Here is a 243,930-nt window from a genome sequence, read left to right as displayed (position 1 = left end):
CATTTTTTTTCATTTTTTTAAAATTTTTTGTTTATTGCAGTAACATTGGTTTATAACATTGTATAAATTTCAGGTGTACATCATTATACTTCTATTTCTGCATAGATTACATCATGTTCACCACCCAAATACTAATTACAACCCATCACCACACACATGTGCCGAATTATCCCTTGCGCCCTCCTCCCTCCCCTCTTCCCCTCTGGTAACCACCAATCCAATCTCTGTCTCTATGTGTTTGTTTATTGTCGTTATTACCTACTACTTAATGAAGGAAATCATACTGTATTTGACCTTCTCCCTCTGACTTACTTCACTTTGCATAATACCCTCAATGTCCATCCATGTTGTCACAAATGGCTGGATTTCATCGTTTCTTATGGCTGAGTAGTATTCCATTGTGTATATATACCACATCTTCTTTATCCATTCGTCCCTTGATGTGCACTTAGGTTGCTTCCAAGTCTTGGCTATTGTGAATAACGCTGCAATGAACACAGGGGTGCATGCATCTTTACGCATTGGTGTTTTCATTTTAAACACAGTTATAACCAAGTTCTAGGGATGAGGAGGTCAACTGGCTTCAGAACATTGCTTAGGACCTTAGGCAATTTCCTCCTATTCTTGAAAGATTTCTTTCAATATGCTTGGGGTTTGAAACAGGAGATTGTACCATAGGCTACAGGATCAAGGAAGGCCTTTGAATGTAGGAGCCAAAGCAGTACACCCAGGGCCTGCCTCAGTTACATCTTCTCATTCAGCTATTCCTCCTGCAGGTGAAAAGCCCGGGCAAACAGATGGGAAGCCATCAGAACTTAGCCCAAACCCACACTTGTCTCAGCTCATGCGGTCAGAGCTGCAGGAAGTGGGAGAAGCCCTTCTCTGAATGGGCAGTCATTCACTGGCTCTCCTGACTGGCAGCTCTGGATCCAGGTGTGAATTCCCCACAGCAGACTTCCCCCCAGCTCACAGTGATAGAACCCCTTGGGTATGATAGTATTTTCTATCAACAGAGAGAAACTGCTTCATTCCACACAGCCATGCTTGCCCTCTGAAGCAGTGGAACTATTTAAAAGGTGCCCAGTGGGGCATGAAATCTAGAGGAAATGCTGAAACTCGGGGAAGAATTTAGGTAGGTGGAGTGTGATTACTGAAGTTGAAATCTGTCCAGACCACTCAGTTAACCACTAATGCTATAAAAAATAATGCTGTGGGCTCATTAAATTACTTCATTCTACCTGAACTATTAATATTGTCTAAATCATTAAAAAATCCAATGTACCATTAAACATGAATGATGAAACCGGATAAACCCTGAGCAGATGGCCGCCTTAATGGAGCACTATTCAAAACCACGATAGTCCTCTAGGATCTGAGATGGCTGTTTTTAGCCACTGTGATTGACATAAGCATGTGTCATCAAATTCACATGGGTAGGGGGGCTCTGGGGCAACGTAACAGAAAACTGTCCTGCATATATTCAGTAGCAATTAATCCTGCAAACTGCATGATCAAACTGAGATAGCAAATGATTTAGAAAGAGCCAGAGGTATTTCAACAATGCCCTTGGTAGCCTTTCCAGAGAGAAAGAGATAAGGCAACAGCTGATAGAGGCAGCACACCAAGAGATTCCATTCTTGACGCAGGCTCTTATCTGGTCCTGCCCTTACTCAGACATTTTCTCCAAACTCAAGTTGGGGATAGGGTTCATCTCATACCACTCTGGCACTGGAAAAGTAACTGGTATCAGTTTAAGTGTGTGGTATGCCTAGTGTGTGTATGAGTGTGTACAAGCTCCAAGTGGCCACATCTTGGGCATTTTCAGATTCTGTCTCATACTGAGAAAATGGCAAAGCCTTGATGGCAGAAGAAAGGCTTCTGATGGCATCAGATCGTTTCACTGGATAGTACTGCTACTGCCCCCTACCAGCACACCAAAGGGGAAACACCCAATAACACACTGATTTGGAAGAAATTTGGAGTGGACTTAAGCATAGCTAAGCTGCCACTGGAATTCAGGTCTGACACTTGCCTCAGATTCATGGGCCAGGGCAGATTGTCCAATAAAGGCTAGACTCTATCACCAAGCCAGGATTCACGGCTGGGCAAAAAAGATGACACAGGCAAGTCATGTGGTAGGGGGCCGCCGCAGAAAGTGCCATTTCCCAAGTGCGAGTCTGGAAAGAAATCACTATCAGTTCCTAAGGATATTATTTCCAAGTCTTCAACTGCTAGCATTTTAGGAAGAAGTACCCACGAGACCAAGATCCTATGACAAGGCAGGTTAAAGAAAGAAACAACAAATGGTAACTCAGTTTTAACATTTTATTGGGTAAATGATTTTAAAGGTAATAACAATAGTGTCAAAACTACTACAATATCTTTCCACAGCCATACCTTACAGACCCACATAAACCTTCTCATTTTTCTTTTTGCTCATTTTAATATTTTAAAGCCATACATGTCATATAAAATGCCCATTTCCAATAGTTTCTTGAAACTATTAAGCAATTAAATGTGGAAGGAAGGAGGATCTAGTTATACTTGAAGGGGTTTCAGGAAATCTGTGATGTCTTACTGTAAGCAAAAAACAGGTTACTAAGAAAGAAGGAAAACAAGAGCTACTCCAGGTAGCTTTTGCTCATTACAAGTCTCACCATTGCATCACCAAGAACTCATTATGCTGGTGACCAATTCAAAATAATTTCGGGGAACATATAAAACACTAAAATAACTTAGAAACTAGATCCAAATATTTCAAAAGTAATCAACTTTGATATACAAAAACAGTCAGAGGTGGCTACAAAAGTTTATCTTCTCAGTGCGTCTATGTACCAGCGCAGTTACTGGGTCCAGAGCAAAATAAAAGGTTTCTTTTCTTCTGAAACAGTAATAAAAAAACAAGGAAAACATATCTTTGTATAGAAAGGATCAATGCTGGTCTTAAGAATAATGTAATCAGAAACCCTTAAATGGAGAGGCACACAACGGGTTTCCACTTTTTAAAAATAAAAGGAAAGTCACCAGTTTATTTAAATGGAGGAGGTGCTCACCCCCCTCAAATAAACTTAATTCAGTTTAACATCACTAGCAAAAATCACTTAGAAACTGTACAAAAATAAAAAAGTTAACACATTTAATCCTGCAAGGTTTTTGTAAGGACTGGAAGGCAGGCTTTTGGAGCAGCATTTGGGCATGGCTGGGGGCTTCTTTGGTTTGATCTAACACACATAAGAGATGGAACCTATTCCAGATGACAGTTTCAAATTTCCTGCACATTTGAAGACATGAAAAGAGGCCAGTATACAAACTTGTGGTGTGCTGGGCATTGGGACTGTATGCACTGGACTGAAAATCTGATAACTGCTTTAAGTGGGGTGGGGGAAAAGAGCAAGCCTGGCACTTCCTCCATCAATGACACCGACCTCTCAGGGTAGGGGGACTGGAGCGGGCAGTAGCACATTCTCGTGCAGTCAGAAGGCCACTTAATGGGGGTGGGGGGAGCAATTGTTCTTTTAAAATCTGGTACCTGGCTGATCTTGTTTAAGAACAAGAAAACCCTTCCAGAAATGGAAGCCTTTTGCTACATACCAAAGTAAAATACATACTATTTTCCAAGAGGAAAAATACCCAGGTGCATTTGAAAACAGAAAACATAAATGGGACTAATTAACATTTAAGGGGGGGCTATGTAAACTTTGTGCTACTCAAATGAAGTTCAAGTATTACTTCTGAGCTGTTTAAAGATCACTGAACTCATACAATATTCTGGTGATAAGAGTGCAATTCACATTTGTGTCTGAACAAATAAACCACAACTGGCTAGAACACAACCTGTGCAATTAGAATCTTCGTCTGAGTTAAAAACACATGCTACATATTTCAACATATTCAAAGTTAATTCAAACCACATATTTAACAACTTTGTAATATACGACAAAGGTGAAAGGGTCTAGCATTTGTTTGAAGCACACCATTACAGTTTGTATAACACCCTTTACACTACAAAGTCTTTTAGTCAACAGCTACTTAAAGACAAAAATGCACTGTGCATTAATTTGAATACAAAAGGAGACAAAACTATCCTTTTCCCCCAAGCCATGGTGGGAAATATTGCTGACCTCGTCCTCTGAAGCCTGCAGGATGGTTATTTCTTCAGTATAACATTATTACACTGGTAAGAAAATCTGTATAACATCTGCATATATCAAGAATTTTAAAAAATCTGATATGATTTTAGAGTCCGCATGACCAGTCACGTGACCTGCTCAAGATTGATTAGCACCGTTAAATACATAAACACACACATATGTATGTATGTCTGTATGTGTGGGTATATGTATACACACACACACATATGTGTATGTAATAGATCTTTTCTTTAAAAAAACTTCTAAGCATGAGCTCACCCAGGATGAGGAGCCTGTTGAACTGATGAGATGATGGATAAGATAGATCGATATTGGTCTACTTTGTCTCTCTTCAGTTTGCTTGTTTTACTTACTTACTTTTTTTTTTTTTTGCAGCAGACAATATCATTCAGCTTGTGCTCAGTTTCCCTATAAGGGCAAGAAAAAGTTTCCGTAAGGTAGCCACTTGTTTTTATACTGAAAGACTAATCTGCTCCAAAATGCTCCCAAGTAGAAATGAAAGGACTCAAAATCCCTTTGTAAAGCCCAATAGCTAGCTTTCTCTGCCACATCTCTAGGTTCAATGAAACTGGCTACCGAGATTGCATTTCAGGCTAACAATTGGCTTCTTAGTTAAGGCATCACAACTGAAAATGGTTATTTCAACAACGGATGCTGTGGATGAAGGAACACCAACAAACTTCTAAGAACTCTCATCAAAAACTAAAGCAGTTTGCTCTGCCACAATGGCAAGCAGAAGGAATTCAGTCAATTAGCTCACAAACTAGAAAAGGGTTTTTGAATTCTGAACTAGCAGTCTGTTACTTGTCACAGCAACTATATGTATAAGCTATGCCATTTTGATATTCAGTGACTTCTCATAGTTTTAGACTATATATTCTGCACCATTCTTATAATTCATCACTTGATATATTGGTTTCCTGTTTGAAAAAATTATATATATATATATATATATATATATATATATAACACATATATATATATATATTTACTACCATAAAAATGAAGATGATCTTTCTCCAGAATCATCTGTCATTTTTCCTGGGGGTATACATATGGACCTCCTATTGACATGAGGAAGTTCTCTTTGTATGCATCATGAGAAGACTACCCCTGCAAGTAAGCTGGGCTCTCACTGTATCATATCTAAATGCCAACTCCATTTCTACAGGTGCAACATCACATCTTTTCAACATAGTAAATGTGTTTCTATCAAAAGTATGTAGTGCAGAAAGAGATTCAAGCTATTTTATAGTATTTCTAAAACTCCAGTATTGTCCCCATGACAAACAGCTGAAATCATAGTATATATGAACTTTTGTTTCACTAGATTATCTCTACCATTTCTTTAAATGGTAGCTAAAATTGTCTCTGGCCAATCATGACTTATTGAGACCTAAAGCTAACAAATTTAAATTAATATATAATAGACAAATGTCTTTTTTTGGTTATTTGCTCAAAATAAATTTTCTCAGCTTATAAAAATACTTAAGAGTAAAGAATTTGTCTAATCTGTTGTTTCGCATATAGAAACAATAAAATTTTACAAGAATATTTCTTTAAATTGCCTTTTTTCTAACCCTTAATTCCACTTAATTATATTCTTCTCAAAGGCACTAAATTCTGTATATGCTCTCTTCCTGATATTTGCTGCTCTTCAAAAATGACTTCTGTAACATTTGAAAGGTAGCTTGTACTTTCTTAAAACAGTGTTTTAGTTTGTAAGTGGGTTCTATAAAGTGATGAGGCAGTCTCTCTTGTGATAATCAGCATAATAGGCATCAATGATTTCTCATTCTCTGTGACAAGCCCTAGTACGGACTTTCGAATGTTCTACACTAGAACTAAAGTTCATATATTTTAACCATGGGAAAAACATATACTTAAGGAGTGAAGAGTCACATACTAAGCTTTCATAGCAAAATGAATTTTAGACAAATTCAAGAGTAATATACAAATACCTGAATTTGATATGAATTACTCCCAAACTCACCTATCAAAAATTATCTATCTTACTGAGGAAAACTAAAGAAAAACCTAAACAAAATCCTTAAAAACTGCACAATTTCTTCCATCCACAGTCGAAAGAAGGAAGGAAGGAAGAGAAGATAGAAAGAAGGAAGGCAAGAAGGACAGAAAGACAGATACCTGATTGAGATAGCAAAGCAAAATCCTATAGCATATTGTAAGGAAAGAAAACCTCAAAAGTTCTATATGCTGCAAAAAAAAAAAAATCAATGATCTAAAATAATAAAACAGGATCTTCTTAACAAATGCCATTTTCCTACCCGTTACCATGATGATCTTAATTGACGATGTCGAAGCTTCACCATGGCAACGGAAACTATCATCATAAAATGGTACAGTAAAAGAGATAGCTAGACCAAGAAGGGGTAGGGTCTCCTGGGAAGAGGTCTGCAGCAGAGAGGCCCAGTGACTGGCTGTGCGGCTCAGTGTCAGGAATAATGGTTGTATGGCGGAAGGGGATGCCCAATGCCATTTTGGAAATGATGATGCTGGCGATGAGCAAGGTATTCAGCATAGCTCAACGTCATCTTTTCACTACGGTACCTGAAAAAGAGTCAGGGAAGAGACAAAGTTAACGTCAAGTAATGGGTGACATGCCAATGTCAGAGCTAGGAGGGAGCTTAGAGATAATTTTATAGATCAGGAAACAGAGGCCCAGAGAGAAGCAGTGACTTGCCCAATGTCACACACAAATAAATAGCAAAGCTGAGATCAGAACCCAGGAATCCAGAGTCTGAGTCCAGTGTTATTTCCACTCTACTACTCCTTGTACAAATTGTTCTAGAAATTTTATTGCCCCCTCAGCCCTGGTTTGCTAGCAGGAAGGAACAGGGGAAAGCCAACCTATTACATCATGTATGCATCTCATTCACTTGACTATCTTTTCTTCCAGGATCTTCCATCACTCCCTCATTTGCCATTCCTTTCCCTCTGTCCACACAGCTACTCAGGTCTCGCCATTAAGTGAAAACAGTAACAACAAAAAACTTTTCTTAATCCTGGTATGCCAGAGCCTCTTCTTCTCCATCTCTAGCTTTCTCTTCATTGCTACACTTCTCAAAAGAGTAACATGTATTTTCTACCTTCAACCCTCATCTCACACTACTCCTCAGCCCAGTGCTGCCTGGCTCCTGCTTCCCCTCTTCCATGGAAACTGCTCTTTCAGAAGGCCCTCTCATTACGCTTGACCTCTCCGTTATAATGCCACTCACCACTCCCTGTTTGAAGCTCTCTTGTGCTATGGGTTCTATAATCCCACACTCCCTTTTGTTCTCCCCAGCCTCTCAGACTGCTCCTTATCTCTCTAACTACACATCTATCCCTGCCTTGTAGGATATGCCTCTGTTTCTACCTCCAGTTCTTTTAATCCTATGCTCTGTCCCCACTCAGTGAACCCTATCCTCATAACTTCAACTATGTTCTCTTTACAGATGATCCCAAATCACCATCTCCAGCCATGAGCTCTTCACACGTACATTTTCAGTGACCTAATGAACACTTCTATACAGATATATCCCAGGAAGCACTTCGTATCCAGAACAAGGCACAAATGTGACTCTCCTCCTGTGGTCCCTCCCTTGGTTAAAGGGATCACCTTGGTCTCCTATCTAGATTCAAGTCTTGACTTGTTCCTCTTCCCTACTGCTGAATGATGACTAAGTCCTTTCATTTCTTCCACAATAATTTCTTACCTGTTCTCTCCTTTCTTCCCATCCCACTACCACAGCTCTTGTTAAGGGTCCCATTTCACCTCTTTTGGATTGCTGTCACAGATTCTTAGATAATAGCACTATCTCCTAACTAATTTTCCTGTTTCCAATTCCAATCTTACACCTTCCCAAATCCATCTGTTTAGAACCTTTCAATGGTTACCAATTGCCTATAGAATAAGGTCTAAACTTCTTAGTCTGGAACTCAAGACCCTCCATGATGTGACCCAACCTACCGTCTGGGTCATATTTTCCTCTAATGATCATCTTGTATATGTACACTGAAAGACCAGCCAAGTCAGACTACTAAACATTCCTCAGAACTTGCTCAGGGACTTCCCTACCTACATGCCTTAACTCACAAAGTTCTGTTTAAGTTAATCCCTTGCCTCCCCCACTCTCCACCTGTCAAATATTCTGCCTGTTCTTTAAGCCCAGCCTCAAATCTACCTCCTCTTTGAAATCTTCTGTTATCCTCCACCACCTCCTGGAATTCCTCTTTCCTTGCTTTATGATCTAACATCATTCATCACATTCTGCCTTATATTAATAATTATTTTTGTATATGCCCTTCTATTTTCCTAGACTTTGAACTCAGGGAAAGCAGAGATGGAAACATTTTCAAATTTGTAACTCCTCAGAGCTGAGAATAGTCCATTTTTAGACTATAGGCATTCATGTGATTTTATGGAATTGAAATAAATGGAAACAGCAACTCATTTTCCTAAAATGTTTGTTATTCTCCTTTTAAAATAAGTATCCCTACTATCCCATGCAGAAATTTATTTAGCATTTGTGAATCTAGCTCAATTGTGTTTTTCAGCAAGCTTTCATGGTATACTTCTATCACTGCCAAAATCCTAAGGTTAAATTCAAATTTGAGATTGCTTATCAGAATCCCAGGGTTCCACTAAGCAATGTTAAAAGCTAGCTAACAGCTAATTCAGGTAACTTTCTTCAATAATGTAGTCTAAAGGCTCAGAGGGCTTGCTCATACAAAGCCAGAGTAATCACACAGCGCTAAAGATGGGCCCATACATCATACAGGCTTTACTGCCAAGCAGAGTTCCATTGTATCCACCCTCAGTATGGCCCTGCCATTCATTTCCACTCTGTTTCAGAAAAGAGAAGCAAGTACAGTTAGAGAGACCAAAGACATACAAGGGTTATAGGCATACACATCAAAAATGTACTGGTTAGCCTTGCACCAGAAAATGCCTTCTGTACCTGGTCAGTTTTATGGTTTTCCTGAATTCATTAGTAATCGGAGCTTTGTATCCTCCTTTCCTCAGTAAGGAGTCTATGGTCTGAATATGGTCCCATCCTGTGGAGAGTAGACCAGATAAAATACCAGTCAAGGCCATGTAACAAGCACCTTTGGTTAAATACAAAATGACTTTGTAGAGGTCAGCTATCACTGTCACCAAATGTTATCAACTCCTCTGGTCCTAAAAACAATCACACAGAAGAGCTAAGATTTCATCCTGTATAGAAGCAGGTACACCACCGCACACCTTAAATTCTATCTATCCATAATGGCTAACAAAGTTGGCTTCTTTATGTCAACCATATTTGAAGGCAAGGAGTCTAAGAGCTGGCAGAGCTGGCAGTAACTCCTCAGTCACGTCTCAGTAACAAACTACAAACACTGTACTCTCCTCTAAGAGGAGAGTAACTCTACAGTGACATCTTTAAAAGGGAGGGAAAAGCCGAAATGTTGTTGGGCCAACTCAGTAGTATTTTGGACTCGCACACTAACTCATGGTAACTGCTGTTCCCCATGGGATCTTCTGTAGTCAGTCAAGTGTATTTGTGTGCAGTACTTAAGGGCATTTTTATGGTTCTGACAGGGGACGGGAAACTACATCCAAGGCCCTCTCTCTCTACGAAGTTAATGGAACTATAGGATTGAGTCATTTTCAAAAGCAACCCAAATAAATCTTCAGATAGCTGCCTAAAAGACTAACTCTCTCGTTTGGGGGTTTAATGATATTAAATTTTGCTGTTATGTAACTTACATTTTTATGAAACAAACATGGGAAAACCAAATTACATATGCTTTCTGATGAGAAGAAAAGCTCATAAAATAAAGTAGAAATATTCATTCCAACTAACGGGAAACCAGAATTTGGTAGTTGCTAGAAAGGACAGGATACTACAGAGTGGAAAATTATCTTGTGTTATAAAATATAACACAAAGTGGTGGTTCATAAAGGTTTGTGCTATATCTATCTGCAAATTAGAAACACGTTTGTTGATTAGGACGTGCAGACCAAGCAGAGAAAACACTGATACTTCGTGTATCTATTCTCAGTGTTCCTAATCTTAACGATAAACCTACAATCTTAATAGTAGAAGAATGAGTAATGGCAACCACCTAAGAATGAAACATTTGATACTGACAATGAACTGTGTGGCTGACTGTCAAACAAAAGGCTTGTTTATGCCACAAGGCTAGAGCACAATGGAATATGGGAAAATGGTACTTCAAATTCACAGCAAACCATTGCCCAGAATAAAACCTAACTTTTACAAATCTTTGCTTTTTTCAAAGTATACTTTTGTGTGTTTTTGCTGTCAAACTTGTGTGCAGAGATTCAACTTCTGTGTGAGTAATTCACCGATTTCATACAGACATTGCAGTGGCAGTGACGAAAGAGTCATTTCTTATAATGTGACATTAATCAATTATCAGACATAACTGCAAGGTCAGATATCGCATTTCAATCTGTATATTTGTCTAAATTCTTCACCAGATCATATGAAATAAAGTACAACAATGACCTTGCTCCTTTGCAACCTCCGGTAGGTAGGTGGCGGTGCGCTTTGATCCTTTTTCATTGATGAATTCTATTCTAATGCCATGTACACCCACCTGAAAGAAATTGGCAGTTTTATTAGTACAGTCTTCTTCATAGAAACAGAAAGAACAACTTATAATTTAACTTTCAAGAGAATGCAGTTCTTCCTTTCCCCTTGTTTTTGGAAGCGCACATCAGTTTTCTCTTTCCAAAGCATTGACTTTGGGTTTGAAGGCCATTATGATGGCTGTGAAGACTGAAAACATTGATTTGCATGTGTCCAACATGTGCCTGGCTACGCTATTCTGTTTCAAACTGGAATAACCATTCTGGGGCTGTGTGTAGAGTAAGATAGTCGATGGCAAGAATCCTTCCCCGACTCCCAAATTGTGGCTCATGACACTCAAGACTAGACCAAGGGAACTGACTTCAAAGAGACAGCAAACAACCATACTATTTTCAGGTACGATCACCACTTCAGATTAAGTTCTGAAACTTCTGGGGCTGCTCACTCCCTTCCCAAATTGTCTAGTTTCTTTAAAACCTTGAATTATATGTACATAAACAAACACAGATAAGACTGAAAAATATCAACTAGATCCTACATCATCACCCATTACAGATAGTATTTCTAAAAAATATATTATGGCTTAAAGTGGACCAATGGCAAACCCTCACTGTCTATCTACATCCTTGCCCTCACACACTACTGCCAAATTTAAGAGCAAAAAAGATTTCAAATCACTTTGGGGCAGGACATTTTTGCACAGTTTCTTATATACTAACCAAGAGATGACTTTTTTATGTGAAACAACTTTTGGTGATGCCCTAAAAAAGGTAGTCTTCTAAATAAGTGTGGGCAATTTCTTGCTAATGTTTTAAGAAAGTAATATACTTTTTCTTTGATTAGCATCCAATCAAAAGGAATCTGTCCTTTCCCTTCATAGCTCATATAGAATAGTGTATAGAGTTAATAGTGTATAGAGTTAATGATCATAAAAAGTTAACTTCTTTGTAAATATTGATAATAAAAATAAAATTTCAAAAGCATAACAAATCTATTCTGTTCTCCCAAATCTATGGCTGCTTTACATCAATGGCTCCCAATTGGAGTGTAAGGTCGTCCAAGGTACTGGACAGAAGATGTCAAACCAGGTAAACATTTTTAGCCAAGAAAGAGGCTTCTTTTCAGAGCAGGTAAGTGAAGTCATAGACCTTTACTCTTTCCATTAGTATGGATACAAAGGTCTAGAAGAGGAAAAGGGGTCCCTGAAAAGTTAGTTTGCCCTTATCCTGAAATTTTCCAAGTTTTCAGGGAATAAAAAATCCTCTGGAAAATCCATTTCGTCCTTTCCCCGGGTCTTCACACATCCATCCATTAGAGGCTGTCAGATCTTCTGAGCAGTTTATGTTTTTTATTAAAGCCTATCTTGATGGCTATTTCTTCTATCTATTTAATATCAGTATTCTTATGAATCTCCTTCTGCTGAAAATGCAATTAGGGCAGCTGCTCAAAAACGAACACACTAAGGCCTCCTATAGCCTGTGGGAAATGACTATGGACAGCTGAGAAGAAATATGAGTGCTTAGCTATCAGGCATTTTCAGGATAAAGGACATCTACTAATCTCCCCAGCGCCTGACACAGTACTGAGACAATGACAAATCTCCAACAGTTTCTGTATACTGAATTTCTGATCAGGGACTTCGAAATTTTTTTCCTTGAACAATATCAGATCCTTCATAATTTGTTTTTAAAAATATACAGCATAAATAATTTATGCTCCTATCATTCACTGAAGTGAATTTTGCATCTTCAACTCAATTTATCAAAAATCTGTCATGCTAAAATTGAAAAGAATTTTGGTGTTTATTGAGGTGTCTAATCAAAATTGTGAGAGGAGGAATGTTTGCCTATCTGTGAGATAAGTGAGAGACTATATCAACGCTGTTTAACTGGTATGGTGTGGGGATGGGGGTTGCACAGCTTACCCGAATTTCAGGAGGTTTCATGCTTTAGCAAGTAGAGTTTGGAAAAAGAACAACTCCCCAGGTGATTTTTATTCTGGGTTAACTAGATAACCTCTAATAACCAGTCTAGCTCTGACAAACCGTGGCTATGTATTGGGGAAAAAAAGTGATTTAGGCAAATTGGAGGTGATTTAGACAGATAAATCCTCTTTTCATAAGAGTACATTCTGTGTTCTTCAACAAAAATTTCAGAGATTTTAAAGCTTAGTAATTTAACAATTAAAAGAGATTAAGACCAACTGTATGGTACATGAATAATATCTCAATAAAGCTTTTATATAAAGAGAAATATATATATATATACGTTAAGACCAAATTAAACAGACATGTTGACTAAACTAAAAATTATTCATGAATAAAATTTATTTACTTTTGTGTTTTGAAAAGGCCCCACCATCAAATTTGATATGAAAAAATTATCAAAATTCTCCCATTTTGAATATCACATTTACAATTTTTAATTCATTTTTGTGTTCCTATGATTCTGAACAATTGAAAGCTCCTGTAAATTGAACTGTAAGTATGGTGATTTTAAAGTGACATCTTTGTGAGAAATAACTTATTTCATAAGTTAAAAACATACTCCACAGAGAGAGAAAGCCAAAACCAGAGTGACTCATTTTTTCAACTAGCGGAATCAGGAGAATGGTAATAATGTCCTGAACAGAATCAAAGCATAATAGCTTTTTTTCACCTGTTGAGCAACAGCATTTTCCTTACTCCCTGAACCACAGATGCCACCAAATAGTCATACTGCGCAATCAAAACAGGAGAATGGAAAACGGCCTGCTGTGGAGAATGACCGAATCTGGCCAACCTGTAGAAATCACTGGCTGTGCAAATTAAGTCACCTCCACTGAAATGAACACCAAAACTAATTCTGTATTGTTTGAGGGAGGCATTATAGCTGCAACTCCAAAATGTAACGCCTGTGTGTAATAATCGAATCCTTCCTTAGACAGATTGGAGAATCCTTTGGCCCAGCAGCATCCCAAGAGACAAAGGCTATAAGTTGCAATAATCAGCTAGATAAGAGATCAGCTAACCAGGGAACTGGGATTCCCTGAAGCAAATTTGCTCTAAAACTCTATGGCAGTAACTTTCCATTTCTAAGGATGGATAAGGAGGTAGCATATGGAAACTATGTCACCAAACATACCCCTAACTACCATTGCCCCAAGTACAGCCAGGTGGGCAAAAACTAGAGACGTGCAAATCTAGCCTTTTGGGAGTCTGCAGGTCATTTTCAAAATTATTAGAAGGTTTGAGGAAAAAATGCTTTCAAGGTCCATAAGCTGTGATAATATCCTTTTAATCAAGACTGTACTTTTGCTAAGCAAATCTATAAATCAACTGAAATGGTAGTAAATTAAATGTAGGACTTATAGATAAGAGGATATGGAATTAAACAGAGCTGTATCTGTGTGTGCTGAGAGAATATTAAGACCAGTTCAATAGATTCCTATTTCATGCTAAAAAGAAAGCCATGTTTATTCTGAACCATTCCATAGCAAATACTTTTTATTAATGCTATTATACAATCTTTTGTTTTTAACATCACCCAGAATGATTAAATATCAAGATTAATGTTAGGACCCTAAAATATATCTTGATTATTCTGGAGTTGATTATTCAGTTTGGGGATTATGTATCCCCAACTCCACCTGGCCTCAGCACCATCCTCTTTCCTCTCTTGTCCATTTCTCTATTTGTTCACTCCTCTATCAGGGAGCATGTGGGCAGAGACAGAAGAGATACATGCAAATTAATCAATTTTGCTACATAGTAAAAGGTTTGGTAGGAGAAGAGATTATAAATAATGGCTAAAATGAAGCTTCTAGACTGTCTGCAGATTTCATTTATCCTTGTTATCTGGTCCCTTGTTAGAAATGTGGCTTCATTTAAAACTACTATCCTCTAATGCAGTGACTCTCAACATAGGAGCATTAAAAAAAAGTGCCCTCTCCCACCCATTGTAATACATGGTTCATATTATGCTCCGTACAACTGCACAAAGTTTAATATACCATAGACTGTCTATAAGGCAAGTGTTAGTCCTGTAATCCACTAGCAGTACTACAAAAGGGTCTCACTTTTACCTGTGAGCCTAATCAGCAAGCCAACAATCTGGATATGATGAAACATGAAAAACAGTCATCTGGCTAAAAGCATCAATGAGTATAAAATGTGCTCTGGCTAATCCGAGTAGGCTCCACACAAGGCTTGGACCATTTGGGTCCACAATTATCTCCACAGTCCTGACCCTCAAAGCTAAATCCTCCCCGATCACATCCTGGCCAATAAAACCAATTTATTTCCTCAGGTTCATCCTGTCTTAGCAAATGCCACAGTTTGTCCCACTTTTCCCCATTTTCAGAACCAAATATTGAGTTTCTGTGTAAGAGTATGGCCACTCCACTGATTTTCAGTGGGTTCACCTTGAATAAAATAAAAAATATCAGGAGGTCAAAGAATCGAAGGTTGTTTGACATGTCTTTGTTGATGATATCATTTGGCAAAATATGCTTCGCAATTAACAAAGCAGCCTGTCACTGGTCATTCCCATAAAACTGACCTGCCAGGCTCAATATGCCAGTTGCACTGAATTGAATGAAAGGACTCTGTTCCTAATGAGAAGAGCTCAGGATGTTTGGCACACTCCCTAACATTTAGAGGCTGGCATCATAGAAGACACACATGCTCTCTCACAGAACAGCCTGTGGTACCACAGATAGAAACAAACACTTCATTGGACAGTCCATGGGTCTGACCCAGAGTCAGGCATTTCTTATATTCTTAGAAGGAAAAAACCATATGTGGTATTTCTCCTAAAATCACAAAAATCATAATGCAGTGTGTTCTACTCTTTCACTCATAGCCCCGCAGTACCTTCTGCCCCACCTCCAGCACAGCCTTGTGAAGACAGTGACTCTTCCTTTTTCCAATGACAGTAAATTCAACATAAAAGCGGAAAATACTCCAAACTTGGTTCTACTCCAGGTTTATCCTACTGAATAATTCAAATTTGGGCAAGAAAAATTGAGATTTTAATCATAAAGGCTGATGGCAATTTCTAGAGATCCTAATGAATCACTTCCTCTAATCCTGATACTACCAACAAAATAATGTAGACTGTAGACTGTCCAGATCTGCCCATCAAATCCTCCAAGTTGTGATTTTGCATCACTTTAATCCACCCACCAATTTCAGAAGCCAGCCTGAAGTTTTGAAGGTGCCCATCTGATTAACAATTAACACTTAACAATTGTTAACAATTAGTACTTCAGAATCTGGCCAAATAATAAATTTTAAAAAGAGTGTTGCTGCAATTTAGGGTTTTTTTTTACTCAGTAATTTTTACTTTTGTCACCCTTAAAATTGTAAACATGGATTACTTTTTCTGCTTATAAAAATAGTACATACTTATTACAAAAAAAAAATCCCCTTAGAAAAGTATAAAGGAGAAAATAAAGATGACTCGTAATCCTGGTACCACCTAGAGACAACTTTTGCCTTAGTGACTTAAAAAATAACCTTCTCCTGAACCAACTGAGATGCCACCAAGGACTATATGTATTGTTAGGCTGTTTTTATCCATTATCCAACCAGTTCCTGTAGCTGTCTTTGCTTTCAAATCCCCTTTAAGTTAGAAGCTTTTAGAAGCAAAAGAAATCCTAGCAAAATAAACCAAAAAGGATAATTGATTGCAACGCCATCACTTGGACACAAGTAACCTTTTAATATATTCTACTATAAAAACTCTGCTTCATCATCTACCTCAGCTGAGGTTATTTTTCTTTTTCTGTTGTTATTCTGTGAAAACAACCACAAAGGTCTCCTTGACCAAAATACATATGTGTTGCTCTTCTCTAAAATCCCTGCAAATTAGTCACCTTTGGCTTAGAAATTAGTTCAGTCTCCATGGGCCAATTCATGGCTTTTGCAGAGCTTACCAAAGGACCAATTAGTGCCAATTTTGATTCATGTAGGAGACTTAGACATCTTGTCTATCAGGAACACAAGCCTGCCAATTTATTTCACAAAGGCTGCTGAACAACAATCTGATAACATTTATTTTAACTAATAGCAGACGCACAGCTCTAAAATACGTGAACTAGCTAATAATCACCCCCATGAACTTTTAAAGAACTAGTTAAGATTTTAAATAAAGCATGGCTAATGAAGAGGTGCTTTGAAAAGCTATGAAGCCAAACATGTTTATATATCATTTGCAATGAAAGAAAACTGTTCTTACTCTAAGGTTTTGAGAGAACGAGTGACAGCTCAGAGTGCAATTAAGGAAAAAAACTCAATTTTCTGTAATGATTAATTATAATGAGCATTCCTTAAAAATTGAACATCCTGAAGCTTTCCAAGGAAAGTTCGACAACACAGGTGACCTTTAAATAAAAAGCCTACTTTTCATCAAAAGTTAGAAAAATGCATCCCTACCATTTTTTTTAAGGGAATGAGGAAGGGAGTGAATTTACAGACAAGAAAACTAAAGTTATAAAATTCTCTTAAAATCTATAGATGTGAATTAGTTTGCTTTTCTAAGGAGAGGGGCACCTCTTGGCAAATGTACACAGTACAAAATAATGTTGTTTGCCTGATAAGAAACTATACAGGCTAGAATTGTACATTGAGCATCTGACTCAATATGGTATTACTCAGTCTACAAGAGATTTGTTCCTAAAAAGTTACATATGAGGGGCTGGCCAGTGGTGTAGTGGCTAAGTTTGTATGCTCCACTTTGGCGACCTGGGGTTTGCAGGTTCTGATCCCAGGTGCGGACCTACACACTGCTTATCAAGCCAGGCTGTAGCGGCGTCCCATATATAAAGGAGAGGAAGATGGGCACAGATGCTAGCCCAGGGCCAGTCTTCCTCAGGAAAAAGAGGAGAACTGGCAACAGATGTCAGCTCAGGGCTAATCTTCCTCACCAAAAAAAAAAAGTTACATATGGGTTGAATTTATATAAATGAATTAATCTTAAAGTCATGAGTCATGAGGAAGACAATAAGGAAACCCTAGAGTGAGTCCTTCTGCAAAGCAAAATATCTATTTGTAAAGTGAATAATCACTCTCTAATATATTTGCTTAACTTAGATTTACAAATATAATATTGACTTAAATAGGAGATGATGCAGTAATAAAATAGAGGCATTTATGGTTTAGAATAGAGTATTTTTCTTCCTAAAGAGAATTCCTTTGTGAAAAATAAATCTAGAATGTACAATTTTAAAAACTTTTACTTTTGTTGCCTATATTTAAGTTGGCAATGGCCATTTTAAAAGTTAGGGACCATGTTGTCACAAATGGCTGGATTTCATCGTTTCTTATGGCTGAGTAGGGCATGATGCAAAGTGAAATAAGTCAGAGGGAGAAGGTCAAATACCGTATGATTTCCTTCATTAAATAGTAGATAATAACAACAATAAACAAACACATAGGGACAGAGATTGGATTGGTGGTTACCAGAGGGGAAGGGGGGAGGGAGGAGGGTGAAAGGGATAATTGGGTACATGTGTGTGGTGATGGGTTGTAATTAGTATTTTGGTGGTGAACATGATGTAATCTATGCAGAAATAGAAGTACAATGATGTACACCTGAAATTTTTACAATGTTATAAACCAATGTTACTGCAATAAACAAAAAAATTAAAAAAAAAAAAATTAAAAAAAAAAAAAATAAAAAGTTATGTCCACACAAAAACCTCCAAAAAAAAAAAAAAATAAAATAAATAAAAGTTAGGGACCTCTTATGACTTCTAAATGGCTAGTGGTGATTCACTCTCTAGAAGTAAAATGAAACAGAAGGCATTTTAAAAAGGGGAGGCCCAGCATTACACTCTGTCAGCATCCAGAGAGACCTTAGGTATTATCTAGTCCGACGTTTCCAGCTTCCTGGTGGTGAAATGGAGATCCAGAAAGGCCACCAAGCTGGGTAATGGCAGTCAGGAAGAGAACCCAAGTCTCTTCATTCCTAAAATTCAGTACTCTTTTTTATTAATGCTGGGGACACACACACACAGGCAAAATGTACAGGAAACAGTACACTACAGTGGAACTACTAGGGAAAGGGCTGGTAGAGTTTGTGGATTTGGGGGAAGAAGCAGGAAAATGTACCCCCACCAAACAACACAGTGGGAGGAAAACAGGAAGCAACTGGGGGAGGCCTGCGAATGGACTACACAGCCCATTTCAGTAAGAGTACCAATAGCTAATGGAAATTTTTATGTATTAAATCACCTTCTAGAAGTTACTTTACTTTGTACCGGCTTGCTTCCTCACTAGGCTTCTGATACAATTAATTGTTGATTCACAGCAAATTCTTTCTAGATGGCCAGGAAGCATGAAGCATTCCTTTCCCAATGTTCCACAGCACTTGAAAAAACATTTAAAGTAGAGCATCAGGACAAAGACTAAATTATCATAACGATAGTGACATCTTATACAAAAATCTCAAGGTCCCTGAGAAAATACTGTGAAAGCATTTTCCTAAATATATGAAGCCTATATATATATATATATATATATTTTTTTTTTTTAAGGCAGGAATCTTAAGTTAGAAGAGAAGCAAAACATGGTGTATATCATAGTTGGGGAAAAATAACTAAGGGGGGTGGACAGAATATATACAACTAGCAGTCATTTCACATGCTGACTTTGTGAGTCATGCTAACCATCCGTGTATGAATGGGAATTCTGTTTTCTAGGGTACATTAAGAGGAGTTAGAAAAATGTAAACCTAAGCAGGGAGGGAGGGTAAAAAGGAGAACATGAACTTCTAAAATATATGAGAGATAATGATGGTAGCCAATTTATTCATCTCATCTGTTTACTCGCATGAAGGTTGGTACAAAGCACTCTATTATTAACTGCAACTGAACACGTCAGAAATGGAGCTGTGATCGCTCAAGAGGTGTGTTTTGAAGGTTGATTTTAAAGTGAAGTGCAGCTCTCTGAGTACCAGGAGTCCAACAAGCTCACATACAATGACAGAGGCTTTGGTACTTTAGGGACAGAGTGAGACTAGGAGCTTGGGGTCTAGCTCTATAGTCCAGGGACAGATTTTTGGCATTACACTAGAATCATACTGGCCAGCTCCACCCAGCATGGGTTGATTCCATGTAAGCGTTGGGGGCTAAAAAGGAACAGTCTGTCTTAGGACCACAATGTATTGCCCAAGTGGCAGCTGTATATGCAGGTGAGATATCAGTGATCCAGGGAGCTAGATATAGCAAAAAGTGCCTTATGGTTTGTGAAAATGTCATTAATCTATTGAAATATGATCTAATAGTCTACTTTAGAATACAGAAAATATTTCTTCCTCATGCCTTCAAAATGATCTTGTCTCTAAAGCACAGAAATAAAAGATGCCTGACTACAATTTAGAAAATATTTTGACTTCTGTCAGCAAATTGCTATATGAGCTCCCGCAAGATCACTGGTATTATACTTGCTATACAAGTTCTTCTACAAACAAAAAGTCTATTCATTTATATCATTCTGAAAATGAGCAGCTACGAGATGACACACCTAGAATCACCCCTTGAGTCAAACTCCAGCCATTGTAATGTCATTTGTTTTATATCCTTCCAGATCTTTAAAAGGAAATATGGCTCCCAAATAGTATAACTATACAAGTTCTAGGCTATATATCGTTTTAGAGGACTTCAGCATGCTGCATGAGCTTTTCTTTCTTTCTAAAGCACCATGTCTGTCAATCATCCTGTCATTCAGAATTAAGAGAATGCTGTCAATTGAAGAACACAGAACAATGGTAATAAGTTTTTGTGTTCAAACACAAGGCGGATCACTTCACTTCTCCCTAGGGGAGCAATTTTCCTCATTTAACAACCATTTTAGCCTTGCAGGTAGACATTTCAATTTATCAGTTAATGAATTTTTTTCCCCAAATCATTCACTCTTCATCCTTCTCATACCTACCAGAGCACTAAGTAGATCAGGATGTGAGCAATGATCCGCAATTCTCAGAAGGGTGGGACCACTGTTCCAACTTGTCTTTATAGCCTTTTGTGGATGGTTTTGTTGTTTTTTAATGACTACCCAGACTCCTTGAGAGGCTACCTATAGACACTCATTTTAAATGTTAAAATTACTATTCTGAGGAAATATGACATATAGAAGCATTACTGATTATTCTGTCAATTCAACATTGACTTGAAATTTATTATATCCACTTGTGAAACCATTCATCAAACATTCCTCACATTATCAAATAGAAGCATTCTAACCTCTAAAACAAAGTTTGATGTAAATCCTACTTTCCTACTAACTTGCATTATAAAATGAGAGACATGTTACCAAAAGAGAGTTCCCAAATAGGATGAGTTAAAAATCTTGGATGAAGAAGACAGTAAGATAGTAGCCAGCCCTGTGGCAGTTCACTTGTTTCCTGATCATTTGAAAATTAGGTAGCTATTACCACTGGTCACATCCCTCATCCTCATGACCACAGGGATTTGTCTCTTGTTACCGAAGTTACCTACATCTACGCTTTGGGACTTCTAGACTTTGCCCTCTCCCTGCTTGGATCTGGGCATTTTCATCCCTTTAATCAGGAATTCTACTGCAGTAACACGCTTCACCAGTGGGGGGTCAACTCGCAAACTGTATTTCCATCAGAAAAGCCATGTGTTAGAGGCTTCTGCTTATATAACACATACTCATTACCAATCTTTGACTTAAAAATTCTCTATTAAAATTCTGTAATGATCTCCTGTTTCCCCCTCTGGCATAAACATATACAGCACTTTGCATTTCAGGTTAAAATTAGATACTTACGGTGAATAGCCTATTTCATTATTGGAAGAAAAATTGTACCTATTTGACAGTGTGAAATTTCTCAAAATGAAACATATACTTTCATAATATAGACTGACTCCTCATAAAGGAAATTCACAATACAAATAATTAACTTATATACAAAGATAAATCATAAACAAAGACTTCCCCAGAATCCTCTTTTTAATAGTGAGTGTATATAAAATATGATCTCAGTTACATAAACAAATATGCAGATTTATTGATACAGACACGGAAAAAATTGGAAGAAATATTCCAAAATGTTAACAGTGGTTATCTCAGAATGGTGTAATTATGAATGGCTTGCATTTTTTTCTTTATATTTTAAAAATTTTTAAAGTTTTCTTCTTCAATAAATTAGAATGACTATACTATTATGGACAATAGGTTTAAATATATATATGCATATGCATCTATGCCTTTTTATTGTGATAAAATACACATAACAAAATTTACCATTTTAACCATATTAAAGTGTACAATTCAGTGGCATCAAGTACATTCGCAATGTTGTACAACCATCACTAATCCAGTTCCAGAACCTTTTTATCACCCCCAATGGAGACCCTGTATCCATTAAGCAGTCACGTCCCATTCACCCATCCCCAACCCCTGGAAACCACTAATATGCTGTCTCTCTCTATGGATTTGCCCATTCTGGATATTTCATACAAATAGAATCAAACAGTATGTGGCCTTTTGTGTCTGGCTTCTTTCACTTAGCATAAGGTTTCCAAGGTTCATTCATGTTGTAGCATGAATCAGTACTTCATTTCTTTTTATGGCTGAATAATATTCAATTGTATGTATATGCCACATTTTGTTTATCCATTCCTCTGCCGAAAGACATTTTGGTTGTTTCCACCTTTTGGCTATTGCGAATAGTGCTGCTATGAACATTTGTGTACAAGTTTTTGTTTCAACATCTGTTTTCATGTCTTTTGGGTATACACCTAGGAGTGGAATTGTATTGACATATACTTTTTAAAAAAAATCTTTAATTCTACTTTGGCATTCTGTGTTTAAATTACCAATGCTTTGTCAGAATTATTATTAAGGATAACCTTTATAACATCATTCCCACAATAATACCATTCCATTTTCAATCACTGACTATGGTACATTTTTTAAAGCCTAAATCACATTTTTGTACTTAAAAATGTGATTTTCACCCTTACTCTTTGGGAAAAAATTTCTCTTATGCTAAATACTTTAAACTGCCATTCTAGCAGTCCCTAATTCACTTTCAAATGTTTATATATTAAAAGTACAAAAACATATGTGTGTCATTACTTTAACAGAGAAGCATCACTACATAGACACCAATATTTAAGGCTTAAGGAATGTATTAAATGTACAATATCAAATAGAAGCAATATAGAATCATCTAGAAATTCAAACTGGCAGATAGTGATCAGAGAGGATAAATATGTCCTGAAAGAGTACACAGTAGCAGTTCTTAAGTGCTTTACCTCCTGCTCTCCCAACAGAAAGCTGATACATCTCGTGAACATAAAAGCCCAATAATATCAAGGTTAGTTTCAGCTATAGACCGTGCTTGAAGTGGGCCAAAGATGACGATGGTGTACTCTCTGCTTACCCAGACGTATTTAACAACTGTTGGATTCTCCCATTTTTCCTTCTCCCAAAACACATGCACACACGTTTATGCAATATACATGCCACACATGCACGTGCACACACATGGACATCAAAACTGTACTTCCAACTCAATGGCTGCAAGTAAGAGTAGAAGTGTTTTTGTAGCCCAGTCATCCCTTAGATCTCAGGTGTTTCTCCCTGTTATCACTCCCACCCCCACCACTACACACACAGCACCCTGAAATTCAGAAAGCAGAAATAAAATTCTAGCTAGAGAAGAGGAAGCAGTAGCTTTAAAACAGTAAAAGAACCACCCAAACAGTAATATTTGTTAATAAGTAAGGGATATGATTTGGGATCATTTAAAAATAAAGTACTGGGGAATATTTCTATATTGGTCAACTTCTCTTTAAGAAAAATTCAAATAGGAACAATAAACTTATAGAAAACAATTAGGAAATTTTAATTCTATAAAAGGTTTTATACATTCCAACTTTACTAGGATCAACACTAGCAATTAATTTTATTTTTTCCTTTACAAAAAACCTTAAGATGCTTTCACATTCTGATAACGCTCCAAAAAACCATACCACAAAACCCAGGAGGAACTCTTTCATACTACTCTCTGCAGAATTTTAAAAACAGCTCTGGCCTCACAACAATAATTTATATTAGAGAGATTTTTTTCAAATGAAGATCAAGAATTTTATAAATGTTGGGCCGGCCCTGTGGCTTGGTGGTTAAGTGTGCGCGCTGCAATGCTGGTGGCCCGGGTTCGGATCCCGGGTGCGCATCGAGGCACCACTTCTCCGTTCATCCTGAGGCCGAGTCCCACATACAGCAACTAGAAGGATGTGCAGCTATGACATACAACTATCTACTGGGGCTTTGGGGGGAAAAAATAAAAATAAATAAAAATCTTTAAAAAAAAAAAAAAAAAGAATTTTATAAATGTCTTATTTTGTATGTGCAAAAGCTGAATGGCAGTGGAGTAAGTTGTCCCAAGTCTCACAAGGAATCAGGGCAAAGCCAAAAATAAAATTCAAGTCCAATTAACTATTAAGACAGTGATCTGTTCACAAGGCAAAATATCTCAGCTACCATGGGGGACAGTCATTATAAAAAGGCAGCAGAATTAAAACAGGTTATATCACAATGATACAGTCATGTATTTATGAGTGTGTGTGTGTAATAGAACGCTATGTGTATCACTGAATTCCCATTGTTTCATTCTTATAGCACTTATTTCTTCATGCTTTGTGTATACTTCTTTTCTCTGCTATTAGACTATAAGATGCTTTATGGCGGGGACCAAATCTTAGCACTTTTGTACATTGCACAGTGCCTGGAATACAGTAGGCATTCAGTAATGTGGGCCTGTTTGTGTGTAAAATTTCATAGACAAACACTCAACTGTCTTCTCCCAACCACTAAAAAAATCATGGTGAGAACATTTGAACTTCCTTAAAAACCCAATTCCGCATACTACAGAATAAAAAGATGATTGACATAGGCTACTCTGATAATGGCAACGCACAGAGATATCTGTGATATAACCTTAATATTATTTGTTAGTGTAAGTGCGTAAATTAAGGTAGTCAAGATGAATTAGCGTGATTTAACTCTAGTTAACCCACACCCTGTCATTGTCCACAAGCTGATTTCCCCAACTGGTGTATTGTCCTAGCTCTTTTGTTCCTTGTTTCTGAGATGTATCCTCTGACCACGTAACTGCTTGGTGGCAGTTACACCAGAGTGCATCGGAATGGAAATAAGAGAAGAAATAAATTCCAATCAGTCCTTCTTACTACTTATTAACAGATTTTATGAGGTGTTGTGGTGAAGTCATAAGATAAAAATGAAGAGCAAATTCAGCTTGGGGATTAAAACAACACATGGCACTTTGCCTTTTAAAAAAACTCCTTCACTCATATCTTATTGATCAGCTGTGAGGTTTATTTATCCATGTTACTCTCCACCTCCATTACAATAGAGAATGGGCTGAAAGACCTATTTTCTGGGCCTAATTTTTAACCATTACTCAGGAATTACCTTCATTTTTCTTTAAAAAATTTCTGTAGTCTTACCTCCCAGTCCAAATAATCACAGACATCTTCAAAGTTAGTGAGCAGAGACACTGAGCAGAACAGCCGTGGCAGCTCATCCCTTGTCATTGGGGGAAAACGGCTATCTTTAAGGGCACTGTTGAAAACAAACAAATATTAAAGCAATCACTAGATATGAGAGTTCCTAATTTCAAATGCCGACAATTATTTGAAAAAGGTAAGAGAGAAAAATAAATCAGTAAGGTGTCAAAGGTGCCAAAAATCTTCCAAGTATTCAAAGGCCCCAGAGATTTTAGAAGTTGCTATTTTTTTCATTCAATAGACTGTGTTTACTAGCCAATCCTGTGACCAATTCAATTGTAAAGAGTGAATGATCAACTACATTTCCTGTACAGTCATTTCCTGGTGTACTTCCCTATTACTTGTAGAATCTGAGAATGTTTTATTTTACTTTTGAGGAGAATAAAAACCAGACTAGTGGAAACTTTTGGGGAGACTTCTGGATCTAGTGCTGGTGGAAGAATATATATATATATTTCATGTTGTAAAAAAAAAAAAAGTTTATACTAGGTTGGCCTGTTACTATAGAACAGCACTTGGTGAGTTCAGAAAAAGGATCAAAATTTCATCTTCTTCAAGCAAAAGAAATCAAGGAAAATGAAAATAATCATGCAAATTACAGACTAAAAATACTCACAAGGATTTCAGGCCCCCTATAAAGGATAATTCAAGATATGACTCAAAAATTGTGAAACTACAGGAAATAGGGCTAATCTGGGAAATAAAAGTATGATTAGGAGACCATTAATCACATCAATGGATTTCTGAGTACATCAACTCTGATTGGATCCTGCAATCAAGGGTAGTATACCACAGTGCCAAACTCTAGAAAAACCCCACTGTACAGGACAAAAATGTTGGAAGACCATAATTCTTCTTGCAACAGTAGAATAGACAGAAAATACAGACACACACACACGCGTACGCACGCACACACACACACAGAGGCACTGTGTGTTCCCTGTACTTTTAAAAGAAACCACTTCCTGGTCAAGAAAAACAAACACACCTCTGACTGCACACTATATCAATGGCACTGCTGGCATGTGCGCCATCGATCTTCAAATGTCCTATATAGCATCCAGGCTTAGAAAATGTTTTCAGTGATTAATCCTTAGAGGTTACAAACTTAGAACCTACAAACTGCTTGGGTCATAACTAAGTTCTGTGGCCTTTGGAAATAATTTAATTCCTTTTTCAGTGACTTCCTGATTGCTGGATTTTCCTTTTTTTTCGTTTTTCCATCCCTTCCTTTGTATTCTGAAACTCACCCACTGTATTGTACAAATGTACCCCTATGTGAGTATTTTCAATGTATTTTGGTTCTATCCTGCTATGCAAAGGAAAATGCTTATAGAAAGATATAGAAATGTTCCATATAAAGCATAATGTTTTTTCCCTCTCAAGGAACCACGATTAACGAAGAAAGTCAGGAAATCTGTGATGATGCGTACTCTGAGAACAGCATTTCACTATTTTATAATTTAACAACATAAACTTCCTTTGGTTTGGCTTCTTTTATTTTCCTACTGTCAAATGAAGTTTTAAAAAATATTTTCAAGTTCTCATTCAAAGCCAAAGAAAGATATACGTGTGTGTAACACCCCCACCCCAACACACACACACACACACACACACACACACAGGAGAGGAAGTTCTAAAATATAGACCAGAAGAATCCCATGCATAAAAACCAAAAGGCCAACCACACTTTCAGTTTTCCTGTTAGAAAGACAAAGAGAGCGAGGGAAAAAAGCCTTATACATTAGAAAAATATGAAATGTAATTTTTTAGGGTTATAAATTTTTTATTGTAGTAAAATATACATAACAAAATTTACTGCTTTAACCATTTTTAAGTGTACAGTTCTGTGAGATTAAGTACATTCACATTGTTGTGCAACAATCACCACTATCTATCTCTAGAACTTTTTTCATCTTGCCCAACTGAAACATGGTACCCATTAAACATTAACTCCCCAGTCCTCCCTCCTCCCAGCCCCTGGCAAAAATGTAATTTAAATACATTTTTATAATTTCAAGTAATTATAGTAATATAGTCACTAAGGTCTTTGATATATAACAGCTTTATTGAGATATAATTCACATACCATAAGATTCACCTTTTAAAGTACAGAATTCAATGGTTTTTAGTATATTCACAGAGTTGTACAACCATTACCACTATCTAATTTTAAAACATTTCATCACACCAAAAAGAAACCCCATACTTATTAGCAGTCAGTCCCCATTCTCCCCTCCTCCCAGCTCCTGGCAAGCACTAACCTACTTTCTGTCTCTATGGATTTGCCTATTCTGGACATTTCATATGAGTGGAATCATACAATATATGGCCTTTTGTGTCCGGCTTTTTTCACTTAGCATAATGTTTTTGAGGTTTCATCCCATGTTGTAGCATGTATCAGTACTTCATATATTATTTATTTATTTATTTTTATTTGATAAATTTGACGTTACATTTTGTAAAAGTACTTCATCCTTTTAATTGCCTAATAATATTCAATTGTATGAATATATCACATTTTGTTATCTATTTATCTGTTGATGGACATCTGGGTTGTTTCCACTTTTTGGTTACTATGAATAATGCTGCTATAAACATTCATGTACGAGTTTTTGTGTGGACATATGTGTTCACTTCTCTTGGGTAGATACCTAGGAGTGGAATGGCTGAATCACATGGTAATTCTGTGTTTAACTTTCTTGAGGAACCAATAAACTGTTTCCCACAGCAGCTGTACCATTCTACATTCCCACCAGCAATGTGTGAGGGTTCCAATTTCCCCATACCGTTGTCAACACTTGTTACTGTCTGCCTTTTTAATTATAGTGCTAGGCCTTCTTTAATGAAGTGTGTTTTGTATCTAGCTCTAGCTTTTAAATTAAAACAATGCACATGATGAAGTTGCCATACAGTTAATTTCTCAAGACTTTGAGGCAAGATCATTTTGTTTATTTCCTAGCAAACCACTGAAAGGTAAATTTTAGCTGAGTGCAATTCAAACTATTTCAAATCAATGAAACTTTCAAGTACTTAAAATGTAACTGAGGATCAGGCTAGGAAGTTTTCCTCGTGATATGGAGCCTTGATGCTCAATCATTCTGTGCTTTACAGAAAAAGAATGTTTAGAACAACGAGTGAGTGGGAGAATGCTAGCATGGCTAATAAGAGAAACTGATAATCATGCCTTGCCATACTGAGACTCAAATGTATTAACTTCAAAATTCTAAAATAGTGAAGGTATATCTGTCATGATGGAAACAGTCTGACTTTACAGAAACACTCATTCAAACAAGACTTTTAATTCTTGCATTTTTCATCAATTCTAAGTAACTTTTCATTAAATTCATGAGCATAGAAAAGTTCCAAAAGGTAGGAAGCTCTCAATATCTCTAAATGCAAATTCCTAGGGAAAGGAACTAGCAATGAAAGCCTAGCAAGGATTTAAGGGATTATAAAAAAGATGAAAAATGCAGCTGGAGACTGACCTCAGAGCTGCTAGGCTGGTGTGGATAGCTGATAAACAAGCGCTTTAGCTTCCCTCAGCCCCACTCACTTGAGTATACAGAATATGCAATGCGGAAGCGGAGCCTTCAGAGAAGATATGCAGTCCAGAGTTGAGTAGTGACTTACTCGAAGTGACCCAGCTAGTTAGTGACACAGGTGGGGATACAACCCAGATTCTCTGACTCAAGTCCAAAATTCTTTCTAGTATCCACATTTCAGTTGCCACCTTTGAATGGATTATTATTTTTTTAATTTTAAAATTAAATGCTTGCCTTACTTGGCAATTCTGATCTCATACCTGTAGTGCCTCTGCCTAAAGAAGATAAATAATAATTTAATAGCATTCATTAGTAGCCAAAGGGTAAAGAGAGCTAGACTTCCTGTCTACTGGAAATCTGCAGGAACAAAAAGGATTTTTAAATATTAATATTGTCCATGGAAAGCATTTTATACCAAAGTAGTGTCTGCCAATTTAAATTCTAGGCAGTCTAAGGAACCGACAAACAAGCAGATCTTGTAGTAAATTCATATGAGGTTCTCTTTGCTACAATAGGAAGCCATTTTCTAATGTTTAAATGTTGCTTGGGAAAAAAACTTTTGTACAAAACCAGCTGGCTGCTCTATCACCCATATAATGGATGGGTAAGGTTTAAACAACAGTTTAATTCACATACCAAATTCAAATATATTCAATTCAAATTGGCACCTTCTCAAGAATATGTCACCTAATTGAGAAGCAGCATTAACATCTGTCAAAGTTAATATCTAATGTTAAATAGCACTTTAATGAAAATGAACATTTTAAAAAAAGGAATTAAGAGTTTAGCTATCAAAGAATCAAAGGGTTTGTGACAGTGGCTGGAAACTATGAGAAAAAAAAAACAGCTGAAAAGACACAAAACCCTAGACATTTCAAGGTTCATCATGAACAATATAGCATGCAACAGAAATGGTTTAAGTGAATCTAGCTAGCTAGCCATTCACTCACTCGTTCATTCATTCTTTCGCTTTCTATAACATTGATGACCTTAATCAGTTAACAAGTGGAAAGTTACCAAACCGAGAAGGGCTTCACATTACAGGCAATCATTTTTCAGGACAAGGAAGTAATTAAAACCAAAACTAAAAATCCCTGTTTTGATAGGTGAAGAAAAGCAAATCAAGCATACATTAGTCTAAAATAAAAAAGTTTTTTTCATGAGGGGTTTCAATCATCTGGAAAATCTGCCATTCCTTATCAGAGCTTCTGGAACAGAATGCACATGCGGCATGTCTGAACTCCAGAAACTTAGAATACTAAAATCCTAAACCCAAATCTGAAAAATTATCTATAACCTCTCTTTCACATTAAGTAGCAATTTCAGCTTCCCATTATTAAAATAAATAACAGACATAAAATGGAATGCAAAAAAGTAAGCGACTATTCATCAAACCTAACGATAGAAAGGAGCAACACAGGACACAATTATTGGAAAGAAAGGAGGAAGGGAAACTTACTTTGGTGAGGGCTTTGACCCAAAAGGAAATTTTTGATCGTAAGCCATACATAAAGTGTTACTTAATTGCGAGATGTTTTTTCCCTTTAGAGTAATAAATACAACCTACTTGCTGCTCAATGGGCATTCACATTAAAATGTATTAATTTTAATATATATTTTTAAATGTGATATGATTGGTAATTAACAGGGAATGGAGGAAAGAACTAAGGGATGGAACAAAAGGAGGAGAAGGTAGAAAAGAGGAAAAGAAAAATGGAATATATTCAAAGAAATAAAGATGGAAGGGAAGAGAAAATAAGAAGCAGGAAAAGGAAGTGAGAGGCAAAGAGAGTAAAAAAAAAAAAAAAATAGGGATGCACATAAAAGGACAAAGAGAGAATGCCAGGAAAGAAGAGAGGAAGAGAAAGAGGGGGATGAAGATCAAGTGCGATAGGTCCTGTAGGTTTTCATATATATTCTGTGGCTCCTACCCTATAGGCTTTAGAGTGTTATCACCTAGTGCCCTCTGATTAGATTAAAATTCTTGAATTGCTGGAATCTCGAATTCTTAAAAGCCTCTATTTTCTGAGATAGCCACAGCTGCCCACCAGGAGGGAAAAATACTCTCTGGGCTGCATGCTGTGATGACCAGAGCAATATCATCAAGAACCTGCCTCCTAGCCACAAGTTCCTCACCTCTAAATTAGGAGAATAGGTTGTGAATTTGATTTAGTGGAACAGAACTAACACTGGAAAACACAACACACCTAAAGAAACAGATGGCTAAATGTTTAGTGTATATGGCAGGTATTCCTCATTTCTCTCCATATAATGTCCTCATAATGCTCTCCTTGCAGCGTTGCTGGATTTACTTTATCCTGTTTTTAGAAATTAACTACTAGAAACAGTTTTTTGATTAAATTATTTTTCTGATGAAAATCTCTTAAAATATATTCTACTGGAGTATAATGAACATAATTTAATTTTCTCTTCACAATGCAGCTTCATCTTTAAGATTCAATATGACTTTGGGTCAGAATTACTATACAGTATTAGAACAGTGCTCTCAATGGTCTTGGCAAGAAAAATCTGTGGGTCTGGAAAACAGATTACAGTATGACCACCAACAATTTCCATCCTGGGAAATCTGAAAACGTGAGATCGTCTCTACTTTCAAGAGAATGTAACGCAAAAATAACCTGACATAGACTTTCCAAGTTTTCAGGGATCTCATCCTTGTGTTCTCTAAGTTAGGATACTGTAAAACTGAACTACCTCTCAAATCAAATTCAATGTAAATGTTATTGCCTTTCTCTTGGAATTCGGACACCTCTACTACCCTGAACAAGTATTATTTGCCCAGGGCCATCAAAAGCATGTCTCCAAGGTATAACAACAGTTCCCTGTGATTTACTTCTAATATATACAGCTCCTAAAAATGCAAATACTGAAGTTATCATTAATACATGATCACTATTTCACAGTCCTATAGAACATAGCACAGTGGAATGGTCAAGAGCTTGGGTTCTGGGGTCACATACCTGCATTTGGATCCTGGCTCCACTGCATACTAGCTGTGTACGTTTCTTAACCTGTGTCAGCCTCCATTTCCTCATCTATAAAATGGGGATAATAATAGTATTGTACCTACCTCACAGAGTTACTGTGACAAGTAGAGAAAATAATAATACCTGCATAAGTGCCTCACATACACTAGGTTCTCAATAAGTATCGGCTGTCAAAGAACTCTGAATGATGATCAGCATATTTGTTAAGTTTATGCCCACAGGGCTGCCCCCATATCATGGGTCTGATGAAAGGAAGGGAGCCCCAGGACCAAGACTGACTCTTCAACTTTGATATGGAAGGATCTAAACAAGTTATCTTCTCTAGGAATTAAATGTGGCCATCTCAGGGGATAATCACTACCTTTCCAGGTTCTGGTGTTTTTGAGACTTCATCTCATTTTCTTTCATTTTCAAAATATTTATTAAGCACCTGCTATATGCCTTTTATTATGTGAAGAGCCATGGAGGATACAAGAATAGTGGATTACAAAGTAATATATGGATATGTGTAAAAGACTTATTAAAATCACATACGAGAGAAATGGTTAGACAAGGTTAGCTTCTTTCCTGGAAGGATCTGTTTACACTCTCTGCTACTGGTTTCCCAGTTACCAAGTGACCCAGAATTGCAGGCAAATTTACAAAAATGAAATGTATACGCATTTTTTTCTAGTAACAAATCTACTACATCAAATAAGGTGCTTCTTCATGAAGAATTTCCATTATCCTGCACGCATGCATTCATATGTTGCTTTGTAACTCTTAGTTTTCCTGAACTAGATTTTTTAAATTCTCCAGGGCAGGGATTGGTCTTTTACTTCCCTAAAAGAAATGTCTGCCAAGAAATATAGTTCTCTGAATTGTGTTCAATTTTTCTTCAATGGATTTAGAGATATTATTCTCTATCCTACTGGTTACGCTACAGCAAAATCCTTAGGAAACAAAACAAAACATTCTCTAAGCAGCAAACACAGAATGAGAGATGAGAGGCTCCATGCTTTCCTCGTCTAAACCAGTGGTCTCTAAACTGTTTTGATTGAGCATTCTTATCAATTAAAAAAGTTTGAACATACATCTCCAATGTCTATATTTATAAAGTATATACATGTACTACTATCACAAGTAATATATCCAAAGCACAACATATACTTCGAGTAAGTTTTGTTGTTAATAACAGTGGGTAAAAACACATATTTCAAATAATGTTCTTTTTTTTTTTTTGTGAGATCAGCTCTGTGCTAACATCTGCCAATCCTCCTCTTTTTTTTGCTGAGGAAGACTGGCCCTGGGCTAACATCCATGCCCACCTTCCTCTACTTTACATGGGACACCGCCACAGCAAGGCTTGCCAAGCGATGCGTCGGTGCGTGCCCGGGATCCAAACCGCGAACCCCGGGCCACTGCAGCAGAGCGCGTGCACTTAACCGCTTGCGCCACCGGGCCAGCCCCTCAAATAATGTTCTTGATAATTTCTTTCTTATCTTGGGGCTGACATCTTGTCAGGTCTGAACAGATTATCTTCATTTTTACTTTATGACTTGGCCAACCAAGTTACAAGGTAACTTGTAGGAGAAGTGTCAGCAGGCTCCGCCATTTTCTTGTCCTTGCCTTTTGTTTGTATTATTGCTATTATCATCAATCCACTGTTCCTTTGCAGGAATCTTCTTAAGCCACTAGTCCATCCTGAATGGGTTAGTTTATCTAGCTTTAGCTAACCTAGGCACAACGGTCAAATGGCTTAAGCAGATTCTTGCAAAGAAATCATAGGTTGAAGATAATACTAAACACCATGAATCTACTTAACCAGGCACACGTAAACTGAAATATGCTGCAATATGCCAAAAGTGAATGAAAGGAGTGTGCCACTATCAACTCCCATCAAGTCGTGGATCTTGTGCTTTCCTTAGGATTCCTCATTTACAGTATGTGACAGTGACCCTCTGACATAGACCAAATGAGAGCCTCAGGGTCAATCCATACATTAAATATTAGTGGAGTTCAAATACTTTCTTATATTTTACATAAAAAGATCATCAATAGAATTTCTAATGTCTTCTTCTGACCCCACAATGGATAATCTGGGTGCACCCCTCTTTGGAGACTGCTAATCTAAAGCTCCTAATCAAGTTCTAAGAGACTGGTTCTAATACGCTTAGACATGACACTATGAGCATACATAGCTTTAAATACAAAAGAGCAAATATCTGTTGAGCACCTACTGTAAGCCAGATGCTATACAGGTATTATCTTGTTGAGTCCTCAAAACAACCCCATTTTGTAGATGAGGAAACTGAGATTCAGTGAGTTTAGTGAGATTAAGCAACTTGCCAAAGGTCATAAAAAGAGGTAAGCGAGTTGACATTTGAACTCAGGGCTACCTGCCTCTAGAGCCCATTCTCTTTTCACAGTACTACTTCTAGAATGTCAACAAATTAACATAAATGTATACACATTTAACCAGTTTTAAGGCATTTTTCCCCAATTAATGCTTCTTCTCCCAGGGTTTAACTGAATGCTTTAGATTACAAGCGTGAGCAGGTTCTGAAACTAAGATAAATGGTACTTCTTTAGTGAAAGTGTTAGCTTGTTTTTCTTCTCTTCTTCTTTCTCCATTTTGATCTTGGTGATTCAGAGCTGCTGCCATTGAAAAACATCTGTTTTATCTAAATTTAATAAGCCCTATTAGTGGGATACTAAGCCTTCCTTTATTCTGAAGCCTTTCCACAATTTGAAATTTAATCTGCTGGAAGTCATAATAGCGTTACCAAAGTACTAGTTTTGGATATATCTAGGCTGGCGGGCCTGTTTCTGATTTTTAACTTTGCTTTTCCAATCTGAATGAATAAGCTCTCTCATACCCACTGCAAGAGTCATGCAATTTTTTTCCTTCCCTCTTTCCGTGGTAATCAAATCTATAAATTGAACTCTGTAAACTGCAAAACATATGTCGTCACTCTACCTTATGTGCCGTGTTAGGGTGGTTTGGTCTTACCCCACTCTTTTACTGTCCTTTCTAAAACTTCTGCCAGTCCTAGATGGTACAGGTCTGCTGAGAGCTAGCATGCTGGTTCTTATTGTGTGGCCTGTTCAAGCTTTTCTCGACTGTCAATGACGGGGGACTATAGGTAACAAAGGACAGGAGTTAAGTCAGTCTTAAAGATGAGGTACAAAGAAAACTTATCAACTTGGTCACGCTGAGGAATTGAGAGAGAAGGAATCCAGCCCTCCACACTGCCTCACTGAGATGTTTTTCATCTTTATTTTCCTTCTTTTCTTCCCCTCCCCCCATCTTCTGGATGTTTTCCTCTTTTCTTTCCTCTTTCTACTCTAGTAAGGTAAGAAAGAAAGGATAGTAAAATGTCATAAGAAGATGAAAGAAAAGAGGAAAGGTAGGGGGAGAGAAAGCATGGGGTAGGGGGAGAGATAAGAACACTAAGACAAAGGCATACAGCTGCCGCCTTCACCAGCCAAGTGTAACAAGTCAGTGTTCTCATGCTCTGCCATTGGGTCAAGATGACCCATTCCCTTTTGTAGTGGTTTTAATGTTCTATTTCAGCCTTCAGGGAGTAGATAGGTGATAGTGACAGAGAAAGGTACATGATCCACTGCCTGTTTCCTTCTAGAGTTTTTAAGGTAACCTTGAAAAGCAGGAAGGGGGTTGGGAAGAAAAGTCGAGTACCTCACCCCAGCCCAGCAGCCTAGCTGCTTAACCAGACAATGGTTATAGATCAGTTTCTTGATTTGTGGACTTTCCAATGGCATAATTCTCTATAATGAAGCATAACTACATATCTGTTTTTAAAGCCTCTGTAACTTGCCTTACATTCATTTAAATGGAACTATTTTAATTTTTATCACTATGTGATATGTTTGGGGGGAAGTTTCCTTTAAATTATTCGTATCATCTTCATTTTATATGATTCTTCAAAGAGTTTCCAAAGGGTCTTCACATCTTTTATCCTGCCTGATCCTCAAAACAGCCTCATGAAGTAGACAAAGAAATCTAAATAGGTCTTCTCCAAGAACAAGGTCCCCTATAGTCACAGAGTCACCAAATTTTAGAGCTATAAGCACTTAGAGATCACCTAGTCCATACCCTTCATTTGACATTTGGGAGAACTACAGCAGAAAGTCATGTGTCAAAAGTCACACAGCTACCTATATGCGGCATCTCCTGACTTCCCTTGTCCCCTATCCGCTGATCTTTCCATTATTCTTTCACATATTTGTTGAGCAACTCTGTCCTAATCCAGTAACACTGCAGAACGGATATTCAAGGAGCAAACAAGAAAATGATGCCAAAGGTGTGAGGGAATAGCTAGAACAATAAAGCAGTGAGCTTCCCAACATAACTCAGCACTGTCAGGCACCTGGCACTTGTCAGCATGCTGAAGCCACACAGAATCTAGAAACTGAGCAGATAAGGTTAGGGGAGCAGTGGAGCACCAACACTGAGGATGGCGAATGTGGTCTTCACTACTGCCCTCCTGTGCACTGCTAACCCACACCACTCCTCATCTTACTCTATTCTTACACACTCCTAGTAGGTGTCACTCTCTCCTCATTGTGCTTTTTCCCCTTACTCTTTTTACCTTCCAGTCCATCCATTCTGCCTCATCATTTCTCCCTAGCTGCTGAGCTACACAGAAGGATCATTCAGCAGAAAAGTTATACATTTTTTAAAAAGGGTATTTAATTCCCCTTTTATCAAGCTCTAACATCTAGAGAATCTGTCCTTGTTGTAAATGCCACTGTATGTTCTGGTTGTGTGTGTATAAATATGTCAAATTATAAGCTGGTCAGGGCAAGATAACTTCAACGCCCATTTTCAAGTAAATAGCACAACGCCATGTGTAGATTCACCATGGGAGAAATATGTGGTTCGTGATGTACTGCTAAAGCTCTCAGACTTTAATCCAACCTACCTTCCAATCTCTTAACTTGGAACAGATTTTACTTTATTCCTTTCAACAAATATGTTTAAAGTGAGCTTGATCAAATAGAAAAGGATATGTTAACTCTTCATCTCTTGTTTGGTTTAGATCTTGATAAACTTAATTTCCAAAGGCAAAGAAAAATTTTACTTGTATAGTTTTCCATTCTATTACCATTAAAAATCACTTAATTCTCACTCTGAAAAGGTCTTACTTTGATTTTGTTTCCATGAGACAAGCACATGGGGTAATAAAATATGTTGGAAAAGCTTCGCAATATGCTGCTGAAATAATGACAATTGCTGAATCTGTACTACAGTACATATTAGGAAAACCACAATAGATACTAAAAGGAAACAGCATCATTTGGGGATGGAAAAAATGCAATGGATAAAAGCCATGCAATTTAAATTTCAGTCATGTGACAATAACTCTGTCCCCCACAGCAGCAAAACTTGCCATGAATAAGTGGCAGTCCTAATGATTACTGCTGGAAGAAAATATCTATGAACGTGAATTAATTAATTCAGCAAATATTTATTGAGTGCCTGCGATGTGCCAAGCACAAGTATACATCCAGGGGCATAGTATGTTCCACTGCAATCCTGTGGAACACCTTGCTTCATAGAAGTTACACTACACTACCATAACATGACTGGCATTTACATGAACAACTCAGAGCACCTAATGATGATAAGTACAAATCTCATAAACCAAGTCACATTTTAGAGATGTAAAACCAAAAAAAGAAGAAGGCAACTAAACTCATAAGGCCTTACTACTTTTAACTTTATGGATACCAGCATTTTTGTAGAAAATCTACGAGGCTAAGCAAAACCCTATAGAAATTCATATTAAAAACTAAGTTGTTGACTATACCCCTGTATGTGTTATATGTATAACTTCATTAGACCATAAGCTCCATGAGTATTGTGACTCTGCTCATTTTTGCCCACCACTGTATACTCAGTGCCTAGAATTCAGTAGCTGGTGAGTAAATATTTAATGAGTGAAAGAAATAATATAGGAAGGTAGTCTCGCATAGTCTCATATTTAACAAGCATTTATTGGCAATATAATAAACATTAAATGGTATTACTGTTTATTAAACAGTCAACGTTCCCCCATACTCTAAATATCCTTTTATTCATCAACTTAAAAGCTGTCCACTAAAGTGTGTTTTCCCCTGTTTAATATCTATTAAATGCTGTTCATTTGGGAGGTAGTAACTGGTCTTTTTAGTCTTTAGCTAGATAACTGTGCATTCACAGTGCTGCAGCACAGTTTGGCAACATTTTTCTATCTAAAACTCATAGGCTGCTATAAATAGATAATAATCTACTTCCATGATAGAGTTACAGAGTTGCTTTGATCTCACAGGCCTTTTCCCCAAGGAAAACACAGATGCTTTGCATCCTAAAGGAGCTCAATAGCCTCTTATGTTTGTGGGGTGATTATTACTACTATTCTGTTGTAGTTAGAAACATATAGGGACCCATATCACTGGTCTATTTTCATGCCTTTCACACCTTCTTATAAAGGAACATCTTATGAACTGAATGAATCACAAGTCAGAAAGGGCAGGCAGAGAAAAAAGAAGGGCAAGAAAACAAACAGTCTCTCTAAATGAACATGGGCCTAAAGGAAATCAGACATCAGTTCACAAATAAAAAATCCTCAAAAAAAATCCTCTGCCCACTCTTCTGGTTCTCTGCGGGATTTCAGGTGACTAAGTGTCCAAGGGGGGAAGGGGACTTGTTGAAAACCAGCCCTCTGAAGCAATGAGAATGATCTAGTGAGAGAAGGGCTGACTCTCGGGGAAGAGAGTGGACCTCTGGTGCACCTCTGGTGGGGCTGTCAGAATATCTGCCCACTGAGAGGTTCTTACAACTTACCAGGCTGACAGGGGTTGAAGTATTAGCATGCACCAGCATACATTTTCTCAATCACATTAGACCTTAAAATTCCCAGGTCTGGTTTGCCTTTTAGAAGGAATAATATTGGTTTAGAATGCTGCTCAGAGCCTGCTCCACAAATCTGAGAGACCAGGTTATAGCACCTCATTTTCCTTTGCTACTGCCATGTCCTCTCCCTCCCCCATGTAACTAAAAGCCACTTCTTAGACTTTGGTAAACAACATTAAGGAAACTGAGAGAATATTTTCTGTGGACTTAACTTTCCTGGAAATAATTATCAGTGATGGAAAACAAACTCTTCGTAACAGAATAAAACGTGATTAATTTGAGCTCCACTAATTCCAAATTTGTGCTAATTCAAACAGACCTAGGCTGACTGGAAAAGAAGGGTCTGCTACGCTAAGCAAATCAACTTTGTAATTAAGGTTATAAGAGAAGTACAGGACTTGCTGAAAGAGAAACTATTTTCAGGACTTTAGAATTAACCATCTAAATGTGCACTGTAACATCATAATTACAAATCTTTTGTGTATATGAAAAAGCAGGTCTCTAGAAGACCTCTACTTGATAACACTCTGTTAGCCCACTTTGAGTTATCTTGTCACTAAAACAAGCACAACTATTTTTTAAATAAGTATTTCATTCATTCTTTATTGATCACCTTGGACTTCCTGCAATCATTTTGAATTTGGGAGCTCCCACTTCCACTTTGGTGTTGCTAGCTTCTCGCCTACAGTCGTGGTCACACTCAAAGACCTCTAAGCACAAGTCTTACGGTAGGTCACTAATAACTAAATCAGAAATACAGCCCAAGCTTTCTGAGTTCAATCACTTACTATCTGACCTAAACAAGTTACAAACTTTTAATACCGTGGGTTATATCTAGCTGTAAAATAGGGGGAGAGGGGAAAAATAAAAAAAAGCTTATATCCCTGAGGTTTTAGACCTACAAACCAGAACAAACAAAATAAAAGGCAAAGCCACAAAGTCCTTGGGAAACTTACACATTAAGTACTAAATATTCAGTCATTATGAAACAAATATCAAATGAAAGCCCAACAAAGTAGCATCACTGTCCAAAGGAAGCATTCTTGGAGGTTGTTACTCCTCACACCTCCACACTGGCTCTCACTTCACTAGCACAGGGCCGTCTTCCAGCTCCCCGCATCCATTCCGTCTGTGAGCACGGCTCACTGCCTTACAGGCCTAGTTACCTCATCACAAGGATAGGTCTAACGCTTGAATTATATTGTAAGCTCCTGGACTCATACAGGTTTCCCTTAAGCACAAGACACACAGAACTAGCACATCATGGATGGATACTCTCCTAATTTCGCTTGGTTTGAGGTGGTAAGACTCCCTCTTTTCATACACAGAATTGTAAATATGAGCAATAAGATTTAAAAAATGACTCCAAGATTTCTAGTTTCTATAGAAACCTTGAAAATACTAGAACCACCAAATGTGTTTGCTTAAGAAAATTTGGGACACTAAAATTGATAGGTATCCCACAAGAATACTGAATAAAATAATCATAGGTCAATGTTCCAACAAAAGTGAAATGCTAGCCAGCAAGTTTTATAGGGAAAAAAATTCTTCAAAATGGTCTTGGGCAAGAAAGTCTGTACTCTCTTTTAAAACATAAGCCTCTTTATCTACTTGGTTGATCATCTGTGTCCCCTCTTTATCATCAGTGTTAATCGAGAGAGACAAGAGGGTCCACAGTCCAAAAATCACCTACAACTGGACACCATAAGCTTGTGACTCTCTTTAAATGAGAATTTTACTTTTTAAATTTTGCCTGACTTGGGCAAATATTTAAGGCAGTCAGCAAACCCAGGACACAAACCAACTGCTGGGCAGAGTTAAGCAGCTTCAAGTTGTTCTAATTTGGGAGGGTTTTTCTATGGAAGATCATAAAAGGCATAATCCATATCTAGATAAAACTAAGCATTGACTATTAATTTTCTAAACAAATATTAACAAATGTAGTCATAATACAAATTAGACACTTGTCTAAAGTTGTTTCACTACTTAATGTTAGACTATTACAATACATTAGCATTAAAATAAATGTTTGCGATTATTTATTTGAAAATGGATCTTTTGACAATGTGTACAACAGCAATCACCCTGTCATTTTCACTGAATTTCAGGGCTTCTCTTCCTTTCAGGAAGTACAAGTCGACATCTGTACCCAAGGAACCATCTAAATCAGCTTGTGGTCCTAGCTACTCATTTTCACTGCACTATATGAATAGTGTTCAAAACTTAGTGACCCTGGCTGATACCTGGAAATGTTATTTTCTTTGTTAATGGAAATTACTGCAATAGGGACTGGATTCTTTAACTCCATGCACTGCCCCCACTGGCAGCTTTGAGAATCTAGGCAAGTCAAGGAAGCCAAAGCGTCACAGGGCACTCCTACACACATTTCAGAGGACCCCTTGGCTAGAATTACACCAGTCTAAGAGTTTGAGTTAGGACATCACTCAGCTACAATATAAAAACAACTCTTCTAAATTGAAATCATATTCACAAAACATCTGGAAAGTTCCCCAAAGGAGAAAAGATTACCCAAAAGTATTGCTAAATAGATGGAAGAGAAGATGCTGACTTTTATCATAATACAAAATTCAGTCAGTTTCCATTGTCCTAGACAAATCAACAGATGTGTTGTTTACCTTTAAGGAAGCCTGGAATCTATTTTAATTCAGCCTTGAAACCCAGACATTCTTAGCTAATAAGTACAGATATTTAAATTCCATAACAACCGCCCAGTGTTTACAAACATTTATTTCTTTATAGATTTCTCATCCACAAAATGTATATTTGGTTAGAAAGAGGAATTTTGAGGGTTTAGCTGTACTTTAACAAATATTACAACATCAATGTTTCTTCACGCAAGTGGTAGCCTATAAAAATCATCTTTTATTTTCTAAGCTTTGCTTTGTGGCATGGGCTAAAAGAAAATAATGATATCAAGGGTCGTGTTCCTCTATATTCCTTATTACACTTTTACATAAAATAATATATTAAATAAGAAGACTACCTAATAGAATTTATTAAATAGTATACTCCACCCTCACTACCATATCCTGAAAGGACACAATTTTCAATAAATTCTTAATTAAAAAAAATCTTAAATGCTCAAATTCAGAAAAAAGATAACCTAAAATTAAAGTCAAAATTACTTTGACATTAAAAATAACTCCTTTACAAGCAATGTGTCAAATGTGTACCTCTTCCTGTGTTGCCTATCACTTTTAATTGTGTCATCTCCCCATAATATAAGAAGGAACCTTTGGAGCCATCGTCAACTCTTCCCTTTATCTTACTGCCCATATACAGTCTTATCTTGTTCTATTACTACCATGTCTGTGTTACATGTCTCTTTACATCCTTTCTGCTACTAATCTGATTCAGGCCTGTAGCATCTCTCATTTGGAATATTTAAAATTAGCCTCCTAACTGTTCTGTCTCTCATATCTATTCTTTCCATTCCATTCTATATACAAGCAGCCAGAATCATCCCTGATGACTTTATCACTCTGCTGAAAATCTTTCAATGGCAATTCAATGCCTTTAGAAAAAATCCAGCCCCAGTCTATCATTTTATCTCCCACTGCCCTCGCTAGAGTTCAAGCTACACAGGGTTACTTACAACTCTCCCCCCAACAACATACACTTACAACTCTCCCCCCAACAACATTCTGTCTCCTTGCATTTGGCTCAGGAAGTTTTTTGGACACATAATGCCTACCTTCTCCACATCCTCACTTTTCAACGTTGAAACTGATTCTTAAATGTCCACAGAGGTTCAGCTTAAATGTCAGTTCTTCTGTAAAACCTTTTGGTTGGATAGCTCTTCCTATCCACCCACAGCTAATCTCGCTCACTTCTAGTAGTGTTATTTATACATCGAACATTGAATGTAGCACTTGTTACATTCTTTCTTATAGTCCTTTTGTGTACATGTTGATCTCTCTTACTAGACTACAAGCTCCTTGAGGGTAGATATCATGTATTGTTCATGTTTGTAGCTCCACAGTGCCTAGTACAGTACCTTGCTCAGAGTTAAGTGCTCAGTAAATGTGGAATCGAAGTGAATAAACCTTATTTCAACATGATGTAATTGAGAAGCAAGACTATCAGGATTTATATAAATTCTAACTTTACAGCTGTGTTGTTATAATTGCTGCTTATTTAGAGAAAATACTGAATGCATCTTTCAATCAAGCTTTGAAACTATAGTAACTATTCTAAGTTTGAATTACCTTATTAAGAAAATAAGTAGAACAGCAAGAACACTGATATCTGTGGTGAAATAATGTCAATGAACAGAGACCTTTTACAGTAGATTCAGCTGTACAAGTTCAACCAATAAACCACAAAGGCACTCTTTTTTTTACCCAGAATATAAAAAGGGCAATATTAGGCATATTAATGAAAACTAGCTACTAGACACTGGGCAGAGTCATAGTTCTTAATCAGTAACTGCTCCGTGCTGCAGCTGGATTTGGATCTTCTCCCACTGAAGGGCCGAGGAGATCTGATCCCACTTCATTTCCAAGTCTGACAAAATCACAACTTGGAAGTGGATTGACTACTGGCAATTGTTAAGCACAGTAAATCCCTTCTCCTTCTGTAACCCCCTCAAATGTCCTGCATTCACAACTTTTTTTATACCAGATGTTTTATTGAAATTAACACATTCCTATCAAATGTATATCAAAAAGCCTTTTTTCCCCCCACTGCAACTGAGCTTTAGTATATTGAGCATTCTATTTAATCCCCAAACTGTTTATTCATTACACAATCATTGCGTGGTATTTATTGTGGGGGAATGACAAGGAAAGCCAGGCTCAGAACAGGGTGGGATCCACTCTGGAGCAAATATTCCTACAGTTGATAACTGCAGACAGGAGCCCTTAGATGCTGCATCTCTTAAAAGGATTTTTTTGAACTTGCTGAATATAATGATCAAAATGTTATGGCAATCCCTAGCCCAAATATTCATCCTTGGGAAGAGAAGGTGAGGTACTGTTTTTGTTTGCTGAATTCAAATTTTATTTCTACATCAACACAGCTTCTCTACGTGGTTTCATCCATTAACAGAATCAAGCATAATTAATTAGATATTAATAAATGGCACGATGTGAAGGAATGACTTGGGAATGCTCACCTGAAACTTTGGTCCCACAAAGTGTATGGCCATCACAGAAAAATCATTTCTGACAAACCATCAACCACTCACCCAACCTTTTTAAGACTAGGAACTACAAGTAAAACTTCACAGAAATGGCCATCTCTCTCTTATGAGGATTAAAAAAAATACATGGACAGTAGTGCCACCGTGAATAAAATGTGCTTCATGAAACAATTCTAATAAGCGGCCTTGTGACACACCAAAAGCTTGTAAGTTGCAATTGTGTGCTACAGCTAACATACAGGACACTAAATATCACCCTCATTTCTGTTCTTCAGGCTATTTCTGTTTCTCATTCATCTTATTTGTAGAATTAGTATATATAGGTTTTTCCATGGAAGCACATTTAAAACTTTTATTTCACTTGTTTCGTTTTTATAATAGCAAAACTTAACAGCTGCAACGAGAATATCTAAATATTTTGTCTACCTAAAGCCTCCCACAAGAACTGTGTTCCTGTCTTCTATTAAATGACAACTGATGCAATTATAAAGCAAATAATAAAAAATTCCTTGATCTAAAATTATAAATAGAAAACAAAATAGATATGTCTCACCTTAGATTATGTCTAGGTTCCTAAAAATGAAAGTAAATGGCTTTTGCAAATTAATTTTATTTTCCTATGATTTACATTTTCAGAGACGCCTTCATCTTCATTTCTTGCTTCCCTTGCATAGGCTGCGGCTCCTAACATTTTCTTTTAATTACCTTAGCCACCCAGTAAACAAACTTCAGTCTACGAAGGGAATTGACCCTCTCATTCAAACATTTATTTTGATCTATGCCTAATCCCCCCACAGCTACTTAAGGGATACAAAGATGTGAAAAATTTAGCCCAGGTCCTCCAGGGACTGCCAATCTAAGTAAAGAAGACAATCAGGTAAGAAACCAAGTACACTGTGAGGCAAGATAAAGCAAGTGCTGTGCCAGAGGTACCAGCAGCATGTAATGAGCACACAAAGGAAGAAGCAGTAACTCTGGGGGTTTGGGGAAAACCCTGGGTGAATGCTTTGGGAAACAGAAGAAGAAATCTGCAATGTGAAACTGTGGATGCACGAGCACTTACTAATTTATTTGGTTTTAAATTTTAAAATTTTCTTTCTGGAAGGTTTTCTTAGTCTCGAACTGAAAATGGGATATACCTCAGGCAAGAGACAGAACAGCAGCAATCAATTCTGACATTAAACTATTTGGCAGAATTTCTGCTCTACCAGGCCCCATCACCCTTTCCTCCCACCTCTTTGGTCTATGATGTAAGCCTACAAATGACACTTAAGTGCATTGTTTAGCCTCACTGACACCCCAAAGCCTAAACATGTTACTAATTTCTAGGCTAGCATCTCCAGCTATTTAATGGTTTCTCTTGCACTGCATCATTAAGTTGCCATGTTGCCATGATGAGTCTCTGGTAGGTGGGACTTGAATATGTGAAATGACAACTTCTTATGCTGGCAAAATTCTTTGAAATCCTATTAAGAATCATGTGACGTGGACAATGAACCAATCAACATTGCTATTAATTTTATAATAATTAACAGGCAGTATGCAAATAAAAAATCTGAAAGGTATTTTCCTGTCAAATTTTAAAATACCCATCCTAAAAACAGACTTCCAATGATGTATTATTTGTTTTTGACAAAGAAAAGCTTTTAAATGGATTGGGGCAAAAACAGAATATATTCATAATGCCTATGGTTCTAAAGTTTTCATTACCATTTACCTCAAAATTAAAAAAATATAAATAATACACCCATAAAAGACTTGTATTCAATAAAAAATACATTTAAAAAAATCTTTCCTGTCTTTGAAATACTCACATTCCTGAATCCCAGCTGCAGTAATAAAGAGACATAATCTGGAGAATTTTATTTTTTTAAACTCTATGATTGTAAGAATTCTAAAACAGCATAGTCTATGACCAAATACACACAATTCTTTCCTGAAATTACTTTTTTAAATCTATGAAAAAAATGTCAGTCATGGATATATTTGTTCTCCATTTATACAGCTGTTTCTTGTTTTATTAGTTGCCCCAAGGAACTTCAAATTGTAAAAATGAAAACTAAGGCAATAAATTTGGTCTAAATTACCTAGAAACTTGGAATTTGTTTCCTTAATTATAATTTCTAAGGAACAGACTGGCTTCTTATTCCTGAAATGATGTCTCCCTTTAACCAGTTGCAGAAAAGAGCAGAGCCAGGGGTTTTATCTACAGTCCCTTATGGCGAAGCCCCTCAAAAGTCATAGTAGATTTCAGGGGAGCATGCCTAGCTAGAATCCTGAAGGTTGAACTAGTATGCCATGTAAACTTGCTGACATTAAATGCAAATATTGCATAGAAAGAAGTCAAAGCTTGGGGAGTGTATATCCCTGAGAAAATGATCAATTCTGATGGGACTAGGGGAGTTCAGAACACCAAACTGGACCGAGAGGATAGCTGTGAAGAAAAAAGGCACATGAGGGAGAGAGTGTGCTGCAAGATTCTAAAAGGAAAGAGAACCCAGGAGAAGTTGAATAAGACTGTAGTTAACAGACTGGGGCTGTAATGGAGATTTTGGAATACTGAGTTAAGAAATTGAGTCCCCAGATGAAGAGAAAAGTTATTCAATGTTTGTTTGTTTTTGCTGTGAGCTGAGACCAGGGGATATTAGTTGAGTTAGTAGAACAAATAGCTATAAGAAGCTTTCTCGGGAGGAGAGAGAGTGACATAAGTGGAGGGGAGAAGTATAGCTTAGTGGTTGGGAATAGACTTTGGAGACAGAGCCAGACAGAATCAGGCTCAAATTCAGGTACTGTCATATATTAGTTGTCATTTAGCAACTTACTTAACCTCTCTAAGACCTGGTTTTGCCCTAACTGTAATATAAGTGAAATACATTCAACTGCACATAGTTGTTGAAAAGATTAAATGAGGTAACGTATATGAAATTCTTAGGACAAGTCCAGTGCACACAAAAAAATAGAAGTTATTATTGTAATTAGGAAATATAACTAGTTATATGTTGGAGGCACATTTGAGAAAAAGGGAAATTGAAGATAAGAATAAACTTCATATACATGTATATATATATTTTTTAATTTTATTTTTTTGCTTTGGGTCTTGCTTTGGGTTTCTCTAATACTGATATTCTGTTACTCCTGAAGTTATGGTTGAACAGCTCTAACGGCAGTCTTCATTTTATGGAAATACGCCCGAACTTGATACAAGGCAGACAACTTGAGAGTGAGCCTTTACATTACAAAATGATTATTTTTATTACAGGACACCTTGAAACTGTATGCTTAACATAAAACTAAAATAAATAAATTTACATACATTTATGGATCCCTTCTATTGTGGAAATTGTAGTGGCAGTCCCAGGTAATGTCAGAAGACCTGTGTTCTAACCCTAGTTCCAATTTTGTATGATCAACTGTTGGAGGTACTAAAAGTTCTAGTACCAGTTCTATCTCAGAATCTATGGACTCTCTGGGCCCAGCCAATTCCAGAAGTCTAATGTAGGCAGTGAGAGAAGTTGTGGGAGCAGCAGCTTCAAAGTTTCAATAAGGAGTCAGTTAAAATTATCCTGGGTAGGTGAATGGAGTCAGTTGTCAAGCTGTGTATCTTACCACTCCTAAACTTCTAAAGACTCAGATATTACTCAGAGGGTGAGTTTAACCACTGTTGGTTAATGTGGCTTTCCATAAAGAATAAAGTGCTAAACATAGGCAATCTTTGACTTCTGGCACTTCAACTAGAGCTATGTGGTAACTGGAGTTGTGGCAGTGGGTTTAGGTGTTTGAAAATGAAATGGCTACTTAACTGGTAATGAGTTCCAAGTCAATGGAGATACCCAGATAGAGACGAGATGCTCATTTCTTGGGAGATTTTAAGAGAGATAAAAGTATCTAATAGGGGTTGGACTAGATGACTTCTAGGGATGCCTTCCAGCTCTTTGGTTCCATGGTGAGCACCAATTCACATTGTACTTCTTCAATCACTTATAGCACTTACAACAAGAGATCAACCTTATGATAACCTGCTTTCTAAAGTGTACTGGGTAAGGATCTCTGTCCCCTGGCTCAGTATAACTCCAACTGGCCTTAAACTACTCCTTTCACTACCAATCAGCATCGGCAATTTCTACTGGCTCAAGTACGCTGGCAGCAAGAAAAGGTGACAAACCTAAGCTAACAGAAGCACACAGAAAGAGAAGAGAGTAGAAATGGTTATCAGCATCAAGTGAAGTTGCTACAAAGTGATGAGACTAGTTTCTGTTTATTTGCTTTGATGTGGCTTGGTAAACTACTGCTGAGGAGAAGTTCAAAAGGGAGAGATGAGCACGTAAAGTTAATCATTGCAATCCAGCGTGTTAAGTGTTCTAATAGAGGCCTGAACAAAGTGCTAGGAGAACACAGAGACTGACCAACTTCGCTGGGGAGTGTCAAGGAAATTTCATAGAGGAAGTAATGAGCAAGCTGAGTCTTGAAGGATGAGTAGGAGTTGACTAGGTAGAAATGGAGAGAGGCGTGGTAGGCAGAGAAAAAATGTTCAAAGCCAGAGAGACATGAAAGACTATATTTGGGGGGCCGGCTTGGTGGCGCAAGCGGTTAAGTGCGCGCGCTCCGCTGCGGCGGCCCGGGGTTCGCTGGTTCGGATCCCGGGCGCGCACCGACGCACTGTTTGGCAAGCCATGCTGTGGCGGCGTCCCATATAAAGTGGAGGAAGATGGGCACAGATGTTAGCCCAGGGCCGTCTTCCTCAGCAAAAAAAGAGGAGGATTGGTGGATGTTAGCACAGGGCTGATCTCCTCACAAAAAAAAAAAAAAAAAAAGACTATATTTGGGAAGTGGTGAATAATTGTGCCTGGCTGGAGTGTGAGGTTAGGGCCTCATATGCCATGCTTCTTAAGAGGGATGAGAGTAAGAGATTGGGGGAGAGGCAGGGGCAGATAGAGCATGGTGGCATCGTAGGACATTAACTTTACTGTAAGTGAAACATAGGTTTTGGAATGACTTGGGTTTTATTCTAGGAAAGATGGGTAGACATGGGGGAGCTTCTTGTCTCAGGTATAAGGATTGACGATAACTGAGGAGACTTTAGTCATGCCAATGGGTGCGTTTGTGTCCATTTTGGCTAATGGGGTACGTGTGCTGCTCTGAGCAATAATAAAAGCTATGAAGAGGAAGATGCAACAACATGGTAGGGCACATACGCTTAGACCATAAACACATACCTTAGTGAGTTGATACATGAGGCACAGGAACATCCCAATACACCATAGATGGAGATGGAGCTTTTAAATGCAGCTTTTAAAAAAATGTACTTTTAAAAAGAGCAATTACATTTTGTAACATGTATTTACAAGCTTGTGAATTTAACATACTCATCCTTTCACCACTGAAGTACTTAAGAGTTGCTTCAGCTGAAATCCACTGTTATCTGAGGTGACTCCCATCCTTAGCCACTACCCTTTATTAAACGCAGAAACTCAAGAAAACTAATAAACAATTTCTCCAGACTGCTCTGAGGCCAGAGATCCAAGCAGAAACCTCCCCTTTTGCCCAGAGCATTTTCAGGCCTGTTGAAACCCAAACAGTGTTCTCAGTTCCACTGCCACTGCAAAGAGCTTTTTTCCCAATGTCACATTGGCTCTCTTCAGAGGGCTTTTGAAAAGAAATTAACATTTTTAAAATATTCTCATTTTTGTTTTACATTCAAAGCAATTTTGATTAGAATTATTATTAATTATTTATGAGATGGCTAAGTTTTGGGTACTCCAAATGTAGCAGGTTTCATACGCTGAGACAATGCTGACGCTTTGGGTGTGGTACTGAATCACCCACATGCTCTTTTTATCTGAGCCCCCTTGCAATCACATGCCCAGGGTCTAGGGCGCAGTCTGTGATACGGAGCAAAACAAAGCGAACTGTCCCAAACAGGGATTGAACCCATCACCTAATCAGCAGTATAAGTCTAACCAGCAGTGTATGGTTATTTACTGCTCTTCATATGCAACACAGCTCCACTCATTTCAAAGGCTTAGCAGACTTCTCTAGACCTAGGGAAGCAAATCAATCCCCCTTAGCTGGAGAGCAACAGAAGGTCATCTTAGAAGAATGGCTTAGGTTTAAAGCAGCCTGAAGAATTTAAAAGAAATTCTCTTTCCTCCCATCCTCAGTGAAGTAGCAACAGTTGGAACCTTTTAAATCAGCTTTGTGGAATATATAAAGCAGTCCTGGAAGTAGCTGGGTATAGCAACAGAAGTTGAGTTCTGGGCAATCCCTTTAATTAAAGCTTCTGAATAATTTATTTTACATCTTTTTCTAATCTTCTCTTTCACCACTAGGAAGGACAAAAAAGTTGACATTTCAATGTATAAATTAAAAAATGAGGGTTAAAAATGGGGACAATAACATGCTAATCTAATTTGAATGATGAAGCCCATAGTTTCAATATTTTTATTTGCAGGATAATTTTGTGAGCTGAAGTAAAATTGTAAAATTAATAAAAATGAATTTTCTGAACATGAGACCAATTGCAAATCTATACTTTATGAATCTAACATATTTCTTCATTTTAAAATTTTAAACATACTGGAAAATGCACATCAGATATTAAAGCTTCATTCTCAATAGAATATATTAAACATTGTTTTCCATGTTTAAAAATTATCAGCACCTATGAAATTCTTATTCCAATAGAACTTTTTAAAAAGTTACCATTTGCCCATGTCTATTTTATTTGTTATATAGTATGGGTTTTTAATTTCTTTTGTTAACAAGAAGCAGTCCAGATAATGTAACTCTTTGTGACAAGACTTCTATACTAAATGTTTGCTCTTTTTTTTTAAAGTGAGAGAGAATGTAAAAAAATTTGGAAGTTGTTTCTAAAACAAATATATTTATAATGCAAGATAAAGTGTTAACAATAAGTATTTAGCCTTTAAAGAACACCAAAATGTTATCAATAACAAAAAGGAAATTTTTTCCAAGGGCTACTACTTTGAATATACATATTTGAGGTAGTTTAAAGTTTGAGGGAAGGGCAAAGATCACAGAAGAGGGCTTTGTTTCTTTTGCTTTTTTAAGGAAATCTTTTCGAAAGTATTTTCCCATGCTCATAAAATAATAACTAAAAATTTAATATTCAATTGCTGGACAAAAACTTCAACATTCAATCATTTTAAAATACTCAAATTACTAGCAATATTGTCCCCTAGAAGTGGTAAGAGCAGATTCTTTGCATGATATTCTAGACAGGAATTACTGCCTTCAGCATACATCGCTCTAACCATCTTATTCTTCCAGAACACTAAGATACTAATCTGTTCTCTTGTTCGTTCAGGTCCTAATGACTCAAATACTTTAATCACTTATACGTAGACCCAATATTTGTTTGGTAAATGTTCAGACAAAAGTAAATATATTGTTAAATGTCTACATATAATTTTAGACTACATCTAATATAATAATAATTTCATACAATATTTGTGTTCTAATTTATCTTTACTATTTCAGTCTTTCATCTGAAAAAGTGAAGACTCAAGCAATGACACTCAGGAAAGGAGGTAGATATCAGTTTACCATACTGAAACAAAATATGAATTCATTTTAATGGGACAAGAGGAAAGTGGAATCTAAACTATTAACTTTTAATTTTCTTCATTTGTTAAGCATCAGGGCTACAATCCAACTGGCTCTAGCTACTCTTTGGTGAAGCGTGTGTGTGCGCGCGCGCGCACACACTCTTTTAAGTGTACTCTATTTCTGAGGTTTTTATTTTTTCCCATAGCAAGTTCATTTTCCCCTTCAAAATAAGTGTTAGTAATCTCTCAAAATACCCAATACCTTGTATGTGGTCACTTTGATAATAGCAATTTATACACATCCCTGTAATTTGGACTTTTTTTGTGCAGGTAGGATAAAAACAAACCAAAAAGTGGTATAAAGTGTTTTGCTTTTACTTACAGTGAACTAGGGATGGACCAAATGAAATAATTTCATAAATTGCTTTAAATACATTTCTGCTTTTATTACAGACGTAGAGTATCTGTTCATCCAGTATCACTTCCTCTGCCTCTTTGGCAAAAACCACTTTCTACCTAGGACTATAATTATTTTTATAACTTATCTCTTCTACTATATTATAAACTCCTATGGCAAAATTTAGACCAGATTTGCAGGGTGAACTGTTTAAACATGATTAAAGGGGGAGATAGCAGCCTCCTAGAAGCAAAAGGGTAAAGTTTATAGATAAATGTAAGAATAGAGTCGATTTCTTGTAGTTTATCCTCTCCTAATGAAACGGAATAACCAAGAGCTCTGACACCACAAAAGCCCATTTTCTGATTCTCTCACACCTTCACCTTTTTACAGATGGCTTTTTCTGCTTTTCTACCCAAAGGTATTGTGCCTGTGGCTCTTAATCAAAGCAGCATGGGGATTCCAACTAGAGACTCTGAAGATCTGAAAGATGTGATAAGGAATTAGAATCTGATATATTCACTACACTTAATTTCTGTGGTAGTAGGTGCTATATGAATTCAGATAATTCTCTATAACTCAGGAGCCATTACCCATACTTGGAATGGTTCTTACTCTTTAGTTTCTCTTTCCACATTCTGCTGGCCATTTTTTGGACACATCTCTGCACATTAGCACAACCATGGGATAATGAAGGAGTGCATTAAACTAGCAGCTAAAATGAAGATTCCAGATTTCAACAGATTATAGTTAGCCGTGCTATCCTATGGATAATTCTGAGTAAGGGGCATATAACAATCTAGGTTCCAAACTATACCTTAAATTAAATGCTTATAAAATCTGACAAACACTTAATTTCTCATTTGGTAATTTATACACTGAAACTAACAAATTAGGTATAAGTTTTAGGACTCGGGCCCTCCTGCATTTTGTGAAAAAGCAACAAAATGTAGATTGTAAATTAATTAATTTTGCATAGACTTTTTGATATATCAAATTTATTTCTCCAAAAAGCATATTTTAGCCAGGAGTCTTACCACAGACACTTGCCAAAAAATAGTCTAGCCTTAACATCTCCAGAATGAGCTTCCATGACAATAGTGTACAATCAGAAGTGACTCATGTACAGCTTTTCTTTTCATAAGAAAAATCAATCTGGGAGATGCTACCCTGAGGACTATTACTAAATGAGGAGGGGGGGGAGCTTGTTTAAACTAATTATTCACAATGAGCCAAGTCTAGTTACCTAAAATAATCAAGAATATGAATGATCACAAAATAGTCCACCCTGAGGGGGAAAATATAATTACACTGTTTACAATGGTTTTAAACTCATACTGCTTTAGAAAAATGCCAGATTACAACACCAAAATATGAAAGCAAATTTGGTTTACAACGAATCTAGTCACCCAGAAGTACCCAATCTAGCCAGGACCTTTGAAAGTAATAAAGCAGGTCTGTTAGCTATTTCCAATATCTCAAAAAGCCTAATAGTAAGTGAACATTTGTAACATGCAAACAATGTCTCTCTCATCCTCTCTTTCTCTCTCTCTCTCACACACACACACACACACACACACACACACCCCTCACACAAAACAAAACAAAACACGTCACCTTTTGCGTGGTCTCCCTGTTCCCTAGAAAGGAACAAACTTCTGTTGCTAATTTCTCAGAATTAAGCAGTGCAACAAAGTAGCATAGTTCAGAATCAATCTCCAGACACTGCCGGCACTGGCATAATTACTTCATTGACAAGAGGTCTAAGTATAACAAAGTAAATAATAAGAAAAGATAGTCTTTTAAGTGTGATGATACACCACATTCCTGTTTTACAAAATAAGAACACATCTATTAATCACTTCATATTCTAGAAAAAACTACTACCAACTTGAATTTACATAAAGAAAAGACCTACACTTTGCTGGACAATTTATTAGCCAAAATGTTAAAGAATCTTCTTTGACTAAGATGTTTGTGCTCATCTATATTAGTCATTATTTTGTTCTCTATAAAAGTATATAAAGTACTAAAAGAGAGGAAATAAATTTCTCTGCTTTCTAATATATAAAAGCCATAAATGCAAGTAGCTTGATAAAAACTAGAAATTCTTGTTCTTCAATTGGGAAAAAGAATGTTTCTACATTGAAGTTTTGACCACTAATAAATACAGTAATCTGTGGACTTTAATTTGTCACCATGAATACACTTCTACCAATAATTCTGTGCTCTCCCTCCTACTTCTTATTTGCTATAGTCTTTCCTGCTTTTACCCAGAGTCTCCAAGGACAAGGAAAGAAGAGTCTATTTAATCGTTCTATGTTGTAATTCTCACAGTTTTCTTGCTATCTACACAGAAACTATGCATTTTTACAATTGGGAGGAAATCTTCAGGCTATTTATAATGTTTTATTTCAGTCTGAAATCAAAATTTCAATTAGGAGAACGTACAACTTGACTATGACAAGTATTTAAATTTTAAAGCAACATGTTTATAAATAAAAACTTAATCCAGGATAGACATTTAAAAAGTACCTGGTCATTTTTTAGATTTAGGTTTTACAGATTAAGAGACTTCAAACAAACTAGATCATTGTCTTCTATAAAACTGTTAGCTTTTTAAAAGAAAAAAGGGTACTCAAACAGATACTTGTATACCCATTTCATGGCAGCATTATTTGCAATGGCCAAAAGGTGGAAGTCACCCAAGTGTCCACAGATGGATGAGTGGATAAACAAAATGTGGTAGGTACACAGAGTGGAATATTATTCAGCCTTAAAAGGGAAGGAAATTCTGATACATGCTACATGTGGATGAACCTTGAAGACATTATGCTAAGTGAAATAAATCAGTCACAAAAAGACAAATACTGTATGATTCCACTTATATGAGATACCTAGAAGAGTCATATTCATAGAGACAAAGTAGAATGATGGTTGCCAGGTGCTGGGGAGGGAGGCATAAGGAGTTAGTGTTTAGTGGGTGCAGAGTTTCAGTTGGGGAAGATGAAAGAATTCTGGAGATGAATGGTGGTGATGGTTGCACATCAATGTCAATGTACTTAAGGCTACAGGACTGTACATTGAAAATTGGTTACAATGGTAAATTTCATGTTATGTATATTTTACAATAAAAAAATAAAAGGTATAGCTGAGTAACATTCTGAAAACTAAACAACAGTCTATCACAGACGAAGAGAGTGAAAAACCAGATATTCTATTTTTTTTTAAAAAAGACACCTATACCTGGTGAGTCTTTAATTTCACTGTTTATTTTTTGTTTTACTTCCTCCCTTTCCCTTTTATCCCCAACCCCCAAGTTAATTTGATTCCATTTATAAATTTTGTGATTTATGGGTTTTTAAGATTGGAAGACCAGACTCCAAGAATCACCAATTGTTATGTTAAGGAAAACTGTATTCTTCTCGAAGTCTAGTCCATTACTTACATGTAGCCAAAGAATACAATTTCATAGCATACAGTAGTATAGTTTTGTAATAAGCATTATCCTTTTCTACAATATTAATCCAAGTCAATTTTCTTCTGACTAGTCTATACAACCCTGAGTGATATACTTTTTATAATCTCATCTACGGATTTTCCAGAATTTAAAATAATGCTCCAAAATTTCAATCTTAACTACTAACTAGAATTTTTGAAGAATTATTATTGATCCATAATTTATACAATTTCTAGTGACCTGCTTTCAAGTTCATTTTTTCCGTGATAAAGCTGCAAAACAAATTCTCAGGAAAATTTATTTTGTCTTATCTTAAGTATAGTAGTTAAGAGCTGGACTTTGTAGGCAGATGGACTGGTTTTGAATCCTAGTTCTACCACTTACTAGATGTGAGTGGGTAAATTACTTAAATTCTGTAAATCTCAGTTTCCTCATTTTAAAAATGTGGATATTAATACCTAAAAGTTGTTGTGAGGACCATGCATATAAACTCCTCTGCAGTGTCTGACATGCAGTAAGTTCTTAATAAATGGTAGGTATTAATAATAATAACAACAACAACAGCACGTAGAAATGATAAGTGCCCTGTTGGACTGAAATACAGTATATTGCAACTTTTTTAAATGACTCGACTGTTTTGACTCTCAAATGAATTGAGAAAAAAGAGCAACTGTATTTCGTAAGACTTGTTTTCTTTTGTTCATCTTTTCCAAATAACTTCATTCTTATTATCATATTGAGCCAAGCAAATTAAGCCAAACAAAAATGAGAAGACCAGGTATGTATATATGTATATACACACACAAACACACACATCTCTCTACTGCGCTACATACAATTTCAAGAAGTTGTACAGAAACATGAGAAAAAAGTTGAAAAGTAAATAGGAAGAGCCATAGACTACAATGAGGGTAACCACATATACAAATGTAGGCAAATTTCCAAGTTCAACTATTTGAATGATTCATTCAGAATCACATTACTGTCAGAAAAAAATACCGTAATTCTTCTGTTAATTATCCTAGGAGACAGATCCACAAGACCAGAAAAGTTGGATATTTCTTATCAATGTAGGCAAAAGAATTTCATATTTTCTTTAAACAAAACCAAATCGGTACTAGTTACGACTACTAAGGATTTCTAAAGTATATAATACTTGAAACTAGGATTTCTGACACAATTTCATTAGAAAGTACAAAGGGTGTCTATACTACCAACTCAGACTGCCCAACTATAAAGAAAAATGGATGGGCCGGCCCCGTGGCTTGGTGGTTAAGTGCGCGCGCTGCGATGCTGGTGGCCCGGGTTCGGATCCCGGGTGCGCATCGAGGCACCACTTCTCCGTTCATCCTGAGGCCGAGTCCCACATACAGCAACTAGAAGGATGTGCAGCTACGACATACAACTACCCACTGGGGCTTTGGGGGGAAAAAATAAAATAAATAAAATCTTTAAAAAAAAAAAAAAAAAGAAAAATGGAAATTTTATACAGACTTGTGTTTCTGAAAATGTGTTCCTTGGAAAACTAATGGCATAAGACACCGGGGTGGGACGATAAAAGGGTTTTCTGTAGTCAAAAAAGTTTAAGTCTGGGACATGCTGCATTCTGTATCTCTCTCTCTTAGAGATTCACAACACTATTAACATAAAAGGTTCTGAGAAGTCCTGCAGTGAGCAGAGCTATTTAAATTTGTTTAACCACTGTTTCCAAAATTTTTTTCGCCATAGAATCCTTTTTTCAAGCATTACCAAGGAACCACTATTCCTCATAACAACTTATTTTAGGAAATGTATAATAAATTGCTTTGATTAGCTATTAAAAGAGTAATTTCATATGCACCTGTCCCAAAGAGGTAGTCACTGGCAGAATTTGATAAAGTCCCAAATGAGCCCATGGTATTTCATGTCAGGAAAAAAAAAATCTAATATGCCTAGACTAGCATTTACACTATCTTCAGCAAGCTGTAGCTATTTCCAGAATATGTGTTTTGACCCCTTTACTGCCTGTGTGTTATTTAATGGAATCCAAACACCCAATTTCTAATACCTGTGAAAATCTAAGAATGAACGTGACCCTCCAAGCCTTTGCTTTTCTTTCCGGGCAGGACTGTAAGCTAAGAAAACTCTGCAGCTGTGAGCTACATCTTCACATATAAGAATACTAAACTCAGTTACAGCATTTTATTAACTGATGCTATGAACTGCATTTATGCAATTCTAAAGTAAAATAATGAATGTTCCACAATGTTAATCCTGAAGCAAAGTAGTGATTGATTATTACTTCATTCCCCTAACATCTCTATTAAATATATAGAACAAAATATTGTAATTACTACTTTATCTACTGGAGGTTTAGCAACTTGCCACAAGTACAAATAGTCAGCAGGGACCAATTTCTCATTGGACAGACACTGTGCATATTACAACTATAGAAACTGTATCAGATAATCACCCTGAAATATGAACAAAAATAGGAAATCCCTTTACTAATAGCTTATTATTTAAGGAATTTTCTTCTTTTGAAGTAATTTTGGAACACAATTTGCTAGAAATCTAAACGTGAACCAAAAGAATCAGATGGCGTGCTAGACAGCTTTTTGTGAGTTCAGAAATTAAGAACAAAGTCTTAATAACTATAATGAGGCATTCATCACTTTATCCTCATGTTAGATGAAACAAAATAAGTAAGCTACAATTAATTCTGAGTAAAGTGTGAATGTGAATGATTATGCTGCCAGGCTGTGGTATTACTTTCTTCCTAGGTTCTCCCTTCTATTTCAAAAGTACATAAAAGTGTAACGAAATATGTCAGATGAAACAGACATTAACAATTTTTAAAAAGCCTAACAGAGAAATCCCAATGACTTATTATGGAAATAATATTTTAGTAACTCATGGACATTTGGTCATTGATTTTCAAGTTATACAAAATAAGCTGGCCATTGAAAGAAAAAAAACACTTCACAACATCTATGGCAGAACACATGTAATCACAGTATTTCATATTATGATAATATAAATCAATAACCTTTTACCCGAGATAAGGCAAATGGTTGAAGAGAAGAAAAAATCTGACATGAAAGGAGTCAAGAATGTTGACAATTTACTAAAGGAAAAGGAGTTAAAGTATCAGGTTCAAGTTTCATAAGTTTTTTTTTTTTTTAATGTAGAAGCAGAGGTAACAAAAATTGGTCTTCACCTGGTAAGTGTGTACTCCCTGAGTCCTGAATGCAAATTCATGGCAGAAAAAGTACCTATGCATCCACGCAATCTTTTGTCTCGACCAATCTTCCATGTTACAAACAGTGGGCTGTTGGAAGATAAAAATAGGGTAAATCAATCAGTTCAACTCAAGCAAGTATTTATTGAGTATTTACTATATACAAAGTGAAGTACCTGAGCTATAAAGACCAAATGACAGGCCCTCAAGGGGCTGAGTCTAGCCCAATAGGAGTGCATTTAGCAATAACTATACCTACATTGTATTGAGTGTATCCTATATGTTAGGAAGCACAATAAATGTTTTAAACAAATTATCTATGTTAATCCTCATTAACAACTCTAGCCAGCTGATATTACTACTAGCATTCCTATTTTACAGATGAAGCAGTCCCAGAGTTAATTACATAATGAAATAGGAACTCAAATCTGGGCAATCTTGACTATAGAGCCTTAACCATCATGGCTGACTGTCTGATTCCTCATTTAAACCTCAAGTTACTGATTGATTTGTAAGTTTAGTTTAGAAAATCAGGGGAAAAATCAACAATTTCAATAAATACTTACTGAATATATTGGGGCAAAGTACTGTGAAAGGTGCTACAGGAGATACAAAGTTGCCTGAATCATAGTCGTTGCTCTCTAGGAGCCAGTACAGGAGGCAGGCATGTTCAAAGCTAACTAACAATAGGCAAAAGGAAGTAAGTGCTATAAACCATGTCCAAAATGCCATAAAATAAGCTACTGGGACAGAAGAAAATTTCATTGAGTTCGGTCATCTTCAGTTTGGCCTAGAAAAATGAGTAGGGTTCAGAGAGGCGAAGGGCAACAGCAAACATTAACAAAGGAATACTCTGAAACCAGAAAATTTATTTTAACTTTTAGATAAAATTATTGCCAATAAATATAATCTCTCAAGCATCAAATATTAAAGTATCAATTATAATAAAATGGCATCAAGAAGGTAATGTAGTTTTAAATGAAGTTCAATACAGTAGATGTCTGGGTTCTGCAGCAAACCACTGACAGCCTCGATTAATGGTTAAGTCTAAAACCAATTGTTTTCTAAATAGAAGCAACTTTATATGTCAGTTTTTATGAAATAAATTAATTTACACATTTTAGGACATTTTGTAAAAAGATTAATATCCCATAGCTAGGGATGGTTCATGTTAATATAAGCATTCACAGTATTATTGGTATACTACAATACATTTCTACTTTCTAAAAATTTAAATTTTAGGGGGACATAACATATTTCACATATTTCTTATAATATGCTGTTGAGTTAGAGAACACATTCTTTAAAGTACTCTCTAGTCAGTCATCAGCAATTGGGTGAAAAGACTTCCTGTTCAAGCACTTCAATCACCCACCTCAAACATTTAAAATATGCTGAGTTCTGACAGGTAGCCACAATGGCAGACAGGTTCCCAAATAAATAATGTATAAATACCAGGGAGCAGAACTAAGAATTACCTTCTTCCAAGAGCCAAATGCCCAGAGACACTGAAGAAGATGACTAAAATATAAGGCCAACTTTATTGTCGATGTTAGTATTCACGTGCTGGATGACCTACACTAAAGGTACTAAAATAAAAAGCAAAAGGTAAATTCCAGGTTTTCTGCTTTCTACATCAGATGTACTAAACATCTTATAACTCGAGATAAGATTCTAATGTTCCACTTGGAAATTTTCTCTAATTGCTCTTGACTAATAGTTGATCAGGAAGACAAGAATTAGATGGAATTATTTTCTCACCAATTCTTCTATTACTCACACAAATACTAAAATTCACACACTATCTTTAAAAATGAATTTCACCTCTTCATTTTTCACTTTCTGATTTGGTAGAATCAACGTTAGCAACCATTATATGGATAGTAAGATATCAATTCTCTCCCATAACAACGCCTATGTAAAATATCTCTACATAAGACAGGTCCCTTGGCAGATTCATAACAAAGTGAATCATACTGTAATATAATAACATGTCTTTAAAATACCATGATGGCTTCTCAATAACATAGTAAGTTGTACATTCTTTTCCTCAGTGATTTGAGTGAGAAACCTAAAAGTGTGAGTGAATACATTTTTGATCAAAAACACCAGAAATGAAAGGCATTTAAAAGTACTTTACCTTCAATTCTCTTATTTATCCCTCTAAAATATATATGTATATCAATCTTACTATAATCCTATCTATTCGAGCAAACAGTCAAAATTTTTAGGGTAAATAGAAAAAGAATACCAATTAAACACTATATTATGAAATACGTTGGAGGGCATTCAAACACATAGTGGAGGAAATTATATACAGTTTCCTATTATGCTATGCTATCACTGATGAGAGGGATGATTAATTCAGGGGGTAAGGTACTAGAAGATAAGCTGCATTTTACTAGGCAGCCTGGGAGAAAAGGCACTCCATAATAGGCAAGGACATGAAGATATAAAAGTGCACAACAATTTCAGGGAACAGGAAGTAGTCTGACAGTCTTAATAACTTGCTATGGTCTCTTCCAGACTTAACATTTTATTAATTTTAGGTACTGTTGAATATGTGTTCTCAAGAACCCTCATAAGAGGTAGAGCAGATGCAGATTCTTCTGCACTCTCCCTGTTCCTTACCTGCCCCAGGCAACATCCACTTTGGGGGTTGGTATTGCGGGGAAGTATCTGTGTCAAAGATGGGAGGGATTGCTACTTGACAACCCCACTGTGTTTAGGACAGATGCCTGAAGATGGAAGAAATCAGACTTTTAGTAGACAGAATAAAACTATTCCTTCAAAATCTGGGACTCTAATTTCTTATTTACAAATGCTCATCCAACGTCTTTTACAAAGAACACATATATGGAATTTAAAAAAACCCCCAATACCTAGAAGCAACATTTAATGGGGAAAAGAACTTGGGAATTTAAGCATTTTAAAGTAGACTGAAACAGAATAAACATCACTGAGTACAAGAGATTGCATCTTGTGTTTGATAATTACTTTGTACAGGGCAATGACTATGGGAACATTCAATACATATTATCTAAAAATAGCAACAAAATTTTTTTCGTCTCCCAACACACAGAGGGAAGAAATAGGCAATTTCATTCTTAAATGTGTTATTAAAACATGTATGAGTTCCCAAAAGGACATAAGACATCAGCATAATCAGAGACAGATCAAAGTAGAAAAAGGGATTTGAGCCTGTTGACAGGAGCTTCTCAATGACAAGAAAATAAGGAAAACAGTTCATAGTAAGACAAAGATTGAATGTTTTTGGAAAATACTTTTACCATATGGTTTGAGGCCACCTACATACATTGAAAAAAATGCTACAAATTAGAAAGGGGCTCAAAATGAAATGAAATATTAATGGAAATGTTTATCTGAGGGTAACCAAACATAGCTTTTTACGGAATTTTCCTACTTCTGAACATTTTGTACCACTATGTTCTGAGAAACCTTTGGAAGAAAGTAAACTCTCTCCATTTTTCCAAGTCTGTAGACAGGAACAGGAAGTAACCACCTAATCTAGGTGAATCCTCCCTGCCAACTGGCAGCCAATACCATCAAGTCAATAGTAGCTCTCAGGGAAATGTAGTTGCATGGAATCAGCAAAACTACAGAAAAGCAATGTAAATCTGAACAGGATACTGCCCACATCAAGTTGCCTATGCCCCTCTTTTAAGACTATTCTATTGATGCAGACCAGAACAGATTAGAAATATGTTTGTGGAAGAGGTGTACAACTATGAAAAAGGTATATTTACTTAACAATATTTTACCATAAATCCTATATCCCCTGCCATACCAAGGGAAAAACAGAGGTTAAAGAATAGCCTTAGACATGTGCAAGTCCCCACTCAGGCAATTTGCTCTTCTTTAGAATTAGATTCTTTAGAATGAGATTTGTAAGTGGTAACATTAACAATATAATATCAGTCCCCATAAATACATTACTAATTACTATAACAGTGGTATTCAGCAAGGTTATTTATACTGTAGGTAGATAAAGGAAAAGAGAAGCCCTCTAGCTTGGTTGTTTTCTTCTGCCATCAAATAATGATTGCTTCTCAACTGTACTCAGGTTCCTCAGCAACTTGGCTCAAAAATCTAACTGTATTACTCATAACATCCAACTCAATACCATAATTCCCCAGGATCTAGAATCTCAGAGAAAAACAGAAACGGTGGAGTTGTCCTTCCACCTCCAGGTTAAAACCTTTCATGTCCTATTTCTACACAAAGAAGCTATATATCTCATTCCCAGATTATATAAATTACAGATTCAATTTGTAAAAATGTACTGAATATGGTTAAATCCTGTATTAGTCTGCTCGAGCTGCCATAACAAAATACCACAGACTAGGTGGCTTAAACAACAGAAATTTATTTTCTCACAGTTCTAGAGGCTGGAAAGTCCAAGATCAAGGTTCCAGTAGGGTTCTGTTTCTAGTGAGAGCTCTCTTCCTGGCTTGTAGATGGCTGCTTTGTCCTCACATGGCCTTTCCTCTGAGCTTTCAGCATGAGAGAGCATGCACAAGAGCTCTCTAATATCTCTTCTTATAAAGACACTAATCCTATTGGATCAGAGCCTCATCCTTATGACCTCATTTAATCTTAATTACCTCATTATAGGCCCTATCTCCAAATACAGTCACATTGGAGGTTAGGGTGTCAACATATGAATTTTGTGGGGACACAATTCAGTCCACAGCAAATCCCTAACAAAAACTTTAGCACACAGTTCAAAGTTCATATAATAAGGTATCTAAGGTTATTAGCTAAAAGAGCTTTTAAGAGATTATCTATTTCCTCTTCATTTTACAGGTGAAAAACAAAAAGTGATCCAGGGAGACTAAGTGCAGAGTCACCAAACTTGTTAGTTCTCCAATTTTCTTACTACCAATTTAATTTTTTCCCCAGTACAGGAAAAAGAAAATTGTGAGTAGCAAACCGAGATACCTTCTAAAATACCAGAGAATAGGAAAATCCCATGAATGCTACACAGTACCACACAGGTGAGCATAAGCATAAATCTCCTTCTCCTCCTCCTCCTCCCAGGAGGGGAGAGAATTAGCTGAGAAGATACCAGGACAAACTGGAAATGCTGGATCAGCCTAGAAACACTAGACCCAATTTACAAGCTTCTATACTACTCCCATTTAGAAGCCCATAGCAAAACCTACCATTTTATCTTTGATGGCCTCCCAACACCCTCTCCTTTTTTTTTTTTTAAATTATTTTATTGAGGTCATATTGGCTTATAACAGTGTGTAAATTTCAGGTGCACATTATTATATATCAGTTTCTATATAGACTGCATCATGTTCACTGCCAATAGGCTCAATTTTATCCATCACCATACACATGTGCCCCTTTATCCCTTTTACACTCCCCTCACCCCCTTCCCCTCTGGTAGCCACAAATCTGTTCTGTTTATCTGTGTGTCTGTTTCTCTTTCACATGAGTGAAATCATACAGTATTTGTCTTTCTCTGTCTGACTTATTTCACTTAGCCTAATACCCTCAAGGTCCATCCATGTTGTCTCAAACGGCACAATTTTGTCTTTTTTATGGCTGAGTAGTATTCCATTGTGTGTGTGTGTGTGTATCACATCTTCTTTATCCATTCATCCAACAACCTTTCTGATTCCCTCTCAACTTTCTTGCTTCATTTTTCCTGTTGTCTAGCCAGTCTTCATCAAACTTAGGTGTCCTAACTAATAGCTACAAATTTCCGCCACATCGAAAATCCCATTCACCATTGGTTAACAACTATTTAGCTAGGTATCTATCTGAATGTTTAAGTAATTCATATTACTTAATGAGGCTTTTTAAATGAATGAATCATTAATGAATGAAGGAGGCTTAACTCTTCCAGATAATTTGAAATTCAAATTGATAGGAAGCCCTGAAATAAGAGGAATAGGAGAGGGTAAATGCGGGGGTGGGGAGAAAGTAAGGTTTTCAATGCATTTCTCATCCATACCAATCCTTTACTGCAGACAGGGAAAATACACTAAATCACCATTATAGCCTTATACCATACTCCCTTCTCCAACCTTTGTAAATAGCCTGCATCCCACGGGGCTCAGGAAAATAAGCAGATACTGCTTAAACAGACAGCAAGGGTTAGTATAGAAGACCACAAATATCTGAAAGTGGGAATCAGGAATTACCAGTCTTTCAGTACTTTGCCTGGTGTTCCTAGAAATTCTATCATAGCAGCATTATATTCTTTTTTCCCCATTTTTATAATGTTAATTTAACTGGCAAATGCCAGAGGAAGAGAGGTAGTCTAAAGTCTTACAGATGATTGGGAAGGTTGAAAAGTGTGTGTCTTGTAAATAAAGGGAAATCACCACCAACACACAACCAGCCAAATCACAAACATACTTTAAAGGATTAGCTTGATTCTGTCAATTTTTGAACTGAAAGAACCATTTCTTCCTTTTAGCAAGACCAAATCAACAATTTTCAGTAAACTTTAAAAAAATTTCAGTCTCAGACTTGATACAGTGAGATAGTCTGTCTTATTGTTTTTTAGAGTCTCAAATTAAATGAGGAAGACTACCTGAATTGGGGAAAAAAATTCTGTATTTGCACATATTTTCTTAGTTTACACTGTGGTGGGTATTAAATTTAATATACGGTAGCATTTTAAGGATGAAATAGCTATGTGGTTTGTTTCTGGTCAAACCACAAATCTTTATTATCTGAAAATCTAACTCATAAAATAAATTTTAAATGACAAATTGCTATAGATTTCCAAAATGAAATAATTTCTATTTGGAATTCCTATTCTGAGCCCATTTGTTCAAAGAGCTTTAAGGTTTGAGACTCAGTCTTTACTATGAAAAGAATTAATTATTTTAATATAAAACAGGCCAGGCAAAAAACGGTGACGTTCTACTGAAGTCTTAAGATTTCTAAACTCAATATAAGCAAAATTAAGAGAACTAGGAGAACTAGATCCAGGGATTTTAGAATGACTATTGATTGATACAGTCAACTCACTTCCTTATGCCATTAAAAACTTTTATGGAACTGTGTTTTGGCACTTCCATTTGACTCTTTGTATGCTGGATGGTCAGGGAATTCACAACATTTAAACAAAACAATGAAAACTAAGGGATTTTTTTGTTTGTTTTGATTTGCTTTTTGTACCTATATCTTACCTTCCCAGCTAATGAGCTATCTTCTACCATCTTGTCTTATCCTCAGAACCCACTCAATCACCAGAAAGAGTAGTTGGGAAATAAATATGCTGATTGATTTAAATACTAATACAAAAAGAGCTGGAAAGTTATCCAGCTTCTTCATTCTAGATTTTTATATTGTTTCCCATTCCAAGGAGATCCAATGTAATGTGCCAGCTTAATAAGTAAGATCAGCAATAAAAGTGTGATATATTTCTTTTTCACATGTTTTCTGGGTTTAGAAAGGTAACTGTCTTGATTTTAAGGTCCTTGTATTGGATTACTTGCTCCTTTGGGAGAAAGGAGCTGGATAGCCTCAGCTTTGTAGCAGGAATTCGGCAAGCCCTTCTCATTTCAGGGGGAAGAAGAAAGGCAGTATCTAGGGGCAAAGTACTCAACTGAGACCATATTTTGTATCAGGGCTGCTTATCTTGCCTTTGCTTTTTTTTCCTCCCCCTCCTCTTTTACCTCTCAGAAAACAGTTCAACCTCTCAAGAACCTCTACTATGAAATATCCAGGAGATTGAGGGGTTTTTTTTGCATGGAATTGACATCTTCACCTCCAAAGTGCTTCTTTTTAAAAATCGACTTTATTAAAGTATAATTTATATAACAATAAAAGTGCCTGTTTTAAATGTAAAAGTCAATAAATTTTGACAAGTGTATACATACATGTAACCTAAACCACAATCAAGGTAGAGAACATTTCCATCGTCCCAAAGAGCTCCCTCATGCCTCTCTGCAATCAATCTCCTCCCCACACTCCTGACCCTGGCAAACACTAACCGGTTTTGGGTCACTATAGTTTTGCCTTTTCTAGAACTTCATGTAAATGGAATCACCCAATATGTAGTCTTTTGTTGTCTAGCTTCTTTCACTTAGAATAATGCTTTTAATATTCATGCATATTGTTTGGTCTTTTTTATTGTTGAGTAGTATTCCATTGAATGGATATGCCACAACTTGTGTATCTACTCACCCACCGATGAATATTTGGGTTGCTTCCACTTTGGGGCTATTATAAATAAAGCTTCTATGATAATATTTGCATTTAAGTTTTTGTGTGAACATAAGTTTTCATTCTTCTTAGGTAACTACTTACAAAGAGAATTGCTGAGCTATGAGTAGGTGTATGTTTAACTTTATAAGAAACTGCCAACCTATTTTCCAATTGGCTGTACCAATGTCCAGTGGCTGTACTGATTACATTTCTACCAGCATTGCATGAGTGTGCCAGCTGCTCCACATCCTAACCAACATCTGGTATTGTCTTTTTTTTTTAATTCAAGTTAATGTGTAGGGGTATCTCATTGCGGTTTTAATTTGCAGCTCTCTGATAACTAAGGATATTGAGCAACTCTTCAAGTGCTTAATATTTATTCAGATACCTTCTTTTGGGAAGTACTTGTTCAACTCGTTTACTCATTTCTAAATTGGATCGTTTGTATCCTTTTTATTGAGTTGTAGGCTTTTAAAAAATATATTCTGGGGGCCAGCCAGTGGCGTGCTTGGGTTTGCCCACTCCGCTTCGCTGCCCAGGGTTCGTGGTTTCGGATCCCGGGTGCGGACCTGTGCACTGCTTATTGGGCCATGCTGTGGCAGCGTCCCACAAATAAAGTAGACGAAGATGGGCATGGATGTTAGCCCACAGCCAACCTTCCTCAGCAAAAAGAGGAGGACTGGCAACAGATGTTAGCTCAGGGCTAATCTTCCTCACCAAAATATCAAGTACAAGTAAAAAATATATTCTGGATTCCAATCTTTATTACATACACGTATTGCAAATATTTTCCTAGTCTGTGATTTGTCTATTTTCTCAGTGGTATCTTTTTTTTTTTTTTTTTGTGAGATCAGCCCTGTGCTAACATCCGCCAATCCTCCTCTTTTTTTGCTGAGGAAGACGGCCCTGGGCTAACATCTGTGCCCATCTTCCTCCACTTTATATGGGACGCCGCCACAGCATGGCTTGCCAAGCAGTGTGTCGGTGCGCGCCCGGGATCCGAACCAGCGAACCCCGGGCCGCCGCAGCGGAACACGCGCACTTAACCGCTTGCGCCACCGGGCCGGCCCCTCTCAGTGGTATCTTTTGAAGAGTATACACTTTTGATCTTGATGAAGTTTAATCTTATGAATTTTTCTTTTCTGTTTCACGTTTTTGAGTCCAATAGAAGGAAAGGTCCAAAGGTCCGTATGCAAAGTTCAAGAAGATTTTTCCCAGTTCTCTTCCAGAAGATTTATAATTTTAGCTTTTACGTTTAGGTTTATGATCCGTTATGAGTTACTTTTTGTGTATACTGTGAGGTAAAGGTTGAGGTTCATTTGTTTTGTTAATATTTGGTGATGTATTTTTGTGTGTATGTACTTAAGGAATATTGGTCTGTGGTTTTCTTGTAATATCTTTGTCAGTTTTTGGTCTCATACTGATGCCAGCCTCAGAATGATTTGAGAAGAATTCTATCCTCCTCTATTTAGAAGTCGGGTTTATTTGTTCCTTAAATATTTGATAGAATCTACCATTGAAGTCATTGGAGTTTAAATTTTAATTACGGGATGAATTTTAATTACGAATTTAATTTCTTTAACAAATATAATGCTATACAGTTCTTTTTAGTCAATTTTGGTAATTTGTGTCTTTCAAAGAATTCTTCCATTTAAGTTGTAGAATTTATTGGCATAAAGTTATTCACAACATTCCCTTTTTATCCTTTTCACGTCTGTAGGATCTGTAATGACGTCCATTCTTTCCTTCATGATATTGGTAATTTGTGTTAATTTGTATATTTTCTCCCTTTTTTATCTTTATCAGTCTAGCTATAGGTTAGCAATTTTATTGATCTTTTCAAAGAGCTGGCTATTGGTTTCATTGATTTTTCTCTATTGTTCATTTTCTATTTTATTGATTTCTACTCTTCTATATTTGATTCCTCTGACTTATCTGAAGTTTAATTTGCTCTTCATTTTCTTTATTCTTAAGGTGGAATCTTAGATTGTTGATTTTAGATTTTCCTTATTTCAACGCTATAAATTTCCCTCTAAGTACTATGTTAGTTGCAGCCCACAAATTTTAATATGTTGTCTTCATTATGATTTAGTTCAAAATATTTTCTAATTTCCCTTATAATTTCTGATTCATGATTTATTTAGAGATAGACTGTCTACTTTCCTAATATTTGAGAATTTTCCAGATATTTGTTTGTTATTAATTTCTAATTTAATTCCATTTTGGTCAGAGAGCATACTTTGTACTATTTCAGTTCTTCTGATACATTCAGGCTTGGTTTATGGCCCAGAATGTGGTCTATCTTAGTGAACGCACCATGTGAATTGGAAAATAAATTGTATTCTGGCAGTGTCAGGTCCAGTGTTTTACAAATGTCAACTAGGTACAGTTGGTTGATAGTGTTGGTCAGGTTTTCTATCTCCTCACTGACCTTTTTGTCTACTTGGTCTGTCAGTTACTGAGTTAAGAGTGTTGAAATATCCAACTCTAATTGTGGTTTTGTCTATTTATCCTTTCAGTTGTATCTGTTTTTTTCTTCACGTATTTTGAGGCTCTGTTAGGAGCATACACATTTAAGATTGTTGTCTTCTTGATGAACTGACCACTTTATCATTAAGAAATATCCCCCCTTATCTCTGGTAATACTGCTTGTCCTTAAGTCTAATTTGTCTCATATTAACATAGTCACTTCAGCTTTCATATGACTAGTGTTTGCATGATTTATCTTTTTCCATCTTTTTATTTTTAACCTATCTGTGACTTTATTCTTAAAGTGGGTTTCTTATAGGGCCGGCCCCGTGGCTTAGTGGTTAAGTGCGCGCGCTCTGCTACTGGCGGCCCAGGTTCGGATCCCGGGAGTGCAGTGACGCACCGCTTCTCCAGCCGGGCTGAGGCCGCGCCCCACATACAGAAACTAGAAGGATGTGCAGCTATGACATACAACTATCTACTGGGGCTTTGGGGGAAAAATAAATAAATAAAATTATTTTTTAAAAAAGTGGGTTTCTTATAGACAGTACATAGCTGGGTCTTGCATTTTTATGCAGCCTTTTAATTGGAGTATTTAGATTACTTATATTTAATGTAACTTTGATATGGTTGGGTTTAGGTCTACCCTCTTGATATTTGTTTCCTATATTTCCCATCTGTTCTCTGCTCTTCTTTTTCTGTTTTCTTTTGGATTAAATGAGTATACTTTAGTATTCATTTTTATCATCATTATTAGCTTATTAGTTGTGCCTCTTTTGGTGGTTGTTCCAGGTTGTATATGATGCATCTTTAACTTATTGCAGTTTACCTTCAAGTAATATTACATCACTATAACACATAAGGACCTTAGCAGTATACTTCCATTTCATACTCCGTCCATCCCTTGGGGCTATTGTCATACCTTTTACATCTACATAGCTTATAAATTCCATGATAGATTGTTAATTTTACTTTAAACAATTACTTAATTTTTAAAAATAAGGAAAAAGTGTTTTATATTTAACCCACACTTACCGCACTTATCTGGCACTCTTCATTACTTTGTAGAGATCCAAGTTTCCATCTGGTACCATTTTCCCTCACCCTGGAGAATGTCCTTTAATATCTCTTGTAGTTCAGGTCTGCTGGTGACAGTTCTTTCAGTTTTTGTTTGAAAAAAATATATTTCATCTTCATTTCTTTTTTGTTGAATTTTTTAAAGATATTTTCATTGGAGATAGGATTTGAGGTTGACCATACTTTTTCTCTTTCAGTACTTTAAAAATGTCATTCCACTGTCTTCTTGTTTGCATTGCTTCTGATGAGACATATATGATTTCTTATCTTTGTTCTTCTGTATGTAATGTGTCTTTTTTTCCTCTAGCTTCTTTTCAAATGCTCGCTCTACCACTGGTTTTCAGCAATTTGATTATAATAGCCTTAGTGTAGTTTTCTTCATGGTTATCCCACTTAGGGTTCACTGAGCTTCTTGGATCTATTGGCTTATAGTTTTCATCATAATTGGAAATTTTTAGCCATTATTTCTTCAACTATTTTTTCTGCCTATTCCTCTGCTTTCCTTCTGGGGCTCCAATTACATGTATGTTAGTCAGCTTGATATTGTCCCATAGTTCACTAAAGTTCTCTTTCTTCAGTTTTTTTCCATTCTCTGTTTCAGATTGGATAATTTCTATTATGTCTTCAAATTTATTTATCTTTTCTTCTGAAGTCAAATCTGCTATTAATCTCATCTGGCGAATTTCTCATTTCATATACTATACTTTTCAGTTCCAGAAGTTCTATTTGGTTCTTTATATGTCTTCAATTTCTTTCATTATATTCATGCTTTTCTTTCAATCGTTCAACATAGTTTCATAGCTGTTTCAAAGTCCTTATCTGCTAATTCTATAACCATCATTTCTGGTTCTGTTTCTATTGACTGACTTCCTCCTGGTTATGGGTCACATTTTAGTGCTTCTTGGAATGTCTATTAATTTTTTGGATATTAGATATTATAATCATATTCTTGAGCATTTTGATTTTACTATATTCCTTCAAAGAGTGTTGAAGTTTTTGTCCTCATGCATCTAAATTATTTGTAGATAATTATTTTTCAGACTTGGTTTTAAGTTTTGTTTGGGTTCAGAGTATCCTTTACTCTAGGGCTATATTAGCCCTACTACTAAGGTATGACGCTTCTGGGGTTTCTATTGAATGTCCTGTGTATTCAATAAGGTCTCTCAACTCTTGCTGTAGGAACTCAAATGTCTCAGTCCTGTATGAGCTCTGATAAGTTTTCGGTTTATAGCTCCTGAGCAATCGTTTTTGCCCAGCCCCATGGTGTTTCTCTCAATACATGCACAGATTCATATTCAGCCACAGATGAAGGGGACACTTATGCAGATTTCCAGAGCTACTGCTCTGAGTAGCTCCCCGCTCCCAGCTCCAGTACTCTGCTCTACAAATTCCTGCCACCTAGGCCTCCCTGAGTTCCTATCTCTGCCTCATCAATTCAACAAGACTGCAGGCTCTGCTTGGGTTCCCTCACACAGTGCTATGGTCCCAAAACTGCCTGTAGGCAAAAAGCCAGGGTGACTGTAGGGCTCACTATGTTCTCTTTTCCTCAGGGACCACAGTTCTGTGCTACCTATTGCCCATTGTCTGAAAATAGTTGTTTCACATATTTCGTCCAGTTCCTAGTTGTTTACAGGGTATGTGAGGCAAAAGGGAACAATTCTTATATCAGTTTCTCCTTCATGGACCAAAGTAGAAGTCCCAAAGCCTTTTAACACTGAGTCACTTTAAGAGTCAAACTTTGTGGTAGGTTTCACATATTAAATGTGGAAAAAGCCTACCACAAATAGTAGAAGACTACAGCAAGCAGGAAAATGGTTCAGGAAGCAGAAAGCAAAATGGACAGATCTCTTCAGCTTTGACAGGTGGTGAACTCTTAGAAGAATATAAAGTGACTCAAACAATTTCAGGGGTAACACACTGCTCAAAAGGAAAGGTTAGAGACATCACTCAAAAAATATCAAATCAAGAACTCTAAAATCCAAAGTAATGAAATACAAAAATCAAAGCAGTCAGGTATAAACTGAACTTGACAAAAGTGTCAGTTACCAGTCACACTGATATTTCCTTCTTTAAGCCCATGCCAAAGATAGCTCTCTCCTCTTATTCTCCTTCCATACAAGTTTAAAAAAAAAAAGTAAATGCAATCAGAACAATCTTATTTACAGCACCTAAAAAATCTTTAGGAAGTTATTAACAATCATGAATGATGTCTGATGTATGTGTGTTTTGTTATTGCTATTTTTAAAGGGCTATTTTTTCAGCAATGATGATTTAATATTACGGCACAGCTGTTTACCTCACTACTGTACCAGACAACACTGAGTTTCTCATAGTCTTAATAGTACAAATCTTGCAATCACAATGTCATATATATAGAAGGGCAGTCACCTAAGGACAGGAACTCCATACTCCACATTAAGGAAACCAGATATTCAAAGTTCTTTTATGATAGAACAAATAGAAAAAAAGATGTGATATGTGCCATTAAATTAGCATATAAAATTATTTTTAAAATTTCCCATTAACACATGAGGCAACACCATGACAGTTCAATGTTCAGAAAGTAAACTGAGCCAGCTTCTAATGTGGGAGGCACAGAACAACATAAGCTTCCACAGAAAATTAGGATAGCAGTCAGCAAGCCAGTGCAGAGCCTATGAAAAAAAGCAAAATCCACGAATGACACTGGCTGAGAAACCGAGGTGATAATGTAGCAAAATAAGAAGGATAATTGCTTACCTTCTTACTTTATACTTCTCTTTAGGTAGTCCTATATAACTGCCTACTTCAAAGCCTGTAACTGTGTAAACAAATGAAACAGAAACTAAACAAAGGGACCAAACTTCCTGGGAAGATAAAGAACACAGCAGACCTACCAACAAGCACCAGTACAACAACTTCCTCTGTATATTTAAATACTCTGGTTTAAAAAGCCTCCAGCTGAACTGCTAGGTACATGGCAGACTAAAAATTAGCCACAGGTGGTATATAGGGTCTGGAAATGATGGTGACCTACTCAGCTTCATCACATCAATACAACAAGAAAGCAAGATGTGCCACTTGAGCTATTGAACATGATCATCTCTGAAAGCTAATTTTTTCCCTCGAGTCCACCCAGTCCTCTTCTTTAAAACCAGCAAGAACAATACCCCAAACCTTCGCTTTTTGGATAAACACCACAGTAAAAAATATTTTATTTTAAACTAGAGCTGTATCATTACTTCCAGATCTGAAATGTACATTTGCAACCTCATACTCAATCCAGGGTTTCTATATGGTTGTAGAACCAAAGATCAGGGGATATGTAATTTCCCACTGGGCCCACCTCTCCCATACTTCTTGACATTAAACACCAACAAAATTTCCAGTTCAAGATGCAGAACTCAGGACTATATGTGTCTCAGTTGAATACTGCAAGACTGATGAAAACTCTTTTTATTTGAAAAGAGTCTTTCAGTGATCAGCTTCATGCTTTCAAACTTGTCCAGAGTCTTTCCTCATTCTGCCAATGTAAACATACTACAAAAGCACCTCTTCTCCAAAGAAATAAAACTGAGCAATGGCAAAATTATTGTATTAGCTATAAAGAACAGTTAATCAGTTAAATAATAATTGTTTTCTATAGGAACACATTTTTCATTTTGTATTGTAAGACAATAAAATTGCCAAATGATTGTTTTACTTAAAATAGTTCTCATATGAACTACAAAATTACATCATATATGTAAGCGTCTAGCTCAGTGCATGATTCACTAAAAGGTAGCTCTCTTTTCACCCCAAATCTATTTGAGAAGCTCAGTTTGGATTAGAGACCTCTGGATTATAGAGTCTAAAATGAAATAAATGTAGTTTTATTACTTTGGGGTACACTCACACTTACCTGCCCATCCCCCTCCTTCTCTACTAAAGTGGTACTTTAATAAATAAGGTAAATAATAGTTGAGAATAACTAGTAATGAATACATCAACTATTTATATGTAAATGGAAGTTCTTTTATACCTAGAACAAAGCCAACCTTCACTCCATCCAGCACACATGAATGAGCATCAATTTCAAATATGGAAAAGGAAAATATGATTGGAAAACAAATCAACAAGGTTGTCTACTACTGAAAATCTGGGAACTTTTAAAAACAATTTCAAAGCATAAAAAGAAAACTAATTATCCGAGAATAAGACAAAAATCTTCATTTTTAAATTACAACTGTATAAAAGAATAACAGACAAAAAGGAGTATTTTGCAAATGATGACAATATGTATACGTTCGTGTATATATATGTGTATATACGCTACTAAAAATAGCTAACCTTTACTGAACATTTATTATGTGCCAGGACTTTTTCAAGTGTTTACTGTAATAAGTCTTTTAAATCCCTACCACAATCCTATGAGGTAAATACTATTATTATTCCCCATTTTACAGAGAAGGAAACTGAGAATCAGAGAGAGCAATTAACTTGTTAGTGGCCACATAGCTACTAAGCGGTAGGGCCAGGATCTGGACTCAAGCATTGTGGCTCCAGGGCCAACTCTCTTTACCACATACTACGAATGTGTCTTGTTTGATATAAATCACCTGAAAAATAGTATGCCAAAGTGGAACTGAATTATTGGCTTTAAAGAAGAACACCTGGAAATTAGAGCAAGCATAAATAAAATTGTTGACACTGACTGTGTATATCATAAAAATTAAAATAAACAGAAGATTAAAAACATAAAACACTAGAAAGAAGAAATGCTCTAAAGATGAAAACCTGGAAAAAATTATGTCATAATAATATAAATGGACTCGGTATTAATAAAAAGCACGCCATTGAAAGAAAGGATCAAAACATTTAGATAACATTTTTTACTCACTATAAATGTAACACATGTTCATTGTAAAAAAATTTTTGGAAAATACAGAAAAATAAAAAGAAAAAAATCATACAACCTCGCAACCCAAAGAAAATGAAAATTTACAATGTTTCCTGACAGTCTTTTTCTAAGGAAATATTTTCATGTAGTTACGATCACACTGTATGCTTTTGTATAGTTTGTTTTTCAACTGAATTGCATAAACATTTTCGTACATGGTTAAGATTCTTCAAGAATATTTTAATGGCTCCATGATATTTCATCATATGGGTGGAATAATTTAGGTAATCATTTCCTTCTTGTTAAAACTGTGGCTAACATCTCTGTGCATTAAAGTTTATCCATATCTCAGATTTGTTTTCTAAGGCTAGATTTTTTTGAAACATAATTACCAGATCAAAGCGTATGAACATTTTTAAAGCTCTTGATGTATTTTACCAAATTGCTTTCCAGAAAGTGCCACTAAAAAAAAGGACAAAAACAAAAAAAATTGACTTCATTGAGTTAAAACTTCAAGAATATTTATTTACAACCAGCATTTATGAATCATTTTAATTGGTGGCAGCTGCTTTAAATGTTCTCATTGTTAACCCAGTAAAACACCACAATGGAAACAGACTGTCTTAATTTAAGGTCAAACGGCAGTTATAGTTTAAAAATTAAACTCAAGTATATTTGCCTCATGGTAAGAATGGCTTCTTTCCAACTTGCAGACTCCCTGTTCTTCAAAACTTTTAAAACACTTATGTCAAAAAACTTATTCTACGGTTTTATGCCATAAAACTAGAAGCATCTGAGAAACCTGCTTTTTTATACTGTATTTTGTTAAATGGAGCATAGTTGAATATTTAAAAATCCATCTATTTTCAATGTTCTTCACACACTCCAAGGCAAGACATTACATTTAAAGAATAAAAGATAAACACAACTCTCAAAGTATTTGTTGCGAGATTATTTCTCCAAAAATGTTTTATCCCTAACAAAGTCTGTCTTTAAGTGCTTGCCCACGTCCTTACAGCCCAACTCTATCAGGGTTGCTCACAACCAAACAAAAAGGGCAAGGTCTTAGTCCAAAGAATGGAAAGTAGGAACTGCTAAGGGCTCTCAGAGACAATGTTCCTATCCTGCGTCCATCTTCCTAATAACTCTTTTAGAGAGTCTACCAGGGGTCACTGGTAACTACTGCAATTCAGTAATTTCATGGTTTGAGCAAACATTTAAAAGTGCTTTATTTTTCTTTACGGCACATATCACTACCTGTTTGTTTATTGTCTACCCACTAGATTGTAAGCTCCAAGAGGATGGTTTGTCTTTTGCATGGCTGTATCACTAGCCTCTGGCACATAGTAAGGGTTAAATAAATGTTTGTTGACTGAAAAATAATTTAATCTAAAAGATCTAGTGAGAATCAGACTAAAATAGAGTTTTGTTGCGGGTCTCAGCCCAAGAAATACTATTTTTGAATGTGTAGTGGACCTCTAACTGTGGTACACAAAATTTATATCAAAGGCATAAACAGCTCTCTCAGACTCCTAGGTAGAATTTAAAACTTTCACAGTTTAGAGATATCTCTTAGGGAGATAAATGTCTCAGGGATAAAATCAGGGAGAAACCTAAGAGATGTTTTGTTCTTAGAATTCTGGTGATTGGGTAAATCATATACCAGAACCTCAGAGTTCAAACCAACATGGTATAGCAGCATAAAAGTGCCAGAATAGGGTGGGAAGGGGACAGAAACAGGGATGGAGCATCCAAAGACTCAGGCCCAAGGCTCAACTTCATCAGTCAGAAGACCATGAAGGAGTCATCCAATTCTCTGCATCTTCAGACATGGAAATGTAAGACGGGGACAAGTGCATTGTGTGCTTGATGGACTGCTCCAGGGATCCAAGGACACTAGCCACTTAAAAGGTCCTGGAAACTGCCAAGTATTATAATGCCATGTCAATAAAGGTATAATTATTAATGTTGTCATCATTTCTGGCCAATGAGACCTCTCCTAAGTAGCCCCTCAATAACTGTTAATTTCCTTCCTTGGATACCTGGGAGAAGTAAGGATACTCTGAGTGTTATAATTTAGTATTATAATTTGTTATAATAAGTATTATAACTTCACAGATGGTTCTTGAATGGAATCCATATCTGGGGGAACGGAAGATTCTGGTGCTGATGGGTGCACCATGAGAGATCATGCCTTACTCAATCAAGTGGTTCAAAACTTTAAGAAGATTAACGAGGAAAGTGAGAGTTAACATTCAATGAGAGCATACTATGAGTCAAGTACGATTAGATGCTTTCACATGCATTTTACCCTTCATAGCAACCCTATTTTAAAAAAGGCATTATTATCCCCATTTACAGATGAGAAAATTCAGGCTGAGAGGATGGTTTACAGTAGCCTAAGACACCTCTAGTATGGGGCAGACCTGATATTATCAACCAGGGCTGACTCCAAAGCCACACAAAACGTTTATCATCTCCAGATATGAATAAGCTTGCGCACCGTTTCCTTTTTTGTTATTTCAGTCATTATTGTGGTTGATATAAGGGTTAACAAAGAATTCTAGTCCACTCTATACCATCAGGAACCAGATTAACAGTAAGAAAAATCCAAACAACAGGGAAAAGGTGACTCTCAACATGAGTAAAGTAGTTAAATCTGGCCCCTAGGGCAGGCGGGTAGAAGAGTCATAGCCCATTAAGCATGCGCTGAATGACTGTTTAAAAGATTTCTTAAGTAAACTCAGGATATCCTTGGCAACTAGAAAAGTCAATTTCCAGTATTCCCCATCTGATAAATGTCCTCGGGTACAGGGGTTTATAGAGAGGTGACTAAGGAAATCTGTTATCCCCCAAAAAAGTATACCTAGGCCAAAAGAAATGCTCCATCTGAAAATACCCAGAGAAGTACCTGGTAAGAGTCCCTTTACCTCTATAGGAACAGAATACCAGAGGAAATGTTTAATCAAAACAGAGTAAAACTGGACATCAAGGAAATGGTTCCAGAGGCAGGAGGGTTTCAAGCAAAAGCTAGTTAAATCACGGCAGGGCAGATCCAGAGCAAAAAAAGAGTAAGTCATCAAACTTCAGAGCTAAAAGTCTGAAGGCAAGAAATCAAGACAGCTAAGAGCAAAGTCATCTTCAAATGGCTCGAATTTTTCCAGGTTTGGTCAACACAACTAGAAGCAAGGTTTGGTTTTATGCTGCTCTGACAGACTTTTGGAAAGCAGAAAGCGTCCTCTTAGACAGCTAGAATCTGGGAATCTTCTTTAAAGAAACCCAACATCAGGGTAGCTAAGGGGTTGTGTGGATTCCTATATTGCCACCCCTTTCCAGGCAAATAAGACAGAATCTTAAAAATGTCACTGATAAATAGTTATAAGGTGAAGGCAGTGGCCATGAATGGGTTCACAGGCCCAATCCTTGGTATATATTCTTCCCAAGCCATCAGATACCAAGGAATGTGACCTAGGTGGAGCCAGAAGACAAAATTAGCCTACCCTTCAAATTCCTCTGACCCCTGTATCTATATTGGGTGGGGGTGGGGGGTTGGAGAGGAGGGAAACAGTCATAGAGGAAATATGCAATCAAGCTTGGCCAAGGCCACAGAAAGTGCCAAGGAATGAATTGCCCAGAGGTCAGTCTGAAATTCATGGAGTTCTCCCAAGGCAGTCATCACCAGTGACGGCAACAGAGGTTAGGGCCGAGAAAAGCCAAGCCGAAAGCCTTAATGAGCTCTTCACATCCTTTAAGCCTTAGACTAAATATTACCTTCTCAAAGAGACTTTCCCTCAACCTATCTAAAGTAGAGGATAGCAACTGTATTATTCTCTATGTTGATCCCTGTTTAATTATCCCAGATAAAATTAGTTCAGTCATCTGTTTTCCTCACTAGACTATAAGCTTTATGAGAAGAAAGAACAAAGAGACTATGATATTCCCAGTGCTTAGCACTGTGCCTAGAACACAAGTGCTGAATAACAATTGGTGGAATAAAAAAGGATTAGTCTGACAAGGGGTTGATCTCCATAATATATAAAGAACTCACACAATTGAACAACAAAAAAACAAACAACCCGATCAAAAAATGGGCAGAGGAAATGAACAGACACTTCTCCAAGGAAGATATACAGATGGCCAATAGGCACATGAAAAGATGCTCAACATCACTAATCATCAGGGAAATGCAAATCAAAACAACACTAAGATACCACCTCACGCCCGTTAGAATGGCTATAATCACCAAGACAAAAAACAACAAATGTTGGAGAGGATGTGGAGAAACAGGAACCCTCATACACAGCTGGTGGGAATGCAAATTGGTGCAGCCTCTATGGAAAATGGTATGGAGATTCCTCAAAGAATTAAAAATAGAGATGCCCTATGATCCAGCCATCCCACTACTGGGAATCTATCCAACGCACCTGAAATCAACAATCCAAAGAGGCTTATGCACCCCTATGTTCATTGCAGCATTATTCACCATAGCCAAGAAGTGGAAGCAACCTAAGTGTCCCTCGACTGACGATTGGATTAAGAAAATGTGGTATATATCTACAATGGAATACTACTCAGCCATAAAAAAAGACAAAATCGTCCCATTTGCAACAACATGGATGGGCCTGGAGCGTATTATGTTAAGTGAAATAAGCCAGAAAGAGAAAGACAAACACTGCATGATCTCACTCATATGTGGAATATAAACCAACACATGGACAGAGAAAACTGGACTGTGGTTACCAGGGCAGTGGGGGTGGGGGTGGGGGGTGGGCACAAGGGGTGAAGGGAGTCATATATGTGGTGATGGACAAAGAAAAATGTACAACCCAAAATTTCACAATGTTAGAAACCATTAAAACATCAATAAAAAAAAAATGATTAGTCTATAACAGTGATTCTCAAAGTGTGGTCCCTAGACCAGCAGCACTAGGGTCACCTGGGAACTTGTTAGAAATCCAAATTCTCAGGCCCCACCCCAGGCCTACTGAATCAGTAACTCTGGGAGTGTGGCCAGCAATCTGTGTTAACAAGCCCTCCAGGTGATTTTCACGCATGCTCAAGTTTGAGGACCACTGGTATATAACAAGGATGTAAAAAAATTCACCTATCAAGAGTACAGAAATATACATTTCCTGCTGGTGGGAAGTAGAAAGGTAAAGATTCTTTTCTTTTTTTTGTTAATCCAAGTTTTTTTTAATTAATTAATTTTTTATTGATGTCACATTGGTTTATAACATTACATAAATTTCAGGTGTACATCATATTTCAATTTCTGTGTAGACTACATAATGTTCACCACCCAAAGACTAATTACCATCCGTCATGGTACACATGTGCCCTTTTACTCCTTTCACCCTCCCCCTTCCACCCTTCCCCTTTCCCCTCTGGTAACCACCAATCTAATCTCTATATCTTTACGTTTGTTGTTGGTACAGATTCTTTTCTAATATAGGGTTGCAATGCTTGGTCAGGTCATCCACAATTCTGAGTCTGGTATGCACACAACTAATATTTTATCTGCAATGTCACAAGGATTTCCAAATGGAGGTTACTAAGTAGGGATCTTGAACAACTTAACCTCTCTAAACATGTTTCCTTATCTGTAAGAAGACAATACCAACCTCACAGGTTGTAAAGATTAAATGAGATTAAAAAATTTACCCAAGTTCTAGTACATAGTAAACAATAAATGGTAGCGGTGGTACTTCTTACTGAGTCTGTTTTGGAGGCCTGTGAAGATGAGTGTCTCACAGGAATAGTTTTCAACCTCCAAGAATGCCCTGGGAAGAAAGAAAGTGTGCTATTTTTCAAAAGGGTAATACCCAAATGCTAAGATACAGGTAGCTTTGTGCGAGTGTAAGGATACACCATTTGCTGGACTCCAGAGCAAAGAGATGCCAAAGAAAAGAGATAAGTTAACTCCTGAAGCCTTAAAGTAAAGAGAGGGAAATAAGATGGGAACAGAATTAGAGATTGCTGGCAGTGGGTGAGAACTGCTGGCAGTGAGAATGGCAGGGTTGAAAGAGCAAGGCTATGCTGTGATGGACCCTTCTCAGTTGGCAAGAAGGAAGTCCTTATATGTCTGGTGTCCATATTTTCCAAACCAAAAACTGGCACACAGTCTGATGAATATGAGTATACTTATGGACACAATAGGACAAACTGAAGTCAGGGCTGTCCTGGGAAATCAAAAATATATGGTTACTGTCTGGAAATGGTCTATTTTTAAAAGAACCCAACACCAGCATGGCTAAAGAACTGCACAGAGTTTCACAATACCCTCATACAGTCTCTGGTTATGACTCACCCTGAATGATGAAGGCTGTGTGGGCACATGACCCCTAAAAAACTTAGAGCATGCATGAAGTTACTTAGGGTCATCTTCTCTTTCTTCCCATTCCACAAGATCCTTCTGGTTTCATAAATTCATTGGCCAAAATCTGGACACCTTAGTAAAAGATCATCAGGCTTATCCCAAGTATCTTAGATTAGTTACTACTGCATTTTAATACCAGGTCAAGGGTTCTTTTAAACTATTTCATTACCTTCAGTGGTAAGGAGGGACACAAGGTCCTTCAATACTCAATCATGTTCATGAGTTAAGTTGTGGTCCAATGGACAACTAGCAGAATTTTACAGCCACTGGTTATAAAAATGGGGCTAGTTAGAAGAGTTAATGGCCTTATTGCCAGTGATTCTGTCAATTATGACACCTGCCACTATCAAGTCAGTCACAGGTAGGTGAGTTTGAACAATTTACCTTCTGTGAAGGTAGCAGGTTTAAGAAAGATAAAAGAATTCCATCTACTAGAATTCATGAGTAGGATGTCAAAAGAGGGGGGTGAAGGATAAACAACCTCTCACTATTGTGTCCAAAAGCACCAGGGATGCTTTTCCTGAATAGAAATCAAAATGCAGAGACACACTAACTGGTGCAGTCATCTAATGTGACTGAGACTAAGGAGGCGTTGTTGAATCAGAGGATCTCCAGCTTCAGGGAAATGGCTACATCTCCAGACCCAGTTGAGTAAGAACTTTCAAATCATTCTAGTTTCCTCTCCAACCCTGGGAAAGAGAGGCCACCTTGTTGTTGTAGTTGCAGAGAACACATCCAACTCAGTCAGAGTGACAGCAATTAGCATGACCTGATCTAATTTCATTCTGGAGCAGTTCACACCTCCTTAGGTAACCAAGGGCTCCCTGGTTTCCTGGGTATCATCATTCTGGTGAAGAAATTAGTGTATACACTGCTGCTCCGAGTTCCTCACTTCAAACATTTCTTGCACCTCCAGCTTCCAAGTTACTAGTCTACATGGCACTGTGGTACGGGTTAGAGCTGGGAATACTATGCCCTTGGAGGACTCACTCTGTTATCTGGAGGCAAGTCAAAACTAGGAATTAAGAGAGACTACAAAGAAAGCTAAGAGGGTTTCCTTGCCCCATTTCTTCTCAATAGAGAGAATGGGCTAGAGGGTGTGGAGGCCCATCTCACAAGGATAAACAAAGATGAGAAGCCAAATTGCAGTTGATAGGGTCAATTTAGTACAACAAACCATTATGAAGCACCTTCTCTACTATGTGCTATGCATTGAGGATCAAAAATAGGTCTTCCCTACTTTTCAGGAGCTTATAGTCTAGTAAGTGAAGGAGAGAAACATATGAATAGAACTTAATATAAAGCAGCAAATGATAAGAAAATAGCTATGAATGAGGAATGATTGGGTCACAGAGGAAGGCCACTTGATGTGGGAGTTCAGGGAAGAAAGAAGAGGAACATGACTTGGGAAAGTACTTTAGCTCAAGATTTGTGGCTAGGAGCCACCAGATAGTATGAATTGAAGGTAGAGTAAAAAGAAGGTGAAAGGCTAGAAAGCTCCCGGACAAAGAGCTGAAGGACCACGATGGTTTTTGGACTTTTTTAGATGACAAAGGCTTTCACAGGGTAGAGAGTTCTCTCTCAGCACAGCCACTCACCCACCTACCCACATATATACCCTTACAGAAGATTTGATTTGGGGTTTGGGGGAGAAACAAGGAAGAAAAGCAGATTTGTAAAACACCCAGCAGAGTGACCAGCACATAATAAGTTGTCAACAAATGTTATTCCTCCCCACAAGGTCTACCAGAATTTCAGGAGTCGAGCTGTGCACTCTCAGGAGTTGGGAAAATAATTGGAGATCTCTGAAGTACAGCTGGAGTCAAACATACAGGCCTCACTCTGCAGAGCTTCAACAATGTAGAGCTGACAGAGTTCTCCAAAATCCACTGGGTAATGGCACAGCCCTTCTCTTTGGATGAATAGTTTGAGCCTAACATAACCTCTAGATCACCACCCACATTATGCAGTAAAATGCCAAACTATACCATTTCTTTCCTGTACTATTATTTGTATCGATTCTTTCCTCTCAAACCTAATTTCACAGCTAATCCTACGTTGACCAGAGTCCTCTCTGGGCTAACGTATTCCAATGTTCTCTTCAACAATGACTCTGTTTTAAATGTGACCAATCTCTCGCTCTGATTCAAGCATATAACTCCTACACCAGTATTTCCCAATAGGTCAGAAATCAAGTCAAAATGAATGAACAGATGCTTTAATTTCACGTCTTTGCACTCTTCCCTCTCCTGATTCAAGATTTCGCAAATATCCTCATTTCCTGATGGTTCCCTGAACAAAACTACTCAATCAGATCTGTTTATGATCCTCACTGATTGGAATGTCTACTCCCCTCCCCCAACATCAAATTCTAAATCCTTATGATTTGAAACATAATTTAAAATCTTCCATGAATCCTTCCCAAACAAATAAGTTCATTAGCTTCAACATGACTAATATGCCTCCCCCATTTTCATGTATAATCATGAATACTCAACTCCCCATTATCCACATGTGGCCATTTCCCCTCTTTCAGTTACTGACTTGGAGTATGGCCACTCCAGTAAGGGCACTGGAGCAAGGTAGGGAATGCACATGCAGACAGCTCAAAGAATGAGGGAAAAAGTCAAGAAAAGGAGGCAAGGAAATTACTATTTTGCACTATTTGCATTAGGGTCCCTTACAGAAGCAGGGATAATGAGAGGCGATTACATATATATGTAAAATTTAATTACATCAATTTATATTAAAAATTGAAACATTTCTCATAGCCACAGAAATAGCCACCTTCTAAGTATAAAAGATGGTTTACCCAGATATGTCCCAGTGGAAGAGCAAGTTGGTGAGTTATTCTATGTATACTGGAAGTTTACAGACCAAGATCAATATGAAATCTGTGTGTGCATAAACTCACATACTGATAAGGTAAATGTGTCCATCCTATTCATTCCTGCAAGAAAGCTTGCCAAACCAAACTATTCTTTAAACTCCTATTAGTCCACAGTAAACTGTCAAATACGTAGATGGCACTTAAGTGGTAGCTGACAGTGATATTCAATACTAGCTGAATGAAAACCTATCCAGCCAAGTTCAGGAGAAAATTAATCTTTAATCATAAAAACACTCAAGAAAAGGATCCTGCATGTGACAGCATTCTTATAATTGTACTGGAAGATATACTGTAATTTACTTAGTATAGCCAAGAATTTATAGAACCATGATTCAGAGTTGCACACAATCTGATTTTAGCACTAAAGCTGAAAAATAAAACCTACTGGAATCAATCCAACTTGCTTTATTTCCTGGAATACAGGTAAAAATCCATTATAGTTAACATCAGGATAACAGAGCCTCTATACAACAATGCTCTATCTTATAATAAACCCACGGTAGTTTGTTGATTTGGTTACAAAAAAGTTATTTACAGCAAATAATCAAAGAAAACAAATGTTTTCTTCAATTCTCTTCCAGGAACAGTCACTCCTTATAATGAAAAATTATTTATGTGCTGCTAGCAAAGCAACTCTCACTTGATAATTCACTGTGAACATTAGATCTGAAGAGACTTTCCCCCACAGTTTTATTTGGCACAACTTCCCCAACCCTTACCTTCTTAAATATTATACACAAGCACACATAACGATCTAATATGGATGTCAAGTCCATTCATTGCCTATGCGATGGGCTTAATCTTCAGAATCAAGCTATTTTGCAACCACGATTATCTATTTTACTTGTCACTTGTTAAAGATTTACGCCAATTAGGTTGTATGGTTAGTCTGCTAATTTTATTTAGTTACATTGCTAATACAAAGTCTACACAATAGAAGATGCATTAAAAAACAATACATTTTCATTCTTCTTTGCATGTGCTGCAACTTTTAAGGAAATATTTAATGCAATTAAAATTTCATAAAACATTTCTAGTGCTTAACAGTAATGAAAAGGCCAGTGGTAAAAAATGGACAATTTTCATCCTAAATCAACAGCATATAAAGTTAAGACCTGATGAAATTAGGTATTCTTAGGGCACAAGATTTATGCAACTTCTAAGAATTGTACTTACTGAACATGAGCATATAATACATATAAAATACTTTAGGTTCTTCATGAATAGAGCTTTAAAATGCTTTCTTTTATCTGTAACAATATGTATTTCTTTGTACACATTATGAATTCTTAAAATTCCCTTATGAAGGATTATTCTTATTCCCATGTTCTAATATTCAGTGGAACTAAAACCCAAAAACCTGCTTACAATTTCACAAGGAGTTCAGCTACTCTATTTTCTGCCTGTCAATACTATAATGCTTTTAATGTTTTCGAATTGCAGTACCCCATTATTAGTTGGTTGACTTCATGACACACTCTTTTTCTCGCCTACAAATGTGGTATGTGTGGGTATTTTAATTCAAAATAAGTTTGGTTTAAAAATTTTACAACACCTTTTGAAGTATTGAGAGGCAGATTAAAAAATTCACTGCTCTTAACTTCCTTGCCTTAAGAAAAATTTTAAACAAAAATTTCCTCAACACTTTTATATAAAACGATATTCTATCTAGGAAGACAATAGGGGAGTGAGGAGGAGAAGGGAAGGCAGATACAAAGATGGAGACATGAGGTCTCTGCTATCAATGTAGGAGATAGACATGCACAAATAATAGAACACATTCAATGACTGAGGTATTGGGGAGGGGTGATGAGGGTTTCAGGTAGAGGTCAGGGGTGGGAGGATGTGCCAAGTCTGAAAGGAGACAGCTTCAAAGTTTGAAACTGGAACACTGATGTCATGCTATAGATTTTAAATTACCCTCCATTATCCTCATATGTATTCTAACTTACATGCAATGAGATATACATGCAGAGGTGCTGATTTCAGTTATCCAGGTTGTATTCTGCTTTCCAAGCCATGCGCCTATGGTGCTGCACCCACCCAGAGAGGGCACTTTTTGCTAATTCGCACAAAGGCAACGTCTGTGCTAGCAGTGGCCCTGAATACATGGATAATTTGTTGTCTCCTGTCTTTCCCTATACCATCAACGCTACAATCTAAATGTCCATCGATAAAGGACTAGTTAAATAAACTATGATACATCCAAACAATGGAATATCTTGCAGGCATTAAAAAGAAACAGGCACTGGAGTCTAGTTAATTATATCGTGGCAGTTTCTTAGTATTGATAATAAGTTATATAAGATATTACCAGTGGGGGAAGCTGGGTGATGGGTACATGGGATCTCTCTGTACTATTTTTGTACCATCTTGTGAGTCTATAATTATTTCAAAATAAAAAGTTAAAAGAAAAAATATAAGAACTAGGCATTTCTAGGTGTGCTGATGTAGAAGTATCTCCAACACTGACTCTCAACTGCAAAAGAAAAAAAAGGTATAGAAAAGTATGAATAGTATGCTACGCTGTGCAAAACAAAAGGGTATGTATATGTACACAAATGCTAGTATATGCATAGACTACCTCTGTAAGATACACAAGAAACTGGTAGCAGCAGTGGTTGCCTATGGAGAGGGGAACTGGGTAGCTGGGAGATGGGGATGAGGGGAGATCTACATCTCACTGTCCTGTTGTGATGTTTGAATTTCATACTATGCGCACATACTACCTCTTCAAAAAAAGTTCATTCCAGGGGCACAGTTTTCCTGCCTGAAGGTTTTTTTTTTTTTTTTTTTATGTGTGAGGAAGATCAGCCCTGAGCTAACATCCACGCTAATCCTCCTCTTTTTTGCTGAGGAAGACAGGCTCTGAGCTAACATCTATTGCCAATCCTCCTCCTTTTTTTTCCCTTTTTCTCCCCAAGGCCCCAGTAGATAGTTGTATGTCATAGTTGCACATCCTTCTAGTTGCTGTATGTGGGAGGCAGTCTCAGCATGGCTGGAGAAGCAGTGCGTCGGTGTGTGGCCGGGATCCGAACCCGGGCCGCCAGTGGCGGAGGCACGCACTTAACCGCTAAGCCACGGGGCCGGCCCCAGAAGGTTTTAAAGTATCCCTTCCATCTGGTGTATTCTCCTTCACCCAGTTTAGAGGGCCCAGGGATTATGGGATGGGATTTAGGGATAGGTTCTTCCACTGATGCAGCATTCTGAGTTCTCCTGCTAGACTGTGAGCTAGTTACTCAAGGGCAAGAGACCAAAGCATTAGCTATACCTTAGCTGTCTGGCATATTTAGGGATATAGATTTTCTTGAATTAATTTGATCTATTATCCTGGCCCTTCCTTTTGACCTATTCTTAAAACCCCAGACCTAGAAGGATTCTTCACCATTGAGTCCGTCCCTGGAATGATATTTAAAAAACTAACTTCTCATTAGCCTAAGTTGTACCCAGGTCAACACCTGTCTATCCCTAGACACCAATGCTTGAAAAGATGCAGGCTTATTCTAGTGAAGGCAAGATTTTTCGTGGCAATACGGGTGATTTATAAATTTCTTTTTTATTTTAATATCTGTATGTCTGTGAACCAGGTGACTCTTCAGTCATCTTAGCTAAAATCTCCCATCCATGTTCATCACTCCCTAACTTCCATAGATTTTATTTGTCCCTCTATTAGGGACTTACCTATTTGTATTACAGTTATCTCAGTGCATAACTTACCTTTCTTACTAGAGTATAGACTTCTTAAGGGCAGGGAAGCCTTATCTATCTCATTATTCCCACAGTAACGAATATCTAGGTCAATCATCTTTGAAGACAGTTCATTTAATTAACATTTCATAATTTAAAAATTAAATAACTAAAATATCATTTACCTTATAATTGAACTTATTTGCTTAAAATAGGACAGTGCGTTTGTTGTGAGGGCAAATAGACTTAAACAAGTATATTATAGAAAGGAATTATGCTAACTAACATAACTAACAAGCCTCATCCCTTGAGGATGTTGTTCTGACTTTATGGAGGTGAAACCAGCACCTTCTTTATCTATATACTGGAACTACATCCTTTTTCCCCTCCTCAACCAAGTACAGCTTGCTTCTAAGCTGAAACATTACTACAAAATTGCTAAGCTACTCTCTCTTTAAACTTGGTAAACAAATGCTAAATAAGGAGACTAAGAACCCTAGGGGAAGAGAGAAGAAGATGGTAGTCCCTTCTGAGAGCACCAGTTCAATAGCTTCCTACTTACAAGGAATCCTGCTTTGTCTGCTGGACATCCCTGATCCTGACATCCAGCCCCCAGAAGCAGTGCAGTTCTTGTTTCGTGCTACTTGCAGCCGGTTCAAGATCCATTCAAAACTGTTCAGAGCTTTTAATCATTTTGTCTGCCACATGACTTCTTCCTCAAATAAACAGAACTGAAAGCAATTCAAAATTAGAGCTGATTTTCTCTCCATAGGAACAAATCACCAATATTATAATGTAAATTATAATGGAATTTATTATCTAGAACTTTGTTAGTCTATTCTGTACTTCATTAGGTGAGTTAGGTTATGTAAATTCCAAAAGGTTAGTTTATACTACAACTCTACTATAATTCTCCTTTATTATTTGTAAAGTAAGCATTAATATAAAAGGCAATCTTGTGTCATCATATTACAACCCTTCACACTTGTCCTTAAAAGTAAGCCTTGATAAGGGCAGGAACCACATGCTATCGATCTTTGAATCTCCCACAGTGCCTTGAACATAGCAAATTCTTAAGAAATATTTATTTGAATTAACTTTTTCAAGGATCCATTTAATCTGCACACATAACTCACTTCTAAAATTCATAAAGTTCTATAAAAATGATTCAACATTTCTTTATTGATGTGCCATACTTATTTCAGAAAAAAAAATATTTTTGCAGTCTCTTAAGAGACTCTACCTGAGATAAAAACAACTTTCTGGGCAATAGATATACACATTTTGTGACAGATACTGCACATCAGACTGAAAGTCCCCTGCAATTAATTCTTGAAGAGAAGCAAGCAAGCTCAGAGAGAGATTTTTAACTGTCTTCAGTTCCTTGAGGGGTGTCATAAAATTCTTAAATATATTAATTTTAATATTGAAAATAAATATGTACCATTAAGCAATTTTAGGAGAGAGAAGGCATATGTTATAAAACCAATGCTTTAGTATTGCAGCTCTCACAATGTTAGAAATCATACTAAGAAGAAACAGGCAAGGCTTAAATTCTCATTGGTATAGTTTTCTCATCTTAAAAACTGGAATAAAAACAAACTCTTAATTCATGAGAATGTTCTGAGAAATGATGATTATGAAGTTTTTTTCAGTATTTTATTAAAGTTTATCTAGAAAGAGCCCAAAATATTCTATATAGGCAATATGCTTGTACTGTTTACAGCATATGAAAGAAACTGTCAAATAAAACTTAACTTTGAAAATAATCTATAATCTCATTTCCAGAATCTAACCTGCATGCCAAAGCACTGAGATTTCTAGAGCTAACTAGCAATTCTTTACTCTACTTTGAGTCATTTTCCTAATGGCTGCCCTGGGAATTATAATTAACATCTTAATTTAAAAAAATCTTTTGATTAATACCAACCAATGTCAATAGTATACAAAATCTCTATTCCTTTATAGCTGTTCCTGCCCCTCCTCCTTTAACCTATTACTGTCATTCAAATTACCTCTTTATATGTGATAAGCCCATCAATAGCTTTATAATTATTTCTTTATGTAGCTATTTTTTAAATCAGATAGGAGAAGAAAAAAGTTACAAAGATACCTTTACGTTGTCTTTTATATTTACCTATGTAGTCAGTTACCTTTACCAGTGCTCTTTATTTCTTCATGTACATTCAAGTTACTATCTAATGTCCTTTCATTTCAGCCTGAAGGATTCCCTTTAGTATTTCTTGTAGAGCAGATCTGTAGCAACAAATCCTCAGTTTTTGTTTATCTGGGAATGTTCTAATTTCTCCTTCGTTCATGAAGGATAGTTTTGCTAGATATAAGATCCTTTGTTGACAATCCATTTCTTTCAGCACTTTGAATATTTCACCCTACTGCCCTTCTGGCCTCCATGGTTTCTTATAAGAAATCAGCTGTTAATCTTATTGAGGATTCCCTTGTCTAGGATGAGTCCCTTCTCTCCTGCTGCTTTCAAGATTCTTTGTTTTTGTCTTTCAAAAATTTGTCTTTCAACAATTTTGTTTTTCAACAAAAAAAGACTATCATGTATCTAGGTTTGGATCCTTCTGAGTTTATCCTCCTTTGAGTTCATTGAGCTTCTTGGATGTTGTAGATTAATGTTTTCATCAAATTTGGTAAGTTTTCAGCCATTATTCCTTCAAATATTCTTTCTGCTTCCAGCCTTCTCCTTCTGGGACTCCTATTATATGTATGTTGGTACACTTGATGGTGTCCCACAGGTCTCTTAGGCTCTGCTCATTTTTCTTCATTCTTTTTGTTCCTCAGACAGTATAATCTCAATTAATCTATCTTCAAGTTTTCTGACTCTTAATTCTGCCAGCTCATATCTGCTGTTGAACTACTTTAGTAAATTTTTCATTTCAGTTACTGAAATTTTCAACTCCAGATTTTCCATTTGGTTCTTTTCAAAATAATTTCTATCTCTTTACTGATAGTCTTTATTTGGTGATACATTCACGTACTTTCCTTTAATTCTTTAGACATGATTTCCTTCAAATATATTTATAATAGCTCATTTAAGGTTTTGTCTAGTAAGCACAACATCTGGGCTTCCTCAGGGACAGTTTCTATTGACTGCTAGTTTCCCTCTATATGTGCCATACTGTCCTGTTTGACTGCATTTTAATTTTTTATTGAAAACTGGACATTTTAAATATAATGTAGCAAGTTTGGAAATCAGATCCCTTCCCAAGGTTGGTGGTTGTTTGTTTGTTTGGTGACTTTCCTAGACTAATTCTGTAAAGTCTGTATTCCCTGTTGTGTGTGGCCACTTGAAGCCTCTGCTCAGTTAGGTTAGGGGTCAGCTAATTATTGGACAGAGATTTTCTAAAACATCTTGAACCAACGGATCTTTTACTCCTTGCCAAGGGACCCTGTACGTGCGTTGGGGCATGCCTTCAATGCTCCAGCAGTTTAGAACTCTGCCTTAGCCTTCATTTCCTGTTTCTGCAAGTTCTCAAGGTCAGCCAGAGGGGAACAAATAGGACCTCCTCAGGTCTTTCCTGGGCATGCGCACAGCCCTGCACATGTGTATGGCCTTCTAGATACCCAGGAATATCTTGGAGCTTTTTAAAGCCCCTTAGCTCAACCCCAGATCCTCCTTTTAAGTTTTTTGGCCAGCCTCTTATTTGCCCCTCCTGCTATCACTACCTCAGGCAGATGCAATGTTAAACAATTGCCCCTGATTGTTTTCAACAAATGTCCTAAGGATAAAACTCTTCCATTGAGCTAACATGAGTCAGGTCAAATAAAGACAAGCTTTGTGAATGGGGCCTTTCTAGGGAGCCGCCAGGCAGGTCAAATAGTGACAATTCTCTGGGGATAAGGATATTTGGGGCACTTGACCCCTCCAGTGGCTGCTGGTTCTCATAGCTACTGTGGTTGCAAGGCTGCTGGTTTCCTTGTGGAAGTGGCCAAAGCAAGACTGGATTAGGGCAAGTTAAAGCACAACAAAGCATACTGTTCTTACTGAAAATCAGCTGTTTTTAATATATAAATGCTCCTCAGGTTGTTGGAAGAATTTGATTAATTTCCAGAATTCTGAAAATGTTGGTTTTGAAAATTTTTCCCAGTGTTCATGTTGCTTTTATAGAGGGGTAGATTTTCTGAGGTCCTCACTCCAATATTCTGGAAATCCCCTTTCCTTGAGTTTGAAAATCATTCTGGAATTGGTGTCTTCTAAAAAGACTCTTTCAGCTCTTAAAATGTCCCAGCATGGGGCCTGCCCAGTGGCGCAAGCAGTTGGGTGAGCGCGCTCCACTGCGGAGGCCCGGGGTTCGCCGGTTCGGATCCCCGGCGCACACCGACGCACTGCTTGGCAAGCCATGCTGTGGCGGCGTCCCATATAAATTGGAGGAAGATGAGCACGGATGTTAGCCCAGGGCCAGTCTTCCTCAGCAAAAAAAAAAAAAAAGGAGGATTGGCAGATGTTAGCACAGGGCTGATCTCCTTGCAAAAAAAAAAAAATGTCCCAGCAAAATATGTGGGATCCCTGGTGATATCTACACATAAACTGGTAGGTTAAAGTACTCATGAACATCTATAAAATTAGAAGAGAGAAAATATGATCAACCTAGGTTTACATTCCATTTTACTTTTGGTGACTGGAAGGAAACAAATGTGTTTTTTCATAACAAAAGCATTTATTATTATCAACATTTGTCTGCATTTCAAATATTTTTTAAATATTGCTTCTTTTTAAAGATTCACATATTTTAATTTTAAATAAAATAACATGAGTGACTATGACTTATCTGAGTCACGGTGGGACTGAAGGCATAGCATCTAGTTCAATGCCTAGAGTTATAACAGATGAAAAGTTACTAAGCAAAGGTCTCAATGTATTTCTTAGATGAAATGAGGAAGATTGTGATTATAAGCTCCAAGTCTTGACTTTTATAAAGAATCAAACATTTTAGAAACTCATTTTAATAGAACATTTACTATTTTATCACACACAATTGATCATTCATTATAGTGTTGCCAAACCAAATTACAAGTTATGAAAAAATTTGACAACAATGGTAGCATTATCCTAATACTAAATTAGGAGATGTCAAACATATTATAAGTGGTTCTTCATTTGGAGAGTTCTGGAGGTCCTGAATGAGTTTAGTTGCAGGTATGATATGAAAACAATCTGCTTATACCTTTGTGTGTATATTATGAGAGAGAGATGGGGGGATGGGGGGGCGGGGCAGGGAGATAATGAGAATACATAATGCTTTTCATATAACTGCCCTGCCCCTCTTAAAGTAGCATGGAGAATTCTACATGAGACTCTGGGTTTGCGGGTCATGCTGCAGGGCATAGAGTCATGTTGTAGGAAGAAAAACGTTGAGAATCACTGACTTTATGTTTAAAAACACTATAAGAGTGGTTACAAAGTCATTAAGATCTTTTCTGAGAAAACCAATTTAAATTGAGCAGATCCTTAATATAGAGGAAATCACTCATAAAAATCAACAATAGTAGTCTCAGTGATATTTATGATGCTATCATTCACTCAGAGTTTCACTGTTCTATTCCATATGTATTTTTAAAAATCAGCATGAACATACAATAAAGGTTTATAACATGGTAAGTTTTCACTACTATGTATCTTTAGAATTCATGGACTTAAAATCTGCAATTTCAGGAATATATGAGCAACCACTAAAGTCTGTGATTAAATAACTCTTCATTTTGCTAAGACCTTAATTTGAAGAATTTGAATCTTGTGTACTTTAGGGGTAATGTGTATGAATGAGTTGCTAAGTTAGTAAGTCTACCCTATCATCTGACTGTGTGTGGATGTTTTCTTTGCATTGTAAACTACGCAATAACTCAGGAAGTGATAAAAAATTTGTTTTTGGAAAAAATGGACCCTGAAATAAAGCAACATTCTACTGCTGCTGATTCATATAAGGAAATGGTTTGAGAGTCATAAAGCAGTGTTGGTTTTTAGCCAGAAGATATTAATTTTGGATAAGTTAAAGACTAATGTGTTGAATTCAGCTTTGACTCAGATCTATGACATAAACAAGTCTGCCATAAAAGATTTTATGAGGGAAATTACATGCTAAAATATTATTTGTGCTTTCAGGATAATTTATAATCCCTTGGGTCAGGCTTCTTCAAATCTGTTTTTCTTCATCTAAATTATATTAATGTGAGAACAGACACATCAAGAATTTCCATAAAAACAAATAAAGGTATTCCTTTTGTTCAGCAAATGTATGATATTCAGTGTGTTTGTTGACACCCTAAAATCCATTCTTAGGCAATAGATTAAAAACTCCTAACTGTAGAAATATTAGCAAAGAAAGCAGCATTTATCTAAACATATGGGAACCTATAGTTTAAAACAAAACAGTAGGAAAAAAATAAATAAATAGCATCAAATAGCCTTCCAAGCACTTCAATCTTCTACAGGAATGGAATCATAAGTAAAAGATAAGCAAGTGATTAAAGCCCATGCCATACCTCCTTAATAACAATAAACACATGTTCTAACCCTCCTGCATACAGCTACATGTAGCCAGGTCAGTCCTCAAACAACAAACAATATCAAATAAATCCACAAAGATCTTATGGTGTCAGTTATACACATAGAAAAAAAGCTACCCACTTCCAGGTAAGGCACAGAAAGGAGCACAATGGAACACCTCACTTATTCTCTGCTTTAAAACCTCCCTAGGAAAACTTCTAGAAATCTTTGAGATCTAGCACTGCCTTGAATTCAAAATCAGTCCAGTTAAATAGTTTATACACTCCTTTAGATATCTGAACCCATTGTCTGAAAAAAGTTGGAAGTCATAAATTTATAGCCTCTCTGCCCCTATCACTCCACCACTTCCCCAAATTGGAAAACTAGCAGGACCAGTAAATAACTTTCATAATGCAAAGTGGTAAAAACTGCTAGAATTTAAGTGGCAAAAATTCTATAATGCAGTTGCTACCAAGTCTTCAGATATTCAAGACTGCTGTTCTCAAAAATGACAAAGCTCCAGAGAGAAATTATGTTGAAGAAGGGGAAGAGAAGAATCTTCCTAGATTTATACTTCAATTTCGGGTTGGGAGAGCTGGGAGTCAAAAATATGCAAAGAAATATAACAACAATTCTGAGAACAGGAAAGCATCCGTGGCCCTGATGGGCTGGTGCAAATTATTTAAGTTAGTAAAGGGTTAATGAATGGTTATTATGGGACAGTGAATAATTATAACTCTTCATGAAAGTGAAAGAAAGCTTCAAGACTAAAATGCTCCTTTTCTGTAAAAACTGACCTGAATTTCGCTAGACTGAACTGAAATAAACACTGCAAAGGTTCTAAGAGCAGCCCAGTGGAGACAGGAACCAGGACCCTTTGGACCCACACCCATTTTTTTACTTTAAAATGGGATTTGCTTGTTCTTTTGCCACAGCCAAAACGGAAAACCACTGCCTTTTTTTTCCTCGATTGTGCTCTACACTATGGAGGCCACTGCCTACTTACCATGCCTATTGTTTGAAGCTTATGAAAAATGAAATTGGCATCTAAACGGTTCAACCCTGTATAAACAAAACTACCTCTCCTTCCCCTGATGAGGGCATTTACCTCTGTTAATAAAGATTTTAAGCATATTGAGAGTGATCAGGGACCTTTGTGTGGTCTGTCCTAATAACCGTTGGATTATGTGGCCTTCTATCCTATTAAGGGGCAGGGGTCTATGATCACCCACAAAGGTTAAAATCCATGTCTGCTTCAAAAACTTTGATTCAAAAATATTTCTCTACCACTATTTTCTTTTAACATCTGGTATTTCTTCACCTCAAAGTAGTAATATATAATTCAAATTACAGGTTATTCATAATTAAAGGCTATGACATGAGGGAGAACTCATTTACTTATAAACATAAACTGACGATGACTACATGGAGAACACTGTTAATGCACATTGTGCTAGTGTTGTTTTTTATTTCCTGAGTATGCCAGCACAACGTTCATGCTTATGTGGCTAGAACATGTCAGAGATCAGTCTCATAGTCAGGATATAATTTCTTTATATTCTGAAGCATACTCTAGATAATAAAAGAAGACAGTTTCTAAAATAAATTAAATAAAATTTTACAGTGATCACTGAAAAAGAATTTTTGGGTTCTAAACTTATTTCTTAATATAATTAAAGACAATTCACCAACAAAAGACAGAATTTTGCTCTTTTTTTATTCAAAAGGTAATTATTGTTCAACATAAAAATATACTGTTCTGTTGTAATTCAGGAAACTTTTTAGAATTGTGTTTCTAAATAATACTATAAAACCTGTAAAGATTTTGCTTATATAGTTTGTATCTTACAGTTGTAGCATTTGTGAATAGGGCATGGTAAGAACCATAAGGAACACCCCCATTAGACTAATCTGTGTTTAAGCTAATTTAATAAATGACATCACTCAATAATTAGTACACAATCCTCCTAAAATTATTATAATTCCCAGTACCTACCTTATATGAGTTGCATTTGCAACATTCCAAGTAAAATTTCTTCATTAGTTTAGGGAGAAAAAAGTGGTTTAAAGCCATTTGATTGTATCTATAATAATTAGGGTTAATTTATTTTTTTAATTACATAATCTTTGTAGCTAATCAATTTTCCCCACTTCATGTTTGAGACATCGAAGTTTAGAAGGAAAAAAACCACCGAACACAGAGGGCACTCAGGCAAAGGGAGATGTAAGCAATGTTAATCTAACTGACTTATGCTGAATGTCTATTGATGAATGAAAGCACTTTGTCTACACAGCAGACTCCTGCTTATGTTATTTCCCAGTCTCTTGTCCAGGCTTCAGGATATTCATGACATTAAAGGAGCTGCTGAGGCATAATTAACTGGACAAAGGGGAATCTTTACCAAGAAAGAGGCAATTCACAGGCCATTAATAGTTTAAAATTGTCAACTGGCAGACCTTCGTTTCCCAACGCCTGAATTACAAGTCTCCTGACAGGTCCCCTTTCTTGCTAGCATTTCCCCCACTTCAATCTACCTTTGATTGGTACCCATTGACTACTGTACAATGCTCATTCTGACCTCTGTGTCTTTAAGTTGTTTCTCTGTCTAGAATGCTTTATCCATCTATGAAAGGTCTACCCAACTTGAATCCTACTTTGTCCATGATGCCCTCCTGTATAACCCCAAACCACATTAGTCTTTGTCCAAACTCCTACAGACATCATTGTCTCTATCACTCATTCAGCCATTAAATCATATATGACCTCATTATTTGTTTCATGAATCTTGTCTCCTCAATATGACTGCAAGTTTTTTAAGGGCAGGAAACATGACTTATGCCTATTTTATAGACCTCTCGCCCACACCCAAAAAGAAGCCTAGTACAGTGTTCTACCCACAACAGCTATATTACCTATTGAACTGAAATATTTTAACCATAGTATGAAGAGCAGTACTAGCTTAGAATAAGAGATAGGTTTAGATAATGCTGGCAAATAAATCTTGAAGCTTGAACAAATATTCATTTTAAAATGTCTATAAGCAAAGGGATAATCATGGTGGAAATTCTACTTTCTTCTTCAGAACTGCAAAGCCATCTCTAATTGGAATATGGTAGAAACTGCTCCAAAATCCAAATTAATGCATTACAATTTAGTGATAATATTTAAAATGCCAACACCTCTGCTAATGATAAAGAACCTCATACTGGTTGTATAGACAACAGGACAAATAAACAACTTTCAAGACTTGACCATATCTATTATTTTACAGATGCCATTACCACATTTAGATGTGAGCTTTTCATTCAAAACAAGTGTGTACACTATAGGAAGCAATTTCAAGATATGCTTAACTAAAGTTGTTTATATAAACACATATGGACTTAAAGGCTTTACTTATAATAATGTCCCATTAGGCAAGGTGTCTTCCAGTTATCCATCTCTCTAGAAAACACACTTCCTCAGAAATATCAGGTTCAACTGTCAAAACTAATGTTTTCTTTTAATGCCTTGGTCCTTCAACCTTTAAAAGTAGGTGAACAGGACAAAGATCCTACCTGTCAAAGATGTTTCCTTATATTATTATTAGCAAATTCATTAGAAAGCCCTAAAGAACAGAGGACGAGAATAACAACCTAAAAGGAATGCCAGAAAATGAAGTTCTTTTCAAATACAGGTAGTTTTGGTAATAAGTGTACTAATAAAGCAAATGATAAATGCCAGGTCAAATACTAACTGAAACGCTACTAGTTTGAAACATTTTTTAAGAAATGGTTATTTCTGACTAATGCCTTTAATCTAGTTTAATCATAATTTTCAATAAATTTAGAAAAATAAATACCTCAAAGCCTAAATTAGGCTCTCCTGTAAATAGGCTTTGTGCATCTCCAATACGTTTATAAGATTTTTAAAAGATTCCCAAAATCCCTATGAAAAATTAGTTGCCTTAGGTAGAGCCACTATGGTGTACCTTTAAAAAAAATAAGCTCAACATAGAGCTTATAGTTAACAGTACTGTATTGTAAACTTAAAAAAATTTGTTAAGAGGGTAGATCTCATGTTAGGTGTTTTTTACCACAATAAAAATTAATTAATTAGGGGCTGGCCCAGTGGTGCAGTGGTTAAGTGCACATGCTCCGCTTTGGCGGCCCAGGGTTCACAGGTTCGGATCCCTGGCACGCACCGACGCTTGTCAAGCCATGCTGTGGTGGCATCCCATATAAAGTTGAGGAAGATGGGCACGGATGTTAGCTCAGGGCCAATCTTCCTCTGCAAAAAGAGGAGGATTGGCATCAGATGTTAGCTCAGGGCTAATGTTCCTAAAAGCAGCATACATCCATATGATTAAAGAGAAACTGAGTAACCAAAAACAGTCGACACTCCAGTTATCTGTGAGAATGTAATTTGCTAATTCGATTGACCATAGTAGGTCCTGTTAAGAGACACTGGAGACAAGGTAGAGAAGAGATGAGTATGCTCAACAGAATGCCTTCCTATGATTGTACTCTGCAATCAGAAATTATAGCTGGGTGTACCCTTTAATATTATCTGTTCCATAATCTTTGTTATGGAGAACAACTGTGAGCAAGCTATATAAAATAAACTTCATACATCTAAATAGAGGCTATTAATACCAAAATACACAGGCCTACAAATCAGATACGCCTGAATACCCGAAGATTTATAACTATGTTCATAGACAATTCAAGAAAAAAAAAGAAAGGATAATGACCAGAGAGTGGCTATATTTATTTGTTTGGGGTATACTTAAGCTACTTGTCCCAAAGCTCCCAAACTTACCTAGAGGCCTCATTCTGAAGACACCATATGAATGGTTTTCAATGTGGTCTCTTGGAAATACTCAGGGGACCCATATGCAAGTCCTCTTATATTATTAAACTTCACGTTGTGCATCTGTTTCTGATAGGAATCTATTTTTTTAACAAGAGTGCCATGGCCATTGGTTCTAAAGGAGGGACATATAAGTTCGTTAATGTAAAATATGCCTCTTGGAGAAGTCCTACTCCAGACCAGGCACTCAGTCTCCTTTTTCTGCCCTGAATTCAAGCTTCACCCCACTTAACTACAACCTCATTTTTCTCCCTTCTTGATTCCCATATGCCGTCTATTCCTGCTTCCAGCCCTGTGTGACTCTCTTTCCCCACATAGCCAATGCTTTCAATGTGGAAGAGTGGATTGCTGCAAAACAACTTGCCAAACAGGGCAATGGTTAGAGGAGTTTGTGGAGTAAAATACACCACAAACCACATATCACCTCATTAGTGTCAGAGAAATAGAAGCAGTATCATTCCCATTTGTTCTTGTGAGGGTTTTTTGAACTGACAAGAATGTGGTATAGATGGATCCATGAACAGAAGAAAAAATTTTAACCACTGACTGCCCGGCACCTACCCCTAACACCAAACAGCTATTCCACAAAATCAAGTACCTGGCCAAGCTAGTGGCAAGTTTTCTGTTTTGTAATGCAAAAGAAGTATGGTGAGTTTTTGTTTGTCTGTTTTAATCATGGGGAAATCCATGAAATGTATTGAGAGCAATACTCTAACATGGAAAAAAGGCCAGAAGACTTCATGTGATTCTTCTTTAGTGAATAAATTACCAACACCATCTTCCACTTACCATATAAAAAAAAGGATGTAACAAAGCACCCATCATCTAAACACTTACCTCACCGTTGTTCAAAATCAGGATACAAAGGGTATTTGTCTTACTACAATGAGATATGTCCTGAGGTCCAAGTTTTACCAGCTATATAACTTATTTGCACCCCAAACCACCTATATATAATTGTGTGGCTGTTAGGCTACATAAGCAATAATAATGTCACAGAGAAGAAGCACACTAATGTAACTAGCACATGAGCATTTCTCTGAGGCAGACACAGTGCTGTGGGACCTCTAGGCTGACAGTACCAAAACCAATTTTTCATAGATTCCATTCTATGAGAATGACTCAAAGATCCACTAATGCCTGAAGCAAAGCAGAGAATCTGCTGTTACCACCTTGCAGCCATCCAAGATCTCAGTATAGATATATTACTAGAATTGTGCGTCATATGCTTACAGAAAGCATACGGAATGGCAAGGCAAGCTATATAGGCTGTTAAGTCAATCTCACTACTTTCCATTACTAGAGAGCTGGTCAGCATCTTCTGGCAGGATATTGCATAATACAGTCAACTGTGCTCTCCCAGCATTGCATGTGGCTTTGGGTCACAGTGTGGATTATCTGTAAAATGAAACAGATAGGGAAAAGGCAAGAATCATCAAGACTATCACAGACCTTATTTTAAAAACTAATATTAGTAGGCCTGGACTCAAGCAGAACTTTTCACATTTGCCCATCCACTGAAGATCACAAAGATCATAAAGCAATATAGCTGATCCTGTCCATGGATAACATCCATCCTTCACTGTTGAGCAAAGCTGCAAAAACAGCTCCAGCTTGATTCTTTACTTTCTAAGCTTGAGGACATAGGACCTAGAATCTACTACCAGACAGTACTTCCAGTCCTCCAGAAATTTCCTTTAATCCAAGGTCTGAAACTACAAGTTCTTGAGATGGTCCTCCACGAGGCTCTATTTTGCTGAAGGTTCTGCTCTGAAATACACATAAGGAAATATAAGAATTGCTGACTGCTTTACAAATTGATAAGCCTGAAGACTGAAAAAATGTATAAACCTACATTATGGAAACCCAACATTCTGTCAGGTATTTTTACTAGCAATACAGAGCTGAAAATTATCACTGAGTTCTATGCATCTGAGCAGTTCAAAGTCACAATGTGGTGGGGTGGGGGGCTGCTGGAGAGATCACAAGAGACTGACCAAATCATCACAATAGCTCTGTCACTGCTCTGTGGTTCTGCTAATTAAAAAAGAAATGACATCTGATAACTGTCAATACTTGAAATACACATATTAAGAAATCTGATTTCACCTGACCAACTACAGTTATGCGTTGCTTAACGACAGGGATATGTTCTGAGAAATGCGTCGTTAGGTGATTTAGTCACTGTGTGATCATAGTGTGTACTTACGCAAACCTAGATGGTATAGCCTATTACACACCTAGGCTATATGGTACTAATCTTATGGGACCACCATCATATACGCGGTCCCTCATTGACGGAAACGTCATTATGCGGCACATGACTGCATTTGTTTCTTCCCATCCCTCCCCCATGTTTTTAGTGGCACCACCATCCTCTGGGTTCTTCAGGCTTATAAATTCTGAATTATGTTCAAAGCCTCTTTCCCTTTCACATCCCCCAGCAATGGGAATTTGGAAGATACTTTTTTCTGCAATGCCTCTTTACTCCATGCAATCACCTAATTTCAGGTCCGCATCCAAAAGCTATCTCAGCTATCTTTATACTTGATCCAAATTCTATAAACCAACATGTCTTCTCCTTTCTCTCAAATTAGATACAGTTAGGAATAGGTGAAGAGGGAGAGGTTCTTACACTTGTGATCAAATTTCATAGCCATTCCAACAGAGCTGTTGAAAAAACTTTTCCTGAGTACAAGAATAGCTAGTCACAGAGCCAAGAAAAGAAGAGGCAATGATGGAAGCCAAAAAACAGGTGAGCTGCAATCTTTCCACTCCTACACAAAACCTGGCCCCGGAGTGCGAGTCCCTGCATATACTGATAACTTCTTCCACTTCTTGATTTTGCAACCTTCCTACGTTCACAAACTCTGCCCCTGGGGTGGCTTCCCCACTTTTCCAACGCCAGTTTTCCTACTGCCCTCATAACCTTAAGTCTAGCTGGTCTCCTCTACCTTGAGATGCTTCTCCTTCCAATTCATCTTACATTCTAGAGGACTCTCCAGCAAATACTGTTCTCTTCTTAATACAAGAAACTATAATCAGATCCAGTATCTCTTATCCAGCCTTCCCAGAGGTTTCCCAGGACTAAAGTCTACTTTTAATTGCCTTGAAGCGTTATGATCTTAGAGACCAGAGCAAGGGGAGTGGTATGGAGAATGTTGAGAGTGCAAGTTGCTGACTATAGACAGCTGCTGGGAATCCCCAAGTACTGTGGCAAGGGGTGTGGTGGTGACAGCAACCGGTTTGAGAACAACCAAGTAAGACTTCAAGATCTACTGGTCATACAAACTCTTCACCAATAACCTCTGTACCACTGCCATTTTAAAACTTGGCTCAAAAGTTATCCTCTCCCAAAAGCCTTCTTCCTGACCAATCCTTTATTCCATGTCATTACATGAAAAATATTGTACATAAGCATGGTATCTAATTCATCTACAATCATGTATATATTGCTTTGTAAGCATTTTAAGTGACTTTGATATTTGTACATATCTTTAACAAGACTGTAAGCTCTGTGAGGATAGAACTCCGGTTTCCGACCATAGAACTCAGCATAATGTATATGATAAAAAAAATAAGTTTTCTTTCCCAGTGACATATAATTTCCACTCAGCTATTCAACACTAACATTTTTAAGGTTGAGCAAGTTTGAAAGTATGATACATTAAGAGCTGTATAAAATACACCCACACTTGATAGAAAAAATGCCACTTATAGTTGGGCCAAACAAAAAATATGCTCCACTCAACCAACTATACTATTACACCATACTTCTTCCTTTGGGCTCTTTTCTTTTTACTACATAAGCTTGTGGCTCGTTTTTGCTCTTAGCAACACTGTAACTCCAGAAGCTCAACTCTAAATAAGTTTACTGTTGGGAATCTACTCTTCCCACCTACACAACCACCAGCTTCCCACACTGTCTCCAGTGTCCTGTGAGCAACTGCCCAATTACTGATTGTGGAAAGACAGCTTAGACATTGAACGTCCATTCTTGGCAGCCCCTGGCTTTTACTGCTGGTCCTCACTTACTTAGCTTAATTGATTCAGAACAGTATCAAAAAGAGACATTATTACACAAGTTCGAAAAAAAGGACTATTTAAGAAAATTTAAATGTAAAAGCCCTGGTCATTGTGCTGCTTTAAAACAGGCAAGCATGTGTGACATGGAGAGAACAGAATAACGCCTATTGAAATAGGGAACTTTTGACTAATCTAATTGCACAAGTTTTAGTGTTTCACACATATACATTCTCAAAAAGTAAAATGATCTATAAATGGGAAGCACAACTGAGTTCAATATTATAATCCATTGCAGTAATGGGTTATAGTGTTTTAATACAAATACAATTTCAAAAAGTGTATAGTTTTTTAAAGACAACAATGTGAAAGTATGTTTCTGAGAAACACATTCTTAGGAAAAAACAACTCGTGCATGGGCTAACAGAGCATTTTTCACTTTCTCAGTATCGGTCTTTCTTCCCATTGGCTGAGCGATCCCAAGAGATATTCCTTCTTGGTTGCCACCCACTAACTGGGATCTGAACACAGCACAAACACAATTCATAAGTGAGAAAAATTATGAGCTAGATTATGACTCCCTTGTGCCATATGGGGGAGAAGGTAAAATAAGCATCAAGTTTTTCTTTTTACCTAAATATACCTTGCCCTACATACACCTTTATGCATGGATATAAAAATAATTTTGTAATTTATATTTCTACATCCTTCCACTTCAGTCACTGATGGTTTTTACAGCATAAATGACAATTGGGGGCGTCCCTGCTTTCTTTTCTATCAGTAAGATAGGACACCAAATTGCCTTCCAATGGAAATCAACATTGTTGAAAAACAACCCACAATACCTTGAAAAATGCTCAACAATTTTTCAGACAATTTTTTTAAAGAAAAACTATACATTATGACCATTACGCTAGCATGGATAAGGAAATCTTTAAAGGCCTAGTAGGATCATCTGCAATAGACAGATACACCTTCCGGCTATTCTGGTCAACCTTCATCAAAAAAGACATAATAGAAATATAATAGCTTGCATTTAAAATCCTTGCTGATTTAATATCCCTTTGATCTGAGCTGCATTATCAAATCATCTTTTTTACTAACGCATGATAGGATTGTTACTGTTCTGGCGAAACCAAGTGCCTACTTCACCTCCCTAAAACAACCCAATTCCTCCCAAGTACACTGAAAAACAGTAATTTGACTGCTGTGACAAGACAAGAAAGAGTTAACTGTTAAAACATCTGATCGGAGTCTCTCAAAATCTGCATGTGCAGGGGTAGATTTTTTTTAAATATATTTTATTCATTGCAATGGAAAACCACACGTATTGATGTTTCATAGTAAAGTATCTCATGTGCTGTGGTCTATACAAAATGTAGTACTGTATTAACTTCAAAGGTGGTAAGAAGATTAAAACAAAAAGTTCATTGGACATGACATGCAACATAGCATTCAAGATATAAGACTGAACAATCCCAGTGCCTTAGCAGGATCCTTTTATATTTCTTTGTTAATGAGGGAAATTCTTAAAATGCAATCCAGCAAGCATAAGTGTAAGTAAAAGCTTTTAAAATCTTATCACATGTTATTTAGTGAGCTAATCATCAAAGCATTTTTTGTGGGAACAGAAGGGGGCTTTGCTTATTAAAATCAATACAATTCACTTTAAGGTATCATATTTGTGCTGTTTTTAACTCCTCAAATGTGCCCCTCACATTTAACAATTCCTGAAAAAAAGATCTAAAATCATATCACAGGTTTCCAAGAGTCGTCTTCCGCCCCACCTCAGACTGAAACCATCCCAAGAACCTCGGACTCTTATTATGATCTTGGCAGCATTCAATCTCCCTGGTGCTAAGTTAGAAAGAACGTGTAAAGGATAGTGACATGGAAGCAGGAAGTGTTATACTGGAAACTGGCAGTGAAAACTGCCATTCCCTTCCAGTCACTCAAGTACTTTATTTAGGTCCTCACTACTCTCTAACTCAGTGGGTCTCAACGCATGGTCCTGGGAACTGCAGCAGCATTAGCATCACCAGGGAACTTGTTAGAAATGCAAATTCACGGCCCCACCCCAGACCGACTGAATCAGTAACTCTGGGAATGGGGCCCAGCAATTTGTGTTTTAACAAGCACTACAGGAGATTATGGCGTACTCTAAAGTTCGAGAACCACTCCTCCTCTAACTTTAATGTGTAGAAGGATCACCTGGGGAGCTTGTTAAACTGTAGATTCTAATTCAGCAGGTCTGAGGTGGGGCCTGAGAGCCGACATTTCGAAAAAGTTCCCAGGTGATGTCTTCTGCAGACCACACTGCAGGTGTTTCCCAAATCAGCTGTTTACCAAAAGGACCCAAAATACGGGTTCCCAGGCACCACCCCAGACCAAATTAATCCGAATGTCAGGAGAAAGGCCTAGTCAAATACAACCAATGGTTCGCCACCTCAGCTGCACATTAAAATCATCTGGGGAGCTTTTAATAATCATGATGCCCAGGCCCCATCCAAGAGTAATTAAATCAGAATCTCTAGGGTTGGGACCCAGGCATCCATATTGTTAATAATTCCCCAGTGATTCGAATGTGCAGCCAAGGTCGAGAATGACTGCTCTGGAGTCTAACCGGCTCAACACTTGGCACAATGGATCCGTTTATAGTAGCAAATGGGTTCCTATAACATGGCAATCCGGGTTCCCACATATAAATCCAAGAGCTCTGACTTTGAATAGTAAAATGCACCTGCAAGTCATGTTTTTATCATGTCTTGAACCTTATTTCTGTGGGCAAATGTGCCTGTACAACCAAGACCAAGGATTTAGTAATGCGTTCCTAACTTTTAACACAAATGTTACCTGCCTTCCACTAAACAAGTTCCCACCTTCCTCCCAAGCTCTAGCTACGACTACCTCTCTGTGATGAGGTAGGCACTCCAATAAACAGCAGCAACAGTAAAGAATTTGTACCCATACAGCCTGTTCATATTTTGACACCTCCCCCAAAATCTGAAACAGACAGATCACTGGAAATTTCTAATAACCTTTCAGAGTGGAAGGGTAACTGATGAAGCTAGAACTTCTAAACCTATAAAAGGCAGACTGTACCAGTTACAGGCGTTTTGACAGAAATGTCCTGGGAAGGAATGAAAACAGTGTGCTTTTACACATGAGAATCTGAAATTGTCAAAAGCACATCTTCTGGTGGACAGAGACAGGACGTGAAACATCACTGCTCATGACACCATAGTAATAACTCTGAGGGGAAAAAAACCAATATGTCTATTTATGTCTCATGGCCCTCAGCACAAAGCCACACTAATAAGTACACAATGCTATTAAATATGTAAATCAGAAAGAAAATGTGTGGTAGTTACTAAGGCACTGTCAAATGATCACAGTTATTTTACTCCCCGAATCAAACACTCCTTTTAAGAAAATTTCCTGAATTTTCCACAGTACATCTGAAAAAATGACTTTAAGATAAATGAAGATAAGATGCAGTCCTCTTGCCACTTAAATGAACTTTCATTCTCCCCTTGGTCATGTTCAGTGTCTCTCGTAAATTAGTTGCTTTGTAGAACACATGACACATTCAAGGCCTGCTAAATGATAATAGTAATTATTCTTCCACCATCGCTTTAACATATCCACAGTGGTCAAAATTGTGTCTTATTTTGTCTGTTTAGTTCCATTGAAAAAAAATCCAGTGGATGGGGTATTAGAAGAGAAATAATACCTAAATATGTGTGCAAAGTAGCCACCATTAAACGACATTTTCAAAAGCATTTTCTGTATGAACTGGTCAAGCTCACCTTCCTTTTAAAATTCTTGTTATAGTCATTCAGTTAGCCCAAACTCACTTTAAAATGTGTGAAAATAGCACCTCCTGAAAGTGTGTTCTCATATGCTTTGGAGCAATGAAGCGTGAATAGTAAAACAGCCTTTGCCAAACTCATGTAACTAAACAGGAGTAAATTTTTGCAGTCCCACGACTCTGCAGAGCCAAGCTATGTATCATCCCAGGACTGGCTTTAATACATCATAGACACCCAAGAGAAGCCAGAAAAGTCACAAATAAGTGACTCAGGCTAATAAATATTTCATAGATTTTTTTACATGGCAGTCTTTTCAAAATGAATTTTACTTCTTAACCAAAAAACCAATTGGCTAAGTAAAGGTGTGGGTTTAGGATTTAAGCTCCTAGCATTAAAACCATGAAACTTAAAAAGATATTTATTTGACAAAGTGTCCGTCTAGATGCTCTTTCATGCATTTCTTATGAACCAATGCCCAAAGATGAACCAAGTCTGAAAGAAAATGCACAGACCACAGAAGAGTGGCAAAAATACAAAATTAGATACATTTAAAGTATCAAAGCCAAAGAAAACAAACAATGCAAATTTACAATTTCCACGACTCTTTATTGCAATTTCCACTTTACATATTAATTTAATATTTTTAGTCTAGGCAGAAGTGTTTATATTTATCCAGTAGTAGTCTAATCCCCTAATCTCACAAAATGAAAAGAAGCAGTTTAAAAAGAACATCAATTCAGGTATTTATGATATGGGGACAAGGGGCTCTTGTCTTAGCTAGAAAAAGAGTTGATGCTTTTCAGTGTAAGTTTCACTGAAATTTTTCTCTATTATTTTTCTTATTGATGCTAAGTACTAATAGTAAAAACAATCGCCCTCTTTGTCATTCTGCCCTTCCTTGGGCTTTACATTCTGTCTAGCGTTTAACTCAAAAAGTCAGTTTACACTCAGTGTACACATCAAAAAAAAAAACACATGCCCCATCTCCCACACATCCAAATGGACAGGGATTAGAATTAACCTGGCTTTTAGCTGTAACAGTGGTATTTTAAACAATTTCAACCACACACTTGAAGGGTAAAATAATTAAAAGTACAAAACCAAAGGAAACCATAAAAATTCCTACACACTTACTGTTGGAATTGTTTAACTATTTCTGAAATCATCAAGCCTAGCATAGATTTCTTAAAAATGAAATTGACACAAAAGCGAATGCACGCTTAATGTACAAACTGACAGTGGCTCTATGGGGACAGCTCTCTTTTGAATGAGCTATTACCCAGACGGTGGAATGAAAAAAAAAAAAAAGGTCTCACTCTTCAAACGTGAGAGAGCCGGTGGTGCGCTTCACTAGAAACACATTTTAATGGGTATGTTCGGATAAAAATAGGTAGTAAGGAAAAACTTGTTTTTAAAAAACCTCCCTCCCCAGGACACAAGGCAACCCAAAAGAAAAGATGGGTAACCTCATAAGCTCCGGAGCTAAGCTGTATCACTAGCAGAACAGAAGTTGGATAGTTGCTACTTTTCACCCTGCAATGGGATAGTAACTCTCCACGTGCAAGGTACCTGGGGCGGGAATAGTGGCGGGGCTTTCACATGGGCTAATGGAAACCAAAGTGAGGAGAGGTCAACACCTTGAGTAATCCAGATCTCCAGAACCGGAGAGGTGGGGACGCAGGGTGGCGAAGGAGAGAAGGAAAGTGTCAAAACTCCTGGAAGTTATCGCAAAGAGAAAGTGAACACCTCTGGGAGCCAGTGAGCCATCTCTTCCAGCAGCACCCTGCTCCAAGTGTAGGGTGCTCGCCTGGGAGGGCAGAAAGCGCGGGGTGCCCTGACTTAGGTCGAGCGGCACCGGGGACCGGGCAGCCGCCGGCGGGGAGGCGGACTCGTACTTTGCCTCAACTCTGAGCCCCATCCCGAGCGCAAGGGAGAGGGCGGCGGAGGGCACGGTACTCACTAGGGCTCGTTGGTGAACCGGGGGGTCCGGGGCTGCTGGTATCCGTACAGGTGACAGTAGAGCACATCGAAGCAAAAGCAGCACATCTCCGCTGACACCACCATCTTCCGGGAGCCGGGCGATGAGGACGAGGCGGCGGACGAAGAGGAGGGCGAGGAAGAGGTGGCGGCGGCCGGGGTAGAAAGTAGGGTCCCCACTCCGCAGCTCGGAGGTGGCGACAGGGAAATCCCCCCGCCGCCGCCACCGCAGCCCTGGGGGGGAGAGAGGGTACAGCCGCTGCCGCTACCTCCTCCGGCTAGACCTCCCAGCCCGTTGAGCCGCGTACCGGCGCCTCCTAGTCCCAGCTCCCCAGCTCGGCACTGGCTCTCTCCGCTGCAGTGGGAGGAGGAGGAGGCGCCACCACCGCCACCCGAGCCAGAGGGGGGCGAACTGGACAGTTTCTGCTTCTTCACCCCGCAGCAACCCGCCGCCATCTTGTAACAGTCTCCCCCACGCAGCGCTTCCGACCCATAAGTGAGGCGAGCTGGCGGCGGGGGCGAGCACGCTGCGGCCCCGGCCGCCGGGGGCGCGCCAGGGGCTCCCGGGGCGCGCGCGCGCGCCGCTCCCGGGCCCGGCGGCCCGGCCACGCGGCTGCCCCACGCGCGCCCCCGTCTCGGCGCGCGCCCCGCGCTTTCACGACTCGGCACCTCGCGCCTGTCCCGCCGGACTCGCGCCTCCTCTGAGCCGCAGCCTCAAGCCCTGCGGCCCGCAGAGGATGCGAGACGGGAAGCCCAGTAGAAAGGAAGGAGAAGGAAAGGAGAACGAGAAAGCAGAGTGGGAGCGAAGGGAGGAGGTTGGACACCCCGGGGAGGAAGGAGGGGAACTAGTTGGGGGGGAGAAGGGAGGAAAGGAAGAAAGTCCAAAGTAGAGTACTCAAGTCCCAAAGCACAGCTCGATGACCAGCGCTGCACATAGTGGTAGTGACACTTGAGCCGAGTTATATGGAACCTGAGACACCGGCCTCAAATACACTGGTTTGTGAACTGCCCGAGTGTGAGCACAGGTGCTCGGAGCTCCACACCTGAGACCGCGCCTGTAAAGTGTGTACGAAGCAGTGGGCGAAATGGCCACACGGCGGTGGCTTTAATACCAATCTAAGCACGCACCAGAGGTTTTCCAAGATTGTGGTAGAAGAGCAATACTCTTTCCCTATGGACAAATATTCAAGCCCAATTGAATCTACATATCCTCCACTTGTTTCCCCACTTTCCCTCCTAGCCCCATGAAAACATTTAAAGGCGAAAAATAAAGTCCTAACCAACACCTCCCTGGTTTAGAGATGCTAATTTTGCTCTGGATCTTGCGGCAGTGGGTTATAGGGTTTTTGTTTGTTTTGGCTTGGGAACAAAGCAATTATTCATATATCTGTAGTCAGCACAGATCTTACAGGTAAATAGGGCAGGTAGTGTACTTAGTCACAAGTTGAAAGATTTTGTTCAGGTATATAATTAGATAGTGTTCATTTAAAAAATTCTCAAAGAATGCTTGGATGGATGACAAGGTGTATGATTAAGTCAGTCTCATTCTGGGCACCTAAGACAATAATCAAATGTTAAAATTCATAGAAATGAAGCTGATAGAAAAAGAAAGTATAAGTTATTTGTATTGTGTCTATACCATGTCATAACATCTAGACAAAGTCAGGTATCTGCATATTTGGAGACAACAGAAGATTGATTGATTTTGTCACCTTTGAGCTAAATGTGTGAGATCTTGTTTAGTTGAGGGCTGTTCATCCCACTCAGGAAAAAAAAAAGTTTATTCATTCATTAAATATTGAGCCTCTGTACCTAGTGCACAACACTGTACTTATGTTGAAATCCAGGAGGTATGCTTCTCACTCTCAAAGAGTTTATGAATTAAGTCAGATCTATGTACATAAGCAGATAAATAGCTATTATTTATTGAGCACTTTTTGGGTGCCAAGTACCATGCCTCGTCTTACTCATAACCCTTGAAAATAATATATTATCTCATTTGACATTCATAGTAACCCTCTGAGTTTGCTCATTTACAGATGAGGAAATTGAACCTCAGAAGTAACTAGCCCAACATCACACACCTAGAAAGTGACAAAGCCAGGATTTGAATGCAGGCATGTCTGATTCCAAAAACCATGCCATTGTGCTATACTGCCTCTCAATACCAGTATATGATAGCAAGGTTAGTGATGGATAAAAGATGGTGACATTAAACTACAGTAGGTGGACTGGAGGTTAAACAAAAATAAGAACTTAGTTTTTATGGAAAGATTGAGAAACACTAAAATACGTTACCAAGGAAAGAGGAAGAATCTCCTTAAAAAGTTTTTATGAAATAGATGAACTGTCAAAAATAGTTAGATGCAACCTGAAGACAAAAGAGATTGGTTAACTGGTTTGTGATATGTGATATCCTCTCAAACCTCATCATCACTATTAGAACTATCCTCCTGTTTGAGGCAAATAACAATTCATTGTCAACCACTAGTGGAGTGAAAGAAAAATGCATTAAATGTTTTTTGTCTATGTTGCAGAAGAGAAAGCAGATTGGTTAAAAAAAAATGCTCCATAACAACTAGTACACTGTTAGGGTGTTTTGTTTTGTTTTGTACTTTATTCTTAATTATCAGAGCCTACCTTTTAATTTGTTTGAAATTGGGTCAAATATAATCAGAGAATAGGTACCAATTTACGCGCCACTCCACTAAGATGTGAACACATCTATAGTAGAAAACCAGTGCCATTTAATGCCATCACACAGCAGTTTAGCACAGGAAGCAAAGTAGGATACCATGGATGGCTGCTTCTGCTAGGGGAATTTAGGAAAGCAGAATGTAATCTCCCGATTTAGAAATTGGCCAGTAGACAAGAGTGTAACGCCCCTACTCTTGTGAAAATAGCAAGGAATCTTTAATAAGCACCAGTAGTCATGTCCTTAGTTCTGCATTTCATCTAAAAGACAAAGCACTATCATGGCTATCATACCAGGCTAAGGGACTGATGCAATGGGAAACCCTAAGACAAGGGCATCCCAGCTGAACTACAAAAATAGCTCCCCCCAAGGATTTTAAATTCCCATTCCAAACCTCACAAGCATAAAGGAAATAGACAAACCTAAACATGACTATTAAAGAAAATACATTATTACCTGACCACTAGGAGTTACTATTGGAAGTACTTTGTTGCATTGGCTGGCTAAAAGGGGGAAAAACACTCTAACATTGTTCTCTGTGTTAACTTCTCCTGAGCCTGGCTCACCTCCCATACTAACCTTGAGCCTCAAGATGCTTTGCAAATCCCCTGGCAAGTAGTAGTTGTGGTGGTAATGCCTCTTTTTAGCCTTTGAGGAAATGCCTCTCCTGGCCTTGTTTTCTTGCAAAGTCATCAGCATAGAAATAAACATATTTCATTCAAACATGAATGAAATCCACAGATCAAATTCTGTGAATTTTTTTTTTTATTTTTGCATCTATGCAAAATGCACAGTAGATCGGAAAACTGACCTTGCCTGGGACTCTCTTGACTTGGAGTGTAAAGGTCAAATTATGATAGAGCACATGTGTTTCTACCCACTGCTGATACTGGACTGTAGTGATAATTCCCTCCAGAGGAAACGTTAAGGTGCCTTCTGCTTTTTGTAACTGACTGTCAAGCTGGGAGCTAAAGATTCCACGTTTCTTTTAAATAAAAAAGGTAAATAGGCCATAGTCTCTTTATCAACAAAGCACATTTAAACTGTAAGCATTTCTGCTTCTGCATCTGCCTCTAAATTGCTGTCAACTAACTCTTGTCAAATGCTTTGTTATTCAATTGTGAAAATCTACTTGAACAAAGGTTATGCACATTATTTACTCTGTGGTAAAACTGGAAATTGAATTAAATCCAATAGTTACTAATTATTTGATCATTACCTCAATTTATTCTCATGTTCACAATATAGTTATTTTTCATTTCAGAAAAAAGAATCATTATAATTTGATGAGGTAGTGAACATTTGTTAATGTTGCAAAATTACTTTCTTCAGTTTCTGGGGCTGTGGGTAAGATGAGGAACGTTCACATAGTTCAATGAAAAGAACTTCCATTTATGCCCAAACAAGTGTTATTTTTATCCTCTGTCATCAAACTTTCTCAACTGTCATCCCTGAACAACTGCAGAATGTAATATTATTAGCTACCACTTTGATCTAACCTTGTACACATATAACACGTGGTGGTGGTGGTGGAGGTGGTGATGAGTTCTCTTTTACATTTGAATAAATATGTGAATCAATACTGAAATTCTTTACCTACTTTTCAATTCAAATTGATAAATCAGCTTTTGTTTTCCTGGTTACAAAACAGATCCTTCCTTCCTGAATCCTTTCTTTACCTAATGAACACGTTAATGAGCCAAAGTACCATGATCTACTTTGGGCTGTTTTCTAGTTGTTTCATTTATACCTTCTATTGTCAACTGCAGTGCAAATTAATTGAATGTCATTTTCCTACCTATTTCCTTGAGACAAAGTTATGCAAACTCCTTAATGAGATTTAGATATGCTAATATCTATACTGAATGTGGAAGAATTAACAAAGATAACTAGTTGAGGATTAGAAAGGAAAGCTTTTTAGGGAGGAAATGATTGAAAAGAATATTACTTGGGGCAGTTGGAGGAGTCATGAGCAACCAAAACATGAAGGTGTCTGTTGTAGTTTAGAGAATCTTTACTTATTTTTCTCTTTTCTCTCTTCCTTAAAGACTTCATCTACTATCATCTATGCATACAATAGTGTATGAAAATGTATGTACTACAACTGTGCCCCACCTCCAAATTTAATTATAAACACATAGTTATTTTTCTATAACTAATCTCATCATATTCTGAAGCACCTATTCCAGTTGCCTGGTGGCACAGGTTAGGCAGGGTGAGGATTAACATTGTCAATTTAAATATAAAAATGTGTTTGAATTAAAAGTCCCTTTGTGCAAATATTCGATTTAAAATTCAAACTCACTCATGGCAGTGAGGAGGGGAAATCTGAGCCCCATAACCTCTGCTGGATCCTGGCTGAAGTGTAGCTCATTTTGTCTCACTCTATCCACTGCTTAAATGTCCGTAATTTACGGCTTATTCTCTCAGCATGGGCAATTCACAATCATTATGTCAGATAGCTCAGCCGTCTCTCCTTACTTACTGTCCAGAATTCCTGCCTCAGCTCCTAGTGGTGTGCTAACTCTCTAAACTTCAGCCATATCCTCCATCCAGCCCCTGACTTTGAGGCTGTTCGCCCTATGCCACAGCATGTGCCTGGTAGGTATGCTGCCTTTTAACTCTCAGCAGCCTTCTGCATCCTCCACGGGACCCCACAGGAATTCTGGATTTCTTCCATGCCACTTGACAGGCTTCTCTCTAACTAAAACCTCCGTGCTGCCGTTTCTACCGCAGATGCCTCATGGTGGCATATTGCTTTTCTAAGGAGCTTGAAATTTTCCATGCTACACCCTGCTCTATGATTCCCCCAGACATCTCTGATTGTTTCTTTCTTCTTTTTATTATGATAATTCACAAAGCATACAATCCACCCATTTAAATTTTGCAATTGAATCGTTTTTAGTGTATTCGTGGAGTTGTGCAACCATCAACATAATTAATTTTGGAACACTTTTATAACCCCAAAAAGAAACTACATACCCATTCTCTCCCACTCCCTCCAGCCCCTGGAAACCAATAATCTGCTTTGTTTCTATAGATTTGCCTACTCTGGACATTTCATATAAGTGGAATCATACAATATTTGTCCTTTTGTTTCTGCCGTATTTCACTTAATATAATGTTTTCAAGGTTCCTCCATGTAGTAGCATCTATCAGTACTTCATTCTTTTTCTTATGAATGAATAATATTACATTAGCCAGCCCTGGTGGTCTAGTGGTTAAGGTTTGGTGCTCTCACCACTGTGGCCCAGGTTCGTTTCCCAGTCAAAGAACCACACCACCCCTCTGTCGGTTGTCATACTGTGGCGGCTGTGTATTGCTGTGATACTGAAAGCTATGCCACCAGTATTTCAAATACCAGCAGTGTCACCCATGGTGGACAGGTTTCAGTAGAGCTTCCAGACTAAGACAGACTAGGAAGAAGGACCTGGCCACCCACTTCTGAAAAAGTTGGCCATGAAAACCCTATGAACAACAGTGGAGCATTGTGTGATATAGCGCTGGAAGGGGAGAGGATAGCGCAAAAAAAAAAAAAAAAAAGACCAGGCAGAATTCTGCTCTGCTGTACACAGGGTTGCTATGTGTTGGAATCGACTGGCTGGCACTAATAACAATATTCCGTTATAAGGATATACTGCATTTTGTTTATCTATTCATTAATTGATTGACATTTGAATTGTTTCCACTTCTAGGTTATCACAAATAATGCTGCAATGAACATTCATGTACAACTTTTCGTGTGGATGTATGTTTTCATTTTTTCTTGTGTATATACCTAGTGGTCGGATAGTTGGGTGATATCGTAACTCCATGTTTGACCTTTCGGGGAGTGGCCAGACTGTTTTCCAAACTGACTGCACCAATTTAAAATCCCACCTGCAGTGTATGAGGGTTCCAATTTGTCCACATCCTTGCCAACACTTGTTTTTATTTTTTATGTTGTTTCCTATCCCTCATGTTTTTTTTTTTTTTTGAGGCAGATTGGCCCTATGTTAACATGTGTTGCCAATCTTCCTCTTTTTCTTTTTTCTCCCCAAAGCCCCAGTACATAGTTGTGTATTACGGTTGTAGAGTGAGTTGTAGGTCTTCTATGTGGGACGCCGCCTCAGCATGGCTTGATGTTCGGTGAGTAGGTCCACACCCAGGATCCAAACTGGTGGACCCCGGGCCATGGAATCAAAATGCGTGAACTTAACCGGGCTGGTCCTGTTTTTATTTTTATTTTTATTTTTTAATTATTATTGTAGCTATCCTAGTGGGTATGAAGTGGTATCTCATTGTAGTTTTGATTTGCATTTCTCTAATGACTAACAATGTTAAACACCTTTCATGTGCTTATTGACCAATTGTATATCTTTTCTGGAGAAATGTTTATTCAAATCCTTTTCCTATTTTTAAATTGAGTTATTTGTCTTCTTATTATTGAGTTGTAAGAATTCTTTATATATTTTGGATAACAATCTCTTATCAGGCCTATCATTTTCAAATATTTTCTTCCATTCTGTGGGTGTTTTTTCACTTTATTAATAGGGTCTTTTGAAGCAAAAAAAAAGTTTTTGATATTGGTGTAGTCCAACTTATCATTTTTTTGTTTAGTCCTTTATAATTTTGACATTATATCTAAGAAATAAATGACAAATGCAAGGTCAGGAAGATTTTCACCAATGTTTCCTTTTAAGAGTTCCATAATTTTAGCTCTTATATTTCAGTCTTTGATCCATTTTGAGTTAATTTTTGTATATAGCGTGAGGAAGGAGTCCAAATTCATTCTTTTGCATGTGGATATCCAGTCATCCCAGCAACATTTGCTGAAAAGACTCCTCTTTCCCTGTTGACCTTCCCTGTTGAGGCTTTTAGCACCCTTGTCAAAAATCAATAAAAAATAAATGTAACAGTTTATTTATGGACCCTTGATTCTATTCCACTGATGTATACGTCTATCCTTGTGCCAGCACTACACTGTCTTGATTACTGTAACTTTGTAATAAATTTTGAAACTGGGAAGTGTGATTCCTCTAAATTTGTTCTTCTTTTTCAAGATTGTTTTGGCTATTCTGGGATCCTTGCATTTCCATATTAATTTCAGGATTATCTTGCCAGTTTCTGAAGAGCAACCAGCTGGGATTTTGATAGGGATTGCATTGAAGGTAGATCAATTTGAGGAGTATTGACATCTTAACAATATTAAGTCTTCCAATCTATGAATATGAGATTTCCTTCCATTTATTAAGGTCTTCTTTAATTTCTTTCAACAACATTTTGTAGTTTTCAGAGTATAATTTAGCACTTCTTTCGTTAAATTTATTCCTATGTATTTTACTCTTTTTGATGTTACTGTAGAAGGAATTGTTTTGTTAATTTCAGTTTTGGATTGTTCATTGTATAGAAACACGACTGAATTTTGTATATTGATCTTGTTTCCTACAACCTAGCTGAACTCATTTATTGGTTCTAATAGTTTTTTAAATTGGATTCCTTAGGATTTTCTATATACAAGATCATGTCATCTTCAAGTAGCTATTTTGACTTTTTCCTTTCCAATTGGGATGTCTTTTTCTTGCCTAATTGCTTTGGCTAAAACCTCCAGTACAATGTTGAAAAGAATTGGTGAGAGCCGACTTCCCTGTCTTGTTCCTGATCTTAGGAGGAAAGCTTTCAGTCTTTCATCATTAAGTATGATGTTAGCTGTGGGGGGTTCATCGATGTTCTTTACTAGGTTGAGGAAGTTCTCTTCTATTTCTAGTTGAGTGTTTTTTATCATGAAGGGTTAGATTTTGTCAAATGCTTTTTCTGTGTCTAATGAAAGGATCATGTGGTTCTTGTCCTTTACGCTGTTGATATGGTGTATTACATTAGTTGATTTTTGGATGTTAAAACAACCTTCCAATCCTGGGTTGAATCCCATTTGGTCATGGTGTATAATCCTTTTTTATATGTTGCTGGGTCAATTTGCTAGTATTTTGTTGAGAATTTTTGCATCTATATTCACAAAAAATATTGGTCTGAGTTGTGTTGTGATGTCTTGGTCTGGTTTTGGTAGCAGGATAATACAGTCCTCATAGAATGAGTTGGGAAGTTTTCTCCTTCTATTTTTTGGATGAGTTTGAGAACTGTTAATTCTTCTTTAAAAGTGTAGTGTTCACCAGTGAAGCCATCTTGTACTGGACATTTTTTTTTGTTGGGAGTTTTTTTTATTACTGACTCAATATCATCACTTGTTATATGTCTAGCAAGATTTTCAACTTTCTTTTGAGTCAGTTTTGATAGTTTGTGTGTTTCTAGGAATTTGTCCATTTCATCTAGTTGTCTAATTGTTGGCACACAATCATTTATAGCATTCTTTTCTAAACTTTTTTATTTCTGTAACATTTACAGTAATGTCCCCCTTTCATTTCTGATTTTAGTAATTTGAGTCTTCTCTCTTTTTTTCTTGGTCAGTCTAACTAAAGCCTTGTCAATTTTGCTATTCTTTTCAAAGAAGCAACTTTTGTTTTGTTAATTTTCTATATTGTTTGTCTAGTCTCCATTTATTTGTCTCTGTTCTAATCGATTGTTTCCTTCCCTATGTTTGCCTTGGGTTTAATTTGCTCTTCTGTTCTAGTTTCTTAAAGTGGAAGGTTAAGTTGTTGATTTGAGATAGTTCTTCTTTTTTAATAAAGGTCTTACAGCTATAAATTTCCTTCTAAGCACTGCTTTAGCTGTATCACATACGTTTTGGTATGTTGTGGTTTTGGTTTCATTCATCTCAAAATATTTTCTAATTTCCCTTGTGATTTTTTTCTTTAACCCATTGGTTATTTAGGAATGTGGTGTTTAATTTTCACATATTTGTGAATTTCCAAAATCTCTTTCTGTTATTTCTAATTTCATTTCTTTGTCGCAGAGAATATACTTTGTATGATTTCAATTATTTTAAATGTTTTGAGGCTTGTTTTATGGCCTAGCATATAGTGTATCCTGAAGGATGTTCCACATGCACTTGAGAAGATTATGTATGCTGCTGTTATTGGGTGGAATGCTCTATAGACGTATCTTAGGTCTAGTTGGTGTATAGCGTTGTTCAACTCTTCTATTTACTTATTGAGGTACAAGAGTGGATCATGCATAGCCATAATAAAGAATTTGGCTTTTATTCAAAGAGCCAAATGGGAAGCCATTGAAGGGTTCAATAAGATCAGTTTTGCTGCTATGTGGAGGATGTACTAGAGGAGACCAGAGAAGAGGTAAGGAGACCAGTCAGGAAACTTTCATAATCCAGGACAGGCCTGGACCTAGGTGGTAGCAGTTAAGATGAAATGAAGGGGGCCGGCCCTGTGGCTTGGTGGTTAAGTGCGTGCGCTGCGATGCTGGTGGCCTGGGTTCGGATCCCGGGTGCGCATCGAGGCACCACTTCTCCGTTCATCCTGAGGCCGAGTCCCGCATACAGCAACTAGAAGGATGTGCAGCTACGACATACAACTATCCACTGGGGCTTTGGGGGGAAAAAATAAAATAAAATAAATAAAATCTTTAAAAAAAAAAAAAGATGAAATGAAGGGCGATATTCTACATAAACTTTGGAAATAGAGTCAATAAGACTTACTGATAGATATGTCATTGAGGTGAGGTAAAGGAAGGAATTAAGGATGATGCCTAGATTTCTGGTTTAAGTAACTGAATAAGTGGCGGTGACACACTGGGTTGAAGAAGATAGAGACAGGAGCTGGTTGAGGGGATTTCAGGAGTTCTTGACATAATAAGTTTAAGGTATCTGTTAGATATCCAAATGAAGATGTTAAGTAGATAGTTAAATATGCATGTCATGAGCTCAGATGAAAGTCTTGACTAGGGAAATAAATTTGGGAGTTATCAGCATATAGATGGTATTAGAAGCCATTGTCTGTATGAGATGACATAGAGAAGGAATATTTTTAAAAAGGAGGAGAAAATTCACGATTGAGTCCTGACATAGCACAATATTAGGAGAAATCTGCAAAGGAGACTAAACAAGAGCAACCAGTGAGGTAGGGGAAAACCAGCAGTATCATGTCACAATATCCAAGGAAGAAAATGTTTTAAGGTGCAGGGAATAGTTAACTAAGTCAAATGCTGTAGGGAGTTCAAGTAAGATGAGGACAGAGAAGTGTCTATTGGATTTGGCAATATGGATGTTGCTTTTTGCAATAACAGGAGTAGTTTCATTGGAGTGGAGGGGTCAGAAGCCAGAAAAGAGTGGGTTGAAAAGTAAATATGGAGGTGAGGAACTGCAGATAGAGTATATGGACAACTGTGTTGAAACATTTGGCTCCAAAGAGGAACAGAGAAATGAGGGGGTAGCTAGAGAGGAATGTTGGCTCAGAGAGGTGCTTTTCTTTAATTATGGAGAGTTTCAAGAGCTATTTTAAGCAGTTATCATTATCATTATTAGTATCATTTCTTTGATGGTCATCATTACAAAGTCTTCAGTGAAGTAAACCTACAAGTAATTCCTGGACAGATGAATTAACCCAGAAACACTTCTATCCCGAAAAGCACAAACACCGAGATCTCAAAGCATCAATTATTACTCTTTCTAGTCTCATAAATAGAGAGATAGATAAGATACCATCAGCCAGGGAAGAGGGAGGACTGAGCTGGATGGAAATAATGAGCACAGGGAGAAGACAGGCAATAAAATGCCTAGGTTTTTGTGGTAGTTGAAGAGTGATGGGGTGAAAGAACTAGACAGCTGAGAGGCAAAGAGAAGGACGTTAATTTTATAATCAGCCTTGGGGTTCCAGTGAAAATTTAGATGTCACGATGTTTTTACCGCTTCAGCAAAGTTTTGCTCTCCGGAATCACAACAGGGCCTAGTAGTTACTTTGGGCATAGCTTGGCTGGGGCTATAGTAAACATCTGCTCTCAGGCCTTTAGCACAGCACCTGTTCATTTGTTGTACAACTTCGAGCAAGTTACTTAACCTCACTTTCCTTATCTCTTAAATTGAATATCAGTACACACCTCATAAAATTGTTGTAAGGATTAAATAAAAGAATGTGGGTGAAGTGCTCGCCAGCCCTGGTGGTCTAGTGGTTAAGATCTGGCACTCTCACCACCACGCCCTGGGTTCGTTTACCCGGTCAGGGGACCACACCACCCATCTGTCAGTTGTGTAACTGTGGCAGCTGCGTGTTACTGCGATGCTGAAAGCTATGCCACTGGTATTTCAAATACCAGCAGGGTCACGCATGGTGGACAGTTTTCAGCAGAGCTTCCAGACTAAGACAGAATGGGGAGACGGACCTGGCCACTCGCTTCCAAAAAAATTAGCCATGAAAACCCTAGGAATAGTGGTGGAGCATTGTCTAATATAGTGCTGGAAGGTGAGAGGATGGCACAAAAAGATAGGGCAGGGTTCAGCCCTGCTGTACACAGGGTTGCTAGGAGTTGGAATTGACTTGACAACACTAACAACAACAAAGTGCTTAGCATAGTGCCTATATTAGTTAGGTTAGACAAGCATTTGTTGAGCATCCACTGTGTGCCAGGCCCCATAATAGAGACGTAGAGATGAGTTAGGTGTTTTCCTATCCTGTAAGGTCTTATAAACCAGTATAGAGTAAGAGTAGACTCATAAACAGATAATTAAGAGTACTCCACCTCATTTCAGCAACCCACTTACATGGTCACACATCAAATATTTTCTTTATTTAGAACTGTTTCACATATGAAATCTTTAAAATTCCATGCTAATCAGGGCCGGCCTGGTGGTGCAAGTGGTTAAGTGCGCACGCTCTGCTTCGACGGCCCGGAGTTCACAGGTTCGGATCCCAGGCATGCACCGATGCACCGCTTTTCAAAGCCATGCTGTGGCGGCGTCCCATATAAAATAGAGGAAGATGGGCATGGATGTTAGCCCAGGGTCAATCTTCCTCAGCCAAAAAGAGGAGGATTAGCATGGATGTTAGCTCAGGGCTGATCTTCCTCACACACATATACAAAATTCCATGCTAATCAAAAACGCCTATGTATTCACCTCCCACTCCCTTACTCCCATTAAATTGCTTTGTGATCTCACGTCTTTGTGACTTCATGTCCCTAGACCCATCCCTATTCTCCCATCTTCCTGACATCCCCTCCTTTCTCCACCTCCACTTCACCCTCCTTCTCTGCTCAGCTTGATCCTCATTACCAATCATTTTGACCACATTTTTGCTAGTTTTCTCAATTCTCTCATACTTACTATCTTCAACCACACCTGCTCTGCCTACCTGTAATCTTGGATCAACTTCACCATATGTTTCCTTTCATTCTATTATCTTTGGGTTTATTTTGTTGTTCTTTTTCTAGCTCTTTCATTTTTAGCCTTTATTTATTTTCAAATATAAGCACTTCAGGCTATAGTTTTCCCTCTAAGTATTGCTTTAGTTGCATTCTACAAGTTTTGATATGTAGTGTTTTCCTTTTCGTTCAGTTCAAAATATTTTACAATTTCAAATATGATTTCTTCTTTGACCCATGATTTATTTAAAAGTATTTTTTTAATTGTCAAACATATATGGTTTTTCTAGTTATCATTTTGTTATTGATTTCTGGCTTAATTGCATTGTGATCATAGAATGTCATTTATATTATTTTAATCCTTTGCTTTATGACCCAGTATGGGGTCAATTTTGGTGACTGTTCACTGTGGGCTTGAAAAGAATATGTATTGTACAATCATTGGGTTCAATGTTCTATACACTATTAGATCAATTTTGTTAATTCTGTTATTCAAATCTTCTATATACTTATTGATTTTTTATGCTCTATTTTTTCTATCAATTACTGAGAGCGGTGCATTAAAATCTTTCATTATGATTATGGACGTGTCTATTTCTCTTGGTAATTTTGTTGATTTTTGCTTTATTTATTTTAAGGCCATTATTAGGTTCATGCAAATTTAACATTTTTATATCTTCACATTGCATTGTATTTTTATAAAAAGGAAATGACCCTTTATATCTTTAGTAGTGCTTTTTTGCCTCAAAATCTACTTTGTCTGATACTAATATAGCAGTACCAGCTTTCTATTGGTTAGTATTTGTATGAAATGTCTTTTTCCACCCTTTTACTGTCAATCTTTCTGTATCTTTATGTTTTAAATGTAACTATTGTAAACGGCATATGGTTGGATTTTTTAAATTTAGTCTGACAATCTATATTTTAACACAAGCATTTAGTCCATTTATATTTAAATATAATTACTTATATATTTGGATTCAAATCTATCTTATTTGAACTTCCTATTTGTCTTATGTATGGTGCCTCATTTCATTGTACGCTTAGTGATTTTTAATTAAGATCTCCTTATGTTTTAGGAAAATTATTTGTGGGAATATTTTGAGGTTTAGGATGAGGGTAGCTTCCTGCAGAGAGGGTTTGCATTCTGCCAGGTGCCTGGTGGCACTACCAGCCTGTGTCTACTTTAAACTAAATTCAGAGCTTGGGGTATTTTGGAGCACCTGGGTAATGTGAATTTAGGCTGCAAATCTTTATTAGATGAGATTGTGTTTACAACTTCTCAGAGCAGGTGCCTTCCCCCTCCTCCACTCGGTACCAAGGCTGCTTTCCTCAAAGTCCCCTTATGTGTGTGCCTGTGTGTGTAGGGGATTATTTTTGGCTCAATAGTACACTGATGGTTTAGCTCCTTTTCATTCCAGTTTTATCTGGAAAGGAACCTTATTAGACTCCCCACCTTGGGTAGACTCTTGGCTTCGTCTTTTCACTTTGTTTATGGCTCCTTCTCTGAAGCTTAAATTAAGTTCAGTGAATGTTCTCAAAGAAGTAACTTCATGTCTCTGCCTTCACTTAGATCTGGACCTATAATTCCTTACTACCTTTCCAGCTCTTTGGAACCTTTAAGAAGATGTCTGTTGCATTTTACCCAGTATTTTTAGTTGTTTTCCGTGGGAGAGTCAGTTTGCACACCTAGCCCACCATATTACCATAACCCCACCATATGTTTCTCCACCCCAGCTCTGAAGCTGCAAAACTGCTAAGGAAATCACAAAATGGAACTGATTGGCTCCATAACAAATTTATGATTTCCAACCTCAGCTGGGCCTTCTCTCTATTGTTTCACAACTCTTTTATTCATCTTTATTCTGTTCCATTTCTCATTTCCCACAGCAGCTGTTTCAACCCACTATTACACTCCTCCAATCTTCCCACCCTATCCCCTTCATCCTTTATTCATTTCAGAACGTCAAGCTTCCTACTTCACTACAAAACAACGATTTTCAGCTGGGAATTCCCTCAACTCTCCATTCCACTCCTAAGTGTTCTCTCCATTCTCGCATCCTTTCTTGCTTCCTTCCTCTTTCTTGGAAGAAGGAGTGTGCTTTCCTTCCTCCTTTCTAGGTCTTATGGTCTAGAATAGTGCTACTCAAAGTATGGTGGTGGACCCCTTCCAATCCTCAAACTGTTTTATACTGAACCACAACAACATAAGCACTGAAACTGAGAGTAAGAATTTAGAAACTTTTATAGCAATTTGATAAAGTAATTGTATATTCATCGGATCTCATAATGAAAAATTGTGCCTTATATTTTGAATGTCTTTGTTTTTCACTGCATTTTTCTAGTAATTCATTTTTGTTATGTTTTACAGAAGTACCAGTCTGTGACAGATTGGAAATTTAAAAAGCTGGTCGTTTGTCACAGGTAATTTGAGAAGTACTGAACTAGAACTCATCCTCCCTCAACTTGTCTGAGACTCAACTCCATGCATTAGCCCTGTCTTCTCTCGGAGCTCCACTCTCACTCTACATATGCATTCTCCCACATTAAACAATATTTCTTTTAACTTTGCCTACTGTGTTGCCATCTTATTTCTCACTTTCTGTTTACTGCCAGCCTTCTTGACAGAATAAGCCTCATATACTATTTCCCTCTTCCTTATCTCCTCTTAAGCCCTCAAACCACAGTGGTCTGGCTTATGTTCCCACTACTGCTCCAACAAAAGCCACTAGTGACGTCCAAATTGCCCAACTCATAGTGGCCCTTCCAGTTCTTGTCCTTTCTGACCTCTACTCTGCATTTGTTACGCATGACCACCCTTTCCTTCTAGTACCTCTCTTCTCCTGTGTCTTCCATGACACCTTTCTCTTCTAGCTCTCATCTGATCACTGCTTCTCTCAGTCTCTTTTGGGGTCTTCTTTTACTCCAGCTACCTGTCCCTCTGGCCCCTATCCTCAGCCTTTTCTTTTGCTCTACATTTATTGCCATGAGTCTATTCAACACCTGTATTCTGATGACTCCCAAATCTCTAACTCCAACCTTGACTTCTCTAACCAAGCTGCAGACTTATTAGCTTGTCTCACTTGGCTAATTGAATTGGCTAAGATTCACCTGGATATCCCAAAGACACCTGAAATTCAACATATCTAAAACAGAACTCATTATACACAACCTTGGCCCTCTTGGGTATTTCCTATTTTGGTTAATGTTATCTCCATCTACCTGATTACCCAGGCCTGGGAGTAATCTTTAACTCTCACTTATCCCTCACCTCGTACACTTAGTCCATCAATATTACCTCAAATCTATTTCCACTTCCATTGCCTTATTTTTTTTTTTTTAAGATTTTATTTATTTATTTTTTCCCCCCAAAGCCCCAGTAGATAGTTGTATGTCACAGCTGCACATCCTTCTAGTTGCTGTATGTGGGACGCGGCCTCAGCATAGCCGGAGAAGTGGTGCGCCGGTGCGCGCCCGGGATCCGAACCCGGGCAGCCAGCAGCGGAGCGTGAGCACTTAACCGCTAAGCCACGGGGCCGGCCCTCCATTGCCTTATTTCATGAACTCTCATCAAGAGCCACCTGGTTACTCTCTCGGTCTCCAGTCTCCTCCTCCTCCAGTCCATCTTTGGCACCTCTGTCAGAAGGAGCGTTCAAAAAATGCTATTCTGATCTTGTCACTTCCCTTTTTGAACATTTGGTTTCTCATTGCCTTTAAGAAGAATCTCAAACTCTTTAGCATTTCACATAGGAATATTTTCAATCATACCCAAGGCTAGCTCCCTAATCTTGTCTTTCACCATTATTCCCCACAGACTTTGTACACCAGTCAGATTGTTAACAGTTCCTTGAGCATGCTATGTCCTTTCACTTCCCGATTTTTATTTTAGGGAATTTTATTCCGTTCTTTTCCCATGTTGTTACTTTTTTCTGGAATTTTCCTCCTCACTTCTTTTCTAGTAAACTCCAACTCATCCTTTACATCCTAAATTAAATATTTCCTCCTCTACTAGGACACTCTGATGTTGGTCTATTCTCTTTCTCCACGTAGTTTCTACTTCCTAAGGACGAGGACAGTGTCATCCATCTTTATATCCCTGACTACATGACTAGCATATAGTGTATCTTGAGTGAATACAAGGAGGAGAAAAGAAAGAAAAGAAGAAACTCTCTGTAAAGGGTGTAATCTTTAGTAAAGAAATATCCCAGCCCCTTGGATAGTGGGATCTGAAAGTTACCATAAACAGATTGTCAAAGAGCACATTGTGGATTCATTTCCTTACATCCCAAAGACAAAGACCATATCTTTTCTTCTGATATATGTCATACAATACATAGTACAGTAGTAGGAGGACTGTGTGTGTTCAATAAAAATGCAAAGAATTGAAATCAATGGCAAAAATGTAGATCCATGGTTACTGCTGACTGACTTACAAATAACATGCTTAAAACAAAAACTACCAATAAGAATTGTAACCAAGTTTGTGACCAGATTGTTTATTGAAATATTAATTTTCTTATAATTTGTTTTTGCTGTTATAGGTATTTTTCCCTCCCATAAATCAAAACATGGCCAAGCATTTTTGTTCCCTTGTCTTGGGAGCTTTTGTGTTGCAAGGTCAAAAACAGAAGTTGACAGGTACCTAGATGATCACCTGAATCCACAGCTTTTGATTTCAGAAGTCTAGGCTCATTGAGGGAAATTATGCTGGCTTGTCCCAGAGAGTTAAGAGGAAAGTACTTTTGAGTAGAGGTGGCAGAAGCTGTCTGATGTAGAAGTTCTGGAAGTCTAAGACTAGAGAGGAGATAGGAGTAATGGCAGATCCCTGCTCCCTTTTAATGCTCCAAAGAAGAGGCAAGATCTCAAAGGAGAATGGATGCATACTACACTTAAGAGAGGCTGGATACCAGGCCATGAGGCTGCCAACCTCAGCAAAGACATCCCCCCTCAATGTACAAGGGTGGCACAGAAGCAGCTGGTGCATCTACCTACAAGAGGCCTTGTGCATTTGCGTGATAAACATATCAGTAGAGACAAAAGGCAGAGGGCCTGCCCTGAAAGTTCTGGTCTGTGTATGATTTGCTAGGGCTTTCAACAACCTTGGCAGAGAGAGGGCCTCTAAAAAACATGAGACTGAATTTTTAGCCAGCTGGAAAAGTGGAAGGCTCAGAGAAGATTTCATTTGTTGCAGGGATATAAAGAAATGTGACATTTTTGCACTCTGGTGGTGTGAACCAAATTTCACTGCTTCAATTCTAATTTGGTGTTCTTGGTAACTTACTTGTCCACTTTGTACCTTAAATTTATGCTTTTATAAAATGAAGATAATACCTTCCCTCCTCTACCTTACAAGGTTTTTATGAACCAAAATGAAATAAGGTGAGAAAAATTGCTCTGAAAAGGTACTAAAAAATTGAATATATTCAGTAAAATGCAGAATCATTATAAAAACAAAATATATTTTATAGCTTTTAGTTCTATATTGCACCTAAAGGATATATTTTTATTAAACTGATAGCACAAATATATTTAATATCTTAATCCAAGTTACCTATATCGAGATATGGTTTTAATATTTTCACTACAAATGCACTTGCTATTTTTCTCAGCTTTTCTTTAATTGCTTGTGTTTAATCATATTCAAATGAAAGAAGTCCAGATATATACTGTTTTCCTCTTGAACTATATCGTCAATAATTTAATCTTACTGAGAGTTAGTGTTTTCCTAGAGTGTAATGAACCATAGCAACTGCTTCATAACATATATCCACCAGTGCCTCACATTCTGTACCACACAGGCAGATCTTGAAATATTTCTACTTATCTCACTGCCAGCTCCTCAGGCAAACCCTATACCTGAGAGTGTCTGGATTGCCAGAATCTTCAGAGCTAGATTTCCTAAGGGAAGGGAGGCCATATGTAACATAAGAGGCACCATTGCACACTCATGGTTAGGGGCAGTGACTCTGGAGGGTCATTGCATTGCACAATTCCAGGGGGCACCCTGCCTAGCTGTGAATCCAATCTACCACATAACAACTACATGACATTGGGCAAATCATTTAATCTCAGTGAGCCTTGGTTTCTTCCTCTGTAAAGCGGAAGTACTAATAATACCTTCTTCATGAGGTTATGGGAAAGATTCTATCATATAATGCATGCAAAGCCTTTAGCACAGTGCCTGACACATCCATTTAATGAATAATGTATATTCATTAAATGGATGGTAGCTGTTATAAAAATAAAAGGGTCAGGATGGGTGATTCTAGGACCACCCTGAGAGCAAAGATCTGGTTTTGCTAGAAAGGTAAAGGATCACTAGGAAATACCATCTGGGAAAAAGAACTATATAAAGATGTGTGCCTGGTCCTGATCCAAAGATTTGACCCTCTAGAGGGCTGGTACTTTGTCCTGCTTATTGCTGTATCCCAGCATACAATAGTGCTTGACATATAGTAGTCACTCAATAAACATGAGTTACATGAATGGAACTGGGGCTTACCAATGGCATAGGCCCCCGAGCTCGATAGTAACCAGTCTGCAAGGGACAGCTTAGCACAATGCCCTGAATACAGTAAGTACTCAAGAAGGAATGAGTGGTGTAAGTACCTTAGACGGTTTTACACCTTCCTAGGTCATTGCCCACTTTACCTTGCTGGATAAATTACATCACCCAAAGTTCAGCTTTCCTTATGCTGCCTCTGTTTCATCAGCTCCACAACCCTACCCTAACTTCAGAATCCCTAGTTCATCATGTGCATTCATTTGACAAATACTCCTTGAGCCCTTACCACATGCCAGGCATTATGTTAAATGCCAGGGACCTCCTGGAGCTTATGATTTAGTAGGGAGACTGGCAGTATACAAGTCAACAAACAGACAAGATGATTTCAAATAGTGATAAGTACTAAGAGAAAAATAAGACAGGGTAACATTATAGGAGGTTACTTCAGATTGGGTGGTCAGAGAATGCTTCTCTAAGGATGTGACACCTGAGCTGGAGGTTGAAGATCAGTAGTTGTGGAAATAGAAGTAGCTTGTTCTCTTGAAGTGTCCAGTTTCTTCTGAAAAGCTGTGAAAAATCTCTCAGAAAATGAAGGATAGTTAAGCAGAGACTGGAGTCTGCAAGAGAGGAAAATGAGCAAGGATTGGCATAGTGCCATCCTGCTCAAAACCATCTCAACCTTTTTGAACTCTTTTTAGAGATTAAGTGTTTGATTGAATGTCAAGGTTAGAAGGTCGCTTAAGATCATCCAGATCAGTAATTTCCTATATGAGGTTATGTCCCCCTGGTGGTACATGAGCTAATTTTAGATGGTCACAGATGAACATTATTTATTTTGGTGTGCGTTTAAAAATACATCTAACATCCAACCTATGATTTCATGATTATTATTGTTTAAGATGAGGTTAAAGCAGGTACAGCCATGGCAGTTCACTTTCCAGAGACCAACTTGGCTGGCCAAGAATGGATCCTGGATTCGTTTATGGGGATGAGGCTAAAGTGAGGAAGGCTACCACCATCAGGGAATGAGAGAGAGCATGCATGAACACCCTGCCTGTAATTTATGTTGTCCTTGGTTATGGCAAAAATTGTGCAGGTCATACACATCTGGAAATACTGATTTGGCTCCTACCTTTGAATCCCTTCTGCAAAGAAATTATTTAGAGCCTAAACATCTAAGAGAATGGCAGGGCCCGTTGGTGGTTAAGAGAAAGGCCTTCAGAGTTAGTCAGAACTGGATTTGAATGCCAGCTCTGCCTTTTAATTGCTATATGATCTCGGGCAAGTAGTCTAAACCTCACTATGCCTTAGTTTCCTCATCTGCAGAGATGAAGATTCTAGGACCTACCTCTTAAGGTTGTTGAAAGGATTAAATGAGATAATAATGTACGTGGGAAGTACTTTTCCCAGTGCCTGGTACATAGTAAGTGCTCAAAATACATGATAGCTATAAGTATCCAGGTTTTCTGGGGAAGTCCTGATTTCAAATATTCTGTTCCATTTTCGGACTATATGTTCCCATTCGAAACTCCAAAATGTGAGCGTGTCCATTTCTTTTCAGCATTTGAAGGAGGCTTTGCTTTTTCAGGCATCAAGACATAAAACTACCTCCAGGGCCAGCCCCATGGCTTAGCAGTTAAGTGCGCACGCTCCGCTACTGGCGGCCCCGGGTTCGGATCCTGGGCGCGCACCTACTCACCGCTTCTCTGGCCATGCTGAGGCCGTGTCCCACATACAGCAACTAGAAGGATGTGCAACTATGACATACAACTATCTACTGGGGCTTTGGGGAAAAAAAAGGAGGAGGATTGGCAATAGATGTTAGCTCAGAGCAGGTCTTCCTCAGCAGAAAGAGGAGGATTAGCATGGATGTTAGCTCAGGGCTGATCTTCCTCACACACACACAAAAAAAACTACCTCCACTCCCTACACTTGATTTGAAACCCTCAGTCCTAGTCAGAGACATCTCAAGATCCAAAGCAGACTGTGCCCACGAAGAATTGGGGGTGGGCTGGGGCAGAGGATGATTTGTGATCTTGAACCCAGAAGTACTCAGTCAATGAAGTTTTTAGTTCTCCACAGAAGTACACACAATGAGTGGACAAACTACAAGCCAAAGTAGGGGAGTCTTTTCACCAGGTGTGACCCTTCACTTCCAGTTCTATTTGGAGGTTTTGCTTTAATTAACACAAAGGTGAAGTTCAGATGTAGATGGTCTGACATTGTTCACGATCAGTCATTTTTCTAAACTATCCGAACTTCATTATAATTATACATATGAAATGCACTGTAATAAAACTGCTTTGTAATTACACAGCTGTCAACATCAGTATTCAACCTGCAGGCTACAGCTGCCCTCTGACACTCATTATAATCAGGTTTCACCTGTTTACAAATAGCAGGCTGAGGAAACCCACCAAATGGGATTTGCTCTAGAATCTATATGCCCACCAGGGTCAGCTAAAAGTTATAGAAAATTGTCTTTTTATATTTGAACCAATATGCATGTATCCAAACCATACCCTCCTTCTTAATCAACTCCTGAGTCCTGAATACCACTGTGAAAACTGGATTAGACCCATCAATTCCTCCACAGCTTTCTGAGACAGAGAAGATTAAGCAATGGGCCAGCCAGGCAACAGACGGGGGTGCCAATTTAAAAGAGGTGTTAAAAAAATCCCTGGGATAAATCATAAATATGGTGCTGACTACCTTGGGTTTGCCAGTGCTTCCCAAAGTAATTGGTGAGATGGAAATTGGCCACCTCTCTCACTAAGAAGGCTGGGGTCCTTGAGTAAAAAATCAAAAGCAAAAATAAGCCAGTCCTCACTAGTGCCAGCCACACCATTTTGGTGATGAGCATGTGCAAGTTAAAGGGTGTGCCACCAACTGTGAGTTTAACAAGCTGGGAGTTGCTTAAAGTGAGCAACTCTCCGTGATAGGCTGAGATTACGAAACAAAATAATGCATGCCACAGTGCTGTTTATTAGGAACGAGGGGTTCATATTCTTATCTAAATTTTACATTCTCTAATACACCTCCCCAAAAGTTGCTTGGTTTGGGAAATTGCAAATGGAAATTAAAGACAAAACAAGGACTACAGAAAAACAGGAAATAATTTGTTATCAAGAAAACCTAAAAAACAATGGGGAAATTCTAAAATCTTTTAGATGTGATTTTATAATTATTTCTCTGTAAATTATTTCCATCATATTCAGTTTTGAGTGACAAAACAAAACAAACAAGAAATAAAAATAAGAAACCAGTAGGTTTCTTAAAATGCCAATTTAGGATTTTTGCTGTAGTTGAAGGCAATGAAACATAGTGGTTAAACTCACAGACTCAGGTGTCAACCTGCCTGAGCTTAAATCCTGGCTCCATCACTTAGTAACTGTGTGACCTTGGCTAAGTCACTTAGCCTCTTTGGGCCTCACATATTAAACGAGGATGATGATGATGACGATAACGCCAACCTCCTATGATTAAATGAGATAGTGCCTGTAAAGTGGTTAGCTCAGTGCCTGACTCATGGTAAGTGCTCAACAAATGGTAGCTGTTATTGTGATAAGTATATGTGGTCAAGTCTCTACTTTGAATATAAAGAAAAAGGTATACACTTTTATTAATAGAAACTCAGTCTCTCCGTACTCCCATTAAGTAAACGTTGAGCAAATATTTTTAAAATATTGAATTGAAGAAGCACCAGAACATAAGCCTGCCTGGAGCATTCACATGTCTCAGCCAGTCTTGCTGAGGAGGGCAGTTGTGTCACAATCAAAAGAACACTAGATTTAGAGTTGGAAAATTTGGCTTCAATTTCCATCTCTGCCACTTAATAGCTACTAGTATGAGCACGAACAAGTCACATAACCTCCCTGAGTTACACTTTCTTCATATGAAAATGGGGCTACCTATATAATGGATCAGTGGTGAGGACTGGAAGAAAGATTGTGTGTAAAAGCACCTGTCACCTATTAAGCACTCAGTAAATGTTTATTCACTCTGAATCACAGAAAGAAAAGAATTCTATGGAAATTTTAATATTTATCTATCATCGAAGATGATGCCTCAAGTTACTGAGCAGCACTGGTATTGCCTCCAATTAGCTGCTGCCATTTCTAGTGAAAAGGTCAGTATTGCTGTCAAATCCACAAATCTCCAGGACCTAATTGTGTATGCCTGCTAAGATTTTTTTAAAGCTGGGTGATAGAATGTGCCTTAGATGCCAGCAAAGTTCTTTCTAAATATATGTAGTACTAAAAAAGTGCTGAAATATTCCAAAGATGCTACTATTAATACCAACTTCAAGAGTGATGAGGAAGTTGATGGTGGCAACTATAGTAACATCTTTTAGTTTTGTTATGTTTTGTTTTGTTTTAAATCACTGGCAAGATTATAGTCCAATTTTTTCTCTATTGACTACTGAACAATATTGCTTGTTGGACACTCCTGGAATCTGTTTAGCTATGGCATAACCTGGTTTAGTGTACATAAAATTAGGTTTAATGCAGAAACAGGAGAAATGAGCAGCATCAAAATGATTACAGGATACTCATAGACCTTATAAAAATATTTGACAACATTAGCTGACTTCAACTCTGATAGTTACTGAGCAAATTTGGCTGTCTCTAGAAGCTCCTACTCGAAGATAATGTCAGATAGATGGCATGGTAATATGTAAAGAGCCCTTACAAATCAATAATAAAAAGACCAATAGAAAAGTGGACATAGGATATAAGCAGATTATTCAAAAAAGAACTACAAATGGTCATATGGTCAATAAACATATGAAAAAGTGTCCAATCTCACTAATATTCAAAGAAATGGTAAACTACAATAAGATTCTTTTTTTCATTAATATGACATTGCTAAAAATATTTTCTAGTATGCTATTAGAAGGGCTCAGGAAAACAAGTACTCCTATACATGGCTGATACAAACTTTCTACTAGGCAATGCATATATCAGTACCTGGCATGTAGCACACTCTCAATAAATATTTCTTCAATGAATGAATGATTTTGTTGCTGGCATTGGAACATATTTTAAGACAGTCAGGAAACTCTTAAGTACAAAAATTATCCAAAATTTGGAACAGAATTCATGGATTACTATTTATGTGAGTGCCCACTTTTGAAACACATAGAAAACTCATGCATTTGACTATAACTGTTTTGATGATGTGCCTTGGTACAATGTTCTGAATTCATAAAAACTACCACTGAATCCATATAATGTACCAGTCTTACCATCATTCTTTCCCTACCTTGTGGGTGTTTATAACACACTGCTGTTGTTAGCTTGATTTTATGCCATCTCCCCCTTTTCCTGAAAATGCTGTATGGCATATAATTTTTTTAAATTAAGGTGCCTCATATTTAATTTTGTTTTGAGAAGTTTTCAAAAGGCTCATGATGATCCTCAGGATAATTGTAGACACCTAGGGGGTGACAAATTTAGGGCTGGGAATCAATGCTTTGCAGCCATCGGTATGATACTCCTCAATAGCTTTTCCCTAGTTCTGTAATGTACTCTTCTCACAATGTGAACAAGTCTTTTCTGTCAATAAGGAAAGAATAATTTTGTTAATGATAGGTAAGCACTTTATTATCTGTATTTGGCAGGCTTAGACATATTGCTGTCTTTGAGAGAAAAACAGCTGTTTCCAGATGTCATTAAGGCAGGCATTACCACTGACAAAGCTTTCTCACAAAGTATCTTACAACAGTTCTGTGTGTTGTCAGAGCTGCTTGTACCAAAAATTCTGTGGGAGTTAGGGCCCTGCACTTTCTAATTACTAACTGCTTTGATTGCAACCTCCTGCTCAGATATTACAGTGAGTGACATTTCCATGATTCGATCTATACACATTTTCTTCACTTATAACCACACTGCTTCAGTGTTATGACACTTTTGAACTTTGCAAATACTTCCCCAGAATTCTGACACCTCCATCAGTGGCACATAGACAGTTTGGGGCTGTTGGAAATTGACACAATGTATTTTGCTTATTCTGGAAGCATTAATTTTAATTTATTCTTCATGCTTTTATTTATGTAAACGTGATCATTTTGAATATGTGGCTATCAATTTTTGGCATGTCTCAATTATTTGAGCTAGTTTCTCATCCAAAAGAGTAATTATTATAGTAACTTCTCAGTACAAAAGATTAATTATTATAGTTACTTCAGTGTTTTATTCACCAGATCAAAAGTTACTTTTGTATTTAGTAAGCTTCCCAAAGTCTTTGTTAAACTTACTGATTTTCCACTCTAGTCTTCTTTTTTGTTTAGTCTCGCAATATTAGAACCCACCAGGAAAAAAAAAAATGCGAAAACTGGTAATAATTTGAGTGACTTGCTTTTCTTTCTAACCTATCTAAAGAAATGGAAAGATATCCCGTGATCTTGGATTGGAAGAATAAACATAGTTAAAATGTCCATATTACCTAAAGCAATCTACAAATTCAATGCAATCCCAATCAGAATCCTAACGACATTTTTCATGGAAATAGAAGAAAGAATCCTAAAATTTATATGGAACAACAAAAGACCCTGAATAGCCAAAGCAATCCTGACAAAAAAGAACAAAGCTGGAGGTATTACACTCCCTGAATTCAAATTATACTAGAAAGCTATAGTACTCAAGACAGCATAGTACTGGCAGAAAAACAGACACACAGATCAATGGAACAGAATTGAGATCCCAGAAATAAACCCACACATCTATGGACAGCTAATCTTCGACAAAGGAGCCAAGAACATACAATGGAGAAACGAATGTCTCTTCAGTAAATGGTGCTGGGAAAACTGGACAGCCACATGCAAAGGAATGAAAGTAGACCATTATCTTACACCATACACAAAAATTTACCCCAAATGGATTTAAGACTTGAATGTAAGACCTGAAACCATAAAACTCCTAGAAGAAAACATAGGCAGTACATTCTTTGACATGGGTCTTAGCAATATCTTTTTGAATACCATGTCTTCTCAGGCAAGGGAAACAAAAGAAAAATAAAGAAATGGGACTACATCAAACTAAAAAGCTTCTGCATGGCAAAGGAAACCATCAACAAAACAAAAAGACAACCCAGCAACTTGGAGAAAATATTTGCAAATCATAAATCCAACAAGGGGTTAATCCCCAAAATATATAAAGAACACATACAACTCAACAACAGAAAAACGAACAACCCAATCAGAAAATGGGCAGAGGATATGCACAGACATTTTTCCATAGAAGATCTACAGATGGCCAACAGGCACATGAAAAGATGTTCAACATCACTAATCATTAGGGAAATGCAAATCAAAACTACAATGAGATATCACCTCACACCCATCAGAATGGCTATTATTAAAAAGACAAGAAATAACAAGTGTTGGAGAGGATGTGGAGAAACGAGAACCCTTATACACTGCTGATGAGAATGCAAACTGGTGCAGCCACTGTGGAAAACAATATGGAGATTTCTCAAAAAATTAAGAATAGAAATACCATATGATCCAGCTATTCCACTTCTGAGTATTTATCCAGAGAACATGAAAACACTAATTCAAAAAGATATATGTACCTTTATGTTCATCACAGCATTATTCACGGTAGCCAAGACTTGGAAGCAACTGAAGTGCCCATCACCAGAAGAATGAATAAAGAAGATGTGATACACACACACACACACACACACACACACACACGGTGGAATACCACTCAGCCATAAAGAAGACAAAATCGTGCCATTTGTGACAACATGGATGGACCTTGAGGGTATTATGCTAAACGAAATGTCAGACAGAGAAAGACAAATACTGTATGATTTCACTCATATCTGGAAGATAAACAAACAAACACATAGATCAGGAGAACAGATTAGTGGTTATCAGAGGAGAAGAGGGCAGTGGGAGGGCAAAAGGGGTAAAGGGGCACATACGTATGGTGACAGATGAAAACTAGACTTTGACTGGTGAACATGATGCACTCTATACAGAAGCCAGAATATAATAGTGTACACCTGAAATTTATATTGTGCTATAAACAATGTGACCTCAATAAAACAATAATAATAATAAAAATGAAATTCCTTTCTGCCTGAATGCTTAGCTTTCCATTCTGTCCCTACAACTAACTGAGAATTCAACAAAACACTCATGATCCATGCAAACTATGAATTTGCCTTAAACTGAACATGTACACGCTACATTGTTAAATACAGGCTCTGAGAAAAAAGCACACTGTAACTGGACACTCAGGATGCTGTCCTGAGAGCCATGATTGAAGAGTTTTTTAAAGTAAACCACTGACACATCCATCTTATGGATTACTAAATAGCCATAGGAAGAATGAGGTAGATCTTCATGTACTCAAATGGAAAGATGTCAAAGACATACTGTTGAGGAAATTAGAAAGTTACAGAATAATATATATAGTAAGGTAGAATTTGTGTGGAAATATATATGTGTGTGTATATGTGTCCTTATATATATATATTCATATGTACATATATACATAGAAGGAAGTCTGGATGGATATACACTCAACTGTTGTTATTGTTATTTCTGGCAAGGGAAGCGCAATGGGTGGAAAAATGGATGTAAAAACAGGTTTTTACCTTTCATTATACACTTTTGTAAAATTTGAATTTTTTTGCAAGTTTATGTTATGTTTGTAATGTTAGAAACAATTTTTTTTAGTAAACCAAAGCACCCTACAAAATTTGCTTTTACCATCCCCAGGCCTGAACTATTAAATGAGCAGGAGAAGTTCAGTGATAGGACTTCACTGGCCTTGAGATAAGAAAATATAAGCAAAGCAACAATAATAGTAGTTTCCATTTGTTCAATAATTATTTTATGCTAGGTATTTCACAGGAATTATCTAATTTATTTCTCCTAATAACCCTGTAGATAGCTTGTGTTTCCTATTTGAAATGAAAAAGCCAAAAGGCTTAGAGAGATGAAGTAATTTGTCAGAGGCCACACAGCTGGTAAAAGCAGTTGAGCAGGGATTTCAACTTGGATTTATCTGGCTCTTAAACCCATGTTTTTGCTTCTGGACACCATAGCCTAATTGAGAGCACACAAATAAGGTTTAGTATAGGGCCAGGAGATGTTCTAAGTACTTTTATACATAATAACTCATTTATTCCTCACAACAACCCTCTAAGGTAGGTATTATTATTATTATCATCATTATTATTTTCATCATCCCCATTTTTCAAATGAGGAAACCGAGACACATACAGATTACATAACTTGCCAAATGTGTAAGTGGCAGAACAAGGATTTGAACCCAGGCAATTTTGTCATATATGCCACTGCTTCTCTAGGTATCATGTGTAAGACAGTCCTCTATGCTGTCCCCCAGTTCCCACTGTCCCATCAGGGAGAGTGAGGAAAAGATGAGATGTACTGGAAGAACCCAGACTTCATCAAACTAAATAAAGTCATGGCTAAAAGAAAGCCTGCTATCTTATGGCTTAAAAATTAATTATTAAGTATCTGTAGAATTCTCAGTGGGCTATATTTCAAAAAACTTTCTTCTGAAATGAAATAAGCCCAGTTTGAAACCCAGAATAATGTTTAGGTCTGTCCCTTAAGACAATCTCCCCATCTTTGGAGAGAATATGAAACAGAAGAATTGTGCCATACTAGAAGAGAGAAGATACAGCTGGGCCTGAGATTTCCATCATTGGTGACAGTCTTCCTGTTTCAAATAAATTTCACCTTATTCCTCAACCGGATAAAGGGCATCTACAAAAACACCACAGCTAACATCATACGTAATGATGAAAGACTGAAAGCTTTCCCTCTAAGATCAGGAACAAGACAAAGATGTCCACTCTCACCACCTTTATGCAACATTGTACTAGATGTTCTTGCCGGGGCAATTAGGCAAGCAAAATAAATAAAAGGCATCCAGGTTGGAAAAGAAGAAGTAAAACTACCTTTATTTGCAGGTGGCTTGATCTTATATGTAGAAAACCCTAAAGAATTTATAAAATAACTATTAGAGCTAATAAAGGAGTTCAGCAAATTTGAAGGACCAATATACAAAAATCAGTTGTGTTTCAATACACTAGCAATGAACAATCTAAAAATGAAATTAAGGGGCCGGCCCCGTGGCTTGGTGGTTAAGTGAGTGCGCTCCACTGCTGGCGACCCGGGTTCGGATCCCGGGCTCGCACCGACGCGCTGCTTCTCCGGCCATGCTGAGGCCGCGTCCCACATACAGCAACTAGAAGGATGTGCAGCTATGACACACAACTATCTACTGGGGCTTTGGGGGGAAAAAATAAATAAATAAAATCTTTAAAAATGAAATTAAGAAAACAATTTCATTGATTCCACCAACATCAAAAATAAATATATGGTTAGGAATAAATTAAATCCAAGAAAGTACACGACTTGTACACTGAAAACTAAAAAAAAATTGTTGAAAGAAATAAAACATAAGTAAATGGAAAGAAATCCCATATTCATGACTCAGCAGACAATATTGTTCAGATAGCAATACTACCCTAACTGATCTATAGATTCAACATATTCCCTATCAAAATCCCAGCTGGCTTCTTTACAGAAATTGACATGATGATCCTAAAATTCGTATGTAAATACCAGGGAACCAGAATAGCCAAAACAATCTTGAAAAAGAATACAGTTGGGGGGCTGGCCCAGTGCGCAAGTGGTTAAGTGCACATGCTCCTCTGCGGTGGCCCAGGGTTCGCCGGTTCGGATCCTGGGCGCACACTGATGCTCTGCTTGGCAAGCCATGCTCTGGCGGCGTCCCATATAAAGTGGAGGAAGATGGGCACAGATGTTAGCCCAGGGCCAGTCTTCCTCAGCAAAAAAAAAGAGTAGGATTGGCAGATGTTAGCACAGGGCTGATCTTCCTCACACACACACAAAAAAGAATACAATTGGAGGGCACACACTTCCCAATTTCAAAACTTACTGCAAAGCTACAGCAATCAATGTGGTACTAACATAAGGATAGTCATATATATCAATGGAATAGAACCGAGAGTCCAGAAATAAACCCTTACATTTATGTTTGATTGATTTTCAATGAATGTGCCAAGACATTTCAATGAAGAAGGGAGAGTATTTTCAACAAATGGTGCTCAGACAATTGGATATCCACATACAAAAGAATGAATTTGGACCCCAACCTCACACTAAATACAAAAATTAATTCAAAATAGATAAAAGACCCACATGTAAGAGCTAATCCATAGAACTTTTAAAAGGAAACATAGGTGTAAATCTTCATGACCTTGGATCAGGCAATATATATTAAATATGACACAAAAAGCACAAACAACCAAAGAAAATAATTGGTAAGTTGACTACATCAAGGCTAAAAACTTTTGTGAATCAAAGGAAATGAAAAGACAACCCACAGAATGGAATAGGAGAAAATGTTTGCAAACAACATAAGGGGCTTGTATCCAGAATATATAAAGAACTCTTAAAACTCAATAATAAAAAGACTGGGGCCAGCCCGGGGACATAGTGGTTAAGTTTACATGCTCTACTTCTGCGGCCCAGGGTTCAGGGGTTCGGATCCCGGGCATGGACATACACACCGCTCGTTAAGCCATGCTTTGGTGGCATCCCACATACAAAATAGAGGAGGATTGACACAGATGTTAGCTCAAGGCTAATCTTCCTCACCAAAAAATGATAACAGTAATAATAATAATAAAAAGACAAAGAACCCAATTAAAAAATGGGCAGAGCAAAAGATCTGAATGTACATTTCTACAAAGAAGACATATGGATGGCCAATAAGCACATAAAAAGATGGTCAACATGATTAGTCATCAGGGAAATGCAAATCAAAACCACATGAGGTACTACTTCACACCTACTAGGATGGCTATAATAAAAAAGATAGATGATAACATGTATTGCCAAGGATGTGGAGAAATTGGAACCCTCATACACTGAGGGTGGGATGTAAAATGGTGCAGCTGCTGTGGAAGATAGTCTGGCATTTCCTCAAAAGGTTCAACATAGAATTACCATATGACCTAGCAATTTCACTCCTAAGTATGTGCTCAAGAGAAATGGAAACATATGTCCACACAATAACTTGTATGTAAAGGTTCGTAATAGCATTGCTCATGATAGCCAAAAAGTGGAAACAACCCCAATGTCCATCAACTGATGAATGGTTAAACAAAATGTGGCATATCTATACAATGGAATATTATTCAGCCATTAAAATGAATGAAGTACTGATAACATGTGGCAACGTAGATAAACCTTGAAAACATGATAGTAAATGAAAGAAGCCAGTCAAAAAGGACCACTTGTTGTATGAGGCTCTTTATAAGAAATGTCCAGAATAGATAAATCCATAAAGGCATAAAGCAGATTGGTGGTGCCCTACGGCTTGGCAGGAGGAGGGTTAATAGAGAGTGACTGTTAATGGGTATGGAGTTTCTTTTTGGAGTGATGATAATGTTCTAAAATTGATTGTGGTGATGGTTGCACATCTCTGTACTAACAACTATTTAACTGTACACTTTAAATGGGGAGAATTATATGTCAACAAAGCTGTTATTTAAAAAAAATCATCTTATGAAAAACTATATGGCAACAAATTGGACAATATGGAAGAAATGGATAAAGTCTTAGACTCATGTAACCTCCCAAAACTGAACCAAGAAGAAATAGAGAATCTGAATAGACCAATCACAAGTAAAGAGATTGAAACAGTAATCAAAAACTTCCCCAAAAATAAAAGTCCAGGACCAGATGGCTTCTCCAGAGAATTCTACCAAACACTCAAAGAAGATTTAGTACCTATCCTTCTCAAACTCTTTCAAAAAATTGAAGAGGATGGAAAACTTCCTAACACATTTTACGAGGCCAACATCACCCTGATCCCAAAGCCAGACAAGGACAACACAAAGAAGGAAAACTAGAGGCCAATATCGATGATGAACATAGATGCAAAAATCCTCAACAAAATATTGGCAAACGGAATACAGCAATACATCAAAAGGATCATACACCATGATCAAGTGGGATTTATACCAGGGATGCAGGGATGGTTCAACATTCACAAATCAATCAATGTGATACACTACATTAACAAAATGAGGAATAAAAACCACATGATCATCTCAATAGATGCTGAGAAAGAATTTGACAAGATCCAACATCATTTTATGATAAAAACTCTCAATAAAATGGGTATAGAAGGAAAGTACCTCAACATAATAAAGGCCATATATGACAAACCCACAGCCAACATTGTACTCAATGGGGAAAAACTGAAAGCCATCCCTCTGAGATCAGAAACAAGACAAGGGTGCCCACTCTTGCCACTCTTATTCAACATAGTACTGGAGGTTTTTGCCAGAGCAATTAGGCAAGAAAAAGAAATAAAAGATAACCAAATCGGCAAGGAGGAAGTGAAACTCTCACTGTTTGCAGATGATATGATTTTATATATAGAAAACCCTAAAGATTCCATCAGAAAACTATTAGAAATAATAAAAAATTACAGCAAAGTTGCAGGATACAAAATCAACTTATAAAAGTCAGTTTCATTTCTATACTCTAATAACAAACTAACAGAAAGAGAACTCAAGAATACAATCCCATTTACTATCGCAACAAAAAGAAGAAAATATCTAGGAATAAATTTAACTAAAGAGGTGAAAGACCTACACAATGAAAACTATAAGACATTACTGAAAGAAATCGATGACGAATGGACTAAATGCCCCAATTAAAAGGCATAGGGTGGCTGACTGGATAAAAAAACAAGACCCATATATATGCTGCATACAAGAGACACACTTCAGACCTAAAGACACTCACAAACTGAAAGTGAAGGGATGGAAAAAGATACTCCACGCAAATGGCAATGAAAAGAAAGCTGGGGTAGCAGTACTCATATCAGACAAAATAGACTTTAAAACAAAAACTGTAAAAAGAGACAAAGAAGGGCATTACATAATGATCAAGGGAACAATCCAACAAGAGGATATAACACTTGTAAATATCTACGCACCCAATGTAGGTGCACCTAAATATATAAAGCAATTATTAACAGACATAAAAACAGAAATAGACAGTAACACAATAATAGTAGGGGACTTTAACACTCCACTTACACCAACGGGTAGATCATCCAAACAGAAGATCAATAAGGAAACATTGGCCTTAAACGACACACTAGAACAGATGGACCTAGTAGATATATACAGAGCATTCCATCCAAAAACCGAAGAATACACGTTCTTTTCAAGTGCACATGGAACATTCTCCAGGATTGGGCACATATTAGGCCACAAAACAAGTCTCCATAGATGTAACAAGATTGAAATAAGACCAAGCATCTTTTTCTGACCACAACGGTATGAAACTAGAAATCAACTATAGGAAGAAAATCAGAAAAGCCACAAATACATGGAGATTAAACAAAATGCTACTGAACAACGACTGGGTTAACGAAGAAATCAAAGAAGAAATCAAAAAATACCTGGAGACAAATGAAAATGAAAATACGACATGCCAGAATTTATGGGATACAGCAAAAGCGGTTCTAAGAGGGAAGTTTATAGCGATACAGGCCTATCTCAACAAACAAGAAAAATCTCAAATAAACAATCTAACAATGCACCTAAAGGAACTGGAAAAAGAAGAACAAACAAAGCACAAAATCAGTAGAAGAAGGGAAATAATAAAAATCAGAGCAGAAATAAATGAAATAGAGACCAAAAAAACAATAGAAAAAATTAATAAAACCAAGAGCTGGTTCTTTGAAAAGATCAACAAAATAGACAAACCTTTAGCTAGACTCACCAAGAAAAAAAGAGAGAAGGCACAAATAAGTAAAATCAGAAATGAAAGAGGAGAGGTTACAACAGACACCTCAGAAATACAAAAGATTATAAGAGAATACTATGAAAAACTATATGCCAACCAATTCGACAATCTGGAAGAAATGGATAAATTCTTAGAATCATACAACCTTCCAAAACTGGATCAAGAAGAAGTAGAGAATTTGAATAGACCAATCACCAGTAAGGAGATCAAAACAGTAATCACAAACCTCCCCAAAAATAAAAGTCCAGGACCAGACGGCTTCCCTGGTGAATTCTACCAAACATTCAAAGAAGACTTAATACCTATCCTTCTCAAACTCTTCCAAAAAATTGAGGAGGGGGGAAGCTCCCTAACTCATTCTACGAAGCTGACATTACCCTGATACCAAAACCAGACAAGGACAACACAAAAAAAGAAAATTACAGGCCAATATCACTGATGAACATTGATGCAAAAATCCTCCACAAAATACTAGCAAATCGCATACAACAATATGTTAAAAAGATTATACACCATGATCAAGTGGGATTTATTCCAGGGATGCAGGGATGGTTTAACATTCGCAAATCAATCAACGTAATACACCTCATTAATAAAATGAAGAATAAAAATCACATGATCATCTCAATAGATGCAGAGAAAGCATTTGACAAGATCCAGCATCCATTTATGATAAAAACTCTGAATAAAATGGGTATAGAAGGAAAGTACCTCAACATAATAAGGATCATATATGACAAACCCACAGCTAATATCATCCTCAATGGTGAAAAACTGAAAGCTATCCCTCTAAGAACAGGAACCAGACAAGGATGCCCACTGTCACCACTCCTATTTAACATAGTATTGGAAGTCCTAGCCAGAGCAATCAGGCAAGAGAAAGAAATAAAAGGGATCCAAATTGGAAAGGAAGAAGTGAAACTGTCACTATTTGCAGATGACATGATTTTATATATAGAAAACCCTAAAGAATCCACCAGAAAACTTTTAGAAGTAATAAACGAATATGGTAAAGTTGCAGGATACAAAATCAACATACAAAAATCAGTTGCATTTCTGTACACTAACAACGAAGTAGCAGAAAGAGAAATTAAGAATACCATCCCATTTACAATTGCAACAAAAAGAATAAAATACCTAGGAATAAACTTAACCAAAGAGGTGAAAGATCTCTACACCGAAAACTATAAAACATTGCTGAAAGAAATTGAAGAAGACACAAAGAAATGGAAAGATATTCCGTGCTCTTGGATTGGAAGAATTAACATAGTTAAGATGTCCATACTTCCTAAAGCCATCTATAGATTCAATGCAATCCCTATCAAAGTTCCAACAACATTTTCACAGAAATAGAACAAAGAATCCTAAAATTTATATGGAACAACAAAAGACTCCGAATAGCTAAAGGAATCCTGAGAAAAAAGAACAAAGCTGGAGGTATCACACTCCCTGATTTCAAAATATACTACAAAGCTATAGTAACCAAAACAGCATGGTACTGGCACAAAAACAGACACACACATCAATGGAATAGAATCGAAAGCCCAGAAATAAACCCACACATCTATGGACAGCTAATCTTTGACAAAGGAGCCAAGAACATACAATGGGGAAAAGAAAGTCTCTTCAACAAACGGTGTTGGGAAAACTGGATAGCAATATGCAAAAAAATGAAAGTAGATCCTTACCTTACACCATACACAAAAATTAACTCCAAATGGATTAAAGACTTGAATGTAAGACCTGAAACTGTGAAAGTTCTAGAAGAAAACATAGGCAGTACACTCTTCCACATCGGTCTTAGCAACATCTTTTCAAACACCACATCTGACCGGGCAAGAGAAACAATAGAAAAATAAACAAATGGGACTACATCAAACTAAAAGCTTCTGCACAGCAAAGGAAACCATCAACAAAATGAAAAGACAACCTAACAATTGGGAGAAGATATTTGCAAACCATACATCTGATAAGGGCTTAATCTCCAAAATATATAAAGAACTCATGCATCTCAACAACAAAAAACTACCAACCCAATTAAAAAATGGGCAAAAGACCTGAACAGACATTTCTCCAAAGAAGATATACAGATGGCCAACAGACACATGAAAAGATGTTCAAAATCACTAACTATCAGGGAAATGCAAATCAAAACTACAATGAGATATCACCTCACGCCCGTCAGAATGGCTATAATTAACAAGACAGGAAACAACATGTGTTGGAGAGGATGTGGAGAGAAGGGAACTCTCATACACTGCTGGTGGGAGTGCAAACTGGTGCAGCCACTATGGAAAACAGTATGGAGATTCCTCAAAAATCAACGATAGAACTACCATATGATCCAGCTATTCCACTGTTGGGTATTTATCCAAAGAACTTGAAAACACCAATTTGCAAAGGTACATGCACCCCTGTGTTCATTGCAGCCTTATTCACGATAGCTAAGACTTGGAAGGAACCTAAGTGCCCATCAAGGACGAATGGATAAAGAAGCTGTGGTATATATACACAATGGAATACTACTCAGCCATAAGAACTTGACGAAAATCCAGCCATTTGTGACAACATGGATGGACATTGAGGGTATAATGCAAAGTGAAATAAGTCAGAGGGAGAAGGCCAAATACCGTATGATTTCCTTCATTAAGTAGTAGATAATAACTACAATAAACAAACACATAGGGACAGAGATTGGATTGGTGGTTACCAGAGGGGAAGGGGGGAGGGAGGAGGGTGAAAGGGATAATTCAGCACATGTGTGTGGTGATGGGTTGTAATTAGTATTTTGGTGGTGAACATGATGTAGTCCATGCAGAAATAGAAGTACAATGATGTACACCTGAAATTTTTGCAATGTTATAAACCAATGTTTCTGCAATAAACAAGGAAAGAATTATAAAAAAAAAAAAAGAAATCGATGACGACATAAAGAATTGCAAAGATATTCCATGCACATTGATGGGAAGAATAAACATAGTTAAAATGTCCATATTATCTAAAGCAGTCTACAGATTCAATGCAATCCCAATCAGAATCCCAATGACATTCTCCATGGAAATTTATAACAAAGAAACTTAAAATTCATATGGGGCAACAAGACCTCAAATAGCTAAAGCAATCCTGAGAAAAAAGAACAAAGCTGGAGGCATCACAATCCCTGACTTCAAAATGTACTACAAAGCTATGGTAATCAAAACAGCATGGTACTGGTACAAAAACAGACACACAGATCAATGGAATTGAAAGCCCACAAATAAAGCCACACATATACAGACAGCTAATCTTCAACAAAGGAGCTAAGAACATACAATGGGGAAAGGAAAGTCTCTTCAATAAATGGTGTTGGGAAAACTGGACAGCCACATGCAAATAATGAAGGTATACCATTTTCTTTCACCACACACAAAAATTAATTCAAAATGGATTAAATACTTGAAGGTAAGACATTAAACCATAAAACACCTAGAAGAAAATATAGGCAGTACACTCTTTGACATGGGTCTTAGAAGGATTTTTTGACTACCATATCTACTTGGGCAAGGGAAACAAAAGAAAAAATAAACAAATGGGACTTCATCAGACTAAAGAGCTTCTGCAAGACAAAGGAAACTATGAACAAAACGAAAAGACAATCCACCAGCTGGGAGAAAATATTTGCAAATCATATATCTGACAAGGGGTTACTCTCCAAAATATATAAAGAACTCATACAACTCAACAATAAAAAAACAAACAACCCAATCAAAAACTGGGCAGAGGATATGAACAGATATTTTTCCAAAGAAAATATATGGATGGCCAACAGGCACATGAAAATATGTTCAACATTATTAATCATCAGGGAAATACAAATCAAAACTACAATGAGATATCACCTTACACCTGTTAGAATGGCTATAACTACCAGGACAAAAAACAACAAATGTTGGAGAGGATGTGGAGAAAAGGGAACCCTCATACGCTGTGGGTGGGAATGCAAACTGGTACAACCACTATGGAAAACAGTGTGGAGATTTCTCAAAAAATTAAAAATTGAAATGCCATATGACCAAGCTATCCAATACTTGGTATTTATCCAAAAGAACTCGAAATCAACAATTCAAAGAGACTTATGCACCCCTGTGTTCATTACAGCATTATTCACAATAGCCAAGACATGGAAGCAACCCACGTGCCCATCGACTGATCAATGGGTAAAGAAGATGTGGTATATATACACAATGGAATACTACTCAGCCTTAAAAAGAGACAATATCGTCCCATTTGCAACAACATGGATGGAACTTAAGGGTATTATGTTAAGTGAGATAAGCCAGACAGAGAAAAACAAACACCGTATGATTTCACTCATATGTGGAAGATAAACAAATACATGGACAAAGAGAACAGATTAGTAGTTACCAGAGGAAAAGGAGTTTGGGGGTGGGCATAAGGGGTAAATGTGCACATATATATGGTGACTAACAAATAATAATGTACAACTGAAATTTCACAATGTTATACACTATTATGACACCAATTAAAAAAATTCATCTTGAGTTACTTGTGTAGCTGCCAGGTGTGATTAGAAGCAATGGCATAATTAGTAAATAGCACCCATATACCTTCAGATAGCTATCACATAAATTAATTCACCCAACAAATACTTATTGAGCACTCATTATGTTAGGCACTGGAAATCTAACAGAGAAGACGGGAAAGAAACTGCCACCATGAAGCTTACATTCTAGTAAAAATAATAACAAAATCTCATAACAGTCATTAAACACCTACCATGTGCCAGACAACTTTAAAATTTTGTATATGTATTATCTCATTTCATCTTCTCACGAACCCTCTGACACAGGTGCTATTATTATCCTTATTTTGCAAACAAGAAAACTGAAGCTCAGAGAAGTGAAGTGATTTGCCCGAGGCCACATAGCAAGAGATCAGAAGGAAATTAGAATAAGTTTTACCTGATTTTTGACTCTGTATGCCTAACTACATTATAAATTTTGCATCCTTGTATCGAAATATCGAAACCAATAGCTCGATGAATTTAGCATTTCTTCTTGAAGTACTGTTTTTCAAAAGTCTTTATTTCTTTGACTATAATTCATTAGTAAGAATTTTTCTACTAGAAAAATGAGAACTGAGAATTTATACATTAGTATAGATCACATGTATATATGAAATTTGACATTCTATTTATTTTTGAAAGATGTATATGAAACTTTATTTAAAATTTTTCAGATACTATATGGGAAATATGTAAGTTTTTAGTGGACCTCCAAAGTAATGCAGGTGCATCTAACATATACATATATTACATATCTTATGTATGTATTTATGCATAATTTATGTACTATTTTGCAATATGTAATTGTAGTTGTATATGTAAATATGTAATACACATATTCATGTATATTTATGTATAAATACATATGCTATGTATTTGTATATAATATACATCCGTATACTATATATTTATAATATATATTTATATTTGTATTAAATATCTATCAACAGTTGCTGTAAAATATATTAGATCATGAACCTAAAACTGCTCTCAAATATAAAGTCTATCTTTTTAAAATTGACAATATTTCAAACTACAAATCATAAGCTGTCGATATATATATCAGGGAGTAAAAAGTAACAATTTCATAAATTATTATTTTTTACACTTTCTTTTTGTTTCACACTTTTGCTTTGAGAATTATTTTTTATTTTATTTGATTAAAGCCTTTTGAGAGACTGATTCCTTGATTTGAAATGCAAGCACACTCATTAATGATCATAATCAGGGCCAAACAGTTTTTGTCAGCAAACAATTAGCTTTGGGAACAGATGTATAAACAAAAATAATTAAATTATTTGGTAATCATTCTTCCTTGCTTTAGACATTAAATAGTGTTTGATCTTTAGGCATGACATATTTTTAATCCAGTCATTAAATATAGTCGCATTTTTGAAGCACGGGACAAATCTTGTATCCTCACTGAGCACAATTCTCCACCTGATGTGTCAAGGATGATGCTTGTATAACTATAGGAGGGAAGACCTGTGTGATTAATGCATGGAGGAAAAAACACTATGCTCTCCCTCAGTGGGTGCAGGGCAAGTTTCTACATACCCACTTTGTGTGGGAGGCAGAGGGGTTACATCTGCCTTTCTTGGATTTCTTCTCAAAGGGAGGCCCTGACTTCTTCCCCCAAACTCACTTTCCAGTCCCTCTCTCAGAGCAGAAGTGCTTAATTGGATAATTTTTGCAAAAGCTATTCACCTGGCCCCCTGTCTCCACGCTGGAGATATGCTTCAATAGTAAAATTTTTTCTAGGGTAAATGCAAGTACGAGCATTTTGAAAAAAAATATTTGCCATTTTACAAGAAGAATATATTTAATGAAATTAAAAATAAAAATTGGTGATTTTTATGTCCACCCTAGTCTAGGAGCACTCCACTGTCTTCGAGGCATTGTCAGACATATCAAAATCTGCAGCATACTTAGAGTTGCTAGCTCTTTTTCCATAATTCTTTTGAACTGGGAATAAACCTCAAATGGAGTATAAAATGCAGAGAGAGTGTTCTCAACTTATTGGAGCCAAGAATTTTTTTTTACACTTTTTTAGTTTGAAAGGGGCAAATTGTGGGGCCAGCCCCGTGGCTTAGCGGTTAAGTGCGCACGCTCCGCTACTGGTGGCCGGGGTTCAGATCCCGGGTGCGCACCGACGCACCGCTTCTCCAGCCATGATGAGGCCGCGTCCCACATACAGCAACTAGAAGGATGTGCAACTATGACATGCAACTATCTACTGGGGCTTTGGGGGGAGAAAAAGGAGGAGGATTGGCGATAGATGTTAGCTCAGAGCCGGTCTTCCTCAGCAAAAAGAGGAGGATTAACATGGATGTTGGCTCAGGGCTGCTCTTCCTAGCAAAAAAAATAAGTAAATAAAAAATAAATGAAAGGGGCAAATTGGGATGACAGAGCAATAGTGGATGGGAGCTATAGTCCTATTAAATTACATTCTAGAGCTGGGAAAATCGAGAACCATAATCCCAGGAATTATTAATGATAAGAGTTAACACTTTTTGAGTGCTTACCATGTGCCAGGCCCTGTACTGAATGCTTCATGTCCATTTTCTTATTTGATCCTTACAACCACCTGTGAGGCCTCATTTGACAGATGAGCAAACTGAGGCTCAGAGAGGTTGATTTGTTCAAGGTCATCCAGTTGGTCATTTGCAGAATCCAGATTCAAACACGCTTTTGTTTGATTGCAAAGCCATTATACTTAAAGATTAGGCTATTATGACTCTATTTGCTTTTGAGAGCTAATGGAATCCACCGCAATTTTTCCTCATAATAAACTCTATTGGGCTTTGAAAAAGGCTGAAGAATGGGGACGAAGCTTTATAGGCTGGAAACCTTGTGAAAGTGGCCAGTGCCCTATGAAGTGAGATAGACCAGGCTCAGAGGATTAGGCTCTGGAACCTGGAAAGGAGACACGCCCATTGGGGAGCAACTCAGAGCTCCTGTGGGCCCTGCTTCAGGCCCGAGGAGGAAGTCCCAACCATGAGGGTTGAAGTTCTACTTGGCAAAGAGGAGTAAGGCCATTGTTTTATTTAACACACCCATCTATAGTGCTCTATATATCAGGCACTGGTCTCTACTGCTCTAAGCACTTTACAAACATTAGCTCATTTAAGTCTTACAACAACTCCTTGGAAACTGGTACTATTACTATTATTATTTGTGATAGATGAGTAAACTGAAGTTTGGTTTACAAGTTACATTAAGTAACTTGTCCAAGGTCACACAGCTGGTAATTGCCAGAGCCAGGCTTTGAACCTAGGTAATCTAATGACTATATTACATTGCCTCTCAATAGAGAAACTTGATTTTTCTGTCTCTTATACTTGCCAGACTTTTTCAACCACTCCTGGGCTAGTCCACTTTGCCAGAAAATTTCCCCTACCCCATTGGCTTTTCCTCCATCCACAATTTTCTGTGGTGTCCTTGAAGTCCTTCTTCATCTTCCACATTGCCTCCTTTGGCATTATTCATCAACAACATGCTCTTTTCACCTGCCAAATAATTTTTCTATAAGTTATCCCATTTCAACTTGGAGGTGCAGATAGAAAATGTTGTTCCTATTTTGTAAATGAGGGAACTACGGCAAGCAACTTGCCTAACGTCTCACACAACAATCTAGTGGCAAAGTGGACTAGAATCCAGGTTCTCTGACTCTTAAACTAACGCTCTCTTCCATTGTACCAACTGATGGGTTTTATAAATCCATTCATTCATTCATTCATATATTTGTCCATTCATTCATATTATAACAATGTATCAAGTGCCTAGTATATGCTAAGCCACTGGGTGGGAAGGTAGGTAGGTATAAAAATCCTTGCCCTTAAGGAGCTGACAACACAGCTGAGATAAGTTCTCACCACAAAAAGTTGAATAACACAGAGTTACAAATACGAAGTCCCAATTGAATGGTCTACTCAGGTAACACAGGAATTTTGAGGCTGGGTATGCAGCAACAAAGACAACTTTATCAAGAAGATGAGTGTTGAACTTGGCATGGAAGGGCACTTAGAACTTAGAGAAGAGGATATAGCAGCACTTCCCAGTCTGGGAGAATGGTGTGCACTAAGTCAATGCTTCCCAACCCTTATCATGTCATGGCACACAGAGAAAAGCATAGTATTTGTAAAGCGCATTGCGGTGAACAAAGGAAGTAGCTTCAGCCCAGAGGCAAGTGACCTAGGAGTTTCAACTGCATTGTCCCTAGCACAGCTGAGGGCAGAAGGGAAGATTCATAGCCTCAGACACTTGTAACACTCTTGGGAAAATCTGCTCTAAGGTATTGGGGCGCACTATGGTGATCGTGGGTCTGAAGACCACTGACAAGGCCACAGGGCTGAAATGGAGGGAATTTCCAGAAGAACATGGCAGATACCATTAGAGAGAAAAGTTATGGCCAAATGATGAAAGGTCTTTGAATTTTATTCTGTGGACCTACAAAATAGGTAGGTAAAGTCCACATAGTGTTGTTTTAGAAAGATCCCACTGTCACCAGTATGGATAATAGATTGGAGGGAAGGAAAGTAGTTAGGAGGCTATTACAATTGTCTATGTGGGAGATGATGGTGTCTTGGACTATAGTGGTGGCAACAGAGACAGGGAAAAGTGGGCAGAATTGAGTTATATTTTGGAGGTATAAATGACAGGGTTTGGTAATGGATTCCATATGGAAAGTAGGAGAGATGGAGGAGACAAAGATGATTTCCAGGTTTCAAACTTGAACAAATAGGTATGAATGGTGATGCCATTCTTTAAGAGTAGGGGGACCAGGAGAAGTAGAGAGATTTTTTTGGAGGAGGGGGACAGATGAGATGACGAGTTTCAAGTTGACATTTAGAGGCAAGGAAACCAGTTAGGAGGCTATTGCAAATGGCCAAAGAATGAGATCCTGGACTAGGATGGTAGCAGTGGGAATGGAAAGAAAATGTTGGATTGAGAGTCATTATAAAGGAAGAATTGATAGGATTTTGTCATGGACTAAATCTAGAGTTGAAAGGTAGAGGAAGGCTTGAAGCCTTAGATATCTAATGTTCTTTACCTTCTTGGTGATGCTTCCATTCTCAAGAATTAAAATACTGTCTATATGCGGATGACTCCCAAATGTATATCTCCAGCCTGAACCCCTCCATACTTTTATATCCAACTGCCTGCTTGACATGTCAACATGGATGCCTAATAGGCATCAAACTTAATACATCCAAAATTGAACTCTTAATCCACCCCCCACTGCTGCCACCAAAACCTGCTCCACTCGTCAAACCTGCTCTTCATAGTCTTCCCCATCTCACTAAATGGTAACTTCATTCTTCCGGTTGCTCAGGCAGAAGACCTCGGAATCCTTCTTGATTCTTCTCTTTCTTTCACATCCTACATTTTTTCTATCAGCAAATCTTGTTGGTTCTACCTTCAAAATTTATCTAGAATCTGACTACTTTTCATCATCTCGTTTAGATCACAATGATCTATCTCTTGGTATATTGAACTAGCCTCCCAACTGTTCTCCTTGCTTCTGTCCTTGCCACTCTCACCCAAGTCTATTATTCCCTTATTGATTTGAAGGCCAGACTAATCTTAGCAACATAAAAGTCAGATCATGTCACTCCTCTGCTCAAAACTCCTCCATTGACTTCCCATCTCACACATAGTAATAGTAAAGCTCCTTACAATGGCCCACAATGCTGTATACAACCCAAATATCAATATAACTCACTTGCTCACCTCCTCCAGGTGTTGGATCAAATGTCCCCTACTCGGTGAGACCTTCTCTGACTGCCATGTTTAAAGTTGTAAGTTCCCCTCCCCATTCCCTATCTGCCTTCCCTGTTTTATTCTTCTTTATACTTTGAATACTACTTGACAGTATATATTTATCTATTTTGTTTTTGATTGTTGATCTCCTTCTGCTAGAATAAGGGCCAGCAAACTTGTTCTGTAAAGGGCCGGATAGTAAATATTTTAGGCTTTGTGGACCAGATAGTTTCTGACACAACTGCCCAACTCTGTTGTTGTTATGCAAAAGCAGTCATAGATGATACATAAAAGAATGAGCATGGCCGGGTTCCAATAAAACTATTTACCAAAACAGGTGACAGGCCAGATTTTGCCAGGGAGCCATAGTGTGCTGATTCCTACTAGAATCTAAGTTCCAGGAGGTCAAGGATTTTTGCTTACTGCTATATCTTTAACACCCAGAACAGTGCCTGGCATGTAGTAGGTACCCAATATATTTTTGTTGAATGAATGAGTCCATGGGAGACTGGAGGACTGGGGAATCAGGATAACTATAATACAGCCACTGATGTGCAGAATCTTGAGCAAAAGCTGATTCTGGCTAGTTTGCAGCATATCAATTCTCCTTCCTTCCTTCCCCTGTCATCCTTACACTACTACTTAAAGTATGTCATACAAAGTAGTAAAAGTTGCTTTCATTGCCTGTGCAACTCTCCTGATGTGTGAAATTTCATCTCACTTCCTTTAATGTTGTCATTTGTCTATGCAATCCTCCTGACTCAGACTGTCTCTAATAACAGTAATAACTCAAATACTCTGCACTAAGATCAGAATGCTGAAAGCAGTATTTTTAATTTAAAACAACTGCTAGCAATAGCTTCTATTGACAACTTTACACTCTTCAACACTTCATCATATTTTGAAGTACTCTCTGAAGTTGAGCAACTGTCACTGTTATGATACAACACGTTGTTTTCCTTCCATGCAGTCAATGTGAATGGTTTGTTCTGATAAACTTCAGCTTTCAAAACTCCTAATGGTAGGAATCACATGGTAAGAGACATGGTAAATGAAGTATTTACCAGTTCTTACTGGCTGTTCTTTCATCCTTCCCCGGATCTCTTACAGGCACTAAAGATTTCCTGGAGTTATATGCCTTCCTGTTTAAAACATACATTAATTCATTCATTATTTCATGTAGTCCTTTATACATTGCTAACATTTACTGAGCATTCACTATGTATGTGGTACTGTGCTGAGGGCTTTACATATATATATTAGTTCATTTAATTCTTATAAAATAATATGAGATAGGTACTCTTATCATCATTATTTTACAGATGAAGGAACTGAGGTACCAAAAGCTAGAGTAATTTGCTAAAGGCCCCACAGCTAGCAGAAAGGGGAGCTAGGGTCTGAACCCAGGTCTATCTGACTTCAGGGCCAAGATTTATTCATTGCTTTCCACAACCTCAACAAAGCTTTACCATGTGCCATGCAGTATTCCAGGCAATATCTACAAAGATGAATAGGGCATGGTCTCCCTGGCCTCCCAGAGGTAACACTGGTTGGGGCTGTGTGGGTGGGAGTGGAGGCTGTCAGACACAGAAACTAAAGAATTCTGTTTACGAACAAGTTGGTGAGAAAGTGGACATAGAACTATGAATTCACGGGGTTCTGAAAAACAGAGACAGAGGACTATGAACTTAAAGGGCATAGGGCCCCCAACTCTAAAGTTAAGGTCAACCAATAGAATAGAAAAATGCCACTCTCAGGTACTTAAACTGATAATAAAATTGCCCACTGTGGAAATGGAATAGGATGCCCACAAAAAAAGCCTTTATTGATAAGATAAAGGATCTCCCTCTATGTTATTAAGAAGCAATGCTCTAAAATGTAACCAGTGGTAAATGCTACTATAGCCTTGGAAATGCTATGGCTGGGAAAGTCCATCAAAACTAAGAAGGGGGGCCGGCTCCGTGGCTTAGCGGTTAAGTGCGCGCGCTCTGATGCTGGCGGCCCGGGTTCGGATCCCGGGCGCGCCCCGAGGCACCACTTCTCCGTCCAATGCGAGGCCGAGTCCCACGTACAGCAACTAGAAGGATGTGAACCTATGACATACAACTATCTACTGGGGCTTTGGGGGGAAAAAAATGAATAAATAAAATCTAAAAAAAAAAAAGCTAAGAAGGGTTTCATGATATTATGACATGTGCAAGCAAGTTATTTGACCATTATAGAAATGACAACAAAAAATAATCAGAAAGAGAAGTTGTTTCTCTCCCTCCACGCCCTGACCTGCTGATACATTTATTGTCTTTCTGATAAGGGGATAGATGGTTGCATCAGGCTGCATAAACTACATGACTCCATTTTTTCAGACCATCCCACACCCTCTACTACCTCTTCACTCACCAGCAACAACAGCCACCATATAACAAGCATCTACTCTGAACCAAGCTCTTTACATAAATTATCTTATTTAATCCTCATAGTAACCCTCTGATCTCATGGGGTCCTATTATTAGCTCCATTTTCAGATGAGGGAACTGAGGCTCAAAGAGGTTATGTGACTTCCCCAACTCCATAAAACTAAATGAGTGGTATTAGTTTCTTGTGGCTGCTGTAAGAAATTACCACAAACTCAGTGGCTTAAAATAACAGAAATTTATTATCTCACAGTTCTGGAGGCCAGAAGTCTGAAATCAAGGTGTTAGCAGGGCCATGCTCCCTCTGAAAGCTCTAGGGGAGATTCTGTTCCTTGCCTCTTGCTAGCTTCTAGTGGTTACAGATGTTTGGCTTGTAGCCAGCCGCATCACTCCAGTCTCTGCCTCTGTCTTCACAAGGCCTTCTCCTTTGTGTCTCAATCTTCTCCATCTCTTATAAGGACACTCATCGTTGGATTTAGAGCCCACCCTGATCTAGGACAATATCATATAGAGATCTTTACTTTAATTACATCTGCAAAGACCCTTATTCCAACTATGGTCACATATTCTGAGGTTCCAGTTGGACGTATCTTTTGGTAGAACATCATTCAACCCACTACAACTAGCCTAGCAGGGATTCTAACCTAGATCTATCTGACTCCAAAATCCTGGCTCTATTCACTAAACCAAGCTGCCTCCACCACATAGTCTTTTGCCTTTATTTGGTTTTCTAAGTAGATTTCCTACTGGGAAGAGAGTGCACTGATTGACATAAGTTTGCTTTGTAGTTAATTATCAAGATGAATTAGTAAATCGACATTTTGGTATCTAAAACATTGCTTTATGAGTTTAGATTGTGTGAAATTTGTCTCCGAGAGCCTAATCACTCCCTGGTTAAAAATGACAAAATTGAGCTTTGGAACCTGCAAAACTGAGGACTGGATCTTGGCTAAGGACCAAGAGATCCCTTCGGGGTATAGGCATCCCATAGCCTACAAGCCATGCCTGTTTCTTTGCTATATAAGTGACCACAATATAATGAAATGCCACAAACTTCTCAGTGTACAGAAGAATTTCTAATCACTTAAGAGCTTACAGGAGGAATTTTGATTCCACCTCAACGTTATGTCCCAGAAAGATTCCTCATAGTGCCTACTGTTTGCTCCTGAGCCTCAGCCCCCATCATCAAGTCACAAGGAAAGAGATATCTCTGAGTTCATTATCACATTAAGATGAGAATCTGTAGAAAAGCAGGGATCCAGAAACAATAGGGACTTCCTGTGTCTCTAAATCGGTCTCTTTGCAGGGGAACCGCCCCAGCTAACTAGTTGACACTGACCTGCTCATACCTTGACTAGAAAGAGACTATATATTCTCTAGGGATGTGTTTCTCAGATTGTGATCAGTCTGTGGACCACCCAAAGCGGTGGACTGCCCAGGTGGCTTGTTAAAAATGCCAATTTCCTGGCCCTTGTACCAGGTTTACTGAATTAATATTTCTGAAGATGGGGTCTAGGAACCCACATTTTAAAACAGGTACCTGGAGTAATTCTGATACACATTTGGGTTTGAGAACCACTGTGTTCAGGTGAAATCAGGCTTCCACAACATTGAAACATAGATTAAACTCCAAATGCTCCTTTGCAATTCCAGCCAATAACCAATTACAATACTGCATTCTTGCAGCATGATCTGTAGGCTTTAGTTCATGTGACAATATCATTTTATATGGCTTGATTTAAATCAAAGCAGTTATGGCAAGAAAATTTCTTAATCCCTGTCTCCCAAGACGATTTACATAATAACTTTTGAGGAGAATGCAATAATCCCTCCCTAGTGTCTTAAATTGATCTCTAAGGTTTCTTTTGGCTCCAACAGGCAGATTCTATGAATGTTCCTAGGGCTTCAAATCTGTTTGTGACAAACGCATTGCTTGTTACAATCTAAGCCTATTGCCCTTCTTCCAGGCAACAAGTTTCTGAAGAAGACTGGTTACCAGTGATTTTCCTGGATGTTTTTTAATAACATATACCTTCTCACCATATTGTTGTGAAGAGTGAGTGAGAAAATATATGTGAAATGCCAAGCATAGTGTCTGATGCTACAAAGTAGTTAATAAACGTTCATGCTACTGCCAGTGCATTGTCACAATAATATCTCTTGAATTATTGACAATATAACGTCAGAGAGCTGCAACTGAATGAAAACTAGGGAATCAGCTGTATTGAAAATATCAGGTTTATTTGGCTTTAGGGGAACTGGATAGAACCCAAGTTTCTGAGGGCCGGCTCAGCTGCAGCATAGTGAGATGGCCTGAGGAGGGCATGGGTCCCTGCCATGCACACTGCCTGGGAGAACAGCTACAGCGTGGCTTTGGCCTAAAACTCAGCTTCCAATCCCCAACATGCTTCCTAAGTTAGTATTTCTCGAAGTGTGTTCCACGGAGTCTTAGTCCCTGGGGATGAATGTTGATAGTATTACATAAGAAAGAGCCCCATGAATGAGCCAATTTGTGAACCACTGAATTTGTCAAATGTGTCAAGAATATTGGGAGTCCTTAATATGTTAACAGGCAATGTGAATCTCTAAGAGAGGGATGGGGTACACGGGGTTTTTCTAAGTTTCTGTGACTTAACTCACAGGGATGGTAGTGAGGGGCTAGTGGTTCTGAGGAACACAATTATGAGAACATTGCCCCAAGGTCACCGGTGCCCTCCTACTTGCTAACAGCAGTGGACACTTCTGTGACAAAAGTAATGAGAACGATTATGTGGTGAGCTATACAGTACTGTCCCTCAGCCCCCTATGTCCTCATTTTCTTCTTTGTATAGCTTAGATTCTATGTCCATTGTTATAGTCACTCTTTTGCATACACCCTAGCCTCCCTTGCCTCTTTCTGTCCTCATATTTGAGGGACAGACAGCTAATCTTGGTTAAATCCAACTCTCTCTATTCCAAACCTGCCCCAGCAGCTGAATGAGATTGGATAAAAACTTATAACCATGCTGACTAGTCTCACTTTAGATTCATGACCACTAACCTCAAGGGGGCCCTTAGTACCACCTTCCAATATCACTACGTTTCCTTCATCCAGTCATTCTCGAACTCTCCTGGATCGCTGTTTTATACTTTCCCTCTCCTCAGACTCCCAGCACCCCTTCCAACACCCTCCTTCTCAGCTGATGACCTTGCTTCCTATTTCACGGAGAAAATAGAAGCAGTCAGAAGAGAACCACTGCAGACTCCCACCCTCGTATCTACAAACCTACTTGTATCTGCGTCCATGTACCCTGCCTTCCCTCTTGTCACTACGAAGCAACTGTCTGTAATTACTCTGAAGGCTGACCCCTCACTCTCATGTACTAGATCCTGTCCCTTTTGGCCTAGTCAAGGTCATCACTCTAGTCATTTTCCCCTCCCTCTGTGACATCAGCAATTTTTCTCTCACCAAACCAACATCTCTAACATTAAAAAAAAAAAAAAAACAAAAAAACGAAACTGTTTTATTGAGTTCAGCTAGAGCCCCATTTCTCTCTTTCTCCTCAGAGCAAAAGTTCTAGAAAGAGTTGCCTCTGCTTAGCAACTCTAATTTTTCTCCTTCCATTCTCTCTTGAACCCTCTCCAGTCAGGCTTTCTCCCCTATCACTCCACCAAAATGATTCATGTCAAGGTCAACAATATCTCCTCAGTCTTAAATCTCATGATCATTTTTCTGTTCTCATTTTATTTGACCCAACAGCAGCATTTGACACAGTTGATCACTCCCTCCTTGAAATTTTTTTTTCACTTGGCTTCTGGGACACCACACATTCTTGGTTCTCTTCCTACTTCACTGGCTACTCTTTCTCAGTATCCTATACTGGGTTTTCCTCATCTTTCTGACCATTAGCCTGTCTAATTGGCATATCAATTCAAAATTCTCCAAAACCAAAGCGACTTTTTTCCTTATACCTGCTTCTCTCATGGTCTTCTTTATCCATTTTTCTAGATGTTCAGGCCAACCTTGGAGTCTTCCTTGACTCCACCTTTTCTCTCATATACCACATCCAATCTATTAGCAATACCACGAGCTGAATCTTTCAAAATATATTTAAAATATGACCACTTCTCACCACTTCCACTGCTACTACCTTAGTCCAAGCCAGCATCATTTCTTACTTGGATCATTGCAAAATCCGTTAAACATGTAAATCATATCATGTCAGGCTTCTGCTCAAAACCCTCCAATGGCTTTTTATATTATTCACAGTAAAAGCCACAGTCCTTAGAATGACTTATAAGATTCTACATGAGCTGGCTTCTTCCCCTTTACCTCTCTGACCTCAGTTCCTACCACTTTCTCGCTTGATTACTCAGCTCCAGCCATGTGGCCTCCTTGCTGTGTCTCAGACACGCCAAGATAACTCCCAGTGGGCCTTTCCTGTTCCCTCTAACTGGAATGTTCTTTTCCCATAAAGCCATAGACTTACTCACTTGCTTCCCTCAAATCTCTGTGCAAGTGACACCTCACCAGTGATATATCCTTGACTACCGTATTTAAAAATTGCCACTCTGCATGCTTCTGTATCGCTTTACCCTGCTTTATTTTTCTCCATAGCATTTATCATTTTCTGAGATATTAACATTTGCTTGTTTGTTTGTTGTCTATCTCTACCACTAGACTGTAAGCTTCAGGAATGCAGGGATGTTATTTTGTCACTCCTGTATCTCCAGTACCTAACCGAGTGCCTGGCACATAATAGATGCTCGATAAATATCTGTCAAATAAATAAAGAATGATTGGAAGTGAAATAGCAGTTCTTAGACTCCGGCATCTTCAGATGGGGACAGATCACCCTCATCATCTAAAGCAATCCCCTCTCCAAGTGCAGGACTCCTCGATACCACATTCCTGGCGGTGCATTTAGTGTTTACATGAGGACTTCCAGGAAGCTCCATGCAGTCTGAAGGAAAATGCTCCATAATTGGAGGTATTTAATTCTTAGATCTTTGCCAAGGGTCCTTTTTTGATGTGTAATATTTTTTGATAGCTATTAGATATACATGATACAAAATGCCAAATGTTCAAAGAGCAAATAGTGAAAAGTATATTCTACCACGTTCCACTGCTACCACCCTATTCTAAGCCACCTTCATTTTTTTTACCAGAATTATTGCACAAATCCTTTAGAAACACAAGTTGGATCATGCTACTCCTCTGCTAAAACTAGCCCAAGGCATCTCATCTTCCTCAAAGTAAAAGCCAAAGTTTCCCTCTGCCCCAGCCTCCAAGTTCCTCTCCTGGAGGCAATCACTTTTACCAGTTTATTGTGTATTTTCTTAGAATTTGCCTAGACATTATACATACATATCTGTGTGTGTACAATCCTTTTTAAAAAACTATGCACACTATTTTATGCCTTTCTTTTTTCTCACTTATGTCTACATCATTCCTCTCAGTGGCCATAGTTATCCATTGGATGGCTGCTATATTCTCCAGGGATTCTTCCCCTCCATTAGGGGGCTGGAGTCCACGTGTGGGCTTCACTGGGTCTATGCTTCTCCTGAAATTGCATGTGGATATTTGTGTGCATGTGTATAGGTACATCTTTCAGCAGAGAGGGCCCATACTTTTTATCAGATTCAAAGGGGTGTGAGACTCAAAACAGTTAAGAATCACTAGCCTGAGTCTAAATCTGCCTTCCTGAAATGTATACCCCTTGGTCTTAATTCTGCTATTTGGAGCAGTTCTGTCAGAGCCTGGTGCATAGAGGACATACAACAAATATTTGTCAAGTGAATGAAGGGACAACACAAATGAATCTACTCCTTCTTCTCTATATTAGCTTTTGGTTGGCGAGAAGAAAGCCATCGAGTCCTTCTAAGTCATTTCTTTTCCAAGGCTTAATGGCTTAGTTCTCTTAACTCTTAACTTGACGTGGTTTCCAAACCCATATGCTTTGCCCTCCCCTGGACAAGCTCAAATATTAATTTTCCCTAAAATGTCTTTAGGGGCAAGTAGATAATAAAAAAAGGTGAGGTAGACGAGGTGTGAGACAATGGTAAGTGGTGAGACCTGTGAAGTCCACATAGTTATCTAAAGATATTCACAGTCAAACTCAAGACAAATGACATTTTTCTGTAGGCCAATTTTGTCCCCTGGGCTATCAGTTTGCAAATCTAAAAATTTGGTACTCATACAGTTTGTCAGTACTCTTTTCACATTTTCCACACTCTATCACCCCAATTTTGGCCTCCCCGTAAACCCTACAATTTAGTCATACTAAACTATTCTCTGCTTCTGAAATGCCTTTTATGATTTCTTGCTCTTATCCCTTTACCCATATGACTCTCTCTGCATAAAATGCCTATGTGGAATAGTCTCTGCTCCTCCAGATCTACTTTTTTTTAATAGACTTTATTTTTTAGAGCAGTTTTGAGTTCACAAAAAAATTGAAGAACATACAGAGAGTTCCCATATACCCTCTGCAGATCTACTTTTCACTCTTCTTCATTCTCCTTCTGTAGCCCCAGAGGCTGACCTTTACGGACTGTATTAACTGGCTTCCTAGTCCTCTGGATTCTTGTTGGATATGGCCAATGGGAGGCACTAGCAAGGGATTGGAGATCAGAAGCAGATTAAAACCTGGATATTTATTCTCCTGGCTTCCTTTCTGTGGAGTGTCAGCAGTTTGGTTGAGTCCTTCTAGAAGGATCTACCACTTTTTTGGCGGCTATTTCCTATAGCTATGGCTACTCTCTGGGTTCTGGTAACTACTCCCTCCTCTTGGCCCTTCAGGTCTAAAGGTGGTAAAGGCTCCCTGGGGTATGTCACCATCCTTTGTTGGTTTCCCTTAACCCTGCTCACACTGTTATAAACAGTCCCTTCATTAAACTCCCCTCACTTTCCCTGTTTGAGTGTGGCATCGGTTTCCTACTGGACCCTTAACTGCTACCATGCCCTTACCTCCATTGTCTACTTGGTCAACTCCACATTGTTCAGGCCCCAGCTCCTCTGTGAGGCTTCCCTTAGTGTCCTTCCCTCTGAGAAAGTTAGCTATTCCCCTACCTCCTTGAGAACATTTCTTATAGAATCCTGTTTTATTTATGCATGTCTCTCCCACTAGATCTTGAGCTTCTTATGGTGGGGAATGAAGTTTATTCATCATTATTGTCTCAGCTCCTGACCAAGTAGATGCTTGGTAAATGCTGGTTATCTTTTCCTTTGGAGGAGGGTGAAATCAGAGAGGGAGTATCTGCCTTTCCATTTATTTCAAATTATTTGATTTTTAAAAGAAATGCCTGCACATTATTTAAAAATTATAACTAAAGGAAAAAGAATGAAGTAAATATATAAGTCTATCCCTCACATCCATGCTAGAGGTACCCATGGTAATAGTTTGTGGTGTGCATTCTTCCAGTACCTTTTCTATGCACCAAGATACATAAGTTTATATAGACACACATATTTATCTGCTCCTTGCTTTTTTAACTTAATGATACAACACAGCTGTATCCTATGTCAGCCCATATAGTTATATAGACCTATTTCATTATTTTTTATGGCTGCATTGTATTCCATTTGAAAAAATGTACTATAATTTATTTAACAAATCCCCTATTATTTAACAGTTAGGTTATCTAATATTGTTCACTATTATAAACAATACAACTCAAAACACAGAGACACACTGGATAAAATTTATCCACAAAAGTATATAACTGAACTCAAGAAGCAAGAAGGGAAAAATCTCCAGACTCCAGCAACAAAAATGGAACTCAAAATCACGGCAATGAGCATGAATTGAAATTTCACAACTCATGGGGATAATGGGCCCAGGTATTTATCTTAGACACTGACGCTTTGAGTTGAGTTAGAATTGTGCTTCCTGCACAAAATAAGGAGCAGAAGAGAGTTGCTTCATCTGTGAATTGAAACCAGGTTTTCCAAATAGCCAGGGGCACAATAATAACAAATCTTATTTAGTACTTACAATGTTCCAGGCACTGTTCTACATATTTTTTCATGTATTAATTTATTTAATTGTCACGAAAACCCCAGGAGGTAGGTATTATTATAACTCCCATTTTACAAGTAGGGAATAAAATGTTTAAGTAACTTGCTTAAAGCCACACTGCTAGGAAGTGGCAGATATAAGATTCAGAACCAGGCATCCTGACTCTAGGGTCCATGCTCAACTACTATGCGATACTGTGTTTCTGCAAACAAGATGTAGGCCATCTGCCCTAGTATGGCATAGAAATAAACTCATCCATAAGAAGTCTAAAAATCTAAACCTGAGCTACACACTGGTATGAGACCCAAATTCACAATACCCACATAGTTCAGAAACCCTGAGCTGAGAACTTAACACAAAAACGGATACAGAACTTGGAACGCCATAGAACTCTGGTAGAGGCAAACAAAAAACTGCCCATAGGGCCACCTCTACAACTCGGGGTCAAATTCTCACAGAATATAGCTCCTACAGAAGATAAGTGCACAAGAAAAATTTTAAAGCACATGAAGAAATCCACTACAATGAGACTTAGTCGGTATGCACAAGAAATGGGAGAATTCAGTTCCAAGGAACTACAGATAATACACCAATCTGAACAGACTTTAAAATATTGTATATTTATACAGATGGCCAATAGACACATGAAAAGATGCTCAACATCACTAATTATCATGGAAATGCAAATCAAAACTGCAATGAGATATCACCTCACATCTGTCAGAATGGCTATTATCAGAAAGACAACAAATAACAAGTGTCGGTGAGGATGTGGAGAAAAGGGAACCCTCATGCACTGTTGGTGGGAAAGTAAATTGGTGCAGCCACTATGAAAAATAGTATGGAGGGTCATCAAAAAATTAAAAATAAAACCACCATACAATCCAGCAATTCCACCCCTGGGTATTTACCTGAAGAAAACAAAAACACTATTTCAAAAAGATATATGCACCCCTATGTTCATTGCAGCATTATTTACGATAGCCAAGATATGAAAGCAACCTAAGTGTCCATTAATAGATGGATGAATAAGGATGTGATATATATTTATACAATGGAATATTCTCAGCCATTAAAAACAATGAAATCTTGCCATTTACAACAACATGAAGGGAGCTAAAGGGTATTATGCTAAGTGAAGTAAGTCAGACAGAGGAATACAAATACCATATGATTTCACTTATATGTGGAATGTAAAAAACAAACAAAACGAAACAGAAACAGACTGACAGATACAGAGAACAAACTGGTGGTTGCCAGAAGGCAGGGGGGTGGGTTGGGTGAAATAGGTGAAGGGGATTAAGAGGTACATACTTCCAGTTATAAAATAAAAAAGTCTCAAGGATGTAGCTTACTGTATAGGGAATATATTCAATAATATTGTAATAACTTTGTATGGTGACAGATGGTTACTAGAGTTATTGTGGTGATCATTTCATAACATATATAAATGTTGAATCACTCTGCTGTAAACCCAAAACTAACATAATATTGTATGTCAACTATACTTCAATTAAAAAATATTGTAAGTTTAAAGGTATGAAGAGATAAATAAAGAACAGAATACATAAAGCAAGAATATACATATATATACCAAAGAAAAATTCTAGAAATGAAGATTATAGAAAATATGGGATGAGAATTGGAAGACTAGTTCTAGTCACTTTGAAATGTTACAAAGTCAACTGACAGGTTAAATTACACATAAGGCATGAGTGAAGGGAGAATTAGTGAAATAACAAATAGAGCTGAGATAGTCATAGAATATAGCACACACAATAAAAATGCTAAATATGAAAGAGAAATGAGAAGATATGGATGACGGAATAAGAAGCTCCACATACGTCCAATAGAAATTCCAGAAGGAAAAAATAGGAAGAGGTAAGTTCAAAGAGAAATGGCTGACAATTTTCCAGAACTGATAAGACATAAGTCCTCAGGTTAAAATCATGTACCTAGTCCTAATCAGAATAAATGAAGACAAATTAATAACTTTTAGATGCATCATGTGGAACTTCAGGACATCAACGATAAAGGGAAAAATCTTAAAACTTACTAGAGACAGACAATGCTGCAAAGTGTTTCTGTAGGATGGATTCCTAAAAGTGGAATTTCTGGGACAAAGGATACGCACTTTAAAAAGAAATGAATGTGTTTTAAATGCATAAGTAATTGAATTAATGAATCCAGTAGAGGCATTATTTCTCTCAATCTAGGCATGATATTTCTTTCAGTACAGCCTCAGATTGCATCCCCCAGCTACCTATTTATTTATATATTTGCAACTGCATCACCACTATTGATTCATATTGAGCATGAGGCCAATTAAAATCCCCAGGACTTTTTTAAATGAAGCGCTGTCAAATGAGGTCCTCTGTATTGCGTACTTGGGCAATTAATTTTTTTTGTGTGTGAGGAAGATCAGCCCTAAGCTAATATCCATGCTAATCCTCCTCTTTTTGCTGAGGAAGACCTGCTCTGAGCTAACATCTATTGCCAATCCTCCTCCTTTTTTTCCCCCAAAGCCCCAGTAGATAGTTGTACGTCATAGTTGCACAAACTTCTAGTTGCTGTATGTGGGATGCAGCCTCAGCATGGCCGAGAAGCGGTGCGTCCGTGCGCGCCCGGGATCTGAACCCGGGCCACCAGTAGCGGAGTGTGCGCACTTAACCACTAAGCCACGGGGGCCGGCCCGGGCAATTAATTTTTAAAACACAGATGTAGGACTATTCAGTTATTGGTGAGATCATTGAGAGCTAGAGCCATTAAAGAAAGCTTCATAAAGGAAGTAGGACTTAGGCTGAATAGGATTTATTTTAGATGGAGGAGACAAAGGAGAGCTTCCAGGTTTGTGGGATGGGGATAACACGAGTGATGGGGTGAATGAATAGGCCATAGGCTAGGAAATGAGTTTGGAGTGCACGTGTTAAAGGTGAGGGAGTAAAGAGATAAAGTTCAAAGGTAGGGTGGGACCAGATTATGGAGGGCCTACAAAGCCAGATAGAGTGTTTGGACTTGATATCATACATGGGCAGTTGGGAGCCACTTCAGCCTTTTAAAAAGGAAATTATATGTTATCTAGTAGACAGCCAAACAAAGGCTAACTAACCCAGGAAGGAGCAGGCAGACTGGGTGAAGTAACGCAGGCTCCTAGTTCTGCTTTTGGGTTTGTTGTTGTTAGTTCCATAGAGTTGATTCCAACTCGTAGAGACCCTGTAGAGCTGGAACCCTGCCCAGTGTTTTTGTGCCATCCTCTCACATTCCAGTGCTGTATCAGACAACATTCCACTGCTATTCACAGGGTTTTCTTGGCCATTTTTTTCTGGAAGTGGGTGGCCAGGTCCGTCTTCCCAGTCTTAGTCTGGAAGCTCCGCTGAAACCTGTCCACCATGAGTGACTCTGCTGCTATTTGAAATACCAGTGGATAGCTTTCAGCATCACAGCAACACACAGCCACCACGGTATGACAACTGACAAATGGACAGATGGGTGCTGTGGTTCCCTGACCAGGAAATGAACATAGACCGCGAAGGTGAGAGAGAGCACCGAATCTTAATCACTAGACCACCAGGGCTGGTTGCTTCTGAGTTACTGACAGGTTATCCAGACAAGTAGTCAAGCTCAACAAACAGCTCAAGGACACTAGGATGACTTGATGTTGAACCACCAGTGGGAACTATGTGTAATGAAACTGCAATGGCAAGACTAAAGCTGGTGTTTAGAAAGAATAGTCTAATAGCAAACTGAAGACGCTTTAGAGCTGAGGAGGAGGTATAAGTAAGGAAAGCAATGGATTCAAGGGAAGAAGAGACAGAATGGGGGAGTGGAATATACATTGGAATGAGCATTAGACAACCTTAGTTCTAGTCCCAGATCTACCTCCCACTAAACATGCGACCTTGAGCAGATTACTTAAACACCAAGGCCAGTTTTCTCATCTGCAAATATACTAGAATATAAGTTCTAGAGGGGTGTAACCAGGACTGCTTTGTTGACCATGGTATCCCTAGCCTAGCATAGTCTCATTAAATAGTGGTTGAATAGATGAATGAATGCACGAATGAAAGAAGGAACTACTGCCTGTCCTACCTGTCTCATAGAGTTATTGTGAGATTCAAATGAGATCAGGGTGAGAAATTCTTACAGAAAATTAAAACACTAAGCAATCCTATGGTAAAATACTACAACTACTACTGAGAAGTACACTTTTTGTTAAATTAGAAGGCTGGCTGTAGTACTTTAAAGGTGAAATGATAAGTGGGCTAATGATATCAAATTTTCTTAGCATGGAAAGTAAGAAGAATAGTGAAAATATAAGACGCTTCAAGCGATTTGCCCAATTTAGGTAAGGAACACATCAGGATCTGTGTTCTGTACCATGTTCTGTTCTTTGCACTCAATGTGCTCGTGGTCGAGGTAATAATGATGTTAATTATAGCTAACATTCATTGACTACATACAATGCGCTATGGCCTATCTGTCCTTAGGAAAAAAAAAAGCCCTACAACGAAGGTAATACTATTCTCATTTTAGAGATGAGGTTAAATGACCTGCTTACAGCCATGGTGAGGAGGTTGCAGAGCTGGAAATTTTATCTCGTCTGTTTGTCTCTGAAGCCAGTGGGGAGAAACTGTGGATAAACAGATTTCTTCCCACCATAAGGATGCCCTTGCTAAGAGACGGAGCAATCCAAAGATGGAATGGGCTGCCTCCCGAGCTAATGAGTTTCTTTTCACTGGAAGCAGGATCACTGCATAATTTGCAGGGCCCGGTGCAAAATGAAATATGGATATGCACATGAAGCCAGCCTTGACTGGGAGTTTTCAAGCAGAAGTTAGCCTGTCTCTAGACAGGGATGTTACAGAGAGGAGTCGACATGAGCTGAAGCACTGGACCAGATGACCTTAATCTGAGATTCTCTTAGCCCAAATGGGTTAGGGTAGCTTCCCAATGTGGCTGACATGGCACCTCAGAGGCCCTTAGATGAGGGACAATTCTACAAGGTGACACAGAGAGATCCACAGTGCTGTGATCATCTGGGGCACTGAAAACATGCTCTGCCCTGTGAGGCAACACAAGCACTCAGGAGAAAACAGACAAAAAAACCCCTTTTAGTGGTGGTGAGGCATAATAGAAAGAGCCAGACAGATGAGGGTTCAAATCTTGGCTCTGCCACTCACTAGCTAGCTGTGTGCCTTTGAACAAATTATTTAAACCTTTTGAAGACTGTTGTCTCACCCACAATATGGTCATAGTGCCTGCCTGACAGGGTTGTGGTGAGGTTTCAGTGAGATGATTCAAGTCAAGTGCATCTGGCACTTGGTAAGCGCTCAATAAATGTTAGCCGTTGTTTTCTTCTATCATTGGGTGGGGGGTGGGTATGGTCATTTGCTTCTCCTTGAGCACCTCATAGCCCAGTAGACAATCTGCCAGACCCCCCTAGGGACACAGAAACCCCTTCCCAATCCAGACTTCCTAATCACAGCACAATACTGGTGGTGGGCTGTGGGTGAAGGTGGAGGAGAGCCGCTCGTAGACAGTGATAATAATAAACCTTCAAGAAGAACAGGACACAGAAGGTTTTCCCCTAGCCCTGAAGACCCTGCTTCACAGAAGAGGACTGTTTAAATCCAATCTTGGAATCCTGCCAGGAGAATGTTTTACCTACACTGACTTTTCACAGGATCACAACTGAGAATAAAGTTCACTCCTGCCCAGCAAAGCCATCTGCATTAGCCACTTGGAATAGCAAGAACCTTAACACCTCTCTATTTGTCTGCAAGGTACCTGTCCCACCTCTTCATAATTCTGTGAAACGACCTGCATAGCAGGGCACAGATGCCCACAGTTTTCCAGGAATTTCATTATCTCTTATGCAGTACAGAAAGAATGGTATGAGAACTAAGGGAACGTTGTGGTAAATCCTTGAATAGCTCGGCTTTTTTTTTTTTTTTTTTTCTCCCTTTCACCCTCCTCCCTCCCCCCTTCCCCTCTGGTAACCACCAATCCAATCTCTGTCCCTATGTGTTTGTTTATTGTTGTTATTATCTACTACTTAATGAAGGAAATCATACGGTATTTGACCTTCTCCCTCTGACTTATTTCACTTTGCATTATACCCTCAATGTCCATCCATGTTGTCACAAATGGCTGGATTTCGTCGTTTCTTATGGCTGAGTAGTATTCCATTGTGTATATATACCACAGCTTCTTTATCCATTCGTCCCTTGATGGGCACTTAGGTTGCTCCCCAGTCTTGGCTATCGTGAATAAGGCTGCAATGAACACAGGGGTGCATGTACCTTTGCAAATTGGTGTTTTCAAGTTCTTTGGATAAATACCCAACAGTGGAATAGCTGGATCATATGGTAGTTCTATCGTTGATTTTTTGAGGAATCTCCATACTGTTTTCCATAGTGGCTGCACCAGTTTGCACTCCCACCAGCAGTGTATGAGAGTTCCCTTCTCTCCACAACCTCTCCAACACATGTTGTTTCCTGTCTTGTTAATTATAGCCATTCTGACAGGCGTGAGGTGATATCTCATTGTAGTTTTGATTTGCATTTCCTGATAGTTAGTGATTTTGAACATCTTTTCATGTGTCTGTTGGCCATCTGTATATCTTCTTTGGAGAAATGTCTGTTCAGGTCTTTTGCCCATTTTTAATTGGGTTGGTAGTTTTTTGTTGTTGAGATGCATGAGTTGTTTATATATTTTGGTGATTAAGCCCTTATCAGAGGTATGGTTTGCAGATATCTTCTCCCAATTGTTAGGTTGTCTTTTCGTTTTGTTGATGGGTTCCTTTGCTGGGCTGAAGCTTTTAGTTTGATGTAGTCCCATTTGTTTATTTTTTCTATTGTTTCTCTTGCCCGGTCAGATGTGGTGTTTGAAAAAGATGTTGCTAAGACCGATGTGGAAGAAGCGCATTGCCTATGTTTTCTCCTAGAACTTTCACACTTTCAGGTCTTACATTCAAGTCTTTAATCCATTTGGAGTTAATTTTTGTGTATGGTGTAAGGTAAGGGTCTACTTTCATTTTTTTGCATGTGGCTACCCAGTTTTCCCAACACCATTTGTTGAAGAGACTTTCTTTTCCCCATTGTATGTTCTTGGCTCCTTTGTGAAAGATTAGCTGTCCATAGAAGCGTGGGGTTATTTCTGGGCTTCGATTCTATTCCATTGATCTGTGTGTCTGTTTTTGTGCCAGTACCATGCTGTTTTGGTTACTATAGCTTTGTAGTATATTTTGAAATCAGGAGTGTGATACCTCCAGCTTTGTTCTTTTTCTCAGGATTCCTTTAGCTATTCGGGGTCTTTTGTTGTTCCATATAAATTTTAGGATTCTTTGTTCTATTTCTGTGAAAAATGTTGTTGGAACTTTGATAGGGATTGCATTGAATCTATAGATGGCTTTAGGAAGTATGGACATCTTAACTATGTTAATTCTTCCAATCCAAGAGCACGGAATATCTTTCCATTTCTTTGTGTCCTCTTCAATTTCTTTCAGCAATGTTTTATAGTTTTCGGTGTACAGATCTTTCACCTCTTTGGTTAAGTTTATTCCTAGGTATTTAATTCTTTTTGTTGCAATTGTAACATTTATTTTTTTTGAAAAAAACCCAAACAAACAACTCCCAAGCCAAACCATTAATTAACTGGGCAAAAGGCTGGAACTATTATGTACTAATCCTCACCCCTCTATGTCCATGTGCTGTACAGCATTTTCTTACTTGGGATGGGTGGAACATTTCTTTTGCTTTTGTTTGAAAAAATACTTTTCATTTGGCCTTGGGCTCATCTCATAAATTCTCTTGCCACTAGATTGCATAAGCCATATAGCTGAACAATTTCGATTTGCACATGGAGTCTGAATTTTAATACCTACTGTCACGTCCAATACCTTTCCACTTTTGTCCTTTTCTTCAGGACCCTGATATCCCTGTGGACATTCATTTTGAAATCTCCCATACTTATTCTCCCCAATTTCTTTGGCTACAGTGTGGCACAGCTTTGGAGCCATAAATATGAAATTTTTCCATCATGACCTATCTTTGGGTATGGGGAGGTCCTTAATGTTGGAGACAGAAACAGAGTAGGTCATGGAAGTTCATTGAATAATTACTTATTTAATAGATGTTCATATTCTTTCACATCTTTCCCTTCTCCTCCATCCCCTGAGCTACTACCCTAGTTCAGTTCTTAGTCCCCTGTCTCCAGGACTGTTATTCTAGTCTACTAACCAGTCACTCCATTGTCCGGTCTCTCCCTTTCCAAATTATCCTAAACATAGCTGCTAGTTATCTCCCTAAACCTCAGCCCTTGGCTAAAGATCCTTAGTGGTTCCTCCTTACCTAATGAGTACTGTGCAAACTCCTCATCCTGGCATTCAAGGCTCTCCACAGTTATGCAGTCACTGATCTTTCTTTCCAGCCTTCTTTCCCATTACTCTTCTTTACAGAGCTTTGGCTTCAGGCAAACTTGACCACTCCTTGTTTCCAGAGCACACTCTATGCTCTCCTGCTTCAGTGTTTCTTCCACCTGGAATCAACTCCCCTCCACAAGGTTCTCTGCTCAACATCCTATTAATTCTTTAGTGCCCATGTCAAATGCCACCTACTTCATGAAGACTGTCCAGGATCCTTCAGCTGGATACGAGCTTTCTTTTCTGTGAACTTCCACAGCAGGTAGCATTTCTTTTAAGGCATTCATCATACGGTCTCTATTATGGTTATATGTGTAACGATAATAATTACTTACATTTCTTAAATGCTTGCTATGTGCCAGATACTGTGCTAAAGGCTTTTCAGGTATTACGTGTATCACAGGTTCTCAAAGTTTTTGGACTCAGGATCTTTACACACTTAAAAATTATTAAGGACCCCAAAGAGTGTTTGTTTATTTGGCTTGTATCTGTCAATATTTACCTTATTAGAAATTAAAACTGAGAAATTTAAAAAAATATTTATAAATTTATTAAAATAACAACATTAAACCCATTACATATGTTAATATAAATAACTTTTGGGTGCATGTGTGAAGAAGAGTCGCCCTGAGCTAACATCTGTTGCCAATCTTCCTCTTTTTGCTTGAGGAAGATTGGCAATCTTTCTTTATTGTGTATGTGAGATGCCACCTTAGTATGGCTTGATGAGTGGTGTGTAGGTCTGCACCCAGGATCCGAATCCACAAACCCCAGGCCACCAGAGCAGAGTGCATGAACTTAACCACTATGCAACCCGGCCGGTGCCAATAACATATTTTTAATGAGAAATAACTATATTTTCCAAAACAAAAAAAAATGTAGTAAGAAGAATAGCATTGTTTTCCATTTTTGTGAATCTTTTTAATATCTGGATTAATAGAAGATAGCTGGATTCTCTTATCTGCTTCTGCATTCAATTTGTTGCAATATCACATATTATGCAGCCTCTGGAAAACTCCACTATACACTTGTCAGAGTATGAAAGTGAAAGAAGCAAAATAGGCCTTATTAATTTTATGAAAATAGTTTTGATCTCACAGATCTCCAGGGGTCCCTGAGCCACACTTTGAGAACTGACAACTGTTGGTTGACATTAAAGAGCTAACATTAGGGCCGGCCCCATGGCTTAGAGGTTAAGTGCGCACGCTCTGCTACTGGCGGCCCGGGTTCGGATCCCGGGCGCACACCAACGCACCGCTTCTCCGGCCATGCTGAGGCCACATCCCACATACAGCAACTAGAAGGATGTGCAACTATGACATACAACTATCTGCTGGGGCTTTGGGGAAAAAAAAAAAGGAGGAGGATTGGCAATAGATGTTAGTTCAGGGCCGGTCTTTCTCAGCAAAAAGAAGAGGATTAGCATGAATGTTAGCTCAGGGCTGATCTTCCTCAAAAAAAATAAAATAAAATAAAATAAAAAGAGCTAACATATATGAAGAGCTTAGAATAGTGCGTGGCACATAATAAGCAGCATATAAGTGTTTGCTATTATTATCTTCCTCAATCCTCACAATCCTCCCCCCTCATAAGGTAGGTACTATTATCCTCATTTTACAGGTGGGAAAACTAAGGCAGAGAGAAGTTAAATCACTTGCCCAAGGTTACGCAGGTGGTAACAGGTAGAGGCAGAGCTCGGATTTGAAGCCACTTAGTCTTTCGCCAGCACCTGGGATCTTAAGCACCGTGCTAGACTGCCTCTCCACCTACTCAGTGAGGGAGGTAAGGGCAAATGTTATGTCTTGTCATCTCTATATCCCCAGGGTCTGACTTGGACCCACTGAACTTTGAGTAATCCTGGCATTTATGAATGGTCATTAGGCAGCAGTCTCTAAAAGTTAAATCTTGAGGGTCATGAAATTGACCTAAGGGTCTGTGGAAGTTCAAAAATTTAAAGAGGAGAAATCCATGAATTTTGGAATGAGACAGACATGTGTGGCTTCAAATGTTAATTCTGCCACTGCCTAGTGCTACCACTATGTAAAGCTATGTAATCTTGGTCCAGTTTTTAATCTCTTTGAACCTTAGTTCCTTTTCTGTAAAATGGTGATAATAACCTTTCTCCTAGGTTGTTGTAGCGATTCAATGTGATAATGTATGTAAAGCACCTGATACATAAGAGGTGCTCAGTAGCAGTTAGTTTGCTTTATTCATCTTTGACCTCGTTAGTATGTAATCTCCCAGGGGGAAGAGATTTTTGTCTGTTTTGGTCACTGCTATATCCCCAGAATCCACAACAGAGCCTGGCACAGAGTAGGTGCTCAATAAATGAATGAATGCTCCTGTATGAGCTAGCACAGCACAGAATGCATTCCAGGTGGCTCAATATTATGTTGAATTTATTGAATTGAATAGTAGTACTGATTAGAGCCATTAGAGTTCCCCCAGGCAATTCCATTTTCATTAATAACTGCTTATGAAGACCCCATGGTGGGTATGATTATGTCCACAACTGCCAATCAGCTGCCAATTGGGTGTGCCCTGGGAGCTACCCAATTCCCTTCTGTGAATTGTTCTCTAGGAAGACACATTGAGGCGTCCTGAGAGACACTGAAATAGCAGCTGCTGCCCCCCACTGCTGGCTCTGCCAACTTGGAGGAACGTGGACCTCTCCTAACAGCGAGCACACCTTCTTCTTCATGTTCCCTGCTCTCTCCGGCTCTCTGTTCTCATCATTGTGCTCACCACTCAGATGATGTTTTGAGGCCCCTCCCTGGTTTTCTCTTAACAACAGGCTTGCTCTTTCATGATATTCTGTATCATACCACCCCCGTCCCCTTTTCATTGTATCTTTGAATTGCTCTCTAGTGTTCCATTCTTGATTGCTTTCCATTTCCATGATAGCTTTTAGGGAAAGCCTTTTTGTGGCCTACTTTCTTAGTAAATGGTTGGGTGAGATTCTGATTTTCATCTGATATTAATTCTCTATGAGGGACAAAAAAAAAAGGATTTGCTTTCAGCTGTTCTTTTAGTGTTCTTTTAAATTGTAAGTCACAGAAGTCTTCTGTCAGGCTGCTGCCTTCATTTCAAGAGACTCTTCACTTTCCCTCAGTGACAAGCTATGACTTCAGAACTAGAGAACACGCAACCGACCATGGCTATCTGCGCAGCCCTCTTTTTCTCCTCTGGGTCCACTCTGGGCCTTCCTAAGAGCGACTCACCTTCCCTGGCATCTGATTTTCCCTATTTTGAAAACAAGTCTTATTTTCTTAACTCCCTCTGAAATGAAGTTGCTGAAGTGAATACCCACCCCCCTCAACACACTCTCTCTCTCACACACACAACAGACTCTTTCTCACACACACACGCATGTTCACACATGTGCACACACAAACATACTCTTGAGGGATGAGGAAAGTAGCGGTAAATGGGGAAGCAAAAGTATTAATTTTCATTTAGGTAGACTTCCCAATAGTGATTAATTAAAATCCAAGGATTCCTTACTTGAAATGCATCAATGGCCTTTGGGTGGTCTGTGAACTCTCTGAAATGTATCCATTCAGTAATTTATTGAGCATCTACTATGTGATGGACACTGTGGTAGGTATAGCTACATGTGTCATATAATTTATTCCTCACTACAACTCTGAGAATAGCTTATTATAATCTGCATTTACAGATGAGGAACCTGAGTCTCAGTGAGGGGAAATGACTTGCCCAAGAGCACTCAGTCAGTAAATAGTAAATCTGAGTTTGAAAGCCAGGTCTGATTCCTTATCATCACCAGGCCTTCCAGGCACAAAGAACCTGTTGGTATTTCAACAGATGGGAATGGGGCAGGGTGAGAAAGCTAGAATGAGTAATATGACTAAAGGTACAAACATGGGAAATTATAGCGACATGTAGGAGAGTAGTAGGAGTTAAGGTGGCAAAATTACATTGGGGACAGGACACACAAGGTTTAGAAATTCAAACTTCTTTCCATCAACCCGAGGGAACAATGAAAGATGTTGGAGGAGGACAATGACATAATCAGAGGTGTGTTTTAGGAAGATTAATCTGATTCGGGTCTGAATCCATGGCTCCTCTATGCTGTTGATAGTATTAAAAAATTGTTTTGCTAAGAATCCTTTATTCACTCCAAGCCTGTGCTTTGGTCAGAATTCTCTCTTTGTTTTTAAATACTGTAGCGAAAATTCAGAAGGCTGTCTGGAAAAAACAGGGAGAGAAAAAACAAACCACACACAAACAGATGATAATTATGTACAGGTCTAGGAAGAAAGAGCACAGTGGGTCATGATGAACTTTACTGAACAGAGTGTGAGTAAGCAATGTTCCAATTGTAAAGAAAGAAAGAGCAACCAAAGCACCGCCATCAACAACAAGAAACAAAGGCCGCTGGGATCTGGGAGACATGGATGAGGGGTGCGGAAATGGCACTTTCAGACTTTCTGATTCCTTTTCTTAAAAGAGCAGAAGAGAAACCGCATAGAAGGCAGGGGAGGACCATGGTCTTGAGCACTAGACTAAATGAGGAAAAGTAGGAAGGAAATAAGAAGGTAAGATATAACCCATAACTGACCTTCGTGTACCAACCCAGTCAGACAACCAAGGCAAGTTCACTGGCATTAGAAGGCCACACTGAAAGTAGACAAGTGTAAACAAACCTCCTACTGGTAATTAGTTTGTCAAATTAGTTGGCTATCTCTTAGAGCCCGCTCTCCTTCTCTCCCTCCTCTATACTGAATTGGTTACTAAGTTCCTATGAATTTACCTCAGAAGGCTGTCCTAAATTAAGGCCCTTCTCCCAACTCCCACTGACAGGGCCACCGTGTTAATTAAATTCTGTATCCTCTCTCCCGTGGGCCAGGCTTCCTGCTTCTATTTAGTCTCTTCCCTCCTCTAGTTCAAGCTTCAATCTGCCTCAGGACCGAGCCTCTTAATACTTCTCTGCTTATAAACCTTCTTTGGTGGTCTACTGCCTATAGGATACAGTAGAACTCCCTTAGTTTTGCATAATGAAGTGGCAAAGGAAAAAAAGGAGCCACCCAGACCCATGGATGAAGGGACAACTAAGGAGCTGTGTCTGTGATGAGAAACTCTTGAAACAAGCCAGTTAGTAGTTTTTTCCTCCTGATCTCAGAACCATCCCTCTTCCCACTGTGTGTATATATGGGGAGTGAGTGGGTGTTGAGTAACTTATGCTTGTGCTCAACCTAATGGTAGATTGGAGAAGGGTATCTGTCTCTCTGTCAACTGACTGTATGAGGCTCTTCCTCCCAGAAAGCTTCCCCCTTACAATATTCTTTCCCACCATGGCCTATGTCCTTTCCAAAGAGTACACTCTTCAAACCCTCGCCCCTCGAAGAATTCTTATCCTTACTTAGCAAAACCACTTCCCAAGCTTGGAGAAAGTAAGGGGACCCTTTTAAAAATCAGAGGTACATAAGAAAGGGGGAGAGTCTCACCATAGGCATCACATTTGAGCTCATTTTCATGAATTCTTCTACTGTACCTAAGGCCCTTCACTCTCTGATTACCAAGCCTACTTTTCCAGTCTCATCTTCCACTTTCACCGCTTCTCCCCACTCCTTCACAATCCCAACATACCCTAGACGCCAGTCATGCTGAACTTTTCAACATTCCTCAGATAAACTAGGCCTTTGCAGATTTTGGTGCACATGATGTTCCCTCTGCTTAGAACAACCTTACTTCTCTTATCTTGCCAGTAAATTCCTACCCTCCTTTAAGACCCTGCACAACTATTGCATCCTCTGGGAAACTTTTCCTCACTGCCTCAAACAAAAGTAATGGCCTTCTCCTTGGGGCTCCCATGGCATTTTTTCATACCCTATGATAGTAGCATACTTATCATGGAAATACAATGTGAGAACTAGAAGGATAGGCTTTGGAGGCATACTGCTGGGTTTGAGTCCTAACTCTGCTACTTATAAGCTATACGATGATGGGCCAATTACTTCGCCTCCTTTTGTCTCGGTTTCCTCACCTATAAAGTGGAATAAATGAGATAATACTTGTAAAGTCTTTAGAACAGAGCCTGTCAAATTCTAAATATTAATGAATATTAGACATTTTTATCTCTTCTAATGTATTGTTACTATATATAGTATACTTGTATATATAATATACCTGTATTATTATTATATTATGATTGTATTATTATTATAGCATTATTTAACTTTTGCTGTGTTTATATCTTGTCTTATGAGTTGGTTTATAAGTCTTTAGAGGACAGGACACTTGTATTACCTTCTCTCCTGTAGTGCCTTGTATAAGTATGGGCTCATTAAATATTTGTTGGTGGCGGTATATTATAGTACTGGAGTATGAGAGATTTGGATTTGAATCTTGACTCCATTCTTAGTTGTTGTATGATTTCAATCTCCCTGAACCTCAGTTTCCTCATCTGTAAAATAATAGGGATGATAATAATAGTACCTACTCCACAGGGATGTTTTAAGGATGAAATAAGCCAGTACATGAAAAGCATAGCACATGGTAAACATTCACTAAATGGTTGTTATTATCAACTTTGTATCCCTTTGCATTTAGCCTAATAAATACTTGCACTTGAATGAATGAACCTAGCTATCTTTTGAAACTTGAGGATCTCGGGGATCCAGGCAAATAGGATAACTTCATGAACTCCTAGGAATCAAGAGGAAAATGTAAATCATCTCCATTCTACTTCATGGGTCACTGAACTGGGGCACTACCCTCCAGAAAGCAACAGACATGCCCGGCTGAAGCACTGTAAAATCCTTTCTGTAAGAATTACTCCAACACCCCCTGCCCCCATATAGCTCATGGGACACAGTCCCTCACACACTAGGTACAAGGTGCATACTCTTCCTGTGATAGGCACAAGAAAGAGCTGGGAAATTACTGCAGAGTGAGAGTGTCTATAAATCCATTCCTCTTGCTTCCTCTGTAGCCTCTTCTCTTTTGTTTGCTAATTAACTTTCTCTACACTCACTTCCAGTGTAGCCCAAGTCTGTGCAGACTCTCTCCATCATAGCTCTAGCAGAAAAATGGAGAAATGCCAAGCGTTCACTATTTAGGTCCAGTATAGCACTGTGTTAAAGAACATAACACTCTAGACCCAGATGGTCTGGATTAGAATCCCACCTCCACTACTTACTATGAGACCTCAGGCTAATCGCTTAATGTTTGTGTAACTCCATTTCCCCATCTGTCAAATAGGGACAATAAAAGAACTTTCCTTCGAGGAGTTTTGTGAGGATTAAATGAGTTAATACATCTAGAACATTTAGAAGAGTGTCTGTCACACAGTAGGTGCTACATAAATATTAGTTATTATTATTATTACTTTAACAACTTTATTGAGACACAATTCACATACTATAAAACCATAAATTCACTCCTTTAAAGTGTATAGTTCAGTGGTTTTTAATATAGTCACAGAGTTGTGCAACCATCTAATTTTGTAACATTTTCATCACCCCGAAAAGGAACTCTGTAGCCGATGGAAGCCATTCCCCTCCCTACCTCCCTTTCTCAGCCCCAGGTAACCACTAATCTATTTTCTGTAGATTTGCCTCTTCTGGACATTTTATATAAATGGAATCATACAACAGGTAGTCTTTTGTGATTAGCTTCTCTTACTTAGCATAACGTTTTCAAGGTTCATCCATGTTGTAGCACGTATCAGCACTTTATTCCTTTTTAAGGCTGAATAGTATTCCATTGTATGGATATACCACATTTTGTTTATTCATTCATCAATTAATGGACATTTGGGTTGTTTTCCACTTTTTGGCTATTATGAATAATACTGTTATGAACATTCATTTACAAGTTTTTGTGTGAAGATATGTTTGCAATTCTCTTGGGTATATACCTAGGAGTAGAATTGCTGGGTCATATGGTAACTCTGTAATAGTTTGAGAAACTGCCAAACTGTTTTCCACAGCAGCTACACCATTTTACATTTCTACCAGTGGTGGGAATGAGAGTTCTAATGTCTCCACATCTTCATCAACACTTGTTATTATCTGTCTTTTTTATTATAACCATCCTAAAGGGTGTGAAATGATATCTCATTGTGATTTTGATTTGCAGTTCCCTGATGGCTAATGATGTTGAGCATCATTTCATGTGCTTATTGGCTACTCTCATGTCTTCTTTGGAGAAATGTCTATTCAAATCTTTTGCCCATTTTAAAATTGTTGTCTTCATCTTATGGAGTTGTAATAGTTCTTTAAATATTCTAGGTACAAGCCCCTTGTCAGATATACATTTGCAAATATTTTCTCTCATTCTGTGTGTTATCTTTTCACTTTCTTGAAGCTGTTGTTATTAAATAGAAATTTACAAGTTTGCATATGATAAAGAGCACAACTGTCTTGGAGAGGATGAGATTTAAGAACCAGCTGAGAGATACCCTTAGGTATACTACCCTTCTCTACTACTCTCCTTTGAAATTAATATTCTACTCTGTGTCGGGCACCGTAAAGAATAAGATCCAGCCTCTAACCACAAAGAGCTTACTAACTTAGAGGGAAGAGAAGATGCAAATATGTGGAAACTTAAATAATTATAACACGTTTAGATAGCAGTTCAAGACCACAATAGAAAAGATGCCACAATGCACCGTGTGATTAATTGCCAAATGAATTGCATGGAAAATTGCTATGGGAACTCACAGGAGAGTGAGAGCACTAGGGGTTGGTCAGGGAAAGCTTTAAGGATGAGGGATCTAAGGGGTCTATAAATGACCACAGCCATGCCTGTGTAATACCAAACAAAGACGTGGAGAGAAAAAAAAATATTGACTCTGTTTGAAGTGAGGCATCTTAACAGTTGCACTGATACTGCCATTTCATTTCAACCTCAGCAAAAATCCCCACAGTTTCACCTTCTCTGTGAAGACTTATATGGCCTGTCCAGTCCTGAGGTTACCAATTAGCAATATAATAAACCACATGTGGCTCATAGACCTCCATTTTGTTTGGCCCAATTTAAAAAAATTTAAAATTAGCTGAAAAAAATGGCAATGAGAAAATTTCACATAAAATGTGTATTTCTGTTTCTCTAGAAAAGTCAGAAGACCTGGCAACTCTGGATTGGAGCATGTATTGTCTAGGACCATGGCTGATTTCACCCCTGCTTGCACCTGCAGACTTTTCAGTTTGAGGCCTCCTAGGGTCATGGGTCTTAGACTGAAAGCTATCACAAGAGTGCATCTGTTTCCGTTCTCTGCCTGTGGGCATGTATGGTATTATTACCAATAATTTACAGAATCAATTAAAACCCACAGAAGTTGTGACTTGCCCAAGGCCCACAGATTAAGTGGAAGAGTGAGAACTACAACCCACATTTTCTGCTTCTCAACTCAATATTCTTTCAACAATATACCTTTCTAGTCTAGAAGCATATTGCTTAGTAGCATTCTTCTGGCACTTTCTGGTCACTCCTTTGTTTTGTTGGACTGTTTTTGATATGATAGCTGTCTGTCTCAAACTGCATTGTAACATTCCAGAGTGCAAGGGTCCCACATCATGTTCTATGAAACCCCAGAGCATGGAGCACAGTGCTTTGCATTTAATAGGCACTCAGTAGATATTTGTTGGCTTATTGATCAATACGAGTGTGAAGAACTCACTGTGTAAACTTCCTTCAAAACTTGGGTGTGTTAAAATGTGCTTATTGTTCAGAGACTAATATGTCTGGTACCTTTGAGAAGTTTCAGCGTTGCAATGACTTGGTGGGGTAAGCTGCTTGGTGTGGATAGGCTGGCTAAAGAATAATCTTTACATATTTCATGCAAAGCTTTTCATCCTAAAATGAATATGTCAAAGGGGGGAATAAGCTATTTGTTTGCCAAAGGAATCATCTTTTGATCTAGGGGAGAGGCAAGGAGGGGACTACTATGCAGGCACATGTTCCTGGGATGTTCCTTACTTTATCTTGGCTATTTTCTGAGTGATAAGAGGAAAGAAGAAATAATAGCAGATGTAGGGAAAGTGGTTTAAAGCCTTGCCTTAGAGGATCAGTGGTTCTCAAACCTGAGGGTGCATCAGAACCCCCTGGAGGGCTTGTTAACACACAGATTGCTGGGCCCTGCCCCAGAGTTTCTGATTCAGTCGGTCTGAAGTGAGTGGGGCCCAAGAATTTGCACTTCTGACAAGTTCCCAGGTTATGCTGATGTCACTGATCCAGAGACCACGCTTTAAGAACCATTGCCTTAGATTAACAAGGTGGTTTTCTCAAGAGAGTAGCTAATTAGAGAGATCTGAGCAACAGTTAGCAACTGAGAGGGAGAAAAAGACCAGGGGGAAAGCATGTGATGTATGCGGTGGGGAGAGCATGAACTGGCCAGGAAACTAGAAGGGCTGGATTCCAGTGCCAGTGCTATTTTCCTAAGCAGTGTCCAAAGCGTAGTAATCCATAGTTTAATCCACATGCTCCTGATTTATTTTACTAGTGTTTCCCAAATTACACACTATGGAACCCTACAAGATGTGGATAGGCATTCAAAGGGATAAAAAAGGATCCATAGTCAAATAAGGTTGGAAAATTTTGAGTTAAATAAAATTGAACAGTGTTCTTTACTGGAGGTCTTCTCAGAGCCTTTAAAATGCTAACATGTACTGCCAATCTCCAAGGGAATATAGAATATGCAGCATTTCTTGGAGTTAGTTGACTAATGATCCTTTACTAACAACTGGCTAGTTTTCTGTAGAATATGTCTTGAAAAATATTCATTGGTTTACTTCCAGGGGCTAAAACATTTTATCAATGGGTGAGGCTGCTTGTAACAGTGGAAATAGCACTGGACTGGGAGTCAAAAGGTCTAGGATTTTTGTCCTGTTACTGCCACTTCATTCTGCCACAAATTGACTTGCTCCCATGAAGAAGGGTGTGACTGAAATTTATCATACCCTTGCAAATGGTGGCAGCCAGTAGCCCCAGCTAAAACACACATACACACTTTTTTTATCTGGAATTCACCATGCCCTCAGCAGTATTCAATCTTCAAAGCCAGAAGGGTGAGAAGCTTTATGCTGAGAGTTTGATAGGAAGGAAGGAGGGAAGGAAGGAGGTAAGGAGGGAAGGAAAAAAGGAGGGAAGGAAGGAAGGAGGGAGGAAGGGACAGGTCCATGTTGCAGACCATGATTCCAACTGGAATGAACAGGCTGAGAAGCATAGACACATCCTGTGTTTACTTGATTCCTGGCTCTCAGAGAAAGTTTTGTTTCACCAAGAACACTGAGTCAGCTTGTTTGTTTACCACAGAGCGTTGGAAGTGTGTCTGTCCCCCAATTAATTGTTAGTTGTTTTTTTTTTCACTTGAACAAAACACAAATTTGACCCAATGGAGAAACATTGCTACATTGATATATAGATAAACTACATGCCCACACTAAACAATCATTTGAAAAGAAACTGATAGGATTTAAGATTCAATTAATACTTGCTGAATTTCTACAAGGCACATAAACATATGCAACATGGGATCCCTTGTAGATCCATGTGAAACCTTTAAAAAAAATACAAGAGTCAATTCAGGTTAAAAAGTAAAATAAAACCTTTACAAGATTTCTGTCGTCTTTTTTTTAATTTCAAAGTGAAAACAATATTTAATTGAATGGAAAAATACATATTCTAATAACTCTGATTATCTATTTCACTGCATAGAAGAATGACAATGAGAACATCAACACTGCTTGTAACTAAAATATTTGAGAAGTAACAATTCAGAAGTAGCTTTTTAAATTTTTTATCTTGAAATCAGATCTCCTGTATATCTTGGAGTTAGGTGAACTGAGCATGCCCAAAGTGTCTCTGGGGTCTCCCCACTGCTGTAGATTCCAAAAGCACAGGCCTAAATAGAAACTGCATGTGCTGTCACACAGCCCAGTAGAGATGGCTCTGTGAGTTCTTGGATCACGCCTAGCTTCAGGAGGTGTTGAGCTGTATTGACTAAATTCTCTGGTCACTCTAGCAAAGCATCTGATTAATGCAGTCAAACAACCTTATCAATCAAGTCAAGAAGGTGAAATTGGTTTTTCATCTAGATTTTGACCATAAGGGCTTTCAAGAAAGAAGTTTCCTGAGTCTCCCTTATAAACACTTTCTGCAGTGTGCCTCTCTTTCCCATGACTGTTGAGTTATTTACTCTTGAGCCAGCCTTAGTGGTGAACAGCAGCTGGTTGCCACTTGCCTCCATCCACTTTTTGTCAACCGGAACATGGTTATTCAGAGCAGTCTCAACTTCAAAAGGAGACCAGTTCACTCTGGAGTGGGAAGTGGAGAGAATCACTGTGAAGCTCTTTCTCCTTGCCTATGTCCTTCTACAATTTTAAGTTACTTTCTATTGATCTGCAGTCTTAAAATGTGTGCTGAAACCTCTGCCCTTCTCTGCTGCTTTTCAGTGTTTCTACTGAGCTTTTCCGGGTTTGCTTTCATAGAATGAAATCCCCTTGTTTGGTTTTCCACACATTCACACTGAGGCTGTGAATGTCCACTAACTCAATTCAGAGCTACAATTGAATAGTGTTTTAAGAGTACATGTGACTGCCATGTGGGCCCTGGACTGCTGAATTCATGGGCAGGTCATTGTTTCCCCAATCATCACGCTCAGGGGCACCACATCAGTCTGTGGTAAACATGGATTAATGGATTAATAAGAGCATGATAATATACAGTGTTCTGATAAGTAGTGTAATATTGATAATTTCTCTTCCCCTTTCAATGTTTTTCTTTTTTATAGTAACCACAGTTTTCCACATCGTTACTGCAGCCTCCAGGTACTGCCCTAATGCAGAAAATTTGCAAATTCCTTTGCTTGGACTACAACTCCATGGTAGTGGCAGAACCATTTTAGGAATGTCTTCTGCCACAATTTTCCCTTTGTCCTACCCGTTCCATTTTTAACTTCTCGCTGCTTCCATATATTCCCTCATAAAAGAGGCATCCAAGTTGTTTGGTGAGAAACCATCTATACACAAAGCCATAACATGTGGCTGAAAAGGAAATACTGTCAACCCCCTCATGCCGAATACCCAGATGTTGGCAAGAAGTACATGGACCAAACAGCCTAGTCATTGAACAATATCACCGTCTCCTTTTTGATTCATCTAGATCTTTTGGCATCATGCAGACATGGCCAGTTTTTGCCTCTGATTTTGTCAAAGACTGAAAAAAATACGAAAAATATTATCCTTCTCCTTTGGTGAACAATTATCAATGAACTCTCCGTTCAGAAGAGCAAACAGATAATGTGTCACTTAGAAATACCGATAATACTGAACTAAGATAAAATTCCCATGGGAGTATTTTTTACATTCTCATGAATCACAGATGCATTTATTATAATCCATGCTTGTAGGAAAGAATGATAAATGAATTCATATTGATTAGACATTTAAAATAACATGTCTAAAAATGTATGACATCACATTAAATATCAGGCAATTATTGATCTAACAGCTTCAAACGTTAACTGGAAGGAAATGGGGTCCAAAGCCCTAAATGTAGTGAAAGATTTAAGTGTTCAACTTTCCACAAATCTTTTAGTCTATGTTTGATCGGAGATTTATAGTCAGATCATTGTGCCTGAAGTATATAGAAGATGCCTGTGAGTTACAGCAAATTGACTCAATTGATGTACCAAGCTATTGATCATTTCAATCCTCAGAGGGTCTGGGAAGGGCCTGGGGTAGCAAGGGCCCCTGGGCCTTAAAAATATACTCTTCTGGGGCCAGCCCAGTGGCATAGGGGTTAAGTTCAGTATGCTCCACTTCAGTGGCCCAGGTTCATGGGTTTGGATCCCAGGCGTGGACCTACACAGCTCATCAAGCCATGCTGTGGCAGTGACCCACATACAAAGTAGAGGAAAGATTGACACAGATGTTAAGTCAGGGACAATGTTCCTTAAGCAAAAAGAGGAAGATTGGCAACAGATGTTAGCTCAGGGTAAATTTTCCTCACCAAAAAAAATATATATATATACATATATATATACATATATATACATATATATACATATATACACATATATATGTATATATATATATATATACTCTTCTATGTATTCTATGACATTAAAAAGGCTGGGAAACACTCAGGAGGCATCAATCAAAAGACTTGATGGTATGTGTGTGTGAGCGTGAGTATGTAAACTGGGGTAGGTGGTTGTGGGTGGAATAGGAAGCATAAGGCTGGAGATGTGTAACAAATCCAAGGGCCTGGGCCTTGGCCTTTCCTCTGAAACTTCTTTATAAGGACATGTGTTTACAGGAAGCTTGCTTCCTGGATTAAGACCACATTTGCTCCATTGGCATTTGCCCCTCTATTCCTGGGCCTGCCTCTGACCAGAGACTACACCGTCCATGAAACAGGAAGGCAATAGAAAACTTAAGAGCCCTGGCCGTGAAGTCCACTGCCTGGGTTCAAACACTGGTACCATCACTAATTATCTGGGTCACCTTGGGCCAGTTAACTTCCCTGAGCCTCACTTTCCTCGCCTATAAAATGGGCTAATAACAGTACTTACCTCATAGTTGTTGTGAGGAATAAGTGAATTAAGGCATGCAAACTGCTTATCCCAGTACCTGGCATAGAGCAGGTACCCATTCAATGTTGGCTATTATGATAATAGACCAATTACTATGTACCAAGCGCTTTATCTTCATCCTTGATCCCCCCAACAACCATATGGGGCTGATACTACCATTCCTTATTTCCGTTTTACATGTGAGGAGGTTGAAGCTCAGTGAGATCAAGTCCCCTGCCCAAGGCCACACTACTAGGAAGAGCAGAAACCAGGCTTCAAGCCCCTCACTCCCTTACTACCAAGGCCTGTGCTCTTTCCACTATTGTCACTCCACTCAATGATTCTAAAGTTTCCTCTGCCTCATTAAAAGCAATGGCCAGGTCAAGAACCCCCAATATCTCTGCAGTTTCCAGGTGTAGGGAAAATTGTAAAAGATTTTGAAGTGAGCAAAAGAAATTACTGGATATCCTCTAATGTGTAATTCTGGAGGCTCTGGGGGTTGTATATCTGGTGTCTGGGGGAATACAATTGATTATTACTGTGAATACTGTCCAGTTTTTCCTGTTTTACATCCATTTGGAAATTCATTTTAGAATTCCTTAACTGACTATATGTGTGTTATTTTGAGTTCTCCCTTGCACCAGTTGTGATCTCACTGGTTTCCTCATTAATGACTTAAAAGAAACCTTTAACATGTCTTTATTTAAAACAAATATACAGACCCTGGCCAAGTCACACTGCTCTTGAAAAGGGGGATTCTGCTTCTAGGAATCATTCCTCTTCTCTCCTCCATGTCCCCCTTGCCTCCCCTGGCCTGAGAGCTGCTTGCCACAAAGCTACACTCAGAGACAGCAGGGAGCCAAGGACAGGAATGCTAGTTGGAGGATTAGGAGGCCTGCAGCCCCTTGCCAGCTCTCACGCATGCATGCATTGGACCATGGTGGATGATTCACTTAACCTCTCCGAGGTCTGTCTCTTCACCTGGAAAATGGAATCTGTAAACTGTACCACAAGGTTGCTTCTGTGACATTTGACTTGGCCTTGAGGAGAGCAGGCCATCCCTCTGTATGTCCAGTTGGCATAAGCAGAGCAGCTGGGGGCTGTGTGATTGATTGATTCAGCTAGTGTGGGTCCATTGCCCACTGTTGCAGGCTCATACTCTCAGATCTCAAGTTAGTGGCTGGGGCTTCTGGATCTAGAACAGTGCAGGGCCAAAGAACCTGCTCAATTCAAGAGCAACTTCTAGCTAACTGTTGGAAACTAGGCAAAGCATTTGGCTTGGAAGACAGGGCAGGTGTGGGTTGCTTCAGGGGTACTTTGTTGCAATTAGCCTCAAACCTTTGGTGTGGGCTCAGAACCGGGTTTCCTTCTTGGGTCTCTCCTAAAATCCTATGGTGCCCTCAGGCCAGAGGGTCTCCACCTCATCTGGGCTCTCTGTGCTCTCCCTAGCCTAGTTGGGAGGTGCATTGGGTCTTTTGCCTAAGGGCCCACATTAAAGAGGAGCCCTGCACGCTAGAACATCAGGCTGTGACTCAGAGAGACCTCAAGTCCTGTCTCCTCCCTTCACAGAGCAGAGGATGGACTCTTTTTTCTCCTCTCCCTCAGCAATAGCAGTGCCCAGGTTTTGGAGGGCTTACTTTGCATCTGGCACTGTGTAAGCACTTTGCATGCATTTCCTCATTAATCCTCACATGACTCTGTGAGGGAGGTGCCATTTTGTCACCATTTTACAGAACAGGAAATGGAAGCTCAGAGCATGGACGTGACTTGCTCAAGGTCACACTGATAGTTAAGTTGGTGGAGCCAACATTCAAATGCAGGTCTGTCTCACTTTTGAGACAGCCTCGTTTCCCACCTGATTTCAGTTACACAATCCTGCGCAGGTTTGAGGGAGAAAGACAGGTGAGGGAGGGAGAGGGCAATTTGCTTGTGACTCCAGAGTGTTTCATGGACACCTTGGAATCTCCTGGCAATGAGAACTGGGTGGGACTATATGAGTTGTTCAGGGCACTGGAAATGCAGCCCACACCATATTGCAGTGGTCCTCCCTGTGGAGGGCTTCTTACTTGCCTAGCCCCTGGCTACAGCAGCAGAGGCTACAAAAAGAGAGCTCAGTATCCTTCTAGGTTAGGATGGCTCCTGCCTCCAGGGTTCATGGGAGAATTCATCAGAGAGCACTCTGGCCTTTCCAGCAGAAACTGCTTTAGAAAAAGCATAGGCAGATTAGAAAGAGCATAGACAGATGAAGTGGACATTTGTCATTTTTTTCTGGCTACCTGATAGCTAAACACCTTTCCTACATTTGGGAATCCTGACCTGGCTATTTTGTGCCCCCTCTGCTTGCCACTGTGGAGTCAAAACACAGGGCCTGGCATCCAGTATTATTCATACATATTTGTTGCCTGAATGAATAATGTGGTCGAACCCAAGTCTGACTCTAAAATTCATGCTTTAAAAAATCTATTATGAAAATTTTTGAACACACACAAAAGTAGAATAGGATAATGAACCTCATATATCCATTACCCAGATTCAATAGCTATCAAGATTTTTCATGTTGGCTTTATTTATCTCCCTTTCTTTTTCTCCTTTCTTTTATGCTTTGCTTTAATATTTTGAAGGAAATCCCAAGCATTATATCAGTTATATCTCTACATACCTCATTATGCATCTTAAAAAATCAGGGATATTATCATATACAATGACAGTATTATCATTGTCATTGATAACCAAACTAACAATTTCTTTAAAACCATGCTCTTGAGCACACAAGGTAGTTTCTCCATTCTGCTTCCTTTCTTAGCCCCCACTAGCAAGCATGTCTCAGGCATCTGCTCTTGTATCTCCTCTGAGCTGGAATTACAGTTTGATGTGTATTGGGTACTCACAACGTATCCCTTTAGGTAAGCAGGGGACCAGACTGCTCTCTCCTTGTTTCACAAGGTCACATAGTCAATTAGTGGCTGATAAATGAGACTCCGGCACTGTGGCTGGGTCTACACAGCCCCAAACACAATTTGCAAGGAAATTAAGTGAAGGGACTCCTGTCCTGGGGACAATCCCGCGTGGTTTCTGTTGCTGTTCAAGTCCTTGCCACTCAGCCTCAAGCAAATCCTTTCCCTGGGACAGTTTGATCATGGCCCATTGGGACAGCCTGATTGATGGGATCAGCAGGACTCCTGGGTTTGTTCTCCTCCATCTGATTGGAATGCAGCCACCACCTACAGGCAGGCCAGCCACGCCCGCCCCAGAGCTTTTCTCCTTGTCTTTCCATGTTCCTGGACCCGACTAAGGGATGGGGGCTAATCTCCCTTCTCTTTCTCGGCTTTGACTTGCTCTCTGCCAAAGCAGAAAACTCCCAGAGCACCCACAGGCTGGGACAGGGCAAACGCAAGAAGCAGCAAAACTATCTCCACTGCTTTTCTGTTCTTGCTCCCTTCTCTCTGCAGAGACTTCTTAGATGTCAGGACTTTCCTGACCTTGACCTCCATTTCTAATTCCCCAGACCTCTTCCACTCTCTTCATCTCCCACCTAGATTTTCCAGATGAGTCTCTCAGAGCCTTGCTGAAAATGAAGCCTAGCCAAAATGAAAACTGGCTAGTGGAAAGGAGGAATCTTTGCTGTTGGCTAGTGGAAAGGAGGAATCCTTGCTGTTGGCTAGTGGAGGGTTGATCTGTCTTGTCCAACTGGGACAACAGAAACCACAGAGTATTTAAGGGAGAAGGAATTCAGTGTGAGGAATTGGTTACACAGCTGATGAGAAAGCTTCAATGCCAAGTGGAGGACGATGAGGCAACCCAGAGATTAGCCACTGCAGGGAGCTTCTAGAGGCTGGGTCACTTGGTAGACACTGGAGCCACAGTCAACCTGGTCAGTAGTGTTGGAGCCACAAGAGAGACACAATCACTGCTGGAGGCATCCCATGAGGTAGAGACAGAGGGAGAGAAATACCCTGGATTCTCTCTTCCTCCTGTTTTCCAATGTTCTACCAGTGCCTTCCATTGGCCAATCCCAGCAGATCCTGGGAAAGAGCCTGCAAGAGTCAACTAGTCCCTCCTTCCCTCTATGCCCCAATCCTGCCAGAGCAGAGAAGGGAAAAGGAAGGGATGGATTTGGAGGAAAATAGGCCTGGGACCAGCAGGGACCTAATGGCTGAATACATACTCCTCCTCTTGCCCCTCCCCCCTAACTTATCTGGATACACGAGGGTCTATCTGGAAACAGTACTTTCATCCAAAGCTGACAAGAAAATGTTTTAAGCATGAGGGTGGGAGTGGAGCTGCTTCCTTGATTATCTACCTGCAGGTCTCATCCAGATTCTACCCAGTTCTTACCCAGTTCTCCTATCTCACCTCCCCCTGCAGGCACCGCTCCCCTCTCACACACATATATGCAGAGTCCAACAAAAGATATGTGGGCCATTTTTCTCTTTGCAATGTGTGACACACTCAGTGGCTCCCAGGACTGTGCAAACCCAAGCTTCTTGCCTGCAGGGCTTCGGCTTGGCAGCAAGGCTCCGAACTGCAATGCTGTCAGGCAGGTGAACCCGCCGGTATCACAGTCCAGGAAGCATGCCTTTTGATTCCTCAGGGGTTCAGCAAGTTTGAATGTGGAGGTGAAGGGAGATGCCTGGGAGGGAAAAAAGAAAGCACCAAACTACATGCTTTCCCACATTTTATCTCATTTAATCTTCACAGTCTCTCAAGTTTGTGCCCTTCTGCCCAGTTTTTAAAAATAAACTTTTTATTTTGGAATAATTTTAGATTTGCAGAACAGCTGCAAAAACAGTACAGGGTTTCTATATATTCACTCAGTTTCCCCTAATGTTAATATCTTATACAATCATCTTAGGTCCATTTCTACAAATGAGGAAACGGGCTCAGAGACATTAAGTGACTTGCTCAAGGTCACAGAGCTAGGACACAGCAGAAGAAATAGAGATAAATTCAGGTTGCTCTTATTGCGTTACACTGGTTGGTTGAATTATTTGTTTCCTTCTCGTTAGGTGGGAAGTCACTCTCTGAACCTGGAACCCTTCACCTCACCTCAAAGTTGGCTTGCAAACACTATCAGAGAACCTTGCTTCCACAGAGCCATAGAATGTTTGCACCAAAACATACATCTGAGGCCATTTAATTCAGGGAAGGCAAATAAGCTTCATTTCATTTGCCAACTTTAATTGAGCAGTAGAGGCTGTTGGGGACCCAGTGTTGAGAATGATGCTCAGTCTATGTGTTTGCTCACCAGGAAAGAGTGCTGGATTGATTATTGATGCCTGTCACAGACATTGAGAAGGAGAGTGGTGGAACCCATGTGACACATTAGCCATCCCTCAGCAAATCCACTCATTTTTTAAAGTATCTGAGGACCAGAAAGGGGACAATGTCTTTGCCTCATTAGTGGCACAGCTAAGAAACAGAAACCAGACTCCTGACTCAGTGTCTCATGTTCTTTCTGCTTCACTGTAACAATAATAATAACTACCACTTAATGAGCGTCTGCTCACTGCCAGGCACTGGGCTAAGCATGTTCCGCTTTCCATACCTTACGTTTAATCCCCACAACAACGCTGCAAGGTAGATATTTTTATCCCCAACTTACCTAGACTTGCTCAAGTTAAAAAACTTGCCTAAAGCCCACAGCAAGCAAGTGGTAAAGCTGGAATTTAAATAGAGGTTAGTCTGGCTCCAAAGGCTAAACCCTGGGCTCTCACTGCCTACACACACAATGTTGAATTTGCCCTCACAGCCTACAGCAGGTGGAGGTGACTCTGGTCCCATTGATTCGGTTAGGACTAAATGTGGTGAAAAAAAATCATTTTTGTTCTTACCAATTTTCTAAAATAGATTTGCTTGCAGGACCTTACCTAGATGGAACTGATTTCTTTGGGCTGCTTCATGTTAGATGTGTTAAAAATTGACATGTTAGGAGAGCTGACGTGAAAGGTGACCTGGTTCACTTACAAATAAATGATTAATATAACCTCATTGTGTGGCTAGTCTGCATTGCTGATTCTCTCACTTGGGAGGCTCAGAAAAACAACAGGTCAGACAATCAAGCCACGCTAGCAGAAGACTCGAGTGTGGGATGACCATGGATGAGTCAGGGAGAATCAGAAGATAATTAACTAAGAGGGAGTTCTACGGAGTCGAAAGATAATTAAAAAACATTCCTTCTCTAACCCAAGAATATCCGTCATCATTAGCAAAGGCGATGAATAGGATGATGGGAAGAGGTGAGTTAATTAGAATTATTAGATAAAACATTTTAAAGAAATTGACAGGGATCAAATTTCAAAGGGAAAACATTCAATTCAACCGACTTCATTACAGCAATTCAACATTGATTAGGAACACATTATGTGTGTGGCTGTGGCCTGCCTGCTCAGGGGAGCTATAAAGATACTACAGTCTTCCTCCCCGACAATCCACTGAATAGATATCCAAGTTTTGGCAGGATAGTACGGAATCTCTTATATACAGAGATGGGTGCAATTTACAAAATTGCTTCTGTGAAATAGTATTATGTGCCACTGTACACATATCTTGTATGCCAGATATTACTGGTACTGTCAGGCTAAATGTTTAAACAGCATGGGAGCCTCAGATATAGCAAATGCATTTGTTATCTACCCATATTCACTTCAGTTGCCTAAACTATTCTAAATATGAGGAATCCCTTCCTTAGAGGCCCCAATGTGGCCTTACTTATTGTTTACAACCACTGGGTCCTTTCTGTTTAATGCCCGTGCTACACTGGTTATTATAAATTCTGAATATCATCTCTCTCTGCTCAGAGGTGTCACTCAGTCATACCCTACCCCTTCTCACTCCTCCTCCAGTGTAATCTCCCACCAATCCCCACTTTTCCAGCTCCACCTAAACATGCCATGTTGTGTTCCTTAATGTATGCTAGTCCCTTTACCTGGAATACATTTTGTTTCCTAATGATTGCTAGTTGTCTTTCAAGTTCTATTGCAAGTACCTTCTCTGTGAAGCTTTCTCAATGCCCTCAGGTGCCCGGCTAACCCTCCTAGATCTGCCTCTATTATGACATATTCCATTGTATGGCCATAGTGTGTTGGACCTGTGCCCACTACAGTGTGAACTCCTTGAGAACAAGGATTGGTTTATTCATGTCTGACTCGCCAGGGCATAAAGGAGAGACTCAGGGCTTCTGTGTTGAATGAAGCAATGAATGTCTTAGGCCTTACTTATCTTCAGAGGCTATTTCCAGGGCTTTGAAATTCAGTGGAGGGCCGGCCCTGTGGCTTGGTGGTTGAGTGCGCGCTGCGATGCTGGTGGCCCGGGTCCGGATCCCGGGTGCGCATCGAGGCACCACTTCTCCGTTCATCGTGAGGCCGAGTCCCACATACAGCAACTAGCAGGATGTGCAGCTACGACACACAACTATCCACTGGGGCTTTGGGGGGAAAAATAAAATAAATAAAATCTTAAAAAAAAAAAAAAAAAAGAAAAGAAATTCAGTCTCCCTTTTCTGCTAAGAGGTGGTAAGAGCAGGGCACACGGACTTGATATTTAATGAGTTTCTACTAAGTGCCAGGCATCATGCAGAACATTTTACACACAGGATCTCATGTCTGAAGTAGGTGTTTTTATGTCCATCTGTATTTTACAGATGAGGAAATGGAAATTCAGAACAGTGACTTGCCCAACGTCACGCAGCTGGGAGGTTGCAAAGCCAAGATCTGACCCGAGGCTCTTGGTCTCCAATGCCTTCTCCCCCTCCTTTGTGTGTATAGAGGGCGGGGCCAGCTCTGGGTGAAACTATGAAGTCCAGTTTGTCTTTTCATCAGTGTCTTCAGGCCCCCAGTGTATCTCAGGGACTCAGTCCCACAGTGTCCTCCACCCCAGCAGCCTCTGCTATGGCTCCTACTTGCAGGCCATTTTGCTGAGAGCTTTGTCCTTCCCAACTCTTCTAAAATTTTGAAACAGGGCAGATTTTCCCCTGACTTCTGGGCTGTGCTAACCTTTTCCAGAACACATATTTACATCTTAATGGCACCTTCCCTAAAATCTTTAACCCAGGAGCTGGTGGTCCCTGTGGAAGCTGTGTGGGTGCTTCTGTGTGATGGTGAGGGGAACGGATTGTCTGGGTGCCTCTTTCAACATACACCAACATGGGAGGCTCCTCCTACAACCAAAAAGTGCTTGACCCCTCCTTCATATGGGGTCATACCAACAAGTATTTGAATCCAGCTCCGTCATTCACTGACTGTGTGATTTGCCACAAATTACCTAATCTCAGTGAGTCTCCATTTCCTCCTCTGTAAAATGGATCTAATAACAGTTCTCATCTCCTAGGGCTGTTGTGAGGATGACATGAGACAACACAGCTACAGTGACCAGTACCTGTTTCCTCAAATCCGTTTTTACTAGTCCTCTAGCTCACCCCTACTGCCATCCAAGTTTCTCTTCCCCCACTGCTTCTTCCCTTGCTTCTCTTTCCTTCTTCTCACCAACACAGCTCTTTTGTCAAAATCTTCCCTTCCTTTCTCAACCTCTTCCCTCCAACACCCTCAACCTTTGACACCCCTGCATCTCAGACTTTCCAGGTTAATCCCAATTCCAGATATTCTCTCCTGATGTCTGACTGCACCACCCGATTTGAAATCAGAAAACAGTGTCCATTCCTCTGAAGAGTGTTGTCACAGTTCATTTCACATAAGGAAGGTGAGAGCTGACTTGGTGGCCCCACATTATAATCTGATGGGTGCTGAGAATGCTCCCCCTGCCCTCAGATAGCTCCTTTTTGCCTATGAGTGATGCCACAAACTCTACTAGCAGTGCACGATTCCTTTGAGTCCAATTGCAAGGGGTGGTCTGGCCGGGGTGCCTGGGCAAGGCAGGGTTATTATTTATATCTGAGCACAAATTCCTTTATCAGAGCCTTTCCTGTTAGGGAGAGGAGAGGGTAGGGTTATAGGGAACAGACTCCCCAGGGAAGAGGAAGGAAAGCAGGGGCAGGGCGTGGGGTGTGGGAAATCAGTGGGCTGAAAGCTGTGTCCCGGCTCAATTTTTTTTCTTTTTTTAAAGATTTTATTTATTTATTTTTCCCCCAACGCCCCAGTAGATAGTTGTCTGTCATAGCTGCACATCCTTCCAGTTGCTGTACGTGGGACGCGGCCTCAGCATGGCCAGAGAAGCGGTGCATAGGTGCGATCCCGGGATCCGAACCCGGGCCGCCAACAGCGGAGCGCACGCACTTAACCACCAAGCCACGGGGCCGGCCCTCCTGGCTCAATTTTGCCTGGGGTGGGCCCTGTGTGTTGCAATAGATATGTGCTTTGGAATCACCAAGGTTGGGAAGCCAGGCCTCAGAGGGAGTGGTTGTAGGCTGAGCTCATCCTAAAATGGTGTGGGCTTGGATTCCCAGAGGGCAGAGAGGAGGACCAGGGCGGGGGATATGGTTTTGTGGGGGTCTACAACGGAAAAGAGGGCCTTAGTTTCTTTGACCTTTCGGTGTAGGTGGTGGTTGCGGGTCAGTGGTAGCAGAAAATGGCCCCTGAAGGGGGTCTCCTTTTTCTGATTGGGAACAGAAGGAGAACGAACTCAAGGATTGCCCTCTTTTTTCAGGAAGCAAACAACTTCTGAAGGTGTGGCAGGGTTCACTGGGTGTTCCCCCTCAAGGGAGGTTAGCCCCTAAGTGAAGCTGCTTGTCCGGTAGAGGGTAATTGGGTGTTTCCCAATGCAGATAACCAGGTGCTCAGGTGCCCCTCCCTGGAGGCTTTTCAGCTTTCTTTATCTCTTGCCGAGCTCTGCCATCCACTGGAGTAGGTGTGAGAGAGGATGCAGGGCAGCCAGTCTCTCCTTTCCCCTGTTCTTCAGTGAACACAGGTTAAAAGGAAGGGCAGAGACGTGATCCCCCCCCCACTGATTCTACCACACTTTGCAAACCCCACATGAAGATGCTTATTCTGAAAATTTGTGGCCATGCTCATAGGGACCATGGGGCCAAATATTTGAAATCATTATAACAATAACAAAACCCATTTATTGACCATTTGGTTAATTCCTTTGAGACACATTGCCAGGGGCCACTTTATATATAGATTCTGAAAATGAGACTTGACCTGAGGAGCAATGAGGAGGTTCCCCCCTCTTTACACACACACACACACACACACACACACAACACACACACAGCCGTCTTCCTCAACACTTGTCTATGGTACTGAGGCAGCAGAGTTGGGACACATTAGAACATGAGAGACACATGTTCTGCCTGTGGCCAGAAGTCCCCTGTCATTCCAAAGTCCTACTGCTGGGCCAGACGCCCCTTACCCAGATCCACTGTCCCATATCTATTATTCTAAAACCCAAAAACCTCTGAAAACTGAGAGTGTTTCATAAGTTTATGGCGAACTCATTTGGCAGCAAAACTTGAAATGGCACGAGGCTATTTATAGTCTTTATTTATCACACCCTGTGTGAATATTCATGTATTTTTGCTCCAGAACTATCAATGTACTTGGTTACTGGGTGCTGCCTCAGATCCCACTGGAGGTTATATATAATATTATGCTATATGCGCTCTATCGCCTTTTTAAAATCCAAAGTATTCCAAATTCCTTCTATTATAGAACGCCTCCCACTGTCTTGTAATGATCTATTTGGTGTATCTCTCTCATCAGGCTGTGAACTTCTCCAGTGCCTCACACACAGTCCAACATGTGGCTGGGGCTCTACCAATGTTTTAGGAATGAAGAATGAACAGCCTTGAGTGTTTAAGGAGACTCGTTATCAAGTTCTTTCTTACATCTAACCTAAAGTGCCTTATGCTCCCATTCATTTATTCTGTGCCATCAACGGTGAGGAAGAACAGCTGGTCAGCCTTCATTTTTTTCCTCTGGGGGCTAAATCGTCCTTATAATCCTTATACCTTTAACCTTTTCCCCTAGATCCTCTTTTCCAATCCCTTAATCATCTTCAGTGCTGCCTTCTGAAGCCTTTATGGGTTCTTTCATTCTGAAATTGTGGCCTCATGCTTAGGATCGGGCTGCAAGGAACTCAGCTATTACATGTAATAGGCCTCTCGTTTCTATGGTGAACTTTTCCAATCAGTTTCATTTGGTTGGGCTAAGAAGCTTTGCCTTTTAAAATACACTTACGGGCAAACTCGAGGGGCCATGGACGACTTTCTCCAGAGTGGGCTGGTTGGTAAAAAGAAGGGAAAAGAGTACTGTCTGACCATAAGAAACTGTAATTACAGAAAGGTGAAAGCAACAGGTAACACATGTAATAGGAACCTGCATGCGAAAAGCGCTGTTGATAATTACAGTGACCTCAGCCTGTCATTTTTACCTTGGGAGAACCAGCCTTGTTTGTGCGCATCATGTGCCTTTTCTCTAACAAGGTTGCTAAAGGCTATTTCTGACCACTTACTTCCCATTAAATGCAGGGAGTGAGCCTGACTTGGTCTGGATTATTACAAAACCACTGGATTAAGTTAAACTCCTCACTAATTAAGCCTGTTAGACTTCCTGTAACTCACGATTTTTCTTGGCATAAGTAAAAACATTTGACTTAGAGGCAAAATGTATTGTATTCATAACCAGGAATAAGAAAATACACATGGTAGTGTTTTCAGAAGAAAATTCTGTCATCCGCATTCTGTTGGAACTGCCATAATGATTTCTCATAATAACCCAAAGTGTTTCCTTTTCGGGTGGAAACTATACATACTGTGATGGAGATTCAAAGATAAATTTTTGCCAGTTAATTAGAAAAATCTATTCAGGTGCGCCTGTTGCTTCTCCCAAGCATGAGTCAGAGCCTTTTGTTGAGTTTTGTGTACATGTATTTTCTAAGAGGCGCTGTTGGGTTTTTACATACTGGTCATTCTAAAAAGGTCACATTACAATTTTTCTATCCTTTCTTGTGTTGTTATACCTCAGGGAAGGAGATGTAGGATGCCAAATTGCAAAGGGAGGTTGTAAAGAGAGGAATATTGAAATTGGATGACCAAGAGCTCCCAGAGAGGGGCCTCAATGGCAGAAGTGAGCCCCTTCTGGGCAAGTAGGTGGCAGCATAAAAGCTGGATTAACCTGAGAGAGGAGGAGCTGTTGCAGGAATACCGTACTTTCTTCACCTCACCATCCCACCAGGCCTGGCCGGCTCCTCCCTGAGAATGCCAGTACTCCAAGGAGGGAAGGAGAACTTGCCCTCATTGCTAGTAGGAGAGTGTACAGTTTTCTTTCAGAGTTTCTAGATGTCTTTGGCCAATGCTAGTGATGGTCATTTTCTCTCTTTTTTTTTTTTTTGTGAGGAGGACTAACCCTGAGCTAACATCTGATGCCAATCCTCCCCTTTTTTCTTGAGGAAGATGGGTCCTGAGCTAACAACCGTGGCCATCTTCCTCCACTTTATATGGGACGCCGCCACAGCATGGCTTAACAAGCAATACGTCGGTGCACGCCGGGGATCCGAACCTGCGAACCCCAGGCCGCCGCAGCAGAGCGCGCGCACTTAACAGCTTGTGCCACCAGGCCGGCCCCCATTTTCTCTCTTTTAATGATTATAGTAAGCTACCTTTTTAGGGAACATTAACTATGTGGGTTGGCTCTATGCTGAGTGCTTTACATAAAGTATCTCTTTTAATCCTCACAACAATTCTTCAAAGAAGGTACTGTTATTACCTTCAATTTCCACAGAGGGAAACTGGCTCAGAGAGGTTAGGCGACCTGGGCAAGGCCACACAGCTACTAAAGTGGCAGAGCCAGAACACAAACCCAGATCTGCCTGACACCAACCAGGTTCTGAACCACCCTGTGTAAGTATTTGTAAAGTCAAACAGCCACCTTAATAAGCTTGACTGTGTTTTTTCTTCTACCAAATAGTAGAAATCTTGCCCACTTGATTTTGTGAGACTGTACTTAGAGCAACTAAAAGGACGTCAGCCTACTCTGAAAGCCCTAGCTGAAGGGCTTTCTATGGCTTTGTCTACAGATTTGTTCTCCCCACACCATTTCCACTCCCCGATTGGATAGCAAGTTCTTCGAGGGAAGGTTCTACACCGATTCTTACACTCCCTTGCTTTCTATAGCCCACACAGTGCCACACACATAGTTTGGTGCTCAATAAATACTTACTGCTTGATATACGTTTGGATGTTCCCTTCACTGGTTTCTGGATTGTTCAAAACCCTTTCTTAATGCAAAGCAAACAAGGTAGAACCTTCAAGATGTCTGTTGCCTTAACTAGCTGCATGCACTGAAATGATTTTTTTTTTTGTGAGGAAGATCAGCCCTGAGCTAACATCCGTGCTAATCCTCCTCTTTTTGCTGAGGAAGACCGGCTCTGAGCTAACATCCATTGCCAATCCTCCTCCCTTTTTTTTCCCCCAAAGCCCCAGCAGATAGTTGTATGTCATAGCTGCACATCCTTCTAGTTGCTGTATGTGGGACGCAGACTCAGCATGGCCGGAGAAACGGTGCGTCGGTGCGCGCCCGGGATCCGAACCAGGGCCGCCAGCAGCGGAGCGCTCGTACTTAACCGCTAAGCCACGGGGCCGGCCCTGAAATGATGTTTTAATATCATCTCTGCACAGGAGCTGAACGCTCTCTTTGGCACCTGCATGATTGATTGCGTTTTTCCCTTTTCCCAATCCTGCTCTGCTCAATAACATCTCAGATTTTCTTTGTGGAATGAGACAGGATAGAAAAAAAAATGAAAATACATTCTTTTTGGCTGGGTGAAGAGAGTCTTTGAGATTTTAACAGCTTGGTCTTTCTCATCAGGCAGAACTTCAACCCAGGATGCAGACCCATACTGGTCAGCCTCACAAAAAATTCTAACTTGCTCTAAAAGATAAAATGGAAACATGTAGGATGGGACAAGTAAAGTCAGTGGAAGCCAGTTTTCAGCGCATACCACATGACCCCAGAACAGCAACAGTAACCATCATTTTCTGGGCCATTACTACTGCCGGGCACTCTGCTAAGCATCGTATAGGCATTCATTTCGTTTCATCCTTAGAAGAACACTAAGGAGGTAGGTACTATTATTATCACTATTTTCCGGATGAGCAAATTGCAGCTCAGCGAGTCTAGGTGAAATTCCTAAAGTCCCTCAGCAGTATGAGGTAGACCCTGGACTTGAACCCAGATCTGTCTGATTCCAGAGCCCACACTCTTGGCTACAGTGCTCTGGAGGGAACTGGGCTGGCTTCTCAAATGGTTTGGGGCTATCGCTCTGATGCTGACAAGAAAGCTGTTTAAAGGCTGGTAGAAGAAAGCCGCTGAGGGTGGCCCACTCTCTTTGTCTTCCTATTTGCAGAAGAGAATTCTTTCCTCTTTTAATATCCTAAGGGAATCTATCTGCCGGCAAAAGGCCACAGGGATCTGGTGAGACCCAAGTTCCAACCTGGAGGTACTTGGACCTGTTCTACTGATTATCAACAACCTGGGCGAGGAGATGGAGGGGGTGCTGGGGGCTGGGGTACAGAGTGGAAGGGCTGGTTACATGCAAGTAGCAGCACCCTAGCCTTGGGGTAGGAACCCAGCTGCAGGAGCTGAGTTCAGTGGGGGCACTTAAAGGCAACAGCAGGTTGCAATCTAGACAAGCAGTTGGCTTCAGTGGAAGCGTCAGTCTTATCCAGCCTAGCTGAAATGATCAAACGGAGGTGGGGCACTGGTAGCAAGGATGAGCCTCCATTCCTTGGGGGCAGGGGTGAAGGGGATAGGAGCGTGGGGAGAACCAGACAAAGCCCTAGTCCTATGGGAACTGAAAGACTGGGCCACTGGCTAGCAATTGAGGCAATACTGCCCCCTAGGGGACTTTTGGAAAATTTGTGGTCACTTAGTGGACTGAAAACGTGGATGCTAGATTTTCTGCAATGCCCAGGACAGTCTTGCAAAACAAAAAATAATCCAGCATCCCGCATGATTTTTGAATGTTCTGTTGGACTTCCATTGAGGTTAAAACCCCATTTATAATGATCTGAACTTATACTATAAATATTTTATATATGTGCACAAAGGGTTTTCTTCCCCCACACACCCCACAGTTTTAATGAAACGATTGTGCAAAGAGATGGAAGATTGATTTTTTTTTCCAGAGGTTTACCCAAAGTCGTTCAACATTTCAGAAAATCATGTCGACAATTGTGATGTTGCTTCTGGAATTGGAGTCATCAACACAACACTCCTTTATCAGTTTGTGTTTGTAGCTGCTGCATTCATGGGGCTTCTACACGAAGGCCCAAGCCTCTGCCTACTTCCTTTCGTCTCTCAGTGTAGTCCTGTGGGAGCACCTACATATTTAAGATTTTTTTTTTTTTTAAGATTTTATTTATTTATTTTTTCCCCCCAAAGCCCCAGTAGATAGCTGTGTGTCATAGCTGCACATCCTTCTAGTTGCTGTATGTGGGACGCGGCCTCAGCATGGCCGGAGAAGCAGCACGTCGGTGCGAGCCCGGGATCCGAACCCGGGTCGCCAGCAGTGGAGCGCGCTCACTTAACCACCAAGCCACGGGGCCGGCCCTACATATTTAAATATATAGTAGTTCATTATGGATTACTTTCATTTCCTCTTTATGTGGCAGGACATTTACCAATCTTTTTGAACTCTTGAGTGTAGGTAGGTTATAGTATCTATGAAATTAATTTCAGGATGGTAAAGGGATTCAAGCCAAAAAGATTTCTTATAAAAAGGAGGTGTTGATTCTGATAAGGTTGAAAACTACTGTGCTAGCCTGTGGGCTTGCTGAGGGCCAGGATCGTGTCTGTTTTGCTTCCATTTGGCCTAATTACCCCGGTGCCAGGTCAGGGTAGGTGCTTAGTAAATAGCAGGTGAGTGAATAATGAATAATGAATGTGGACTCAAGTGCAGAGCCAGAGAGTCAGGGATCTAGGTCAGCAGAGTTGGGGGATAACACTGGCAGGAGGAGGGGGCTCCTGATCACCAAAAGAGGGCAGGATCGCAGTTATGAGAAGAGGGCTCTAGTTCAGAGCTTTCCCCAAGGCTAGAGTGTTCTGATGTCAAGGGCCAGTGCTTCTCACAGGCCTCTTGTTTCAAGCCATGCTTGGGCCGAGGGACAAGGTCAGATGGTCCTGGTGGCGGCGAGAGAGCTGTTCACACCCTCACTTGCTGATATCAACCTCAGGAGCCGTAAGACCTTGCCAACTAAAAGGAAGGCTGTTTCCTAGCGTGGCTCTGCCTCTTTGCCTTGTGTTACCTGGGTTGAGGCAGAGACGACCCCAGGGAAAATGAGCCTCAGGTGCGGTCCCTACAATATCTCAATGCCCTCTATGTCCCCAGCGGGTCTCAGGCTGCCTTGGCCTTCAGGCATGATCAGTCCCCTATTTTTCTGTTGTTGTTGCTGTTGTTTTTCTCTCCCCTGATCCCCTTCCCCATCAATAACGTGTGTACCCCTTCCTTCTATGTCCTGTCCTCAAAGGTGACTGCTTAATATCTGACAAATGAATGGCTAAAGCCTTCAGGGCCCCTGAGGAGGGAACGGGCTCCCCCTTTGCATAGCAGGGATGAAGGGAAGCACCTCTCTTAGGGGTAAGATACAGAAATGCCCCAGGGAGGGATTGAACCACCTAACGCCGGAGGTGGAAGCCATCCTGAGGTCATCTGGTTCACTGGATCCCAAACCTGGCTGCACAATGGAATCACTGGGAATTTCCTTTTTTTTTTTTTTTTGTGAGGAAGATCAGCCCTGAGCTAACATCCATGCCAATCCTCCACTTTTTGCTGAGGAAGACCGGCCCTGAGCTAACATCTATTGCCAATCCTCCCTTTTTTTCCCTTTTTCTCCCCAAAGCCCCAGTAGATAGTTGTATGTCATAGTTGCACATCCTTCTAGTTGCTGTATGTGGGATGCAGCCTCAGCATGGCCGGAGAAGCGGTGCGTCTGTGCGTGCCCGGGATCCGAACTTGGGCCGCCAGTAGCGGAGCGCGCACACCCAACTGCTAAGCCATGGGGCCGGCCATGGGAATTTTCTTGAAATACAGATACAGTGCCTCCTACCATTCAGACAGTCTGATTCAATAAGTCTGAATGGGGGCCTGGAATCTGCATATTAATAAGTACCGCTGGTGATTTTGACAAAGAGCCTGGTTAGCGAATCCATTCAGGTTGACCTTCTCAATTTACTTGAAGCCAGCTGAGTCCCAGAGAGAGGCAGTGACTTGCCTCAGGTCACACAGCAACTCATGGCAGAGTTGGAGGCGGAACTCGGGTCTCTTTCCACTGTACTGGTGGTAAGAACATCTGACATCATTGTGACTTGTTGGAGAGATCCTTGGCATGGAAGAAGGACCTTAAATCTCACTGCAGATGCTGGCTGCCCACTCTGCCTGTAGATAGGAGACAGAGGGGATGCTAAAAGTTTGTCTTGCCTTATTACAAGCAGTAAATTTACTGCAGGGTTTAGGAGAGGAGCAAAAAAATACCCACAAAGTAGTAGGACAATAAGAACTTGCCAATATGTTCAGCTGTGTCTATCCATGGAAAGCCAAGTGAAATAATGGAGCCAATTATCCACCTATTTTGTTCGAACACTTTGACCGAAAATCTCCTGGTAACTGAGGGAAAATATGAGCTTTTAAAGAAATGTCGCCTCAAGTAGCCTGAATGACTCCAACTCCCACTTCACTTTTTTTTCCCCTGGAGACACCTTCCTGCATGCCTGTCTCCTGGGACGTGTGAAAATGTCCACAGCCCCGGGAAATGTAGAGGGAGAAGGGAAGGCGTGTATAGGAAATACCAAATGAAATAGAATATTAGGCCAAGCTGCACTGGAGCTGGTGTAAACAGTTGTCCTTTCCAGAAAACCTTTTGGATTCTAGGCCTGTTCTAACTGGTGCCACAGAACAAGTCCCAGGAGTCTCCAAACCGCCAGTTTATCACTTTGGCATAATTTGAGGCACCCCCTTGGAAGGATCCCGGGACAGCAGCTGCTCCGTCAGCAACTGAATGAAAACAACGCCAGATTTCTTTATTTAGAATAGACACTTCCTATTTTGGTTCCTAAATGGCAAATCTGTCTGCCCTCTGCCTCCAGCCTTCTGCAGCCAAAGCTGCCTCCATGTGAGGTGTCTCAGCAGAGATCAGCAGGTGTTTGCCTATTTATAAGCAGCAGAGCTGCCTGGGTCACTGCACTCCTATCTCTGAGCAAGAGGTCGGGGGCTTATTGGGAAGGGAAGATGCCTTGGCCGCAGACAGTGAATCCTGGCGTAGGTCAGGGAGCGGAGAACAAGAGCACCAGGGGATGGAGCCATGGCGAGCTCAGTTGTGTATTGCTGCCATGGAAGTCAGAAACCCCTGGAACCTTAAATCTCTGCCCAGTTCTGCCACCACTAATTTGCTACGTGACCCTGAGCAAGGCTTTTCCTTTCTGTGGGCTTCGCTACACCATCTCTGGGGAAAGGGACACAGCATTTAATAAATGGTGCCATTTACTGTGACAGCTGGCCTGCCATCGGAAAAAATAAAGCTGAATCTCTATCTCACTCCTTATTCCAAAATATATTTCAGCTTAGTCAAAGATTTAGATTTTCAAAAGAGAAACCATTGAAAGATTGGAAGAAAGCACAGGAGAATATTTTTTAAATATTGAGGTAGGAAGTCTTTGCGAAGCAAGAAAAAACCCTAGGAGCTATAAAGAAAAAGAATGACAGATTTGACTGTGCAAAAATTGAACAACTTTGGTGTGGCAAAAGATAGCTCATGCAAAGTTGAAAGACCAAGGACCATGATGTGCAATTACAGTATTTAGTTATTTGCCCATTATCTGTTTCTTCTACTTACACGTCAGTTTCATGAAAGCCACTGTATTCACCACTGTATTCCTAGTGCTAGGACAGTGTCTGGCACACAGTAGGTGCTCAGTAAATACTTGTGGAAGGAATGAATGAGTGAGCTTTTACAGATCAATGAGAACATGTTGAACAATCCACTAGAAAAATGGTCAAAGAATAATGAACAGGCAATTCACAGAGGAGACACAAAGGGCTTATGCCATATAAAAAGGTTCACAACCTCAGTAAAAATTAAGTAATAATTATGCAAATTAAAACAGCATTGAGATGATTGAAATGTCATTTTTGACCTCTCAGATTGGCAAAAATTTAAAAGGTTGCTGAAACAGGCACACGTATTCACTCGTGGTGCACGTCTAAATTAGCCCAACTTCTGGAGAGCAACTTGAAACATTATTTGACCCAGCAAGTCTTCTTTTAGGAGTTTATCCTTTTGAAATGCTCCATGTATAAGGATATTCATTTAAACGTTATTTGTAAATAGCAAAAAATTGGAAATAATCTAAATGACTTCAGTGGAAGACTGGTTGAACAATTTATAGTATATCCAAATAATGGCAGACTAAGCTTCACTATGCTAATGATCAAGAATTGGGGCTCTGTGGTCAGACTGCCTGGGTTTGACTTCCTCCTCTAGCTCTTGTGAGCTGTGTGCCCTTGCCCAAGTTTCTAAACCTCTCTGTGCCTCCATTTCCTCATCTGTAAAATGGGAAAAATAATACTTCCTTCATAAAGTTGTGAAGAGTAAATGAGATAATCCATATGAAATACTTAGACAGTACCCAGCACAGAGCATTCAGTAATTGCTACCCAATACTATCTCTCCTACATACTATAATGATGGCAATGACGATGTAGCCACAAATAAGGACAAGCTAGATCTTTATATACCGATATGCAATGATGTCTCCAATACAGTTTTGTGATAAAAGCAAGTTGCAGAGTAATTAGTATAGTAGGCTCTGATTTTTGTTAAGGATATTATATGTTTTACAGAGGAAAAAAATCTAGAAGGATAGACAGACTGTCAACAGTGGTTACCTCTGGGGAACATGATAGGGGAGGCGGATTTTCACTTCAGTAATGATTAGAATTGTTTGAAACAAGCATGCGTTACTTTTATAATAAACAAAAGATGTAAAGGAAAAAAAGCTCCGTTTGGAAGTCTGAGGACAGTTAATCCCCCCAAGCCTCACATCCCCCAGTCCTTGGCGACAGCCCAAACTGAGCCTCCCTGCCAGTCATCTGTCCTCTTTCATACCATCCCCATTCGGCTCTGCTCTCCCATTCCCCACCACCCCGACTCACCCATCTCCCTACTACTGCCCTCTCTCACTCTTTTCTGTACCCCCTGGAAACCCCACCCCACGGAAAACAATTCCCCCTACACTCTAAATCAACTTCACAGAACACTGTTTACCTCGGCGCCTGGAAGTGCTGAAACCTGAGTCTCCACGGAGGAGCTCACGGCTTTGCCTGCAGCGCCCTCTAGTGGGCACTGCTCACACTCCCACACCACAGGCACCCTAGGGCTGGGAGGTGGGGTCTGTGCTCTAGCTTCCCCTGTTTGCTTCCAGAGCGTTACTCCTCCGCCTTCGGCCAAGAACTCCTCCTTATGCCATCTGGCTACAGCACCCTCTTCTCTCCTCTCCTCACCGACTCTCCTTTTTAACCACCCCCTCCTGGTCAAACCACCTCCCTCACCCATTCAACGAAGAGTTCGACATCTGGCTCACTGTCTTCTTCTCCACCCCAAGTCCTGACATCATTCTGGGTGAGTTCGACATCCATGATCCATGTGCAGGACACACCCCCATTCTAGCCGTACCGTGCTTCATCATCGCTCAGAGCTGCTCCATCTCAGAGCCCTCCACCATCCACATCCTGCCCGCTGACCTCAAAGCTCATCCTTTTACCTCCGGAGGATCTCCAGGCTCTTGAGCCCCCTTCCTTCTTCCACCCCGTCAGCCCCTCCCACCTTACTTCCTTCCCTCTCCATCCTTGAAAATGATGATGATGATAAAAATGACAATGAATATGTATGTGCCAGGCACATACTAAGCATCTTACAACATCATTTCAAAAATGTCATGTAATTCTCACAATAACTTGATTAGACAGGTACTGTTGTCTTCTTTTGTTAATGAGGTGACTGGGGCTCAGAGAGGTTGAGTGACTTACCCAAAGTCCCACAGCTAGGACAGGACAGAGATGAGATTTGAAGCCAGGTCTGTTTGCCTAACTCCTGGACTCTAGACTTCAGGATCTTGCCGATATCCTCAACTCCCTTGCCCTGTATCTTTCTGACACAAACACTAGGCAAAAACCCAAGCCTGGATAAATTTAACTGACAGCCTCCTCCTCTGTGCTTACACCCAGATGGAGGAACACTGCTGGAGAAAATCCCATCACTTTGTTGATTAGTCCCACTCGAAAGTCATAGTTTCCAACCTCAGCTGGGCCCTCGACTCGGCTAAACAATCCTTCTAAGTAACTGTCCTGACAACGGCACTTTCAAACTTTCTCCACTGCCCTCTGGAGTCAGACTGTCTGGGTTAGAATCCTGCCTCGGCCACTTCCATGCTCCATACCGTGCCAGCCTTTAAGGAAGGGTGAGGTGGAAGAAAAGGGAATGAGGGGAAGGGGAAGCAACATGTCTTGAGTGTCTTCTGGGTACCAGCCACTACGCCAGGCGCTTTGCATGCAGTATCTCATCTAATCCTCCCAGCAGCTCCACAAGGGAGATGTTATTGTTATTTTTGCTTTACAGAAGAGGAGACTAAGGCACAGAGAGGTTAAGTCACCTACTATGGTGACACAGCGTGTAAGTGGAGAAGCCATCTCATTCCTTTAGACCCTCCTTGTCTTTATCAATTACTGTGACAGCCTGCTAAATGGTCCCCCTGTTACCTATCATGTTCTCCCATCTACCCTCCATTCTGTTACTAGGGCAATCTTCCTAAAATGTACATCTGACTGCATTACTACCCTGCTTAAAATCCTTCCGAAGCTCCCCCACAGTCTTCAGAATGAAACCGAAACCTGTAATCTTAATGATTTGCCCCCCTCCTTCCTTTCTTGCTGCATCCACTGCCATCTGCCTATGATCCAGCCATTCTGAACTATTTTTGGCTACTTGATGACACTTTGCTTTCCTCTAACTTCACGCCTTTGTACATGTTCTGCCTAGTTTCCCCGTCCCCCGGACCCCTTTCCCGCCAACCTTTGATGCTTCTCTTCTGAGCTTTCACAGCAGTTATGCATTGATGACAATGTGCTATAATTTCCTGCTGACTTGTCTGTTTCCCCCAGTAAACTGGGAGCTGCTTGAGGGCGGGGACTGTGACTTACTCATTTCCATCTCCGTACTCCCCAGGGCGGAGCACCAGAGCCTAGTGAAATTCATGTTTGTTGAATGACTGACTGACTGAATGAATGGAGTGAATGAGGGAAGAAAAAGCTCTCACTTGGAAAGTTTAGTGACATGAGCTGTATGGTATCTGGTTCTTGGCTGAAGCTGCTGCAGTTTTTCCCTATGACTACAGTGCTGTAAAAATATGTCTGCACGTGGATAAAGACTGGAAGAGAACTTTCCACACAAAATTAAGAGTTGTGTTAGAGTGGTGAGTTGATGGATGCTTTTTTTTCCTGTTTTCAAAATGTTCTTTAGTGCAGCTTTCCGAGTGTTTTGGCAATGTAGCAGACATTGTAGAAATGGAATCTGGGGATCCCATGGAGGAATCGACGACCAATGCGTATTGATGCCCAGTGTACCCTGCTGGGTTCTGGGTGCTGTGGGGAGGGCGATGGGCAGAGGCGACTCATTCTGACTCAGGTTCACATGGCCAGGAGTCTTGCCAATTCGGTTGGATTTTCTGGAATAAAATGAGAACCTTCAAGAATTTTCCAAGCTCCTGGGTTGAGGTATTTTTTCTCCCAAAACTGGGCAGCAAACAAAGATGGCTTTTGTTTGCAGTAAAATACTCATTCCTTCGATTTTGTCCTGCAAAGTGACTTCTGCAGCTTTGGGGGTCAGGTTTGCTGAGTGGGGAAACTGATTGCCCATGCTTGAGCGGTTTAGAAATGACCAAAAATGTTTCCCTTTTCTGGCTCTCAAATAAAATGTTTAGGAATTTCATTGGCAAAACGATGAAATTGTTCCTTTACTGTGGCAGGATTTCCAAAACTACATATCATGTATTAACTTAACCCAGAAGAGGCAAAAAATGGGAAGCAGCATTCTCCAAGATTCAGATGATGAGTACTCTGCCTTTGCTGGGTGCTTGCATGCTCTGCCGCGTCAGGCGCTGTGTTCAGGACTTCGAAGCTATCTCATTTAAAACTCGCAAGAGCCTTCCGGGTAGGGAGTGTTAGTATCCCCAGGTGAGAGATGGTAAAACTGAGGGTCAGAGAGATTCAGCTCTGAAATCATGAGACTGGGCTTGGAAGCAGAGTTCAACAGGCTCCACAGGCAAGCTCTAACCACTTGGCTACCCTGCCTCTAGGCTAGTCTTGGTACAAAGGGACGGAAATATGTATTTATTTTTATTTAACAGTCGTATAGTGTTTACCATGCACCAGGTACATGGGAAGTGCTTCACAAACATCAGCTCACTTAATTCTTACAGACAACCATGTGAGGACGTACTATGATTGGCACCTTGTGACAGATGAGAAAACAGAGGCACAGGGAGGTTAAGTCACTTGCCCAGGATCAGGCAGGCTAGTATGTGACACAGCCAAAGTTACAGTCCAGGCAGCCACGTTCTGGTGTCTGGCTCTTAACCCTGACCCTGTGTTGGACAGCATACTACTCCCTGTGCCCTGTCTATGCAGCTCTGGCTCAGAAACACTGATGACACAGGCCTCTTTTTGTAGTTTTAAAACAGATTTGTACTTTTTGGAGTATTTTTCCCCAGTAAAGCCTTGTGTTCTGCTCCCAGGGGTCTGGGGCGGGAGGGAGGGGGCATAAATATATACCTCTGTCCCTCCCTAGCAAGACTAACCTAGAGGCAGGGTATCCAAGTGGTTAGATCTTGCCTGCGGAGCCTGTTGAACTCTGCTTTGAAGCCCAGTCTCAGCCCAGAGCTGAGCCTCTCTGAATCTCAGATTCACCATCTCTGCTAAAGGAGAAGGGAACTTTCTCCTGATGCCTTCATTTACTTCCATTTGTTGATGTTTTGTTCGGTGTTGAGGCGGGTTTCGCTAGCAGCCAGGCACTGGATGGGTGAAGGGCTTTGGGCGTGTCACTTCAGGAATCAAACCCACCTCTTTTCATTCAGAGACTTCCGGATAGCACCCTTCAAAGGCAGTTGGCTCGAGTCACCAGGAGCAGACAGAGTGCTCTTCCCTCCCCAACTTGTCCTGCCTCCCCCTCCCCACCTCCCTGCCTCATTCCCCAGAGCCCTGTGAGACAATGGCGGCTGCTCAGCAGAAGGAGGGGGAGTCGGAGGGGCAGCAGGCCCAACCCACCAGCTTGAAAGCTTCATTTGACAGGGGAGGAGGCACATCTGGTTTGGGTTTTCAATTCAATTCAACAATGATTTATTGTAGGCCTGCCAGCTGCAGAGGTTCTGGGCTAGGCTAGGCAGGGAGAGATGCAAAGATAAGTCAAATATTGTCTGTGTCCTTAAAGGAGTTTTATAGGTTGGAGGGGTATGTAGACCCAAATGAACAATTTTTGTGTGACGAGCCCCGTGTGGAGTGGTTTACCTTGTGTACCTTATGTCTTTGAACCTTCCAAACAGATTCTCTGATGAGGTGGGGAAACAATCATTACTTCATTTTACACAGGAGGAAACTGGGCCTCAGAGAGAAAGTGACTGGCCCAAGGTCCCACGGTTAGGAAACGACGGAGCCAGGCCTGGAACCTAGATGTGCCTGGTTCCCAAGCCCACACTCTTTTTTTTTTCTTTTGTGAGGAAGATCAGCCCTGAGCTAACATCCACGACAATCCTCCTCTTTTTGCTGAGGAAGACCGGCCCTGAGCTAACATCTATTGCCAATCCTCCTCCTTTTTTTCCCCTTTTTCTTCCCAAAGCCCCAGTAGATAGTTGTATGTCATAGCTGCACATCCTTCTAGTTGCTGTGTGTGGGACGTGGCCTCAGCATGGCCAGAGAAGCGGTGCGTCAGTGCGCGCCCGGGATCCGAACCCGGGCCACCAGCAGCGGAGCATGCGCACTTAACCGCCAAGCCACAGGGCCGGCCCCCCAAGCCCACACTCTTAACCATTTCTTCACCCTGCTTCCTGAGACAACGAAGGCGATGATGACGAGTAACACTTACTGAGCTCCCTAGTCCAAGCCTTGTGCTGAGTGGGCTACAGATGTTATTTTATTGGCAACTTCTAATGTCCCATTAGGGCAAGTTGTTACCCCCCTTTCCAGAAGAGAAAACTGAGGTTGCCTTGGGAAGTGATGGAGTTGGGATGTGAACCTAGTTTATTCCAGCTCACCAGCCTATAGCACAAAAGAGGTAGACACAGGGTGCCAGGAGGGTTCAGGGATGAGGCAATGACATGTGCCTGGGAAGGCTTCATGGCACAGATGGCATTTGGATTTGACCTTGAAGGGTGAGCTGGGGCTTAGATAGGTAGAGTTGGGAGAGAGGACCTCCTAGTCAGAAGGGATATTATGAGCAAAGAGATGACTTGTGGGGATTCTGATTGAGAAGGCTGCAGGTCCATCCAGTATGTGGGCAAGGTAGCCGGGGTGTAGGGGAGCAATGGGAAGGAAACTGGATAAGGCTGAGGGTTTTCACATTTTTGTCAAGTTGAAGTTCTTGTTTTGCAATTAAGAGCAAGTTCTCCACTCAAAAGGCTTTTCAAATGATACTGTCATGCAACCCATGAGCAAACGCACATGGGACACTCACCGGGTACTGTGCTGAGAGCTGTGGGGAATACTGAAGAAAGCAACTCAGTTCCTCAAGTGTGTGCTGAGGGCCCCCGTGTGGTTGGGGAGACAAGATACATACACCAGAAAAAGCTGCAGCCAGCCCAGGCAGTTTGTGATCAGGGCCAAATGAGTTTTCCCAACTGTCAGATTTCCAGGAACACGAAGATGGGGGGAGTTGGGAGGGGCTGCAAAGGGAGGCTTCACCAGGAGAGTGGGTTTGGGCTTGGAGGAGTATTTTAATAGGCATGGATGGAGAGGAAGGCAGGCAAGCTTAAGACCAGGTAGAACTACTCGTGTGGCTGGCACGAAGGGGCCTGCGGAGGCCTCCCTTCCCCAAATCATTGCTGCCTCCATCCATGTCTTGACCTCTGGGAGTTTATTAGGGAAGATGGGACTGTATGGGGTCAGAGACAGCCTGTGGGAGCTGGGAAACCGGGCCGGGTACCCGATATTTCTGATCCTCCAATTTTCTACACTTAGCCTCAATTCCTGGCAGCTCCCCCAGCTGCTGAATTGTATGTGTATGTGTGAGCAGTATTTTAAATTAAGCAGTGAGTGCTTTCAGCTCATCATAAACATGCTAAAAAGCTTCAGCCACGGCCTGAGTCCACCCCCCCCCTTACACTCAGGCGGCAGCTGGGGCCACTCGACCCCACACTCTAATGCGCATTGCCTATGACTCACCAACAAAAAAGACTGTATGTTTCAGTCTTTCTGGGTAGCTGATTCCTAGTTGTGGTGGGAAATCTCAGTCCGGTGTTGGAAGGCAGAAGGCCTCAGCCCCGCCCTACTGACTGAGAATTCTACAACATATGGAGAGCCTACTATGTGCAAGGCATTGTGGGTAAGTCCATTAATCTCTCTGAGCTTTCCATTTCCTCATCTTCAAAATGCATATAATAATCCTGCCTGCTTTACCTCCCTGCCAGGGCTCTATATCTCAGCCACACTGTTCTTTTGATTTCTGGAACATTCCCAAAGTCTTTTCCTGCCCCAGGACCTTTGTGCATGCTATTCCTTCTGCCTGGACTGCCTTTGCTCTTGCTTTTGACACGAGAGGCTTCTTCTTAACCTTTTGGTCTCAGTGTAAATGTTACCTCCTGACATAAGCCTTCTCTGACCACCTATGTTAGTTCCTTCCTGCCCCTCCCTAATATCCCTTTTATCGGCAATACTGCCTTAATCACACTCACCTCTCTGGGTAATTATGTCTGTTTACATTTATCTGTTTATGGTCTGTCTCCCACTGGAATGTAAACTCCAAGAGGACAGGGACCTCGTCTTTATCCCTCGGCAATGTGTCCCTCTCATCTAGAGGGGTGCTTGGCACACAGTAGGCTGACATAAACAAAACCATCTGGGAAATATTTTCTCCCTGAGGTTCTTGCCAGACATATGGTTGCTGAGGGAAAAATCATGACAGAACTGTGTCATTCCAAATGAAAAAAAAAAAATCAGGCTAAAGGGAGGAGTTTGTTGAAAGCAGTTTTGTTTTAGAAACCAGTCCTTGGAGTCTCATCACCAGACACAGAGTCTTAGGAAAATCAAACAAAAGGAAGAGAGAGCATAAAAAGCTAACTCTTAACTGGATGCTTACTATGTGCCAGGAATTGTTCTAAGTGTTCTACACAGCTTATCTCATTTAATCCTCATAATAACCTAGTGATGTCAATTCTATTATTAGCCCCATTTTACAGATGAGGGAATTGAGGCTCCGAGATGTTAAGCAAAGTGCCCAAGGTCACACAGCTAGTGAAAGGTAGAACCCAGAGTTGACGCCAAGGCAGTCTGAGTCTGAGTCAGTGCGGAACTAAATCAGCACTGATCATGCTGCAGGATAGGGGCTTGTTTACTTGTCCGTCGTTCCCATTAGACTGGGAGCTTCTCAAGTGCAAGGACTGGGTCTTGTTCATTTTTGCTTTCCCCGTGCCTAGAATAGAGTTTGTTCCAGAATAAGTACCCATCAATATTTGTTGAGTGACTGAATGAGTGAGGGAGTGAGCGAATCTATGTTCCTTTATTTTTTCAGGCTTCAGCCTTATGGGCTTATGTTTATTTCCCTGGTTTATATTAAAACAGAGCACTGGGGACAAGGGTGGTCTGCTGCAAGAGATCCTTCTTAACGAGGGCTACAAGGAGGTCCAGCTCTGACTGGGGAACCCGAGGCAGTGTCTATAGAGCAAGGCGCTTGATTTGAAGGGTTTCATTTTGTCATCAGTCTAAAAAGTAGCTGGACCTGTTTAGGACTTAAACAAACTTTCAGTGTTCAAATCGCATCTCAAATCCTTTGCAGAACCAGGCAGGGTGTGGGGGAGTGGGAGGGGGGAGTTATAAATAAACAAATACCCACAGACCGGCTGGGTTTTAAACAGAATGTGCTTCAATCAGTACTGCGCCACATTTTCCCGACTGGCCTCCGTCATGAGAACAAGTGGGAACTTTCATACTGAATGGCTTTATTTTTTTTCCAACCAGATGAATGGCAGGAGTTTTGGCTCGGGAGGTGGGTTTCAATCCTCGGCACACAGTTTGCTGCCCTACTGTGCCCCGTCCATCACACATAGCGCCCTGCACAGCATACCCAGTCATCACATCTGCTGCTTCAGCCCTCCAAAATAATTGGGTCATTGTTTTGTTACACCAGTGAGAACTGCAAGCCTGTTAGGATTATGTCATTGACATTTGCGTGAAAAGGCAATCATGATATGCTGGTCATTTAACACAGCTGGGAATGCAACTGTGTTGTCATTGTTGGAGATTCTCATCCAACCCCTCTGAGCTCGTCTCACAGCCCAATCGGTGTAAATGGATCGTTCTGATGTCTGTCACCTTTAAAATGTTTTCTAGCCTTTCAAAGGACCAAGCAGAATCTAACTCTTCATGCGCTTGGACTTTTCTGTTTGTAGGCACAGCGGTCTGAAGGTGAGAGTGGCTTGCTTTTCATGCATGTGGGAGTTATACACTCTAGTGGTAGGATGCTGTAACACAGCGTCATTTGTTCACTAACTGCTGATCAGAGCCAAGGACAGTTTTGGCTCAAGAACAAACGAGGTCTAATGTTGTCTGTGGGGGAAGACTATTTAAACAATTTATGAATCAGAGTTCTGTTGTGACTTCTATTGTGTGTTAGTTTCAGTAGGACCCGCGCTTTGATTGCAGTTGTCAGTACACTTAAGCACGGCTCTCTGCTAATGAAATTCAAGCATATTTGCATTTATCAACAGGTATTAATGACGGCAAAAATCTTAGTTCCAAATAAGGAAATGATTAGCATTGATTATAGAAGTATAAACAGAGCTAAAATCATGTGCCAATTTTTCTATTGCAACTCATTGATCCTCTTCTCCCACGAGCACGCTAGCTAGAGCTTTATGGCATGTGGCCATTAACATACTCTTGGAAGGAATCTATTGCAGACACCTGTCCATCCCTCTTCTGGTCCAAGTCCTTGCCAAACCAGCCCTTACTAGCCGCCTCGACGTGTGACAGGCAGAGCCGGCCCAGTAAGGATGTCAGCTGAAGAAATGGAGTGGCCTACATGCAAATCTCCTAATCCCAATCGCCATGACTATAGTGAACTCAGGTTCCTGAATTTCTCTTGGCAACTTATTACATCTCCTTTGCCTTCTGGATGCTTTGGTATTTCTGCTGTTTCCAGTTCCTGCTTTTGATCTGTCTTTTCTTTATGGCTGCAGTTTCCCTTTCTGTAAAATGGGGCTCTTGCTGGGATCAAATGAGAGAACGTACCCAGACCTGGCACGGTGCCTGGCAGAGAGTAAGTGCTCAACCAATGGTACTTGTTGTCTCCTTTTCCCTCTCCAGGTTTCTTCTGGTTCTGTTCTCTGCACCTCCAATATTGGCCCTGGACCAGGGCCCGTTCCGTCCCCTGACTGGCAGGCCAGATCACCTGCCCCTCAGACAAGCTAGGCTCCCTTTTCTGGCAGCCTTCTGCTGTCCTTACCTGTCGCCATGTGGCACTTACTGTAACCACAGGTGGACCTCTGCCAGCTGCTGATATTAACCTGTTGAAATCTGGCAGGGAAGAATAAGTTTCCAGACAGGAATTTGCATGTCTGGGCCAGATACCAGACCAGGAGGCAAAGCCATATTTACTTGCCCTCCACAATTGTGAGCAAAGCACCCATATTCTGCTTAAAACCAGATGTTTCACACCCATAACTGCAATACCACACATCAAACCGTTGCTTACAAGGAACAGAGTGGTTTTCACATCAGAAATGTAACCTGCCTGTCACTTCTCAAATTTCTTAAAAGCAGCTACCACACCTGGATACTTTTCCCTTGAAAATGATCACCTTGTTGGGGGTCTTGTAGGAACTTTAATTTGGAAGCCCTGGGAGCACTTATATGCTCTTTCCAAGGGGGTCTATGACTGCTTTAATTTTGGGGGAGAGAAAACATTGAAGAAGATAAGAGATCTTCCCCAAACTCACCTGCTCTTTGAAAATGCTCTTCAGTTGCCTTGGCGAACAGCCAATCCAAACACTAAAAAAGACTCAGAGAATGCAAGAATCCTGAGTGCTATTCTCGGTGCATGTCCAAACAAGAATTGAGGGGGAAGGGCAACAGAAAGAGGAGAAAAGGCAGATTTTGCATCCTAGGCTGGGAGCTGATCCCATCTCATCATGTCTGGTCTCCCCTCCACTCATAAAGAGGAGAGAGGACATGTGGTGACATCATGACAGCAAACTTCCCTGCCAGGGTCAGCTGCTCAGCCGGAGAGGTTCTCCAGTCTGGCAGGCCACCCCAGGGTCAAGAGCCAAGGATCAGTTCAGTGGGGTCACTACCATGATAGGTTCTCAACTGCTTTGACTCGGTTTTTCTGTTTTGGGTTCATTGGTTGTTGGTGCATTTGCTTCTATCCGTTTGGGAGGAGGTGACATGATTGACTATTCCGTATGTGTCAGACTTGTCCTTTCAACGCTTCATCACAGTCTGAGGGACTCTCTGAGCTCCAGCAACTGTGTGGTTATGCTGTGAAACAACGACTCCTTTCTATGCGTTCACTGGGAATGGTTTGTTCTGATAATGTTAATTTTCTAGTTGTTCCAACATTAGGTATTATGTGGGAAGAGACAGGTGGTTTAACCAGCTTTTATTGAGAGTTCTCTCTTCTTCCTTCAAATCTCATGCAGATGCTAAAGGGTGTCCAGAGTTTCTTTCATGCCATTTTATTGATAATACACATTCATTAATTTATAAAATAGCCCTTTTTGAGTCCTTCTTATGTGAGAGGTACTGTGCTATGGTATGCTTTGCATACCATGTCTTATTTCATCCTCACCACAAAGCTGTGGGGCACGTACTGTCATTATCTTAATTTTATGAATGAGGGGACTGAGGCTCAGGGAGCAGAATGCAAGATCACACAATTGCTACATGGGGTGCTGACGTTCAAATCCAGGCTCATCTGATTCAACTACAGTGGACTTCCTCCACAGAGCATATTTGGGGTCCCTCACAGCCCTTAACAACAAAATTAATCCCTAGGTAATTTTTCCTACTCCACTTTTTGCTAATAGTTATTACTACTGCTAGTACTGTTACTGTTTATCCAGCACTGCATTTTTCCAGCACTGGCAGGTGCTTTATACCCAGCTACAAATTGTCGGGTTCAAACCCAGGCCTGTATGAGTCCAATGGACCCATTCCACTTTTCTGTACCGCTTGTAATGCAACATGGGAGATGTGGGACATACACAACTCAGGTGGGTTATTGATTGCTAGCCCAACTACCAACACTCATCCAATGTTTATTGAGCACATATTAGATGAACAATCTATAGTTCCTGTCCTCAAGTTGCTCATAAGACCTTTCGAGTAGACAGACATGGGAATCAGAAATTTAAATGTATTAAATTTATCTGATGTAAAAAACAGCATGACCTGTAATTGGTATGTCAGAGTATGTGTAAATGGGAGACTGTAAAGGGCTTGAAAGAGGCAGGCTTACTTTAGTAGTGAGAATAAGGAGCAAGAAGGCTCTGCCACTAACTAGCTACATGAGTGTCATCCCCTTAACTTCTCTGGGCTTCTGTTTGCACCTCTGGGACCCCAGAATCATAGTCATAGCTACCATTTATTGAGCACTTTACTGTGCATCAGGCACCATACGAGGTGGTTTCCGTTTAGTCTTGACAACCATGATTCTCACTTTTCCTTTTCTAGAGCTGAGGCTCAGAGACGTTAGGTAATGTGCCCTAGGTCACACAGCTCTTCAGTGGCCAATTGTTTCTATCTCCAGAATCCTCTCACAGTCAGTAAGTTGTGTTGCCTCTCTTACCTCCTGACAACTCCATGTCAAGTGTTCTCTGCTATGTTGCCTTGAAATTAAAATTAAAAATTAAAATCAAGGACAATCTTGTTCAACTGAGCCACGAGAATAAACATTAGAAATAGCAATTAGTAGGTAGAAATCTTGCCAGGAAGAGCTATACAAAAGCACAGAAAGACACCCAAGGGAGTTAACGAGATGGGGACACGGCGGGGGGTTGCATGGTGATGGTTAATTGGATCCCCACCAGCCCTTACCTTCCTCCCTCGCCTTCCCGCTGCGCAGTTTCTCAGGCTTACTCCAGAGAGCACAACCTACCTAGAGACAGCCTGAGCTGCCACAGGAGGGCACCAGGCCAGGACTGGCAGGCCTAGGGCAGTAGGGCTCTGGGCTGGGAACCATAAATAACCACTTTAATGAAAACCAGCTTTAGCCAACAGCCTTGTCATTTCTTAAGAGATTTTGTGCCTCTTATATGGACCTAATTACTTGAGAAAGGCCTAGCTTAGTATATATAACAATGATGATAATAATAACAGTTGCCCTTTAGTGAGAACTTACTATGTATGGGCCAGGCCCTGTGCTCAACACTTACATGCACTAACTCATTTAACCCTCACACAGCCCTATGAGAGCAAGTGCTATTGTTTCCCCCCCATTTTACACAGGAGGCATCAGGCTCAGAGAGGCTAAGTAACTTGCCCAAGTTCATACAGCTGCTTGGAGCTAGAATTTGAAGCCTGAAGCATCTGGTTCCCGGGCCAGAGCTCTTAATTCCTGTATTTAATGAATGTCTGTTGAAGGAATAAACAGATGAATGAATAGACAAATGTATTAATTCATTTCACTTGACTTTTCAAACATTTATTGAGTGCTCTGTATGTGTCAGCCCCTGTGCTAGGCATTGAGGATTCAAATGTTAAACATTTAAACACAGGCATACCCCCTCCATGGCCCCTGCCCCTGAGCTCACAAAAGCATCCTCTAATGTGTCATGATTTCTTCTGGGGAAAAGTAATTTGAGTTTCTTGAACAGCAGTTTTTAATGATGCTATTAAATTTAACCCAAAGCGGGGGTTGTGCACCGGTGAGCAAAGAGTTTCAAGTGAGAATGTGTCTTTGATTAATCATCGATGCAGCCAGAGAATGGTTACTACCAGAAATGGAGCTGCAACTCCTGTCACATTAGCTAACTCTTCTTCCATCTATCATGTCTGTACTCTGTCGAACCCTCCCACGGTACAAAAGTTATCTGTACTCTAATGGACGATTATCCCATCCATCATCCTGCTGGTCCTGCTGACTGCTGGCAGTCTACTTGCCCACAGAGGAGACTTACAAATAGTCACGACCGATGATGCACTGGAAAATTGCTCATTTTTACACATTTTAAATCCATGCAGAATGAATGCCTTTGCAGACTGGCCTTTAAGCTGTATTTGTTTTCCTGGTTATATAAGAGCAGGCTATGAATTCTTTACCTGCATGTGAAACAAGGCCTCTGTGAATATTTAAAAAACCCTCTAGGCAGCAGCCCTATAAATGTTAAAATGATGAATGAATGACATAAACGCATCTGGGGTAATAGCAAAGGAGCAGGCCCCTTACCTGAGGCCCAGGTGGTTGGCTGGTCATCACATCAGGGTTATCACCGTCTTCCTTTTCCTTTCCAGGTGTTTTGAAGAGAATCCCAAGTTGATTAGGGTCGAGGTGAGGACTCATGGTGCTGAAAGTAGGAATTGAGTGGACAGTGAGAGATGCCTGTTGAATTCCCTGGGACTATTGCTATGAGATTTGAGGGCAGGAATTCACCTACCCCTATCTCCCACCCCAAGCCTGGTAACACAGTGAATTTTGGATTATGGTAACCAACACACCCAGTACAATCAGAGTTGCCAGTTGCCCAAGGCAATAACCCAAGAGTTGTCTTTCCTGCATCCTTATTTCTCTACCTCTGCATTCAGCCAGTCATTGAGCCCTGCCAAGTCAACTTGCTAAACGTTCCTCGAATTTGACCCATTTTCCCCATTCCTCCTGCCACTGCTTTAGCTCAGGACTCCCTCGAAGTCTCCTGCCTTGATTCCTTCAAATAGCTTCCTGTTTCCTCATCTCACTTTTCCCGCCTCTGCGACCATTCTCCCCAAAGTGGCCTGAGAGATTTTTCTAAGATGCAAATCAGATCATTTCACACCCCCCTCCACTTAGTGTAACTGGCTTCACAATTGCTGAGACCAGAGGCTGTCAAAGTGTGGTCCTGGGCCAGAAGCAACAGCATCTCTGAAAATCTATAGAGTAGGTATTTATTAGAGACCCACTGAATCAGAAACTCTAGGAGCGCTTCCCCAATTTGTGTTTAACAAGCCCTCCAGCTGATTCTGGTCAGCGTTCAAATTTGAGAATTCCCACCCTAAAGCCATGGTTCTCAATCCTGGTTGCACATTAGAATAAACTGGGGGAGCTTTTAAAAATTCCAATGCTTCCCCCACAGACTAATTAAATCCAAGTCCCTGGGGGTGGGATCTAGTCATCAGAGGTTTTTAAAGCTCCCCAGGTGATTCCAGTGTGCAGTCAAGGCTGAAAACTACTGCTCTAGAGGATGAAGTACCAACTCCTTAGCTTGACATTGAAGGCCTATCTCTTTGGTCATATCGTCTCATACTCCTTCTATGCTCATTCTATAATTAAATCATAGGAATCATTTACAATTCTCTGAGACCACAGACAGTTTCTTACCTCTGTGCATTTGCACACATCTCTCCCACTACCTGGCCCTCTCCTTCCTCCTCTTCACCTAGCTAACACCTTCTCATCTGTAACACATAGCTCCAAAGACACCTCTACAGAAGAGACTTCTCTGACCTCCCCCATCTGGGTTAGATGCCTCTCCTCCATGCTCCCACAGCATCTATATCATAGCACTTTCCACATCATCTTGTTATTCTCTGGTTAGTTGTCTGCTTCCCCTAGCAGACTGAGCACAAGGATTCTTAGCCTAAAAGACAGTGCCTGGCACACAGTAGATGTTCCATAACACTACGCATCCTGTTTCCTCTTCCTGGAGTGCCCTTCTGTGCCTTGTCCACGGGGTAAATTTCAACTCCATCTTCAAGATGCAGCTCAGGTATCACATCATCTTGGGAATCTTCTCTGAATCCCCTGTCTGGCTTAGGTACCCTTCCTCTGGGCTCCCACAACACCCTAAACTTAATCCCATCCTAGCCCTTAGCACATGGGGCTGTCATGGTCTGTTTACTTATCTGCCTCCGTCACTGTGTGCAGCTTGAGGTCAGGGGTGGATTCTTCTGCATCGCTGAATTCCAGCCCCTAGCACAGTGCCTAGCACATGCCAGATGCTCAGTAAGCATCTGTAGAATGGATAACTGAATAAAGCGAAGACCCTTGTCTTCTCCACGTCTGCCACTATTTCTGTCCTGGCCCCCCTTGCTTTATTGCAATAGCCTCCTGACTAATCCCCATCTCTCCTTTCTCCAATCCATCTGTACCCCGCTCCCCCGTGTGGCTTTCTAAAACCAGCGTCACCATATCACTCTCCTACGCAAACACTTTTAGTGATTATTCATTGTCTGCAGAGCAAATATCAAAGTGGCATTCAAGGTTCTTCTCAAGAGTGTCCCTGCTTTTCCAGCCATACCTCCCCCCATTCCCCTATATAGGACTGGCTACATCATTTGTGGGCCCTGGTGCAAAATGCAAATGTGGAGCCCAATGTTAAAAAATTATTAAGACTTTCATGACAGTGACAGCAGTGCATTAAACCATGCATTGGGCCCTAGTGAGTGCCCGGTCCTGTGCGATGGCACAGGCCTGCCCCTACATGTATCCGGTGTTCTAGCCAAATGAACTCACTTTTCCCTGAACTACTTTGGAGGATCATTTTCTCCATGATGTTGGTCAGGCTGTTCCCAGTTTCCTCTACCCATCTCACCAATCCAAAGCTCCTCTTCCCCATAGATCTACCTCTTCCCAGTCCTTCAAGAACCTGCTCAAGTCTTACCTCCTACCATTCCAGACTACAGCAGTTTCTACTACACAGCCTGGTAGCAGTGATTATTTTTATATGTGTGCAGTCATGTCTCTCTACTGAATTTTAAGCTACTTGAGGGCAAGGACTCTATTGTGTTCATCTTGTAGTTCTCACAGACACAGTGCTTTGTACTCATCTCACTCGTTGACCCAGGGAAAAAATGCCACAGCCCTGGTAATTGAGTCTGCCAGAAGAAAACTAGACACTGAGAACCTGACTTGAGTCCCTTGTTACTAGCTGGGTAACGTTGAAGGAGTCACTTCCTTCTCTGAGCCCTAGCTTTGCCATCTATACAAAGACGATACTTTCTCTAATTGTTTTCTGCTAGTATCTTGTTCTTTGCTAATGTTTTCAAAATCTTCTTTTGTTTTTTAATATACATAAAACTTTATGTTTTATATCACATGATTTTAATATCTGAATCTTTGAGGATCTAATTCTGTTTTTGTTGTTTCTGGCTTCATTGTGCACTTTGTAATTTTGGATTATGAGTTCATGTTCAGCCAGACTTTATCCGTGGTAATCCGATGAAAACGTGATGGAGGGTGTGTTCCTCCATGGAGGATTTGTGTTTACTTCTTCCAAGTGCTTCAGGGCACTATTAACCCAGGACAACTTTGAGTGAATTGTTTAGTCCCAAAGGCGGGAGCCATGTCTTATTTGTCTATATGACCCTGGCTTAGCTCAGGGACTTGTAGATGCTGAACATGTACTTGTTGATTGAATGGATGAATGAATAAGGCATCTATGAGCTCCTTTTGGGAGCACAATAAGAATTGTAACCTCTGATGGTAACAAAAGACAGAAGATGCATCAGGAACATAGTAAAGACTAACATTTATTGAGCACCTATTATGTGCTAGGTATCATTCTAAGTGTGTTGTCTATATTAACTCATTTAATTCTCACTATAACTTTGTGAAGTAGGTACTATTATTTTACTCATTTTACAGAGGCACCAGGCTCAGACAGGCTGAGGAACTTGGTAAAGATCACACAGCTAGTGAATGGCGGAAGTCAGATATGAACCCAGGCACCCTAGAGACACATCTAACCATCTCCTATATTGGAGAAGGGAGCAACAGTAGTGACAGTAGCAATAGAGTGGGAAATTTCAGTACTGCCGAAGGGACTGCAAGAGCCACACAGGCCACACCAGGCATGGGAAGGTACTTGGCACGGTTTTGTATTGTCAGTTAACCATTTGATCTAGGGCTTTTTCCCCCCGACTAAAATAGAAGCAGTTTGAAGGCAGGAATCATGGCTTATAGCTCTTTGAAATTCTTTATATATATTTGCTGAATGAACAAATGAATGCTTTGAAATTAAACACACGAGTGTTTTAAATAAATTGCTTCACGCTTTGTGTGTCAGACTGAAATTGGTGATAAAGCTTTCACTTTCCTTTAAAACCTGAAAATGCCTAGATGTGGCCATAACATGGTTGGGGGTAATCATACTTTGCATTTGTCCTGGTGTATGGTACTCGGGACCCCCTGGGAATAGGAAGGAAGAAACATGGATTCTGCCTTCATAGACCCTGAGGCTGTCAGGAACCAAAGGCCACTGTGTCTGTAACCCGTTCCTTTGGCTTCTGTCCAAATCTAGGAGGGCCTGGAGGAAAGGGGGACTTTATTTGCTTTTATCCTTGCCAAGGCCGGGAAAGAATTTGAGTGTGGACTCTCAATAAACATCCTGGGTCTTCCCTCCAGCACTGCTCTAATGGAATGAAATCCCCAGTTTCCACCAATCTTGGTTCAATATTTACCCAGGGGTTTTGCAGCGAGCCTGGGGACAGGGCTCCAGAATGAAGAGGAATGGTGTTGGGGAGTGAGGGGAGGGCTGTGTGTGTATGTGTCTGTGTGTGTGTACTGGGTGAGGAATGACCGGGTGCAGAGTACTAGGATTACAAAGCAGTGAGAGTGGGGTTAGGAGGGAGAGTATTGGAGAAGAAATAACTCTCTAGTACACATTGGTTCCTTTTCAAAGACTTCCCTTTGCTGAAACAACTTGTCTGGTTCCAATCTTAGAAGCCCAGATTGGGCAATTAACCACCAAGGTTCCCTATTTGGCTTTCCTTATGGGTAGAGGGAACAGTTAAGAGGGTGAAGGGAAGGACTTTGGTATTCTGGCATGAAGAGAGGCCTTGGGATCAGGAGTTTGCCCCAATGACTGTGCTAATATGTTCATTGCCCCTGTGCTGCTAGGGGCCATACAGCAAGTCCTTCCCTCTCCCATCCCCTTGACAGACGCAGGACTCACTGCTAGAAAAACCCTGGGGAAGCCACTGCTGAAGAATTTAATGTGGGGCATATAGGTTTTGAGGAGCATGCCGAACATTGAGGCAGATGGCAAGGTCTGGGCTGGAAAGAGAGACATGGGAGTTAGGAGCATGTAGGTGAGAGTTGAAACTGCCCAATGGGAGTATATGGAAAGAAAAGCAGAGGAAAGGGCTTACAGAGTTATTACAGTCTGTGAGGTGGGAACAGAGCTTGGGAGAAGCATGGATTTGAGGGAGGTTCATGTATTCATTCATCCATCCATTCATTCAACATTTATTGAGCTTTATGCCAGAGACAGAGTTGAAGAGGAAGTTGGGGATTTAAGAGGGAGAAGGGTTAAGAGGGGATCCCTGGGTGGATTCAGATGAAGGAGAAGGCAGGGGCTGAGTGCCTGGGCTCTTTCTTGCCAGGAGAGCACATCTGTTAACACAAAGCTGCATCTGTACCCCAGCCAGCTCTCCCCCTATTATCCCCTCCTCACTACCAACCCCCCACAAGACAGGGAGCCACATGGTGGCTTCCTACACCCCTGTACCCCCCTCCCACATGTTCTTTCTAGGCACTTAACTGTGGCGCCAGCAACACCCCTTCTGAGAGCTTAGGCAATCCCCAGGGGAGGGTGGGGGGTTGACAGTTTGGAGAAAAAGAGCTGGAGAAGGAGCTGTCTGTCTGTCTGTAATTAGCTCCAGCTGCTCTTGCACGGCAGTGTTGGGGGCCATCAGGAGTGCGAATGCATACGCATGAACCTGTGTGCGTGGCGCCTCATTGCTATCACTCTATTTTTCACCGTATTGTGTGCTGGCTCCAGCCTCCCTGCTCTGCAACCTCTCCTGTCCCTGAGGATCCCGAAGGACAGAGTGTTCCACAGGCAGCACCAGCTTGAATCACTAATGCTGCTAAGCAGGAGGACAACAAATATGGGCCCCCATATGTCCTGGATACACAAGCTCCTGCTCGCTCCCTCTACCCCCGCTTGCTGAATGTTTCCTGCTGAGTGGAGCCCCAGCACTTGAAATTAGCAACACCTCACTTCTGCACATCCTCTTGGCAAAGAGCTTTCACAGCTGTCATGCCATGCATCCTCAGATAGCCCTGAGGGGCAGAATTTACAGGTGAGGACCTTGAAGCCCAGGCAAGCAGAGACATTTGCACAGGATCACCTGGCCAGTTGGTGGCAGAGCTGTGTCCTGGATGCAGGTCCTGGGTGCACTATCCCCAGCAGGGCGCTGCCAAAAGGGCTGCTACCGGGTGGCTCCAGCTGTGGCTCTCTCTGTGCTCATGAGAACCTGTCAGGCATGGCTCCAACGCCTGCCTCAGCAATCACTGAAAACTAGGATCTCTGAAGCTGAGCCCAACCTAAAAGAGCTTATTGAGGGCCTGCTGCATGCCCACCACCGTGCTGGTGCTTACGGGGGCCACAAACAGGGGTACAGCATAGCCCTTGTCCTGAAAGAAATGACAACCTGAATGGAGAGACAAAGCTTAGACACCAAGTCTAAATGCAACTCCAAGAGCTTTGGTCTCTTGCAATAACCACTCTGTGACCAGGGACAATGACACAGAGAACTCTTCTGTATTCACCTCTCTCCTGTCCCAGCCCTGGAGGATGATGGGTGGGGAGGGCTAATGACAAAGGACAGGAAGATGGGGGAAGAAGGGAAAAACTAGAGTTCCCACTAAAAGGCAGACACAGTGTGGAGTATACATGTTATACCTATGTCATCTATATGATGTTTATAATATAATGTCAACAGGTAGAAACCACAGGGGGCTGGGTGTCATGGAGGGACAAGGAGAGGGAAAAAGGTGACAATGACCCTGAGGTTCCAGCTTGGTGTTACTATTAACTGAGACAGGGAGCACAAGACTATTAGTTGGCAGGGGGATAAGTGGAGACAGGTGACAAGTTAGGCTTGGAAATGGGCTTGGGATGCCAATGGGACTTCCAGGTGGACACGTCCAGCAGGAAGCAGGGTGAGAGATGGGGGCAGAGCCCAGGTGAAAGATGGAGGCTAAGAAGCCACCATGGTCCGAGTGGTATTAGGTGACCCTGTGGGACCTGATGGAATGTCTCTTCTCCCATTTACTCATCCAGGGCAAGGGCTGGGGACAGAACCAGCTGAGCCCCAGCATGAAAGGGGCAACATGGTGGGGGACACCAGCCTGGTGAGAAGATGCCCTTCTTCCAGCCCCTCCCAGAAACCTCCTCCCTTCCCCTCAGGACCAGCGCCTCTTTTCCAAGGCTGCAGTCCGGTCAGCAAGGAGAGGTGCTCTGTGTGCAGAACTCATGTCACACAGGGCCCATGAGCCACGGAAAGGACACTCACTTCAGCTTTTGAGTTCTTTAGCAGGGGAGTGTCTTCTTATGAAATTCAATACATTTACAACTGAGGCTTTGGGACAGAAAGGACAAACACCAAAGCTATGAAATGACCTCTGGAGCATTCAGTGCAAGCAACTGAGTCTCCAGTGCTACGGAGCTGGGAGTGCATTCACGAAGAGCATTTTTAAAGATCCACTGTGTGCAAACCACAACCGGTCTCCTAGGAGTCCTAAAACTTTAATTAGACCCAGCAGGTCCCATAACCAAATCTCATAATCCCATAAATCTATAGCAACAAGTTAGGCATGAGAGTTTTAGTTATACTCTGAATGTAAGAGACCCCACACTGCCATCTTTCTGAGCCTCTGAATGACCCTTGACCGACTCCTCCCCCAGATCTATTTATCCAGGATGGTCTTGGTCTCCCCTGAAACCCTGAGGATGTCTACTGACTCCTCTGTTAAATCCCCGGGACCACGTCAATAATGGTTATGAACACTTGACACACATGAACTCATTTATTCCTCGTGAATATTATAGACCCTGTTTGTATATATAATATTTATAGTAACAGTAATAACAGATAATGTTTGCTAAGTCCTTAATGTAGGCCAGGCATGGTTCTAAACATGTTATATTAAATAATTCATAATTCCACATGAACAACCCTATAAGGTAGGTGTTATTACTACCCCCATTTTACAGATGGAGAAACAAGTCACAGAGAGATTAAGTTGCTCAAGGTCACACAGCTTATAAGAGGCCTGGGCTGAGAGTCAAAGCCTGCCAGAGTGGCTTCAGCATACTATTAACCACCGAGGTCTTCTGTAACCCCAACTAGCTCAAAACGCCTCCAGAGAAGGACTCTGGCATTTCACAGCTCAGACTGGTAGCATCACCGATTTAGGTCTGCAGTCCAGATATTTAAAGCTGCTCAGAGTCTTTGTGAAGCAGCCTAGGAGCTGCTGCCTGGACAAGAGGACGTCAGGACTCAGAAGGTATCCAGGAGAGAGTCAGGATGTAGGCTGGGGCCAGTTATAGGAATCAGAGCCTTGTGATTTTCCTCCCCACCTCCTGCCCCTATTCCGCAAGATGGAGCACACTCTTTCTTAAGGTGCAGCCCAAGGAGAGCTTTTTAAACATGTAGATTCCAGAGATGAACCCCAAACCCAGAGACTTTGTATCTCTATGGAGATAGTACCTGGCATATGCATTTTAGCAAACTGCTGGACTGAAATAGTTTAAGAACCACTCTTGCTTAGTCTTTGAGAGGATGTAGGCCTGTCTTCTGATTCTAGAGGTACCATAAGCATGCCTAGGGGTGCTTCCTCCCCCTCCCCCCTGCCAAGCAGAGAATTAAGGAGGGCTAGAATGCAGAGAGCACGCTGAGGGCATGCCTGCACAGACAGCAGAGCTCCTTTCTGCCACCACACCCCTTGCAAGAGAGTGAATTCTGTATCCTCAGGAGAGGGCGGGGAAGGGGAAGAGAAAGGAAGCGAAGGAAAGCCTCTTGAAGCCGCAGCACCCTGGGGCCCAGATAAGGGAGTGTCCTGGGGGGGGGGTGTTGGAGGAGGAGAGCAGCAGGGGCCAGCAGCCACAGGGTGAGGAAGCCACAGTGGGAGTGGGCGTGGCTGGGTATTGACGCCACAACTGCAGTGAGCTTTGTAGGATCCAGAGACAGAAAGTTTTAGGTGAGACTCCTTTCCTTTTGTTAGTGCTTCGGGAGCTGCACCCTTCCGGACCCCGCCCTCCCAGAAATGATTCCATCTCACCACTAGGGAATGGGTAGCGAAGCTCAGTCTGTGGTTTGGGAAAGCCGAGGAAAAGATTTCATGAATCCTTAGCAGTGAATCCGTCTATTTCATCTATTTGGTTAGCTGGGGGATGGAGTGGATGCAAAACTAGTGAGAGGAAAGGTCTGGGGACACTCTTATCTAGGGAGACTGAGAGAAAAAGGAGAAGAGGACTACTTTAAATGAAGGAGATGGTGAGTCCTGAAACCCTGGTGGCATTAGACCTGCACTGAGGGGGACCATGTGCTGCTATAACCCATTCTCAGATGACGATGCATACAGCAGACAGCTGGAAATCTTAACCATTGCTGATTTTTGTTAACCATTTACTTTGAACCAGGCATTGTGCTGGGCTTTACGTGCGTCGTCTCATTTAATCTTCACAACACTATCTGATAGACCCTACTATTATTGTGCCCATTTTATAGATGATGCTCAGATAGGTTACGTGACTTGCCCAAGGCCACACAGCTAATGAGTGGCAAAGCCAGGATGTAAACCCAGGTAGTCTTACTCCAAAACCCTGTCCACTAGGCCCTAGGAAGGAGCCCAGGTAGAGCTGTGGGGATGCCTCACTCCTGACCTGCGGTTCTGCATGGGCAACCCCTCTTCGCGCCTTACAGCTGTTGGGGGACAAGATGAGCCACTGTATCTATCATGAATCCCCTCGGGTATGAGTTCAATGCTGGTCCCAGAGGAAGGAAAGGGTGGGAGCAGGGGCTCAAAGTCTAAGTCCCTGTGTACTTCCTTCCTTTAACCTGCCCTCCTGGGATGGAGGAATGCCACGGTTGAGGGGTGACAGAGTATTCGATCTGTTTGATTCTTTGTACTGAGGCCTCAACATTTTTGAGAGCCCTAATTGAGTGGCTCAGGTAACTGAGATTGAGGGTGCCCGTGCAGGGAACTCTCGTATCTCCTGTCCCACTCTCATAGGTGGGATTCTTCCTCCTCCCTGTACCCCAGTTTCATTAAGTGGATCTTTGTCTTATTCCCCAAATCTGAGTCTCTGCCTCAGTGAGTCGCTTTGTACTCCATTTTAGCAAGAATGGAACCCTCCCTTTCTGCCAATGGAGCTTCTTGGTACTTTTGGCCTTGACCTGAGTACTGCTCTGTGGCTCCTCTTTGTACCTACAATGATCTCATATTCCTCCTCTCTCTTCTCCCCTCTATCAGAATCTGCTGTCAGGATGGGATGCATCCAGATGCAGCTTAACAGGTTGACCCTCCCAAGAGGTTGGCATGTTAACTGATGCCAAAGCCCTGAGTCAAAGGAATTATGTACTTAAGAATTTTCAAGCCCCTGGGAGCGGATAGGGAGAGAGATTTGGAAAGGCAAGGGAACGTTCTTAATACTCCTGGAATGCCACAAGGTAGACACAAAATTCAGGCTACTGCCAAGCCAGAACCTGGGTTATTTTGGTTGTAATCAGAATCCATCACATAGGACAATCTCCCTCCCAGCTCCCAACACTCAAGACTGACAAAAACATCTTCCAGACAATGAACTTCTATGATCCAAGCATGGTTCTCTCAGAGCTCTTCAGAAGGAGGAAGGCTGAGAAACTTCATGAGTTACCAAAGACCACACGAACAGGGAGTAGTCAAAGCAACACCAAACTCCTCCTGAGACCAGTTCTTTCTACAGCCCAAGAACTAGTCCAGTCGTCACCAGAGACAAGGTGACTTTCCTTTTTTGATTTTTCCAGCACTGATACTAACACTGTTCTCAAATCCTCCTCAGACCTGGTGCTCTTAGTAGCATACAAATAAGAAGCCACTTATTTCTGCATTCTGAGAAATGGAAGGTAGCCAGCCTTGGTCTAATGAACATGTAATGCTTTTTCCCTGCTAAAGACATTATTCTTTCTATGGAGCTATGTGGAAATAAAAGGGCAAGACCTGCTGGCCTTGTCCTGGTTTTATTCCTGGCTGAGGAAGTCATTACGAAAGCCCAGTACAACACTGTTTTCCAAATGACTTGCTATCAAAGACATCCCTCACCCTCGCCTCCAAAGAAATTCTGTACCCCAAGAATGATTTGGTCTTGGTGATGGGGGAGGAGGGTAGCTAACAGGGCCTGGCTCTGTCACCCTGGGCTATTGTGAGGGAACTTCAGCAGTCCCCAAAAGGAGGGCTGAATGTCCCCTTTGGAGCAGCCATTGGAGCTGCTTCAGGGACTGATAGGCCAGCCAGAGACAATGTCCATTCTCTCAGGAAAGCGGTCAATAAAAGCATCAGAAATGCTCCTTTCCTGTGGAGCGTGTAGCTATTTTGGCCTCTGTTCCCATTAAAATCGGCAGGCGTTGAAAGAGGTCATCTCACCACGTAGCATGGAACCTCCCCATTGCGGCAGCATTTCTAACTGCGTTGAGAATCAACCCAAACCACGCACTCTTCCTTTTTATCATCGAAGAGTTTCTAGATTCTCATTTATACCCTTCTGCTTACAACATCTTCCACTGTTTCAGCAAATTGTTGCATAAAAGATGGAGAAGCCAGCAGGGTCTGTGCCCACAATAGTAGCTGTGGTTGCATTTGAGAAATTCATATGCTAAGGGTATGCTTCTCTCATTAAGTCCAACATGAGAAATCAGGTGTGCACAGCACTGGTGCATAGAAGACCCTGAAGGACAGGTGGAGTTTCTGGTATGCCGGGGGCTTGGGAAAGAAGAAAGAGGCGTTTTCATTTTCCAAACTAAGAAGCAGTTTGGGGGTGGTGGAGGTGGTGTCAGGAATTCTTCCAACACCATGGGCCTGCCCACACCTGACTCAGATATTGACGACCTTCCCCAGGCCCTGCCCCCCTCCCCCTCCCCAAAAGATAGCATGAGCAGCAACAAGCCCTGGTACTTACAGGTGCAGAGGCTTTTAGGACAGGAAAATGGAGACCGCAGGCTCCTGAATGCCTGCAGAGCCAGTTGCATCAGATTAGGAAGTGAGGATTGTAAGAAGAAGATGTTTGGAAAAGGTTATCGCCCCCTCCCCTTGTCTTTTCAGTCCACATCCAAACTCAGACCACCTCCCAGGACATCTGTCCTTCCAGGCTGCTTGGTGCCTCCATGCCCCTTACCATGAGGGTGCTGGCAGCCACACTGCCTCCTGGAGCCAGTGGCCCGGCCAGGTAGTCAGGCTCCTGGGATTAGGTTGGCAAGAACGACTGTCCTCCAAGTGATCAGCCCAGAGAAAGAGAGAGAGCAAGCAAACCCGAAAACGGGTCCAGGGCGGAGAGCTCCAGGTCCTTAGCATGTTCCTGGTGTATTCCGAAAGTGGCATCCACAGCAGAGAAAGTGTCCCAAAATAGCTCAGGCTGCCAATGCCTCGCTGAAACCTGAGAAAGAATTGCTGAATTCAAAGATCTGGGTCGCTGTGGGTGTGCGATCAAAGTGCGGATTTGCTGGTAGGAGGAACTCAAGCCATGAGCTTAGGAGAGACATGAGGTCACCTGGGGCACGGCCTGCCTTCTCTTTTCCAACTTGTTTAAGTTGGTGGTGGTGTCAGAAAGCTCCGCTGTGCTGAGGCAGGAGGCTGGCAAGAGGTCCTAAGGATGCTGTTTTCATTCCCTGGTCTCTGTTGCACTAACAATATGAAATAGCAGTGCTGTATTTTCTGCATTTCAAACAAGGGAGCTGATACTGTGCAAAGGTTTCTTTAAAATGTTGCTTCATAACTGATGAAATTTTGTTTCCAGTAGATTTTTCACTTCTTCTGGCCTTTGGCATAAGTAAATGTCAACTTCTTAAAAATCAACAGAGAAGAGCAAACAGTGGCATCTCTGTGATCTTCTTGGGATTTGAGAAATCTCCCCTCCCTGGCTTCTGACTGGATGGTGTCTATACATTGCTGCTTATGGTACTGGGAAGGATGAGGTCCACCCAGACCTGTGGTCTCATTTTTGTATTTGCTGAGGTCCTGGGACACTCTCCTTTCATCATGTGTGTTGAAAATTTTTGGATTGTCTGCGGAGAGTGGGGGTCAGTACATGGAAAGTTCAGCATATGTCTTTCTTGGACTGGCCTTGGGGTTTAAGAAGAAAAAGCACAGAATTTGGTTTCTAGTTCCAGCTCTGCTTATCATCTTTTGCTGTGTGATTTTGGGCAAGACACTTCTCCTCTCTGGACCTCAGATTCCTCCTCTGTAAAATGAAGACAATAATCCCCATCCTAATCCTAACCCAACGATGTAGTGAAGATTAATGCAAAGAGTCACAAGAATGCTACTAAGGGAAGGGCTTGTCGCTCTCAGTAAATGGTGGCATTCTTCAGTTCTTTAGGGGACCCTGACTGGCAGCCACTAGAGTCCTGCATCAACATGCCTATAGTGAGCCTGATGCATACCACAGTACTAGGCACTATGGGCTTCATGCCTAAGGATCAATATTATTTCTACTTCCAAGATGTAGAACTTTTGGCCAGTTGCTTAGTGCTCAAGAGCTCAGTTTTTCCATCTGTCAAGTGGGTATACAAACTAATAATAATACAAGTCCACAATCCCTTATCTGAAACCATTGGAGCTAGATATGTTTTGGAGTTCAGAATTTTTGGATTTTAGAAAAGCAATATGGTACATATAACATATAGCACCCCTTATGGGATCTGGGGCAATATTGTGTGATCAAACACATTAATATTTCTAAATGGGATAAATGAATAGCCTCATGCCAATTCAGGCCCAATTTTGCCACCAAATGAACTTGCCACAAAATTTCAGTTTTCAGAATCTTTTGGATGTCAACAAGGCAGATAGGGAATTGTGAACAATGAAAGAAGCTAATACTGATTTAGTGCTTGGCATGTGCCAGATAGTGTTCTAAGTAGTTTATATGCATTAACTTATTTAGTTGGGCCGATAACCCTCTGAGGTAGGTATTATTATTATCATTCCCATTTTACAGATGAAGAAACTGAGGCTCAGAGAGGTTAAATGACGTGCCCAGAGTCCCAAAGCCAGTAAGAGGCAGAGCTAGGATTCTAACCCTAAGAGTTCGGCTTCAGAATCTGTGCTCTTAGCCACCTTCTCTACCTACTCCGTGGGGTTCAAATGAGGCTTCAAATGCCTACAGGGGCCAAGCAAGTCACTGTGAAACAATGAAGGTGGCCGGTGGGACTGAAGCAAACTGGTGAGCCAATGCCCCGACTACAGGAAACAGCTTACTCAGCTCCAGCTGACTGTTGCTATGTCAGAACAAGGATCCAAGTCTTTCTGTTTTTCCCAGAGAAGCCAGAAATCCAGCTTTTTATGTGAAATCTCCTGACTTTTTAATGTTGGCGACTAATTTAAAAAATGTTAGAAACATTGTATGGGTCAAATAAAATCTGTCTGCAGTCTGGATCCAGCCTGTGGCTGCCAGTTTGCAAGCTCTGCAATGAGGAAATAGATGCAAAAGTGCTTTGAAAACTTAAAAACGTGTTCTAGAAATAGACCGTCTCATTTTAGGGTTAAGGCTTTTTTTTCCTTGACTGTGGTCTAGTTTTTTTGAAAACTGGTGTTCCTGGCCTGATGGAGATGAAAAGTCGGAATTAAATAGAGACTTCAGTGAACTTGAACGCTTCATTCCTTTGGCAGGCTGGATAAATGAGAAGCCTAGGTGTACTGGATGGGCTAAGCCTCAGAATTCCTGCCACACCCACGGGCCCCTTCTAAGGAGTTTCCATCACAGACCCTAGCTGAGGGAAGTAGCAGTTTCTTATGAATAGGTGGCTATGTTTGGCACCACGTGACCCTGCTTCCCCCTGGCAATAGCCGGTTGAGCCAGGAGAGGGCATCTGGTCCAAGAGTAGTCACTCTATAGGCTGGCAAGCAGCCTATGAGGGAACCCGGGATGAGAACTTTGCCCAACAAGCACAGTGGTGACTAAATTTGGACCAATGAGAGTCTCTTGCTTGGGGAGTTTGAATACCAGACCTAGAAAGAGTGAGCATTTGGCAACAGGGGCAGAAGCTGAACAATGAGAAGGCAGGCAGCAGGGCCCACGAATAAGCAGGACCAGGAGAGATTACTGAGTTTCAACTAGGTGCCAGACTCTTTTACACATGTTTTTTGTTTAAAATATTCAAAGAGACTGTGAGGTAGGTGCTGTTATAATCCCTGTTTGACAGACAAGGAAACTGAGGCAAAGTAACTTGAAGTGCTGGGGCTGGAACCCAGGCTTGTTCTTTATTAAAATCAGGGCGTACAAATCCCTGAGCCAGTGGTTCTAATTCTCGGTGTTTCAGAATCATTTGAGTCAAAACGCAGATTTCTCTGCCTCACCCCAGACCTATTGAATCGGACTCTGAAAGAGGAGCCCCCTCCTCAAATCTACATCTGCATTTGAAGGGTCCTCCCAGGAGGCGCCTGATGGAGAGGTTCCCCCATACACTTAGAGAAATCCAGTTTGAGAGAGTATGGCAGCGACTGTATCACTGCATTGCCTTCACCTTCAGAAACAAGGTCAGTGTCAACAGATGTGGTCAAACTCCAATTTAAACTCTTTTGGAAATGGAATAAGAGGACCTCGGTTTGTCCTCTTTTCTGATCCACGAAGTATACACTGACACCAGTTATCTGAGGGAAGACGACAGGATTGAGATGAATGCACAGCAGTTTGTATAGAAGACCTTATCTGCTCTTCAGGGCGCAGAGCTCAGAGCTAGCATATGTTCACTAAGCATTTTCCATGAGGAGCACAAATTGCAGGAACTTAGTGCATTGGCAACAGAGAACAGGAGAGAAAATTACCAAATGCAGAGAGATAGATTATAAACCACACGATTTTAAAATGTAAACCGACTTCCTAGGCTAATCATAGAGGTTTGTCTCAGCCGTAGAATAATCGTGTAAGAATTCTATCCGTGCCCTTATTTACACCATTGATTAAAATGTTGTACAGGACAGGATCAAAGCTAGCAGCTTCCTTCTAGGTTGTTGTAGAACCCCACTCTGGCAATGGTATTGAGCCAGTTTTGAATTCATCTGCCTTTAGGAACTCTTCCTGGGAGACAAGTAGTAGTCTGAAGGTTGCTTGGAGAGCCTCAAGTCAGAAATTGGTTTGTGGTCCAAATGCTTAATGGCATTAGGCATGTATTCCTACAAGAGGGCCATGTGGTCCGAGGGGTGGCATAGGTCAAATGCATTGGCCAAGTCTTGCCTCAGCAGGGCTTGAATTCACACTTGGCAAGTTTTATTTCTCTCACGCTCCTTTCCTGTGGACACTTTCTTTATCTATGTTAATGTCCTCACTTAGGCTAAAGTCAAACTCTGTTCTTCCCTCTTCTGGCCAGAAAGACAGCCTGTTTTACAGGTATCCGATCTTATCTGTATTGATATTTTAACTCTAAGTGATTACCTAAAGCAGGTCCTTGGACTAGTGCCCATCCTCCAGGAAAACTGGAGCAGTCCATGGGGCAATGAGGAAGCCTGAGGGCCATGTAGTCAACGTTCTGGAAAGCGAAATCTATTTCATTTAAAGGACTGTCCTTTATGTGGAGATGATTTCCTTTTCTCTTGGTGTTTAAAGAGAGCCCTTTCTTTTTATGAAATGATCATTTGGGGTGGTTTTGTCTGGTTTCTTTACTTGGAAAAATAAAAATCTGGCAACCACAATGTCAGTCTCCCCGTTTTTTCATTTGCAATAGCTGCCGTTCTGAGAATCGGGTCTAATTTGTACAGTTCTGCTAGTAGCTCTAGGTACCTCGTCACCACTTATGTCCTAAGTGCTTATAAATTACCTGCTTCATAATCCACGGCAGAATCTCTCCGAGGATTGACATCAAGCTTCCAGCTCTGGAGTTTACAGTATACTGGTCTGTAGTTTCCTTCTTTAAGAAAATTGGGACGCTGCCCATTTGCAGTCCTTCGGTATCCCTCCTGTTCTCTCCGATTCCACAGATCCTCCAGGACGGCACCTAATGCAAGGCAGTTCCGTTTGCACTTCTTATGATGTTCTTTTCCCTATAGAGTTAGACATGCATATACATGTTGTTTGGGGAATTTGCAGCACATCCAATGAAAGCATAATTCCCAACTAACAGTCAAATCCTTCTCTTTGGAGCTACCCAGAACACACCTACCCTCTTTTCCATATGACAGCCCTTCAGAGACTTGAAGACAGTGTGTGACTCTCCCGTGAGTTAAGAGCACCAGCTGAGTCAGACAGACCCGAGTGACAAGCCCAGCTTCACTCCCTCTCAGCTGGGAGAGCCAAGGTAAGTTACTTGATTTTATTTTCTCTCTACCACAGTTCTTTAGCTTATTTATAAAATGGGGGTAAAAACCCACTCCATTGGTTTATTGTGCAATAAATAATGTAATGTATGTAAAGTGCTTAGCATAGTGCCTGGCAGGGTGAGCACTCAGTAAATGCTGGCTGTTTTTTTCCCTCTATTTGTAAAGAGCAAGGTGGGCATTTTCAGTGTCAGGGCTGGTGGGGAGCAAGGGAGTAAGGAGGGTTTCTCCCCCCCTGATTGATCAGGGAAGGCAGAGGACCCTAAAGCAGACCAGGGATTTCTTTATCCTGAGGTTGTCTGTTTTCAGTTATCTGGACGCCTGTTTGCTCTGGCTGGGGGAGAGGATATTGTTGAGAATCTAGGGGAAGGTTTATTTTCAAGAACTGGAAAGCTATTTGTTGACATATTGAAGCATCTCTTGTTTATTCTTATTTCCCAGAGCAGCTAGCCGTGCAGTCCCCAAACTCAATTACCTTTTGTGAGGCGGCAGGAACATGACACCTCCTAGCCGTATTGATTAGTGCAGACTGGGCAGGACGTGAGGGACCTGAGAGATGCTAAGCAGCAATTTCTGGGCTTTTCCTTCCTTAGAAGGCCTCCCCTCTCTGTGTTTGTAGAGACACTGGCATTAGTAAAACGGAAGTCTGTGACCCAAATGGGCTGAGCATGCAAGAAGTCTCTCTCAGTAGCCTCCTTAGAAGCAGACTGATGACAAATGGTCTCAATGGACCAGAACCTGGAATCCTGGAGTGACCAGTGCCAGAATGGTTTCTAACTGTAGCTCTTTGCACACCCTGGGTTTTGCAAGCAATTGCATGATATGAACTCTGAATGCCATTGCAGCTAGAAAAAGTTTGGAAGGAGACACACCCAACTGCGAACAGACAGAGGAATGGGACTTGAGGAGATATGGGGGGTGGGGTAAGCTTAGGACTAGCTTTATCTGTATGTAGGATTTCAATTTTTTATCCTGAGAATATATTCCTAGATTACTTGTGTAATTATTAAACATAAATAAAAGTTAGAAAAACAATAAATCATTTTTAAAAACAAAACAAAAAAACAAAATAAAAGCAAGCCATTGGAGACATTTTTCAGAGGTCACTGCTGACCAAAGATCCGAGTGGTGCAAGCATTAAGCTTGATGGGGGAGAAAGCTTGCTTGGTTGAAGAGATGTTGGGGATCCTTGGAGATAGCATGAAGGAAGAGGAGTGGAGAGGGTGGTTCCTTAGGGGAACACACTTTTTAAAAAATAAAAATAACCTTTTTTCTTCTAATACAAGTAATATGGGTCCCTTGTAGACAAATAAGAAAATACAGACAAGAAAAACGAAAGTAAAAATCCCCTTTAATCTCACCATTCAGATATGGTCACTGTTAACCTTTTGCTATATCCTTCCAGGCTTTATTTTTTCTATGCAAAAATATACATATTTATTTTATAAGAATCCGATCATCATTTTCAATGGCTGCTACAGATGCACCATGATTTGTTTAATCATTAAATGAATTGTGTGCTAACATTGGCATTTAGGTGACTTCCAAATTTTTATTATCACAAACAACAGTGCTTTCTAGCTGTGTGACCTTGGGAAAGCTAGTTAACCTCTCTGTGCCTCTGGTTCCTCATCTGGAAATGAAGGTGATAATAGTACCTACATCACTGGGTTGTTGGGAGTACCAAATGAGGTCATGTGTGTAAAATGCTTAGCACAGTGCCTGGCGCAGTAAATGTTAGCTTTTATTATTAGGTTTAGTGATAATAATTGTTGTTGTCATCGTTGGGTTTCCTGTGAGTGGGTCTCCTGTGAGGAGAGAGCGACTGCAATTTTTCTTTTTGAGTAGTATACTATAGTGACATCTGGAGTCAGAGCTCTGTGCTTTTGCTCCTGTCAATTCACCTCACTGAGGCTCAGTTTTCTTATTTGTAAACTGGGAATTAAAAGGACCTAGCTCACAGGGTGACTGTTAGGATCAAATGAGAGAATGCTTGTAAAGCCCTCAGCACAGTTCTTGGCATATGGGAAGAGTTCACTCAAAGTTAGTTGGTATTATTATTATTATTATTATCATTATTATTATGACTACAATGATTCAGCCATTAATGGAGGTGGGAGGAGGAAGGTGGCAGTAAGTAGAGCCCTTGGAGTCTTTCTAACCACTCGTCTGATTACAAAGAGAGGAAATGATTTTGGAGGCAGACTGGCTCGAATCTGGGCTTTGCCATTTACTCGCTCCGTGACCTAGGTCACAACTTCTCCGAGCCGGTTTCCCATGTGTAAAGTGAGAATGGTGTCAGTGCCTACCTTGTAGGTGTTGCCATGAGGCCCAAAGGATATACTCCAAGTATCATGTTTAGTCCGAGGGCCCAGATAGCGTGGGCTGCTAATTATGAGCGCGGGAAGGTTTAGAACGACCTGAATGCCTCCCCCCCAGCCCCCAGACTCAGAGTCCCTGTACCTGGGCTACTTGAACTTCACCTGAAGACTTTGCCCTATCCAGAGCTCAGGGACCAATTCTGCCCGCACTCTGGGGGAATAAGGGATATTGATTCAGAAGATTAGAGGGCTCTGGTAAACCTTTCTTCTAGTTCTACTCTGACCTTGTGCCCCAGTTCTAGAAAGCAGGCTGAAGCCCTGCTTCTCTGAGCAAGCAGGTATGCTCAAGACCGGCCTGCTGCTTTTCTTGCCAGGTGTCTGTACACCCTGGAGCCTCGCTGTCAGATCCTAGCCCTGTGGCAGGGACACTGGTTGCCAGATTTCCCTCCGTGTCTTTGACACTGGGGCTAATGGGCTTTTTTATTATCACCATCGCAGGGCTCTATTAAGACTCCACGGCCCATCCTCCCAAACCTTGAATTCCCTGCACCTGAACCTCTTTAAGCTCTCCTGACACTGCTTCACTCAGCCTCCAGCCCCAGTTCCCTTCCCTCTAACCCCTGCCTGCGCTACCACGCCACACTGGTGCTAGTTCCTGGCTCTTAGGACTCCTGTGTCTGCTGAGCTACAGAGTCTGTCTTATTTCCTGAGCCAGGACCCTTTCAGTCTCATCTCTTTAATTGCGTGAATCTTCTCTTTTCTTTGGGAAGCCAGAGGTGGGCATGGTGCGCTGGTGCAGCTACTGGGGGTGAGAGGGAAGAGGGGTGGAGTTGCATAGGCCAAGTGCTAAAGAGGAGCTTCTGGAGGGCTGTCAAGTGAAAGGCGGCCAGAGGCAAATGTCAGAGCCTATATAGAGGCAGGAATCTGGGACCAGAGAGACAGAGCAAGCACTAGCAAGTCAGGAGCAGTGAGGCGGGTGGGCGGGCAGGCTGGCTGGCTGGCTGGCGGGCAGGAGGGGGGCGTGGCAGGGGATAGCTAAGGGAGATTGCAGAGAACAGCTGCTGGTATTGGGTCTTACTTTATTGAACTGCCTGGGCATGGGGAATAAGTAAATTGGCCAGACTAAAAGAGCTGGGGGCGCAAAGGACACACTTTCCCTCTTCTCCCTAACTGGCAAGGTAAGATCTTTCCAAGTTTGCCTGGTGGGAGACTGGGGCATGTTCAGGGATTTTTCTGAAGATGCAAGGTGGATGTCTATGAGTGCTCTTTTGACTCATCTTTCCCATTGCGCCAGTTATTCAAGTAACCAAGGTGCCAGCAGGAGGCCAGTATTTCTTTTATTACACCCCATCTTCTGGTTGTCCAGGCTGGAGACAGGGGGTGTGTCTTGGTGATGTGACAAGAGGGAGAGAGGGCAGACAAGGTGGATCATTATAGCACAGGGGTGAAGAGTAAGGGGCTCTGGAGGTGGACGGACCTGGGAATCTATGTGACTACAGGCAAATTGTTAAGCTTCTCTGGGCCTCAGTTTTCTTGTTTGTAAGAAGAAGATAGAGTACTACCAAAACCTCTTAGTGTTCCTGTGGGGACCAAATGAGATGACGTGTGTCAAGTGCCTAGCGGAGTGCTGGCCAGTCGGCGCATGCTCAAGAAATGTTCTCTATTGGTATTTTTGTCGCTAGTATTCTCCGTATTATTATGGAGGCACAATGCCATGAGATTGATGACTTTTGTGCCATTGTCCCAAATGAGCAAGTGTTCCATTTTTGGCATAGGCAGGCTGTGGGGATGTGTCAACATTGTGTAATGTGTGTGTTGGTTTCCAAGCTATGTGTCAAGAAGCCCCTTCTGGGGCTGCTAAAGGGGTAGGCTGGAGGGGGGGGCTCTGGGATTTCCCACTCACATGTCATCAGAGAAACTTGAAATTTGTACATGCTATAAACTGGACTTCAACCATGAGCCATGGTCTGCGATGTCAGAGAGAGAATTGAATGCAGCCTTAGGGATGCCAAAGGCTAGGCAACCCTGAGGAGGGGGTGATAGTCAAACACATACAGTTTTTACCATCACAGTGACCCTATTTTAGACCAACTCTGGCTAATATGAGAAAGCTGGTAAAATGAGGATACAGTCATGCAACACATAATGACATTTCGGTCAATGACGGACTGCATATAAGATGGTGGTCTCATAAGATGAGTACCATATAGCCTAGGTGTGTAGTAGGCTATACCATCTAGGTTTGTGTAAGTACACTCTATGATGTTCGCACAATGATGAAATCACCTAACGACGCATTTCTCAGAACTTATCCCCATTGGTAAGTGACCCATGACCGTGATAATACTATTTATCATGTGGGGTATTGTAAGATTCAAAGGGAATAATGCTTGCAAATCCCTGTACATTACAGATAGTTTAAGTTGTGTACAGTTGCCTAAAGTTATAGTGCCTGGAACACACTGAGCAATAAGTGGTAGTAACAGCGTGGTTGTTGTTTTTATTATAATTTATAATAACGATAATAAACAGAATTTTCAGTTCATTGATTAGGTAAATGCTTTCCTATTCCTGAGGAAGATATTCAGGGCCATGAGAGTAGTAAAATGGAGACTAAACCACTGGCAGGACTCAGTGAGCCCTAGGAACTAATGATTATCATGGGGTAAAGGACTTGCTCATCTAGGCCTGCCAGTACCTTGCCTGGGTTTGTGACGGCTGTGGTGGGATAGAACATAGCCCAGGGACCTGCACTTCTCACAGTTGTCCACAAGGTGGTGCTACTGCTTCATTTGATCCAGAACTGCCCAGACTCCTGGGTGCTGAGGGTGTTGCCATTTATAGTATTTATAAACAGAGCCTGTACTGTGACCAAGTAGGTTTGTTTGAAAAGGATAGAGGCAGAAGGAATGTTTGCTCCAGCTTCAAATTTGTTGCACAGCTTCTTTAACCTGATAGGCCCATCTCCAATGCCACATAGCTGGCAACACATAAAAAAGGTCTCCATCGTGAATCATTTGTCTATTTCCCAATCTTCTTGATATTGGCTTTTGACTGCTAAACTTGTTTCCTGTTCACAGATTTTCTTGCCACTTGGGCTTCAGCAGGACCCCTGATATCATCCCGTCCACACTATCCTGTGGCCATGGCAGACATGTCAATACCCTTACATTCACTGCGATTCAACAATATGCTGAGGGAGGAAAATGTCGTCCCCCAAAACAGGGGGACGACCTTCTCTGGACCAATGATAGAGACCACAGCAGAGGTTCAAATTCTGCATTCTCGTGTACAGCCTATAGTCTCAACTTCAGCGTCAGACCCTGGAGGGATGTCCACACAGATGATGACATCCCCGGCCTTTGACACCATGTCCACACCTCTATTGGGAGCACCGAATTCTGGAACACTGTCTCCACCGCTAATGCCAGCCTCAGACTCTGGGGCACTGTCCCCATTGCTAATGCCAGCCTCAGATTCGGAAGTACTGTCTCCATTGCTAATGCCAACCTCAGACTGTGGAGCACTGTCCCCACTGCTAATGCCAACCTCAGATTCTGGAACATTGTCCCCATTGCTGTCCACTTCAGACTATGGATTAATGTCCCCGGGACTGCTGACAATCCCTGACTTTGGGACAGTGTCCACAGCACTAATGGCAGCACCAGATTCTGCAGAGATATCACCATTGGCAATGCCAGCTTCA

The 243,930-nt window shown here is 39.9% G+C and overlaps 2 protein-coding genes across 2 annotated transcripts in view; one reads left to right on the top strand and one right to left on the bottom strand.

Moving 5' to 3' along the window:
- Window positions 1-2,286: 2,286 nt before the first annotated feature.
- AMMECR1 (AMMECR nuclear protein 1) lies at window positions 2,287-109,801 on the bottom strand. The gene is made up of 6 exons (XM_004440485.3): window positions 109,269-109,801; window positions 58,537-58,647; window positions 25,241-25,355; window positions 10,673-10,763; window positions 9,116-9,212; window positions 2,287-6,722 (listed from the first exon to the last, which is right to left on the bottom strand). Exons 1-6 carry the CDS (start codon window positions 109,739-109,741, stop codon window positions 6,608-6,610), a joined length of 1,002 nt encoding a protein of 333 aa, XP_004440542.1. The 5' UTR covers window positions 109,742-109,801; the 3' UTR covers window positions 2,287-6,607.
- Window positions 109,802-243,349: 133,548 nt separating this feature from the next.
- The window catches only part of RTL9 (retrotransposon Gag like 9), a 5,663-nt gene continuing 5,082 nt past the window's right edge, over window positions 243,350-243,930 (top strand). Inside the window, exon 1 of the mRNA XM_004440518.3 lies at window positions 243,350-243,930. This exon is cut by the window's right edge and continues 3,513 nt beyond it. Within this exon, the coding sequence (XP_004440575.3) occupies window positions 243,370-243,930 (561 nt within the window). The 5' untranslated portion in view covers window positions 243,350-243,369.

This window comes from Ceratotherium simum, chromosome X (assembly GCF_057802395.1).
Source record: "Ceratotherium simum simum isolate JZ-2026a chromosome X, ASM5780239v1, whole genome shotgun sequence".
Lineage (NCBI taxonomy): Eukaryota > Metazoa > Chordata > Mammalia > Perissodactyla > Rhinocerotidae > Ceratotherium > Ceratotherium simum.
This window is presented reverse-complemented; position numbering and strand designations above follow the sequence as displayed.

Excerpts from the sequence above, each read along its gene's own strand:
- AMMECR1 (XM_004440485.3), bottom strand. The coding sequence starts at position 109,741 with ATGGCGGCGGGTTGCTGCGGGGTGAAGAAGCAGAAACTGTCCAGTTCG. Across the intron at positions 10,764-25,240 it reads GTGATTATTTGGACTGGGAG|GTGGGTGTACATGGCATTAG; the intron begins GTAAGACTACAG and ends AATTTCTTTCAG. Across the intron at positions 6,723-9,115 it reads AAAACCATAAAACTGACCAG|GTACCGTAGTGAAAAGATGA; the intron begins GTACAGAAGGCA and ends ACTCTTTTTCAG.